Genomic DNA, 288,358 nt, shown 5'->3' on the forward strand with positions numbered 1-288,358 from the left:
ATAATAAATACTAAATATACACCGTAGTTTTGGAAAGTTGTGCAAGGATGTGAGAATGCAAATTTCGACAGTTTTGTTCACATCAACTATTCTATTTCCATAATTAACAGCTTTTCAAACACCGAAATCTTGTCCACTCGACGCAGCCGCATTCATCACAGATTATTCAAAAGCACCGATATTTTGATCAATGTGCAAACTGCGTCAAGTAAATGATCAGTCTGCTCAACGAGCGAAAATCTTGCTCAGCGAGCGTCGCTCAGATACTTGACGGGCCCCTGTTTGTAGATATCTGAAGCTCAGTATACTTTATACCATGGATTGATTTGGCTGTGGGGTGGAAATAAGGCACACTTATTCAAACAATCAATTCTGATACAATTAAGATAATAAATAATCCTACGAAGTACATAACTTTCTTTCGTTAATAACATCGTATTAGAACTGCGAGTTCTAAGCAGTAGCAATGTCAAACATCAGGAAGACATCCTAATGGAATGTATGTATAATATGTATAATATTGTATGTAAGGACCCGTTCCGCAGTACATTTCCCAATGTCGAAATTCTCTTTAAAATGTATTTGATGTTAATGGTGACAAACTGCATCGGAGAAAGATCTTTCTCAAAAATGAAATGAGTGAAAAACAGACTTCGTGCTGCCATGGGACAGGATCGCTTATCCAATCTTTGTTTATTAAGCATTGAACATGAACTTCGTGAATTGGACTTCGATGATAGAGTAGATGAATTTTCGGCGAAGAAGGCAAGAAAAGTGTGTCTACTATAAGTGTTAAGCCTTTGGGAATTTTCTTGAAGAAAGTGTAGCTACTACAATTTTCACAATGAACCTGTCGGTAATTGTCCAGTAGATGGACCGTGCGTATGTAGTGACATATTTATTCTTAATTGTAAATAATATAATTTATAATAAATTATGTGCGTAAGTACAGTCTACTGCTCAGTTCTGTTTCCGTCTGAACCCCTTAATATTTACTATATATTGTAGTTACGGCGTTAACTCTTCATAATATACTGTAGACATTTAGATGCAGAATTTTACTGCTGCTATAGCGCTACAATTTTCGTCCTGTAACTTTATTTGACTGCGCTATTCTCCCTGCAAACTTATCTGCGATATGTTCGAGTGTGAATGACAACTGATTCTAAAATCAGGTCTACCATTTCGACTGCCGAAAATTGGTGGTTAACATATTGAGCTAATAAACTTCCTAGTAAAAAATAATAAAAAAAATGGGGGGGGGGGCACAAAACATTTTGCCCAGGGACCTCCACAAACCTTGATACGGCCTTCAGAGAGACACGCAAATATTTTCAAAGGCAGTCAGTCACATTTAACATATGCCTATAGGCTACCATACAGAAATGAATATTTAAGCTAAAATAATATTTTTATATAGTATTTCTCGTTAGCTGGTATGTAGTGTGTGTGTTGTTGTTGGGGGGGGGGGTCGACTTGGAAGGATGGGTGTGTACTGTGTACCACATATAAATAATACTTCGACTCGTACGATCTGTTTAATTTGAATGGATTCTTGTTACTTAACGCCGCTTTTCTGCCACTTTTGACTAAATGCGACGATGAGGATGAGAGTCGATATGATGAAATGCATGAAAGGACACTGACAAATAACACCCATTTCCAGTCCGGGATTCGAACCTGTGACCTCTACGTACGATCTGTTCCAATCGAAATCGTAACGAACTGTTGCTCGTTGGGATCTTACCAGAATCCTAACCATTATGCTTGGGTGATGTAGCTCGCTTAATCATTCATCCTCACTGGTGAGCACTCGCTCTTTCGCAGATAACTTGATAGTAATAGGCGAGAGGTTACTTTCACACTTGAAATGGCACAACACTAAGAATTTGGGTTTATGTCTTCCAGTTTAGATCAACATGGTTAGAGAAGGATATTACCTGTCTATTCAATGATGAAGAAATCCTCGGAGAAGACTCCTAGAAGTGATCTATGCAGACTCGCTCAAGCTCCCCGATCTTTCTCGTTCCTCGTTCCAAAGCCAAAGACCCCAAGTCGCCCGTTACACTCTAACTTATCCTTTCTTCCACCACCTGGTTATTGCTCCCCAATACCCATTGATCAGCAACTTACTTTCAATCAACCAGGAAGATAGATTTGATACTGACTTAGCATTCTTTGAATGCTTCAGAGAGTAACGGCCGACGAAGGAGGTTATTGCTTTTGGCTTGCTACTTTTCTCTAATCAGGGGAACCTGTTACGAAATGGTGTAACTGATCGCACAGTTTCCAATCACCTAACCTTCTTGGTCAAGCACTGCCCTTTGTGTTTACACTTCAGAGTCAAACACAGGCGTGCGCACAGAGTTGTTGGCAAAGGGGGCAGTTGCCATTCCTAATACTTTCATTTAGAAATTTAATGTAGATAAATTTTATTACCGTTATTAAACAATATTATTCTCTTTAAAAAATAAATTATTTTGAAGCCAACGAAAGTTTATTTCCTCTATGTAATTGGACAATCTCACTTCGTTCTCCAGCAAATTACTTCTTATTAAGACTCACGCATTCGTTAGCGCTCCCATGTGGTCGCAGAATAAATTGGTCACACATTGGAAATTAATAAATTATGTGTAGTTGTTTTGACTCTGCTGTACGAAATCATGTTTACATCTAAATTAATCTGAACCACAGAAAGGAAAATAAACGGGGAGGGGAATAGAGAACATTTGTGCCACGGAAGCTGGAATTCTTCTAATGGAGTGATTTTCGGTGGATCCTGACACACAATGCGCCCCTGCTTGGTACCCATCAATACAATAAAACAGTGAGATGGAATTAGGTTTTTCATTCTCCGACTCAACTTTCATCAAGGCTTTCTTGCCCCCTTAATCAAAGGTCTACGGGGTCAAATTAATTCTTTATTAGGTTACACTCTGTCCCTGTTATCTTTGGAGCAAGTGAACGAAAATAAGTCTCTGCGCAAGTAGTGACGCGGGAGAGAATGGGATTGCGTGGAGGTTAGACTTTGCAGCAGCTCAGGCACGTAGCCAGGGGGCTGAAGCCCCCACCGAAATCCCACAAATACAGATATATATATTTTAAAACAGTGTATAGTGGTAATTTATTTTACTTCCTTATGAGGATTAAAGATTTTGCATAATAATGGGTAATATACCCTAACTAACTAACTCTCTAGCCTTCTTAAACCCGAAGTTTCATGGCTGCAGCAACAAAGGCCTTCCAACTGTCCCTATCTTGAGCAAGATCTATATACTCTTTTCCATCCCTACCAATTTCATTTAGGTCCATCTCAACGTTATCCCCGCATCTTCGTCTTGGCCTTCCTACAGGTCTCTTACCATCAGGTTTCCCAACAAGAATCCTGTAAACTCTTCTTTCCTCTCCCATTCGTGCCACATGGCCTGCCCACCTAAGTCTTCTTGATTTAATCATTCTAATAATATCTGGACATGAATACAAATTATGTAGTTCTAAATTATGTAACCTTTTCCGCTCACCTGCCTCCTCATCCCTTTTAGGTCCAAATATTTTCCTAAGGATCCTATTTTCAAATACTCTCAATTTATGTTCCTCTTTCAATGTAATGGAGCAAGTTTCGCATCCATATAATAATACAGGCAAAATTACTGTTTTGCATATTTTAACTTTTACTTTCTTAGATATTAAACGAGAAGACAAAAGTTTATGAAGAGAAAAGTAACATGCATTTCCTGAATTAAGCCTGCTTTTTATTTCCTCTTTAATATCATTTTTATTTGTTAGTATTACTCCTAAGTACTTGAATTTAGAAACTGGTTCAAACGATTTGTTATCAATAATTAGATTTTGATTATTACTGGTTATTATTGGTTTCGGCCTGTAAGCATATATTTAGTTTTCTCTTTGCTAACTTCCAAACCTATCTCTTTAGCTGCTTTGAAAAATATTTTAGCATTATTCTTAATTGTATTTATATCATCCCCTAATAAGTCTACATCATCTGCATATGCTAACAACTGAGTCACACCGTTTAATTTTAGTCCTTCTTTAGTTTATTTTACTTTCATAACAGCATATTCTAAGGCAAAATTAAAGAGCAATGGAGATAATGCATCTCCTTGTTTTAACCCATCATGAATTGTAAATTTGTCAGACACATTAATACCCACACGGATTTTACTTTCCGTTTCACTGGTGCATACTTTCATCATATTAACAAGCTTCTTAGGTATTCCAAACTCTACTAATATATTATATAATTTATCTCTTTTGACTGAATCATATGCTTTTTTGAAATCAATGAATAGCTGATGGACACTTTGATTATATTCCCACTTTTTCTCAAGCATCTGTCTGATGAGAAAAATTTGATCTGTAGTTGATCTTTTACGTTTAAATCCACATTGATAATCACCTATAATTTCATTAGCATATGGGGTTAGACTCAGCGGCGGCTCTAAGGGGAGAGCCGCTGTGCCATGGCTCTAACCTCAGAAAAAGAAATAGCACTTGCTTTGCCAAAATATAGTTAAATTAATACATTTACGAACGAGGAGATTCGAATCTCGTAAGCGTTCCAGCTTACGGCCGCCTCAATTCCTTCGCCGCATTCCCAGCTGTTCTCTCACTTGCTCTGGGCCAGCATAGTCTGACCTAAGCGCAGAGGCATGCGCGGAGGCATGAAAAAGTCTCCGTTGTTAACGAGCGAGGAGGTGGGGTTGTAGCCCAGTGGCAGCCATAAGACAATCAGCCGTGGCAGGTCGCGTCGTGGCACGACATGAGAGCTTTCGCATTGTGTTGACATAGTTGCAAACTTCACAGAGAAGTGACTAATCCTGACCGATTTGTAATACTCGTTGGAGAAGTAATTCGCGAGAAAGATACTTTCCTGCATACTTGGCAAGAACGAATGTAACATCTTCCCCAAATGTATATAACCATTTAGATAGATGCGTCTAAAGAGCCATCCAGACTTTTTTGTTATCGATTTATTCCTTAAAAAAAGATATATCCCTTGCTCTCATGCACACAGACACTCATGTGTTGTAACTGACGTTGACAATATTGAAGACATTTACTGTAAGTACAAAAGAATGCCTAAATATCAAAGGGAATTCGCATCACCAGGGGATTTTTTACTTTAATATTCGTAAAAAATCACAAAGAAAATCTATCAGTATAAGAATTTCACTTGGAGATATAATTCAATTATTTGCATTGAGTTCTAAAAATTGTAGATCTACAGTTCATTTAGCAGGTAATCATATTTCAGTTTTTAGTAACACCGATCGTTGATGTACCGTATGCCGTGCTGGGGTTGCAAATTAGGCGAGAATACCGATCGACTCGATGCCTCTAATTGTTCAGTGTTTTTCTTTTTAGTGAAGTGAAAGTGTCCGATGGTGTGTGAAAGGAAGGGTAGTTAGTAAAGATGAGTGAAATTAGAGCACTATTACATACAACCTTTTCCAAGGAACTATACGATATTAAATTAAAAGTTAAACAACTTGGCTGTCCCAGGCCAGATTTAAACATCAATTCTATTTTAAAATATCAAAAAAATGGTAAAGGTGACAGGCGTCGAAATTTTAATAGTCGCATTTATTTCTTAGAAACTCTGGCCGACCTCCCCACAGCATGCTTCGACGCCAGGGATTGCGGGTTCGAATCTCGGCCTGGGAATCGGTGTTCTTTGTGAGCGTTCACTCATCCTTATCTTCGCGATTAGCCAAAAGTAGTACAAATGCGAAGTAAAATAAACCAATCTTAGGAACTCTGAATTTTTGTCTGCAATTTTAGTAAACAAAGTTCCATTAAAATTACCTCTTTCATTAGATTTCTAGACATATGCTAGCGAAATTTTTTCGATTTCTTGATCACGTTGGCACTACCCATCGCCAGGCGCCACTGGTTAGACTTGTTAAAAGAATGTTAGATAATATTTTATGTTGTTCTTTCCACTGTTGAGGGATTTCTTCTTTATTCCATATTAGACAAATTAATTTATGAATTTGTAATATACCCTTCCGAAATAATATCTGGCTACGGGCCTGCAGCAGCTTGTACCACAGAAAAGAAAGCTTGTACTGCTTCGCTCTGTCCACTCGATTCTTCCCCGTCTCTGTAGCTATGCGCGGCCTTGTTCCAGAGATATTTGGAGGGCTCATTAACACACCTCACTGCAATTTTTGTGACATAGAGCTGGGCTACAGCGCCTGTAGCTGGGCGGAGCTCGGAAACCGTATGAAAAGTGAGACCCGCAGGATTCATTATGAGCAATGTGGATCCTGTCATTAGTCCCATGCAGCAAACCAAATGAAAATGATAATTATTTTTGTTATTTTACATTTATAGACTGTACGCAATTATCAGCCTCGATAGTCCGTCTCTCTCTCTCAATAGTAAATAATTATATATATATTCCCCATCCCATCAAATAATTCCATGCAAAGCATGGCGCGGGACAATTAGTAAGACGTTAGGCGAGGGAAGCACGAGTTCAAAAATGAGTGGACAAGCTGAAGATCGCATTTTATATGTTACGAATTTAGCAATTAGGACTTACTAGAATTATTAGAACCTAAGTTGGTAATGCATACATACTTTCTACTTTCGCCATTTCATTTAAATTAGGTAGGTTATTATTAGAATAGAGTAAGCAATACAAAGAGGTAATGTACGTAAAATTTTGTTAAATTAAAATAGGTTTCGTCTGCTCTAGTTTTTCAAGCCAATTGAGAAACATTTCGCGTGAAATGTGTGGATGTTGAATTAAGTTTAGGCTTCAACCAGAGAGTTATATTTATCTGGAAAAGGCATGTTCCTAAGAAAGCTTCCAATTGGCCTTACTTCTGTATGTTATATTGCGTCGTACTGTACGGTGTAAGATTTGTATGGAATGCAGATCGTCTGGGAAGCCGTGGGAAGAATATTCTCACTAGTTTCAAGTCGCAGGTAGCATTAAGTGGAAGTTATAAATCATACCCTGGTGGAAATTTCTTCCGTTTACAGTAGACAAAATCTGCTGTTATCTACTGTGTTCTCAGAAATATAATGAAACCCAGGAGACCCTACACTGAAAGAAGCCAACCCATCAATGCTTAATACAGTTTAGTTTCTACCATATGTTAATAACATTTGCAACACTGAAAACCTGTTGATCTCTATGACTAGGTAAGCAGAAAGGTTATGTGGCATCTGTAACAAAAAATCATAACATCTTAGAGTAAGTTGTTTATAGTTGTATCACATTTGTCCTAGAGACAAATTCCCTCATTCAAAAAATCTGTTTTAAGATTCTTTTTCTGGGTAACACTTTACTATACCGGAGACGGATTTCTTCAAATTTACAGGAGAAAGTACTTACGCAAATCATTTTCTGTAGCATTGTTGATGTTCGGGAATGTAGTTTTGATCCATTTTAATGCGAATGCATGTGGTTTTCTATGAAAATCTATTTCTGATGTGCTATTGCTGCTGCTGCCATTTGCTTTCTGCACGTCATCGAGAAAAACCGATGTTGTCCGTATATGCTAAATTGAACGAAAGGAGTGCTAATGGAACCTAACCTAACAGGCCTAACCTAACCTAGTAGGCATACCTCGTCCCCGTGATGGTTCGTGAGGCTATCGTGAATTTTTGGGCTAACATCAATGGTTTAATAATTACTCTTTATATAAAAAATTCAACTTTTTTTTGGTTAAAAAATTTTGTGAAATGTTTTTAATTTTTTTTTAAATTTAGGTATTTTTCGTTAGAAATTCATTATTTCACCTAAAAAAATGTTTCGCAATGCAGAATAGTACGTTACCAATGTAAAAAATTGCGAAATAAATCATTAGGTGTCTCCGGTATAGTAAAGTAGTACCTTTTTCTGTCATTGGTGGTCACGGTATGACACAGTAAATTTGGGAGCCAGGTGACATCCAAGGTACATTTTCCTGTGCATAAAAAGATAAATTTTGATGTAAAATATACACCAAACAAGGAAGTAATTTCACATATGGCAGATGTGATTTTTCGAATCAGATATAAAAACAAGATTTGCTTCATTGGTGGTTTTATTTGTTCCCTTAGGTACAGTGATATGGAGGGGTAGAGTTTTATGGGAGGAAAAGGACCAATAGATAGGAAGTGTTAGTTATAAAGGTACCATCCCAGCACCCCAGCTGAAGTGACTAAAAAGAACTAGGTATTAGAAAAAAGTATCTCAGGATGACCAACATGGAATTTAATATGAACTTGCAATGATCGTTATTGGTAGGGTAGTATGTTGTTACACTGTCCAGTTTGTCAAATCCTTTTTGCGAGTTAGATAATTAGATGAAGAAATTGTTGACACAATAGAATTGCAAAACTGCATTGTGGATTTATACTGCCAATTAGTTCAGCATTCACCCTAACATATAATACTGTACATGAAAGGCCAGAATGTATTGTTTCATATGGGTTGGAAACTTTTTCTCACCTACAATTTTTCTACTTTAGTAACAAATTTCATCTATAAGTTGCTTACTTTCATTACGTGAAATATTACATATTTGTACTGTTTATACAAGTTATAAGTAAGTATATGAACAAATTTAAAAATGTAGCAAGGTTGGTTCTAAGAACGGCCCATGAGGCCGAAACACGCCTGCTTAAATAAAGACCATTCTATTCTATTCTATTCTATTAACTGTATGTATGTTAGATACTAGGCCTCCCCGATGGCGCAGTGGTGGCGTCGTCGCCTTGTAATCAAGGGGTCCCAGGTTCGATACCCGGTGGAGGCACAAGTGGTTCGGATCCCACTCTAAACTGTAGGTCCAGTCCCGATTAGCCTTACTGTGCATAAAGTGGACATAAAACAACAAATCAATTTTTGTATGTTAGATACTGTAACTGAAACCCAGTAGCGGCTCGTGCCTAAAATAACAGGTGAAGAAGTACATTTATAGACAATGAAAAACAAATAGTAAGTGTCAGTGGGCCCCCCACAATTTAAAACTTCTTTTTTGTCTTCATCCGTCCATCTGGAAAATGGTGTATGCAACAAATTACACAGTAAATCATTTACTGGGTTCATTGTACAAACCACATCTAAACACATGAACACAACACACGATAGGAAACAAGATCTCGCGAGAACGCAGCGATTTTGCCACAACCACTGGATGCAATGTTTTCTGTCAACGAGAGAACTGCTGCACCTAGATGGCGATACCTGTTTAATTCCAACACTAGGTGACATCACCGTTGCCATGACAACCAGCTAAAGTCTTCCGCAACCTGGCGGCGTCTGCTCTTGGTTTGTTTATGTTACGACGAACTCTTCCCGTCCATAGCGGCGAGCAGCATATTATTTGAGTATTATCGTGTGCATTCTGGTGGGAAATAGTTTAATTTAACAAGTAAATGAAAAATGTCAATATTAATTTGAAGATTAGGTGAAAACATCTGCACTTGTTGTCCTTGGCCAGCCGCCACTGCTGAAACCACATCATTACAGTAATTGAAAGTATGAAAGTAATATTTACTTATTATTTTTTTATTTGTTGGTTTATTGGTAATGCATGATTGTGTACAGCTTGAATTTTGTATATATTACATTCAAAGAGTAGTATTTTCGTTTCTTTAAAAAAGATTTCAAATTTATTTACGAATAATTTTGCCACATGCAAACATTGTCATTTTCAAGAAGGTATGGATGTGGTAGTATCAGAAATTGTACACGTTTTGTGCTAATGTACATGGTTTCCATTGATGAAAAGCTTTTCTCGTGCTATCGACCAGGTGAGTTTTGTAAAAGCTTTGGAGAGCTAACATCACTTTCATCTTCAGGGTAGATTCCAGTGCTGAGCGTCAACCTGATGTACCATTTTTACTCATGTATAATGCACACTATTTTCTAAAATTTGTGTTGCGTATTATGCACGGATTAATTTCGACAGCCAACATGAAACCATACAAGGTCATTCCATGATTTTGTGACACTTTCATTGAGTTTTCATCCTGCAGTTTATGAATATGGTAACAGTATTACACTCAAGATAGTGACACTAATGTGAAATGCAGTTGAAATAACTTCATCACAAAATGAAGGAACGTTCTGATTTTTATGGTACTTTGAATGAAACAAAAGGTAAGGAAAAAGAAAATAATAATTAAAATGTATTACTGGCCAAATAATATTATATATATGGAGTGTGTAAATGCCTTAATGGAAGAAATCTTGTGTTGCTAACTGCTAGTTTGAGGGTCCTGAATGTGCCTTGTATAAATGTTACGTTAAGTCACGGAAAAAGTATATATTTTGAAGTTTTCTTAGAAAAAGTAAAGAAGGAATGAGCAAATCCACGTATATAAATTTCAAGACCATTTCCCATGATTTTTTACTTTGCAATGTAATGTTCTGTGACACCAAGAAAAGCAGTGCCTGTCTGGCGGAATTTGAGAATTCACCTCCCGTCACATGGGATGAGTATCAGCGGTATTTGTTGGGTAAGAAATAATAGAAAATAACTTCCTGAGCACTGCAAATTCATAACATAATTTTGATCTCGCTGGCTACTATTACAGAATAAATAAGGTGATTAAAGAGTGAAAGCTTTGGGATGCTATGCACAGTTGAGGGACAGGGGGAAGGTGGTGTGGGTTGGTGACTCATGGCATGCACAAGTGATGTTCTTCTCTTGGTCCACATAGCAACAAGTGATTCATTGAATGGGTATGATGTCATTCACTCTTGATCAGCATAAAAATAGCTTTACGACCTACAACTAAGAAAGCCACATCTTGAAACTGGAATATACTGTGCTTTATATACGAGATATAATTTTTTGTCACTTTTCCCCATCAAAAACCAGGGTGCACATTATACATGCACGCGTAAATATGTTTGGAGATGGCGGTTCCCGGTGAAGATGGTGGACCAATCGGAAGCCGTGTCTGCTGTGTCGATGCTGCTGGTTGAGTATGGCTAGCCAAGCCAGGTTCAATTCGAACCCCGTATTGCTATTCAGATTACCCCTTTTCCCCACGAATGGCAATTGCCTCTTTTATGATGTGGTCCCAGTAGTTCGATGATTTGGCGATAATTTCGGTGTTAATGAAATTATTTTCTATGACCCTCATTGATGGAATGTTCAGCTAATCCCGACTTCTCCAGATGGAAATTCTTGATGTAACTTTGGTGTTCTCTGCAGCACTGTTCAACTGTCCAGCCCGTTTGTCCAATCTATGCATTACCGCATTTGCAGACAATACAGTAAACACCAGGCATTTTAAAGCCTAAACTGTTCTTGGGGTTGTGAAGTAACAGTTGGGCTGAAAAGTTCGTAGGCTGACTCATAGATGGCGTTACTAGAATTAAATCCATGTGATTTTTACTTAGTACTAACCTTCAAAAGATACGTGTATAAATTTCACAGCTGCCGGATAATTAGTTCGTGAGATATAGCATTGTGAGTGAAGAAGCTTTTGTTATTGTGAAAAAATGGATAAAAAAAGAATTTCGTGTGTTAATAAAGCATTGCTTTTTGGCGAAAAAAAATACTGTTGAAGCCAAGGCTTGGCTTGATAAACATTATTCGGACTCTGCACCAGGAAAATCAACCGTTGAGAAGTGGTTTGCTAAATTTAAACGAGGCGAAATGAGCATCGAAGACGATGCACGTAGTGGACGCCCCAAAGAGGCTGTTACCGACGAAAACATCAAAAAAGTCCACAAAATAATTTTAAATGATCGTAAAGTGAAGTTGATCGAGATAGCTGAGACTTTGAAAATATCAAAGGAACGTGTTGGACATATTGTGCATGAATATTTGAACATGTAAAAGCTGTGTGCAAAATGGGTGCCGCGCGTGCTCACAATCGATCAAAAGCAACAACGTTTTGATGATTCGGAGCAATGTTTAGCGATATTCAACCGTAATAAAATTGCTTCCCCATCCACCATATTCTCCAGATCTGGCCCCCAGTGACTTTTTCCTGTTTGCAGACCTTAAAAGAATGCTCGCTGGAAAGAAATTTAGCACTGATGAAGAGGTAATCGCCGAAACTGAGGCCTATTTTGAGGCTAAAGAGAAATCGTACTATAAAAATGGCATCGAAAAATTGTATGACCGCTATAATCGTTGTATCGCCCTCGAAGGCAACTATATTGAATAATAAAATCGAATTTTGTCAAAAAAATATTTTTTACTATGTTAGCCTACGAACTTTTCAGCCCAACTGTTAGGCTACTGATCTTCGGTGGTGGTTTAGAATGGTTTTCATGTTGTGTTTAGCAAGAATGTGGCTGATAATTACGGGAAGTTTTCCGGTATATGGTGTATCATGTATTCAGTGAAAATTTGGGATGTGGAACATCTTAAGCAATGAATCATTGATGCATGTGCCAGCATTACCGAGACACTTTAAGCAGGGGTTTTCACTAATGGGATCGAGACTAGCTTTTAACAGTTCATCGGGGTGGTCAGTACATTAAACACATCATTTAAATGTGAGTGGTCTTGTGTTCATGATAGCCTTGTTTGGGGTGACGATAAAGAAACGTTAATAACTTCGTCACTGTTGGTGCTAGAGCAACAATAAGCATCCCATTGAACTTACAAGAAAATTTCCTATTCAATTGAGGTATCACAAACAATGGTTTCCATTTAAAATTTTGAAGTTGAATTCAAGATGTCAACTATCATCATCATATGCCCTATAACATTTCCTCCATCCCTATTACAGTGTTAGTTTTGCAGAATTGTATGTCATTCAACTTTTACTCGGGTGTGTCCATACTTTTGGACCACCCTGTGTATCAAAAACTTAATATTGTGAAACAGATTTGTTCTTGGCATAGTGATTTCTTTTAAGGAAGTAGATCTTAGAGTAATGGTGACTTTGTAGAATATAAACATTATTTTCATGTAATTCTGTTCTAAATAAAAGAAACTTTGTAATTGATATATTTTCAACATTTTCCAGCTTATTCATAAGAGATACCCATGTTTCCATTTTTTCGCTCATCACATGCACCACCTCCACAGTCAGATGAATCACCTTCACTGTCAGATGAATCAAGCAGTGGACAGATAGAAACTGAGTCAGGTATGATAATTTTCTTTTGTAGCTTAGGAGTCATTGATGTTACATCACCATCAGTATAGATGAGAAATAAGTGCAAGTTGTGTGACGGTTCAATATTTTCATTTTTAAAGAGAGGCAATATGGCTTGTAAGTGTTTCCCTTTTTTTTTGTGATTGTTTTTCCTGTAAAGATTTAGGGTTTTGAGGCCATAACAAAAGTTTTTGGAGGACTTATATTAACAATAGGAGACATGAAATGTATCTTTTTTAAATACCTCTTTACATATTTCATTCATTAATCTTTCACTCATAGATGAAGTTGTAAATATAGAGAATCCCATGAGATGGAGTTTTGGTTTTAAACCCACTTTATGCACAGAAAGGCTAATGGAACTGGACTTACAGTTTAAAGTGGAACGTGAACCACTTGTACCTGCACCAGGTATTGAACCCAGGACCTCTTGATTACAATCCACGAGAAGCCTTCTTCACAAATATCACTTATATGCATTGCTCAAAAAATTTTCTTCAAAGCTAGGTGCCAGCTCTGAAAATCAGGTGCCAGGAAACCACCTACTAGTACTAGCAATTGTGCATACTACAGTATGTTTCAAAAGTCGCACAATCCACACTTTGAAAATGTATATCATGAAAATCGTAAGATATTTACACCGGGTTTTCTGCACTAAACTGATCCTGTAGGCTATCACTGGGTTCATAAATTTATGTTAGCATGTATCTAAATAAATGCAATTACATTATTTAAAAAAAAACATTGTTAAATTGCTGAAAACATCTGAGAACTGATTTTCAACAATAAATACCAACTCTTAAACAATTTGTGGGATCATTTGTTGGTGTTTGACTGGTTGAAAACAGTTGCTTTCTGAGGTACAGCAGAAGCAGGGCATTTTTATTGGAAAACCCCTTGCACATGAGTGTAATAATGAGTAGTAGAATACCCTTCAGCAATGCACACGCACTGCTCCAATGAATATGCCATGCTGAATCAATTAAAATAAAAAACAGGCACAGTAGCGGCGAAAGTGAGCAAGGAGAATTCAATGTAACCAGGGGCAGCCTAGGATTCTCTCAAGAGTCCAATTTCGGCACAAAATCTTGATTTACGATTTTTCACTTAAGATACATGTTGCATGCGACTTGGCAATATTTCAACCTGCTAGTGTTGCCATATACGGAGATATCTCCCAAAAATGGCACTTTTCACTCAACCCATAAAATAGCCAGGCAAAAATTCATCAAATGTTGCACATGACCAATATTTGTCGCAAATGACAGACTGACATCGGATCAGTCATCAAATGTCTAATTATGAACCTCCGATCATTTCTTACATATTTTTCTTACTCAGAAGTTCATTTCTGGAAAAAATTAAGTGCTGCTTTCCATCAGTTATTAATTTATATAATTTTCTGTACGGAGTGGACTGAATTTTAAGCATTGAAAAATATCTCAATGGATGAGGCTTTATAATGCAGAGAACCCGGTGTAAATATCTCTTACGGTTTTCATGATATACATTTCCAAAGTTTGGGTTGTGCGACTTTTGAAACACACTGTATAAGATGCTGAGTATTGCGGTATTCAAAACATCACTAAATTATTTGAGAAAGCAGGAAATGGGGTGTTGGGGGACAAAGGGTAAGAAATAGTTACTGACTCTATGGAATGTTCACAATGTTGAGAAAAGAAAAAATCATTTGCTAACTTACGCTGTGCTGCAATTTGAACGTAGAATCATCAAAATTTCGTACATATTACAGCAAAAGATCAAAGTCGCCAGGCTGAAATTTTTAGTTGCCATGGCGACCGGAATTTTTCGAGCCCTGCTTATATGCTTACCTATACTGGATGCCTTTTGAACTGGCATCTGGATAGCAATGGGTACCCTTGACCCTCTGTACCCCCTTAAGAAAGTGAAATATTTTGCATGTTCATGAAGATTTTGTTGTTTTTGAACATTTTTAATTGTTGTTTGCTCGCCGAAATGTACTATTGTAAAGTACATCTGTTACCTTAGCATGAAGCAGAACAGCCCGAAGGCCTCATGCAAGTGAATATAGCACCCAGCACGACATTCCACAACAGCAGCTATAATTTTATATCGTTAGGTGTGGGAGTGATAGTTATTTTTTCGATGTGATCTTTCACTATTTGTTGAGTATGCATATGAACAGTTTTTTTTTTACTAATAAAGAGAGGTGAAAGTACTCAGAGATTGCATGTTTTTACTTATGGGGCCATACTTTGGGATCAAGCATCTCCATTATTTGTGTTTTCCATGTGCTGGAACCAATTTTATATTACGTAAAACACTGAAACTTGTAGATTAAAAAAATTTAACATAATTCTCAGGATGCAGTGGTTAAATGGCCCCAAGCAATGGATCAGGGATCACTTCAGTTGGGTTCAACAGACATCGTTGCATTCTATATCTTTTAATTTACATGGAACCAAATGAACTAGAACTGTAGACATTCTATGTTTTCAAACCTATAGTTGAAGACATGAGGTTGCTGAAGTTCCCCTGTTATGAGTGGACTCACGTGACCATGGGGTGGGCATCAGGAAATAGCATTTTGAAGACCTTGGTACCAACAACAGCAACAAGTAAATACGCGATTAAGCTTTGCAATACAGCTACCAGGAAGCCGATCTTATTCCTAGAATGTTTTCTTTGCCTTTGATTATATGACATGCTTTAGCACTCGCATACCTTTGAAGACAGTGCCAGATAAAAAGTAACACTATTAAGCCTTGTTTCCATGTTTAATAAAACATTAAAATGCTGACCAAGGTTAAATTTATTGTAAAATAAGACACACTAAACGCAACGTTTCTACCATCTTGTCTGAAGAAGACCAAGTTAGAGGGTGGAAATGTTGCATTTATAAGTCCTATTTTACAGAAATTTAGCCTTAGTCAGCATTTTAGTGTTTTATGAGATAAAAAGGCATTTAGAATAATTCGAAAGACAATTTTCAAAAATTCAAAATTGACCACAAAGAATGACCAGTATTGTTTTAATTTTGGTTTATAATCCCATTGTTTGTGACCTCTGAATCCTTTGGCTATCTTCGAGGTTAGTCTTGAAGTCATTCTCATACCATAAGGTCACTAAGCTACTAATAAGCAGTTAGGGTAGTAACAAATCATGTTACCTGGAATTATAATAATACTAATAACAAAAAGTTAATTTCAACCTTGAATATATAAAAATTCTGTACATTATCTGAGCTACATAATGATCGCTGTAGTACATATGCAAATTGAAGGGCCAGGGGGAAAAACGATGAATGTCGATTTTTCGCCCATTTTGAGATCGCAACGCCATCTGATAGTTCAGAAGCTGTACTATAAGAATGAGAACGGCCTTGGTTGAGAAACGATGAGAAGTGCCTGAAAAACGCATTATTATTTTGGCATATATTAACGTACTTATGAAAAGAAATACTTTGTTTTTCATTTCCTGGCAAATCGTCTCGAATGAACATTCATAGTTTTTCCCCCTGGCCCTTCAATTGTAAATGATCCATTCTGCTCAACTGTAGGCTGTCCCAATAATGGACGTAAGTTTCTATCATGGCCTCATTCGTACATTAGTGAATGAAAATTTTGAATGTTAGCAGCTTCTTGTATTCACCTATTCCTATTATGAATCCTTCTTCTTGCAGGGCTTTGCAGATAAGCTGACAAGGTGTTTGTCAATTTCTTTTGTTTCCCTGCACAGCAATGCCCTTCAAGAAGAGGATTCGAAAGTTTTTCTTCCAAGGTAAAAGTGTGAAAGTACAAGATTCATATGTAATTTATAGGGCTACGATTTTTATGACCTAAATTCATGAAACTAAGCAAAATTGAAAATGCAGTTATGACCAAAAATTTCTACAAATGTACTCTAAAACATAATGAAATGTGCGAAACGATGATATAACTGTACTACAGTGTTATTCTTTCACAAATTACTGCACTGCAGTAAGGGTAGAACATGGTGCTCCAGGAAATCAAGGGAATGGAAGACAGACAGGGTGCACCTTCAGGCCACCCTTGCATTAGAGTGACAAGACTTTCCTTGTCCCATAGCTACTCTTCCTCCCCACTCAACAACTTGAGTGAACACGAAAGAAGGAATGGAATCCACTTTGGATATAGTTAAATGCATAAAATATTTTTTTTAATGGAGAAACAAAAATATACTAAATATGACCAGAAAAATGCTCCACATATTCTGAATCACATAGAAATGGCCAAATATATTTACATATTCCCTACTTAGGGCTGAGCTGATAATGATGCTAGTGAGTCAATATCAGCCCATACCGGCCGATACTTTTCCAGTATTTAGGTCTTGCACAGGGTCTGCAAAAATGCCACACATTATTTATCGCGGAGTCTAATTATCCTGGAAATTATGCAATATTCCAGTGTTTCTATTCATTTTGGAAATACTGTATTTTGTGATTACATATGTTGTGTTTTACTATTCTAAAGTAATTCTTGAATATTTTGAAGCAAAACTCAGATAAATAGATGCTTATAATTGGAAATGGTTATTTATAGAGTTGCCAGCTTTTTTGAAAAAAAAAAAAGCACTGAAATTTTGGCTTTTTTACCAATTGCAGCTAACCAATTTCACTTGCAGTATTATTCAGGAGTTTTAGAGGTTCTTAATGTCATATTTTGGAACTAACTAAATAATTTGTAGTAGCCAAAATACACACATTTTCCATTTCTTCTACAGGGTGTCCAAAAAATCATGGAACCAAGACTTTGAATGTACATATCTCTTGTACAAGAAGTGATAGACATGAATTATATGGGTATTAACTTTGTCCAGTGATAGACATGAATTATATTGGGTATTCACTTTGTCCATGTGGATATTTTTTAAACATTATACTAGAAAATCGTGCTGTACATGAATGTTCAGTATGGGGGAAAAGTTACTATGGTGTAAGAAAGTTTTTGTACGAAGTGAAAATAAACATGAATAAAAGACAACTGTGAAGTGGCTTGCAAGAATTATCGATGTCTATAGATTGTCTGTCTCTCCGATGCCACAGTGATAAGAGTTGTTAAAATTATCAGTACAATATAAAAAGAAAAATCTTTTATATAATACCTAAAAGTACTTATGTTGGTGAGTATATGATTTTCGTAAAACTACGTTTTGGGATGTGACTACTCCCAGGTAGATAGGCTATGCCGATTTAATTATACCATTGGCTGCGTCAAAGAAGACCTGGATCAAGAGGTATGGTAAAAATGGATAAAAAGGTTAAAATGTGATTTAAGGCAGCTGAACATGTGTAGGTGCCTTATTCCTACCATTATGTTAGAATCCTGATGCAAAAATCCATAAAAACAGTCTAAAACAAATTTTCTAAAACACGTTAAAAACACTTTTCCAGAAGTGACTCGTTGAACGTAGTACAGCTGTCTAAGGAGGCCTCTCATGGAATGCCGAAAGTTGTGCAGTGGTAATTCGTCAGCACAAGGACGGCACGTTTGTCGCACCACCGTACAGCTGTCAAGTCTCCCTTCATACGTACGTCCAGGTCACCACGTTTGGTCTTGCTTGTCTTGAAGTCAATGGGCATGGAACGCCAATTCTTATTGACAGTCCCACAACATTGCATGTGCTTTGTTGCGAGATCATCAGAAAGATCGGGGGAAGTGAAGAAATTGTCCATAAACAATTTATGGCCAATTCCTTGAACCCTCCTACTTAGTTCGATGACCAGGGCATGGTTGGATGTCACAGTTCCAGTATGTCGTGCTCTGTCCTTTCCAAGATAAACGAGAATAACAAAGGTATATCCCAAAGAGTCACAGAGCAAGTATAGCTTGATGCCAAATCGCTTGTGCTTCTTTGGAATATATTGTTTGAACAGCACTTTACCCTTGTAAAGAACAATAGCCTCGTCAATGGATACGTGTTCAGTGGAATGGTACAATTCAAGGTAACGTCGTCTGAAATGTTCTAAAATCTGTCTCAGTTTCCACAGTCGGTTCCTGTTCTCTGTCGCACGAGGAGGAGATGAATTGTCGGAAAAGTGAAGGAAGCGAAAAGGTATAGAAAAGGTTTTTCTGCCAGTAAGATTCTATGTAGTCATGTCTATTGTGTCCGAAGTACAGCCACAGGGCAAAGAAAAGGAAGAGTTCGCCAAGGGTGATGGGGTGGGGGGTGGGGGGCTCTACCCTGGACGGATGACTCTTGTCCACAAACTGCTGGTAGTATCTGTTAGATCCTACCAGCAGAATGTCGAAAATAACATCCATCCAGAATAGTTGGAAAGAATCAAAAGGCGATGAGTTTTCAGAAAGATCAGAAGTTTTGGGTCCGGGTCGGCCAGTGAAAGGGAAAGCAGTTGGACTTGGAAGATGAGTGGGTCGCGGGCCCCAGGTTGACGAAGTTGAAGTCGATGCTGATGATGTTGATGGAACAGGAGCATCACCTTCATCCAAAAAAGAATCTGATACACTTTCCCAATCAACATCATCAGCTCTTACAGCTTCTTCGTCATCAACTGGTCCTACAGTCTCATCTTCATTTTTCCGTGTTGTCTAGGAAATCACATATCTCCCTTTTGCTCATTTACTTTTTCCCGGACATGTTTGATCGAAGATCTGAATAAACAGAAAAAAGTGGATTTGCAGAACAGAAGATGCAAGGACTTACCACAATCAGCCAACGCACAAGCAAGCACCAACAACAGAGCACACAGACGCACAAGTTTCAGCTAGCACTCAAGAATTGCTTGTGACCTGTCACTATGTGAGACTCACAAAGATGCTATTGGGTATGCTATTGGTTACATGGGAGGGGAGGAGGAGGCAGGCAGAATTTCATCAACAAAACAGCAGAGGCGTCACATTTCCTTCGCAGCATGTTGTAACCAACATATTTCCTTTTGTTCCAGTCAGGCGTGACAGTGAATTTTGGCTTCCCTTGTTCTATTTTTAGACTCTCGTCACCAACTTCAGCATTGGAACACACAACCCAACATGTTGACAAAAGATAGCTCAGATTTCCCAAGCTGGGAGGCAGAAAACAAGCTCGTAAATCTCATATATTGCATTGCATTCATTTCACAGCTGTCAAAACTCGCATCAAAAATGCGACGGGAAAGGAAGGAGAGGGGGTCATGGGTAAGTGGGTTTTCTTCGACAGGACATTTCAAAGTCTTATCTGAACATCTGTCAGCGTTTACAACCTCACATACAAGTATGAAGGTGCTAAAAGCACATGAACTTTTTAATCAGCACGATGGGTCATCAGTGACCCATTGGCCAACTACACCTATATTTTCTATGTGTCACATGTGACCCATTGGCCGAGTAAAGGTTAAGCTATAGGTCTGATCCCAATTGGAATATCTGAGCATAAAGTGGACTTAAACAAAATTTTACTAGGAGAAAGCCTTATTTCTTTAATTGACTTTTTTTTCCATTTGTGGTCAATCTATTTCAAGTAAGACTTGAAGCTTTCCTGGCGATGAATGATGAACAGATTTTCTCGGGCTATCGACCAGATGAGTTGTGGAAATGATTCCAAGCTTTCGAGAGCTAATGTCACTCTCATCTTCAACTGCACTTCTACCCTGAAGATGGGAGTGATGTTAGCTCTCAAAAGCTTGAAATCATTTCCACAACTCACCTGGTCGATAGCCCGAGAGAATCTGTTCATCAATCTATTTCAGTTCTGCTTCACTTTTAGGTCCACTGTGCACTAGGATGACACTGTTTCTCAACTATCAGGCTGTTGCCCAGAACCGTGCCATGAGAGTTCATTAGATTGCTTTCCAACTATTTTAAACCTGATTTTACATTTGTCAACAAGCCTTGACATATACCATGTGCCATAATTTATTTCTTAATAGTATTTAATTTCAAAGGTGCATATTAATGTATAAAGTTTAAAAAATTAGAAAGGGGTAAAATTTTTGAGCAGGGCATTGGCTTGTATGAAATGAATTTACCATGCTATGTTCTCACAACAGTTGACAACCACATTAGGTGGCCAAAATATATCAAGACTTGCTCCTTGACCAGGTTTAGGAGCAGTAAAATACACGATACACTTGAAAGCCAGAATACAAATATTTGATACTAAATACAAATGTAAGAGTTTTTGATATTATTTTTCTATTTTAGATATATTTAAAGAAAAACTATCATTGAGGGTACCTTTGATAAGTGTGTTGAAAGATCAATCAATATTTTCTTTCTTTGCTTCATGTGCATGTTCATGTGTCATACTATTAGATTCTATTTAGAAAATATATACAAAATTACTCTAATTATCCGAGTGTTTATATACTATGTAGATATATTTAATGAGCCTACTGAAATATGAAGTTAACACTTGGGGAAAACCATCAGTTCAAAGAACCTGCAATTTTGCAACTACTGCTCGTGTCTATTTATGAATTCCATATTGAAAGTTGTATTTTCATTTAGATATGAGTGTCCTTTCACAGTAGAGAGATGAACGAAAGCTGTGGAATAACCAAGTAATTTATTTTCATTGATTTGAAACACTTTGGGGGAAAGAGCCGTATTTTCATTTAGATATGAGTGTCCTTTTACAGTAGAGAGATGAACGGAAGCAGTGGAATAACCAAGTAATTTATTTTCATTGATTTGAAACACTTTGGGGGAAAGAGCCCAACCAGAAAAGGCCACGGAAAAAACTCCATTTTCCCCCCAAAAGTTTTTTTTTCTGACTGCTTCCCACTCTAGTTATTTATACACTAATATCAATTAGTATTTTGAACAATTTTAATTATTACAATTTTCGAACATTACTAATGGTATCGGTGAGAATTGGTATGAGTATCGGTGTGGATATCAGTTTAAAGTTGTATCGGTTCAGCCTTACCCCTAATGAAGCACACAAATCTAATTAGTTTTCATGACATGAATTTCTATACAGTTTGTGAACATATTACACCCTTTCACAGCAGTAAAATCATGGAAATCCTAGCACTATTTCTTTTCCAAAAGATCTGCATTCTGCTCTAAATGTTATTCTGACATGCTTCAAATACTTTATGAGTGGGAAAATAATGACTGTGTGAGGAAATAAAAAAGCTTTTCTTTTTAAGGATACATGGAGAAACTGATAATCTAGAAATTTGTGCAAGTATATAGATGGATGCATATGTCTATGTGTATGGGCTACATATTTAATTCAAAATTCACAAGTGATAATTCTGCTCTGATATTTGAAACTAACCATTTTATACACACCTACCAACCATGAATTGAATTGCATCTATCGTCAGAATCTTCTACATCACTTCTTAATGGTGTTGCCAGGTGCAACTAAATTTATGTTGGACAGTACAATTTGGGTGCAAAATAATGATTTGCAATTTCACTTGCCCATATAATCATATTTCCCATACCGATAATTGTTTCACATCTGCTCTTTTAATGTATTGTTTTAATGTCGACCTCCTTGGTGGAGTGGATAGCACAGTGCCCTATGAAGCCACAGGTCTCAGGTTCGAATCCTGCTTCAGGTATGGCTGTTCTTTGTGAGTGTCCCTTCATCAATTTCATCATATCATCACTTCCACTCATCTTGCGATTAACTGAAAGTTACAGAAAAGCGAAGTAAAATAAACTAAATCAATCCATCAATCAGGGTATTGTTTTAAGTGTGTTTCGGCATTGTATGAGTGAACAAATCATTGAGTAAAATTAGTCTGATATAGTTTGAATTAATTTGTAGATATCATAGAATATGCTGGAGTAGGAAAAGCTGTGCTGCAGTTTGTCAAGTAATTGTGAATGATTCATAATAATACTGAATTTCAGATGAAACTGATAATGAAGCTTCTGGAGCTTCTCATGATAGTTCTAACATGGAACGTTTGGAAACAGTTTCACCTGGAAATGTTCCTCGTGCGACACCGCCTAGTCTCACTTCAGCGGACATGTCTGGCATTTCTACATATAGACCAGATCGTGAAGGTGCATTTACTGTTTCTGAATCTGACACTCAAGCACCAATAGTTGAACAGTCTTCCGAAGCATCAGCAAGTAATAGAGCAAGGTCTGAAGAACCAGTTGTAAGAACTGCTAGATCTTCTAGCAAAATTGCAGACCGGGTAGCTGGAATAAGAAGATCTGTGGAAATTGGAAAGGAAGGTAACGTGCATGTCTGTGAATTTATGTTATGTATCTGTTAAAAAGAAATCTGGAAGTTTTAAAGCATATCTGTTAGCGGAAAATTGATGCTGTTTCTTGTAAGTAGGAAAATTTATCAAAAGTACTTTGAACAAATTGTTTCTCTTATACAATCAAAGAATAGAATTCATTGCAGTGAAAATAGTGCATTTTTGCATAAACAGTGCATCTAAAACTAGTTACTTCTTAAAATTGTTATTGCCCGACCCTGTGGCCGAGTGGTTAGCACATCGCGCTGCGACGCCAAGGGTCCCGGGTTCGAATCCCGGTCGGGCTTGGTGGTTTGTGAATGTCCATTCATCAATTTCATCATTTCATCACTCATCCCCATCTTCGCAAATTAGCCAAGAGGCACAAAACGCGAAGTAAAATAAACTAAATCAAATCAAAATCAAATTAAAATTGTTATAAATTTATAATTGCAGCTATTAATTTATTATAAGCACCTAAGTGGGAAGTGTTAGCTGGGGATATGTTTAGTCGAGCTTTGGAGTTAGGTGAGGGATACTCCTATAGTTTAACATGGTGACAATGAGACAGCTGGGGGGAGAAGCTTTTTAAAAATTTGGTTGGCTGGGGAATACCATCTTTGTGCATCTCCCCTCACTGAGCACTGGTGTGAGAGATTTGCATCACTGGAGTATGTGGACAAGAATAAGTTTCCACAGAAGTCAGTTCTGAATTGTGGACCCTGATCTCTATTGTATCTTGTAAAAGAAATTAAAAACGAGTGAGAAACTGTTACTTTGTAATCTCTGCAAGATTTCTAACTGACCATTAACCCTTACCACTCAGTATAAAATTACCATATCCACCCCAAATTTGGATTTTTTCTGCATGTTTTAGGTTTTTAATTGATTATGAATCAATTTTATTGTTTACGTGTCTTAAAATTAGTGGTGAGTATAGAGTTTGGATAAATAAAAGCTAACTTTACTACCATGTTAAAGGTCCCGGGTTTGATCCCCAGCCGGTTCAAATCCGGGAACTTTTCTAATGTTGGAAGCGGCCCCTGCGCCCACCCAGCGTCGAATGATCACATCACTCTCACTCACGACCGGATCAAGAAAGTGTGGGGCATTACCCCTACACCCCCTATATGCCTTCATGGCATGGTGCTAAGCACAGGGGAGCACTTTACCTTTTTTTTAAACTTTACATTCAATATATATTAATTCTATAGAGTTTTGATGAATAAATCTACATTTACCTTTTGTGTACTTTGTATTTTAACATGGTATGGTACGAGGGGCGATCAGGTTGCTCTGACCCTAACATAGAAAGAGCGGCAATAGGGTTTCAATTTTGTTTTTATTTTTCAACATACTCCCCTGCAACTCCAATGCACTTTTCCCATCGGTGCTCCAACGCCTGGATACCTTGCAAAAAAAATTCTTCCGACTGGTCCTCCAACCATGAGTCCACAGCCCTTATCACCTCAGAATCATCAGACAATTTTTGCCCACGAATGTCATTCTTCAAATGTTTGAACAAATGGAAATCACTGGGGGCCAAATCTGGGGAATAGGGTCGGTGGGGCAACAATTCGAACGATGCATCTGCAATAGCGGCCCTCGCAATGCGTGAGGTGTGGACAGATGCATTGTCCTGGTGAAGGAGCACACCGCGAGTCAACATCCCACGCCTTTTTTCTTGATGGAATCGCGTAATTTCTTGATTAGGTCACTGTAGTATGTGTCAGTGATGGTTTGGCCTCTTTGTAGATAGTCCACAAGAAGGACACCCTTGCAGTCCCAGAAAATTAAGGCCATCACCTTCTTGGCTGACGTTTGCACCTTGAACTTCTTCGTTGGTGGAGAATGTGGGTGTTTCCACTCCATGCTTTGTGATTTTGTTTCTGGGTTGAAGTGATGGACCCATGTTTCAACCATAGTTACAAATCGGGCAAGGAAATCGTCTATATCAGCACGAAACTTGTCGAGAAGTTCTTGACTGATGAGCACTCGGGTACGCTTCTGATCTGGGGTGAGGTTTCGAGGGACACATCTTGCAGCATTTTTTTTTATTTGCAATTCCTGGGTAATTATGTTTTTGACAGTGCCATATGACAGGCCACACATCTCAGCAACATGACGACGGACTCGACTTTCCTTCAGCACCATATCGTGGACTTGGTTAATGTTTTCGGTCGCCATGACAGTTTTTGGTGCTCCACCTGCATGTTCATCCTCACACGACTCTCTCCCACAATTAAACTCACGACACCATCTCTTCACCATACTGTATGAAGGAGCAGTGTCCCCTAGTGTATCCACCAAGTCCTCATGACTTTTGGATACCGTCCACTTCTTCTTCTCAAAATATTTGATCACCGCTCTCACCTCAGTTTTCTCCATTCTGGCACATTGACACAACTTCACTCAGTTATATCCCTGTAAAAAGGAAACTGTACGCTACTCAGACTTGCAATTCAGAATGAAAGCATATAAAGGATCACTAAACAATAACAAAATAAAAAATCAATCATAACGTCATTCCTTCTATGTTAGGGTCGGAGCAACCTGATCGCCCCTCGTATCTTTCAAAACATTCAGCAGGATGTAGTGTGGGTTTTTTAAACACATTTTGCAAAAATATTTTATCTCTCTGTTGGTCAGGCACATTTCTTTACTGCAAACAGCACATTCCTCATTTTTCACACCAATTAGATCAAACATAAAAACAATGAGAGGTCTCAACTGTGATTCAGACCATTTTTTGGCCAAGGTAGTAATTAAACAAAAATTAATACCTGTACGAAAAATCAAACCAGGACATCAAATAAAATGGAATAGAAGCAGTATGCAAAGTAAAGTAGTTCTGAAACAATATAGAAAACACCTTAGTCAAAATTTGGACGATATTATTGACACTCAAGATGTAAATGATGATTGGGGAAAAATCGAAGAAGCCGTTCTGAAAACAGCAACTGATTAATAGAAACACAAGATCGCAAATGAAGGAATGAATGGTGGGATAATGAATGCAAAATGCTGTAAGACAAAAATTTCTAGAAAGACAAACTAAGGCAAACTGAGAAGATTATGAGAATAAAAGAAGAATTACTAACAATGTATGCAAAAAGAAGAAAAAAGAATGGCTAAGTAACAAGCTTAAAGAGATTGAGGAATTGCATAGAAGAAATGACTCCAGAATTTTTTTTAAGTCTGTGAAATTGCATGTAGGGATCTACACTGATGCAACGTTAGCATGTAAAGATGTGTCGGGAGAACTAATATCTGAAAAGATAAAGTACTGCTACGTTGGAAAGAGTATTTTCAGGATTTACTCAATTGTGAGAACTTTTTGTCTGAAGATGAATTATATGAGACATCAGAAGAAGACACTGAAATACCTGTTCCAACATACGATGAGGTAAATAAAATCATAAAATCCTTAAAAATGAAAAAGTCACCCAGTTCAGATAATATCCCAGCGGAACTAATAAGATGTGGAGGATACATGCTAAGGAACAAAATTTACAAATTGATACTCAACGTATGAGATAAAGAAGAAATGAATGCCACAAGAATGGTTACATGATATCATCTACACAATTTTTTAAAAAAAGAGACAGGTTGCAGTGTAGTAACTACAAACCAATTACGCTTCTAAATGTCACATTCAACATCTTTGCAATTCTTCTACAAAATAGGATCTCTGAATTACAGAAAATACACTAGGTGAATACCGAAATGGGTTTCAGACCAAATAGATCCACACTTGGCAATATATTTATATTACGTCAAATATATGAAAATTGTCATGAACATAATATTGAATTGCATAATATATTTATCGATTTTATGGAAGCCTCTCACTCAGTAAATAGAAATTTAATTACTACATTTTAAAGAAATTTAATGTCTCGAACCACAGCCAGAGTAAAAATAAATAACGACCTGAGTGAGAAATTTGTGATTAACAGAGGAGTAAAACAAGGAGATTCATTATCAGCAATTTTATTTAGCATAGTCATGGAGGCAATAATTCAGAAGCTGGAAATTAGAGGCAACTTTTCAACAAGATTAAGACAGATTTGTGCTTATGCAGATAATGTAATTACTGCAAGAACTAAGCAATCAGTAGTTGAATCACTTGTGAAATTAAAGCAACAGGCAATGAAATATGGATTAATAGTGAATGAAAATAAGACAAAATATATTAGGTGTACAAGAAGAAGAATCCAAAAAAAAAAAGCAGATATAGATACAATGCAAATAGAGCCAATTCAGTCATTTAAATATCTCTGGTCAATTGTAAATGGAAACAATTTAATTGAAGAAGAAATTAAAGAAAGGGTTGCAGCTGGAAACAGAGCATACTATTCAAATAAGAAGAGATTCCAATCTAAACCAGTTTCCAGGAAAACAAAATTGAAACTGTACCAATCCATAATAAGACCTGTTGTTACATATGACTGTGAAACCTGGGTGCTGAAAGAGGATATAATTCGGAAACTGATGATATTTGAAAGAGAGATATGAAGGAAAATATATGGCCCAACAAGACAGTCTAATGACATATGGTAAATAAAAACAAATAAAGAGCTTGATATATTAATACAATGTAAGAATATAAGAAGATACATCAAAGCTCAAAGGCTTAGCTGGTTGGGTCACTTTGAAAGAATACCTGAAGAAAGAATTGTAAAGCAAATTTACAACTGGAAACCTATTGCTACAAGATCCCAAGGAAGGCCCAAGATCAGATGGATAGACAACGTTAGAAACTACATAAGATGCATGAAGATCCAGAACTGGGAAAAAATGTGTGTTGAATAGAGAAGAATGGAAGAATTTAATTGAGCAGGCCAAAGCTCACAAAGAGCTGTAGCACCTCAGAAGAATTAAATCAAAGCAATAGTGAAAACTAACAAAATCAATATACAATACATATTTACTTAACTGTTAAGAACATCTGAAATGCTGTGAAATGAGAATTAATTTCACTGAGTACTGATACAGAGTATCGAGTGTTCTGGATATGGACTGAGCATGACAAACAAGTTTTAGAGATATTGGTTATAGTGTTGGATGAGGATTGATTTACAAATGGAAAGGGTTAAGATAACTGTTACAGCACAGCAGCAATAATATCTGTTTACACAGGAAAAATTAAATCAAATACACAGTAAATCAAAATGAATGACACATTTGTGTGTGTATACACACAAGGTGGGAAATAAAAGCATGTCACTCTTCACTCAATAACTCTACTAACTCTAGTTGTTTATTACTTTTTTTTATTATCCATCATAATTAATCTATATTAGGTTATTGATATATTTAATTAATATAAAAAAAGATTTATTCTTGAAGCTTAGGTACACACAGGAGATTACTACGTAGAAATTTTTAGTGAAAAAGGATTTATGTTCAAATAATATGCAGTGTTTAAAAGTTTCTAAATGGCATAATACTTCAGGTTAAGAGAATTTTTTTGAAAAAGGCCCATTTAAGTTACTTCCATTAAGAATGGGGCAAATTAATCAGATGATAGTGAGTATATGCATTGTTTACAATCGCTTCCAATAAATTTCTGATTTACTTTTTGTTTTTCTAAGTAAAGGTTTTTTTAAAAATTGACAATTTTGATGAAATTTGATTTGATATATTTTTTTTCTATTTGTAACTTGCAGTGAAATTTATCCTTAAACATATGTGTTATTACCGTAGTAGATATTTTTTTGAAATAATAAAGCTATTTATATATTTTGTTTCAGGTAAAGGAAAGAAAAGTAAAAAGAAATTTGGTCGAAAAGCTAAATTACTTGTAAGTTTTGATTTTGTATTTGATTTATTAATTATAGTGTTGTGCGTAATAAGTGTTGCATATGTGTGAAATTATGTTGTCGACAAATTAGAGAATGGCAGTTAGAACATTGGATAGACTAGAACATTGGATAGACATTCAGAACATTACTATCCTGGTGTAATAGTTATTTTTAATACAGCGTGTCCGGCTTAACAATAAAAGAAAAAAATCATTACGTGTAATATTTAACCAAGAGTACCTTAAGCCTTACGTAGTTTGAAAGATAATCTCATAATGTTTCTTTTTTCCGCGCTTGCAAAATGTCAGCATTTGTTGGATTGCGCTCGCGTACGTGTGTGCTCGAACCGACCAAACTGAACTGAACTGAATTGAACAGTTGTAGCGTCAGTAGCCCCCTAGATCCCCGGATATTACTCCTCTTGATTTTTTTCTTTGGGGTTTTGTAAAGTCACAAGTGTACCAGACATGAGTTCGTGACCTTCTTGATCTACGACATCACATTTGTGCTGCAATCTGAAATGTGACTCCAGTAATGCTAAACAACACATGGGCAGAGCTTAAATACAGGTTGTAGCAACTAATGGTGCTCATATTGAGTTGCCCTAAGGTCTAAATCACCAACCCTGAGACCTTCTGTAAACAAACGGTCTCACCGATTCGATGTATCACTCTGCATCAGCTGATCCATGACCGCAATCATCTGCTGTTACACTCATAGTTCGCCGCACCTATTCATTTTGTATAAGAGCCTCTAAATGTGAGAACCCGCTCTCAAAACATCACACGAATATGCAGCCGCATACATTGTTACTCTCCCGGTCATTCTCTCTTTCATAACCCTTAAAACTACAGACACTGACACACCACTGCACTGGGATACCAACTTAACCACTTCATTTACTGGTTTCTCAGGATACCAACTTAACCACTTCATTTACTGGTTTCTCAGGATACCACTGACAGAACGTTACATAAATATTGAGTAGAATCTGTTTCTCACCCCTTCTCAAAGGCTGTCCTTGCTGGTGTTTTGAAAACAAGCTCGGAGAACACGGAGACCTTCCCGCACGCATAGAACTCGGCATGTTATTTTTCTAAGGACAAGTCAGGCAATATTACTAAGTTGCACTACTACCTTGCTGTTCATATGATTATTTTTAGAAAATAACGAATGTTATAAAATATCATTATGTACACAAATCTCTAAGCTCATTGAAAGTTACAATGCATATTACTACAAAATGTTCACACTTATCTTGCCTTGCCATGTCACCAAGTTATTTTACAAAGTGCACTATATTTGGTGGAACAAAAATAGTTATTAGGATGCTTGTCAAAGTTTCCAACCGCAATAAATTTACGAACTTTCTTTGTCTTGTTTTCATCATCATCATCAATATATTTATTGGACTTACAGCAATGCATATGGCTGTTTATGCCCATTATATATTTTATTTACATAAGATACAAGTTAAATAAAATCTACAAACAAATTTCAAATACACTCCTATCTATATCATCCTTAGAAATATACATTACCATGTTATATCATTTTGTCTAAAAAAATGCAAGTAAAATATATGCAATTCGCATGCAAGAAAGAAGCCAAATTTATGGGAAATGATTACTGGTGCAAAGAGTTAACCATCAAGGTGAAGCAATAAGTAAAAAAAAGAAAGAGCATTGGGTTTAAAGTGAGACGTCATTTGCGGCAGCGTATCCCATACTACAAATTTGCCATTGTTTTACCTTAGGTAATGAATCCTGTAACAACGCTGGATTTTCGTGTGGATTATTTTACTTCTATGAGTTTGCAATGCTTTCTGCATGCAGGTGGTTTTGTTTACAGAAGGTGTCAGGGTTTGTGATTTGAACTATAATAATAATAATAATAATAATAATAATAATAATATCATCTTTATTGAGAGGGCGTGTTTCGGCCTCGCGGGCCGTTCTTACAACAAACCCTTTAAAAAAAAACATATTACAATTGACACTTTCCACTTCTTGAAAATCATTGTTGCAGTAGAAAGAATAAAAAAGAAATAAAAAAAAAAAGAAATGAAAAAACATTCCTACTTATAATGTAAACAATTAATGTACTGAAGGTACAGAATTAAATCTAAAACCACAATTAGAAAACAATTATTACAGCTAAAACTACAACCAATAACTCATTCCTATAGGTATTGTTCTTTTAAGCCGGACACACTGTGTATATACTTTGTTTATGAATATGTTCTTACATTATCTGCATGTGTGTTTGTTGGTTCTACCACCATCAACATTTGAACTTCCACCATCAATGTAAATGGTAGCTAAGGTATATGAAGTGCAAACCTTTAAAGATTGTGGCAATTTAAAGGTTTTCAGAATAGTTTCATAAATATTATATTTCATCTATAGCATATCAATCTACTAGAAATTTGCTCAATAATGTTAACATGCAGTGGAACCTTGATTTTACGTTTTTCAGGAGACGAAAGCGATAAAACTTGAAATGTGGGAAAACTGAAAATCTGGGAAATATTTTATAGCATTTTGCTCTATTAGAACTATGAAGAATTAATGTATAATGCAGGAAGATGTAAACTCTGGGATTCTAATTGTCAGAATATCTAATTAGCTGTCATTTAATCATAGAATGTACTTTTGCAAAATAAATTAGCTGACACCAATACTCTTACCAGTTGCCAGAGTTGTTCAGAATATTTATAAATGTTCATAATAATAATAATAATAACCCATGGTGCAACTGCCTGTGAGAGCCAGTGCCTGCCTACCGACTGCTGGCCTCATCCATCCAATTATGGGGTGACGTGTGGTCAGTACTACGAACCCCCTGTCGTTATAGGTTACCATGACAGAGTTGTGCTACTCATTCATAGCTCCCGAATTGCCTCACAATGGTGGGTGGCCAACGGTCTCGTGCACAGGCTGAAATCTCAGGAGAAAAGTTATTACCCCCCAAGAAGACCCGAACCTGCATGCATCCTGTAGCATGACCCCTTAGACCCCACAGCCATGCTGTGGGACATTTATAAATGGGGCATTCCACGAAAAGTGGTCCTAATCCATGTAAATAACAAAATGAATTAACATGGAAATTGTTATTATTTTTAATTGCATTAAGGTTTAGATGTTTGTGAATGCATATAATTTACACATTTCATCAATAAAACTTACTAGCATCTGCAGTCTATGTGCTGCACAGACAAATGAAGTAAAAATTTGCTATATTTTTAAAGTGTCGCACACATAATGACTTTCGTTAATGATTTTTGATGCATTCAGCCTGTCATCATACTCAAGTTTTTTTTCAAAATTTGTTAGCAGATAGCATAAAGTACACTACAGTCCCGTTTAACCAAAAATGATGGGACCGATGGTGCTTCGGTTGAATGAAAATTCGGTTAAACCGGAATAAAAGTTTTTCGATATACGTACAGTACATACATTTTATTGCATACAGTATTTTGATATACAGTACAATTGTATATCAACATGTAGGCATGAACAAAAAGCTTACAATAATACGTAGTCATTTAACTCGAGAACATGAATTACAGTAACATTAAGGCTCTGGTACAAAAAGCTCTTGTCCTTGAGCGTACATCACAGTACACGTGCTAAAAATAGATGGGGATGGGGGAGTGGGTGAGTACAGCCAACTCATCATAACAATGAACTTACTCTTTGATAACTGTTAGACCAAAACAAAGACAAAAGTGCTTCGTCAGTGTTCCTGCGTAAAACACTGTCACACATGAGTAACTTCTTTTTTTAGCAATTCGGTTAACCTGGAAATTTGGTTAATCAGATTTGGTTAAACGGGACTGTAGTGTACTTCACAATTCTATGAAATCACTACATTATTAGTATTTTAATACACTCTCGTATCTAGAACGTTAAATTTTGTCTCTAAAATGTCAGACATAATGCTGGAATGCCTAGGGTTACCAGACGTCCGGTTTTTCCTGGATATGTCCTACATTTTAGCCTTATGTCCGGCATCCAGGAGGAATTGGAAAAATATCATAAATGTTCTACATTTTGAGCATCACATAATATCAATTAGGAAAATGGGTAACAGAAAAAAGTGTAGCAAGTTACAAGTCTATAGACTGCACTTCCAAACTCAATACTGAAATTTATTTTGATTCAGTCATTGCCCAAACAGAAAAAAGTTTGTCCTGCTATTAAACAAACGAGAAAACTGACGCCATTAATGAACAAAATTTAGGGAACACCTTCTGATAACGTCACTGTTAAATGCCTGAGCAGAATTTCTTGCCTTGGGGTTTATACTGATGGAACAAGGTGTTGCCCATTCTTATTCAATATTCAATATAATTTGATTGTAAAGCAGGGGTATAGAGAACAAAGTTATTCAGTGTGTCTGCCAGTCAAGAAAGTTATGGAATTCAAGAAAAAGTAAAGAAATCAACAAGTAGGTCAAGAAGACAATAAAAAGGCAATTAATTTTTCTTGTGGTCAAGAATGTTTGCTATCATAATGACTGATTGGTTGATTCAGTTTATTTTACTTCACTTTTTTCTGTCCCTTTGGCTAATCGTGAAGATGAGGATGAATGGTGGTAAGATAAGATGGATGAAGGGACAGTCACAAACATAGGGACAACAGAGACAAGCCTCACATAAGATTATACTGGCTGCGAGTCCAGACGCCAAAGCCTCTCTCGTCTCCTAAACACAGTTCAGAATGCATTAATACGAGAAAGCAGATCTAATTCTCTTCTTAAATTCAGCTTCAGTTTTTATCTTAACTGGCCCTTTGGTAGGGGGTTTCATTAAATAAATATTTATTTTCTTAATTACTAATTTCCAAATTTACCTAAGTAGGGGTTGAATAAATAAACGTTAAGAAGAACTGAAAAAAGGTCTAGAAAAGTCCAGAAAGAGTCCAGAATTCTGGATGTGTTATTTTGGTAGACACCCTGTTATTGAACTAAAATCTACCCAAGATGAAACTTCTGGAACCATTTTAAATTACGGTAATTGTTGAATATTTGTTTGCCATGAAAGGTCATAATTCAAATGTTGACAGAGTACTTTCATTACCATCAACAACAGAGTCACGAGAGAAATTATTTTTTCATAAAGTCTGTAAAATGTTTGGTACTGGTCCCTATAATTTCAGAAAGTTTGACTGTCCACTCTAGCATAAATATAGTTTGACTAAACTTGAAATTTTGATAAAAATTGTCTTCTCTGAGAAGTACCACTTAAATCATGTAGTAAGAGGTGCATTGATTAGTATGATTGCAAGTTTTGAAATTTTGCATTTAAAAATTCATTAAATTTATTTTTTTTAAACTGAAAAGTGTCATTTTTCAACTACTTTCTAACGTGTTCTATAGAAATATGAATTTATTGAGAATGTTTTGTGTCTTACATTTTGGGACAGCATATCCTACATTTCCCTTACAGCGATCTGGTAACCCTAGGAATGACCCAAATGTTAATATTCTATAACTATTACATTGGAACTATAGCATGTCAGTTTACCAGTTTTACTTAAGATATCAAAATATTGACCACAAGAAGCTCACATCTTTACACGAAAATAAATGTTTTGCGTAATTTGCAGGATATTTAGGTTCTGCAAAGTGTTGCAAGTTTGTTTTAAATTCCTTTCATGCTGAGATAGTGTAATTGGGACTTGACCTACAATTGAAGGTTGGGTCCAAACCACTGTACAGTGTGCTGTCTCCAAGGATTGAAAAACTTGATTACAAGATATTAAAGGAGAGGATCTATTGCAAAAGAGTTGCACAGCACTTTGTGGACTTTGCAAAATATCCATACTCTGGAAAATTATCTACTGGTATTGATTAAATTCAAAGAAAAAATGTAGCCGGCTCCCGTGGCAGAGTGGTTAGCACATCAAGCTATGATGCCAGGGATCCCTGGTTCAAATCCTGACCTGGGCATGGATGTTTGTGAATGTTCATTCATCAATTTCATCATTCCCATCTTCGCAAATTAGCCAACAGTGGCACAAAAAGTGAAGTAAAATAAAGCAAATCAAAGCAAAAATTTGCAATACCAATAGATGCTGCCTCAGAGATAATTCACAGCCCAACACACATGAGACAATGAAGCCACATCCTTCTTTGACTTGTGCTTTGCCAAATATCTGTCTGTAAATAATGTCATAGGGATATTAGGGATGAGCATCTTAATCAGTTGACATCTGTTAAAATGGGCTAATTGGTAAAATTACTAATAATTTTCCTGATCCAGTATATCTAGAAATTTTAGCTAAAAATGCAGGCTAGACCAGAACTCGAACTGGGTCTCTACCACCTGATTTTTTGCTGTTGCTGTTTTATCTGTGGGCTGGCTCGGGTAGTTCAGTTGATAGAGCAATAGCACAGTATGCCAGAGACCCAGGTTCGACTCCCGGTCGAACCTGCATTTTTTTTGCTAAAATTTCTACGTAATACAACTTCTGTGTGTGCCAAATTGTGATTTATAAATAACTTGTCATTAAGTGCAAAAATCTTCAATTTTGTTGTAACTTTTAACAATATAATAGCATAAAAGCATAGATGCTTGTTTTGTGTAATAAGTATAATTATGTAGTTTAATTTTCTGAGGCAAAACATATTGCATTAACCAAAATGGAATTTTTGCAGACCATTAGAATATTGGTTATTGGTAAATTTTGTATTATCACTTTATATATGTATCAGCAATAATTTTATATCAGTCCATACCTATTGGATATTTTACTTATATTGAGATCTATCTGTAATTATTAATTGAATTACGCAATATTTCAATTGCAGGATGGGTCCAAAACCACCCCCTCAGATGAAGATTATGAACGAACAAGACCAAATAGCTTGCTTCCATCAAATTTAATATTTGAGACTGCTGACTATGCCGAAGTTGCTGAGGAGGTAAGATGAATTCAGATCATTAGATTCATTATTTAGCGTGCTTTTCTTTCAGTTGGTCTTCCCCACAATTCGTCTCCAGTCGCCTCATTTTCAGTTTTTCACATGCGGTCCTAATCTTCATTGTTCACAAATTTTCAGCAGCTTTTAGCTATCTCAGTCTTAGTTAGGTCTGTGCAGTGGCGAAGCTAAGGCGTTAATACTGGGTAGGTTGAAAAATCTGCTTATATTTTTTTATACAGCAGATCCATGCGTCGATTCTTGTTGGTCGCAAAAGTATCAATTACTCTTTCCTTGAAGCCTTGATCAATAGAAAGTTCTTTAACCAGTTTTTTTTTTTTTCAATGGCTATTGTACTGAGAGAACTTAATCTTTCATTTTTCATTGAATTACGGAGATAATTTTTTACTCTCTTGAGGATGCTCATATTTCTTTCGAAGGAAGCTGTTGTAACAGGGAATGTCAAGACCAATTTGTGTTACTTCTTTGTAGATTGTTTGAACATCATTGTTAACTATGAATTTTAGGTCTGCAGGAGGTAAATGCTTTTCTTCATCATCATAGATATTCTTTAAATCATTTTCTAATCGTTCTTTGTTGAGAAATGGATATGTGGACAGAAGGTTATTTAATTTCATCACAGGAAAATGTAGTTTATATCCCCCAAAGTTATTTTGGTCTAGCAATTCAACAAATTTTATGTTTTCAAGATCTCCAAAACGTATTTCCATTTGTACAGTCATTGTGTCCAAGATTTCATAGGTTAAGCATCTGAGAACCACGAAGTCTTGTTCACTTACATTTATTTCACTGCAAATCCTCTTAGAGTTTTCAACACATAATTTCACAGTATTACATTTTTATAACATAAATACACTAGCTATGTGACACACACACAAACACACGCGCGCATGCACTTGAAGTAAATTAACATTCAACAATGCAGCGTGTGAACGACGCACTTTGCACAAGAAGACTATAGAAGCACAACAGATTGATTCTGAGGCTAGCCGCTTTCACCAAGCGAATCGGCAGTCCCCTCCCCTTACACTCCCCTTCCACCTAGGCAGAGCTCACGCTGTAGCTGCCTTTTAAAGCGAGGCTTTTCGTCAAAAGCCTCACAGTTCGGACCGAACGTGCTCTCCCCTTTCTGGCCTGACTGACAAGATATGTGGAAGGATCAACGGAACCAAACGTTCGGATTACATAGTTTAATTCGTTTTAACGAACTTTGATTGTTACAGGGTACAAGAACATTTTAATTTCAACATTTTTTGGGTAGTCTAAGCCTCAAAAGCCTCATAGGAGTGTCGCCACTGGGTCTGTGTGATATAAAATTGTCGATATTGTTTGAATATTAATATCAAGTTGATATATTGGGTATTGAAAATATTAATGATAGTGAAAATGTTGATATTGATGATGTTGATGTAACTGAATATATTTCGCTCCAATGTTTAAATTTTAATTGCAACTAGTACAAAAAAGATAATGATGTTGCTTGTTCAATAAGTGAAAATAGAAGTCCTACAAAATAATAGAGTTGAGTGTTTCACTCTGTATTTGGTAGTTCTAAACCAATACCCTAAAAAGAAGTGAGAATAAGTGGTGTTCCTCTATTAGTCATTTACAAATTAAGTCCAAACAAGGTTGTTTATGAGGGTCATGATCGATATTGATGCTATCAGGACCATCGATATCAATATATTGGTATTATCATTGCAGATATTTTAAAAATATCAAGTTGTTATCGATATATCAAAATATCACACAGCTCTAGTCTAGATCTTCCTTTTCTCGTTCTTGATGTAGCTTAAATTCAAAGTGTGGTGTTTCTTCCAACTAGAGCCATTTCTTTCATGTTTACACCCAAGAAAATATGCTCTATGCAGAGTTGCAGTAAGTTAATATATCAGGAGTTAATATGGTTAAAATATACAAAACAGTAATTTTGCCTGTAGTATTATATGGATGTGAAACTTGGTCCCTTACATTGAAAGAGGAACATAAATTGAGAGTATTTGAAAATAAGATCCTTAGGAAAATCTTTGGACCTAAAAGGGATGAGGTGACAGGTGAGTGGAGAAGGTTACATAATTTAGAACTACATAATTTGTATTCATGTCCACATATTATTAGAATAATTAAATCAAGAAGACTTAGGTGGGCAGGCCATGTGACACGAATGGGAGAGGAAAGAGGAGTTTACAGGATTCTTGTTGGGAAACCTGATGGTAAGAGACCTGTAGGAAGGCCAAGACGAAGATGGAGGGACAACGTTGAGATGGACCTAAGGGAAATCGGTAGGGATGGAAAAGAGTATATAGAACTTGCTCAAGATAGGGAAAGATGGAAGGCCTGTGTTGCTGCAGCCATGAACCTTCGGGTTTAAGAAGGCTAGGGAGTAATATGGTTTTACTGTTGTCGTTGAATACAAAAGGTTTTAAGTTCAATTCCGAAAGCAATTTTTTAGATGAATTAAAAAATGTCATTCTTACAAATGGCCATTAGAGCATTTAGCCCTTACTGCAGTTTCAAATTTCAAATTATTTTAAAATTATACCTTCAGAATCTGGTAAGTTATATGTTGTCATTAAAAAATTAAAGTTTGAATTTTGACTATGATAATATTTCTTATGTTGAATTTGAAAACTGTTTTTATAGATGAGCAGTAGGAAATGCCACTCCCCCATCTCTCAAGAGTAATGAAAACTAAAAAATAAATCAATAATAATTATTTCCGATTTGAGACAAATTGTACCCAGGTTTGTTGAAGAATTTTTCCTATTTATTGTGCAACTATCTAGGTGGAAACAAGTTTGAGTATTTCTCCTACAAATTTAAGCTTAAAATGAATACAATATCAATTCAACCACAGATGGTTACATTTTCTAACAGTTTTTTGAAAAATAAAGTTTTTAAATTGAACATAAGAACATTTAGAATCGATTCTCATGCCTATTTCTTCCATAGATGACATTTAAACCATCATATTCTGAATGTTTAATTTTGAAAATAATTTGAATGTTTTGAACTTTAACCTCTTCATAGATCAAATACCTCAGTGGTCATTTTTAAAAATCACATTTTCACTGACAAGGGAGGTTATCTAAGTGTCCCCCTCTGATTTCCATGAAACTTGGCAGGTGTATAGAGGGGCCCAAAGGAAGAAATACGTGTTTTTGTGTTTCAGCTAAAAAAAACTGTTTTAGGGGCAACCCCCCCCCCCAAATGTCAAGATGAGGAGAAATCGAAGTGGGGATCTGACCCCGAAAGGAAGAACTGTAGGGTCCCTCTATACACCTGCCAAATTTCATGGAAATCGGATGGGGACACAGGGGTCAAATCCCCACTTACATTTGTCCTCATCTTGACATTCGAGGCTGGTTTTGTCCCCTAAAACAGTTTTTTAGCTGAAACAAAAAAAAAACAACATTTATTTCTTCCTTTGGGGCCCCTTTATACACCTGCCAAGTTTCATGGAAATTGGAGGGGAACACAGAGGTCAGATCCTCACTTCAATTTGTCCTCATCTTGCCCCCTAAAACAGTTTTTTATCTGAAAGAAAAAAACAAACACCTATTTCTTCCTTTGGGATATGACGGTATCATAATGAGTACCATCATAATGTGAAAAATAAAATAATTTTATTAGTTGAAATTTACGATTTAAGTTTGTATTTGGTGGCTCATATTTGTACAAAATTAATTCGCATCACTTTGGCTTTGTTCTAATCGAAGTACATACGTAAACTTCAAACATTTAAAATATTTTTATATCTCAGCGATGTAATTTGATTTGTGATGTATCAAGAATGTGATTACCGTGAATTGCCAATTTATGCAAAATCGCACATATGTTTGGTTTCAACCGGTTTTGCTTGCTCATTCATAAATGTATGGGTACGCACATGTATTTAATAAGTATTAATAACACGTACAAACCATTTGAAATAAGTTTCGGTTGAATTTCGACGATAAAGTTAAGATTTGTTAAAATGAGCGCCTTGAAGAGTAATCCTAAAGTTGTGAAGTAATCCTAAAATTGTGAAACATAGCCAACTCACATAAAGGGAAAAATCTAAGTTGTACGTAAATAACCTTTTTCCCACCAAAATTGTAAAACTTAAAATTACTGAAAAAGGTAAAAAGAAAATACATAAACATGTGATAGAATATTGTAATATCTATTTTATTGTATCTAATTTATTTTACATGCGTTTTCATGCATAATATCTGTACAATTCAAAAATTGTCATTTGAAAAGTATTCGCAAGTTTGTATTCTGTGCTGAAAGTTGTAACAGTGTGAGTTTGGAGACACTGCTTCATCTGAAAGATCAACCACGACTAGTATGGAGTCGCTAAAAGTTTTTGGAAACTGAAATTGGAACAATTTAATTATAACGTGAAGATTCATCGATCTAATGTGATATAGCAGCGCAGATAAGTACAATATTTGCATCTAATACTCGAAATTGCATCGCAAAGTGCATAAAAGGTCCAAAGGACATTAAAATAGTGACCCGAAGGAATCACGCAAAATGGCAGCCATCTTCGTTTGAAACTGAATATTCAGATAAGTATCATACGCATGTAGCTACATAAAAGAAAGGCCTACTTCGAATTTACGAAAAATTAACTTGCTTGGAATGTGAAAAGTCTGTAGAACATAAAAAGACACATAATTTGTCTTGGATAGTTCTTCGTTATAATCGAGCGTTTTGTGCAAATCGTCTCGTAGAAAATCTTGAAACTTGGAACAATTTTCATATGCATATAAGTTGACTTCAGATCGCGACTAATATGTAAAAGAACTTGAATTACAAAAATGTGATATTGAAATGTAAAATCTCACTTGATTATATGAATGTATGCTTTTTACGGTGTATGAACGAATATTTCGTGCTTGTGAAATTTATTTATAATACACTGTTCATTAATAATTAACATGTGGTAATTTTCATTATTTCTGCCAAAATTAACAGAGTTATTTGAAGGTTAAGTTGATATACACAAATATTTGGATTGAACTTATGGAAAACTTATGATTTGAAATATGAAAACAATTAATTAATCCTTGTTAAGAAATATATGACCGTGTCATTCAGTAAGCCGAGGAAGAGCGTCATATATACAAGATTACTGAGACTCATTTTTGTGCTTTTTTAAAGTCTCATAAAAGGTCGATCACATCAAGATTCATGTAACTCAATTTGTCTCATCTATATACAAGATTGATGAGACTCATGTTGTCTCTTAATTGTTAAGAGGTAAATTGTCAAAAATATATTTAATATAACTTGGTTATAATAAGATTGATCAGAATCGTTTTTCGTCTCATATATATAAGATTTATGAGACTAATTTTGTCTCAATAATATTAAATTATATCGACTCATTTTCCATCTATAAGATGATGATGATGTTGAAATTGTAGTGTACCTATTATTCGAATAGTAAAACTCGTGTTGTCTCTTAAGTGATAGGAGGAACTGAAATATGTAAATTGTTCAATTTCTATATCTATATAAATAATTACTAAGTCTGTTTTCATATCTTAACAATGACACAAGCTGTTGAAGGAAATTTCACACTGGCGGACATTGTAGGGTTAATTAATGCACAAAGTAGTAAACTAGACACTGCTTTGCAGGTACATAATAGTAAACTAGACACTGCTTTGCAGGTGCAAGCAGAATATAATAGTGATATTAAGATTGCTTTGCAGGTGCAAGCAGAGTATAATACCAAAATAGACACAGCTTTGCATGCACTAACCGAAGCAAGTAAGGCTCATACTAAGGAGTTTAAAGATCTCAAAATTGATATAGGTCAGTTTAGAAATGAATGTATGCTTAGGTATGAGAAAGTAGTAAAAGATTTGCATGCTCTAGACATGAAAGTGAATGTAGAATTGGTATCTTTAGCAGATGATGTCGATAACAAAATCGAGAGTGCTATAGAGGATCTGTCAAGGCAATTTGACATGAAGCTTGAGAAATGTTTCAAGGCTTGTGAGGAGAATGATCTGTCTTTGTGTACAGTTAGGAAGGATTTAGGACAGGTACATACTGCATTAGAACAATTACAGTTGAATAGACCATTAGTGAATAAGATAGCTAGGGGTGATCAGCTTGATAAGAGCGATGTTGATTACGAATCCAATGTCAGAAGTCACGTCATTCTGTCATCCAAACTTCCACCTAATGTTAATAATCGTAGTGAAGATGATAGTAATGTACAATATGTTAAGGTTGCTCCAAATAGTGACATGTTGAATGATGGTGCAGTTTCTTATTTAAATGTTAACATTAGAAAGGCTATGTCACTGATCGAGTCTAGTTTAACAACTATGGTCAATAATGTACTGACTCCAGTTACGGTCAGAACAAATATGTCATCAAAGAATGTAAATGTGAATTCAAAGCAGGGTGTTTTTCATGAGCTTGATGCTAGACAGGTTGATCTAAATCATGAAAGCCATGAAGGTGTAAGTCGACCTAGTGTTGGTTACGTTCCGCATGACTACGATAAATGTAGACACCTTTCGGGTGCAATTTCTGATTCGGAAACTGATTGTGATGTCAACTCAATTCATGATAGTACATGCGTAGATGATGGTCCGTATTGTAATACTAGACTAGCTAATAAGCGAAATATGTTAAAACGTGACAAGTTAACTAGTAGTGTTGGACAGAATGTAAGCAATACTCCTCAGATAATTCCTCCGACAAATGTTCCAAATGTTAAACATTCGGAAGTTGATCCGTCGAGAGATACATTAAAGGTTAGGTATAAGCCAATAATTAAACCACAAGATTTGAGGCATTTTCCTCATTTTGATGGTTTCTTCAGATATAATACCATCCGAATTTATAGAAAAAGTAGAGGAAAACCTGGAAATTTACAATATTCATGAGAGTGAATATTTGAATTATTTACCTAAATTACTCACAGAATGTGCGCGTACCTGGTACTTAGAAAATAAATTAAAGTTTAAGTCTTATACCGAGTTTAAAGCAGATTTCTTATCCCATTATCAGAACGATAGGTGGAAATCTGTAAATTTGACGAAAGTTTTAAATTCACCTTATGATAAAGACAGCAAGGAGAACTTATTGCAGTTTGCGAATAAGAATTACAAAAAACTAAAATCTATACAACCACATGCTGACGAAGCACATCTTATTGCTCAGTTATCTTCGTTATTACCTTACAAAATAAGTGAACACTTGGTGGTGAATAATATTCATACACTGAGACAAACTCTGCAAGCCATAGAGAATTTTCAGTCTTTAAAAAATAATCCAATTAGGTATGTGGATTCTAGTAAAACTTATGGTAACCAAAAGAATAAATCTAGGATAGCTAATGTGTCTATGTTTAAGGAGCAAAATGACCAAAGTACGTTTAACAGAAATGGGTTAAGAAGCTTAGGGTATAATAATAATGTTGGATCTGCTCGTAAATCCTATGCTAATGGTAGGACATGGGTAAATAATGATCAAACTTCGAGACAGGTAAACCTTGGTTCGAGGCAGGAAAACTCTTAGATACTCCTGATACAGGAGGTGTCTTGAGCATCAAAGCGGTTGAAAATCCTCCTTTTCCTAAAGCTCAATATAATGCTCACTCAAGTGAAATAAATAATAATCATCATTGTGATTTAGGTGAGTTCGTTCCTAAGTTAGGAGATCATCAATTACTTGGTGACAGTACGTTAGTTAGGTATGCTAACAGTATCTTAGGTTACAGATGGAATATGAATGAATCTGCTTCCAGATTCATAGGTTTGTGTGTCTCGGGACAAGCCATTGATGATCTGCATAGGCGTGTATCAAATGCTAAGAATATCTCAGACAAAATATTGGTCATGATAGGTACCAATGATTTAATTAGGAAACGTAGCTTTGAACAAATGCAGTTATCTTTCAGTAAACTCTTGAATACATTGAAGAGTAAATGTGCTGAAATTTCGATACTGTGTTTGCCACCTCTTCCTAAAAATATGTCATCTCCTAATGAACGTTTGTGGCAGACATGGAATAATTTCAATCTATATTTGATGTCATTACACTACGAGTTTAAAATAAAAGTATACAATATAGCGCCTTTATTCTTTTTAGAAAATGACCACATAGATAACTCATTATTCCAGAAATTCCTTGGTCACCCGTCCAAAGGCAAAGTGGACATGATACATTGGAATTATGCGGGTATGACCAAAGTAAAACAATTTTTGTATAGTATGGGCTTTGGCGGTACACCTTGTACTTCAAGTGATAAAGTGAGTAGAGAAGTAAATGTGCAAGCTACTGTGCACAATGTCAATGTTGGTCATTTCAGGGATGCAAACAGCATTGAAAGTTATCCCGATGAGGATAACGTTTTGTCCTTGCGGAAAAACTAACAAGCGACCTTTGTTTAAGAGTGGGTGATGAAGGTCAAGTTAATAATCCCACTACTGATTACATTAATTTAGGGAAATGGGAAGAATTGCATAACAGTGATGGGTATGAATCAAAAGAAATTCCAACACCAATAAATGCTCTTAGCGGTAACACTCTTACTGCAAAATTAAAAGTTTTAATATTTGATAAATTTTATATTGCTCTCTGCGACACTGGCGCAGAAATAAGTCTGATTTCTAATACTATTTGGAAAGAAATTAATATTAAGGCCAGTAGACCCAGGCTCACACCTGCTGATAATGTGAGATTGGTGGATTTTTCTGGTAATAAGAAAACCAAAGTATTAGGTATGGTTAAACTGATCATTCAAATAAGTAATTTACAATGTTACGTTCAGTTTTTGGTGGTTCACAATTTACAAGTGGATATCATTTTGGGATTAGATGTGTTATATGCACTTCAAGCATCATTAAATTTTAAAAATCAAACAATAACATGTGGCTCTGATGAGGAACGCACTTTCGCACACTTCATGCCAATAATTGAAGATGGCAATAATTTGTCTTATTTTGAATGTTCTCATGTCAGTAATTATAATGGCTTGGAGGATAAGTCCAAGTTCAACCTGCATAAGTTCGAAGAGTACATGAATAAGGCTGATTCGCTTACAAACGAACAAAAAACATTGTTTATAGAGTTACTACTCGAATATCAAGAAATATTTTCTAATAAGCCTGGTTTGTGTAACGATTATGTTCACAAAATGGTTTTAGATACGGATCTACCTATAGTAGGCAAAAATTATCCTATACCTTTTGCTTATAGAGATCAAGTACGTGAACAAATAAAAATCATGCTTGATTGGGATGTTATTGAGTTGTCTAATTCAGAATATCTGTCTCCACTTTTAGTAGTTCCTAAATCTGGAGGGGGTATACGTTTATGTGTTGATCTCAAAAGAGTAAACCAGCATGTTAAGCTTATTCAAGTGCATCCTATAAAAATACAAGACTTATTGGTAGAATTCCAAAATTGTAAATACTTCACTTCGGTGGATCTTTTGAATGCTTTTTGGCAAATAAATCTACATCCTGACAGCAGAAAATATACTGCGTTTATGTTCGAAGGTATCTTATATCATTTTAAAAGAGTTGTATTTGGTTCAGTAAATGGTACAGCTGTATTCGTCGATGCGTTAAATCGTGTGCTTAAGGACTGTAGAGATTTCGTTGTAGTTTATGTTGACGATGTTATCATAAAGTCTCAAGATTTTGCATCTCACATAATGCATGTAAGAACAGTTCTTGAAAAATTGAAGCAGGCAGGCATGACGTTGAAACTTGAAAAATGTGAGTTTTGTAGACCGGAAATTAAATTTTTTGGTCACATTATAACTTTGCAGGGGTATAAGAAAGATCCTAAGTATGTAGATTCCATTGTGAATTTGCCTGTGCCCAATTCGGTTAAGCAACTGCAAAAAATCTTAGGTTGTTTTAATTGGTTGAGCAAATACATAAAAAATTATGCCATCATAGCACAACCTATGTATGACTTGTTGAAGGCCGGTAAGAAATGGCAATGGAATGACCAAGCTTCTACAGCTTTTAAAACACTAAAAGATAAAGTTAGTGAACAAGTACTTTTATCTTTTCCTAACTTTTCACACACTTTTTATGTACAAACTGATGCATCAATAATAGGTGTTGCAGGATACTGCTATCAGCTGATTGATGGTAACATCAAACCTCTCGGTTTCGTGAGTAGATTGCTCAGAAGTTATGAAAAATCATGTACTTCTACGGAATTGGAAGTTTTAGCCATATTGTTTACTATTGATAAGTTCTGTTCTCTGTTAAAAGGCAGACATTTTATTATCATAACTGACCATAAGGCACTTACCTGGTTGGAAACTGCGCACACATGGAATGCACGTTTAACTCGTTGGTTTGTACAATTGCAACAGTATTCCTTTCAAGTTCAATACTGTAAAGGGTCGGAAAATATAATTGCTGATGTTCTAAGTAGAACATTTCCGATGCAAGAAGGTCTCTTGTATCATGTAAATTCTTTGCAGTTTAAGGAAAAAGTAGTACCTTTCATTAATATAGAAGATTTGATATTAGCTCAAGAAAAGGATGAAGAATTGAAGGAAATTAAGCAGTATATTTTGCACTCTTCAATTCTTAATGATAATCCAAGAAGTAGAACTTGGAATGAACGTTATCTTCTAAGAGACAATATTTTGTGTGTTAGAGACTTTCATAACGTGCAAAAGATTAGAATTTGTGTTCCAATTACATTTGTAGGTTCAATATTGAACAAATTTCATGACTTATCGGGACACTTTGGTGCTAATCGTACACTTTCTCAAATATATAGATACTTCCAATGGAAAGGTATGAAGAAAGATGTACAACAATATGTAGCAGACTGTGATTTATGCATTCGTATTAAACCGAATAAGCATCCATCTAAACATTTAGCCAAATTACACATTACCGACAAGCCTGGGAAAATATTGTTCATAGATTTACAAGGTCCATTCACCATGGGTCCTAAACGTGAACGATTCTTATTTACCATATTGGATGCAGCATCCAGGTATTTGGTGGCATATCCAGTGACAAACAGCAATGCTGTTACGGTACTGAATAAATTGTGCCAAGTATATTTTGTTCATCTGGGTATTCCAGAGAAAATAATTTCGGATAATGGACCACAGTTTCGTTCAAGTCTTTTTAATACTAAAATGAAAGAATATGGTGTCAAACTTATGTTTACTCCACCTTACCATCCTTCATCCAACATGGTTGAACGATATCATTCGGAACTTAACCGTTTAATGAGAGTATTGTGCATAGATAACCATGCAAAATGGCCACAGCAAGTAACCATGGCTTTGCATTGGTTAAACAATGCTATCTCCTCACAAACTGGTTTCGCTCCAATAGAATTAAGGTTAAATAAAGAACCTAACCTACAAATAGGAAATGTCATATTTGATGATGGTACACATCAGACATGGAATGACAAACTGCTTATGGCTCAAATTAAAAGTCATGCAGCTAGATCCAAAAAATTAAGCAATTTAAACAGTAAGCAACAAAATAAAATATCAATTTCTACTGGAAATCTTGTTTTTATCAGAAATAGACAAAGAGATATGGATGATAATCCAATTAAAAAATATTGTTTTCTGTATGAAGGTCCGTACTTGTGTATAAAAAACTTTGGTGACTCTCGTATATCTGCCTTACGTTGCAGTGATGGGATTCTTCTGAAAAACATTGCTATTGAACATGTAAAATTATGGAAATGTTCAAAAGACAAGAAAATTTCTTGGTTGTACACTTTGCAAAAAGCAAGTAGCACACATAACGATGTGGTGCAAAATATACTTGATCAAACAATGCAAGAAAAAAGTGTTATTTCTTCATCTGTCATTACAGATGTGTGTACAGTTTGTTCTTGAAACAAACTTACCATTAGAGAGGTTAGCCTAAGTTGGTAGTATACCTCGTGCAAGAAATAATTATTTATTTCGTAACTCTGGTAGTTTTCCCATGCTTTTTAAGGTTGGCCCGTAAGTGGTAGTATGCCTTGTGCATGAAATAAAAAATATTTTAAGGTTTATGACTCTTGTGGTTGTCCAGTGTTAATGAGGTTGGCCTAAAATTGGTAGTATACCTCGTATAAAAATATTAATGTGTTAAGTAACTCTTATAGTTGTTCAATATTTTTCTTTGGATGGCCTATAAATGGTCGTACTTTAAATACATTTTTATTAGAGTAATAATTTAGATTTAGTTGTTAGGATTTACCTTATGGACAGTGAGATACTTAATAAAATCTAAAACAATTCAGTGCATCAAAGTCACTCTTTAGCAATAGTTGTTGGCTGAACTGTCTTAGCATACAATTTTACATATTTTTGTCCAAAGAACAAGTTACTCAAGTTTTAGACTATGACACCTAGGGAATGGTACCAAAAATCCAAATGCTAATTTTAATGTGAATTATTTTAAGTAATTTGATTTCACAAGCTGAATCAAATACTCACATCATGTTGCAAAAGGTAAGCAAAGTGATCCATGAGTTGATCCGAGCTTCTTGCACATGCTGACATGCCATAGAGCATGAAAACTTGGGGTAGGTTCACGTAAAAGGCAATAAGTAAGTCCTATAGTGCCACTCAAGAAACTTAATGTGAAAAGTGTGATAATGTGAATTATTTTAAGAATGTGATTATATTTTATTAGCATAGGATATTGGATGGTACATTTTCTTCACAAATTGAAACCTTACTAAAGCAATTTCTTTTTGTATGGTTGGGTTAGGTGAGTAAAACATTATTTGTACTGGGCAAACGAGATGTATTGAAACGTCAAGATTGACCCCATGAAATGTCTCGCATGCTTAATAGTACATGGCATTTTCTGATGTTGTTTGTTTAAATTAGTAACATTTACATCTGGTAAATGGTCATGCTCCTTCAGATGGTAGTGCATACAATTTTCACTTTAAGTAAGCTCTAAAATACTGGTTTAAAATTTCGATCGAAAGTTTTCTCACGTCCACAGCAGTGTGAATTTCCTCTCAACCAAGTTTTCGTTCGGAATGGTATAGATATGTTTGTTGTTTTTGTTGTCAGTTTTATTGAGCAGTAACCATTCTATTTTAAGTGGTGAAGATTGACAATAAAATATGTAATGAGCAGTAACCATGTATCTTAAGTGGTGAAGATTAATAATGAATAATTTTGAACAGTAACCATTTTATTTTAAGTGGTGAAGATTGTTAATAAAATATTTAATGAGCAGTAACCATGTATCTTGAATGGTGAAGATTGGTAATAATTTGGTACAGTAGCCATATTACTGGGTGGCCGCGGTGGCTCAGTCGGTAACGCGTCTGACTACCATGCTAAAGGTCCCGGGTTCGATCCCCGGCCGGTTCAAATCCCGGAACTTTTCTAACGGTGAAAGTGGCACCGGCGCCCACCCAGCGTCGAATAACATGGGTACCTGGGGGAAACCCTGGGGGGTAAAGGCGGTCAGGGGCGTGATGCTGATCACATCACCCCCACTCACAACCGAATCAAGAAAGTGTGGGGCGTTACCCCCACACCCCCTATACGCCTTCATGGCGTGGTGCTATGCACAGGGGAACACTTTACTTTACTTTAGCCATATTATGAGTGGTGAAGTTTGTGAGTATTCTCTCATATATTATTCTTTGTATTCATTTAACTAAAGTGTTGATGTATAATTTTTTGTAGCTCACTCTACTAGTAATGATCTAGTTATAAATGTGTTAATGTATTAATCTTTGCTTTTGCTTGTTGACATTTAATACTTGATATGCTATTGAACTTCACCATAACTTTGAAGTTTGAACTTCATTATTCATGCAATTTAATGGGACATGATACAATTGTCTTTAAAATTATCCTAGCTTCAAAGAGTTTTAAAGTTTATTGATATATAGGTTATAAGCATGTTGCCATATAATGTTGGTATTGTATTGGTACTCTTTTCTTTTATTTATCTTGGTTTCTTTGATATAATAGATCATGTCTTGATCTCATGTGCTGTTACAAGTTTATGAAATTGTAATTAATAGTATGGCGTGGGTAAGCCCATTGGGCGCCAGTATGACGGTATCATAATGAGTACCATCATAATGTGAAAAATAAAATAATTTTATTAGTTGAAATTTACGATTTAAGTTTGTATTTCGTGGCTCATATTTGTACAAAATTAATTCGCATCACTTTGGCTTTGTTCTAATCGAAGTACATACGTAAACTTCAAACATTTAAAATATTTTTATATCTCAGCGATGTAATTTGATTTGTGATGTATCAAGAATGTGATTACCGTGAATTGCCAATTTATGCAAAATCGCACATATGTTTGGTTTCAACCGGTTTTGCTTGCTCATTCATAAATGTATGGGTACGCACATGTATTTAATAAGTATTAATAACACGTACAAACCATTTGAAATAAGTTTCGGTTGAATTTCGACGATAAAGTTACGATTTGTTAAAATGAGCGCCTTGAAGAGTAATCCTAAAGTTGTGAAGTAATCCTAAAATTGTGAAACATAGCCAACTCACATAAAGGGAAAAATCTAAGTTGTACGTAAATAACCTTTTTCCCACCAAAATTGTAAAACTTAAAATTACTGAAAAAGGTAAAAAGAAAATACATAAACATGTGATAGAATATTGTAATATCTATTTTATTGTATCTAATTTATTTTACATGCGTTTTCATGCATAATATCTGTACAATTCAAAAATTGTCATTTGAAAAGTATTTGCAAGTTTGTATTCTGTGCTGAAAGTTGTAACAGTGTGAGTTTGGAGACACTGCTTCATCTGAAAGATCAACCACGACTAGTATGGAGTCGCTAAAAGTTTTTGGAAACTGAAATTGGAACAATTTAATTATAACGTGAAGATTCATCGATCTAATGTGATATAGCAGCGCAGATAAGTACAATATTTGCATCTAATACTCGAAATTGCATCGCAAAGTGCATAAAAGGTCCAAAGGACATTAAAATAGTGACCCGAAGGAATCACGCAAAATGGCAGCCATCTTCGTTTGAAACTGAATATTCAGATAAGTATCATACGCATGTAGCTACATAAAAGAAAGGCCTACTTCGAATTTACGAAAAATTAACTTGCTTGGAATGTGAAAAGTCTGTAGAACATAAAAAGACACATAATTTGTCTTGGATAGTTCTTCGTTATAATCGAGCGTTTTGTGCAAATCGTCTCGTAGAAAATCTTGAAACTTGGAACAATTTTCATATGCATATAAGTTGACTTCAGATCGCGACTAATATGTAAAAGAACTTGAATTACAAAAATGTGATATTGAAATGTAAAATCTCACTTGATTATATGAATGTATGCTTTTTACGGTGTATGAACGAATATTTCGTGCTTGTGAAATTTATTTATAATACACTGTTCATTAATAATTAACATGTGGTAATTTTCATTATTTCTGCCAAAATTAACAGAGTTATTTGAAGGTTAAGTTGATATACACAAATATTTGGATTGAACTTATGGAAAACTTATGATTTGAAATATGAAAACAATTAATTAATCCTTGTTAAGAAATATATGACCGTGTCATTCAGTAAGCCGAGGAAGAGCGTCATAGGGACCCTCTATACACCTGCCAAGTTTCATGAAATCTGAGGGGGACACTTAGATAACCTCCCTTGTGAGCAGAAAAAAGAAAAAGCTTTCAGAAAACCTTCAAACCTTTCATGTATAATGTCTGCATCAAACCTTTGAGAGCCAAAAATTCAAGTGTTTTGAAATTTTAACCCCCCTTTTAGGGGCCTTATGGTCATTTGTAAGAGCATGCATATTTCGTTTTTGAAGAAAACACTAAATGTGAAATAACACATTCTAATGTTATTTTTTAATGTTTCTGAAAGGTGTGAGGTGCATTTTCCTACCCTGTTTTATCACAAAATGATGTGAAATAGACTCTTAAACACAAAATTTAGAGTTTATTTACTGACACGGCATGTTCTGAAATTTGAATTATCCTGTGAGTTATGCAATTCACGGAAAATTGATTAATTCTGCTGTAAGTATTTGAGAAGCAAGAATGGACCCTTTTGTACATGAATAAACTTAATACTCTGGTAACTACATAAATGTGCTATTAGAAGGGTTATGTTTATTTTGTAATAAATGCAATATTTAAATCAAATTTTGGATTATCTTGACAATCTTAAAACCAAAATTTCATTTTATGTACCACTTTTGATCCATCTTTTCACCACTATAACACCAAAATTTTATTTTAATTACTGTTTTTGAAACCCGAATTGACTGTTTTTGTACCGAAATTTTGCTTTTTTATTTACCAAAAATATGTGCCTCTAGTCATTTGTAATAACGAAATTTTTGGAATCAGCTGAAAAAAATGCTTTCAGAATAGACTTCCCAGTCTCTCATAGATTGATCTGGATATTTGCTCTGGAGCAGTACATGTGATAGAGTAACATAGTTGAAATGTGTGTAACTTGAGTTGAAAAAAGGCATAAGCTTTTCCGAAGTCACTAATGTCAACTTCTTTTCTATGTAGTACACCCTGGAAGCTTCATTCTTGCCAGCTAATGAGTCTCTGGCACCAGGACTGTATCCTGTCCATGTGTTTGTGATTGTCCTTTCATCTATTTCATTTTTTCACCATTCATCCTCAGTGTTGTGATTATCCAGAGTGACAAAAAGGCTGCTTAAAATAAATCAAATATACCTACTTTCTTATCTATCTCAAAATAAATTTATTTATCTTGTACACAGCTTAATTAGATTTGTCATCTTCAAAGTAGTGTCCTTTGCTGCTAATAAGCGCTCCCAGCGCTTCTCTTACTGTTGGAATGTGTTCTGCATCGCATTTTGGGGAACAGCATGCAGATCCTGGTGCGAATTTTCCTTAATCTCTTCTATGACTGGAAGCAGCATTCTTTCAGGGTGGATTTTAACCTGGGAAACAAAAAGAAGTTTGCAGGTTCCAAATCGCCCATTATGACTAGAGGCACATATTTTTGGTAAATAAAAGAGCAAAATTTCGGTACAAAAACAGTCAATTTCGGGTTTAAAAGTGGTAAATAAAATGAAAAAAAAAAAAAAAAAAAAAATTGTGAATTGCATAACTCACAGGATACTTTCGTGTTTGGGTCTATTTCGCATTTTGCAGTTCATTTTGCATCATTTCGTGACAAAACAGAGTAGGAAAATGCACCTCACACCTTTCAGAAATATGAAAAATTAACATTAGAATGTGTTATTTCACATTTCGTGTTTTCGTCAAAAACGAAATATGCATGCCTCTAGTTATGACGTTCTGCAGGAAGCTATCATCCTCATTTGCTTTGTTCAAAAGATCTTTACCGATGTCAACACGTGTTTCTCTTTGTTCATCTGTCAGCAACCGTGGAATAAATTTGGAAGCAACCTTGTGCATGTTGAGTTTTTCCACCAAAATCGTATGATATCGACATTTTGCTTATTCCCACTTCTGCTATTTCACAGACAGTCAACCGACGATTTTCCTGCACTACAGCATGCACTTGCTCAACATGCACGTCATGACACGATGTTGATGGCCGTCCAGACTTGCATCATCTTCAATGGATGTTCTGCATGCTTTAAACCACTCATAGCACTCATAACATTGTGTCCGACTCATACAGTCTTTCCCATATGCTTCTTGCAACATTTTTAGCATTTCTGTAAACATGTTGCCCAATTTGAAACAAAATTTGATGCAATCATGTTGCTATTCGAGTATCTTTATTTTCTGTGTATCAGAAAATCACTGCAGTCATGCAACACAACTTCACTTAACTGTTCGCAGAATGAAAACTAAACAATGTAGACTGGTGTACTCAACAGCGTGGTACTTCTAAATGATCCCTCTATGCGGAGCTAGTAAGTTGACCAACCCTGATTGTTTCATTGGTGGGCAAATTTGAAAGTTCGGTTTCTTTTTGGACAAACCTCGTACTTGACCCATTCCTTCCAATATTCTCTCATCTTTCAAGTTCAGCACACTGTAACATAGGTAAGGTTCAGTTTTTAAGCTGGCCTCTGATTGTGACATTTTTAACTCTGTTGAAAGAAGCCTGCAGGTGTAGAAAATTATCTAATACAAAGTTAGCATTTGTTAAATATTTTTCACTAGTTTTAAACACACACATGAATCCTGTGAGAATTTGGTGTGGATTAACTTTACAATACTGTTGACAAAAACTTTCTGTCCCTAGGAAGATGATGATGAAGAAGAAGTGTTGTCAGATGATGAAATAGAAGAGAAAATGGGAAAGCCTGTTGATGACATCACTACATACTTTAATGATGGGGTGCGGAAGATTGATTTTGTTTTAGCCTATTTCCGATCTGAGGAGAACACAGACAGAGTAAAGAAAATGGACGTATTACGAAATCATTTTCTCAGTTCATGTAATATCCTGGGAATAGAAACAGAGATAGTAAGTGTAATTCTGCTTCTTTTTTCCTAAATAGTATCCATGTTGACAGTAATATACTGATATTGTCTCCCTGATAACCTAGTGGTAAGATCGTCACCTTTTGATCAAGGGGTCTTAGGTTGAATTCCTGGCAGAGTTACAGCCACGGACACTTCCGGATTGTAATAACCCCATTGACTTTATATGTGCTGTTACAACCCAGAAGTGTCCACGACTCTACATGGTGGTGCTTCATATTACCCTTTAAACTGTGGGTCCAATCCTGATTGCCCGACCCTGTGGCCGACTGGTTAGCACATCGCGCTGCGACGCCAAGGGTCCCGGGTTCGAATCCTGGTCGGGCTTGGTTGTTTGTGAATGTTCATTCATCAATTTCATCATTTCATCACTCATCCCCATCTTCGCAAATTAGCCAAGAGGCACAAAACGCGAAGTAAAATAAACTAAATCAATCAATCAATCAATCCAATCCTGATTGCCCTGTCTGCGTACAAAGTGGATTTAAAAGAAAAACTGCAAAATTAAGGTAATATTGAAACATTAATACTTTGGGAATGTGTAACATTAAAGCAAACCGGAAACAGATTGTACTTATTTATTTTTCTTGTTACTTATCACTGCAGCCATGCAAGAATGTTGGGACTTCATGGAATAAGATGCCTTGCCCAGAAATGCAACTCATTTTTCCACAAAGTGGATAATTTGATACGTAAATTCTTTAGGAAAACATCACTTCCCTGTTTTTTCTTTTCAGCTTGACAAAAAACACTTAAGTATTTTGGAACAAAAAAAAAGTTTATTTGAGAGGAAAAAATGGACTTCGATCAATGTTGTGGGAGCTTTCCAATTAGAACCATGTGGCGCAGTGGTTGCGTCATTGCCTTGTAATCAAGAGGTCCCAGGTTCGATACCGGGTGGAGGCACATAGTGGTTTGGATCTCACTTTAAACTGTAGGCCCAGTCCCGATTAGCCTTCCTGTGCATAAAGTGGACTTAAAACACCAACTTAATCAATCAAATTAGAATCGTGTGTGATTTTATGTTCAATAACTTTTTATGTTTTCTGTTTTTAAGGAAAATGTTTTGTACAGCACGGGAAGACTTCACTTCATAAAAGTCCATGCTCCTTGGAACTTACTTGCTAGCACTGCTGAGGCAATTAGATTAAAGGTTCCCATTAGGGTTAGTATTTTCTCCAGTATCTTATAAGTAGTAGTATAATTGACTACTTGTAGTTTGCAGTTTAAATGAGAATAAAAGCTTCTATGATGACTAGAGCCCGGAAGTTTGGCAAAATGCCTGTTTTTATCTACTGCATATATTGATAAAATTTTTCTGGATATAAGTTTTTTATGTTGTTTCGAATGTTTTAGAAGCATTTTCATTTTGCCTATTTTGCCTATTTGGGACCCCACTGCCTATTTTTAATTATAATGCCCTTTTTTGCCCTTTTCAATGAAATTTGAACATTTTTTTAAAAAAATGTGTAAATAAATTATTTTTCTCCCAAAAAACGTTGTTGGCATTTATTTTTCTTCCGTTTATTATGTGAATAATTTTCGCCTTATTTAAGTAATATTGAACTCACGTATGTTTCAACATTGCTGAAGGAGAAAAGTGTGTTTAAAAAAAATAGTATTTTATGCTGAGTTAAGATATTGCCTTTCCGTCAACATGTCCTTGTGAATGATTGACTGCTGAAAACCTGTTGCAGAACACCTGCACAATTACATCATCACGTCCAGCATCCGTGTCAGGAGGTTATTGACAAGAAACAGAACTAATGCCCAAGGGCCTTTGCATGGATTCCAAAATCAAGTTCTCTATCTTTAGTTTAGTTCTGCACTTTGGAAGGAAAGGATCGTGTAGTTGTCATCATGCCGAAATTTAGTGTGCTATTAAGTGGTAAGTTACATGGTTACGTGCATGAATTTGGTTGGTCAATAGCTCAGTTATTCTCAAATTCCCTACTTCTGCTCTGGCCAGATGGTGCACATCATGATGACATGTTACTTTTTATCAGTGATGCAGCTCCCTATATAAAGAAGGCTGCCATAGCATTGAAAATTCTCTTCCCGAACATGCTTCATATCACATGTGTAGCCCACGCAATGCACAGAATCGCAGAAAAAGTTAGTGTTGCACCCAGAAGTAGACAGGTTGATTTCGAACACAAAGAAGATATTTCTGAAATCTCCCTCTCGAACCCGAACATTTTAGGAAGTTGCACCTGAGCTTAGTTTACCTCCGCAACCAGTCTTGACGAGATGGGGAACCTGGATATCAGCAGCTATATATTATGCTAACCACCTTGAAAAATCAGTGAGGTGATCGATACTCTTCCAGAAAATGAAGCGGCTTCAATTTGTGAAGTGAAAAAACTCCTGTGCTATTCAGAACTGAAGAATGAACTGTAGTTTATTTTTGCACATTATGGTGCATTGCCAGAGACAATTACAAAGCTAGAAAAAAAGAGGTGAGACTCTTGTAGCATACATGAAAATCTTCGAGGAATCTATGCAGCAGATGATGGAAGTGTCAGGAGAAAAGGGGTCAGTTGTTGTGGAAAAGTGCAAATGAGTAGTGAGTGCAAATGATGACTTGAAACAATTGAAAACAATTTGTGATATTCTAAAAGGTGAAAATGCTGTTATCGAAATGAGTCCAGTTACATTTGCTTATTTTATGTATGCTTCATTAACATTTTGCCAGAAATTATAGATAAAAGTAAGTGACTTTCAAATGTGCCTTTTTCAGTTTATTTTGCCTTTTTTCCCATTTTTAGTGCCCATTTTCCACATTATAAATGCCTTTTTGCCTGCCTATTTTAACGAAAATAAATGCCTGAACTTCCGGGCTCTAATGATGACGTATCTATTTTATACATTCCTTTGTTTTCATGCTTCTTGGCAGGGGAACAACATATTTACATGCGTCCATATATTACTTACATTTGACACAAGGCAATGTCTTTCACTTTATGCTGGAAAATAATTATAAGATATACCATTCTGATTTCATCACTTAAGAAACTAAAGATTGAATGTAGTAATGAAGCATAAGAGCCATATTTCTCCAGTTGTTAGGGCATCTGTCTGCCACACAGAGGCCCGGATTTGGTTCCCTTGATTTACTTAGGTAGGAATGTTTCTGACAAAAATACATATACCATATTTACGCATGTATAATTATATTATAATGTACACCACCCAGGTTTTTGATGGGAAAAAGCGACAAACATTTATATCTCATATATAATGCACAGTACAATTCAGGTTCAAGAAATGGCTAGGTCATAAAGCTATGTCAATTAAGAGCAAATTGCATCATACCTATTCATAGGGTTACCAGACGTCCAGTTTTTCCCGGACATATCCTACATTTTAGCCTTATGTCTGGCATCCAGGAGGAATTTGAAAAATATCTTAAATGTCCTACATTTTGAGCGTCACATAATATTAATTACGAAAATACGTGTTTCAGTTGAACAATGATAAGTCATGCAAGTTACAAGTATGTGGACTGCACTCCCAAGCTCAAACCAGTACAAACCTTTTACAAACTTTACTCATGAGTCCGTTGTGCTGATGTTTGAAATTTTGACTTAAAGTCCTACATTTTGGGACAGCATGTCCTACTTTTCCCTTATAGTGATATGGTAACCCTACCTATTCATTGAGTCACCTGTTGCTATGTAAATCAAGAGGAGAATATCACAGAACCAAGCCAACTATCCCCCTCCCTCCACTGTATTTCTGTAGTAGGAGAAGTGAGATCAAATAAGTGTATGAATTTACAGGAAGTTATTTTCTATTATTTCTTGCCCAACAAATACCTCTGATACGCATCCCATGTAACGGGAGTTGAATGATGGAATTTTACAAGTATGATGCCGCTTTTGTCAATGCCTTAAAAAGGCTCTAATACAAAGTGAAAAATCATGGGAAACAGCCGTTTCACTTTTATAGTTTTTTTTTTATTATTTATTTATTATTACAAATGAAATCCAACCTAGTAACTTGTATTTGCGCCTGATGATATATACGTGTTATATGCAGTAACATAGAGAAAGCATGTATGGTATCATGTTGCCCTTCTGAATTATTCCATGTATAATACGCACAGTTTTGGGGGCAAAAATTTGGGAAAAAGTATGCATTATACATGAGTAAATACAGTAATAATATTGTGGAAAGTTAAGCAAAACATACAAGCTTGAACAGGATTTGAATCTAGGCCTCTGGTACCATTTCATTGCTCGACCAACTGAGCTACCAAGGCACCTTTGGTTTCGCATAATTTTGTCACTTCCACTCTTTTACCTCTGAACCGACACATCAGGTGAAATCAGTCTGGCTCGATAGCTCAGTTGGCAGAGCAATGGCAGGGTGTGCCAGAGACTCTGTTTCAAGTCCTGGTTGAACCTGCATTTTTCACTTAACTTTCTATTTATATTTTGGAAATGAGGGGCACAGTAGTAGATACATACAGAGATATCACCAAAATCAAGAAAACACATGCCGTCATGCACTTCCTGCATGAGCTAAATATCGATAGCAGACAAGCTCACAACTCACCACACTTGGATTTCCATACTACAACAGTTAATGCTGGGCAATAGCAGAGGACACAGACGCAGACGGACAGTTGACAACAGTGCACCTAGCAGCAACCAGAGAACTAACAATAGAAGCATGTCAAGCAACAGCGCAGAAAGTTTCAACAAGGATGGTGGCCACTGTAATTAATAGAAGGAGACCAGTTTCTCTATTTTTAACTTTCTACATAGTATGTCTCCTGCATCTTCCAATCACGAAGTAACACTAGCATAGTAGCAGAGTACTGAAGGTAAAGGTAAAGGTAAAAAAAGGGTAAAGTGTTCCCCTGTGCATAGCACCGTGCCATGAAGGCGTATAGGGGGTGTGGGGGTAACGCCCCACACTTTCTTGATCCGGTCGTGAGTGGGGGTGATGTGATCAGCATCACGCCCCTGACTGCCTTTACCCCCCAGGGTTTCCCCCAGGTACCCATGTTATTCGACGCTGGGTGGGCTCCGGGGCCGCTTCCATCGAGTACTGACAACTTTTCTTTGTTTTATTCAACCTCCAATTAATATTGAAAACATTTGGGCCAATTCAATAAAAAAATCTTGTTTCTGAAATTTACTATTAATGTGCATCCTAAAATGTAAACAGAACTTACGGAGCACACAACATGATAATTTAAGGGCAGTTGTCTGCATGAAGGAGTTGCAGTGAAACGTTACAGCTCCCATTTCAATAATTATAGTACTTTGGTAGAATAGATGATATTCATCGAACAACTTCCCTCACAATTCATTGCACGAAAGCATGCCCGTGGCAATGATTCCAGCAAACGTTTCACAGCACAGGCGGAGCGTGTTGAAAACACATTTGATAAGCATTGCGCTCACAGCTGATTCAAGGTACAAATATAATGATTATAAACCAAATGTAGACTTTCACATTAGATTATATACGAAACGTAGACTTCAACAATGACCAGGGTATCTAAGAAGCTGCTATTTGCCACAAAACAACGTTGTATAAAGCTGTGTAACATGAAAAAAGTACAGGACTATGGAGCCTGTTTCTAATGGAATCAATCGGACCTATCCTATAGTGCAATGGCTAATGCTATCCCCTTGTAATCGAAGGATCCGAAATTGGATTCCCGCTGGAGGGAATTTTAAAGAAAATTAAAAATATATTTTTTTAAAAAAGTGAATTAAAACAAACTTTGTCTCGTGAAAATGATAATTTATAGAAATGTTCCAAAGTACAAAATTGTGTACTATATTTTTTAAGGCCATAATGTATCACTGTCACTTTTCGTATGTGTATTGAAGCAGGCATAGAAGATATGCTGAAAAGTGTATACAAATATACACATACTGCAAACACATCCACTGATTGATAAGCAGCATTTCAAATTTTCTGTGAACATTATTAGAGATCGATCGTACAGCAACCACACACGTTGCAAAGCATGCAGATGTAAAGAGTAACACAAAAGTCATATAACGCTAGACATAAACACCATACTTGCCTTTCAAATACGTTTCATATTTCACCCCGGATTGGAAAAATCATGCCATCTTAACCACCGACGAAACTGTATAAAAATATGATGTTCTCGCACAATTAATACATAAACAATGGCGCACACACACACACATACACAATCCATTAACTTACCAAAAGAAAACTTCATTTGAAAATATACAATAATAGTAATTCAATTAAAAATTTAAAATATCGGGTCAATTTCATGCACATAGCATATGCTCCGCTTCAAGCTTGCTATCGCTTGCCGGACTGAGTGCCGGAGCACGTGTTGTTTGACCAGATTTCCTATCATGCTCTCCGCCGCTGACGTCACATTGAATATGATCCATTAAGTTCTGCCTGCATGTGGAAGAGCATGGGAAGTGTAGTCATGTTGAAACTTAATATTATGTTGTCTTCCAGTATCACAAGCCACTAAGGACAGAGACTTGGGGTGGTCGTTTGTGCAAGAAGTTCCATCTGAAAAACATCTGTGCTCAGGATATACCATATCTGGCTGCATCTTTCTATAGTGCTCGATTTTATCAAAGGGATTTTAATAGGTAAAATTGGCTTTGTAAAGAAATAAGATATTCATTATAGAAGAATCTGATACAGTAGTGTACTTTCTCTCCCCCCTTCCTAAATCATAAAAATGTTGAGTTGATTCTGTGGTAGTGCTAGGATTTCTGAAAGCTCAAAAAAATATTTAAACCACCCCTCTGCCTTGCCACTCCCACTGACACAATGTTGTTAGCTTTACTTTACAAAAATTCAAGGAATGTTTAGATGCGTTTTTGAGTGAGTAAGAAGTTGTGCACAGTAACAAGCAAAATTTAATGCTACAAATCATAGAGAAGTGAGAAGAGGAGATAAGAGATTGGTGAAAGTATCTTCACGATCATCCTCTAAAGAGAGGGATGATATCTTACATGAATGTCACATTTCTTAAAGAGATCAGTACGTATATTGTACAGGAAGATCAGAGTCGTTAAACTAGAAAGGAATAAAACCGATTTAAAAGCTCCTTGCCAGAATTTGTCAACACCTGGTAAATGGAGATGTAAACAAACAAAGACATGATATGGATAAGTGCATATTACAAAGAAATATCCATGAACTGTTTAAAATGAAAAGAAAAGTTCCTAGAATATTGAAACCTTGAGTAATTGCGAAGGAAGAAATTAATTATCAGGGCAGGTTGGAATCTCTACGAAACTTAATGCATCAAATAGGCTTTATAGTTAAAAAGTGCAAACACACTCACTTAGCTCTCATTGAATGATGCAACATTACGGTTTGGAAAGCAAATATCTTTGTGCTATCAATAGATTCCGTAATGAAATGAGGTCTGTGGTTTATATTGACAAAGCCTGGATTCATCTGAATTACAAAATCTAGAAATGCTGGTAGAGTGAAGATGCATCACAAACCATAGTCGGAGGCAGAGAATAATCATCAGCATGCTGGGGGTTCCATGCACATTGTTCCAAATGCACTGGATATCTTCCAGGCCAAAACAACTTTCGACAATTATCACGATGAGATGAATTCCACGAACTTTGAGAAGTGGTTACATCAAAAAATTATTCCCAGTTTCCCACCTAGATCTGTTGTTATGGACAATGCCTCCTACCACTCAATTCAAGCCAAGAAAGCCCAAAACACAAAAAATAAGAAACAAGAAATTCAAGAATGGTTGTTATCACAACATATCACATTTGATGTGGAACAAGCAAAGTCAGAATTGTTACTGAAAGTTAAAATAAACTTCTCGGTCCCATATATCGAGCTTACACAATTTTTAAAACCACAGTCACCATGTCCTTAGACTTCCACCATATCACTGTAACTTGAACCCTATTGAGTATATATAGAGCACCATCAAGTATAAGAGTAGCCTCACAAAATGTCAATTCCAATTTAAGAGAAATTAGGGCCCTTACCGAAAGTGCAATAGACACTATTGCAGTACAGGAATGGAATAGTATGTGCCAGCATGCTATTTGTTTAGGAAAAAAGTACCTTGAAAAAGTACCAGATTCTTGAAGTAATAGTCCAAATGTGAATTATAAAACTGCAATCAAATTCTGAAAGTTGTGATGAAGATGGTGTCAGTGATGACATAAGCTCAAATTTTGGATCTTTCCAGCATAGACATTTGCAATTTACCTTCAGACCAATAAAGGACATGAACTCAAAAGGTTTTTTTTTCCTCCGAAGTATATACTTTATATAATTTAGAGTATTAACAGTGAACAACTTCAGAAACAACACATCACAAAACACATGAACAGTACAATAAAAGGCACTTTAAAAGTTTGTCCAAGCTGGTTGAGAGACTGCGAAGATTTCACGTCATAGAAAACAACCACTAATTACCACAGGATTGTGTTTCCTTTTTGGCATATGCTAAAGGAAAAATAGATCAGGATGTTAAGGAAGGTGTGTACACCTGACTAACGACATGAATAATCTCAACGACAATTTTTGTGGAAATCTTTATCTATCATGGTATAACATGGTGAAACTTTAAAAAAATAATTAAAAAAATTTCCTTCAGCCAACAATATCAATAACCAAGAACTTACCAACACTGCAAGACAACAATGATATCTTCCGGCAGACACAGCAAGTAGCGTCAGCAGAACTACAACGGTGTCTTCTTCGCCATCTCTCTACCAGCCGTGATGATGGAGTCAAAAGCTTGGACAAATTTTTAAAGTGTCTTTTATCATGTTCGTGTGTTTTGTGTTGTTTTTAACTAGTATTGGTATTGTGTTGAAATTTGATATATCATGAAGAGGTGGCATTATTGACGTAATGCAATAGAATCAGCAGCTAAAGAAAGTATAGGATACCATAAACCAAGAAAAAGTAAGCCATGGTTTGATAATGAATGTCATAATCTAATAGAAATAAGAAATCAGGCTAGACTTAGGTGGTTAAATAACTCGGATGATACAAATCTAAGCAATTATAATAGAATAAAGCGAGAAGTTAACCGCACGTTTAGAAGTAAAAAAAGAGATTACTTGAAAAGCAAAATTAACGAAATTGAAACAAACAGCAAAAATAAAAATATCAGAGATTTATATAAAGGTGTAAATGAATTTAGAAAGGGGTGGCAACCTAAAGTAAACTTGATAAAAGATAAAGACGGTGATTTTCTAGCTGACCCAAGCGATATTCTAAATAGATGGAAGAACTACTTTAATGACCTTTTAAATGTCCATGTAGGAGATAAATCAGAAGTAAATGAAGTACACACAGCAGAACCTTTAGTTCCAGAACCAAACTTGACTGAAGTTAAAGATGCTATTAAAAGGCTAAAGAATAACAAAGCACCTGGCATTGATTTAATACCAGCTGAGTTAATTAAATATGGTGGAAATTCATTAATATGTCAAATTCATAAATTAATTTGTTTAATATGGAATAAAGAAGAAATCCCTCAACAGTGGAAAGAATCCATAATTGTTCCTGTGTTTAAAAAAGGTGATAAAATGAACTGCAATAATTACCGTGGAATTTCTCTACTCTCAACAACATACAAAATATTGTCTAACATTCTTTTAACAAGACTAACCCCATATGCTAATGAAATTATAGGTGATTATCAATGTGGATTTAAACGTAACAGATCAACTACAGATCAAATTTTTCACATCAGACAGACACTTGAAAAAAAGTGGGAATATAATCAAAATGTCCATCAGCTATTCATTGATTTCAAAAAAGCATATGATTCGGTCAAAAGAGATAAATTATATAATATATTAGTAGAGTTTGGAATACCTAAGAAGCTTGTTAGTATGATAAAAATATGCACCAGTGAAACAGAAAGTAAAATTCGTGTGGGTAATAATATGTCTGACAAATTTATAATTCATGATGGGTTGAAACAAGGAGATGCATTATCTCCATTGCTCTTTAATTTTGCCTTAGAATATGCTGTAAGGAAGGTAAAAGAAACTAAAGAAGGACTAAAATTAAATGGTGTGACTCAGTTGTTAGCATATGCAGATGATGTAGACTTACTGGGGGATGATATAAATACGATTAAGAATAATGCTAAAATATTTTTCAAAACTGCTAAAGAGATAGGTTTGGAAGTTAACAAAGAGAAAACTAAATATATGCTTACAGGCCGAAACCAAGTGTTAGGTAATAATCAAAATCTAATTATTGATAACAACTCGTTTGAACCAGTTTCCAAATTCAAATACTTAGGAGTAATATTAACAAATGAAAATTATATTAAAGAGGAAATAAAAAGTAGGCTTAATTCAGGAAATGCATGTTACTTCTCTCTTCATAAACTTTTGTCTTCTCGTTTAATATCTAAGAAACTAAAAGTTAAAATATACAAAACAGTAATTTTGCCTGTAGTATTATATGGGTGTGAAACTTGGTCCCTTACATTGAAAGAGGAACATAAATTGAGAGTATTTGAAAATAAGATCCTTAGGAAAATATTTGGACCTAAAAGGGATGAGGAGACAGGTGAGTGGAGAAGGTTACATAATTCAGAACTACATAATTTGTATTCATGTCCAGATATTATTAGAATAATTAAATCAAGAAGACTTAGGTGGGCAGGCCATGTGGCACGAATGGGAGAGGAAAGAGGAGCTTACAGGATTCTTGTTGGGAAACCAGATGGTAAGAGACCTGTAGGAAGGCCAAGACGAAGATGGAGGGACAACGTTGAGATAGACCTAAAGGAAATCGGTAGGGATGGAAGAGAGTATATAGATCTTGCTCAAGATAGGGACAGATGGAAGGCCTGTGTTGCTGCAGCCATGAACCTTCGGGTTTAGGAAGGCTAGAGAGTTAGTTTTCATGAAGAGGTGGGTGTGTTTTATCTTTAGTGGTTTTCTTTATTCTGTGTTGTTTGAATTACCACACCTAGAACCAGAATTTAATGTTTGACTCACATACCTGTTTGCTTACCAACCTTGCATGGCAAATATTCATTTCTAGATTTGGCAAGACTGAGAAATCACATGTTTCTGTCATCCCTTCCCTGGCCTTAGTGTTACTGAGCTCTCACCCCCTTGACTTAAATATTCGGCACTAGTGCCATTCTTTCAAAAACGATGATGGATCTATACTTTGAACCAATACTAATGCTTGAACATTGTAACAGCCAGAAGTTGTTCTGAATATTTACAAATATTAATCTACAAATATTCTATTATAATTACGACTGCCTAAGTCTACCCCAGTTTTATTTTAAATTACACATGAGAAACTGGAATATTAAAATAGCCATATTTTCATTATGAAATTCACTTTGCCATACGATGTTGTTGAAAAATATCTGTAGCCGATCTCTGTGGCAAAGTGGTTAGCACAGCATGCTACAACGCCAGGAGTCTCTGGTTTGAATTTCAGCTTGGACATGTTTTTTTTTTTTTGTGAGTGTCCCTTCATCATATCATCACTCATCCTCATCTTCACACTTAGCCAAACGTAGCAGAAAAGTGAAGAAAAATAAACCAAATCAATCAAAAAGCAAAATATCCAGGATAGTTTGATTGTGAAAGTGTCACACTGCTATTTTTGTAACCCTTCAAGATACCTTGATGCCAGAAAAGTATGTCAGCTATCAGCGACTATATTCGAACTAATATTTTCTTATCGAGATATCATTTGTATCATCCCAACCTTATTGAATTCTTTGATATTTTATGACATATTTACCTGGTAAATATTTTGGCAGTTGATTTTTCTGAAACAAAAACCATATAATGTTGCGTGGCTGGATAAGAATGGATTGATCTATTTATACTATTTTTAGCTCTCAAAGTACCGGGTGGCCAGAATTAAAGTTACCCAACTCAGATCCCTCTGTACCCTGTTTGAGGCATCGTAGAACTGAAATTTGGTGAATCCACTATGCAGACCATGGGGAAGAGGATGGCGATAAAAAAAGAAAATAGTTCAATTTTCTGCCACCAGGTTAAAATGTGGTGCTGTACTTCCATGATGGGTTGTAATAATGACGTAAACTGCTCCAATTGGTTATGGATTTGCCTTTACCTTGCAATCTTGCAATAAACGAGAGATTATTTTCTCGCAACTTCCAGCCACTAACAAATGTCCTAATTAATAACTCAGCTAAATCACTTAATGTGAGTGCTGAACATAAGTTCGGAAGTGATCACCATGCCATTAAATAAGAAAGAACATGCATTGCTGGTGAAGTTGTTTTATCAGAACGGTAGTAATAGTGCAGCTGCACTGCGAAATTATCGTCTTGCAAAAGGACTTGGAAAGGCGCCCATGACGACGCATGGGTTAACAAAGATGATCAAGAAATTTGAAGAGACTGGAGATCTGAGTGTTGCAGCAGGAAGGGACCACCGGCCGATTGCAGAAGAAGTTGTCACCGAAGTGGCTGTTGCAGTGGCAGATAGAGCCTCTTGTTCCCAATATTGGAGCAGTTTCCGTCATTATTACAACCTATCATTGAAGTACAGCGACACATTTCAACCTGGTGGCGGAAAATTGAACTATTTTTTTTTATTGTCATCCATGGTCTGCATAGTGGATTCACCAAATTTCAGAGTTCTACGATGCCTCAAACAGGCTACAGAGGGCTCTGAGTTGGGTAACTTTAATTCTGGCCACCCGATAGTTAAACAACATAAATTCATAATTTACTCTGATAAGCTTACTTTTCATTTTTCCATGCAAATTTTCTTTGTGATCGATTTCGCCACCCGTCTGGTGACTTCGTCAGGCATGTACTGTCTTGCTGTAATTAGTAATTTGCTTACGTGTATTTATTATACTACTGCAACTTTTATTCCTCAAACATGAATAAATTCATACATACATAGAAATTTTACGTTTTTATAGGTACATAGGAAGTGAGAACAAAAGGACATTTTTTACCACCACTCAACGCATTAGAATGGTGCATATGATCCTGTCTTCAGTTGTTTATGGTGACACGAGAGCAGGAGAGGTTGGCTACCAACAATTGTTGGAAGCAGGTGCTTTTCAGGCAGCTTATGCACTTCATGATGTAAGTATCCAGAGTGGAGCTCCCACACGTTCTATTTTTAGCATGTAATTGTGTTGACATGAGCATAATGAAAGTAAATTATGAACATTCTGTGATGGTGATATGCACAATTAAGTTTTAATTTTCAGAGTTTAATTAATTAATTATTATGCATTAAAATATAAGGTAAAATAATAAAAACAATGAATCCAGTTAATTTACAGTATCTATTGCGGTGCAGTAATTGTGAGTATTTTTGAAAATTATGAGAGAAAATTTAAATAAGTTCAAATATATTACTTCGTTTTGGTGTGGTGTAGTAAATGCAGTAAAAATATCATCTGAAATAAATTTGGATTTCAGTGATCCCCTTTCTTTTGCCTGACTGATTTTGAAGGTCCACTGCATTCTTTACACTTGGCTGACAGAGAGAGTTGATTTTGTCACCACTAACTCACCCTTGTCTCTCTCCCACACACATACTCACACTCCTTCTCTCCCCCTCCCTCTCTGTATGTAATTATCCTCCACTTGCCTCATTATTGTCACTATGTTAAACCATACAAGCATCTCCACCTATTCCCAAAGCTCAGCTAAACATTCTCAACCTTGCGAGTAAATTTACTTACTACAATGTGAGCATGAAGTGTACTGGAGATGATGGGAATCATGCACTTTGGTCAGTTGCATTTATGGGCATGAGGGCATAGGGTGTGGAGGGTGGTTCTGAGATTGCTAGTGTGAGGGCACAGAACTTCAGATTTGTCTGGAAAGATAACCAATAGTATCTGGATCACTGTGAAGGTGAGGAGAAGGGAATGAATAGGTATGTTTGATTTTTTACTTTTGTTGATACTAGTATGAGTTAGTGCAGGAGCATTAAGTAGGTGGATATGAGGAGTGTGCTAACTAACATAGATGCTTACTAAGAATTTTATCATAATTTATTTTTATTTACTCCATGAAAAGTGCTTGATTATTCACACAGTGATGATGCATGTCAATTGTTTTCTTCTAGGGAGATTTTCTACCAGAATGGGATGGGTTTATGCCCAAATTTCCCTTAAACAGGCGGCAAATTCTGTATGCCTACTGGGCTCAGTTTGGGTTGTGGTATAAGGACCAGCCATTGCATCACATAAGAGAATATTTTGGTGAAAAAATAGCCATGTACTTTGCAATGATTGGTGAGTACTTCAAATTGCCATTTGTATCTTATTTCTTCTCACCTCTCAGGCTCCTTAGTTAAGGCCAACCACATGATCTTTCCAGCAGAGATTCTAGATTCAACATATTGCATAACACACATTACTTTGTGTGTCCCTCATCATTGATCCTCATCATTGCAATTAGCCTAAAGAGACAGAAAAGAAACAGAACGTATTAAAAAAGAATATACTTTCTTATAACATTGCAACGATACTTCACACTGAATATATATTGTACGCGAAGGATGAGCAGACTAACACAATTTTAGAATTAAATTGCAAGTCCTCAGCGCTCAACTGGGTTTCATAATGTTATTATACTTACATTGCAAGATTTAAGCAACACAACTCAACTTCCAAAATATTATTTCACTTTATAACATTTGATATAAACTCATTTTTCGATTTTTAACACAAGACATTTTTAATTCAATCTTCTTACATATATAACAAAAACGAATCGGAATCAACAACTTAAAACAAATATCGACAATGATACAGCGTTCTTAATCTCAATAGTTCCCTGTTAATTTTATAAACTTGTACGCAATCGAAATAAAGTAAATATTGGTTATTTGTGAATGTAGAAGACAGTCACATAGTCCCCCCACTCTGTATAGAAAACTACTCGAGGGATCAAACATTTTATGATCACCCTGTATGTTATCCAAAATGTGCAGATCACAAGGAGTTTTCTCAAGACATAAAAATTATGGGTCAAATTATGAGGCATATATAATTCACACACACGTGAAACAATACTTAGTAATAGCCTTGCAGAACCCACTCTCCTTGTTGGCTAAACTAATTAATATAAATAATATACAAAATACTGAGTCATTACAAAACTCTTCAGTACATTGATAAACAACTTGCCTCAAATTATCATTATTTGATCCCTATATATATTTTCATTAACCTTGATTTGGTTAAACCCTGCCTGATCCCTGCATAATATTTAGACATACAATAATATGCGACAAGTTTACTAATAAACATTCTCCTCAAAGTAGCACATTTCACAACCATAGTGACTGACTTCCACATATCATTCTACAATCACAATGAGATACATTTATGCTTAAATAGAACAATGTAATTATTAAATTCAATTAACATCAATTAACTTCGTCACAATTGCTTCCCAATAACTGATTTTTCTTCTTCTCGGAACAGTTGAACATTTTTAAATTAGAGAAATTTACCTTTCCATAATTTTCACCATGTAAAGTGCATAAAGATGCGAAATTTCCTTTAACTTCTTTTACCATAAATGGTCCAATATATAATTGAAATAACTTATGAATTTGTTTATCCAGTTTAGAACTCATTTGTCGATTTCTTGCCAACACTAATTGTCCTGGTTTCAGTTTAACTGCATTGGGAGCATTCCTTATTTTTGATTTATTCTTCTTCCTCTTTGAATTTATCTCTGCCAAATATAATTTTTCCTTCCATGGCAACTTCCGCATTTCCTCAGGCCAATTGAGTTCAGATGTTATGGAGTCTCGGATTTCTTCGTGCAAGAATAATTCATTCGGTGTAAAACCGGTTATGCTCGAACAGGAGTTATTTACTAATTTTATAACCTTATCGATCTTAAGTGACCATGTGGTGTGATCACGATGACAAAATAATCTTAGTAATCTTACAATTTCCTTATTATACCTCTCTATGGGATTAGCTTTGGGATTGTAAGACGTTGTTGTTAAATGAATTATTCCTTTTGATATCAGATACAACTTCCATTCTTTGGAAGTGAACTGGCTACCACAATCGGACAGAAGGATTTTGCACACAGGATAATGCTTGAAATAACCATCCTCAAAACGATTAACAATCTCTCTAGTAGTGGCCTTTCTCAGAGGATAAATCATAATGTATTTTGACATAATATCCACTATAGTCAACAAATATTCGTAACATTTAGATTTGGGAAGTTTTCCAATAAGATCTACTGATAGAAATTTGTGAGGCTGAGTAGATAATATATGGTATTCGTCCCGAAATATTGGCTGGCTTATTGACTTACATTTTGCACATTCCAAGCAATCTCTTAGATAACGTCGAATACTTCTTCTCATGCGAGGCCAATAGTAAACTTTCTGACACTGTGCTAAAACTTTATCATATCCAAAGTGACCTTTTAAATCATGGACTTTATGCAGCACTAAGGGAATAAGTTCCTCAGGAACAAAAATTTTACATCTTTCCTCAGGCTTTGCTCTGTAGAACAGAATATCTTCATGTAGAAAATATTTACTTGACATTCTATGCAATGAGTCATCCTTAAGTGAATTTATAATACGATTACAGGTCTCATCTGACCTTTGTGCAGAGCACCACATATTTGAGACTTCCTCCTGTTTAAAATCTAGTATCACTTGATTTATATACAAATATTCTCCAGATATTTTATTATATTCACTCACTGGGAACCTGCTCAAAGTGTCAGCTATAAAATTAGAGGAACCTGACACGTGATGAAAGGTAAAATCATAGGACTGTAATTTCAGTGCCCATCTCGTTAAACGAGGGTTCAATGACTTTGCAGTTTCCAATCAGGAAAGTGACTTATGATCAGAGTATATGCGGAAATGCCTTCCCTTAAGGTATATCGAAAATTTTTCTACTGCAAAAAGAATAGCTAAACACTCTAGTTCATGAGTACTGTAAGTCGCCTCTGTACCACGAAGTGTACGACTGGCATATTGAATGACACGTGTTTCATCACTTGCTTCTTGCCACAGTACACTTCCTAATCCTTTCTGACTAGCATCAACGGATATAGAAAATTCCAAACTGAAATCCGGCTGTCGTAGGGCTGGGGCAGCGACTAATGCATTCTTTAACTTAACGAAAGCTTCCTGATGTATCGGAGTCCATTCATAAATAGTATCCTTACGTAACAGGCTGTATAATGGTGTGACTATATGCGAGTAGTTAGGAATAAATCGGCTTCTCCAGTTCGCCAACCCAATGAATTTTCTCAGTGATTTCTTATTGTTTGGGACTGGAAATTGTAACAATGCTGCGTCCTTAGAATGATCCACTTTAATTTTTGTGCCAGATATTACATGTCCAAGAAACAGAATTTCTTCCTGGAAAAACTTGCACTTTGCAAACTTAATGGACATATTTGCCTTTCGAAGAACCTGCAATGTATACTCCAAATGTTTGAAATGTTCACTAGCAGTCGAACTAAAAATAAGAATATCGTCAATATATACCAACACAAAAGAACTGGTTTCCGGTCCAAAAAGGTTGTTCATGTGATCCATAAACACAGACACAGCTGATTTAATACCAAAAGGTAAATAACAGAAAACGTGCTGGCGCCCTCTATATGAAAAAGCCGTATATGGATAGGAGTCTGGAGTTAGCGGAATCTGGAAATATCCACATGATAAATCAATCGAACTAAAGAATGTAGCACCATGAAAGTGTTGCAGAAGTTCAGTTATGGGTTCGACTTGAGTGAGGGGGGAAATCACATGCTGATTCAAACGACGAAAGTCTACCACTGGACGCCATTCTCCATTTGCCTTTGGAACTATGTGCAATGGATTGAGGTAAGGGGACGACATTTCTTTTATAATGCCCCAGTTCTTCCACTTATTCAATTCACTCTCCAAAGCTGTCCTTTTAGCAAAAGGAACCGGATAAATTGGAGCACGAATTGGTAAATCAGTATCCAACATTATCTTGTATGGTTCAACATGAGCGGGTCTAGGCTTATTCGAAAACTGTGTTCTATATTTTAATAGCAACTCACGTAAGAGCGCTTGCTGACGTGAGGAGAGTTTACTACAATTTTGTACTGTTGATACAATTTTCTCTTCAGTTACTATGTAGATTTCTTCGGAATCTGTGTTCATTGGCAAATTTTCTGCCGTAATGCAGTGAACCCTTTTATCAACATGCTGATCGTTAGACTTCAGTCGATACAAAGACTGTGTCACCTCTTGTTTTGCAGGAGATACCAATGTAACTTCTTCCTGTCTAAAATTCAGTATAGCTTTATATTGCCTAAGGAATGGTATACCTAAAATTATATCTGCATGTAATTGTTTTAACACAAACATTTCCAACGGAAAAATCTCCGACTGTATTGAAAGGTGAAGGATTTTCCTACCAACAACTCGAAATTTTTGCTGTCCAGCAAATGGTAATAATTTTACCTGATCTATCGATTCCAATCTCGCACTTTGTACAATGGACTTTATACTACACCATAATTCGTAACTCATTAGATTACATTGACTTCCACTGTCAATAATACATCGAATTGTTAAATTACAAATAGACCCAAAAATAACAGGTTGATCAGTAATAGGAAATGGTACACCACTATCATCCATGGTCCAAGTGGGTTCCTCTTCGTACCATTCCAATTGGAAAAACACTGCTAGCTGGTCATTGTTTTTAAAATTATCATATACAGGAAAAATATTTGTAATTTGTGACTGAACATTTTGTGAACCATATTCTGTGTTAAAACTTGCAACACAGCCCTCTGTATTATCACTGCGAGTAAATCGGGCTACATTTACCCACGGCGTTCGTTTGACTGTGACTCCATCGCTGGTTGTATTAATTCTTTAACTTGTGTTTCCCTGGGATCAAATGAAACAGCGTTTTCATTCAATCGGCTACCTGAAATAGCATTACTGTTATGAGAAGCGAATGATTGTTTACAGGGCTGACGACAATTACAACATAAATTTACTTCACTGATTAAACCTTGACTATTGTTCGGGGAATAAGGCAAACAAGCCACATTAGGATCTGAATTGGACCTCGTTTGTAGATAACCTTGCCTTGTATTAGAACGTCTATCATTCTGTGGTGTCGCACTGTCTCGTCTAAATTGGGTATTGTTATAACTTCTGTTATTTGCATTTAAGTTTCTTCTAAAGAACTGTTGATTGCCATAATTATTTTGATTCCTTCTTCTGAATGTAAAGTCCTGACGCCGATCAGAATTGTCATTTACATTTTGCCCTCTATTATACGAGTTACCATCGGATGTAGAACCAAAATTAGAATCTCTATTGTTGCGAGAAAACTGTCTATTATTCCTTTGATTAGGATTTTGCTCGCTGTTCCTTGGTTGTGTGTTGACTGTCTGAACTTTGTACTTTTGTTTATCTCTGAAATCTGACACATTTGAATCCTTAGTAAACCTGGATGTTCTCACTTCAAAATCACTAGGCAAATCACACTTCTTACTAGATCTGGTCTTTATCAAATCCAGTCTCTTCAGTAAATTAATAACGTCGTCAACCTTAGTTAAGCCAGCACCTAATATCGTCTGTGCCGTAATTGATGGAAACTGATTAATCAAAATGTCTATGACTTCTGCATCTTTAGGACGCTCTACCAAATTATAATATGTTGAATAAGTACGAGTGGCAAACGCCTCCATGCTCATGCCGCTATTTTGATCATACTTTCTGTTCCTCAATTCTGACAACTGAGCCTGCGTCAATGAGTATGAAGTGTACTGGTTGAGAAACTCATGTACAAAATGTTTATATGTCATAAAGGAATCCACGTGCGTATTGTACCATCCCTCGGCTGGTCCTTGAAAACAATTCCGAATACATTCCAATCTTTGAACGTTTGGAATCTGAAGCAAATCCAAATGTGAAGTTAAGGTTTTAATAAACTTCCTTGGGCTAGATTTCTCTGGATTTCCAGAAAATTTAGGTAACATATTCAACTCATTCAGCCGTAGATACTTTCGTGGCTGTTCCTTAGAAGTAGATGGTTTATTTGTATCAGAATCAATGATAGTAGCGTGCTTATGATGCTTCGTGTTGTAATTAGGTTTAAATCGTTTGCCAGAAGTTCCTTGCGAATTATATCTAGTTTTGTTTACTTCAGACATATCAGAGTCTATATTGCTAGATTCTGAAGCATTATTTGCTGGATCAACAAGACTAACATGTGAAATTTTATGAGGCTTCTTTAATCGAGAATTTCGCACATTAACTGGTGAAGTAGGAGCTGACAAATTAGATTTAGGATTTCCTGTAGATTTGCGTTTTCCTGACATATGCAATGGAAAAGATTCATCTTCTGAAGCACTGGAAGATGACAAGGATAAAGATACAGGATGCTCTGGATTACGTGATATTTCAGTAATGTTGCCATTGTTCCCTGCAGCTTTATGGATTGTTGAAGTATTAGTCATCAGCAGTTTAGCTGTTACATCACTTAATCGTGCTTCACAGATCTCAACACGTTGAATTAAACCTTCATTATTATTTTCCCTAATCTGGCTGATAACATTCCACTGCTCGTTTACCTGCAAACCCAATCCAGCAACACTATCTTCTAACTTACGAATGCTGTTGGTATTCGCTTCACCAGATATATTCAACTGTTGGAAATTTTCATCCAACACTTTAACGTGTCCCTTTATTTGATCATTTGCTGTTTGGCAAGCTTCAGCAACCTGCGCAATCTCCATCCGGAGTGAGTTGCCCAACTCCTTAACAGTGTTGTTCATATTTTCCATACACTTCACCGTTCTGTCTTCAAGTTCTGCAAACTGCTCTTTCTGAGATTTCTCATGCTCTGACAATTGCTCTCTCTGAGATTTCTCCAGCTCTGACAACTGCTCTTTCAACTGCTCTCTTTGAGATTTCTCCAGCTCTGACAACTGCTCTCTCTGAGATTTCTCAAGCTCTGACAACTGCTCTTTCTGAGATGACAACTGCTCTTTCTGAGATTTTTCAAGCTCAGACAACTGCTCTTTCTGAGATGACAACTGCTCTTTCTGAGATTTTTCAAGCTCAGACAACTGCTCTTTCTGAGATGACAACTGCTCTTTCTGAGATTTTTCAAGCTCAGACAACTTTTGCCTTACGCTGTCATTCGATTCCTTCAATTCCCGAAACATGACCAATAATTGAGCATTAAAATCTGAAGTACCCGTAGGTAATGGCACGATAGGAACATTCTTCGTTGTCATTGCACTAATTTGTATTCACGACAACAGAACGAAAATATGAAGTACACAAAGGAAGGGACACTAATAAGTCTAAAATTTATAATTCTTCAGTGTAACCAAATTCCCGCACACTGGCCACCAATTTCTTGCAACGATACTTCACACTGAATATATATTGTACGCGAAGGATGAGCAGACTAACACAATTTTAGAATTAAATTGCAAGTCCTCAGCGCTCAACTGGGTTTCATAATGTTATTATACTTACATTGCAAGATTTAAGCAACACAACTCAACTTCCAAAATATTATTTCACTTTATAACATTTGATATAAACTCATTTTTCGATTTTTAACACAAGACATTTTTAATTCAATCTTCTTACATATATAACAAAAACGAATCGGAATCAACAACTTAAAACAAATATCGACAATGATACAGCGTTCTTAATCTCAATAGTTCCCTGTTAATTTTATAAACTTGTACGCAATCGAAATAAAGTAAATATTGGTTATTTGTGAATGTAGAAGACAGTCACAACATTCACCATATGAGACAATGCTGACCATGCGAAACCAAGCAACTGGGGAAACGTTTCAGTCAAGCCACATCCCAAGATCTTCAGGTTCGCAATATGTTTACAGCAACTAAAGAATGCATGCTCCGCTTGAAGTAAAAGAATGCTGACTCAAAACTTCAGCTTATCACCGGCTGAATGCAACTTTCACGCTCTTCAAAACTTAGCATGGGATGAAGTAAAAATATACGTACCGACACGACTCGAAATATGCCAAAGATTAGTTGAGATGAAAAGTTTATTTTCACTAAGAGTAACATAACCTTTAATGTTCTTCTATTTTTCAAAATATGTACTCATAACATTTAATGTTCTTCTATTTTTCAAAATATGTACTCAGTCAGTCTAACCGAGATGATTTTTTTTAACTAGGAGGGACAAAATTACTTTAATGTTATGTTCTCTATTTCTAGTACAGCATATCTAACTTTTAGTCAATTCTGAATGCAATGAGGCAAATACACTGCGATCATCATAGATTTCAATTTAAATGTTAATAACAATAATAATATGTAACACAGAGTTCAAATTTGCATAAAACAACAACAAAGAAGCATCACTTCATGCATAAGGGGTAATCGATATGTATTGCCACATGTATTTGGACCAGCAGTGACACCCGTCGCAAATAAACACCGTGACTAATCGTTACGATGTTTTCGAAGCTCACAAATTAGCACTTTTAAGCATGTCATTAAATAAATTCGATTTCAAGGTATACTCATCTTTCAATTGACAATAAGACATTTCTCATAGCAAAGGGAAATAACAGTAACAGTTTTGATAAATTTAACAAATATTTCATTGGTTTCTTTATGAATTCTCACACAAATGGGATAAATCTTATTTATTACAAACTTACCTATGTATTTTATTATTTCCATGGTTTCAGTTTTAGTATTAGTTTTCTTCACTTTATATTATCATGGTAATTTATAAATGTTCATACGAGGAATGGCAAGCATTGGAATTTCAATATTTGTTCTAATAAGTCTAGATCAACACCCGTTTCCTCATTTCCTGTCTAAGGAATTACAATTTATCCTTTTACCTTACGTCTGTCTACACGTCACACAAGTCAAGAGCTATCAGAAGGAGAATAATCATCCCAGTGTACCTATTTGGGAATAAACATGCAGCAGTTTTGCCAATCACCAGCAAGAAGGACGAGATTCAAACCTGAATCCGCATGCAGCATGACTCGATGGTTCAGCTCGCTAGGAAAACAGGACGCTACAACCATGTGAGCCAGTACTCCAGTTCCAGCAACAAATGTTTTCCATATTCTCCATTTCTAACAACGGACCAGGATTCTACAGTCCTTTCCCCAATCACTGTTCCAGTATATGAAGAAAAGAAGAAAGAACAACTGTTGATTTGGACACACAAACTTCATACAGTATGTTCCAGCAAAGTGTGTTGACCCGTCCCAATTAAGGTCACATTACGCCATCAACACAGTGCGATTTACACGTCCTAGATTACCTTACATGTAAATGTATTAAATATTTACAAGCCTATGTAGATATTCAATTCAAAATCCAAAAGAAGATGAAACTAATCGGCAATGAATCATAGTTTCACAAACATCATACCCATTGTTCCAGAATATCAATACACGACTCCTTCTAAAATGATAATGAAACAACACTTCTAGAAGTGTATCGATGTGATAAAGTCAATAAGTTACATCCAATTACACAAGTTTTCACGCAAGACAGTTTTGAAAAAATAATTTTCCAGTGTGTGAAACTTTTCTTCAATGATTAGTGCATAGGAGTGTACCAAGTGAGAAAACGTCAGAAATTGTTCACTTCTCAAAGAATGCACAGAACAATGTCTATTAACAGGCATTTGATCCGGCTTAAGTGAACGTGCAGCACGACAACATTTATAGTTTGCAAGTGTTACCCAGTTTCATCAACCATTTTCTTTTCTTCTTACTTACAATCTGCAACAAAATAACTGCACAACTTAACAAAATAGAACGCAAACTGTGTTTTAGGTGATATGTAGACAATTATATACTGGCCATTAGTCTAGATGCCAGACCCTCATATTCTACTTTAGATTAATCCTGGGCCTTGTTTTATATGTCTGTTAATAATTAAAGCCTGGATATTGACCTTTTATCATTTATTTTCAGTAAAATAATCATTATTTGTTGATTGTGAACAAACTGACATTATTAATACTAAATCTCATTTCAACCAGAATTTTTGCTAACAAAACTCAATGTATCTACTCAAACTCTGAACAGGAAATAACAACAGCATTTCGCCGACCTCCATGAGGAGTGGTTAGCACAGAGGTCTTCTGTTGGGGTGGAAGATGTGACCACCAATGCATAGACGTGCACACAGAAAGGGGTTGGGGGGCAAGTGGCAGGGCAATAACCCATTGAACATTAAGAGAAACATGAAATATCAAAAAAAGAATCCAGATGCCACATGGTACCATGAATTGGATGAGGACCTGTGTCAGCAACTTGTCTACAGTATGTCACACAGGTTGGCTTCATTTTTAGCAGTGGTGCAGTTATTTTGTTACAGACTGTAGTTCTTCGGAAGAAAATGTTGCAACGGAAATCAGTGTGTGCAAAATTTTCTAACAATGATTGTGTTTCACCGGAATTATCATCCACAAGAGTATATGTGTGTGTTTACAAAGAAATATTGGAAAAGAAGAAATACTTGCATGTAGTGTTGAACGTCAAAGTGCTCCAAAATTTATCCTGTTCAACGAACACCTTTCTCTGTAATTACGCCAGTGATTAATATTTATCACTCGGTGAACGTGTGTGCATCGCACTATAAAACAAGAAAACCACAGTGGAAGTATATTTATTATCCACATACTTCAATATTACGTAGTGCATCCACAAAATTACTGTACATAACTCAAGTGAATATACACGACGTATGAGTCTATTTTGTGTTTTGGCGGGAAAACATGGTTTTATTTTATTTTATTTCCTCCTCTGTTTTTTAATAAAATCTTCGCATTATAAGGATAGATCAACATGGTTCTTTTATATATAAATTTCAATTCAGGAAATTTATTTCCATGGGGAGTGATCTTATTATCAACCTCCTCTAAATAGAGAATCATATCAAGCCAGGATTCTTAATCTCAGTCATCGGCCGTTGCTCTATCAGGCATTAAAAGAATGCCATGTCAGTTATTAACAAATCTTCCTGATTTACTAGAGTTAAGGTTCTGAGCAACTGGCATTTGCAGGGCAATGACCAGGGTTACAGGGAAGAGAACAAAACTAAGAGCAACGGGGAATGTGGGGTCTTTTTTTTGCCTGGAGTCGTCGAACAAGTAGCAACTGAGGAGATTGAGCGGTCGAGCACAATCCGATTCGTTCAACAATCAGTGGGAATTTTATCATCAGAGACAGACAGGTATTGTTCTTTCCAACCATGTTGATCTAGACTTGAAGATATAAATCCAAAAGCTTGACTTTTGCCATTTCTGAGTGTGTTAAGTAACCTCTCGCCCATTACTTTTAAGTCATCTGCCAGGGGCGAGTGCTCACCGTTGAGGATGATTAAAGGTTCTTGGTTCGATCCCACGTTCATGCCAGAACGTTAAGGTACATTCATCAGTGTAGTGTATAGCTAATTGGTGCTTTTTAATCTTGGTTCCTTGTCTACATTGTATCTTCCATCCAAACTGTAAATCAATCTATAACTTCTGATATGTGCAATTACAAAATATTCCAGTAAATTCATGATGGATACGGTAAATGCAGTTTTACTATTGCGTATGAGAAATTTCATGTTTCTGTGTTGCTGATTTGATACTTTTTTTCCAATTAATTACAAAGGCTCACTGCCTTCATTCACTGAGGATACGGTATCTGGATGGTGCATCCACCATATTCGTCCCAGATACCGTATCGTCAGTGAATGAAGGCAGTGAGCCTTTGAAATTTAACTGAAAAAAAAAAACTATCAAATTAGCAACACAGAAACACGAAATTTCTCATACACAATTCCAGTAAATGTTACTATTAAAGCATTTCTTATTCTTATGGTGATGTTTTGTGATGATTTCCCAGAATTTTTTCAAAGTTACACTACCAAGATACACACAACACATTTGCCACAAGAATAAAAATCACTTTAATAGTCACATTTATCGTAATATCCAACAGTGGTTGTGCAAACTTTTAAGAAAAACATTTATTTGTTCAACTATTAGTAACTGTAAATAGAAATTGATGTGTTTCAACATCAGTGTTGACAAGGTGTTTTTTTTTATGTGTTCAGTTTTTTGTTATTTGTGTGAGTAAAGTAAATTATAAGCAGTGTTTGGAAGTAACTAGTTACAAGTAACTCAGTTACAAGTAACAGTTACTTTTTTGAGAAAATGTAACTGCAACTAGTTACTTTTAAAAGTGAGTAACTGTAATTGAGTTACTTTTTTACGATAGAAGTAATGTTTTAACAGTTACTTTGCAACACTTAAATTGCTATGTAAGTGTCATAAATTTTTGGCGATTTTGTACTCAAAGCGAGCCGGAATTTAGTTCTGCTGTGATATAAAAGCCCATTCTTTGAGACATTAATTCTTGCAAACAATAGATGAAGAGGAAAAGAGAAAGTTGAACTAAATTTATCTGCTGGCGGTAGTCAGTTGGTAGGCTCCAGAAAGGTGCAAGGAATTTCAAGGTTTATCGTAAGTTTCATCTTTCGTTTGGTAGACCTGAATTCCAAAGCAATGCACATGCCTCAGAAGAGGGGTGGGTTTCCCAGATGCGGGAAGATAAGCCTCTGGAAGGAATATTCCTTCCTATTGCTGACAGTTTGCAATTGTCAGTTGTGTGCTGTGAAGTGTCTCTTGTTTCTGTAGTTTGTTCCTCTGTGACCTTATAACTTCCCCCTTCTGTAAGCAGCATCCGATATAGTTTTTCTTTGCTATAATATCGGATTAAGCCGAAAAGGGACGTTCTGCAATATTTCAGTGTTTTTACGAAAGAATTCAATGATACTGGTAGTATGAACGAAACTGAAGAAGATGAGAGCTAGCAAATGCGGATATGAATGAAAAACAATGTAATTGTTTCCACGTGATTTCATTTATCTCAGTTCCTGATAATTTAAAAATGGAAGTAAAAATATTTCTGGTTAGAATTCGCTTATTTATGATTATTCAGCATTTCTGGACATTTTGAAAAAAAGTAATATATTTTGATAAGTGCTATTCATTTAAGATTTAAATGAGAACCGACTTTCTTGCAATAACAGGTATGATAGATCTCACCATTATTATTGATACAACAGTGAATTACAACACTCAAGTGGCAAACGAAAGAATCAGGAAGACCCTAACGATCATTCTCGCTTGTTTATGTAATCGTCTCAGAGATAACTGAAGGGGTAAGTTTAAAATGCCATTTTCACCTTCATTGATAACGCACAATTATAGGCTACTACATTATAATTTTTATCATTTTCTGGTTCATAAACACTTGAAACTGTACAACAATTTTTTTCTCTCTGACACGCCCTTTATGCGCAACAGACCTCCCTTGCTAGAAATATTCTATGTGAGTGATCTCTCTGTCTTTCTGTACAGTTTCTAGACCCCCTTTCCTTAAGTACAACAATGTTAATAAATACAAATGTTTAAGTTGCAGTAGCTCAGGTCAACCTCCGTGGCGGAGTGGTTAGCACAACGCACTATATGTCAGGAGTCCCGGATTCTAATTCGTTTCGGACATGGATGTTTGTGTTTGTTCCAATGAGAATACAGAAAACAGAAAATTGACATACGTGATAACTGAGAAAATGTTAATAACGGGGGATACTACTGCATAGGGATATTCCTTAAAAAAAAAAAGTCATTTGGGTGCCTGACTACCATGCGAGAGACCCCGGGTTCGATCCTCGGTGGGGGAGAATAGAGATTTTTTTCCACCTGTTGAAGCGGCTCCAGCACCCACCCAGCATCGTATAAAGTGGGTACCTGGAGGAAACTCTGGGGGGTAAAGGATGTCAGGCGATGTGGTGCTCATTACATCACCCCTACCGTCGGCCATGATCAAGAAAGTGTGGGGCTCTAACTCCACACCCCCTATACACCTTTATGGCGTCACGCAAAGCACAGGAGAGCATTTTATTTTAAAATATACAAAGACTTATATTATGTACCAGTAACATAAGTAAAATAACCTGTTAGTCTTCACAAAATATTTTATTACAATTAATGATTGATTTGTGTAATTTGGTTGCAAAAAAATTTTCAGCAGAAAGTAACTGTAAAAGTAACTGTAACTGAGTTACTTTTTAAAGTGAATAGCTGTAACTTACTTTTTTTAAGCAAGTAACTGTAACTAGTTACCTTTATAAAAGTAATTTTCCAAACACTGATTATAAGTGCTGTCCTATCTTTATTATGTTTGAAAGGAAACTTTTCATCTTTTTTTTTTTTTTTTCAGAGTTGTATACTGCTTGGTTAGTTCCGTTTGCTATATGTGGCAGTCTGGTCTTCACATATGGAATCATCACAGTGTGGTCTAACCCAGTTGTGAAACAAGTGTGTGCAAGTAAGGGACAATACACTATGTGTCCCAGATGTGATACATGTAGCTATTGGGATTATAGTGAGATCTGTAATTTGGCAAAAGCATCACATGTTTTCGGCAATATTGTATCTATATTTTTTGGCATCTTTGCTTCTCTCTGGGGTATGTTCCAAGCTTATAATAATTTATTAAATCTGTATCACATGAGATGTAATAGCTTATTTTTAAGTATTAGAAAGATTAAGAGTGTGCCTCTCCTCTCTGGAAAATCAATAGTCGTCGACATCAATGAGAGTGTAATTTTTCTGGTATTTTGTTTACATAAACAATTGACACTTCGGTTGTATATAGCTTTTCCATAAATGCTGTTTTATTATTATTATTATTATTATTATTCTACAGTTGAGTTATCATCTTCAAATACATTATCTTCATCTTTTGCTAGTACAGTGGAACCCTGATTTTATGTTCCTGGAATTTACATTTTCCTGCATTATACATTCAATCTTGATGGTCCAACATGGCAAAATGTTAAAAATTTTTCCTCCACTACATTTTCCCACATTTTAAGTTTTTTTTCAGCTTTGTCGCCTGAAAAACGTAAAATCGAGGTTCCACTGTATATACGAGGCATATTTTTAAAGTAAGTTCAGTTTTGATATTACATAAACACAAAGACACACGTTGTAATAATATTATTTTTACATGAAAGCCTGGGTCTACATACATCTACTTTTCAACATAATTGCCACCTACATTAAGGCACTTATCGTATCGTACGACCAGCTTCTGAATACCATCTTCATAGAAATCAGCCACCTGATGTGATAACCACTGCTGCACGGTCGTTTACACGTCATCATCTGCTTTAAAGCCTCTCCGGCAAGGTGCTTAAGTGCAGGAACAAGTTATAGTCACTGGGTGCTAGGTCAGGGCTATAGGGAGGATGATAATTTCTTCCCAACCAAATGACGTGATGTGATCTTGGGTTCGATGCACTGTGTGTGGACGAGCATTGTCGTGAAGCAATACGATCCCTTTACTGAGCATGCCGCACCTTTTGTTTGCATGACGCAGTTTATTCAAGGTCTCACAATATGTCGCAGCATTTACTGTGTCACCCCGAGGCAAAAAATCCACAAGCAACACCTATCCCAAAACACCATGCACATGATTTTTCGGGCTGAAATTGTTTGCTTGAACTTCACTTTCTTGGGTGATGTTGAATGCCTCCATTCCATGGACTGTTGTTTTGATTCCGGTGTAACGTGAGACACCCATGTCTCGTCACCAGTGACAATTTGGCTCAACAACTGAACGCCTTCGGCACTGTACCTCTTGAGGAAAGTCAAAGCACTGGCTAACCATTTGGTTTTGTGGAACTCAGACAGCAATTTTGGTACCCACCGTGAGCACAACTTCCGGTAATTTAAGCATACTGTCACAATTTTATACAGAACACTGTGCGACACTTCAGGAAACTATGTAGATAAAGATGAAATCGTAAAGCATCTGTTTTCGCATACTTTTTCATAAACTTGCTGCACCAGGTCATCGTTAATGATGGACGGTCGTCCACGTCATCCCTTGTTGTGCACGTTTGTACGGCCATCTTTAAATGCCCTCACCCATCTTCTTACCATGCTATCGCTCATAGCATTGTCTTCATACACTTCTGCAATGTGCTGTAGGATTTCGGCCGCTTTCCCTTAGAAAATGAATGGCAGCGAGTAGTTCACACTCCGCAAGACTTTCAATCATCTGAGGCATTGTAACCACACCTGAACAACACTGTGTACTCGGGCAAACAGTTGCGTACTGCTGCCTGTGGCAAACTCATAGATGCTAGATGCAGGTCCTCAGTGCGCATGTGCGAAATGGTGAGTGCAGCGCTACAGCGGCCTAATTGCAAAACTTTACTTTAAAAATATGCCTCGTATTTAACCTGGTGTTTCTTAGTAAAGTGTTTTCTTTAGTAAGCCATAAATATCACAGTATTAGTACTTTTTTTTTAGACTTTTTTAAAATTACAATTTACGGATGCAAGAAATAGAACTTTCTCCTTATTTGAAATTGGAAATTGTGATGAATTACCATTCTGCTTATGACGTACTTCCTCTTTCATTAGTTGCAACGTTGTTTCATATTTGGATGTACTATTACTGACGTATTTTTTAATAATATATTTCAGCTGTAACATTCTTGGAATTTTGGAAAAGACAGTCTGCAACCCTTGCATATCAGTGGGATTGCTGGGACCTTGAGTTAGATGAAGAATTTATGCGGCCAGAGTTTGCTGCTAAGGCTCCACATGTGAAAAGGAACCCAGTAACAGGAAAAACTGAACCATCGTTTCCAGAAAACATTCATGTGAAAAGGAGAATAATAACAGTTTTAGGACTCTTACTTATGGTATGTCTATTCTGTTTTCACATTCCAGAAATGTGTTTTTAATGTAATTCACAAAATATTTTGAAACTACTACAGGCAGTTTTGTTGTAAACTAAAGACACTTTACATGTTGTGTTTCTACCCTATATCATGGTCTTCCTCAGATGGTGGACTAAACTAGAAAAATCAGCACCTGTAGTGTTTTTAATATGGAAACAAAAGCTTAATAGTATTACGATTGGATATTTTTCGAGGCTGATTAGAAAAATATTTTTATATTTATTATATCGTTCTTTCTTAAGTCGTCCTGCAGTAATTTTGAATTAAAGCTGGCAGATATGGTTTGTCCTTGACGAGGTCATTTGCTGTCGCTTATGTCAATTCTCTCTACAGTTTTACACCTCGGTAGTAGTCCAGTGCATTGTGTGCTCATATATGATGCGTATGTTTCCTGCATGCAAAGGTATTAACAAATGAACATGTGATTTTGGTTGAGCTGGGCACTTTCCCGCCTTGCCACTGTATGGGGTTTCAAAAGCAAATTCATTTGAATGCATGTGAATAGTTTCCTAGTTCCTGGGTGTGTGGTTTCGCGTATGTCAGTTCACTCTGGTACAAATGAAACATATATGTAGATTAACTGATACTTTAATAACATGAAGCACGTAAATAACACTAAATATAATGAAGGGTTCCACACAAATGTACACGAATATGACGAGGCGTACAACACACGTACGTCGTCTCACGACTCAACTCGGACTCACACAGCGCATGCGCACACTGCATGGCAACAAGCTTAATAAGAATGACAATTTGTCTGAACATCACGGCCCCTCTTGGAAGATCAGCTTCCAAAATTAGAATACACAATAATTATTACCTTTTACAATATAACATATTACACTTGAATACATAGATTACAATAAACACAAATTTTCTTTCTGGTTACATATTTACACTTTCTCAATTGGTAGAGGTGCAAGCTTCATAATAGGCCTCTTTAGTTCACCGTCTTTAGTTTTAACAGTTGCAACTCTTACCAAACCATCTTGTCCTTTGTAAGTTTCGATAACTCTACCTAATTTCCACTTCAATGTGGGTACGTTATCTTCCTTTATCAACACTAAATCATTGACTTGAAGGTTAGGCAATCTCTTCTGCCACTTCGGTCTACTTTGAAGTCCAGATATGTACTCCAAATGCCATCTTCTCCAAAAATGCTGCACGATTTGTTGACACCTTTGCCAACGCGTCAGGCGGTTAATTTTGCTCTTGGTGAAATCATCTTCTGGAATGTTAAGTAGGTTGTCGCCAATCAGGAAATGCCCTGGTGTAAGTGCTGTCAGGTCATTGGGGTCACTTGACATGGCTGTGATTGGACGAGAGTTCAAACAACCTTCTATCTGCACTAATACTGTGTAAAGCTCTTCAAAATTCAACACAGCATTGCCCACAACACGTTTCAAATGATATTTTATGCATTTTATGTTACTTTCCCAAATCCCGCCAAACCAAGGTGAGGAAGGGGGATTAAAATGCCACTTGATTCCTTCATTTGTCAGAAAGTTATGCACAGTTTCTCTATGGTTCGATTCTCTCAAAAAATACAACATTTTATGCAATAGTTTGTCAGCTCCTACATACTGAGTACCACAATCAGAATACAGGTTAGCAGGTTTTCCTCTACAAAATATGAAATGTCTCAAACATGCAATAAAAGTATTAGTAGTTGCTGAAGATACAACTTCAATGTGAACACACTTAGAAAGACATATAAACAAAACAATGTAACCCTTGATTGTTTTATGAGATTTCAAAAATCCAGACTTAATTGAAATGGGACCTGCAAAGTCAGTGCCTGTGTTAACAAAAGGTCTTGCTTCGTTTACTCTAGGAGGCGGTAAACTTCCCATCAATTGTTTAGCTGTAATAGCCTTGACACGTCTACAAATAACACATTTGTTCACTATGCTACGAACCTTATCTCGAAGCCCAACTATCCAATATGTTTGTGTCACAATAGCTTGTAACAGTTGCGGATTTGCATGGAGATTTTTCACATGTTCATGTCTCAATAATAGTTCAGTAAACGGATGATTTTTGGGTAACACTATAGGATGTTTCTTATCTGAAGACACATCAGCATTATGTAAACGCCCACCTACTCGTAACACACAGTTATTGTCAATGAATGGACTTAACGAAAGAAGTTTACTGGATGAGGGGAGCTCCTGTTCTGTTTGTAAACAGTTAACCTCGCTCTCATACGCTTCACGTTGGGTGACCTTGACCCAAAACTCAGTTGCAGCTGATAACTCTTGGGTTGTCAACGTCTGCTCGTTTCGCTGCATGGAAGGCGCTCTACAGTTGCTTATGAATCTAAACATCCAAGCAGTAACACGTATTAATCTCAAGAATGATGAGAATCTCTGCAATAACTCCTTAGTGTCAAAGGTTGTAGTCAACAGCACCCGAATCCTTGTTTTTTTTTTCCTCCTTTTTTATTTCTTCACTTTCCACTGTAGATGATTCATGCATAGGCAACTCAGGCAAGTAAAGAAATGATGGACCATTCCACCATAAATGAGCTTCACACAACTGTGTAGGGAAAGCACCACGAGAACCAATGTCTGCAGGGTTTTCTTTGGAACGTACATGAAACCACTGTTGAGGATTCGTCAGTTCATGAATGAGTGAAACTCTGTTTGAAACAAATGTACTCCATCTGGATGGATCTGATTTAATCCAACATAAGGTGATCTGGGAATCAGACCAAAGGAAAATATCGTCTATATGCAATGACAATGATGACTGCACCACACTAATCAATTTGGCTAACAACACAGCAGCACATAACTCTAAACGTGGCAATGTTACAGGTTTTATGGGTGCAAGCTTTGTTTTCGAAACTAACAATCTGACTGTAACAGCGTTGTCATCATATACTGTTCGTAGATACACAATAGCACATGTACCTTTCTCACTAGCATCACAAAAACCAATCAGTTGACACAAAGTTGATTCTCTACATTTTAAGCATCGTGGCAACTGTATGCTCTGTAACACATGTAATTCTGCACAATGTCTTTCCCATATTTCTCTTATGTCACTAGGAATAGGTTCATCCCAATGTAACTGTTCCTTCCACAGTGATTGAATTAATATTTTAGCTAACATAGTGACTGGGGCTAGTAATCCGAGTGGATCAAATATGCGAGCTACCTCAGACAACAACAACCTTTTGGTTAATACAGGGTGTTCACTAGGTGGGTTAATGATGAAACTCAAATGATCAGTATCCGGGTGCCACACAAGGCCAAGAGTTCTTATGAATTCGCTGTTATGGATGGAAGATATTGTAGGTTTCTCTCGCAAATGCTCAGGAATACTGTTCAACACGTCCGCATGATTTGACGTCCACTTATGCAACTCAAATCCACCCTTTCTCAACAATTGTGTCAATTGTTGCTGCATCTCTATTGCTTCTGGAACACTGTCAGCTCCACTGCACAAATCGTCTATATAAAACTGTTGCTTTAAGACTTCTGCTGCAATCGGGTAATTTTCACCTTCATCGTCTGCTAACTGACGTAACACTCTCGTAGCAAGAAAAGCAGCTGGTGCCGTGCCATACGTGAGCGTATTTAAACGATAAACAATCACAGGTTGATTGGGGGATTCTCTCCACAAAATTAATTGGTAGTCTCTGTCCTGAATATTCACCTGTATCTGGCGATACATCATACGAACATCACTCGTCAATGCAATAAGATGGCCACGAAAACGTAACAAAATGGATAGTAACTCTGGCTGTTGTTTACCTCCATTCATTAACACGTCATTCAAGGACACGCCTGTGCTAGTTTTATTCGATCCATTAAAAACTACTCTCAGTTTCGTACTTGTGCTTGTCTCCTTTGTTATAGAATGATGCGGAATGAAATAAGAATCAGCGGGGGCCTTGGAAGGTTCACAGTCCGCCACTGGTGTCATATGATTCAACGCAATGTACTCTTGCATGAATGACTGGTATTGTTCTAGTCTCTGTCTATCAACTCGAAGCCTACGCTCTTGACTAAGTAAACATTTCATCGCCTTATCTCTTGAATAACCTAACTCGTCGCGGTTGACCTTAAATGGTAAGCGTACAACGTACCGACCATCATCCTCGCGATAATGTGTTTGTACGAAATGTTCCTCGCACAATTGTTCTTCTTGACTCGGCACTCGTAAATTAGGAATCTCCTCCGATTCAAAAAACTTATTCAGAGTTTCGTTCAGATCATTTTCTTGTACAACAATGTGATAAGTAGACAGAGATTGTTGAGGTCTTTGTTGAGGAGTTTTGCCACAAACAACCCATCCCAAGCGGGTTTGAATAGCCACGGGTTCATTCATTCTCCCCTCTCTTCTTCCACTCATTAGTAACAATGGGAAAAGATCAGCCCCGATAAGCAACTGAATTGTGTCAGGTTTGTGATATGAAGGATCGGCAAGTTCAAGGTTACCTAAATGTTTAAAACTCAGGGTGTTTGGTACACATGCTTGTGGCACTGTGTTGGATATTTTCTTCACAATTAAGGGCGAACAATGATAGGATCTGTCCCCGTTTTTAGAGAGTATGTTCAAATCAACAGTAGAGTGTGAATTTCCGGCATTTACAACCGAAATTCTAGTAACCGACACGAACACTTTTTTACGTTTCAAGCCTAATAATTGGGCTGCGTTCTCGCACAAAAAGGATTTTTCACTAGCACTATCCAAAAGTGCTCGCAGGGAGTGAAGCTGATTTTGTTTATCCTTTACTCTGACAACAGCAGTCGGTAACAAGACACGCGTTGCGTCACACTGCGTATCAGCTGTTATGTGTGACACCACTTGCGGCGTTGCCACGTTTCCACTTACCTTAGCTCTCCGCGAAGTTTCACGATGAATAGACATGTGGTGAGACTTACCACAAGACCTACACGAGCCTGATTTACACCTATCCACAAAATGGGAATTATCAAGGCAGTTGAAACACAAGCCCTGCGATTTCACAAACACTTCCCTCTCTGGCACAGATAGGCTCATATATTCTTCACATTTACTCAAAAAATGTGATTCTCGACACATAGGGCAAGAGGATGATACGTGAAATGAATTAGCACTTCTTCTAGCACTGGGTTCACTGTGGGGGGTGGGGGGTTTCCTTTGGGATCCTGGTTTCGGGTCCTTGGAAGATGCAGATGCTGCGAGCGCTCTCGCTCTGTTGTCCAGGAAGCCGCTCAGCTGTTCGAAAGTAGGAAGTTGCTCTGACGACACGCTCAGCTCCCATTGTTGCCTCGAAGTACTGTCCAATTTCTCCACGGTATGAAACACTAGGATAGTGTCCCAATGCTGCACTGAAATGTCTAACACACGTAAAACTCGAACACATTCTGTCGTCACGTCAACAAGCTTGCGTAAGCCGACAGCAGACTCAGTTTGTAATGAGGGTTGGGACACAAGCCGCTTAATTGTGTCGTTCACTAGCGCGTGTTTCTGTTCATATCTGTTAGTCAGAATGTCCCATGCTTCTTTGTAATTCGAATCGGTTATCGCTATAGACTGTAACAATAACGTGGGTTCACCACGGACGCTCGATTTCAAATACTGTAGTTTTTGTGCGGGCGAAAGTGACGCGTTGTTGTGTACGGACGCCACGAACAAGTCTCTAAAAGAAAGCCACTGCTGCAGATTTCCTGTAAAAGTAGGCAAATCCAATCTTGGTAGACGCACATCACTCACTGTCTTTGTCTCGGTCACGGTCACGGTAGTTTGCTGTTTTTTCGCGATGTATAACTTGGCCAATGCTTCGTCGAGCCTGTCTTGCACTGAACCAATTTCCTCATCATATTGCTCAAACTGTTCGTCGGTGCACTTTTCTGAGATTTCACGGATCAGTTTTTGAGTGTCTTCTGTCAGTTGTAATGCTTTGTCTATGTACACTAAAACATTACCTTCGGTGAGATCATCTGCCGCCAATTTCTTCTCCAAACGTGTGACGTCACGTTTGAGAAGACGTTTGTTTGAAAGTATTTGCTCCATATTTAAGTCTCAAAACACGTAAAGTACATACACGAAGATCACAGTCTCACCCGGCAAGGATACGATGCACAGAATTGCCGGTAAGCACAAAAACACCATCTCTCGAAGCTCAAACACAAAGCCGTTAATAAGGCACACTTTCTCAGCAGGAACACAATGGATGACCGGGCGTAACGAATCGAATCAACCATTTATCCGGGCACAGGAGGACCATGAATAGTTTCCTAGTTCCTGGGTGTGTGGTTTCGTGTATGTCAGTTCACTCTGGTACAAATGAAACATATATGTAGATTAACTGATACTTTAATAACATGAAGCACGTAAATAACACTAAATATAATGAAGGGTTCCACACAAATGTACACGAATATGATGAGGCGTACAACACACGTTCGTCGTCTCACGACTCAACTCGGACTCACACAGCGCATGCGCACACTGCATGGCAACAAGCTTAATAAGAATGACAATTCGTCTGAACAGCATGTGTATTGGAAGTGAAAGGTAATACTTTCAATATTAATTTGTATTGTAGTTAAGAGATTACATTTCAGGTTATCTTAACACACTTGTTTGACTTCAATATAACATTCTATTCGCACTGAGAATTTTTTTGGACACAGTGGGTAATTAGTGTTCGGAATGTAACAACACATAATAAAAATATTTTCACAAATTTTATATATCCTACATTGAAAGTTCATAAGTCAGACCTCTTAAAATGTATAACTGACTTGGATATATCTGTCAAATAGGAAGGAAATAGGGAACACTCACTGGACATTGGATTTTTTTTAGATTTTTGTGCCTGCGAGCTGCATCTTCAGTAGTAGGAAAGGAATGGTGAAATGGAAGTGAATATTCAACCTGCAGAGTTGCCAGGTCCAGATCGAAGATGTAGTTGGTGTGGCAAAACTTAGTTCTCTCACCAGGGTCGTGGAAATCTGAGGTGGGGTGGGGGTCTTGTAATGTGAGAGGAAGGCTTGGTTGGGAATGAGTTGAGATGGGTTTGGTTTGTAAAGTTACTGGGTGGCCTTGTTAAGGCCAGGGGGTGTAGTTGCACTAATGGCTGATGTGTAGGTGTTTTCATACTGAGGTGTTTGGCTATTGGGGTGGATAGTCGCTATCCCAAAGCAGTGAGAGTGAGCTAATAGGTGTCTGGTGAGTGAGTGAGGTGTTTGTTTCTGTAGTTACAAGTACAGGGTTGCTACGCGACTGGAAAACCTGGAAAACAGGGAAAAGTCAGGGAATTTGGTTGGTCAGGGAAAAGTCAGGGAATAGTCAGGGAATTTGGCATATTTTCTGGAATTTACATGCATTTTGGAGTTGCAGGAGAACCAGTTACAAAATGAATGAACGGTTCATTTCCACTTCCGAGTTCGGTTCTTGTGATTCCAGTCCCCCCAAAAGATTCAGTTCAGAAACTTGTTCCTCTCGTCATTATGACTTCTAGTCTGTTACGTACAAAATTATGGTTCCTTCGCATTTCAATTCTATATTTATTAACTCTCGGATCTAGGTTCTTGGATCCGTTCATTGTGCAACTCATTCTTGTGAACGTGTTCAAGACCGGAATTTGGAGAGGCGTGAGATATTTCCTTAGAGAACAAGCTACTCAAGACGAAACCTACGCACCAACTATCCTCAGAATTTCTTGCGGAAAAAATGTTGCTTTAGCTTTGTGTGTGGTGAGGAAATTTCCTTTCTTCAAGAACACACCCGTTCGGAACCCGTTCTCTTTTGATACGTGAAGCAGAGCAGGTTGGTGTTCGGACAGTTCATTGGTTTTGGATCTGCAATAAAGCTTGACAAGCAGAATTTCACGTAACTGGCTGTGGTTGACGTCACACTCGATGGGTGCGGACACCGAGTAAAAACAAAGGGACTCACTACTTCGTTCCCCCCGTGAACCCGTTCTGTGAATTTGAGTCCTTCGTTTGCAACCCGTTCAGAAGCAACCTGATCAACTAGTTCATTTACTCGTTGTCATAGTTTTTACATTGCAGAGATGTGTTACACCCGAGAAATTAGTGATTTTATGCAGTATCAGTGACGTCATTATTCGAATATGCACGTGTTTTGTGCATGTAGAACGAATTTATTTTTTAAAAACTGGTGCGAAATAGAGGAATTAAACGTACGCTGGTCACACATCGTTGTTAGGTTAGGAATGTTGGTTTGATGCCGATAGTAATTTTACGTATTGTTTGCATGTAGAATGAAATTATGCTGAAAAGTGGTGAAAATGAGCCCTAGTTCCTTTTGTTTTATTACGATTTCATCATGCTACAAATGCAACTTTTACATGGTTCGATTTCGATTTATGTCTGTTAACACATACTGCAGAGTTTTAGCGATTACTTAAGATTTTTTCAATATATGCTTTTGTGGTTAGGTTAGGAATGTCAGGTTTGGTTGTCTTAGAATTAAAATAAAGACCCTGAATGCACTCTACTAAGGTTCCGATTTATTTCTACATTCATTCCCACTAGTTTACGATACTTACTGTTGTTTGTCAACCGGAGAATACCTTGTCCGTGGGAAGCGTGTATGATTGAGTAAGGTCTTTTTAAATTTTTTTTTCAACATAAATAACTTTTTTCGAATTCAAATAGTGCTCATTATTTTAAGGAAGGTTCAAATTTTGTTTCACAATGATTGCCAAAATTCTATGATAATTAGTCTTCCTGCTAGGAAAATGCCAAAATTCTATGATAATTAGTCTTCCTGCTAGGAAAATTTGAAAAAAAAATCATAAAACATTCGGAACTGTTACCTTTTAAAAGACAGATTTCGATGTTTTTCGTAATATAAAATTGGTTCCAGCATGTGGAAAACTCAAATAATGGAGATATTTGATTCCAAAGTATGGCCCGCGTATATATTTTTTTTAGGTGTATGGTTGGTCACTGGCAGTGGCGAAGCGTAGAGTTCCTAGCAGGGTAGGCACAGAAGTGCGATAATTTCCATTAGTTGCTTAAATCTGTAAAAAGAAAGGGAGGGGGGGGGGCTATGTCATGGAGAGTGGTTCAATGTGTCTCCAGACCGCTTCTTTACTTGGCAGTGGCATGACGTTTTCAAAAGTGTTGTTACCGGCCATCAGCACGATAATTGCGTCTTAGACGTTCTCCCCCACCCACCAGATGTCATCGATCTACATTTTTGTTCACTTCTGTTTTTTTTATTTGTTTGTATTTTTTCAACCCCTGATTTATGCACACACCTCCAGAAAGAACTACCAATCATGAGACATCGCGAAAATCCAACGAATAGTGCTCGAGCCCTGTTGTCAATTCTTCATCACTTTTTTCTAAATTTATTTATTTATTTTGCAATTGAGGTGAAAAGGGCTAGAAGAACCCCATAATTTTCGGGTTAGTCTGACGTTTGTGCCGTGAGCAGACGACAGAATTCCGCACTTTCAGCGACTGTCAGTTTGGTATGTTCTATTGCTGCCAACTTAGTTTTTGTAGCAAGACTTTCTCGCACCGAGGAAAACACCATTGTTATCTGTTGTCTAACTAAAGGAATGGTTGTAGTTAATTCCAGTCTTGGCTTTCTAGATAAATGAATTTCTGACACCTGTATGTGCAAGTAAACATAATTTAAATTTTGAATATTTTCGTCTCATTTGTTCTGATCTATGCTAATCGTGACGATGAGAATGTATGGAGAATGAATTAAAGATGACCAGGAAACATTGACATGACCACAATTAGGTCACCTGGCTTCGTAACGTGTTAGGATGACGACTACGGGGCTTTCAAGAAAAAAAAACATAAGTAAAGGTGACCTCTCTCATTCAGTGTGTATACTTCGCATCCTAGTTTGTTCTACCCCTTGTGTTAGTAGACACCCTTACGTGATAACAGAACATAGGATCCTTGTTTGGGACCCGGCAACACGACAGGTTACTATGTAACATGTAAACAGGTTATAATAAATGTAGTTGCTTGAGAGAATAGAATCCCAATTTTAGGCGCAATTTAGTTCTTTTCTGCCAATCCAATGTGACAACACTGGCATGTTCCGCCAGACCTGAAACAGACATGGCCCGCGCAATAACCCCATAACCCTCTTTGTCCTAAACCCAAAAAAAGTCTTCCCTTGCATTGTACTTTATTTGGCCGCCCTCTTCTCTTGTTATCCCTTCAGGGTAAACGAAACTGCCTACCTCTTCGCTTGTGTCGGCTGCATAAAAAAAATATCTGCTTGTAATATTTATTCAACGACAGTGTTAACGCATTAAATAATGTTTCAACAACTTTGAATTTTTAAAAATATTTTGCTGTCACTTGCCACTGCTACTTGCAAAGGAAAATATACTTGAAAACATTTTAGAAATGATTGTTATAAGAAGGAAACATGAAAGACCAAAAGTGGGTCCTACCTTACCGATGATTACTTCTTCACTCAATTAAGAACTCGATTGTTCTTGTTCTTGCATTTCAGTCCAGCACTTCTTGCATAAATCTGATCGCTGCACACGACACCAATCAAAAACAAAGCTCTACCGCCACGAACCTCGCGCTCCGAGCCAAGCGCCAAGCTCCCTTCTAGCGTCGTGAGCAGGAGGCAAGTTTTCCCAGAGGGTGAACGAGAGGGGAATCCCCGTTTACGATAAAAATAAATTATTCTATTCCCAGTGAAAGTAAAACTACTTTGTAAATATAAAGCGTAACTATCATTTTAATTTACGTAATTTGGTATGAAGACTTACTTTACAAATATAAGTTCTTTGGACTTTCTGTTTACGCTACGGTGTTGCGTGAATCGACAAGACCATCAGCACTCTGACCAGAAAACGAAGTCAGAACTACAGTACTCCGTAATTTTCAATTTCACTTACACTTGTCGATGAAAGGAAGGAAAACCTAAGTTTCGTACAAAATATGGAGAATGTACGTACAATGAAATAGAAGTCTCTCTCTGCACGAACACAGGCTAATGTTTATAAAAAATGCCGGTACACCACAAATTTCCAACCCTGGCGGAAATGCAGTGTTGCTGATATGCTGTTCGTCCTAGTGGGTAACACCGGGAGGCCGGCCTCAGGAGCGTGTTATAAGCATACGTACAGTACTCGTAAGATTAGGCTTCCCGCATATACCACCGTAGGACGGAATGTGAAGAGAAGAGGCCCCAGCAAATGTGCCTCACTCCATGGAAAGTTCGTATACTGACTGGACAGGGTTAGAATGTTTTTGTAATTATCATAAATGAAAATTCCAAACTTTTCCATTGCATTGCATGTGTTTTGACGAAATAAGTAAATACACATTTAAAAGAGTAATGGCGTGGGTAGGCCCGGCCTCCTGGCCTCATAGGACGCTTCGCCACTGGTCACTGGCGCCATTCAAGTTCTGAATTTCCGTAATATGTACTATTTTCAATAAATTAAAAATATATAATCATTAAACTTATTGCATATTTTCTAAAGGTACATGACCTAATTTTCTGTTGTTTCTCATTTGTATTGATATAGGCTAATTGAGGTTGTACGTATACAGGTTACATTGTAAAGCTTTGATATATGCCACATTTTTTTATTGATTTTTTTATACCACCTTAATTGTAATGACTTAGTGAAAATGGGGAAGTACAATAGTTATTTATTTTTTCATTGAATAGCATTATTTTAATCACTTGGTAAATTTTCAGCTAATAACTGTGTATATTCATATTCATAATAATTAACGTGCCTGCATATTTAATTGAAACACATGAGGTCAAGCAAAAATCATGACGACAAACATGTCTGGAAAAATTTTATTTCTGGTCTGGAAAACCTGGAAAAGTCAGGGAATTTCATAATCAAAAAATCGTAGCTACCCTGAAGTAAAGAAACCTCAATCTTACACACCTTTTCACACTTGGCATAAGAGAGGTTGATAGGTATAGTATTCTTAAAATAAAAAAAATGTTAAACAGGTATTTTAATGATTTCATTTAAATATAAAAGCTACAGTAATCACAAGTAGAAGGTATACGCTATTGAGGAAGGTTAACCAGAGGATCGACTACAACCCTGGATTGACCAAAACCCAAGTTTGAAAAAGAAAATTTTTCGATTTTCAACGCTTAAAGAATATAGAAATAATTAAGTTGTTAATATTTTTAAATATTAATACAGGGTGATTTTTTTAAAACTCATGGTTTTATTTGTTGTGTAAAATTTGTAAATGAAGTATTATTTCCATGCGGTTTGTGGCAAATGAATAAGGAAGGATGGGAGATTTATTGGAGTATGTATACCGGTTTATATGCATCCCGGGTAATATCGCCCACGCCTCAACAAAAACAGCAAATATTCACCAGTGTACCTTTCGCATCTATATGGTCTGGGGGTTTGGATGCAGTGCGGAGGTTTAGGTTTCCTCCTGTAGATAGCACCGTTGTCATTCTCAACAATAACCAGGAAACTGAGCTGTTATATTGTTGTGCTGGAAAGTTGTGTGCTTTTGCGTAATTGTTGTGCTGAAAAGTTGCGTTATTGTGATCAGGACACACAGTAAGAATGGTGTACTTGCAGAAACGTGTGTTTATCGTGAAAAGTTTTTGGAAAACTGATTCTGTTGTTGCTACGCAAAGGGCATTTAGAAACAAATTTGCCTCACGTATGCCTGACTCAGCATCACGTATAGTGGGTCCAATCTCCTTCAATGAAACAGTGAACGCAGAGCGGTACAGGGCAATATTCATGGAATTTGTTGAAAGTTTGGACGACATTGAACTCACAAAGGGTTATTTTCAACAGGATGGTGCTACATGCCATACATCGCATGACAGTTGAAAGTTTCTTTGCGAATAGGGTTATTTCAAAGGGATTGTGGCCTCCGAGGTCTCCAGACTTAACTTCACTTGACTTCTTTCTGTGGGGCTTCCTAAAGGGACATGTGTACACAAACAACCCTACATCCCTGGAAATGTTGAAGCAGAACATTATCACTGAAATTGCGAACATTAACGCAGAAACACTATGTCAGCGGCGTGTTCGACTTTGTTTACAGGAAGGAGGTCGACACTTTCAGCACCTTCTTTAAAGGTGTTATGTCATATGTCTGTGCTATAATTTTTATGTTTTATTTATGTTTGAGTGAATACAAAAAAAAAGAACTCATTTTCATTAATTCATTTTAGCAAAAATCCAATACTTCAATGTTATTGTTGGGTACACTGGTGAATATTTGCTGTTTTTGTTGAGGCGTGGGCGATATTACCCGGGATGCATATAAACCGGTAAACATACTCCAATAAATCTCCCATCCTTCCTTATTCATTTGCCACAAACCGCATGGAAATAATACTTCATTTACAAATTTTACACAACAAAGAAAACCATGAGTTTTAAAAAAATCACCCTGTATAATATAATTTTTAAAAATGTTGAAACTATAAAGTAAATCAAAGTTGGTCTGATTGTGTGGAATGAGTCATTTAATAAATGGAAATTAATTTTACAAGTTTTATGTGTGTTCATAGTGTGATATTCACTAGAAAATTGTTTTACAAAAGCCAAAATAAACTTTTTAACCTTTTGTTCACAGGTTGGTGTAGTCATTGTATTTTTAATTGCTATTATCATCTTCAAAGTCTTTGTTTCAATTCGACTGTCAAAAGATGCTAATTTAAGCTATGGAAAAGCCCATCAGATCATAGTCACAATAGGATGCGTCTTAAATTTCTTGTTGATATTGTTTATGTCGAAGATTTATTCTTTTTTAGCCATCAAACTTACTAAGTGGGGTAAGTTTTTAATTTTTGTTATTAATTCTAAAAATAGTAATACATACAACTTATTTGTTGTTTTCCTTGAAAGTAATTGCATAATATGTAAATATTGCTTACTGTAAAATGCTATTCTTTTTTGCTACCAAACAGAGGGATACACTCAGGGCTTGTACTGCAACAATAATAATTGCAAGATTCATTAAGATCTAATGCAGCTAATGCAGTTGATGATAACTTATTGAAAATATACAGGTGACTTGCGACTCAATTGGAAATCATAACCTGGCCTCACAACAGCTTCAATTGTTTAAAAAGATTCCAAACTTTCGAGAGCTAACATCACTCTCATCTTCAGGGTAGAAGTGCACCAGCAACCCCTCTCCATGAATGTATATACACTGGGTTGATGCTCAGGACTGCACTTCTAACTTGAAGATGAGAGTGTCGTTAGCTCTCAAAAGCTTGGAGTCTTTTCCACAACTCACCTGGTCGATAGGCCAAGAGAATCTTTACATCATTCGTCGCCAGCTTCAAGACTGACTTCAGTTTTAACAATATTTCAAAAAAAGTTTCTTATTGTATTTACTAAATATTATTTGGATGTTCAGTTTTCTGTGTGTTGAATAAACACTTTTTTTTATTGAATTTTATCACAATTTACTGCTGTTTTTTACAAATAAATTATTTTCTGTTGTTCTAATTTAAACATTAATCTCTATTTTCAGAAATGCATCGATCAGATACAGGATTTGAAAACAGTCTTATTGGGAAACTGTTTATGTTTGAATTTGTGAACTACTTTGCTAGTATATTTTATGTTGCATTTTTCAAGGGTACATTTATTGGATATCCTGGGCATTATATACGAATATTTGGTGAACGGAATGAAGAAGTGAGTATTTAGTTAGCATAATTCACATTACATGTTTCAATTTTAAGCATATTTCTTTAACTTCACCATTAGTGGAAAATCTCAATATTTGCATTGTTACTATTGATAACAACTTTCTTGTACCAGATTTATATGTTGCCTTGAAATTAATTTTATTGCATAATGAGTGTAGCAGAACTCAATTTTATTCCTGGTGTGGTGCAGTAAACATCATAAAAATATTGTGTAAGGAAAGTTCATTGTTTCCCTGTTTCTCTTCTTGTTGTTCTGTCTGATTAATTTCTAATGGCCACTGCACCAAATCTTTGTTATTCTTCCACCTGGTCACAAAGGAAATATTGTGACCAAGAAACCTGGGAGTAAACACACTTCTGTCATCAAATTTAAAGATGATCAATATTAGTTACTGTAATTAAATTACAAATAAATATCTGGTGAAGGAAGAATATGTTCTCTTGAACCCTTATATCAAGAAAGTTGTTAACTTGATTCTAAGAATCATAAATTAGAAGAAAGAAACTATATGGTGTAAACAATACATACATACATACAAGAAGAACATACGTTATTTTGTCATTTTGGTAAACAGTATTTCTTTGCCTGAATGTTGTAAAGTCTTCATATCAAACAGCACAAATTAGAGCACAAATAACCCCACTGTGGTGCTGGTTTGATAAATCACAGAAATCACAATTTTTTTTCATAATAAAATGTGCCCTGAGATAGCACATTATGAAAATAATTTTTTTTAAATTTCGCTTGTTTCATACATAATTGTGTTTTTCATATATTTCAAGTGGTTATTAACATTATGCATTTCTGATTTGTGAATATGTTATGTTTCAAATAATAAATTTATAATTACATTTCAGTGTAACCTTGGTGGCTGTTTACTAGAGCTGATGATGTTGGTAGGAATGATTTTGATAGGAAAGCAATCATCTATAAGTATGAAAGAAGTACTAATACCAAAAATTATGATTTGGTGGAGAAAAAGAAAGGTATGTGTAATGAAACTTCTTCTTTACCTACATAATTTTTCCATCTTGTGGTAGCTCAGAAAATAAGCTTTATATGCACTATATAACACTATTGTAAGTTTTAAATAAAGTTTAAAAAAATGTTACACAAAATGAGAACACGGAGCTTAACGCGGACACAAAGATTCCAAGGAGACGGTTAACACCATTTATCGTGCCTACTTATACAACCGGTTATGCACGGGATGCATGTTGTGGCGAAAAGTCTTTTAAAAAACGGTTTTTCTTTTTATTGTGCAAAGTCGTTGCTCTTCCACAAAATTCTTTCAATTTTAGTTCATAAGAAACCCGTTTGCACGGAGACCTACGGAAAGGAAAACAATCTCGTTTATTGCAAGAAGTGAAACTCGGAAGAATCTTATCAGTAGTCAAACTTTCGTGAGCAAGAGACGGGAGATAATCGGACAGAATGAATATTGGATTTTATGTGCGTTCACTAGAACATTGTCCGTTACAGGATTAACTGGTAAGAGAAGATTCTCTTGGGAGAGAACATAACCTTTCCCTGGCACAAAACAAAACAAAAAAATCGGGGCTCTAAATTTCGTTCTGGTTCGGCTGTCTCGGCTGTCTGAAACACATCGTAAAAAAATCACGTATCCTTTGCTTCAGTTAAGTTCATATTCACCCCCCCCCCCTCCCCCTTTGCAGGGATCAGTTCAAACTCTTCCTCAACTTGCATTGTAATCCACTCTGAAAAAGTAAACACACAACTTGCGATCTGTTTGCACGTGGACACACGCACTCGATAATCACTCTGGTTTGGATCCCACTTTAAACTGTATTTTTAGTCCCGCTTAGCTCATCAGCATAAAATGATCTAAAAACAAGCTTTACGAAACTAGCGTATTTTCAGATTAATCAACAATTTATTGTAGGTTTCAGGAGTATTCTGGAGGTCAAACACTCGCTCCGCCAGAACTTTTCCTCTCGTATTCCTACATTGAGCATTGCGTTTTTTCATCGGCATTTTAAAGATAACGCAGTTGTCGGAGACCGAACTTTTATCAGCAGTGTGAAAAAAGAAAAAAAACATGATCCTTGTATTACCGTTTACCATGCAACAGACAATAATACGGGCAATATTTCCTATCCAGACAGCTGCATTCAAACAAGAAAGAGGGACCTGAATTCTGCAATTATCGCATTACCATGCACACCAGTGGCGGATAATGAGCTGTTGTAGGAGAAGGAAGAGGGTCACTTTTCTTTTACTTATCATGCGGCTTTTGTTCGTTTTGAAGAAGGTATTCAGAACTGTTTGCTTTTTTTTAGACGCCAAATGAAAGGAGTCCGTGTGCGCACAAGAGCAAGAAAATCATGGCCGAATCAATTAGCACCCCCCACCCCCCTTTTGCTGATAGAAAGAGGGCAGACAACACTCAGACAACAAAACACTGTTTTGGCAAATTTTATGACCGGTACAGTTGGGAAATGTATGAAGCGGGAAACTGGAGTTGCAACATACGTAAGATCGACGTCAACTTTTGTGGGAAACCTAGATGACAACGCATTAAGCAGGTTGACGATCTTTAGTTGGCCTATGCGGCTTTTGTAACAGTTTTCCTTTTTTTTTATGAAGTTCTACAGGGCACAAAGAACACACTTTTAATGAAAGTGGTTACCGGAAGTTGTCGGCTACCAGGCCAAAAGTTGCTCGCTCACGGGAAATAGCTGTATCTCGAGTTCAGAGCTAGACAGATGGGTGAGACTTCCAGGCGCCACGAGTCTTGTATTTTGGAACATTCGTGCGATCTTATCTCACATTTCTCATCTAGCACTGGTGAATATTTCCAAGGTGGCGCATTCAGTGGGGAAAGAGCTTGACCTGCTATGCACATTGACAAAGAATGTCAATCCAGCGGGCATTTCGGGCTGCTTCCCTTGAGTTGTCAGCAGCTCTTAGGACAAGGAAGCATGTCAAGGTCAAGTTAAAATGATGTCCATGCTCTCTCCACATTCGATCTTCTCTTGTCGACTTACGCAGGTGTCTACTTCGAATTAAGCGAAACCAGTTTTGCGGAAGGTTCTTGTAAACAACTTCATATTAAAAATTATCCATATTTCGATTTATCCGTACTGAAATACATTATAAATCCTATCTTATCGGCTGGGGAATGGAAAGAACTTCGGATTAAAGGGTACTTCGTATTAACCAATATCGTATTAACGAGGTTTTCCTGTATTTCTTTTGTGAACAGATCCAATATAAAATGGTAACCTTTTTATTTCAAAGGTAAAGTAAAGTAAAAAGGTAAAGTGTTCCCCTGTGCATAGCACCATGCCATGAAGGCGTTTAGGGGGTGTGGGGGCAACGCCCCACACTTTCTTGATCCAGTCGTGAGTGGGGGTGATGTGATCAGCATCACGCCCCTGACCACCTTTACCCCCCAGGGTTTCCCCCAGGTACCAATGTTATTCGACGCTGGATGGGTGCCGGGGCCACTTCCACCGTTAGAAAAGTTCCCGTATTTGAACCCGGGACCTTTAGCATGGTAGTCAGATGCGTTACCGACTGAGCCACTGCGGCCTTTTTATTTCAGTAGTTGAAATATATATTTTTCCAAATCATGGTATCTCAATTAAATTTGTTTTATTTAGTGTTGTAGAAAAATAGTGTGCTTGCAAAATTTGAAGTTTCCATTGATTTTGTACTAATATGTGGAAAAACTGTATTTTGTGATTACATAACAGGTATTTTTTTATATTCTGATGTAATTTTGTAATCTTGTAAAGTAAAACTGGGAAATTGATCCTTGTACAGAACTGAATACTCTCCCTCTATATGAATCAATATTTTGAACAACTTCTAATTTTTACAAGTTCAAGCATCAATATCGGTATTGATTGAAATGTGTAAAGAGTATTGTATTGGTTGAAAGTGGTAAAAGTTCAACCCTAATGCATACCTCAATTTTATATTCCCAGAGTTTACATTTTCCAACTTAATACATTCAATATTGATGGTACCAACATAGTAATGTTACAGAATGTTCCTCAATTTTACATTTTCTAGCTTTTTAAGTTTTTTCAGCTTGGTCCCCTGAAAATGTAAAATTGACGTTCCACTGTATAAAGAATGCCGTTGTTTTTGCTATGAAGATCATGAAAAATATGCCATATACTATATTTGCCAGCATATAAGATGCACCCCCTTTTTTGTACATATTTTTTTTTAGGAAAAAGCATTATTGCTGAATTTATAATTAATTTACAGTATTTCAAATATAAAGTAATTTGTAGGCTTACTTTCAACAAATAACTTACCTAAACTAACTATACCCTGTCTCAGTTATCTCTGGAGCAAGGCTGCTCATAGTCAGAGAAGGGAAGGCAATTGAGTGGGCAGAGCAAAGCATTACATGCAAAACCATTCTCTCTCGTGTGTTCATTGGTGAGTTGTCTCGCGTCACTACTTGTGCATAGACTTGTTTTTGTTTGCCTGCTACAGAGATAAAGGGACAGGGTATAGGAAAGAATACAATTTTATCTTCGTCACACACTGCAAGAAATAAATCTTCTAACTCAGAATAGACACATTTTCAAGAAATGAAGGTAATGAAAAAACTGAGTATCTGCATATAAGACACACCTTGTTTTTCAGACATTTTTAAAGGAAAAAGTGCATCTTATGTCCTGGCAAATACGGTAAATTCTTTACTGTCATATTACATTATGTTGAAAATTGTTTTTTTAGCTATGCGATTATTGAGTGACAAATTATTACTCAAGTAGTCAAGTCATGTGTTCAGTAAATTCTGGTACTCAGTTATTGTTCTGTGTTTCAGGGATTTGTAGAAGAACAAAAATATGATACTCAATGGCAGAAGGACTTCTTCCTTCAAAGCAACCCAGATCTCATTAGTGATTATCTTCAAGTAGGTGAGAGGAATATACCTGCACATGACACTAAGAAAGCATAATGCATTATTGAGACAGAGTCATTCCATGCAAAATCAACACATATATGTACAATTTCCAACCTGACCATCTCCGATTTTCATGAAATTTGGGGAGTTGAAACTATGCACGGAACTTAGTAACTATGAAAATTTTTAGTTTCATTTGTCTTGTAATTGTTAAATTATTCAAGGTTAAAGTTCGCATAAATTGCCCTTTTTGAGCCAACTTAGCTATACTAAATGTACTGTAACTCCGCCCCTATTTCGCCTAGGAAGCTCAAATAAAGCTTATTGTACGGGGAATTGAACAAGCTTTTCAGTGATATATAATGAGCTTACCTTTGGATAAATATATAATTTTGTCACGTGACCTTGACCTTTGACCTTGAGTTTCTCAAAACATCGGTCATCACCAAAAGTCATGAAAAAAATATATTTGGTCCCTCATGCCATACTCTAAATCATATAAAAAAATCATTCTGGGTCTGCAATGGAATCAGATGATACAAAATAATATGTGTAACTATGTGACTGATAAAAGCCTCATTACATGAACTATGATGAGTCAAATATCCCTTATCACCCCCAACAAAATGCAAAGGAGTTGAGGACTAAAAGTGGTAAACATTGTAAGTGCCAAAAGCGAAAGTGTTGGGAAATCGCAACGTTCAGCACATCAGCCCGTAAGAACGTTCACACTAGTGACCTTTTTACCTGCCCTTTGAACTACTTAGAGGGCTACCAGCCATATTTCACGTTTACCACATTATAAAGCATGGCACATTTCACAGTTTAATGTGGAAAACTGTCTTTGAATTATTGTGACAGTTACAGGGTTTACCAATTTTAGTCTTCAGTTATCCTGGTCATGAAAGAAATAGGTTAAGCACAGGGAGGTCCCTAACTGTGTGTGTCAAGTGCAGGACCGGCATATTGTTGACCGCCATATTAAATTCAACGCAAAAATTTCAGGAAAGAAGGTGAGGTGATATATCAAATCAGGCTAGAAATTTCACAAGAAATGAAGCGGCGAAGGTTTTTGCAACGTATCTTTAGCCAGCAATAAGTTATATGGATATCTTTCACTGACGATATATGCACATTATAATGTTGTCAATGTTCCTGTGTGCACACTCGTTGACGTCTCTCACACTCACATAGAGCATTTGGCAATGTAGCAGTGCAACATCATTGCAAGCAGCAACTATGCCTTTCAGTGCAAGCACCATTCTCTTCAAATGTTTCTGATGGTAAAGGTCATCTTAAGATGTTAGATCTGGGGAATGTGCAGACCTTTAGATAGGTCATCAATCTACCTAGAAATTTACCATGAAGAAATTGCCACATTGTCCACGTAGTGTGGTCACACCCTGTTTTGTTTCAAAACTCTGGAAAAGTGCCATATCCCGTATGCATGGATGAAAAACCTGTTCACTTAACAAATCCAAGAAGCCCTCACCATTTAAGGTTCTGTTGTTGAATATGGACCAACCATTCCCGTTCTCCATACACTATACCACTTCATTAGCTTACCAGCAACAACCATTCGGCTGGGATCTGTCTACTGTAGATTATCAAATCACAGGTATTGCATATTATTTTTATTAACATCACCGTGAACATAAAAATTAGCCTCGTCACTAAAGAATTTTTCATTTCAAAGGAAATGTCACGTAATTGTTTGAGATACTTTTCCCAATAACCTTCACTATTCAACTATTTGGTGAATGTCGCTGATTATAATCATATGCAATGGTGTGTATACTTCTTTCTCTCCAGAGATGTCAGCGTGATCTCGATGAGTTCCTAACACAGGAGCATTCTAATGCTTTGTTTTTAACACCTCGAAAAGGAGAAAATGGTTACAAGCATGCAGTAATAACTTTTTTCTGCTAAATAGATGTTGAAAAAACCTTCACCGCTTCATTTCTCATGAAATTCTAGCCTGATTTGATATATCACATCACCCCCTTTCCTTTGAAATGTTTGCATTGAATTCAATATGGCGGTCAACAATATGCCGGACCTGCGCTTGACACACACAGTTAGAGATCTCCCTGTGCTTAACCTATTTCTTTCATGACCAGGATAACTCGTTTACATTTTGTTGGGGGTGTTAAGGGATATTTGACTCGTCATAGTTCATGTAATGAGGCTATTATCAGTCACATAGTTGCACATATTATTTTGTATCATCTGATCCCATTGCAGTCCCAGAATGATTTTTTGATATGTCTTAGAGTATGGCATGAGGGACCAAATATATTTTTTTCACGATTTTCGGTGATGACATGTTTTGAGATATTCGGGGTCAAAGGTCAAGGTCACGTGACAAAACTATATTTTTATCCAAAGGTAGGCTTGTTATATATCACTGGAAAGCTTGTCCAATTCCCTGTACAATAAGCTTTATTTGAGCTTCCTAGGTGAAATAGGGACGGAGTTACAGTACATTTAGTAAAGCTAAGTGGGCTCGAAAAGGGCAATTTATGCGAACTTTAACCTTGAATAATTTAACAATTACAAGACTCACGAGACTCAAAATTTTCATAGTTGCTAAGTTCCATGCATAGTTTCTCAACTCCCCAAATTTCATGAAAATCAGAGTTCGTCAGGTTGTGGGCTGTGTTGATTTCATATGGAAAGACTCGACAGGAACTAATTTTCATGTTCCAATTTTGCCTCTTGTTTTTTTTTCGGTTTAAGTGACTTTATTTGCTAACCAATTCTGTTCCAATTAGTGTTGATATACAGTCTGCTCCTTGAAGTTATGTTTGACATAAGTCAAAACTCCTCATAAACCCCAATGTTCTTGACACATTTCATAATTGCATAGATATAACAACTGTGGAAGATGTGATTCTACACCATACTGTTTTCTTCAGATGTCTGTGTCTTTTCGCAATTGTGAAAGTTCTCACCCACCCAATATTGATAGTTGTACCTATCAACAGAACCATTAACATGAAATACTGCCTCATCTGACCACAAAATGTCAAACAGTTTGGGCTGTTCAGCATGCCATGACAGAAACTTTTCTGTAAATTCCATCCTCCTGTCACAGCCATTAGCAAACAAGTGCTGGATGTAAAGTGGCTTCTATGGCTTAAAAGAGATATCTTTCATGAGAATTGTTGCAGTTGCATATGAGAGGCCACTTTCATGAGACCCTCAACACATGGTCTTTCGTGGACTTCTTGTGAATATAGCATTAATAATGGCAACATTGTTGGCTGTCCTCGATGTTGATCATCTTCCATGTCAAATAAAACTTCAATGAATGGAATGTATAACAACTAGGGAGCACATTCTTAGGTGCTGAAAAATATATATTTAGGACTTTATAAACTCCAGTTTAGGATGTTTAGGTGCTTATAATAAATTAATAGATATAATTATTAATTAATAATAATTTTATGAAATATCTAGGTTTGGATGCAATTTGTATACTAATGTCACAATTTTTGTTGCAATGAATTATATTCTTTGATTATAAAGAAACACGTTGGAAGCGGCACCGGTGACCACCCAGCGTCAAATAACATGGGTACCCGAGGGAAACCCTGGGGGGTAAAGGCGGTCAGGGGCATGGTGCTGATCACATCACCCCTACTCACGACCGGATCAAGAAAGTGTGGGGCATTACCCCAACACCCCCTATACTTTTGAAGTTTTGAAGTACTGCCAGCGGTGGCGCCAGGATTAATCATCTAGGGGTGCAGAAAGAAATTTAGGGGGTGTGATGCTGAAAATAAAGAAAACATGAAACACGCATGCAATCTTTCAAAACTGGGGGAGCAAGGTGCCAAAACTGGGGGGGGGGGGGGGCAAGGGCAGTTTACTTTCCCTTGGTAGATAAGGTTTAGCATAGTGCGGAGGCAAAAATAGCAGAAAGAGCAAAAACAGGAGGCAACTTGTGATGTTCCTTTTTGGTGTTCGCCACTGGATCACTACGTCATGGTAGCTACCCAATCTCCCTGTGTGGCGGAGTTATGAGACTCTCCTTAATGTTATGCTACACTGAGGATTCTCAGGATGTACGATTAGAAAAATAAATAGCTGCTTGCCATTTTACAAGTTTAATAACACATTTTACCTTTAAACAATCACTGCAAAATAACACAACGATATTCACAAATACAATCACATTTCAATTAAGCTGTGGCTTTTCCTTTATAACAGTGTTTTTCACAAAATTAACATCATCTTACGCAACTCAACTTACTTTTCACCTCTTCACGCACTGTTGTCCTGGCAATGGAATCAATAAAAGATTGGACAGTTCTACAAATGTTTATAAACCAGAAATGACTTCTGCTTCCGATATTGCGTGTAACAAATATACAGCAAAAATTACAAATTTAAATCAACACAAACAACAGTATTGAAACTAACAAATAAATCAAACAGATTTCTGTGAAATTAACAGAAAGCAAATAAAATATTACATATGGCCAAAATAAACAAAGTGTATCAAGTTCTCCTCCCATACAATCAAAGAAAATCGATGCAATGTACATGAAGGAAATTTTCTTTACAGAATAAACTTGATTCTTCTACAAGCTTACTTCAGAACTCTTCACGCTAAAGCTAGCATGCAAACTCGCTCTGAGAAAATTAATTTGATTCTACTTTGGTTACTCTTCAATCAAAACAAATCTTCATACTATTTCGGTTCTCTCGCTTTATAGAACTTCTTCTCTTACTTTCGTCATCTTTTCAACATCTTACAGCTTCTTAACATTATCGGCTTGCTCTTCATGCAGTTGTACCCTTTCTAAACACTTGCATTTCCAAACATTTAAACTAATTGTTCTCGGCTTAACCATAAATATTCTGACATCGAAGTCTCACATGCAATTATGCATTTGTTCCCTATTGGCCCTTTATCATCTTCAACTATGGCTGTCTTTTCCTTTAGACCGCCATTCATTCTCAGATTGGTCTCCTGAAACTAAATTATCAACATTGTGAACTTCCGATTCTTCTGCCAATTATACCTAACATCAGCCTTCTGCCGATTTAACAATTACCACCATAAAAAATGAAATGTATGTTTCATCAACATCATCTACTCAAGCCAAGCACCATTTTAACAATCAGATGACATTTACAAATTCTTCTAAATTCTCTTTTCTTTCACAAGCTAACCAAAGGATAGATATTTGAGATGTTAGCGAACACTTCACATGCAAGATTAGCTGATAAAGTGCTTTTCAAGCTGTTTCCTCTGTTTTATGAAATTTCTTCTTCCTTCTCTTTCTCCATAGATCAAATACTTCTTTCTTCCACATTATGTTACATCTCAAAGGAAATTTACACATAAAGTTTAGCATCAAATGGTTTGATATCAATTTATTCCTGTTCTTGTTGTCCTTCTTCATATTCTTTTTCTTCTTCAGGTTCCTCCCTGTGGGGACTTTCTGTGCGAATGCAAGCATCTTCAACATATTTCCTTTAGGCATTATCCTTACACATGTAGGATCAATCTTTTTGAATGGATTCTCCAACCCAAACTGAAGTATCATGCTCATTTTGAGAGCTCTCTTCTTCTTCCTCCTCCTCCTCTTGGGGATCTTCTCAGCTACAATACTCATCTTCAACAGAGTCTCCTTTGTAATCAACTCTTCAAATGCAGTATCAACTAGTTTGATTGGAATCTTCAAACCATGTAGTTGTACCCTCTTCATCTTCATTTTTATCTTCTTCCTGTTCAGTTTCATCATCATCTTCCTTGGAATCCTTTGAGCTACTATACTCATGAGCTACACTTTCGAAATCAACTTTTCCGATGCTTTACCATTTGTTTTAGTTGGACACTTCAATCTGGACAGCTGCAAATTCCACTTTGCCTTCCTCAATTTCTTAAACTTTCCAAGAAGTTCACATACCGATGAGTCAGTCTGGGACTGAGGTGAATTTAAGGTGAATACAGTTACTATTTGTCTTCTTAATTCTCCTTCGAGGATCTTCCTAGCCAGCAGCTTACATTCTCTTTGAGGATAACGTGTTATATGATAGCTAAGCAATCTTTCAAGCTGGTAGTCAACATTCACATATTAACTATTCTTGGCTTTAAAAACAATTTTTGAACCTTTTCAATGTAATCAATGGAGGTACAAAATACATAGTACATTAATATGTACCTTCCGTCTGCCACTTCAGGACAAAACACGAAGTGCACAGCAACTTTGTCTTTGTTAAAATTCCTTCTCCCGCATTATCCTCAACAACGACCTGTAAAATTTATTCGTGAACATAGGGCCTCTTCTTAACAGTTTTTGAAAAAGCCTGAAATGGTACTTTTACTAGACATGTTACGTGGAACAAATACACAGAACGTATTAACAAGGAAACTACCCTTCACATTACAACTCGCATTAAATACAATTTCCCGAGCACGACCTGGTGATACCTTTGAAAGCAGCTGAAATTTTTGCTTCAGTGTGAGGAAGAACAAGCAGGCAGAAAATAAACTGTTTATCAACAACTCTAAAAAGAAAAAAAAAATCTTACATAAGCTATAGAGACCCCTTGAAGAAACAAAGGTAGAAATACTCAAAACAACAATGCTAAGGAAATAAAAAAAATGGCTTTATAGAGGCTGCCGCCAGTACAGGAAAGTATGTGTATCGGCATCTCTTTCAGTGCTTGCCTGTTGCAATAATAACGGTCTTAGTTTAGTACATTTTGAAAATTAGTGCGTTTACTCACTAAATATATTCACAGTATAAAAAGTATAAAGAAAAAACTTACGTGAGTGTGTATAATAGTCGTAAAACTCCTTGCAGACGACGTTTCGCGAAGCTACGCTTCGCTTCTTCAGGTATTTCTTTTCAGTATATAAAATACTTCGTGATATATGTAAAAATAAATCCAGGATGTAAAAATAAATCCAGGATTAGGTAAAAAAGGGTATTGGGATATAGAATTTAAAATTACATGACGTTAAAAGTGCCATGTAGGCTAAAAGATAATTGTAAAAGAACGGTGTACCCATACTACCATACAGAATGAATGACTACTGTAGTGTATGAATGCTACATCCCCTCCAATGAGAACTCCACAGATTCCGAAGCAGCGTGGGCTTCCTGCGTGACATGGAATTTAACAGACTCTTCACTGTTTTTTCCCCACCGTTTAAACAAGTTGATCCAACAATTGTTTAAATAATTGAACTATGCTCCCTGATAGCATAGTTTGAGGTTTGATTCTCCTATCCCACTTTGAACTGTACCTCCAGTCCTGATTGGCCAATCTGAGGACAATGTGAACATAGTAAAAACAAATACAAAGTCTAACAAATTGTCAATGCAAAAGGTGAATTTCTTGTTCATCGGTTTTGTAAAATAAATTTGAAAGATTGTTAAAAATTAGGGCTGAGCTGATACCGATGTATCATTATCGGCTGATACCAGTGGTATTTGTATCGGAAGGTATAGGTTGGAATTTATTTGCCGATACTTTTCCGGAATTTTGGTCTTTCACGGAGTCTTCAAAAATACCGTGCAACACTTATTATAATTTATGGAATACTTAGACACTAACATTAAAATATATTTTGAACAACTTAATTAATACAGTTGTCAAGCATCTGTATCGGTGCTGGTGGGAATCGGTGAGAGTATCGGCATCGGTATTGGTTTAAAATGGTATCAGTATCGGTTCAAAGTGGTATCGGCTCAGCCCTAGTAAAAATTTTCATATTCATTATCCTTAATACACACTCAATACAAATGATGTAAATACACTATTACCAGATACTTTCAGGACTGATAGATGTAAGAGGGCTAATGAGAAAAATATTTTACACAAAAAAATACTTCTTGTCAGTTTATATTACAAGAAGGCTTTTTTCTAAGGCACGAACCTACATGGTTACATAAGAAAATGCACTGTAAATTTAACAATTTTGAACAAACACACCCACACCCACACCCAAACCCACACCAAGTATTCAATAAGATTGTTCTCAGTCAAAGAGAATATCTCAATAGAATTGACTATGGGGGCACAAAGCAACTAAAAAGAAACATTTAAGGTGGAAAGTTCAGTTGCCTAAAAATATTGACAGTAATTGTTTTGCATTGCTATGAAAAATGTTCTTGTAATGATAACTGAGACAGGTGTGTTTCCTTTGACAGTGTGGCAGTTTGGATTCATCACTCTCTTTGTGTCATCATTTCCATTGGCTCCAGTTATTGCATTAATTGCCAACTACATAGAAATTCGAGTGGATGCTGATAGATATTTATGCCATGCAAGGCGATTGCCTCCTGAGCAAGCAAAGGATATTGGTATATGGTTCGACATCCTTGACTTTGAAGCACGTTTATCTGTTATAACCAGTGTAAGTGCAATTCAGTGTTTGTGTGTAAGACAAATACAATAATAACCAAATGTTAAGAGGATCAGTACATTAATGAATATAGTGTAGATTTGTAGTTCTATCTCTATTGTCAGCACAACAAACCAAAGTTAATTTGTCCACAATACTCTAATCCTGCATCATTACATGATGCTTTTACCTGTTCATAATATCGATTTCAAGGTTAAAATCATTGGAAGATTTTTGAGGCACATGAGGTGTAAGAGAGCTTTCAGATCAAATTGACAAGCAACACCTTTCACTTGAAAACAAATCCTCAATAATCAATGCAAGCTGCCCCTGGCCTTGGCTGCTGCCATGTCTCTGGAAGAATTTCTTCATCCTCTGAGTCGCCAGCTGCTGCTGACGTCATTAGGGAGTTGAAGAGCACCAGCATCGCTGTCGATGCATATCAACTCTTGGTTTCAAGTTCCATGCACTTCGAGTCATGAGCTTAGAAAATGAACAGGGTTGCAAGGTGACGAAAAAAGGTTCTGTTCCACCGGTCAAGGTATGACCGACCGGGACTGTGGCCAAAAATGCCATTGGTCAGCCCATGAGCGATCGGGACTGTAAACGTTAAGTGGCTTGTATCGCTTGTCCTTTTGGTCTGAAATCTCCCTGACAGGAACACTATACAGAATTATTAAAAAATGGTGGTGCAGAAATAACTAAACTGATGTACGACCACAACTGCCATGATGTGAAATGACAGGGCTCTCCAATATTTACATACGTAGTACAAATGTTCAATGTGTGCTGACATGGCAGATGCAAAGATTGTGTGTGGGATCTGCCCAGATGCATCGTAGCATATCCTCAGATCTCAAGTCCTCTGCATCAAGAATGCATTATTTCAAACCATCAAGGTATTGTACATTCTTACCGAATTTGGTCTTGAAGTGTCACTACTTTGTCAGGAGAACCTTGTTAGTGTGAACTTCATCATGCAAAATGTCTTCTGCTCCTTTGATGGTGCCATCCTGCCAGTAGCAGGAAAATTTGACCAGGTTACAGTGACAATTTTTATTTATTGTGTATATTTATTATATACAGGGTGAGGTGGATTTACTCTGAGACTCCGACAATGTGTGCAACACCAAGGATGTCATCTTACTGACACCATATTCAAAAAATTAACTTTTTTTAGGTACACTAGTAATTTCCACTCGTGTACAGTACATTCATGTTCAAAAAATAAATAATATTGCTCTCTCTATTTTTTGTGAAATTCTTAAATCTTCCCATTTGACTGCCTCTCCGGTACCGATAAAGTACTGATATAAAGTACCAATAACCGATATTCTAATTCCAAATGGTACTTGAAGAATCTAAATTGTTCATTCACGTCCTTAACAAATGTGTGCTTGCAGATGACTGCAATGCAAAAGAAGCTGCACATTTAGAGGTTAACTTTTAAGAAAAGTAGAGCATGGGGATTGTATGTTTATATCCATGAAAATTATAACAAAATGGCAGAACATTAAAATAAATTACAAGATATTTATTGATATATTGGATCAGTAAAATAATCGGTAATTTTACCAATACACTGATATGCCTATATCGGCCGATACGGTAGAGTACTGATTAATCTGTCCCATCCCTATTATATAGTCATTAGATATAATAGAAATAAAATACCAATGCAGGCATGCAAGTAAAACAAAAACTCTACACATCTAACAACTTCAAGTTTTCTGTCGATTTCTGGATGTATGAAAAATGTTGGTTTACCGGCGGTGTACCAGTCAACATGGGAGAATATACCACTGCATCTTGCACATATTGTGCCATTTACTGTGGTTATGTACAAATGCATGCATAGGCAAAAACCTGAAGCCTTTCTTCTTCATTTTATTCCACGACTGGTTGGTTTCCCATTTTTACAGGCTTTTCTTTTGGCACCATCATTTTTCAATCACACTGTACATATCAGCAGCATTATACAAGATTATATTTACATTTGTTACAGGCATTTTCATTGGCTTTCACAACAAATGTGCTGTCTGAAATCCTTTATAAGTATGAACATTCCAACTTCGATAGCTTTCTGAATCACACTCTTGCAGTGTCTGCTGAAGGTGCTTTTGATCAACGTTGTCGCTATGAAGGTTTCAGAAATGAAGATGGATCTCTCACATCAATCTCTTGGGAATTGATTACTGTAAAACTTGGCTTCGTCCTTTTATATGAGGTAAATTGCTTTTTGCTTAGTTTAACTAATCTAAGAGAATGCTTTATTTTAGGCAAGTTGTAGCTTCACAAGCACTTATCAGAACCTGACAGATTTATTGGTTATTGATTACTAACCAAGCATATCTTCTTCGATTTGAGAAGTTTCTGAGATATTAATCAGTTGAAATATCTTCTTTGCTGAAAATTGAATGCTTAACCCCTGTAGATACACAGACAGGCCAATTTGTGATCAGAGCCGTGGGGTGTCCATTTAGTAGGGCTTCTGACTGCCATGCGGAAGACCAGGTTAAATTACCAAAGTGAATGAATTTTTCCAACCTTGTCTCTGCCTAAAGTGGATAATGATGGCTGGAGTGTGGTGCTTGATCACTAAAACCCGGATTTGTATGTAATTACATTTTCTATTCCTTTCTAGATACATACCTTGAACAGGAAAATGTCAATTAGTTATATAACTGACATGATTTTGTACAAGTTTTATGTTACATATGTTTTACATATTTGCTGATTTACTTTACATAAAGCAACATATTTTGGTAACTTTTTCCTATATTGATCCTTTTTCCTGTAGTTTTGATCTCTGAAACATGAAGAAGAAAATTTGTAGCTCATGTGATGTCATATTTTGTAATCAATGGCATGCATACTTGTAGTGCTTACGGTCATCTAAAATTGACAGGCTGAAGATATATTTAAAAAAAAATATATATGGGAACTGTTAATTATCGAAAGATTTTGGAGTTTCTCCCCCCCCCCTCCCTTCTGGTTACATATTTTCATTTTGCTTTTAGGTTTAGGCAAAACACCTAGAAACTTGGCATCGGTGGACAAGAACGTAGCACATTACACAATATGTTCCCATGTACAAAAAATAAAAAAATGGCTTTGTATTTTCATTCGATTGTTCTTTCTGTAGATGTTCGTTCTTTTTACAATTTGTTACGAAAGAGCTCTCTTTGCCTCAGTGCAGTCGGAAATTTGATAACTGCGCCAAATTTGAAAGCTTCAAGTGTTCAACAATGCTGCACTGCTTGAAATCGGTGGAGTAGCTCAAACGTAAACAATACTCTGATACTAGAGCATCCGGTTTATTGCTGCTGACTTGCATTAGACATTCAAGTTGGTTGGGTGATGTATTCTACAATCATTTGCGAAGTGAAAAGTAATTAATAGTTGACAAAATTGGTTTCCTAAATATGTATATAAATTTGATACAAATTTTAATTTGAAGAACTTATGTTCTTAAAATTATGTTGAATATGTTCAAACAAAATAAATATTATGAGGGTATGAATACGTTGCTGATTTTACTTTTAGAGATTTGACAACTCTGATGGTGTGGGTTGGGGGAGTGTAACCAAATCAAAAAAGAAAACAAAACAACAAAGAACAACTTAACGCTGCCACACACAGACTGTATACTGCACGTGGTGTTCCATGGATAATAACGAGTGTCCCGTGAGAGACCCGTTAGCCAACAGATGAACTTTTTGCCTTACTTCTATAACCGGTAGGTAGAGGAGCTTTGTAGTCTTCTAGCACACATCAATGATAGCAAGGTCGATTACACTGAAACAACACATTTATTCAATAAATGACAATCTGTGGCATGGCCACCACCAGACATGGACACCACTGTTACACAAAAAGAAAAATATACAAGAAAGAATTGGTACTTACATAACAGCCATTTCATTATATATACTACCTCATACCTGGGGGCCACACACACACACCACATCCAATATTTGGCACTTAATGGGGCACAAAAACAAAAGAAGGGGTATTTTCCTGGAATATCCGTGATATTGGCATACTTCCTTCAGGTGACAAAGAACTTGGGAGATAATAGATGCACATTCCTGACTTTCCAAGAGAGGATTGATGAATACAAATATGGATGTTGATGGATTGTTGGGGGATGCTCCTATGGTTCCATTTAGCATGCCATGCAGTCTGAATTTCCATATTTTGATATGGGACACACAGATTACACTAAACTTGTGAAAATCTCACTGAGAATTCCTAGTAAGGCATTGGCTTCCATTTCCACAATGTTAGCACTCACTCTTCATATTAAACCTTATATGGACATTGGGTGCCTATTCCATGTGTGAGTCCATTGTTCCCGGGCCATGTGGCCACTAACGCACTACTTTTGACTGGCAGCACAGCCTACGACCTCTCCTCAAGCAGGTAAAATACAGACGTAAGCTTGGGCGACAAGCTTAGAAGATGATAAAGCACCTTGCAAGTTTCTCTGTGACGTCACAGCATTGGAAGCATCTCATTGCCTGGCTGAGGTCACATGTGGCTTTTGCTAGTCTGTGGAAGGGGTTCCAATCCTTCCCACCAGATGGCAGACTTAGCAGATAGTTGTGAAAAATACCTAGATGTACAATGTAAACAAAGGTATTTTTTCACCTTTTCTGGCATATTTAGGGCAGATAATTAAGAATGATTTAACTTTTCATGATTTAGGCATTATTTTACCTATGCACAAATGTTATCTTTTATATTTAATAAAAAATATGGGATTTAGCAAATATATGGTTTGGAGCACATATCAGTGACTGTTCAAAGTTGTATCTGCTCAGCTCTAGTAAAAATTTTCATATTCGTTATCCTTAATACACACTCAATACAAATGATATAAATACACTGTTATCAGATACTTTCAGGACTGATAGTACATGTAAGAGGGTCCAATGAGAAAAATATTTTACACAAGAAAATACTTAAATACAGAGAAACTAGTACTCACTTTTATCCGCGAAGCTGATCAGCTTCTCGGATAAAGGTGAGTACTAGTTTCTCTGTATTTATATACTACCATGTCTCTCTTTCCTCAATTATGAAAAAAATACTTCTTGTTAGTTTATATTACAAAAAGGCTTATTGCATCCAATCTGGCTACTGTTTGCCTGAAAATTGTTTCTTTGCATTTCTCTCCATCCTATGGGTGTAGCATGTGGTTTTGAAGCATTACCCATGTTGCTATTTGTGGGAATGTTTAAGAATTTGGGAAATGGCTCTTGCAGGCCCTTTCTATTATTAACCTAATGGCCCTTGCACTTAGGTTGGATCTGTGGGTGTTTGTGTCTGGGCATGTCAATCCTTGATTGGTCATAATATGTAGCAGAATTCTTAAAATTGCTTGGATACTTGATTATTATAAATATTACATATTCTTTGATACTACATATTTGCCTGCATATCCTTTTGTTAATACATATGTAGATACATATTTTATCAATTATTGTTGCATATTTATGTACATATTTTGTACTTTGATATGACATAAAAATCCGGGTTCTACTGATCACATTACCTTCACAAATGGCCAAGATTAAGAATACGTAGGTCCCTATAGTGGAACCACGAGCAAAACAACTTGCGCAGACCCGCGGCTCCTGTGCACCGTACCCCCGCGAGTAGGGGAGGGGGAGAGAGGACCATGCTTCCTTATGGCCAGAGGTGGAGGGAAGAACGGAAAGCTGCGCGGGGACTTTTCGTCCCAAGGTTTTTTTCCTTGTGGTCGATCTATACCTCCACATTCATGGCATGGTACAATGAGCACAATCAAGGTCATTTGTTAATTAACAACATCTTCACCTGCAGTAAATTGTAGATATTGATATGTTAGGATGTTACCTCTCATACCCCACTGAGCTACTATTTGACAAGGGCATGAGCTTTGCTTTATTTTAGTTCTTTCATTTCTTTGACCTAATTGTCATTCATAGTTGCAATTAACCTAAATAGATGGAAAGGTAACACAAGGAACATCATATGGAAGATCAGATGTATATTTTGTGACTGAAATGCATTTATTTTACATTTCTGTAATCTGCAGCATTTTTGCACATTTTCGAGCTCATGTTTATTTCAAAATAGTAGTTTGAAACATGCCACAAAATATTTTTGAAGCTACTTCAACTCTTCTTGGTTAATTGGTGAGTGTGTGTAGTGTTTGTTTTATTTAATATTATGAGCCAAATAAAACAAATAGTCAGTTATTTACATTCACCGTTTCATTCATACCACTCAACTCCTTTCCCACTTATGGGTAATATCTGTTAACATAATATTTTGTCCTTAACAATTAGCAGAACTTAGAAGATAGTACATTCATTAGGACTAAAAATAAAGCTGTTCTATGATGGAAGCTTCTGGCTAATGCCATTATAAAGTAGAAGAACCATTCTATTACCCAATAGCATTAGTATGAAGTTCTTAAATGTGGAAATAATTTAATCTTTTTAAGATTTTGATTACACTTGTAGGAGCATTTAGAATTAGAAGATAGAATGTGTAGCTAAATTACTGTGTTTTCTCTCCCGCAGCATTTAGTGTTCTTCACCTGCAGAGTAATCAACATAATGGTGCCTGATGTGCCTTCAGACGTAGAAATTAAGATCAAGAGGCAGCAATACTTAGCCAGAAAACTACTGCAAGAAAAGGCAGGAAAAAGGGCCTTTGTATCAAGTAAGTTTAAAATTATGTACATACTATAATTTTTGTAATAAATCTGGTGCCTCAGTTCTTCAGTAAATTGGTTGTGTTAGACATTTTGGTTTCAGCAGCTGTGAAATTATTTCTCAGAATATTGTTACACAAGCCATGAATTGTTTATTGTAATTGTTGTTATTATTTAAGGAAGCTGCCATCTTGCATCTTGTGCTTGGAAATTCTTTTTTTTTAACTTATTTTTTGCATATGCATACAAATTCTGTATGTCAATTTACTTGATGTTTCATTAATTTTGGTGGTCTCCCACTTGGCATTATCATGTTTATTCCACATTTGGCCCAATCTGTTACCTTTCCAATGCTAGCACTATCCTCCATAGTGGAGTGGTTATCACAATATGATAGGATGCCAGGGGTCACAGGTTTGAATCCTGGGATGAGCATGAATGTTCCTTGTGGCTGTCCCTTCATCAATTTCTTTACATCATCACTCATCCTCTGAGTGATTGACCAAAAAAAAAAGGCAGAATGGTGCTATTAAATAACAAATCTCATGTAAGCGATTGCTCAACATTTCCTGTGGCAATCCCAAGTAACATGTCATCTGTTGGATCCAGAGGAGCAAATGGAAATTAGAGAAGCAGTGCTTAAGCACATGCTGTTACAACTTCATAGTTTGTCACCTTTTAATGTATTTTTAACAAATATCGTTTTGCCCAGTTTTCATGGTCGCAAGTAGTGTGTTGCATATACATTTGTGCATTCTTGTGTAGTTATCCATAGTGTGGCTTTCTTCCAATGTGGGGTTGGTAGTAGATAATGACAGCACTGCTTTCTACTAGAAAAGTCAACATTCAGCAATCATGGGAACAGTAAGAGCTGTGAGAATCATAATACAGTAATGCATTTGTAGATTTTCATCTTGCTATAGGTTTTACTATTGATTTATTATACAATTTTTAATGGGTTTGAGGAAAGTTTACATAAACTTGATTAAAGATTTAAATTTTTTTAAAGGAAAACGTCCTTCGTCAGTTGAAAGCAATCTGGGTGAGAACAAGATGGAAGAAATTTGAAAGAAGATGGTTCACATGAGGAAGGATATAATGTAAGTACCTTTGTAAAAGTATTATCATCTGTTGGTAATCATATTTCAATTTCTGAGATGTGTAGAATTTGAATCTTTCCTGAATCTAATCAAATGCATTGAGCCTGAAGTTAAAGCAATAAATCTCCACTTTTCAGAATACAGTCAACTCTCGATACAACGACCTTTCACAGTTCCCGGGTTTCGAAGGGGTCGTTATTGGAATTTGCACCAATTTTCAGCTTACACGGAGCTCAAATGGACACAAAGATTCCTAGGAGACGGTAACACCATTTATCCTGGTAGATTTACAACCTGTTATGCACAGGACGCATGTTGTGAGAAGGAAAATAGAACATGAAAATGTTTTCACAAAAAAGGATTTATAATAATGTTATTTTCTTTCAATTGTGCACAGTCGTTGCTCTTCCACGAAATTCTTACAGTTCTAGTTCATGAGAAGCCCGTTTGCACTGAGACCTACAGAAAGGAAAACAATCTCTAGTTTATTGCAAGCGAAACTCGAAGAATCTTGACACAAGTCACACTGGCGCCAGCAAAAGTCTGGAGATAATCGGGCAGAATGAGTGTTGGATTTTTATATGGGTCTACTGGAGCATTGTCTGTTACAAGATTAACTGGTAAGATAAGATCTCTCTGGAGAAACAACACAATCTTTTTAGGCACCAGAGAAAAGAAAGGCGGGGCTGTAAATTTCGTTCTGGTTCGGCTGTGTAAAATACATCGTAAAAGAAAGTCACGTTTTCTTTGCTTCAACGAACTTCATAGTCACCCCCTCCCCATTCAAGGGAGCAGCCCAAAATCCTTCCTCAACTTGCATTGTAATACAGCGTGAAAAAGGAAACACGCAACTTGCGATCTGTTTTCACCCAATGCATATTCTAGGACACGTCATTAAACAGCATCACTGTTGATAATCATTCAGGTTTGGAATTGGATTTCAGTTTAAAAAAAAATGTGGAAAGCTAGTTTTTAAACCTCTTCTGGATGTATTCTACTTTTTTGTGACATATCTGTCCAGCAACACTGAATGCTCTTTCACTAAATACTGATGCAGTGGATATTTTCTAGACACTTTTTGCAGGTTTGTGTACTCATTCTTCATTTTCCAATATAGTAACAGATCCTCATCACTTGAAATAGTTGCTTCATCAATGAAATGTTCTATTTCAAATTCTGTAGTAGGTGGATCTTCTGATTGAGAGTCTGCAATGATTTTGTCACAAAAAATCCAATAAGATTAAAATTCAGTTGGTACACTCAGCTTTGTTCGGGATCTCTTATTTATGTGCATATTACATACCTATTCATCCCGAATTTACTTCACCTTGTCCTACTTTTTAATAAATGTGACAAAATTAAAATTTATAGAAACTTAGAATGTAAAGAATTTATAATTGCTATTGATTTAAATATTGGTTTACTGATTCTGATACTGATATGTCAGTTTCGGCTGATATTCATATATTGGTAATCAGTAGAGCTACATATTTATGGCCAAAAAAAAAAAAAAATCAAGATTTTTGTACAAAAAGTTGACACATTTCGGGATCAAAAGCAGTATATATAATGACATTTCGATGTTAAAATTGTGAATATAACCCTAAATTTGATTTATATACTATACTGATTACTAGACCTCGGATTTTAGGTTTTTAACCTATTTTTTCCTTTACAGGTATATAAGAAATAAGAAGTTATGTCAGCGTTTCGTTAAAAAATGCAAAAACTGATTAAGTTTGTTTGGTCACAAAACAATTCAATGATGAACGTGTTTGAAACATACTCTCTGTCGATTTCCCTTTCTCCAAGCCCATGGTGATTTTTCAAAGCTCTAAACAAAGAAAAATGTCTGTTGCACCTGTAAAATCGAAAGCAGTCTGATCTGTATGGTCTTGCTCACTTTCACGTCACTTTGGTACTTTGTGGCATTCACGCCTTGCAAACTAACATTTCAGCATTGAAGTTTGCACCACTGACTGTGTTTTTGTTGAAAGATTGTTTTTGTCATACGAGGGTCACTATTTATATTTTGAGCCTTGGCAACACTAATTGAAGTTAGGTCCGATTTGACGTTTGCACGGAATCATCTGGCATTATTGACCATAACGTACTTCAAATGTTTTGTCAATAGCTTCATTTGTGTTGTTTATGTTGCCTTGGAGATTGCGCTACAACAATAAAATGGAATTAACTCGTGAACATTTTCGTGGGATGATTTTTTATGATTTTCGACGTGGATTATCAAGACAAGAGTGCATCGATCAACTTACTTCCACATTTGGCAATGAAGCCCCATCCTTGCCACTGTGAAACGCTGGTATAACGAATTTAATCGTGGCCGCCATTCGCTCACCGACGAGATTCGCGAAGGTCGTCCAAAATCAGTTGTTGTTCAAGAAAACATTGATGCTGTGCAAAACCTAATACTGCAAGATCGTCATGTGACATACTGTGAGATTGAGGCAACCATAGGCATTAGTTCCACCAGCATATATAAAATATTACATGATCATTTAACTGTGAGAAAGGTATGTTCTCGTTGGATCCCACACAATTTGACAAAAACTCAAAAAGACGCTCGCGTCAATTGGTGCAAACAAATGCTCAATAAATACAATCGTGGTGCTTGAAAAGACGTATATAAGATTGTAACAGGTGACGAATCATGGATATATGCATATGAGCCAGAACGTAAACAGCAGTCGACTGTATGGGTGTTTCAAGATGAACCCAATCCAACAAAAGTTGTTCGCGCTCGAAGCACATCGAAACAAATGGTCGCCTGTTTTTTCTGGAAAACTGGTCATGTGACAACTGTGCCTTTAGAGGAACGTAGAACGGTCAAGTCTGAATGGTACACAACAATTTGTTTGCCAGAGGTCTTCGGTCAAATACGGAAAACAAACAAACGCCGTCGGATCATTCTTCATCAAGACAATGCCAGCTGTCACACATCTCGTCTAACAACCGACTTTATGAACAGTCAAAAAATCGAGTTGATACAGTCATACAGTCCTGATTTGGCACCCAATGACTTCTTCTTGTTCCCAAATGTCAAGAATAAATTGCGTGGACAACGATTTTCGTCGGCGGAAGACGCCGTTGATGCGTTCAAAAACCATATTATGGAGGTGTCTCAAGAAGATTGGAAAAACTGCTTCGACAAATGGTTCGAACGAATGCAAAAGTGTATTGACCATAAAGGAGAATACTTCGAAAAACAATAAAGCAGTTTTCAATGCCAAATTCCTGTTTTTTCATTGTTAGGCTCAAAATATAAATAGTGACCCTCGTATAAGATGATCCTCACAGACAAAATTGCGGAATTTGACTGTGGATAACATGAAAAAGATTGTTGCCTAACTATGCGGCGAAGAGTGGATTTTAATACTAAATTTCCAATGGTAAGTTCTGCCATTGCCGTAGGGTTAGGCAACACACATAACGTTATGCAAGATACTGCCATTTCAGAATATAGGTGTCCCATTTTCATTGCCGGTGACTACACCTAATCAGCATTTTCCAGGAATTTTGAACTATTTTAAGTTTTTTGAACCTATTTCAGGATTTTTCTAACCTAACTTAAGATTTTTAGGATTTTTAGAACCTATTTTAGGATTTTTAGAGCCTATTTTAGGAACCTAAAAATCCGAGGGCTACTTATTACACAAAATAAACTTTTCCTTTCTGATAGCATATTTATGTGGTTGTCAGATTATTAATTTATTCCTGTGTAAAGGAGTCCATATTTGCTTCTCAAATATTTACAGCAGAAGTAATCAATTTTCTGTGATTTTTAATTGGTTTTCTGATTAACAATAGTTATGGTGTGTAGACATATTTTTTGTTAAGGCAGTGGTCCTTCGAAATTAATCAGAAAACTAATTAAAACTGCAACATGGTATGTTCATATGGAATTTCACCTATGCAATAGAAAGAGGAAGTTTTGTTGTGGAAAAATATTGAGGCTATAAGCTACATCACCAAGAACTGCAGTGGAACCTTGATTTTACATTTTTCAGGGGACCAAGGTGAGAAAACTTAAAATATGGGTAAATGTAAAATCAAGGAAAATCTTATAGCATTTTGTGATGTTTCGACCATCAAGAGTGAATGTATAAAGTGGGAAAATGTAAAATCCAGGAATAACAAATCAGGGTTCTACTGTATTTGTTAATAAGATCTCTTCTTTGACATTCTTGCCTTGTGTTCATATACGATTCATCAACACACAGTGCAAGATCATATGAGCTGCATTGCAAGTACCCTGTTTGGTCTGATTTTTGTTATTGAGCATTGCTTTTCTTCCACTTTTGGCTAATCCCCAATGATTAGGGTGAGTGATGAAGGGACACTAACAAATAACACCCATGCCCAGGCTGGGATTCGAACCCAGGACCCCTGGAGTTGCAGCACACTGTGATAACCACTCCACCACGGAGGTTGGTGTACCCTGTTTGGGTTTTCCCAGCTATGTTTATTAAGGATGAAGTATATTGGTATTGTCATGGTTCCATGTCTAATTATTTGCTATTTTTAAACATCCTGAGTATATTTATAAATATTAATTAAATTGACAAACTTTTAAAATAATAGAACATTTTCATTTATCTTTCAGAATTTTTATTTCCTTATTTTTGGCCATTGTGAAGAACTTATATTGATGCTACTGACTGTTTTATTACTGCTCAGATAACTTTTTGAAACAGCATACAATCTCTTTTGATTGATGGAAAGCAGTTTGTATTAATTCCATACTGCATAGAATTATTAATACTTATACTCTAAACAGCGTTACAGTTGTTTTATGTAACAATGAAATCAAATACATAAAATAAAGGAAAAAGACTTATTGTTTATTTAGATTAAACTGTCTCATGCTAGATAAAGTGTCTCTCACATTGTATGAATCTTCTTTGCATAGCATATAATACGAATGCTCACTTTTCTTGTTCCAAAGACTCACTTTCTGAAAAATATCACACACAAAAAATGATTTTATTATTTAGAAATATTAAATTTAAATATGGTTAAGGTAAGAGTGAACTGATAACAGTGTATTGACGCATATCATAAATCAGTGGCGTGCGGTGACATTTTCAGATCCCGAAAAAATAAGAAAACCAAGAATTCACTGCTTCTACATGGTACATTATACTGAAAAAATTAGCACTCTACCTGATACGTTTCCTTAACATCTCTAAGGGAAAGATGAATGTCCTGGCGCAGTTGTTCATTTTTTCGAATTTCAGTTGGTCTGTTGTCAAACGTATTTAATGCATCAGACGATCGCGGGTGATTGAAACAATTTTCAAGATTTTCACACATTGCAATTTTCACAAATCCACTTTGGCATCACTTAGTTCTTTCCGTAGTAAATAGTAAACAATGCCAACACTAAAGTTTTTGAAACAAACAAATAGAAATTCACCTCCCCGAAAAAACATAACTTTTCACCTCGCAAAGCGCTTGAAAAAGTGTGACTGCGGCCAGAGAGTTTTACCAACTCTATTTGGCGGATGTGTCCATGCACATGTTGGCTCTCTTAATAGACCGAATGCTCTGAAACGTTTATCTTCACATTGAATATGTCATCCATATGTCAGCTATCACATTTTTGTGTTTTGAAACTTTGTAGTTTATTTATGAATATAAATTTTAACTAGCTTGGTTGATATGCTACATCGTTGACAGTATACAGTACCCTTGGACAGTTAATTGTGTAGTTTGCAACACTGAGGACATCAGCAGCTGAACCGATGGATCTCTCGGCTTTCTTCCATCCCTTACGGGCTGGAAAACAACATTTGCCCCAACATAACCACCCTATCATTTGACCCTTCAAGGTCGCCAGGGGATTTCTCAGGCTCCTGGTGGCATTGTACTCAGGCTACAGGATGGCTAGGGTGTTTTGTCATGTTGATGGGCCCCATATCGGAAAAGGACGAACCTTGGAGGCTTGCAGGTTGATATTGTGTTGAGGTAACCCCGAAGAAATAATGAGAAACCAAAAGTTAAAGAATTTATTTGTAACAGTTATGCTGTGTGCCACCACTGCTGGCCTTGCTGTGCCGGAGTGCACCTGCATGTCATAAATGATAGGTTTAAAATGAATCATCAATGCTCTCTGACACTTGTCTTGGATCCAGATATCTCACAATGTCTGAAAAATGTTGCGTGACACTTTCATTGTTCAATTTATGCAAAATCCATAATTCATTTGCCTCATTCCAGTTTCAGTACCTGTTTGGTTCAAGTCCCAATTTATACTAGCCTATACGAGGGTGATTCAATAATTATTGTCCCCAGCATACTTAAAGTATATGAATTGCAATGAATGATGGGGATATTGTAGCCTAATGTCTTAGATGCCTATATGCAAAATTTCAGAACCGTAGGTGCTATAGTAAATTTGTTTTTCAAGTTTTAGGTGTGAGAGGTGGCACTTAGTTTGAAAAATGGAGAAAACCGAACAACGAGCTGTCATCAAGTACCTCCAGAAAAAGGGGCTAAGCCCAAAGGAGATTCATGAGGACATGGTCAGTGTGTTGGGTGATGGGGCTCCTACCTACCAGGTGGTAAAAAACTGGTGCCGTGATTTCTGTTGCGGCAGGAAAAGCTGTCAACAAGCCCCTGGTGCTGGTCCTCCAACAACAGCATCCACCCCAGAAAACATTGATGCTGTGCATGACATGATTATGGCTGACAGAAGAATCACGGTGCAACACTTAGCATACATTATGCACATCTCTGTAGGCTCAGTGGAAACCATTGTGCATGAACACTTGGGATTCAGAAAGGTGTCAGCGCGATGGGTCCCCAAAATGTTATCCCGTGAACAACAGAAAGACAGAGTTCAATGTTCAAGGGCTGGTTTGGAGCTGATGGGGGCAGACCTGAAGCAGTTCTGTGATAGATTTGTGACAGTGGATGAGACATGGCTCCACCACTATGATCCCGAGTCCAAACGACAGAGTATGGAGTGGCGACACAGCAATTCACCTCCCCACCGCAAATTCAGGGTGCAAGCATCAGCACGCAAGGTTATGGCCACAATTTTTTGGGATGCGAAGGGTGTGCTCCTTATTGACTACCTGGTGGGACACACTGTTACTGGGGACTATTATGCAGCCCTAATCCCTAAGTTACGCGAAGCAATCAAGGAGAAACGGCGTGCGATGTTGCGGCAAAAAGTGCTGTTTCACCACGATAATGCTCCAGCACACAGAAGCCATGTTACTAATGCCGCAATCCATGCTGCTGGTTTCCATGTGTTGGAACACCCTCCCTACTCACCCGACCTCGCCCCTGGTGACTTTCATTTGTTCCCGAAGTTGAAGGAGCACCTCAAGGGGATGCATTTTCCCTCAAATGCTGCTGTTATGGATGCTGCGGAACAATGGCTCACGGCTCAGCCACAGACATTCTTTGAAGCTGGCATAGTGGCTTTACAGCATAGGTGGAAGAAGTGCATTACTGTGAAGGGGGACTTTGTGGAAAAATAATACTGCTTATATGTCAGGGACAATAATTATTGAACCACCCTCGTATGTACATAAAGTGGACTTAAAACAAAGACTCGGAACTCAACATTCGCCTCATACAAAAAAAGAGGACTTTTGTCATTAAATAATCTAGTACTACTAATATTTTGATTATCTTACATTTGAACTTATTTTGTATTTGTATTTTTTTTTTAAAGAAAAACTGAATAGAGTGATTTGGTAACAGTTTCAATTAAATGTTTATATATTACATTTTATTAATATTTTGAACTATTTTAAATTGGTGAGGGCCACCTACAGTGGTCCAGTTGGTTGGACATCTGACCACCATATGGGAGACCCAGGTTCAATTCCCAGGATGGGTGATTTCAGTTGGGAATTTTTGAAGTGATATCTCTGCATGAAGCAGCTCTGGGGTTTACCCAGCCTTTAATAAGTGAGTACCATGCTTTTGGAGCATGGTGCCAATCACATCACCTCCACAACTGGCTGAGATCGTATGTGTGTGGATCCTACCTTCATACCCACATGTGACTACATGGTATGCTACATTGTAAGGGGAGAGGGAATAGCTAGAGCTTTACCTTTCACTTTAAATTTTTTCAATGTTCAAGTATTGGCTTTGGTGAGAATTTGTAAGTGTATCGATGTAAGTTCAAAGTAGTACTGGCTTAGCCTTAGTTTAAAAATTGGAGTAATTGCTGTAAATAATTGTCATTGTATTTGATTTAATAATACATGGGAAATAATGATGAAAGGGAGTACAGAAACAACTTGGTAGTTGGCAAGAGGAAATCCAGAGAGTCAGAACGAAATTCAGTGTAGAAAATAGTGAAGGTTTAAAGTATAGAGTCAGAAAATACCAAGAATAAGGCCTGGGAGAGGAAATGTATTGTAAGGGAGAGTTCCAAATATCTGGAGAGTATAACTGAGGAGCAGAAGAATAGAGAAAAGGACAATTGGAAATTGTTAGGGCATTGATAAGGATGAAGGACATATCTATGAAATGCTAACGAAGATAACACACAACATGTTATAAAAATAAAGAGAATAATAGAGAAGACAAGAAGAGGTGGAATGTGGAATTAATAAATTTGTCAGAGAGGGTAGTGACTACAGGACAAAATAGACCAGACATGGTCCTGCTACTTTTGGCTAATCGCAAAAATGAGGATAAATGATGAATTTGATGAAGGGACACTCAAAAAGAACATATATGCCCTTGCTGGGATTCGAACCCGTGGCATCATAGTGCGCATCTCTGATCACTCTGCCACAGAGGTTGGCTCCAGACAGGGTTAAGGTGGTGCAGACATATAAAGAGGAATGGGTCAGAAAGCTTATAGCAAGAGCATACACTGCATAAAGTGTGAGAAAAAGCCTAAAGCAAATATATCAGGCAAGGAGGACAACATTGGTACTCCATAGATGTGATGGAAAATCAGAAGAATGTTGACAAGTGACTTTTATATTGATTTAGTCACAGCCTATAATGCTGGAAGAAGAAGAAGAAGGTGGTGGTATTTGGCATTCATGTAGGTTAGTGGTGCCAAAAAACTGTTTTCCAGGACCGTCTACGGTTTGTGACAAATCTCTTATATGTTTATATGAAAATTCAATATCTGAAGAGGGAAACTTCGAACACTAACAACACATGGTCTCAATTACAAAGTTAGTGATAATGGATATATGAAGGTGACAATGTAAATTGCACGATGTGGTCACAGTATATTAACAAAGAAACAGAAAAGTATGGTGTCAGATACTAGTGGGAAATGAATAGCAACACGTTTCTGGACATTGAATGTAATGAGTGAGGAATTCAAATTTTTGACCAAGGAAAGAAATGCTTTGAATTCATAAATAATTTGCTTAAAGAGAGAAAATTTAATTTTTAAATTTTATGTATGCTCTTTGCAGTATATATATATTTCATATTCCCTGAGAATTTCACAAGTGTAAATACAGTTACAGTCTATGTTACTTACTTTTTACTATCTTGTTCTTGGCTTGCTGGTTTCATTCCAAAACAATCCCTCAGAAAACTTCGGAAACGTCTTGAATGCTTCCCTGTTTTCGAACATTGTGAGGAAAAATGAAATATCGATTTAGTATGTTTCTGATTAACTGTTAATATTTAAATTTATAGCACAAACACAGTTTATACCTTACAAATTTGTGATAATTTCATGTATCTTTTGCAAAAGAATACTTAATTTTGCCTATCAATTTCAATGACTCGCTGTTACTATTCACAGAAGGCTGGTGATTGACATTCAATGCATTTTATAACAGTCCAATTATAGCAAAGTATATAACTATTTTTCCTCATAGCCAGTGTGGTATTTAAGAGATTTCCACTAGATGTCACTTGTACATGTATATTGATATTCTTTTTCTTTTGTTATTGATTCGTAATTTTGCTTAAAATTGGTTGCCACAGTGAAATTAGTATGTGGTTGAATTATTGGGATTTTTGTTACACTTGTGTAAAATCTTGATTGTTGATGTTATTGCTGATGACTAGATGTGTTGGGGAGTCCTAATTCTGGTGTTTGTTTGTTTGTTTCCTTTAAGTGCTCATTTATTCTTTTTCTGGATGATTCTTATGGCTTTTACCTATATAGTGTTGGTTACAACTGTATTCTACATCATATACACCTGAAGCATTCATTTTCTCTGCAAAATGTGTTTTATGTCTTCCAAATCCTCATCCTATTCTCAAAGTTGGTTTTGAACTTACTTTAGTAGGGTGTCTGTAAGGATTGTGATACTGTAATTGGTTGACTGTATTGACTATTTTAATTCTATCTTGTAAATTTTTATTATTACTATTTTATTATTATTATTGAATGAATGTGTAGTGCCTTTGCTTTAGTACACAATGTGGATAGTTGTTTTTCTGAGTATCCGTTTTCGAGGCCTATTTGTGTGACTGAAATTCTTCCAGATCATCTTATAGTGAACAATGAGTGAAGGCCATTCTGTAAAAAACATTTTTGGATGTATGTATTGGGTCCATGCTGCATATTTTTTTTATACACCTTTATGATAAATTTTCCACGTAGTGGTTTGAATTCCACTTTAAACTGTAGGTTCAGTCCCTATTTAACTTACTGTGCATAAAGTGGACTTTAAAAAAACTCAATTCTTGGTTTCTTTTGATGATAAGATAAAGTTTACGTTATCATGGATAGAGTTGAATTTCTTTAAATCAGGACTCTTTGAATACATTATTAATTCATTATCATTAGGGAGCGGAAGTTGATGACCTAAAAAATATAGGTATATGACCTATAGAATGTCCTAAAAATGGGGAAAAAAATGACATAAAAATGCAAAAAATGGCCATTAAATTTATTAGTTTCAGGTTAAAAATTGAAATGAAATGGAAATCAAACAAAATGCAATCTTGTTTTTTTTTTTTTTTTAAAAAAAAAGGCACCAAATGATAACACATGCACATTCAATCAAAATATGCAACAAGGATTTCCAATGGAAACAACCAAATAATTTTTAAACAATTTAATGAAAAAGTCGTATACACTGAATGAATTGGTGTAAAATGCATTAATTTTCTGCATCTGTGCTTGTAAATTGTATCTTGCGAGATTTATATGTTCACCTTGGTGAAAAGACTCAAGAATATTACCAAAATGAAAGAAGTGATAAAATATGACGAAACAATACACCGAATATAGCAAAAATTGCCAAAAATCAGGGAAAAAGACCTAAAACCTGAAAATTGGCAAAAAAAATGCACTTTAAAATTACTTTTTTGGGGTTCTAGACGAAGTGTAATATTTTGTATATTTAATGGGCATCATGTCAGAGATGTCAGAAAAAAGATGACATTTCATCAACTTCCGCTCCCTAATTATCATGGTTGTATGTATGCTATTATGACACCATCGGCATATCAACAGTACCTGATATATTGAAATTCCTGTTTTTCCTACTCATTGTATTTGCTAATGGATTTCGCATTTCCCACCTATAAGACTATCACACAAACCTACACATAGATATATCACTGTTAATCTAGGTAAATATTATTGAAGACTAAAATAACATTTATAGTCGTACAATTCTTGTGGAGCAAATTGTTTTTTTTTCCTAAATTTTTGTTGCCAGCTGCTCCAAGCAAATGCTGAGATGGGACCTTTAATGAAGGTGTCAGATGCTTCCTCATACTTTCTTTGTCACTTCCCTCCCATCTGAATCTCAACAAAATGGCAAATAATAAATTTTGAAATCAGATGACTCCTGTCTTTTCTACACCGCACAGTGGGCTTTCAGACTTTTAAAATCCATACCCATCCTGAGTTTTTAGTTTCTTCTGTTACTGGACATAACTTGCCTTAATTCCATAAAGAAATACTAGAGAGAATACTTTAGTACAGTGTGTTTCAAAAGTCGCCCAATCCAAATTTTGAAAATTTATATCATGAAAACTGTAAGAGATATTTACATTGGGTTTTCTGCATTATAAAGCCTCATCCATTGATATACTAGGCAGATCGGAAAGTAAAGCACAATATTTTTTTTTCTGCCCAGATATTGCAGCTGGAATGCTGAAATTGTACGACGAGAGAGTTTGAAGTTTGCACCACAGAGGGTATTCTCTCTAGCGAGAGAAGCCTGAACTACGAAACAAACATGGCGCGCATGTTACTGTCGTCCACATGTGAAGAGCAGCAAAGTGTGGTTCGATTTTTGTGAGCCAAAGACCATATACCGAGTGAAATTCACAGGGACATGCGTGGGGACGACTGTCTGGACCGTAGCAATGTCTCCAGGTGGTGTGCATTCTTTCAAGAGGGCCGTGTGAACCATAGTGATTCGCCATGCTCCGGGCGGCCGGTTACAGCTTCAACTCCACAGAATATCCGCGCCATTGAGGCAGCAATTGTGAACGACCGGCATGTGCACCTGCGAACCTTATCGCATACGTTCAACATTTCCTATGGTGCGGTGTACCACATTGTTCATGACACGTTGAAATTCCGTAAAGTTAGTGCTCGCTGGGTGCCTAAGATCCTGACAGACCACCACAAGGGCCAGCGAATGATGACAAGCATGGATCACTTAACGCGTTACGCCGCAGAAGGGCATGACTTTCTGAAAGGAATCGTCACTGGTGATGAGTCGTGGGCGTACCACTACACGCCCGAAACCAAGCAGGCCTCTATGGAGTGGAAACATGCTGGTTCCCCCGTACGAAAAAAATTCAAAGTGACTCAATCTGCTAGGAAAGTGCTTGTGACAGTGTTCTGGGACATGTTTTGTGTGTTATTGGTGGACTTTGCTGAACACGGGACTACTGTGAATGCTGCAGTCTACATTAAAACTTTGGTTAAGTTGCATCGTGCCCTTCATGACAAACGCCGCAACATTCATGCTGATGGTGTCAAACTTCTTCGTGAAAATGCCCGTCCCCATGTTGCTGCTCCTGTTCGTGAGAAACTCACTGAATTTGGGTGGGAGGTGCTCCAGCATCCACCATTCAGTCCGGACCTGGCACCATCGGACTTTCCTCTGTTTGGTCCCAAGATGGAATTCCTGGCCGGCCAACACTTTGCAACAGATGCGGAAGTGAAATCAGCAGTCCGCAGATAGCTAAACTCCAACCAAACGGACTTCTACAAACAGGGCATATTGAAACTGGTACCACGATGGGAGAAATGTGTTGAGAAACTTGGTGACTATGTAGAAAAGTAGGTCAAAGATGTCAGTTCATTTGTGATTTGTTTGGTTTTTGTTACATATTAAACTTTTTGAGAAAAAAATTATTGTCTGTTACTTTCCGATCTGCCCACATATTTTTCAATGCTAACATTATCAGTTTACTCCATACAGAAAATTAGATAAATTAATGACTGGCGGAAAGCAGCAGGGTTAAATTTTTCCAAAAATGCAGTTTTGAGTGAGAAAGAAATATAAATATTGAATAGTTATAATTAGACGTCTGATGACTGATGCCATGTCAAGCTGTCATTTACAACCAATATTGAGCATGCACATCATTTGATTTATGACTGGTGAGTTCATCGGTTGAGTGAAATAGTGCCATTTTTGGTACATATCTACACTAGTGGTTCGAAATTTTGTCAACAAGCGCATGCAACATGTGCTTAAATATTGGCCATACATTTGCATGCACCTGGCAACCCTGCCATCCTAACCCAGCTGTAAAAAAAAAAAAAAAAAAAAAAAGGTAAAGTGCTCCCCTGTGCATAGCACCACGCCATGAAGGCATATAGGGGGTGTGGGGGTAACGCCCCACACTTTCTTGATCCGGTCGTGAGTGGGGGTGATGTGATCAGCATCACGCCCCTGACCGCCTTTACCCCCCAGGGTTTCCCCCAGGTACCCATGTTATTCGACGCTGGGTGGGCGCCGGGGCCGCTTTCACCGTTAGAAAAGTTCCCGGATTTGAACCGGCCGGGGATCGAACCCGGGATCTTTAGCATAGTAGTCAGACAAGTAACCCAGCTGACAAGAGCTTATTATGAAATGGTACGGGTGAGTCATAAATGCGACACATCCTGAATTCATGGAGGCTTTGTGTTCCTTTTAATCCTCATGTATACTTTGGTTATTATTATTACAATTTGGACATTACATGTTTCGATTCAATCACTAAACTAATCATGTATGCTATCACTGGGTTAACCTTTACTCGCCCAAGGGTCACATGTGATCCATAGAAAATATAGGTTTAGTCGGCCAATGGGTCACTGGTGACCCATCATGCTGATTAAAAAATTCATGTGCTTTTAGCAGTGACGTGCACTGAGGAGTAGCTAGTCTGACAGAGATAGATCAATCAATCTCACATTTTGAATTATATTCAAATCACAATATTTAATGTCTTGTTAAAGCTACCACAGTTCATATGCAACACTTTCTTTTCCACGGGCTTCTCGTCCATCAGTGTGAACCATGGGCAAAGCTGGCTGGATACCCTAGCTCGCTCTTCCTCTGCCTGACCAGTTTCCAGGTAGAAACGACCGCTCGAAGGAAAACGGAAGATTTTTACCTCTACCTCCCTTGTCCCCTCGCCCCGTGCTGCAATCGTTGAAAGCCAAGGCTTACAGGTCCCCTAGTCTATCTCCTATAGAACAGATAGGGGATTGGTTTCTCATAGATTTTTTTGTAAATCCTCTAAAGAACTCAGGGTAAAATTCTCTGTATTTACACAACATTTTACACGTTGTACAATATGTATGTATAATAAGGGATGTAGTTTTATTATTTATGAAATGGGAACGTGTTATGTGCAGAAAATAATGTAATGCTTTCTTTTTCTTTTTTTCAAGTATGGAATATATAATGATTAAATTACAAATATGTGCTCAGGCTCTCTCTCACTCTTGTTTTAGTAGTTTTATTTAAATATACTACTCTTGGCCTCTAACAGTCATAAATATGGCTGTACGAGGGTGAATCAAATATGAACGAGCCTTGATTGGCTAAGCATCGGAATGGATAGCAGGGTGTGATTGGGCATGTGCGGCTGGTAGGTGGGGCTGTTGTGAGTCAGGAACCAGAACAGCCGGCGTGTCGCATGCTTCATTTAGTAGCTCTCACGATGAGTGAGCAGAGTGTGCCAGTGTCTGTTGCGCAACGCATAATCATCAAGTTCCTCACCCAGGAAAACATCAAACCGGCCGAAATTTACCGGAGACTGCAGGGGATAAGGGACCTCATATGAACAATCCAAGCCAGGATTCGAACCCATGATGATTGCGCATTCTTGTCCTATGTGTTGCAGTGAATAATGAAATAATTTTCAATGAAAAATGTATGTCAGAACTCAAAAAGCCAAATGAATATTATTGAAGAAACTACAAGAAAGTGTGTTTTGTTACCTGTTTTGTTTCTGTTCATAAAGTGTGCTTAAACACCAAATCAACCAACCGTGGGGGAGTGGTTATCACAGTGCTCTACGACACCAGGAGTTCCAGGTTCGAACACCGACATGGGCATGGGTGTTCTTTGTGTTTGTCCCTTCATTAATTTTGTCGTATCATCTTCGCGATTAACCAAATGTGACAAATAAGCGATGCTACGTAACAAAAATGAAATCAAATCATTGATTGATTGCTTGATTTGGTTTATTTTAATTTGCTTTTCCGCCACTTTTGGCTAGTTACGAAGATGATACAGTAAAATTGATGAAGGGATACACACAAAGAATACCCATGGCCAAGCTGAGATTCGAACCTAGGATCTCTGGCTTAGTAGTCAAATCAAATCGTTTTTTATTTTCGAATGTGGGTGGGGTTTATGTGTACTTTTTTTTAGTACTCATTCATCATTTTCCAATCTTTTTCTGTTATTGACATTCTTTTTTTAGGAATACTGGGCCCTAATGGAGGGAGGAATGTGACCCACACCAACCCCCCCCCCCCCCCCCGAGCACGCCACCGACTGTCGACTGTCGACTTTGAAATGTCCTGTTGAAGAAAACCCACTTACCCATGACCCCCTCCCCTCCTCTCCCCCTCCCCTTCGATGCGAGGTTTGACAGCTGGAGTGAATGTAATGCAATATATGAGATTTACGAGCTTGTTTTCTGCCTCCCAGCTTGGGAAATCTGAGCTATCTTTTGTCAACATGTTGGGTTGTGTGTTCCAATGCTGAAGTTGGTGAGGAGAGTCTAAAAATAGAACAAGGGAAACTAAAATGCACTGTCACGCTTGACTGGAACAAAAGGAAATATGTTGGTTACAGCATGCTGCGAAGGAAATGTGATGCCTCTGCTGTCTTTGTTGATGAAATTATGCCTGCCTCCCCTTCCCATGTAACCAATAGCGTACCCAATAGAGTCTTTGTGAGTCTCACACAGTGACAGGTCACAAGCTATTCTTGAGTGCTAGCTGAAACTTGTGCGTCTATGTGCTCTGTTGTTGGTGCTTGCTTGTGCGTTGGCTGATTGTGGTAAGTCCTTGCATCTTCTGTTCTGCAAATCCACTTTTTTCTGTTTATTCAGGTCTTCAATCAAACATGTCCGGGAAAAAGTGAATGAGCGAAAGGGAGATATGTGATTTCCTAGACAACACGGATGACGAAGATGAGACTGTAGGACCAGTGGGTGATGAAGATGCTGTAGGAGCTGAATGATGTTGATTGGAAAAGTGTATCCGATTCTTCTTTGGATGAAGATGATGCTCCTGTTCCATCAACATCATCAGCATTGAGTTCAACTTTGTCAACCTGGAGCCCGCGACATGCTCATCTTCCAAGTCCAACTGCTTTCCCTTTCACTGGCCGACCCGGACCCAAAACTTCTGATCTTTCTGAAAACTCCTCGCCTTTTGATTCTTTCCAACTATTCTGGATGGATGCTCTTTTTGACATTCTACTGGTAGAATTTAACAGATACTACCAGCAGTTTGTGGACAAGAGTCATCCATCCAGGGTAGAGCCCCCCACCCCCCTCCCCATCACCCTTGGCGAACTTTTCATTTTCTTTGCCCTGTGGCTGTACTTCGGACACAATAGGCATGACTACATAGAATCTTACTGGCAGAAAAACCTTTTCCATACCACCTGGGTCGGCTATCTCCTTTCCCGTAACCGTTTCCGGCACTTTCTTCGCTTCCGTCACTTTTCCGACAATTCATCTCCTCCTCGTGTGACAGAGAACAGGGACCGACTGTGGAAACTGAGACAGATTTTAGAACATTTCAGACGACGTTACCTTGAATTGTACCATTCCACTGAACACGTATCCATTGATGAGGCTATTGTTCTTTACAAGGGTAAAGTGCTGTTCAAACAATATATTCCAAAGAAGCACAAGCGATTTGGCATCAAGTTATACTTGCTCTGTGACTCTTTGGGATATACATTTGATATTCTCGTTTATCTTGGAAAGGACAGAGCAAGACAGACTGGAACTGTGACATCCACCCATGCCCTGGTCATCGAACTAAGTAGGAGAGTTCAAGGAATTGGCCATAAATTGTTTATGGACAATTTCTTCACCTCCCCCGATCTTTTTGATGATCTCACAACAGAGCACGTGCAATGTTGCGGGACTGTCAATAAGAATCGGCGTTCCATGCCCATTGACTTCAAGACAAGCAAGACAAAACGTGCTGACCTGGACGTACGTATGAAGGGAGACTTGACAGCTGTAAGCTGGCACGACAAACATGACGTCCTTGTGGTGACGAATTACCACAGACCCAGCCCCCCCCCCTCCCCTGCACAAGGAAACTTTCTTGATGCCCATGGTAACCCATTGAAACCCGAAATTATACTGGACTATAGTAGACATATGGATTACGTGGACAAAGCTGACAAGATGACATGTACTTATCTGACTGGCAGACGGACAATCAAGTGGACTAACAAACTCTTTTTCTACCTTGTAAACCAGTCCATCCTGAATTCTCACATCCTCCTGAAACACTTCTCCTGAAATCACTCACATCGTGATTTCCAGATAAGTTTGATTGAAGAACTGGCTAAAGGCTAAAGACGGAGCAGGCTGGTCCTTCTAGGTCTTTGCCTGGTGCCGATGCCAATCTCCCACTACCTCTCGAGATGGTCAGAAGAGAAGCTTCGGCTAACAGGCATTGGCCTATATTGACTACGACACGCAGAAGGTGCAAGATTTGTTAACAGCAAAAAAAAGATAAGAAAACATTCCATGAGTGCAAAGCATGCAATGTTGCACTATGTGTGTACCCGTGCCTTGAGGCTTTCCATGTGGACAACTAGGTGGGGAGAATGTGCAAATTAGCTATTTTTTTGCCAAAATGCAGAATTGTACATATTGCATCATATTTCAGCTTCTATGAGGACTACGGACTTGAAACAAGTTTCACTTTGTTGCAAAAGGTCTATTCTTTTAAAACAATGCAAAAGTTTGCACCCTTTTTCCAAAATAGTGGGAGAAGAGAACGCCAGATTTTTTTTTTTTCATTGAAATTTGGGGACTTAGCCCCCAACCCCGTTTTTCTCACTTGGACACTCTGAATTTATACGGTCGTGTGATGTTTTTTCTTCCAAACAAAAGTTAGCCGAAGTAGATTGCTCAAATAGTCTCCGAGATATAACGTTTTTCTGAAATAGGTGTAAAAATTTTTAAAAAATGTGCAAAAGCTGCGGCCAGAGAGGGGTTACACTTGAAAACCCGCTCAGCTGTGTAAAGGTTAACAAATTCATGTTATAATTTTTTCATTTGCTGCAAAATCTGAGAATTGATTTTCAACAGTAAATACCAACTCTTAACAATATTGATTGATTGATTTATTTATTTGACTTTGCCTTTTGTGCCACTTTTGGCTAATTTGTGAAGATGGGGATGAGTGATGACATGATGAAATTGATGATTGGACACTCCAAACATCCATGCTCAGGCTGGGATTCGAACCTGGGACACCTGGCATCGTAGCACAATGTGCTAACCATTCCGCTACGGGAGCCGGCACTTAAGAATATTGTGGGATCATTTGTTGGTGTTTGATATTATTGATTGCTGTCAAGTCAGAAAACAAAAACAGTCTGACAACAATAGCAAACGTGTCACGTTTATAGGAGATGCTCAAAGTTGGTGCCTCCTCATGGATACATGCTCGCAAACTTCTAAGCATGTTGGTGGAAACTCATTGAAGTGTTTCCTCCTTTATGTTCAAAATTGCAGTTTCAATGTTTGTCTTTAATTCTTGCAGGGTAGTTGGATGTGTCCTGTAAACTACTCCTTTGAGGTAACCCCAAAGATAGAAATCGGGGGAGGATAAATCTGGTGATCTTAAGGGCCACAATTTTTTTGGAAATAATCCTTTCAAAAAAATTAGTGCAAAAATGCCATAGTTTCGTTGGAGGTATGGCAGGTAGCACCATCTTGCTGAACCAGCAATCACATTCATCCTCTTGAAGCAGGGAAATAAATTTGAGTAACGATATCTCGGTATACAACACCATCCACTGTTCGGTCAAAGAAAATGGGACCCACAATATGTTGTCAGGATATGGCACACCATACTCCCAAGTTTTTGTGGATGGAGCGGTACCTTGTGGAATGCATGAGGATTTTCAGCGGACGATATTCTGTTGTTTTGGCTGTTGACATAACCATTCAAATGGAACCAACTTTCATCAGTGAAAATAAATGTAATCAAGAATTCTGATGCCATTTTCTTCGATGAGAGATTGAAACCACCTGCAGTACTTCAAGCATTTATCCTCATCAAGGTTTTGCAGTTCTTGGGCAGCACAATCTGGTTTTACAGTAGTTTTCTTCACATCGCTATGAGCACTGGAAAGTGACAAGTCCGCTTGGGATGCAAGTTTCCTCAGACTTTTGGTTGGAGATTGTTCCAAACGTGTACGCACATCCTCCACTGCGACAGGGGTTAAAACTAATGGGTGACCACTTCGGGTTTTATCACATACACTTCTGGTTTCTCGAAATCGATGCACTAATCATAAAAGAGTTGCTTTGTGAGGTACAGCAGAAGCAGGGTATTTACACATGTGTGCAGGAATGAGTAGTAAAATGCTCTTCAGTTGTGCACACGTGCTGTCCAATGAATATGCCATGCTGAATCAACCAGACACAGTAGAGGTGAAGTGTGAGCAATCAGGGTAGTCAACGGGCAACCGAGGATTCTCTCAAGAGTCCATGATTTATGTTTTTTCATGCAAATGTATGGCCAATACTTAGGCACATGTTGCATACATCTGTTGACAAAATTTCGACCTGCTAGTGTTGCCAGCTACAGAGATATGTCTCAAAAATGACACTTTTACACTCAACCCATAAAATTGCCAGTCATAAATCCATCAAATGATGCACATGCTCAATATTGGTCGTAAATGACAGATTGACATGGCATCAGTCATCAGACGTCTAATTATGATCCTTCGATAATTTCTTATGTATTTTTCTCCCTCAAAACTACATTTCTGGAAAAAAAAATTTAACCCTGCCTTTTGCCAGTTAGTAATTTATCTAATTTTCTGTATTGAGTGAACTGATAATGTTAAGCATTGAAAAACATCTCAATGAATGAGGCTTTATAATGCAGAAAACCCGGTGTAAATATCTCTTACGGTTTTCATGATATAAAATTTCAAATTTTGAGTTGCACATCTTTTGAAATACACTGTACAATACTGTTGGTTCCATTCCAGTAGTTGTTTCAGATTTATGGATGTGCCTTTTTGGGCACTCTCTATTTACAAGACTTACCACCTGGAGTAACAGTTGATTGCAGTATTTGCCTGGCCAGGAATTGCTGCCTCTTAACTTTTAATTCAACCGAGCTTGGAACATCTGGTACAAGAACACTTATTACTTTGCAAATGAAAAACACTGCATGCTGAAATGAGTAATTAATGTTGATCAGATTTTATCAAGCATAGAAAGATAACAATTTAATAAATTAAGCAATGTTGAAAGGTTTGATGGATGTGGTTTAAAATTACTTACGCAAAATTTAGAAATTTTGCACTTCCACGTTGCACAATTTAATGGTTAAATCCTATTAATTTCGAAGATCCACTGTCTTCATTACTAAGGGTACGGTGTCTGGTGCGGAGATGGTACCACATCACTGCTTTGTTAGTTCCCGGGCAGCGACAAACAAAGCAGTGACGTGGTACCATCTTCGCTCCAGACGCTGTACCCTTAGTAATGAAGACAGTGGATCTTCGAAATTAAGAGGATTTAACCATTAAATTGTGCAATGTGGAAGTGCGAAATTTCTAAATTTCACATAAGTAATGTTGAAAGGATTTTGTTTTACACCACATTCTGGAAAAATCATAGATTAACTATGTGACTTGTGCTTTAAATTAGTGTACCATGTTATTCGAACACACTGCAAAATACCATGATATTTAAGAGCTAACTTTGAATTTTGCACTTGATTTTGTGTTATTTTTGTGACAAAAATATTGTAGGAAGATTACCTCACACCTTCCAAAACATCAGAAATGAACAATACTGTGTGTAATCTCACACTTTGTATTTTCGTCACAAACAGAATATGTATGTCCCAAGTGGTGTTGATTAATTCCATGGCAAAATTTTGTGGCCAAAATTTACTTTAAAAGAAATTAATAGCAGATTAACATTTGAAGTTATTGTATAAATGAATCTATTAGGGTCTCCAAAAGAAAAGTGAGACTTTTTTTTTAGCATGGTTTATTGGTTGAAATATGGGAAGACACAGGAAGTTATAGTGATACATTGGCCACTACATGTAGTCACTTTGTCATTTCAAGCAAGTGTCCCAGCACGTCCCTAGATTGTGGATACCCTGAGAGAAGAACATCCATGGCATTCCAGACCTCACCATCATTAGCGAACCAGCGGCTCTTTAGAGCTTTTTTTAGTGGCCCAAAGATGTGATACTCGCAGGGTGACAGGTTGGGGTGATAGAGGTTCGAGGATGTTCGAGGACCTCCCAGCAGAAGCGCCACAGCATATCTTGGCACACTTTTGCCACTACACCATCTGAACACTGTACACGGTGACAGATACTCATTTCAATACACATCCTTTGGTCCTGGGTTCGATACCTGGTTGGGCACAAGTGATTTGGATCCTACTTTAAACTGTAGGTCCAGTTCCGATTAGCCTTCCTGTGCATAAAGTGGACTTAAAATCGAAACTTAAACTCTTACACATCCTTCACAACGATAATTTCAGATTCACTAACACCTACTGCCATCAAAATTGAATAACTGCTCGCTGGACCTGTTTAGACAAATCATGTCATCACTGTACGTAGTAAACTTGCTTCAGGATGTGCACACAGCAAACTATCCAACAGTAACAGCTTCCACCCTAACATACGATGCCATCTACTATCTCGGAAAGCTCTGTATAGTTAAGCAAGGATTCTAATAATCCTTGGGTGATCCTTGTAAAAGGTACTCAGCGAGTGCTCACCCAAGCAGTTTTGTGCAGAGATGTTCATTGTTAACCAAAAATCTCATTATCTCACATTGAAAAATTACATCCACCATCACATCTTCGATATACCTGCACCCCCATATATCTTCCAGAGGATGAATACCTGTGGCCTTAGGTTCAACACCCAGTTAATATTCTGGTGGTTATTGGTCATCCTGATGTCCATTGGGGAACTACCTGAACATGAAGAAGGATTCAGGGCCATTCAATCAGGAGAAAGTACAGAGTGTGGCATAAGAATTGGCTTTTTGAAATGCAACAAAACTAATACTGTTTTATTAGACAAAAATAGAAACGCATTAACTACATCATTACATAGTGCCATTTGCAAAATATGTGTTGAAAATAAGTTCTACAGGTGACCACCATTTTGTCGTTGGCACTTAGTCAATGCGGTCAAAATCTCATTGGCACTTAGTCAATCTGCGGTCGAAATCTCCATGGCCCATTTCAACATGTCAATAGGAATATTTCTGCTTCATTGCACTTCCCATGTTTTCAAAGTTCTTCAGATACATCCTGATTTAATTGGCCGATGGAATAAGATAATGTCCCCCAAGATTAAAATAACGTCAATATTCTTTCCTTGCAGTGGCAGGAGCATCACCATTGTTATAAAATGCCATCACAGCTAGAGCACCTTGAGCTCCGCTCCAGCGATCCATGTCTGTAAATTGTGTACATTGGAAATGCAGATGACAATCAGTAAGTGTTGGCAAGACTATTACAGAAACTCTCTCAAGAAAAATAAATGAACCAATTTTTATTCCACATCCTGTAATTTGACAAATTGCCATGGCACATTGCTCCTTAAAGGTATGTTTTGCTCGTTATGTCTATTAAATTTCTTCCAGCACGATGCCCAAAGTTCTAAATTAGCTTGACTACTTTTGCTTACCTCATAGATTAAGACAAACCCAAATTTTACACAGAGTATCTTGTAGTGACTAAGAGTGAAGTGTCCTTCTCCATCTCTGTTTCCTTCATAAAGACAGTCATTCATATCAGCAATGGGAGGGGCAAGAGAAAACGTGGAGTTTATATAACCTTCCATGTTTAAATGTTCGTGGTAGAATAACGTCTTAGATACCTCATTCGTGGTGAAGGCAATCAAAAACGCCTGCAATGGATTAATGAAAATTATATTTTTTGAAGGTTTTGTGTCAATACAATATAATTGATTTGATTTATTTTATGTTGCTCTTCTGCCACTTTTGGCCAATCATGATTTTAAGATGAAGTGGATGAAGGGACAATAACAAGCATATATGGATGACATATCATGAGCTCCACAGAGGATTATACTGGCTGTGAGTTCAGATGCCAGAGCCTTACTAGTCTGAAAAATGTTGTTCAGGGTGTACTACATGGAAGAGAGGTTGACATTTGAAAACACCCCTCAATACAATGTGGACAAACACAGTTAAATGCTAGTGAAATTTTGCCCAAATGGTGTTTTTAGTAGTTTTATTTTGTAATTTATCACATATTACGCATAATAGGGATAATTTTTCATTTGTATCTGCCTTTATTTATTTGTTTTGTCATACAAATGAAAGGGAAGTACTCTTGATCTCATATTTTCTTTGGTTATATGTTGCACTTACAGAATCAGGGTGGCAGCAAAAACCAGTTAGAGTCTTGGGATTTTGATAAAGTGTAACTTGCACCACAAGCTATCATTTCACTAAGTAGCAGAAGCTAAAAAGGTCCAATTTTGGCATGTACTAACTTATTTTACTCCACGTGGCTGCTACATTGATTCTTGTCTTATCTCCTGAAGAAGCCACATGATGTGGTGAAAACTTCAGAAAAATAAGTTAGTACATGCCAAAACTGGACTTCTGCTACTTAGTAATCTGAGGATTTTGTTTTATTATAGGAAAGTGGCAATTATGAATTTCATCATAATGTGATTTTTTTTTACCCAATTCATGAGTAATTGTGCAAAACAAAGTCTGTGCTTCATTTTTCTTAACTATTTTCGTCATAGACCTGTTTCTACAAAATAAAAAAATTCGCATTATAATGATGCCTCAATTATACAGGGTGTCATTTTAATGGCACCCACGGACCACGGAAATGTATAGAGGACATCAAAATAAACAACTTTTGTCTGTAATATTTTTCTCGTTAGTGCATCATTTCAGCGCTACAGTCGTTCAAAAAGCCCATTTTGCCGCCTGAATGCTGGCAACCACACACAACATTTGATTGCATTTGTGCTGTCATATCCCGTCGTAAAGCGATGCATTCCGGGGTTGCCAGGAACACGCACATTCTGTGAAAAATGACATAGCTACAATCAGCCACATTATGTACCATAAAACAAAACGAGAAAATGGGTTCTGTAACCTAACAGGAAGTAAACGAACTATACGAGAAATGGTAGAAAGCAAATAGAATTCAAGTGGAAGTGGTCATATCGAATTTTGTCTCAGCTTACATGTCAAATATTTGCAAATCTAGTTACCAAGTTGGCATCTACAATTCAGTCTATCCACTTTGTCCTTCTGATACTAGTTGTCTGTGACACACTAAACAGATGACAAAATAGAAATGAAAGAACTCAAAATTCCAAAGGTAAGCAACACATAATATAATGTATATTCAGGGCAATATGAAGCAAGTGGCAAAAATGGTTGAAAATACAGAGATATAAGTAGTAGTAACACAAACTCTCCTACGACTGTATTTATTTATGCACCGTATCCACATGTAATAGTTTGCAACTATGAACAGGGCAGTATAATCACTACTGATTCATCATTATATTGTTACTGTGGTTGTACGTGTATTATCCGTAATGTAACAACATGAACTTCGGATACTTCCGTTATCAGCAAGGCATCTAGACACAGACCTGTAGATATCAACCTTGCATCGAGATTTGCAAATATAATATACATGTAGCTGGGCGTAAACAGCCACATGTAAGCTGTAAGTCCAATAAAATGTATTGTTGTTGTTGTTATATATGTTTATTGTTGTAGGCTGAGACAAAATCAGATATTGACACTTCATTTTGAATATTTTTTTTTTTACCATTTCTCATATCGTTGATTCACTTCCTCCTTCCCCTGAGATGACTGATGATCTTCTGGCTGGTAGGCTATGATGTTCAGTCTACTGGACGCGTTTCTCACTTCGTTTTACAGCTAATAATGTGGTTGGTAGTTTGTCATTTTTCACAAAATTTGTGTGTTCCTTGCAACACTGCCATGCCCTGTTTCACCGCAGGAAATGACGTCACAGATACGATCAAATGTTGTGTTGGGTTGCCAGCATCCAGGCAGCAAAGGGATCTTTTTTGTACGGTTGTAGCGTCGAATTGAAGCACTAACGAGAAAAATGTTACTGAGAAAAGTTGTTTGTTTTCATGTACTTTATACGAATCTGTAGTCGTGGGTGTCATTAAAATGACACCCTGTATATTCTCCAGGGCCCTGTGAATAAGAATATGGGAAAATGAAATTCATTTTAATAAGAACTTTCGGTTCTTCAGTGACCAAAATTCTTTAATAAGCCAGCGAAAACTGAATTAATTTAAATTTAATTCCATTTGCAAAGATTTAGATATGAGGAAATGTAAAATCTGGGAAATAATTTTAATATTTTGTTGTATTTGGTAAAGAAATGTTTTCAGTGTTTATTGCTGATACATTATTTTATACTACCAATTTTAGACATGCTTGTTTTTTATTTATTTATTAAAGAATCAAGCAATTTATCACCAAATGACTGATTCAGCCAAAAAACATAAATTAATTAACAAGAAGTTAATAATTTCGGAAGTTAGAGAACTCCACACACACACACACACACTCACCCTCTTTCAATACAGATCACAAGACAGAAAAATATATATGTGGTGCTTACACTTGTAATCACTGACAAATGCCCTAATATGTTGAGTATGTCAAACCAGACTCCAATGTTTCTTGCGTGTTCTGGTGGAGGTCGCCGACTGTTGCACACAAATTTCTCAGCATCCACTCTAATTTCCACGTAGTTGGCAACCAGAGCAACAAGTGGAGCTAACGGGAACGCAACAACAAAGAGGGTAACAAATCCATACTGCCAAACTGAGAAGTAGAAAATACCAGAAAAATATATGTGTAATGTATCAATAAAGAATATTAGGTCATCAATGGAAACAATAACTAATGGAATATATAAATCTCTGTACAAAAATCGACTGCATCTTTGGGTTAAAATTCAGTATTCAAATATGGCTCCAGATGCTGTGTACTACAAAAAATGGAAACAATGCTGAAATGAAAGCATCACAATGCATACAGGGAGGACACCCCCACCCACACATCATCATATACCAAATATATACAAATACTAAATTCATAATATACTAATTATTTTACACATGGAAAATTAAATCTTAATAGTAGCTTAAGCATGAAAAGCATCATACATGGTAGTGAAAAAGCTCGGTGAACTAATAAGAATTAAATGGGAGTCTACAAGTTACAAGGAAGAAACTTTAGATAAAAGGAATTTTATTAACCTCTTGACTGCCCCTAAGTACAGCCCGTACGTAGTCGAGCCTGCATGCTCTCCTACCACTACGTGTGGCCCATACGTAGCTGGTACTATTGGCCGAAAGGGAAATATTCTTGCATGGTAATGGCCAAGAAAATGTATGATGCCTCTGGTCGGGAAGGACCGAAGTCTACGTGTTGACGTGACGTCATTTGAGCACGTGACTATCGCAAGCAATGAGCAAAGCACGCTAGTTACACCATCTGTTGCTGAAAGTATGTAACCGTGCTATTGAGGAGACCTGTGTGTTTTTGTTTCGTTGCATATTTTGTAAAACAAAAGCAGAAAAATATGGAGGAGGAGGATAGTAGTTCGTCGGATTATGTTCTGGAAGAAGAGGACAGTGACTGTAGTGAGTCTTAATATTCAGATATATCCGATGTGAAAGACGAGGCAAAGACTGTCGGAGATTGGACATACGTGAACAATCCTTTCAGTGATGCACGTGAGAATCCATGTTATAAGTTTGAAAATGACTATGATTTTCATCCTGCTGTCGTGGCTAAAGAACTGTCAACACCTGGCAAGAGTTTTAAAGCATTTTTTTGGCATGTTGTAAAATGTTTGTGTGCATGGACTAACAAGAGAGCCGACATGGAGTACGCTAAATCAGATCATCCGATATTGACAGTTTTTTCAATATAGTTTGGATTTTCACTTTTTTTCTTGTGTTTATTTGTTATTGAACACCAATTTACATGTGTCTGATTGAGGACTGAATAATGTTAATTCTAATCATTTGAGGGCCTCCCCGATGGTGCAGTGGCAGCGTCGTTGCCTTGTAATCAAGGGGTCCCAGGTTCGATACCCTGTGGAGGCACATGGCACAGTGGTTCGGATCCCACTTTAAACTGTAGGTCCAGTCCCAATTAGCCTTACTGTGCATAAAGTGGACTTAAAACAACAAATCAATGACAATCAAATCTAATCATTTGAATACAAGAATTATGGAATTAGCAACCAATGTGATACATGATTTGTTTGCACTATCGCTGGGTGTTACCTAATGCTCTCCGCATAGCATGGTCGGATTTTGCTCTCTATCTACAGGCTGGTATTCAAGAGATTAATAGCTTGTTTTCTAGAGTACTTACAGAAATTGTTTGTCTTATTTTTGACATAGACAACTGTTTCACAACACACTTGGTCCTGCTGTTTACAAGGTTAAATACTTTCCAGACTACTGCCATTACCTCATTGTCATCTGCAAACTTCTTACCCCACAAATGTTCTTTCAAAGATCAAAACAAGTAAACGTCCAATAGTGCAAAGTCTGTACTGTACAGGGGATGTTTCAACACTTCAAATTTCAGACCATGCAATGTATCCACTGTATACGCTGCCATCTGGGATGGGGGGGGGGTTTCCTCTGAAGATCCAGTACTCCTTTCAGAGAAGTCACCTGACGATTCAGTCATAGTTTGACCCTTTTTCTACAAGTGCACCAGTAGAGGGCCAGTGACATCCCAAAAGACGGTCAGCATGACTTTTCCAACACGCAGCCCTTTGCTGGTCTTGAATTTTTTCATGGTCTGAGGCGACAGGGTGCTCCCACTGCAAGATTGACTCTTACACTCTGCTTCATAATGATGCACCGCTGACTCATCTCCCGTCACAATTCGATCAAGAAAAACATCTCCTTCACAAGCATAATGGTCCAAATTCTCCTGACAACTCATCTCCCATTCATGCTTGAGATCATTGGATAGCTTGTCTTGGGTCTCCATCTGCTATACCCAAGGTTACCATGAACAATATTGTTTGCAAAGCTGCGACTCATCTTAAATTCTATGACAATTTCATCAATAGTGACTCACTTGAACTCACGGCTTTGCTGCTCAATGTGTTGCCTCACAGTTCCAGTTGCCCTGCTGACTGGTCTCCCACTTCCAGGCTGTTCACTGACATTTTGTTTTCCGTTTATAAATCTTTTCACCCATTAGAACTCTCCTCTATCTCAAACAACTGTTTCTACACTGAATCCTCACTCATTCGTCTGTAGATTTCAGAAGAGTTCACACCCTCTGATGAGGGCCTCCTTGATGGCATAGTGGTACTGTCATCACCTTATAATCAAGAGGTCCCAAGTTCGATACCCTGTGGAGACATGTGTCACAGTGGTTTGGATCCCACTTTAAACTATAGGTCCAGTCCCAATTAGCCTTTCTGTGAATAAAGTGGACTTAAAACAACAATTTAATTCAATTAACACCCTCTGATGATAAAAGACGAATTATGCTTCATTGCTCTTCCAAGTGGCCAAAATCAAGAATTCAGTATAATTTGGGGGTACTAATTTTCCTTTATGCCACAGTTATATGGGTGTGTAAGGATACCAAAAAAAACATGATTGCCATTTCAAAGTGGTAGCTAATAGAAATGGCGGCCAATCCAAGATGGTGGATGTTGACATTTGAAAAAACTACTATATCTGAAACAAATGGTCCGATCTCAACTATCTTTTTTCTTTAATGTAAGCTTAATATGTGTTCTATATTTAATGTTATCTTAGGTTTTTCAATAGGAGCAACCGTTAAGTAGTTAATCACGGATTAGTAAAAAAAATGTATTTTTTACTATTAATTTTATGTTTATCATTAATTTATAAAAAACCGGGCATCTGAGAAGAAAATGTGAAAAAGTAGTGTAAAGTGCTCCCCTGTGCTTTGCACCATGCCATGAAGGTGTATAGGGCATGTGGGGTTAGGGCCCCACACTTTCTTGATCTCGGCAGAGCTGGGGGTGATGTGATCAGCATCACACCCCTGGCCACCTTTAACCCCCAGAGTTTCCTCCAGGTACCTACTTTATACGACTCTGGGTGGGCGCTGGAGCTGCCTGAACAGGTTGAAAAAGTCCCGGTTTTCCCCTGTCGGGGATCGAACCCAGGTCTCTCGCATGGTAGTCAGATGCCCGTTCCATACAAAAATTGTAGCATAAATGCTTATCTTTAATTTGACATATTACAGTTGTTGGTTTTCACCTTAGAATTAATATAAAACGAATGAATTATGCAGTGTGTGCAGCAAATTCAGTTAGCAGGATATGTCCTTAGTCCTATTTAATTACACGTATTGTAACGGGTATTGACTATTGAATAGTATATTATTGTTATAGACATGCAATAACATTTAGTAATAATAATAATAATAATAATTATGAATTTTGTTTAAATGTTACCGATGTTCATGGAAGAATGTTATTGATTGATTGAAATTAAAACTTTGTATGAGTCAGCATTTAGGCTATTTACACCTGTCACATTATACGAGGCCAAGCCCCTTACATTGTATGAAAAAATCACCATGCGTATCTCTAAAATGTTTTTACCCAGGGTAAAAACCTAGGCTGTACTGGGGCACTCAGCACATGTATTCCTATGAGCAAAACACTGGAGAACATACAACCATACAAAGGTAGCCTCCCTGATGGCTTAGTGTAACGTCATCGCCTTGTGATCAAGGGGACCTGAGTTCGATACCCTGTGGAGGCACAAAGTAGTTTGGGCCACACTTTAAACTGTACGTCCACTCAGGATTAGCCTATTTGTGCATAAAGTGGATTTGAAAACATAATCTCAAATCAAACAACCCTATAAAGGATTGTGCTGGCTGTAGGTTCAGATGCCAGAGCCTCGTTGGCCGCAAGACTGCAGTTTCCGAGGTGAAGTACGTGGAAATGAGGTTAACATTTAGGTGCATACTCTTTATTAGTTATTACAGCCAAAATGTCTGGTTTGAAGAAAGTAAAAATCTAAAAAGCAAGATGGACTAGAGAAGTATATTATATATGGGAGAAATGCATCCACCAAAAGACATAGACAGTTTTGTACAGTACTGCCGTGAGCAGAAATTTTGATTGAGAAAGAAGATGCATGATTTATCGGATGAAAAATTCCATCGCATGTGTAGAGCCAATTTTACCAATATCAAGTGCTTAAGAAGACTAGAAGCAGAATAATACATTAGATCCTCTTAAGCAAAATTATTTGGAGGGCTCTGCCCCCACATCGTTAACATTGGGGGGCTCGAGCACCCACAAGCCCCATGGATTCGGCGCCTATGACTGTAGATATACCAGCTATTACCTACTAACAGTCTATTTCTCTTACAAAAGTCCAGTAGCCTCCTTCCCTCCTCATTTCTCTGTCCCCATCCATCTGCTCCAAGTACTTCCGTATACCCTTTTCTGTCTCTTCCCACTTGTGCATTAAAAATCATCCATCACAATTTGCCATTCTTTTCCTACGTGTTTTTCCAAGTCTTCTTCAAACTCTTCTTTCTCCTCCCTTGTACGTCCTGTTTGTGGGGTATAGATTTGAATTATTTCTATTACTTTCCCCTCTTACGTTCATTTTTAGTTTTATAATTCTGTCATTTACCCTTTCTACTTCCTGACTTATTCCACTTTTGACTACAAATCCAACCCCATTTCGTCTGCCCTCTTCAGTTCCTGCCCAGTACAGTTGATGGTTTTTCCTCAATTTCATTTCTCCTCTTCCTTTCCATTTCGTTTTGCTCATTCCAAAGATGTTGATCCCTCTTCTCTCCATTAGATCCACAATTTCTTCAGTCCTTCCTGTCAGTGTTCCAATATTCAATGTCCCTATTTGTAGCCTGTGTAGTCTCCAATTTCCAGTCTCGCTTGCTTCTTTTTTAACTCTATTTTTTTTTTATGTTTTCTGCTGTCGGCTAATCGGGCCTGTCACAGCCTACACCTGAGTGGTGGGGCTGCCACCTGTGGGTTCTCAGGTACACCCTTATTTTCTGTCAGAGTTGCAACTCCTGTAGCCTTTCCGGATCCCTCCAGGCCCACAAGGCAGTAGGGGCAAACTCTTTTATGGCGGTGTTTATTCACCATGACACAAGGCTGTCGATGCATATCTGTGGTATTTGCTGAGTATGTGCATGCCACTGGACACCTTCCACCCCCTGATAGCCTTGCCGCCTCGGTCCGGTACTGCTTATTTGGGTTTCCCTTTATTCACTGCTCCCTCTCATATCCGAGGGAGGTTTCACTATCCACCACCTGTGACCCGTTCAGTAGCTGAAGCTCGCACTCATATAATGTGACGGGTGTAAATAGCCTAAGTGCTGACTCATACAAAATTTTAATTCCAATCAATCAATAACATTCTTTCATGAACATCGGTAACATTTAAACAAAAATTCATGGATAGTTAGTACTACAATAACAACAACAAATAATAGTGATAACAACAATGCTAATAACAATTATTATTATTATTAAATGTTATTACATGTCTATAACAATAATATACTATTCAATAGTCAATATCAGTTATAATACAGCAGTCAGCTCACGAGAAGATCCTCAAACGAGGGATGATGGGGAGCAGGGGTGAAGGGAAGGACCAGCCCATTTGCAGATTTTAGGGGTAGCAGAAAGTCTTCTGCTGCGGTCTAGTATCCTTTTCGTAGTGCATGGGAGTTGATTTACATCAATCACGCAGAGCGTGTGTCTGCCGCAAAAGGTTTCTGCTTTTCTTTCAGTGTCTAGAATACTTTGTACTGCTTATCCTGCGCATTATTTAGAGTGTATTTCCAAGAATCGCAACGATTTTAGATAAGCAAATACCAGATGATAAACTTTGAAAAAGATGGCATTTTTAGATTGCAGCACTTCAAACATACATTATGGGCTTACTGGTGTTTTGGTGAGCTTATAGATCTCACACCCCTGTAAAACAATTTTACACCATTTCTGTATAACTAATAATAGGCCTCATTAGGCAGATGTCTGAATATTATAATATTTATTCACTATGCCCGTAATATTATACCGTTGTGAATCTCGGTCTCTTACTTTAAAAGAATAACATAAATTGACATTCTGCTTTGGAGTTGTTTCTTCCAGGCCTAAAGGCAGGAAACAGTTTTTGTAAGTAGTTACAAAAAACACATTTGTGTTTCGGCATAGTTCAGATAGCTGATCCACAGAACTTCACTTCTCCACTGCCATGTAACAACTAAGAGTACAGCAGTTAAAAACTACTGTTTTTTTCTGAATTCTGATGTCGTGAAACTCAAATCAAGGAAAGCCACTGCTCTGCTACCTAACCCTTGTCAATGTAATGTTACATATATAATAAACTGCATGTGGAGCAGTGAGCTACAAGTAAAATAATACATACAGGGTGAGCATAAAGTCTTTCCCTGATTACAAACTTGTATTGCTAAAGAACTATGTTAGGTACAGATATGCGGTTTGTTGGAAATGGTAGCTTAACTCATAATGTTTTGTTATCAGTACACTTGACATGTGCTCCCTTTGTTGCCCTTAGAACGTCTAGGCGATACTCAATTTCTCTCCATGTCTTTGCCAACATCTTTTCCGTCACCTTTTCTATAGCATCCCGTATTCGTGTCTGAAGAGTTTGCATATCAGGAACTGGTGAACTAAGCACTGTGTCCTTAACGTAACCCCATAAAAAAAAAAGTCAAGAGGAGTTATGTCCGGCAAACGTGGTGGCCATGATATGAGACCGTCTCTACTGATCCATCTGTCTGGAAAGGTGAATGCAAGAACTGGCGAACAGTTAACTCCCAGTGTGGCGGTGCACCATCTTGTTGAAACACTACCCATGGTTGAAATTCCTGTAACTGAGGCGCAACGTAAAGTTCCAACATGTCCAGGTAAACTGTTGACGTAATGGTAGGCTCAGTGAAAAATAACGGTCCAATAATTTTGTTGTGCATTAAGCCACACCAAACATTCACTTTCGGGCCGTACCTTATGTGCTGTAACACAACATGTGGGTTCTCCGACCCCCATATCCAGACATTATGTCTGTTTACTTTCCCGGATATGGGAAACCTCACTTCATCTGAAAAACACACTTTGTTAAGGTAGGCATTGTCTGCATCGATTCGTTCCAGGATGTCTGTAGCAAAGTTAGCGCGTGTGGGCCCATCATGTGGCTGAAAAGCTTGCAGAATTTCACTTTGTATGCATGGAAATGCAGCTGTTTGTGTAAAATCTTTACCACAGTGCTCTGAGGTATTCCAGTTTCTCAGGAGACACGATGCGTCGATTTCTGCAGACTGCGTTCAAAAGCTGTTCACACGGTATCAACAGTTTCGTCACTCACTGCAGGATTTCCACTTCTTGCCTTATCACCAACAGTGCCAGTCTTTTTAAACTTTACGTACCATCCTATGATGCTCTTCACATCTGGCGGATCTCGACCATAGACCCTTTTGAACTCTCGCTGAACTGTAACAGGTGACCGTGTTTCATGGAACCACAAAACACTTTGCGCTTTCTCCTGCATAGACGTCATTGTGAGAGCAGAACTTCTAAATTACGCTACCTGAAACACAAGAGAAGAAGAAATCAGACAAAACAAAGAAATGGAAAGAATCTTGATGTATTGCACTACTTATTGCCATAGGTTTTATTTGCCTATCTACCGTGGAAGTTGAGATATAAATATTCATAATCAGGGAAAGACTTTATGCTCACCCTGTATCTACTTGTAAGAGATACACAAAATTAAATGAATACAAAAAGTGATTAACTACAAATACAAAAGACAAAATAATAAGTAATAATAAAAGACAAAAATAATACATAATAATAAAAATACAATTTCATGTAGTGACTTGATACCTTCAATATGTGCCGTGACTCTGCCATTGTTCCATTAACAGTATATATATTTTACTTTAGCTCTGAAATTTACGGGGTTCTTTATACATGCAATGTTTGCAGGCAATGCATTCCATGCTTTGGGGGCCGAAAAGGAGAAAGATGATTTGTAGGCCGTGGCAGAATGATGGGGTAAATCGAAATTGTTCCGCTTGCGGGTAGCATATTTATGGATATCCCTACGAGAATGCATTTTTTCGAACAGATACTGCGGTTTACCTTCTGCTAATATACCGCGGACGAAACAGAGATAGTGCATTTTCCTTCTGTTTGCCATAGTAATAACCTGATTGTTATTTAAAATCGGAAGAATATGATCGGATCTTTTTAGTTGAAAAATGTATCTGATGCAGGCTTTTTGCACCATTTGTATTTTTACACTGAGCTTTTGCGAGAGTTGAGGCCCGTAAACGTTATCACAATAGTCAAAGAATGGGTATATTAATGCTTGAATGAGTCTTAGTTTGCATTCAACAGGGAGGAAGTTACGGAAACGATTTAGACTTCCGAGTGTTCCATAAGCTTTCATACATTGCGTCTTTACATGTTCTGACCAGTCCATTGTTTCGTCAAAGACCAGACCAAGATTTTTGGCAGTGTTACTCCTGACAATAGACAAATTGTTTATTTTGAGATCCATGTTAATGTTTTTCATTAACGGCCTTGAATAAATAGATCCAATGATCATGAAAGTGATTTTTCCGGATTGATGTTAAGACCGTTAGTTTCACACCAGTTATTGACGATGTTCAAGTCTGAATTCAGTGAGTGCGGGTTACGTTCCAATGAAGCATGATGACCTGAAAAGTATAACTGGGTATCATCTGTGTAAAAATGTGAAATGTGGAGTGAAGAATTTTATGGCTTGCTGTAAATCTGCAGTGTAAAGGGTAAACAGGAGGGGGACTAGAATCGATTCCTGTGGCACACCTGCTTTTAGCATTATAGGCTGAGATACGTGAGACGGTGATTTATGCAATATGACCCTTTGACGCCTGTTAAACAGATACAATCGAAGCCAGTTTAATGTTGAAGCAGAAAACTTGCAATATTTAAGTTTAGCTAATAATAAATCATGCTGCACAGTGTCAAAAGCCTTACTGAGATCCAAAAGTACTAAAATAGTGACTTGCTGTTTATCGGTGGCATAGAGAATATCATCCACTACTTGAACAAGTGCAATGGCTGTGTTGTGTTTCTCACGGAATCCAGATTGCAGTGGGGGCAGTAAATTATTTGTGTTAATATATTTGAACGTTTGTGAGTGCACTATTTTTTTGAGAACTTTAGGTAGCACAGGCAAAAGACTGATAGGCCTAAAGTCATTGTGAGAGGTAGCGATCTGTTTTTTCTGAAGTGGTAGAATTCGTGCTTCTTTCCACATTTCAGGAAAGATGCCACTGGAAAGAGAAAAATTAATGACATGCGTTAACGGAGATAATACATAAGGCAAAGCAATTTTGAGCATTTTAGTGCTGATACTATCTGCTCCAGAGCTATTTGAGCGTATGCTATACATAGTTTTGTATACATCTTCTTCAGTTATTTCAGTGAAGTTAAAATATTGCTTCCCTGCGGAACAGGTTTTGCTTTCGAAATACTTTATTTGCCGAGTCTTGAGTGGAAGAGGAATATCAGATTCATTACAAATTTTACCAAATTGAACATTAACGGCATCAAATTCTTCAATAGTACTAATGAGTGAGGAGGTATTATTGTGAGACTTTTTATTGTTAACAATACCCAGTTGTTTCAACTCATCCCATGTATCTTTTCAGTTTAAATTTTTCCCACCAAATTTGAAGGTAAGATAGGCGTTCTTTTCTTGCCTTATGACGGGCGTGGTAAAGTTATTTATAATGCTACCAGTCGCTTGGATTGTTCGAACGTTTAAACTTTCTTAGCGCGTTATCTCTGATTCGCATCAGCAATTTGACATTACTGGTGATCCATGTTGTGTTTTTCTTACTTTGTTTTATCATTTTCAGAGGTGTGTGTGTGTCAAACACATTTTGTATATTTGAGGTTAAAAACTCTGCTTTATCATTAACATCATGGAGCGAATTTAACTCAAACCAATCAACATCAGTTATATAAAAAACTCAATATGCTGACCAAGGCAGAAATTTATTTTATTATAAAACATAAACTAAACGTAACGTTTCAACCTTCTAGCAAGGTCTTCTTCAGATTCTGTACCAAGTACAAATGTAACAAGGTACAAAACAGGATGATATATATACACAAACATTACTCCCCTCCAGACGATTAGAAAGTTGTTCTGGAACATTCTAGCAGGTGGCTTTTCCTTGTCAACTGTACTTTCACCTAAAAGGCTAAACATATTTTCTTCCATCTAGAATGTGTTTGGACTCTTTGTCTCAAGGTCTTTTTCCTTCATTCTTCTTCCTTCTTCTCTCCTCTTTCTCTCTTGTCCTTTCCACTCTTTCTAACACCTTCTTCCATTCTTTGTTTATCATCAGTCCCCCATTCCAGTTCATTGTGTCTTCTTCACCTTTCTTCTCTATTTCCTTGGCCTCCTTCCATTTTCTCACTAGTATTCTCCTCTCCGTTCCTATCTGCTTAGCCTCATCCCACTCTATGTCATGTCCTGTTTCTCTCGTGTGTTTAAATATTGCATTTCTCTCTCTCTTAAGTCTTACATCATCCCGATGTTGTTTCAACCTGTCTTTCAGCCTCTTTTTTGTTTCTCCTATGTACACACTCTGACATTCTTTACATTTCACTTCGTAGATAATCCCTTCCTCTTCTCTGTTTTCCTTTTTCTTGTTTGCATTCTTTGCTATTCTTAAGATGCTTCTCCATCCCTTCCTGTAAGTTTTAATGCCCGCTTTCCTAAGCACTTTGCATATCTTTTCTGTGGTCTTCCCCATATTCCTTATTCCAAACCTCCTCTCTTTTTCTTTCTCTTCCAATTCTCCCCTGCCACTTTTCTTTCTTCTTCTGTTTATGTCCAGTCTATCCTCCTTCTCATAGCCATTCTTTTTCAGCTGTTTCCATAGGCTATTTATTTTGCCTTCTTTTTCACCTTCTTTTGTGCATATTTTCTTGATTCTGTCCTTCATATTCTTTATAAAATTTATTTTTGTCATCTCACTTACATCATTTCTTTTGTGGCAGAATACCCCGGCTGCACACTTCTTCTGATGCCAAGCAGTTTCAATTTCTTGTCCTCTCTTGAAACATTACATTTAGTTTATGTTTTATAATAAAACAAATTTCTGCCTTGGTCAGCATATTGAGTTTTTCATATCATGGAAACAAGGCTTAATGGTGTTATAATCAGTTATATCTTATGTGAACATGTCTTCGTTGAAAGTACTAAAATTCCTACACTATACACAGTCCGTCCAGTGGGAAAGGTGACTGATTTTTTTGCCACAGAACCATCAGTGCCATCTATGGAGAAGTATATGTACTACGTAGTGACACATTTTGACTTTCTTCCGGCAAAGTTGCAAAGCGCTAGCATCAACGGTCGACGCGTACGGATCTTGTGACTGACAGTACCTGCTGAACGTCGGTCGGAAACGGAGCAATGGAGCAACGTGCAAACATTAAATTCTGTTTGAAATTGGGTAAAAGTGCAATAGGTAATAATAAAAAAAAAGGTAAAGTGTTCCCCTGTGCTTAGCAACATGCCATGAAGGTGTATAGGGGGTGTGGGGGTAACGCCCAGTGATCAGAACGCTACATTTTAAAAGTAGCTTCGCTACAGCTACAGCTACTCTTCCAAAATGTAGCTTCGCTACAGCTACAGCTACATTTACCAAAAAGTAGGTCGCTACGCTACTCATGTGCGCTACTCGCTACTTTGCTACTTTTGTGCTACTTCTGCATAAAAAAAATTAAAAACAACCATATGGGTATTAAAAATCTTCTACTACTGGTAAATAAATTCTGTTATTTATTAATATGGTTCCCATCATTCAATAATTTTGATAGCATTGTTACTTCAGTTACTTATTTTTACTATAGTTTTTGAGAATACCATACCTATGCAAGTGGCATATCAATCCAAATTTGATATATGAATATTGCAATTAGGGTGTTACCCAAATTAATGATTACAACTATACACAAATAAAATTTGGAATTATTATGTATTCATGTTCACATCAACATATTTTTCTTGAGAATAAATATTTCATTTTTTATAGACTGATAGGAAGGCAGCATTTTGAATGAAAAGTACCTGGAGCCCTTTGATTACAAAAGGGCCGCAGGTTCAATACCCAGCGGAGGCACATAGTGGTTCGGATCCAGTCTCGATCAGCTTATCTATGCATAAAGTGGACTCAAAACAAAAACTAGGAAAGATGCCAATTTGTGAGGATGGGATCCTCCTGTTCCTCCATTCCCCACACTGCTCATCATTCAACATTCTTCCTCGTACTTACAATTAGCCGAAAGTGGCAGAAAGCGACTAGATAAGAGAATAATTAGATAAACCATTCATACTCATTGTCATGATTGAGAGAAGTGGAAGAATATATGAGGAGGTAAGCAGAAGAGGACAAATGGGTGGTGGACTATACCAAAGCGTTCGAAGATTAATATGGAACAGGGGTGTACCTATGAAATGCAAGAAGGTAATATATAACACATACTATGTGCCAGTAATTACGTATGGAGCAGAGACTTGGACAATGTAATAGAGAAACAAAAAGAAGATGCAGGCAGTGGAGGAAGGGATAGAATAAGGAATGAGGAGATCCGACAGACAGTGGTTGGGGTGAAGCTTCAGGACAGAATAGATCAGGCACAGATGAGATGTTTCGGACACATGAAGAAGGTGGATGCAGAAAGACTACCAGTAAGAGCTTATAATGCAAAAGGAGTGGGAATATGGTCAAGGGGCAGACCAAGATGTTGGTGAAGAAAGCAGATAGTGGAGAGTGTTAGGAGAAGAGAACAAGATTGGAACCCCGTGGAAAGAGAGGAGTAGTGGTGGAAGACCAGGAAAAATGGAGAGGCTTGACTTTTATGCCGGCCCAGCCAGAGGCAGGAAACGGCAAAGGATGATGATGATGAGAATGTCATGATTAGCAAAAGTCACAGGAAAGCGACGCAAAAGTAGGAAAAATACATAAATTTGAAAACAATGTATACTTTTTGCAATATGATAAAATATATTTAGGAAACTGTCGTGTAAACCTGAGTGTTCTAAACGTATTGTAATTTTAAAATTTGTGAACAAAAGTTATCGCAAAAATAATTATAATTCCAGAAACTGTATATCATTCTTGTAACAATAATTTCTTGCTGGTGAGATTCTATATACTGACGATGATCAATGCTGTTAATGTACTGAGCCATTTATTGCTGGCACTATTCCTTTGTCAGTGCAGTGGAAAATCCATCACTCATTTTTGCACTGCAAGTTGTGTTTTACACAGCAATTAACGACATTTTGGTGTTTCTTACGCCATGGATATCCACAGGATTTGTTCCAGGGGTGAAGCAAATGAGGCACTTTTTTCAGCAGTGCAGCAAACGAGGCATGTTTCTCTCCAAAATAGCGATGCAGCTAAAAAAACGAAGCTGTTAGCTGGAATATATTCATATATGTCAGTTAGTTATGTGGATATCTGTATTATTGATACTAATTAAATAAATTACGCAGATATCTATAATCTACAATCTACATAATCTGTGTCTTCATGTAATAGACTGTCTTAATGAACCTCCTGCAAAATTAAGGGTATTTGTCGATTTTTTCTGACGCTGTTGCCACATTAAATTCACTGCTGAGAAAAAAATGTACTACAGAAATTTTGTAGCTTCGCTACCGCTACAACTACAATTTTCAAAATATAGCGTCGCTACAGCTACAGCTACAAATTTTGTAGCTAGCTACAGTAGCGACGCTACAAGTAGCTCGCTACTTCTGACCACTGGTAACGCCCCACACTTTGTTGATCCAGTCGTGATTGGGGGTGATGTGATCAGCACCATACCCCTGACCGCCTTTACCCCCCAGGGTTTCCCCAAGGTTCCCATGTTATTCGACACTGGGTGGGCGTCAGACACGTTACCGACTGAACCACTGCAACAGAGACGTTTCAAATGATTCAAACTGTTTACGGTAGTGAGAAATTGAGCATAAGAACGTTTTTAAGTGGTATGCAAGATTTTGTGATGGTCAGGAGAGTATTGAAGACGATCTGTGGCCAGGACCATCAGTTACTCTGCAAACTGAGAAAAACGTCCAAAAAGTGGCGGAAATTGTAAGCAAGGCTCGTCGAGGATCTCACTGGAATTCTGAAGTCCACAGTCCATGTCATTCTAACAGAAAATTTTAGCAAACTGAAGGTCTGTGCATGGTTTGTGCCACACACACTCAGTGACGAACAAAAACATTGTACAGTGGAACACTGCAAGGACATGTAACAAGCAGCTGACGTGGATCCAGGATTCATGTCAAGCATTGTAACAGGTGATGAAACATGGTGCTTTCAGTACGAACCACTCACAAAGTGTCCGAGCTCAGAATAGAAGGGTCCAGGCTCTCCAAAACCGAAGAAAGTGTGCATGCAGAAGAGCCGAATCAAAACTCTGCTCACCGTTTTCTTCGATTCCAAAGGCTTCATCCACAAGGAATTCACTCCAGAAGGTCACACTGTGAACGCTGAGTATTATGTGGGAGTTTTACATTGTCTATTGGCCAGTATTCATAGAGTTCGGCCTGAATATCGAAAACAAGGCTCATGGTCTCTGTTGCACGACAATGCACCCGTGCACAAGAGCAGGTTGGTACGCCAGTTATTGGCCAAGAAAGGGATACTGGAGCTTGATCACCCCCCATATTCTCCAGATTTAGCTCCATGCAACTTCTGGCTATATTCAAAACTGAAATTGGCGTTGAAAGGAAGGCGTTTCAACACCATTCCAGACATCCAAAAGGCTTCGACCGCGATTTTGGAGGCAATTCTGAAACAGGAGTACCAAGACTACTTCACAAAGTTCTACAACTGCTTCAGTACATGTATTGACTCACAAGGTGTCTATTTTGAATAAACGTTATTGTAAACTACCAGTCCACAACGTCTTGTATTTCATTTCTTGTTAGTCACCTTTCCCACTGGAAGGAATCTGTATATAGCTAATGGGAGGTGCCGGTTTCTGTAACAGGAAATCAGCATACGTAAAGCAGTGATCTGATTTACCAATCGGAACAGTGACGTCAGTTTTGAGCAGTAATTCGATGTTGTCAACGGCTATTATGTCAAGTAGTGTTTTATTTTTTTCTGTGATTCGAGTTGGTTTGTAACTATTTGCATAAGTCCAAACGAATCAAAAATTGATCTTAAAAACAGTGTTTCTGGTTTCTTTGGGGTGAAATAATCACAGTTTAAATCTCCTAACATAAAGAGATTATCCACGAGTGGATATATTTCAGATATTAACTCTTCGAGCAATGTAAGTTTGTGTATGGGACATTAGGTGGTATGTATACAGAACATACACCAATGTTCATGTAATTCAAAATCAAAGTTAATGTTTTGATGCCTTCGGTATTTACACTCGTCTGTATTGTACAAACAGTTAAGTTAGATTTATGAAAAACTACAATTCCGCCACAGTTTTTGTTGGTTCTGTTTTTCGTTACCATTTCGTAACCCTGTAAACTAATGAGACAGAGCTGTGTTCCATCCTTTAGCCAGCTTTTGGTAATAAACAAATCAGGGTCTTCCTCTTTTACAATAAGCCGCAACTCGTCCATTTTCGGAACTAGCGATCTTACATTAGCGAGAGCAACACAGAAAAATGACTCATTGCCTGGCCCTCCCCTCCGCAGGAGCTGGTCGTTACCTCGGTGGTTAACGGGAGCCATCTTTATTTCGGGACTCTTGCAAGGAATCCAGTGAGCAACTTTGGACGTTTTCAGGGCTACCAACTATTAAATGCTAACTACTAAAGAGGAAAGGCTTACCTTGTCTCCTGGAACAAATGACAGGTCGGGCAGGTTGATATTTGCACACGGAAGTATCACAGTTACACACATTTTCTTTGCGTTTATCACGTCACTCTTATAGAATAAAATATTTATATATGTAAAAAGAAAATAATAATAATAAAAGAAAGAAAAAATCACTAACACACATACACTATTGTTGTTAAATCAGTTTGAGAATAATAATAATGAAGAATAATATAATATAATATGAATATACGTATATCTGTGTTCTTATACAGGCACGGATTAGATATATATTTAGTTTGGGTGAATTTAGTGCTCATGTGTTTAATATTGGGTCACTTCTTGGTGGAGGGGAGGGGGAGTTCTACGACAATAGCTAGTCCAGTTCCCTCCTGCGGGTGATGGTGTGTTTCCTGCCATTCTCCGTGCATACAATGATCCACCGATCCTCGGTGTAGCAGGAGCGCCAGTCAAATCTCTCCTTAGCCACTCATAGGATCTCTTGATGAGTGGCCGTGAGGGACTCCGTGATGAAGTAGGCGCATCCAGCGTCCCTTAGCATCTTCTTGGAAGACCAAACCAAGTGACGTACTCTGTACGTGTAGAATTTTACAATTATGCAGCATTTTCCCTCTTGTAAGGCATCAGCCACGTAGCAGTTCGGTTTTCCGAGCCGATGACAGCGGGTAATTTCCTCGCTTCGCACGTTAAGCTTTAGAGTCTTGTTTAACACATCCAGAACTTTCTCCTCCATGTTTTCCTTTATTGTTTCTTGGACATCGTGAATAAGTAGACACTCCATACGCAAGTACTGTTCCATGTCATCTAGCGTCTCTTCTTGTGCCTCCATTTTATCCAGCAGGGAGAGGAACTCTTTCAGTTGTTGCTTGAACTTCTCCTCCATTCTGGCCTCCAGCTTAGTAAGTTCCATCTGCAGCTTCTGTATAGTTTCAGAGTTAGGTGGAGCACTGGCGGTGTTACCTCTCATTTCTCTTTCCAGTGCATCTTTGAATGATGACAGTTCACTTCTCACTTCTTTCTCGAAGGTTTCGAGACGATTGTTGAGTTCTTTCACTGGAGTGCATGACATCTTCAATTGGTACGCCTGAGCCAGGAGTAGCACAGCGAGGATCTCTCTGAACAGAAACTTCCGCTTTTTTTTTTTTTTTAAACACTTGTTTTAGAATGAATACACAGTGCTCTCACAGTTGTGTACAAGTTCACTTCACTTATAACTTTGCAACCAAAACCCAGCAAACCCAATATCCAACACAGAAAGTATTTTTATCCAGAGCCGATTTCAACATGTCTAACTACCTGTCGCCATCTTCTCTTACCTATTGTTAGAAACTTGCAGCTCACTACGAGCCGCGGTATATGTTGCAAATGCTTTGAAATCAAAACCTCACGTGGCGAGCGGCGACAACAGAAGAGAGACAAAAGTCCAACAATTGTTCTTTGTTGTAAGAAAAAATTATTGGCTTTGCGATTGCAACCGAGAGTGTCATATTTCTTTACTTTGAAATTGAAGATGGAAATAATTAACAATTATTATTAAATAACATTTTGTTACTAATCTTGAACTTAAGCAGTTGTCTTTATCCCCCAAAAGAGGATAATTCCAAATTTTCATAAAAAACAGCCCAGACTACTATTTTTAGGACCCGAAAAAGGTTTTGTCTGGGTAAAAGATAATGTCTGGTAACTCTAAACAACTTGCGTCGCTGCACCGAGCAGGCCCACGTGTGTTATTCACTCAGGTTACACTCCCACAACCCTAATAGTGGAGACGCCTGTCGCTACGTCACTTCACTTCCGTTGGGAATCATCTCCTGAGCCGTGATTTGTATGTATAATTAAATAGGACTAAGGACACACCCTGCTAGCTGAATTTGTTGCACACACTACATAATTCATTCATTTTATATTCTAAGGTGAAAACCAACAAGTGTAATATGTCAAATTATAGATAAGCATTTACGCTACAATTTTTGTTTGGAACATTTTCTTCTCAGATACCCAGATTATTAATAAATTAATGATAAGCATAAAATTAATAGTAAAAAATATGATTTTTTTTTTACTAATTCGTGATTAACTACTTAACCGTTGCTCCTATCGAAAAACCTAAGATAACATTAAATATAGAACACATATTAGGCTTTCATTCGAAAAAAAGATCATTGAGATCGGACTGTTGGTTTCAGAGATATAGTCGTTTATTCAAATGTCAGAATCTGCCATCTCGGATTGGCCACTATCTCTATTAGCTAGCACTTTGAAATGGCAATCATGTTGTTTTGGTATCCTTACACACTCATATAACTGTGGCATAAAGGAAAATTAGTACCCCCAAATTATACCGAATTCTTGGCTGACCCATAGACTAATGGTTAAGTTGACAGTGGAGAGACCATGTTGTATTAGCTGTTGCTGGGTGCATACTGCTTGATCATCATGCCCCAATACAGTTTTTTTTTTTTTTTTTGCTGAGGAGCCATTTTGTGTCCTGAAATAAGATTATCCATTCTGTCTACTTTCCCATGCACTTTAGACTAAAAGTACCTTGATTTAAATTAATTACTTACCCTTCGTAATTAGGTAGCAGTATCCTAAGTAAAGGAGCAGTCATGTCCCTTCCCCGACAACACACCACTCTGGAGGCAGTAAAAATATGCAATAACTAGCTCGAAGACGAATATGAAACAGCATAAATCATAATTTGTTCTCGCATAAACTTGTTATTATGTGTACCAGAACAAAGTTCCATTCCTGGTCGAAACTAACCAATGAGGTATCAGCAATCAATGACATTTTGGTGCTCTTGTGTACATATGCCTCATTTAGAACCTGGGAATTTTGAGAGTATTCTTTACTATCAGCATATAAGATGAAAAAGAGGTATTTACTTAGAATGAAAAATGAGCAACTTATGATAAACACACTTACTTATTTGGCTATATTCAATAAAAAGTCCTTTATTTTCTTCAAGCAGAAAATCTTTCTCCCACTGGTTTTCTAAATTTTCTGATGGTACTATTTTCTGAAATGGAAAAATTGTTAATCAGATTTAACAATGTTTTTGAATTGTGGTGACAAAGAGTTAGTGTTGTATTCATCTAAAGTTACACATTTATAATGGTCAATCAGAGTGCACAGCACTTTGGTCAGGGATGGGACAGATTACTCAGTATCCTATTGGTATTTGCCAATATAAGCATATGAATGTATCATTTTATTGGTAAAATTAGTGGAATAATTTGACATTCTGATAATACTACAAATAGCCTATAAGATGGTGGACAATTTTGTTACTATTTTTATGCATATATTGTTATCATTTATATACCCTAGTTTTTGCAAAGTAAGTTATATGCATTTTATTTTCAAAGCAAAATCTATAGGAATCACTTGGTACAATACATTAACCCTCCAGTACTCGTGCGGGTGACCATTGTCACCCAGCCCCTTTGTTTTCGTTACCGCCAAGTAGTGTGGAGAAGGGGAGTGGTAGGGTCTTCAGTACCTTCCGCCTACATTTCCAGCTACCTGACCAGTGTGCTTTTGTATGTTGTAGTGAAGAGTGGCCCGTGTTATTGCGCTTGAAAGTCAGTTGGGTGATACTTGTCCCCCGCGCGATTAACGGCGTTATGAATGAGCTCTCTTATTTTGGACGTATTGCTTGGTGAGAGTTCCGATGAGAACCATGTTGTGGAAAATGATAGTGACGATGGTGGAGATGACCATTTAGTTGTCCAGGACGATCTCTTTGACACCGAAGAAGAAGGTGAGCCACAAAAGGACCAAGTGAAAAATGCCGAAAATGACCTGGCGCCAAATGCGGAAGAAGAATCCAGTGATGAAGAGGACATCCCTTTTGCAAATTTATACATGGTAAGAGACCAGTTTAAAAATGTATTGAACTGGAAAAACTATCCCCTCAGCCCAGAAATGTACGAACCAGAGCTGACAACATTATTTTGCGGCTCCCAGGACCAACTGGACAGGGTAGGGAAGCGCGCAGTGCACTTGATTGCTTTGTACTTTTTAACGTTATTGGAACTATAGTTACATCAACCAACATTTATATTGACCATATAAAGGAGCATTTTAGCCGAGACAGGGACGCCAAAAACACGAATGTTTATTGAAATTCGTGCTTTCCTAGGCATTTTGCTACTAACCGGCTGTTTGGGGAGTAACAGGAAAAAAAACTAAGCAGGTGCGGGACAACTCTGCAGGGACTGGTGTGGAAGTCTGTTATCTTGCCATGAGTGAGAATAGATTTCATTTTCTCATGTGACCGTCATATCTGTAATGATCATTCATCAATTGTTTGTACTCAATGCTTGGAATGGGACTAAGGTAATACAACCATTGCAACTGTAAAATATTGCTGACTTCTTAGTATTCTTATGTACAAATGTATTTCTGTAGTTAAACATTCATTTCAATCTTGATATCCAAAATGTGAAACAAAATAAGGACATTATAGGCCTAGTTATTACATTGAAATTTTCAACCTACAATATGCGTAAAAAAAATATTACGAGCAACAAACATTGTTGTGACTATACTCTTTGTATATGTAAAATGCAGGGTACGCTTTAGCGATTTCTTTTGCGTTGTAATATTAGCCAAAATTATGTTAATATATATGTTTATAGATTCCCAATAAAGCTGTCTTTCAGATGAGCAAGGAATTTTACAATGTTACCCTGCATTAACAAAAAGTTATGGTAGCCTAAAGTTTAAGATATTTTTTCCGTACAAAATTTTTGTTAAAGAACGATTTGGTAATTTTTTCTTACAACACCTGTTTGATACAAAAATAATACAAAAAACACTTTTAAGTGTCACTAGAATAGATTGTAAATATAACAAAACAAAAAAATCCACCATACTATAATTAGTCTTTTCGAAATAAATAAAATACCTTATGGGTGACAACTGTCACCCACGCGAGTATCCGTGTTACGGGATGCCACGCGAGTACTCGAGGGTTAATTAAGGAGGTGAATGAATTATTTATGTTCTTTATGGAACATTTGCAATTTTTTATTTGAGTGGTAGAATATCAATTATTGGTATTGGTATATACTCCATATCAGTCCATCCCTATTTTTAAGTGTAAAATAAAAATTCCAATTCAGTCCACCCTAATTTAAACAGCATGAATATCTGGTTAATTCAACTGTTACAACTACTTCTAGACGTCCCAGTTTACTTTGAACAAAACTTTAAAAATGTGACATTCTCATAAATTAACATGGTATCGACAATGGAATTTAATATAACCATCCATACTCCGTTATTAAATACAATGATTTTTACTGTATGATTTGGCACACATAACATATATACTATGTAGAAATTTGAGCAAACAAATGCAGGCTCATCCAGGACTTGAACCTGGGTATCCAGAATACCATGTCATTGCTATACCAACTGAGCTACTGAGCCAGTCCTGCTTTTTTCCTGATTTTTTGCCATCCCTCTTTTATCTGTGTAAAATTACTTGTGCCATTGCTACAGATCCCATTAGTAGAGAAATGGCATGGTATGCGAGAGACCCAGGTTTGAGTCGTGGTCAAGCCTGCATTTTTTGCTGAAATTTGTATCCAGTGAATTTTTATTGTATGTATTTCAAGGGCCTGAGGCAAGATGAGTATATTATGCATAGATTTGTAAATTGCAGATATCTAAAATCCAAGTGAAAATAGGTTTAGAAAGAAAACTACCAGACATACGTTAATTATAATTTTTACTGGAATAAGCAAAGTAAAAATATAGACATTACCTTTCTCTTTTTCCACCACATATTAAATTTTGGTATAATTGCTTCTTGCAGGCTAGTGAAAACACTTTTACCAATAAGAAGAATTGACAATTGCTGCATTAATTCAAGCAAACAGCCACCTAATCTGCACTGAAAAGTGAAAAGCACTATTACAACCTAAAAATAATATTAGCTCCTCAGTGGTCAGTAGTGTTAAGTGGTCGACTTACGATCTTACCTGTGAAGGTTCCTTGTTCATGGCATGGATGTTCTTTCATCTGATCATCACTCATCCTTACCATCATGATTAGCCAGAATTGGCAGAAAAGTGATGTGACATAACAATCAACACAAAATACAGACTAAAATATACTAATAGCCAAAACCAGTGATGTTTTTACATGATTTTATGTAATTAGGGGTCAAACAGGCAAGTAGAAAAACAGGTCATCACTTTTGTAGTAATGACGAGTACAAGTCGAGATTGTTACAGTTGCTTGAATCCACTTTTAAAGGTAAATGTAAAAATTCCAAACAGAATAATGGCAAATTATTTTAGCCCAGATGGAAATAGGAAACCATCAAATTCTTTTGTATAGAGTTGTGGTTATGATAACTTACATTGCACATAGGCGGAGTATTTTTCGGTCCACGAAATTTTTATACTTGCAACTTGGTTTTATATATATATATATTGTAGTATTAATTATCGACTGTAATGCCCAATGAAGATTGTGTGCCAAGAAACCAAGGTTTGTATGTGGTAGGTCTTTTAGTTCAATAAATCTTATTTTTTGATACATTTTAAGTTTCATAAACAGTTGAAATTCCATTGCTCCTGTAGACGGGAGCATGATGGCTCTTTATGAACTACAAAGAAACCTATATTTATCTTCTTATGAATCGTAAAGACGTAACTAGATTAAGATATATACGAAAGCAAATGTACATATTAGCAGAGTCCTTAAGGAATTCTACCATTCAAATCTCAGCCTGGTGGAGGGATGGGGGAAACAGATCATCAACAGGGTCCCTTGCTCAAGAGCTTGGTCAAGCTAGGGAACCAACTTGAGGGTAGGGATGGGACCGATTAATCGGTACTCTATCGGTATCGGCCGATATAGGCATATTGTTGTATCGGTTTATCGGTAAAATTACCGATCCGATATATCGATAAATATCTTATAATTTAGTGCAAAATTCTGCCATTTTGTTGTAATTTTTATGGATAATCTCCATGCCCTACTTTCTGAAAAAGTAAATGTCTAAATATTCAACTTCTTTTGCATTGCAATAAGCTCGAAACACACATTTATTACGGAGATCAATGAAAATTTCAGGGTCTTCAAGGACCATTTCTAATTTTATATCGGAACGGTAGAATATCGGTTATCGGTATCAGTATATTTTATATCGGTACTGTATCGGTATCGGCCAAAATTTCATATCGGCCCATCCCTACTTGAGGGCAAGGTCCTGAAAGCCAAACCTGCACATTTGTAGATTCTCTTGCAATGATAGAGCCAATATGTGCACCATTAGGAGCTCTACCCAATGGAGGGACAGAGGCAATGGCACCTGCAGCAGGCAGGGGCTGCATTTGCCCACCTTTCCCCCCGAGGTGTCTGGAAAAAGTTAATCTAATTCGAATGGTGAAATTGTAGCTATATTTTATTACAAATAATAATGTTCTCTGCGATTTACAGGCTGTCAGTTATATAACTGCGATGTCCAACAATATTAGAGACGTTTTCACAAGAGACATTAGAATCATGTGGACTGCCATAAGTAAAGGGATGGAACATTTTTGGTCAGGGTGAGGGGGGGGATTGGGAAGGAAATATTAATAATCCTGATATGTGAAACTGAAAAGGTTCTCCATTTCCTGACCACGTTGGGAAATTTTCGAAATTTCTCGATGCGGTGAAAATCTCAAATTGTACACAGTATTTCCCCTTCAAGTGATTGTTTTTGCACTTCTGGAGTAAAACCTGGTAATTTCAAGAAATTTCACACACTTATAGTGGCAGAAAATATCAAGAATTAACCTTAACCTCTTTTAAATAAATAAGATCATTTGGAATTTCTTCGCTGTTTTGGATTACGAAAAGTAGGGAAATCATTTCCCAACTCGGGATCTGACCTTGCTAATTTACACCCCTTCAATTTGAATTACGTATTAAGTTTTTATTATTATTTCACTTAAAAACATGAATCAGAGGTACCATGAAGGACAGTAGATTAAGTGATCTCTGTTTCATATCTGTGCACTGTGAAACAGTACAAACAGATGAAGAAATGTTCATCATGGTGTTTATGGAAAGGAAGCAAGCAAATCCAGTTTCTACCTAAATAGTAGACTCGAATCTGAACTTGTATACAACGCAAAAGTATTTTCAATTAAATTTGAATTTTACAATTTATAAAGTACAATACTAGTTGTAGTAATAGCAGCAGCAACAACAACAGTAATAGTAATCATAATAATAATAAAAATTTCTATGGTTGAAGGGCAAGATATGATATCTTACTCTGCCCCCTGAGAAAATATCTAATGGGTTCCCTTGGCCAGAGGTAATACTTTCTCAAGATTCTTGTGAGTTTGACCCTGCAGGTGAATTGATTTGGGTGCAAGCCCCTAATAGCTAGAAGTGAAATGGAGCACAGCTAAATTAGATCAAGTTGACTGAACAATGGGACAGAAATCCAAGATTTTTATACTGCCAGTTTTATTCTCGTACTCTCTTGATTTGATTGGAGGTGTTTGGATGACCCTTTCTGGAAACACCCAAATATCAACCTCTCTCCTACACGGTACACTCTGGGCTGTATTTTACAGGTCAACAAAGCTCTGGCATCTGGACTCGCAGCCAGTATAATCCTGTGTGGGGCTCATGTTGTGTGCTGTCCATGCATGTGTGTGATCGTCAATTTACCAATTTCATCTAATCACCACAGCCAAAAGTGTCAGAAAGGTGAAGTAAGATAGAACAAACTTTGATTTGATTGAAGTGACATACTTTTCCAAATGAACACATTATTCAATATACAGGGTTAGCATAAATGATGTTCCCAATTTGAAACATATGTTGCTTGTGTTTCATCGAATTCAGGTGCACAAAATTCATACCCATGGAAACTGATATTAGAGAAAGTAACTTCCATCGAACGTGGGAGAGCTCGGTAACTCAGCACACATCCAGCCAGACACGTTGCACATATCATAATTGATTGCACTTACATATCAAACATGTTCTGTGGTAAGGGTAATTTTTGCAGGCTAACTATACCACAGTCTCTCAAGCTGAAGCTTGCGTAGAGCTGCTCCACTCGTTCCTCCTCTATTTGCAGTCAGTTTGTTGACTCTTTCTTACAAATGCACTCCTTGTGCTAAATTGGGAGTACCACTTACGAATTGCATGGCCATTGGATGGGTATTCAGTAAGTTTGGTACGTAAATGTTGCACATGAATAACAAATTTGTGAACATGGGAAAGCTCTCCTGTCTTCGATAGATGCAATTTTCTCTACTATCAATCCTGGACACGAACAGTACATACTACATAACTAAGGTAGACCAACAACAACTTTTTGAATTTATCTTTCCATCCATATCAATTTGTGCACCTGGTTTTCATTAAATGTGAATAATATGAGTTTCAAATATGGAACTTGAAAAAAGTGGGAATATAATCAAAACGTCCATCAGCTATTCATTGATTTCAAGAAAGCATATGATTCGGTCAAAAGAGATAAATTATATAATATATTAGTAGAGTTTGGAATACCTAAGAAGCTTGTTAGTATGATAAAAGTATGCACCAGTGAAACAGAAAGTAAAATTCGTGTGGGTATTAATGTGTCTGACAAATTTACAATTCATGATGAGTTAAAACAAGGAGATGCATTATCTCCATTGCTCTTTAATTTTGCCTTAGAATATGCTGTTAGGAAGGTAAAAGAAACTAAAGAAGGACTAAAATTAAATGGTGTGACTCAGTTGTTAGCATATGCAGATGATGTAGACTTATTAGGGGATGATGTAAATACAATTAGGAATAATGCTAAAATATTTTTCAAAACTGCTAAAGAGTAGGTTTGGAAGTTAACAAAGATAAAACTAATATATGCTTACAGGCCGAAACCAAGTGTTAGGTAATAATCAAAATCTAATTATTGATAACAACTTGTTTGAACCAGTTTCCAAATTCAAGTACTTAGGAGTAATACTTACAAATGAAAATTATATTAAAGAGGAAATAAAAAGCAGGCTTAATTCAGGAAATGCATGTTACTTTTCTCTTCATAAACTTTTGTCTTCTCGTTTAATATATAAGAAACTAAAAGTTAAAATATACAAAACAGTAATTTTGCCTGTAGTATTATATGGTTGTGAAACTTGGTCCCTTACTTTGAAAGAGGAACATAAATTGAGAGTATTTGAAAATAAGATCCTTAGGAAAATATTTGGACCTAAAAGGGATGAGGAGACAGGTGAGTGGAGAAGGTTACATAATTTAGAACTACATAATTTGTATTCATGTCCAGATATTATTAGAATAATTAAATCAAGAAGACTTAGGTGGGCAGGCCACGTGGCACAAAAGGCAGAGGAAAGAGGAGTTTACAGGATTCTTGTTGGGAAACCTGATGGTAAGAGACCTGTAGGAAGGCCAAGACGAAGATGGAGGGAGAACGTTGAGATGGACCTAAGGGAAATCGGTAGGGGTGGAAAAGAGTATATAGATCTTGCTCAAGATAAGGACAGATGGAAGGCCTGTGTTGCTGCAGCCATGAACCTTCGGGTTTAAGAAGGCTAGAAAGTTAGTTAGTTAGTAGGAACATCATTAATCCTAACCTTGTATAGCAAAATATTTACAGATTATTAGCTTGTTAACATTCATACCATTTTTAACAGATTTGTGTAAATTAAAATCAAAGAAACTTGTGATAGTCGGTTACCTATAGGCGAGTTCTATGTGATCTTTTAACTGTGAAAGTTCCATCATTCTGTCAAGCTATGAAAATTACCAAACACAAAAAACTCTTTATACAATTTGTTATTCTAAACTTTCCTTCATATGCAAATGTACAAGGACTTAACACACTATATTTCTATTTTTTTCCAGCTACTGATAAATCACCTTGAGTTCAAGTATTGATATTCAATTGTTTGGCTTTCATAGACATACTAGGGTGAAAAAACAGGTAAGTCAACTTTCGTCAAACTCCAAAGAAATGAAATTTTAATAGCAAAATGTTACATACTAGACATGTAAATGAAAAGGTATAAAAACATATGCTTTCAAGAATGGAAGAATCTAATGTACAAAACGATGCCTCTCTTCATATTGGATCAAATGACACCACTACCTTGCTTATGACAGAAAATTGACTTACCTCATTTTTCTCCCCCTGACCTTTCATTTAGCTCATATCTGGGAGGTGTTTATTCCATCACGTTTTTATGTCTGGGACATTAGTAATTTCTTATTAACCATTGATATCTATTGTTAACTTTCTCAAACAGACAAGTTGATCAATCAAAATAATTTATACAGCCCCTGGCCATATTATTAGATGCACCACAATTTTTTTTTTGAAAGTAAGAGTTTTGAAAGGGAAAATTATACAAAATTGACCATTAGTTATCTGAAAATTTTCCTGTACGTTATTTGAACCCTGGCAAATACGAGTAATACGTACAAAGCACTTTCTTGCACAACATTGATAACAATAATATTAATAGTAATAATAATACAAAGTAATGTAATTCGACACAGTGGACACTTTTAACAGTTCGCTTACTTTTCACATTAAAAATGTTGCAATAGGGTTCTTTGTGGCTGAACTTTGATTATTGTAATGAACAATATGGAAAGAGGAGGTACTGTTGTTACAAACAATAACGCCAACACCAAACGTCATTGTTGTTGAACAAACATGCTGCAGTTCAATTCAAGCTGAGTTGAGAGGAGGACGTCTTGCAAATAGTGAGTCATATTTGTGCTAAATTTTGCAGTGATATTGTTTTTGTACAATGTCAGTATATTTTTAAATTTAATTATTAACATTAGAAAGTCATGGGTAAAAAAAAGTTACTTGACACCGAGAAACATTGCTGAAATTAAGACACTAATAAAGACTAAAATGTTCTCTACTCGAGAGATTTCTCGAAGATCTGATGTGTCTGAAGCATGTGTGAGGCGAATAGAGAAGAAAATTGAATATGGTGGACAGTGTGAGTCTCAAACAAAGGAAGGACAGATGTGGGCGTAAAATAATTTTTACTCTGAGATCCTTACGATGTTTGAAGAACATTTGCCTCACGAATAGATTTGCGAGTACAAAGGAACTTAAAGATAAACTTGAAAAGAGTGGTGTTCGTGCATCTGAAAGAACAGTAAGGCGTAGGTTCTCTGATATTAACCTGAAGGCACTCAGACTTGCTAAGAAGCCAAAATTAACCCCTGCTATGATTCGTAAACGTTTTCGTTGGGCAAAAGCTTACAAAGAAAAAGATTTGAACTTTTGGAGATCTGTTTGCTTTAGTGAGAGTGCACGTTTGAAATCTTGGTGAATAAATTGAGAAGACGTCCAGGTGGAAAATACAATCCTGATTGTGTTGTGCAGACTGTTAAACATCCCATAAAAATTATGATTTGGTCAGTCATTAGTGGCAAAGGTACAGGACGTCTGTATTTGGTTCAAGGAACAATGAGACAAGAACAGTATAGGGAAGTGCTTAGAAGAAAGTTGCTACCTCAAGTAAGAGAATGGTTTCCAAATGGAGAACCGTTCGTATCCATGCAGGATGGAGCTTCATGCCATACCACAAAATCAATAAAACAATTTCTACAGAGTGAAAATGTCCCTCTCTTGCCCTGGCCGGGAAACTTGCCAGATATGAACCCAATTGAAAATGTTTGGGACATAGTGAAAAAAGAAGTGGCAAAGCAAACAATTACGACGAGAATTGGCCTAATTGAAAAAATAATTCAAGTGTGGAATCACTATCCTCATATGAAGGAGACAGTACAAGCATGCATTGATAGTATGCCAAGATGAATCCAAGCACTGATAAAGGCCAAAGGCTGCTCAACCAAATATTAAAATTGACTTCCAGTCATATGTATTGTATAGTTAATATTCAAGAAACACAATAAGAAATTATATTTGTAATTATTAATGTATCAAGTAATTGTTGTTTTCTGTTAAGGTTCACATGTAATCAATGTAATATTTCATGTAATAAAATAAAAAATGAAAAAATAGAGAATAACAAAAAATTTAGACGAGATAATAAAATATCCTTAAAATTTTGCATAAAATTTGGAGGTGCGTCTAATAATTTGGCCAGGGGCTGTATTACATCATGTTAGTATTTAATAGATCTTTCATCATGTCAAATTTCATCTTCATAGTCCTGGTAGGGTCTTGAGATAAGGTATGGATTGGCCAATAGACACAGACTAAAATATTGAAGCAAAAATTCAGTGGTTGCTTGCATGTCTTGTGGAGCATGAAGCTGCCCTGTATCACACTGAAAAATTTAAAAGGGGAGATAAAACATCTAATTTTAAAAATGCATCATGGGGCAGTGTCACATAATGACAAGAGAAATATGGCAATAAAGCAATGTAGGGAAATAAAATTTATTTAGTACCTAAAAAATATTGAAATATGATAACCAATTGAAATCTGAGGGCTACCTTCCTTATTTCTTATAGTGTATTATAAAGGGTCTACCAATTTGAATGTCAGAACTTTCCAGTCAGTGTTGCCATAACACTCTTTCAATGTCGAGATGGAACTGTGACATCTGTGTGCGGTAGTCTGTGGCAAGTTATCACGGAGATATACACAATACAACAAAGCATAGAAATTATTTGAATTTATTATCAAAATTTGTGTTCAGTTCGACAAGACATTTCATGCATTCAGAGGAATTTATGGTCAACATAATCGACCAACAGAACACTATATTACCGCCTCGTAGAGAAATTTGAACGAACAGGCTCAGTAGCAAACGAGTCAACATCTGTCCATCGTCAAGTTGGTCATTCAGCTGAGAATATCGATTCGGTAAGCCAAAGCATGGGGAACGATCCAAACCTGTCTGTTTCACGGCGTTCGCAACAACTCACCCTTTCACAGATGACAACATGGCGAATTTTGCATCATGATCTTCACCTAAAAGCTTATAAAGTGCAACTGACTCAAGAACTTAAGCCTAATGATCACCGTCTGCGTTGGGATTTCACTAATTGGCTCTACAGCAGTTGGATGCCGATCCAGATTTTGGCCGTAAAATCATATTTTCCGATTAAGCACATTTTTTCTTCATGACTACGTTAACACACAAAACTGTAGGATTTGGGCCGATGAAAATCCGCAAGTGATTCTGGACGTACCCCTTCATCCTAAGAAAGTGACTTTGTGGTGTGGTTTTTGGTCCAATTGCGTGAGGACCAACATGGAAATCACGTGACTGTCAATGAAGAGTGACACAAGAATATGGTGGTGCAGTTTTTGTGGCCTAAACTGGCAAATCTTGACATCAACAATGTGTTTTTCCAACAGGCCAGTGCAACTTGCCACACAGCTCGCCAAGCAATGGAATTATTGCAAGAAAAGTTCCTCGGACGAGTTCTGTCCAGAAAGGTTGATACTGTGAACTGGCCACTAAGATCATGGGGTTATGTCAAATCTAAGGTCTATGAGACTAAGCCACGCACAGTTCGTGACCTGATTCGGAACATCGAACGAACCATTGAGGCTATACCGCTGAATATGTGTGCAGATGTGCTGGAAAATTGGACATTTAGAATCCATTCCACCCACCGAAGCAGAGGAGGACATTTGAACGACATATTGTTCAAAACCATATGCCATTGTTTGCTCTTCAAAATAAAATAAAAATATATATGTCATTATCACTTGTGATTTTCATTCTATCTAATTTTAAAGATCTGACGTTCAAATTCATTCTATCTAATTTTAAAGATCTGACGTTCAAATTGGTAGACTCTATATTACGTCCAAGTTATCAACTGTGTGTAAAATGCAGCAACAAGAATGCACTGTTAGCATTTTATATGAAGCCAAGGATATACTTACATCTTCATTTCGCACACCAAAAAGTGTTCTGTAACCTCCTGGGTATCCAGTAAAAGAGCCTTTGAAGTATGCAACATAAAAAATATGCGCATAATAGTTGATAAACTCAAACATGAACACTTTTGCAGTGAGACTGTTTTCATATTCTGTATTTGTTCTAGGCATTTCTGAAAAGAAAGTTGATTTTAACATTCAAATTCATCCAAATGCAGTAGAACCTTTATTTTACATTTTTCAGGGGACCAAAATTAAAAATTAGAATGTGGGAAAATCTAGAATCCAGAGATGTAAAAAAAGTGTCTACTGTGTACATTTACTCTCTTACCCATCCTCTCAATCTTTTTTCCATCTCTCCATTTTCCTATCTTTATTATATTTTGATATTTATTTCTTTAGAAATATAAGACATATCCTAAATGACTTGTAGCTAGTTATATGTAGAAATATGACTTGTTAATAACATTTTTTATTTAGGACTACTACACATAAATGTGAAAAATGCAAGCATAATTGAAGAGCAGTATCTTGGCATATGGCCATATTCATAACATCCTGAAAATTTTTAATATCTGTAGCAGTGAAATAACTTTTATAGTTCATATATACTGTATGTATGAAAGTTACAGTCATGTTAAGTCCAATTTAGGCTAATCAGGAGCAGTTACGTAGTTTGAATACTGAACCATACACTCTCTACTTGCACATCCAAATAATTTGTGGGTGGAAAGCTCTTGGAATGGTTCTGTATGAAAATTTGAGTAGGGAGAATTTTTTTTTTTCAAGAATGCTTAGTAGGTGCCATGGCTGTCTGGTATACCATATATCACTGCATAATCGTTGCGTCTTGTTTTTACCGTCTGAAAATTGGTTTATAACCTTTCATTGCAAAATCCTTGGGTCAGCGTGTGAGATAACAAAACCAATGACATTGTCGCAGGATCTTCAGACACAGAATATTAAATTTTGTAAGTCTCTACTGTGCAACACTACTGTAGTAATTTTTCTCAAGAGTAATATTTCAACTATAATGCACAAATCAATAACAACAATGTGTTAACTTTTTCCCGATCAGAAAAATGTTTACTAAACTATCACTAAGAAATGGTGTGTTTCAATTTGGACTATTTAATTTTAATGTGTAGCCACAAGCAAGGACATATTTAAAGGAAGGGGGGTCTGAAAGACTTAGCAAGTACAAAAATAAAATAATGAAAATGTACTTTTTAGCATTTGTTTTATAATCGACAGTTATTTATTTCATCTGAACTTGGAAGGCAAGGATTATTATATTGGGATCATGCTGCTTTGAAGGACAGTACCAAAGAAGATTTATGCACACTGCTACTTATGATAACCTTCTTTTTTTAAATTTTGGCAATCTTATGTACACGCAAGCTAGATAATAAATATGTGCTGTTATATCTATATTCTTATACCATCCTTTTACTTATTCATGTAAAAATAAAATGCAATATTAAAACATTTACATATTTTAATTAATATTTAATTTAATTATTTTAATTTAAACATTATTATTATTTCTGATACACTTGGTTCGGACCCCTTCCCCCCAATATATTTCTAGATGCATGCGTGGTCACAAGTATTCCATGCATCCTAATTTTGCACCAAAGACAGTTTCGTAATAAATAATTTTTAAGTACCAGTAGAACCTGCACGCACATTTTTTTTTAACAAAAGAGCTTATATAATAGTTGCACCCCACATTTTTTTGGAAAAAAAACACTATTATGTGGTGAAATACAGTAGTTTTGTTCTATAATGTCATGAAAGTTGGCAGACACTTGATCATAAAATTTCTCATGTATATGTTGATGATTAAGCAATTTTCATGAGACCTACTACGAGGGCCATCCAGAAAAAATAAGGAACATTTTGGTATAAAACACAAACTACAAATGATGTGTGAAAAAAATGTATGGTACAGAAGCTACATACCTTACTCTACTTTTCCACATATTCACCATACCCATTCAAGCACTTAATGTTGCATCATGCCAGGGCTGATAAATTCAAAGATGCTGTCACTAAATGGTTGAATACATTGGTGGCAACTGAGTGCAATGACTGTATCAACTGATATCATGCTACGATAAGTGCTTCAATTGATATGGCGAGTATGTAGTTTCTGTACCATAAATGTTTTGCGCATATAAATAATAGGCAAAAATACTTAATGTATCTAATTTTAAGGCATTGTAATTAATGAAATAATTAATTTTTAGGTTTGAATTTTATTTTGTTTTTTTCATGCATATTGCTCCACTCTACTGTGGAGTAACATTGAAAGATGTTAAAACTAAGACATGTTGATTGAGAACCTATTTTGTATACGTACCCCAATTAGTGAGCCTGTCTGCCATCAAAATATACAACTTGGACATGAACATAATGAACACAAAGTTTATGCAGGAACCAGAAAAGGTTCCAATGCCTTCAGCTCTTTCGTACACATCCACCATGTTGTCCCTTGTTAAGCGAATAGAAATCAATACTCGGTAGACAATGACAGCAAGGACAAACATTATGACAAGAGATATCTGCAAGAAAAAAGGTCATAATGCCCAGTTGGTATTTGAAATATTCACCTGATCCTGATGTAATGTGTATTGTGACATGTAATTTTTTGTACAATTTTAGAATGTATTTTTGTGAACAATGGAATGCACATTTTTTTGCACTTCTTCCATTATATGACTATTTTCTTGGCATGCTTGTGCCACAAATACATTAGCATGGAGTGTTTAAATATGAAGATGTAACTAGTATAAGTGTATTTCATTTATAATAACAAACAGAAAATTAGTAGTTCTACCACAGAAGGAACGTTAATTGATGTACATATTTCACTAAGCATGAAATGCTATTGGAAGCAATTCTAAAGAAAAACTTAGAATTGTACATTATTTTCACATGTGTTTTGATAATTTAACATATTCATTTAAGAATTGTACAACAGTCTGTCCATCAAATGAACATAAAATTAACTTTGGCAGACATTTATGTTCTAAGCACCCACTGTAAAAAAATAATTTAAAATAATATAGGTATCTATGGTACCATTAATCCATGAGCAGTGGCTCATACATTTGGTGAAAAACAACTGTGTTACATCATGTTAATTCATTGGCATCATTCACTATTTTCTTCTGATTTTGTATCAACATTCAAAGTTAGTATATGTCATTGACTCTCAATACAGTTACAAGAACATGTATAGACTAAGTAATATATCTTATTTCACTATGTAAGTTTCGTTGCATGATGATAGATGGAAGCAGTGGGACAGTCAAGCAAAGTTTTACAGAGTCAAAACAGTGGATGTAAACAGAATTAACACCTCAATCAACTCATTGACACATTACAATCAGAAAACTGTATTGTGTCAGCTTCAATGCATTGGTAATCATGTTTGCAGTTTTTAGGATATTGTAAAGTTTGTGCATGTGGGTCCAACAGATGCTCACACAGGAATAAAAAGTCTGTCTGGACCTGCTGAACCAATTTAAGGTTGAAAGTGACAGTTTTCTGGGTCATATAATCACAGGTGGTGTCACTACGGTGAGCTGGGGTCAGAATGCAAATTCATCCGAGAAGAAGTTCAAGATGCAGCGATCAGTGGGGTAAAGTAGATGGACACTCTCTTCAGATAGGCAAGGTGTGATGGTGCTGTATTTCTTGGAACTCAGACAAACATTAGATTCTGACCTCTACATTGTGATGGTGAAAGGCTTAATTTCTAGAAGCAGGCCAGAAAAGAAGGCCAACAACACCCACCATATAGTCTTCATTTGGTAGCTTTGAACTTCCATCTGTTTGGGCCAATGATAGATGTACTGTGTAGGATACGTTTTTCTAAGTGTACATATATGCTGTGGTTGTTGCTGGCACAAAGCAGATCCATGAATATAGATGGCAGGCAATGATACAAACCCATGGAAATGATTCAGAGCATTTATCGTGCAGCGTAACAGCTTACAATGAAGCTAGCAGCTACCTTTGCATATGCCAAGATAACAAAACTCACAAAGGGAGATCCATGCCCAGATCTGAATTTGAACACCAACTGAATGGGGAGATTTATTTCATGTTCAGTTTTGATCAGAAATAAATAGTTATTCTTTCCTTAAACCTTTGCGTGAGTACTAGTTTTCTATACTAATGATGTTGATAAGGTATGTTGGTATGAATGACATACCAACCAACCAACCAACCCTAGCTAGCAAAATTTGTGGAACACATTCCACCTGCTGTCTCATTGTCATCATGTTAAGCCATAGAAGCATCCCCCCAAAGTTAACCGTAAAGTTTGATCAAACATCCCCTTAGTTTACTTTTTCTGCTTCAGATTATGTTTAAAACATTAAAGTTGGAGAACTTTACTTCTTCTTTGCTAGGACTGCATAACATGCATTAATAAAAAAACATTAAAACATGTCAATATTTTTATTCCTGTTAGAAAATCAAAAAGTGAAACTAAATGTAAGTACTCCAATTGTAATGTTTCTTACATTTTTGGCAGCATTTGTGATTATGCAAACGTTCAAGAAAGTGTTCAACAATTTTGCTAACTGAATTCAAGTGGAAAGTAATTCTATGCATAATGATAATAGCCTATAAATGTGTTGCATAAATTATGTTACCATAAAAATTATGATCAAAAAAGCAAAAAACATCCTTCTCATTTTAATTTTCCTCGGAAAAGATGGTTCTGATCTTCCTGTAACTGGATTCCTTCTAAATATGGAAGCTCTTGCGGCATACTCTGGGCGTAAGGTTTCTTCCTCGAGTTCCACATCCCAACAGTCCCACTGAAATGCAAGTGTTGCCGATTGCCGTTTCCAGAATTCAAGGAAGGTTACAGCTGAAACCAAATACAATCTGATAATTGCTAATGGCAGTTGATGAATAAACTAAAAAGGTAAAGCTCTGTGCAATGCACCATGCCATGAAGGTACATTTGGGAGTGCGAAGGTAAGACCCCACATATTCTCGATATAGTAGAGGTGATCTGACCAGCACCATGCTCCAGCCACCTTCACCCTCCAGGGATTCAATTCAAGTCAAATTTCCTTTATTAAAGGGCGAGGTTCAGCCTGTGGCTGTTCTCCCACCTAACCCAGATGTCCAGGTACCCATTGATTTATGGCTGTATGAACCACAGAGCTGTTTTATGCAACGATGTTGCTGGGAAAATTTCTAGCTGAAATACCCCATCGAACCCAAGTCTTACCGACTATACAATCATAGCTCCTAACAATTAATATACCCTTATCAGTTCTATAATAAACAAAATTTTAAATACACCAGGCAAGAATTTAAAGTTTGGTTGTGCAGTAGCAATCCCACATACAAGAGTTGAAAGCATGCCAATGGGGGAATGTACAAATTTGTTTTGTGACAGATGTTGTGGCATTGCTACCCATTTCTCCATGAGAAAGCAATAGTGTGCAAACATACCATTGTCAGGTGAACAGAGAGCTTTTTGTATCCTGCAATTTGCTAAAACCAAGTCAATTGTTACAAAACCAAGTCAATTGTTACAGTGTAACATAATTTTCAAATCAAGTATAAATCAAGTTATAAATGTTGTCAATCATATTTTTGTTATAAAATATTCAGTTTCATTTATGACATGATCCAGTACTATTAAAATAGCTGTTATTTAATTCAAAGAAATTCACTTGTGCTTTACATTTGCAAGGCTCCAGAAAATTACAGGCATAACTAAGAGCTATTTTTGGGAGATGGGAGTGAAGTTGATCGATGTGAAATGAGGAAAATCCAGTGTCCAATGAAGGGCTCTAAACCCCCCAAACTCCCTTCCTTCTAACTGCACCTCTGCTAGTATCAGTGATTAAAATCAAGTTGATATCTTCTGGTATCAATACCACTGACATGCTTGTAGATGTTCACAATGTCATCTAAATCAATGAATGGAATATAGTAGTGTAGTTTTAAGTACCAGACATCAGTGGCGCCTGGTGGTCTGACTTTATGGGTGTGCACTTGAGCCTCACATCCAGAAGAAGTGTTTTATCACCCTCTCAAATACTCGCTCCCATTTTTGCATAAATAATGATGCTAAATGTTTTGGCAACCCAAGTTATGAGCACCTTTTACTGAAAATGAGGCTATGAGAGAATTTTATTTCATGAAAAATATAAAAAATATTAATAAAATATCTCGGTTAATTTTCCGTTCATCATGAGATATAGATAATTCAACCTGACGATAACCTGACAAAATCACTAAGAACATATAAATGCCGATCTACACTATTCAATATTATTCTCTATTTGCAAAATATTTAGTAAAAACTTACTCCCTCACTCTACTGATAATAGTGAATAAGAATAATTTCTGCATACATCTAACAAGCAGGGCTGGGCAACTACCTGGGGCATCCTCCTTGATTAGATTTGATGTTGACAAGAATTAATTGAAGCTACTGCTGAATATCTTAAGTATATTGCAAAATCATCTAGCAATTTAAGCTGAGAGATTATTATTGTTTCAATGTCATTATGTAGGTATTAAACAAACACATACGTACAATAAACACGTTCTCTAACAGCATTAAAGTATTTTTAAAATAAGGCTATTATTTTTATCATTAAAGCCATAAATATATAACATAGGAGGAAGGTGGAAAGTAGGAGGATCAAGGTAGAAAGTAGGGGGTGCCAAAATTCCACCTTGCCCAGGTGAAAATTTTATTTTGAGTCACTCCTGCAAACAACGACCACATGCAGAAAATCAGTTGTAATCTATCTAGCACAGTTTATTTTGGCCAAGCTGCACTAATAAGCAAAGGCAATGCAAGACATTGTTTACCGCATGCATTTTGCTTTCAGTTGTCCCCCTCCCTCCTTCCCTTCTTTCTTGTCCCTGCCATGTTCGGAACAGTGTGGCCGAAGATACCACAGAAATTCCCTTTTCAAAAAAAAAAAAAAATCCCTCGATTTACGATAATGTGTGGATTGCCTCTACTCCGCTACATGATCTTGAATTGGATGGGAATGCAACACTGCATTTGGAACACAACACTAGCAGTGCGAGTTTAGCCCATAATACTGCAAGCTAGAAGAATGAATCCCTACTCCGCTACATGATCTCGAATTGAATGGGATTGCAACACTGCATTTGGAACACAACACTGGCAGTGCGAGTTTAGCCCATAATACTGCAAGCTAGAAGAGTGAATCCCTACTCCGCTACATGATCTTGAATTGAATGGGATTGCAACACTGCATTTGGAACACAATGCTAGCAGTGCTAGTGTAGCCCATAATACTGCAAGCTAGAAGAGTGAATCCCTACTCCACTACATGATATCGAATTGAATGGGTTTGCAACACTGCATTTGGAACACAACACTAGCAGTTCGAGTTTAGCCCATAATACTGCAAGCTAGAAGAGTGAATCCCTTCTCTTTTCTTCCTAGCTGCTAACAGCGGCAAATGAGCACACAGCGACTTGTGCGAAGCGAATGTATCTCAGCGGCAGGGGCTGGTAAACCGAAGCCGATGGGGCATCGGAATGTTTGATGTTTTGAAGGAGATAAGTATAATAAAAATTAATTGCATTACAGATTTATTTTGGGTGTGCATGTGCGAATAGGCAGAAGCCTACTGCCAGACCATATCAACAGAAACCTCTTTACCATACACCATGCAATATGATGTTCTTGAAGCAAGTTTGTATGGAATGGTGGGCTGATAGTTGCCTTGAGCAGCTCATTGAAGAACAGCTTTGTGCCACTGGAAGTGTATAAATGTCAGGGGCGTCTAAACATGGCTGGTGTTAACTCAAACCACTGAACCTCAATCAGTATGGGATTCATGTTTTAAAAGCAGAGGTGTTGACCAGTTACGATTTATCACAGAATGTATGTTTAAATACCTTCAAGAATTTGTATCAACCCATAAAAATAAGCACCCGGGAATGCTTTTGTTGGGAGCAGTGCTCGAAGCATCCTCCCAGCTGTCTCATTGCCACCATGTTAAACCATAGAAGCATCCCCGTCACCTAACCCCAAGGCTCAAGCTGGTTGGAAGAGATTATTCTAAATGACAAATACCATCATTGCATACTGCCATAAGTGGGCTCCCTGATGGTGCAGTGGTAGCATCGTCGCCTTATCAAGGGGTCCCGGGTTCGATACCCGGTGGAGGCTCATAGTGGTTCAGATCCCACTTTAAACTGTAGGTCCAGTCCCAATTAGCCTTACTGTGCATAGAGTGGACTTAAGAAACACCAACTCAAATACTGCCATAAGTGCTCAGGATGTGTTAATGAAAAGTAAGAAGGTCTGACTCTGGATTGCCCTGCTTACAGCTCAGATTTGTCACCATGTGACTAATTTGTTCAGACTCTTTGCATAGATAAGTGGTTCCCAAAGTGTGTGCCGCAGCACCCTGGGGTGCCGTGGCTGGCTTACAGGGGCGCCATGAAATGTTCCAATATTTTCACTGAAATTATATGATTGTTCCAAATATGTGCTTACTTAGTACTTTTTACATAGAAAATGTTTCTGAATTTAAAATATATGTCTATTTTTTAACTTAAGGCGAGCAACCTAACCACACTAACTGAGCATTGCAAGTGTTAGATAGGCCTATTGGGGTGCCACGTAAAAATCTTGAAACACTAAGGGTGCTGTGGAACGAAAAAGTTTGAGAACCCCTGGCATAGATGCATAAGTGAAAGTCACAATGCACATGTGGTTCAAGAAACAGCCAAGATGGTTTCCAATGTTATAAGTTCGTTCCCCCCCTTTTTTTACGAGTATCATCCTGTTTCTGTACCTTCATTAAAAATATTAAATCAGCTTGGATTAGTTTAATTTGATCATGCCTCATAAATTATATCCATGCTTCTATATTTATAAAAAATCGTCTGAACTTCTTCATACATTAAATTGCAAACCAATTTCATTAAGAAAAATAATGCAGAACTTACACCAGAATGACGAAAAGACAGCAAAGTACACTGACATCCTGTTACCAAATAGATATGTTAGCTTGGCCTGTAGGCACATGTCACTGTAATCCCAGTATTTGCAACCAAAACACAAAGGGCACATTTTATATTTGTCTTTGCTATGGCACAAGTGGCTAATGATTGGTTCAGTCCATACTTTACATATACCATAAATGAAGACTAGGGTCCCACAGAGAGAGTAAGGAATCAGCCAAGCTGTATATAATTCTGAAAAGAATAAAACATATCACTTAAACTTGTTTAACTTGCCCTTTATGAATTAAGGATTTCTGCCAAAAAACTCATTTTACTATTAAAGCAGACACAATGAAGGAACAAATCCAGACTTTTAGTATCCAGATGTGGGATTTTCGGAGTGCAAAAAGCAGTGTTGCCACATGCCTGATTTTGCTCAGTCATAAGTGACACCTTCTGTCAACATGGATCTTTGCTCACATTCAAGGAGGGAGAGAGAATCGGAGACCCATTCGTTTGCTACCTGGCAGCGACCGTTATGCTTAGCTGCACCTTGGCATTGCTTTGCCACCTGTTTCGAAAAGTTTTGTGTCAGGCATACATTTGGCAATGCAGAATACCACAAGAATTTCCCCTCGCAATGGCAACTGGACCGAGCCGATTGATTCAAGGGTTCATGTGAGCCTCCCTGCCTTTTGGCAGAAAGAGAAAATTAGAATTTCAAGTTGGTGTTTTGATCACTTGGTCTTTAGTGGATACTTGTAAAGTGGCAAGTGTTAATATACTTACGTAACTAGACATGCATTATTATCATGATGGTGAGGTAATTTACTTGTTTTTCTTTTCATAAATTACCCATAAACAACACAGTGTAACTGTTACTGTCTAAACATAACTTTTTGAAAATTTGTTTCAACCACAACTTAGCTGTGTATTGTTTTTCTACTCCAGATAATACTGCAACTTCTTGTCATATTCAACACACTTGGGCATCAGATAACAAATGCCATCTCCCTGAATTTGAGAAAACTCACTAACCGTAAGTACCACTTACACATTTCATTTACACAAGATTTCCTTTATTTAACTTTGTTTCTGAAGAAGTACTTGTAAACACTTACCAATCCATGCAAAGTACATTGCTACTTTCTCACCAAAATAGTCTCTTATGTGAAGCAGTGGTTGACATTTGTACCATTTTTTGTACTGTGCCCAATATATAAACAAAACCTGTCTTCGGTTTAATGGAAGTTGAATTTTCCCATTTACTCGTACTGGTTCATAGTCTCCCTGAAATAATATTTTTTGCAACTATAAGGCAAATAGAATAATTCAAGAAAGTATTTACTTTATAATTACCAACACAAAAACAAGCTTCTGATTTGTTACATATATTTATAATTTATGGGTGAAAATTATGTAAAAGCTTTTAAAATTAGGATCACTTTGTGAAATAATAAGCTATATTTTTCCTGTATTCAAAGTACCAATAACCAATATTCTAAAATTTGATATAAAGTTGCACATGTCCCATGAGGAATATTTGGGGTTCGGTAACATCCTTAAGTAATGTTTACAATTAGGTGAATGCAATAGGTTTTACCTTTGACAAGAAACTGCATGTTTACACTTTTACTTTACAAAACTAGGACATATGAATTATATGTTTATTCTCATAACAACAAAATGGTAGAATTTTGTACAGAATTACAGGTTATTAATGGATGTGTCGCATAATAAATAACCCATGGCATGACAGCCAGTGAGGGCCAGGCCCTACCTACCAACTGCCAGCCTTACTTCCACCTGCCGAGGTGGGAGATCATCCAACCGGTTACGGGGTGACGTGTGGTCAGCACGATGAACCCCCAGCCATTGTTTACACGACTGGATTAGGCTACTCCTTTGTAGCTCCTCAATTTCCTCATGATGGTGGGTTGCCATCAGGAGAAAATCTGAGGAGAAAAGTTGTTACGCTTCCTTACCTGCATGCATCCCCGTAGCTGGAGCCTAAAACATGACGCCTTAGACCACACGACCATGGTACAGGGCTAATGGATGTATCGGATTGGTAAAATTGTCAGTAATTTTACTGATAAACCAATACACCAATATACCTATATTGGCAGATACTGATTAATCTGTTCCATCCCTAATATACACACATTTATTAGTTTACAATCCATTTTAAGTTTCCTACTTCCTATCTTACATTGGTGAAGAATATTAAAAATGATGGGGGGGGGGGAGAAACATGCATTTAAACATCCTTGATTCCATATTTACTACAGAAACCTAGAGGTTGCAGTGAAAAACCTGTGACATGAGCCAGCATTAAATGCTAAATCAGCAAACACCAGCCAACTCCCCGGTGACGAGAGGTTGCAGGGACATTCAGAAGTTAGTGGCCAAGAGAATCAGAAATGAGTAGTCTTAGTGTGTGCACATCAAGTGTGCCCGTGCAGAGGTTTGGACCATGCCCAATGTAGACACCCTCCGCTTGCCATCACCACGGAAACATCAACAGGTACAGTAATGACAACTGGTCCTTCTATTATCAGTGTTTAATTTCCTTTTGATCTGCCTCAAGCATGAACTCCTTCCCCCCCCCCTTACATGAATCCTAAATAAATTGGAAAGGGATAAGAGCATTGATTATTCTGCCTCCTCACAGCAGCCCTCTCACAGCCAAGCAGTTTAAGCCGGCAAACGGCGTAAACATAACACCTGTCCATTGGCAGCAAACAATGAATGAATGAATATAATTTTAGAAGAGCACACTAATATTAGGTGCATCCAGAAAGTAAGTTTCCCTGGGGTTGTGCACAAAAAGGAAACATTATTTCATTCAATGATTTATTGCCACAGATACAGCACTTGTCCAGTTACTTGTCATAGCGTGGGACCAACTTCTGTATACCTGCATCGTAGAAGTCTGCTGACTGGGTGCCGAACCACTGTGTGACAGCCGTTGCTGCATGCAACCCACGTTTCGTCCCGTGATGATCTGGTTGAGAAAATCGTCATCATCATGGTAACGCTGCAGAAATGTCGGCGCCGTGCCCATGCGTTTTCCTTTGTGTTGGGGCATCAGTTTTTTCAGCACACAATTTCTGGAACAAGAGGCGTTTGGTAACAATGTCGTGCAACAATGACCGAGAAATCTGCAGGAAATGGCTGCTGAGTTCCGTGATCGTGACGCGACGAATCCCAATATGCGCTGCTGCACCTGCTTCACAAGCTCGTCCATAACGGCCGATGGCCGCCCACTGCGCTCGTCGTCATGCACATTTTGCCGGCCTTCAGTAAATGTCCTGCACCAACGACGCACATCTGCTTGCTCATGACGTTTTGCCCATACACCTGGCACAGCTGACGATGAATTTCGATTGGCTGTATGTTGTGTGCATTCAAGAACTTGATCACTGAACGAACCTCGCACGTGGTGGGAGATGGAATAAGAACCACCATCTTTCATCGCTGCCGTGACGATACTGAGGACTTTCGAGAGGCGTCTTCTAGGACATTTACTAGCCAGGGCATGTGCCTCTCATGCATGCGCAAAACCGGTTTCAATACACATGGCCTGCCACCTGTGGGTGAGTGGCAAACTTACTTTCTGGATGCGCCTAATACTTTTGGGTGCAGGTCTGCAGACGTGCTGAAATGAATAAGGTAGGGATGGGACAGATTAATCAGTACTCTATCAGTATCAGCCAATATAGGCTTATCGGTAAAATTACTGATGATTTTATTGATCCGATATATCTATAAATATCTTACAATTTAGTGCAATACTGTGCCATTTTGTTATAATATTTATGGATATAAACATGAAATCCCCGTAAATATCTAAATGTGCATTGCAAAAGCTTGGTTCATCTGCTAACATACATTTATTAAAGTGGGCTATGAATCGTTTGGAATTTTATACCGGATAGATAAAATATTGGCTGTCAGTATTAGAAAATTTTATATTGGTACTTTATCAGTATCGGTCAAGCAACAGGAATTCAACAGTTACAGATTACTAATTTTAAAACCTTGAAAATTGAAGTAAATGTTCACCTGCAGAAACTTACATCATGAAGAGGGTAGGCTGCTTCCAAGGCACCTTGGTCAATGAGTTGGAACATGCCAACCTCTCCCTTTTTTCTTTCTCCATAAACAATTGAAAGAAGTAGTGCATGAACAATTCGAATGCGCTGTGTAGGAGAGAAAAATGTTTCCTTCTTGTTGCTTCCTACATAGCTGCAAAAATGAACAAAAATTAAGAAAATGTCAACATTTCCACAAAACAATATCTAGGGAGAAGCATATGCTAAAACTGGTTGCATATCAAATTTCTAGTGATGTAATGTAATGAACATAATTATTTATATGATGTAAGATACTGATGTACTCTCTGTACTGGAATATATTCTATTCACTGGTCACATTTTTCTTAGTGCACACAAATGTTAATTGATTTCATTTGGTTTGATTTTTGTTATTTAGCATTGCTTTTCTCGATGATGAGGATGAGTGATGATATGATGGAATTTATACAGTGCCACTCACAAAGAACTCCCGTGCCCACACTGTGATTTGAACCCAGGCACCCTGGAAATGTCTCACACACCTGTTGTTCAGTGTTGAGTGATGACAAACAAGAAGTTTATGAAACGTTACTACTTATAATACGGACGAATGTGCCAATTACAATATTAAATAGTGAGTACCATATTTGTCGGCAAGTAAGATGCATCCCCTTTTTGGTACACAATTTTGAGGAAGAATCTTTAACTCTGAATATTACAATTATTTTACAGTATTTCAAATACAAATTAATATGTATGGCTACTTTCAACAAATAACTTACGTAATCTAACTAGGAAAGAATACATTTTAATCTTCTTCGCCAAAACCCAGACATCCATCTACAGAGCTAAATGAAACCTTTTCTAAATCTGAATCAGAGTTCTCAGACAAGAAATTGCCACACTACTTAAATGATCTAACCACTGTCTTAGTTTTCACAGCATCCCATGCATTGAATTTAAGCTTCAAAATTAAGGATCCAGCCTTCATTAAAAATGACAACCTTTGACCCATTCGCAAATTTGTGAAATGCTAGGCCTCCTCCTTGGAGGAGGTAATTAAAAACTGAGTATTGATGTATAAGACACACCCTGTTATACAGACCTACTTTTGAAGAGAAAAGTGCATCTTACATGCTGGCTAATATGGTAATTATTTCTAGTAGAGATGGGACTGCCAACTTTTCAATAGCTTTACAGAGTGTTGATTAATATTATTGAATAAGTAATCTAATGCAACTATACCACATTAATTTACCAGAGTTCTGCTTTAAAACGTTGAAAGTGGGGTTGAGCCGATACTGATGCCGATGTATCGGTATTTCGATTGGAATTCATCTACTGATACCTGCTGATACTTTTCCGGCATATTGGTCTTTTACGGGGTCCGCAAAGATGCCGTGCGACACTTTCGCGGAGTGTAATTATCCTGGAAATTATGCAAAATTCTAACTTCTTTTCATTTTGCACGAAAAACTATATTTTGTAATTGCATAACATCTATTTTAATATTCTGATGTAATTCTTGAATATTCTAAAGCAAATTTCTTGGTAATTTGATGCATGCAATTGCAGAAGAATATTTACATACCAATATTGATCAATATTTTGAACAATTTTTTTATTATTGCAATTTTCAAGTATCGGTATTGGTGGGAATCGGTGAGAGTATCGGCATTGGTATCGGTATCGGTTCCAACTAGTATCGGCTCAGTCCTAGTTAAAAGCATTGCTTTGAAATATTATAGTAGCTGTCATTTCATCATATAAACCCATTTTTTCACACAATGCTAGTGCAAAATGTATGGAAATTTCAAATTTTGCATTCTTTCCAGGATAACTAGTCTACAAAAGTAGTGCATGGCATTTTTGCAAACCCTGAGAGATAGCCTGACTCTAGAAAGATATTGGCTAAATCGCACTTATTGGGTTATTGCCAAATTTTGATAGTTCTGTATGTAACTTACTATTTTTTTATAGCTGGGCCATTTAATGTTATCCTAAAACTGAAATACATTTGTATGCTGTTTTCAAATACGAGGGGCATGTCAAAGAAAAGGGGACAATTGGTTATTACAGAGAATAAAATCAAACTAGAAAATTTTTATTTTGATGCTATACAAGTGCATATCCTGGCTATTTTTCTACATAGTCACCATGACGCTCCAAGTATTTTTGGTACCGTGGAATAAGTTTACGTAGACCCTCTGCGTAGAAATCTGCCGCCTGGGATTTCAGCCAGTCGAGAACTGATGTCTTGAGAACTTCACTATCATTGAAACGTTGGGAAGCAAGTAACTTTTTAAGATGAAGGAACAGAAAGTAATCACTTGGGGCAAGATCGGGACTGTATGGTGGATGATTAAAACGTTCCCATCGGAATTTTTGAATTGTCGCAACAGTACGGTCAGCTGTGTGTGGGCGGGTGTTGTCATGAATAAGCAGAATTCCAGACCATAACATTCCTCTTCACCAGTTTTGGATGGCAAGTCGCAGATTATAGACAGTGTTTGGCAATACACATCTGCTGTGGTGGTTCGTCCTGGTTGCAGGAATTCCACGAGAATTACACCTTTTTGGTCCCAAAACACGATTTTGCGATGTGATGGTGTTTGCTTGAATTTCTTCGGTTTCGGTGAACCGGAGTGACACCATTGCATGGATTGCTGCTTCGACTCACCAGTGACGTACGATATCCAGGTTTCGTCTCCAGTCACTATGTGAGAAAACAAGTCATCCCCATCCCTCTCCCACCGGGCCAAAAAATCACGTGCTGATTTCATTCTTTCAACTTTGTGAGTGTTGTCAACATTTTTGGCACCCACCTCGCACACAGTTTGCGATAACCCAGATTGTCCATTACAATTCGGTGCAATGTTTTATCAGACACTTCAGGAAACTCCTTGCCTAGATCAGTAATGGTGAAACGGCAATTGGATTGCACTTTCTCACCAACACGTTGCGCAAGGTCGTCCGTCTGAACACTAGGCCTGCCGCTCCCCACGTCATCATGAACATTTGAACGTCCTTCCCAAAAAGCACGGCACCATTGTCTTACCTTTCCTTCACTATTTACTGTTGGTCCATAAACGGCACTCAATTCCCGTTGACTGTCAGCTGCACTCAGTCCGTTTGCGATGAGAAATCTAATCACCGACCTCACCTCACATTTAGCGGGATTTTCTATTACAGCAGCCATTTCAATTTCCTGCTACTCGCATGTACACACCTGCACACTGAGAAATGTACCTCTGTTGCAGGCACAGAATACTAAAGCATGCTTCCGGGCATGTGCAGCTTCATTAGTGTTGCCAGTCCCACAAAAAAATTATCGGCCCTTTTTTTTATATATATATGTGCCTCGTACGTTTCTGAATAAACTGTTAATTTGATGAGGCAATGCTAGTGTGACCAGACACATACATTCAGAAAAGAGGACAGAGCATGGTGAAAAAGGAGGCCACCACAGAAAATGGCAATGTTGCCATTACTCATAATTTAATTAATATAAGGAAAGAAAGCAATCTCCTAATCTATTTTTTAACACTTGACATGACAATCATAACTAGAATATCTATAATTTCAAGACAGAATTTTACTCCTTTTGGAGATTGCTAATTTTTGTAATTTTCTTGGATATTAAATAGAAATATCCCCATAAATTAATGCAAACGTAACAAGTAAGCTTCGCTTTAACATTTTTCCAAAAGAACCAAATTAAAATTTTTTGGTAGTGTAAGTTGGGACAAGAAATTTGATTTTAATGCAATGAACATTTCTAGCACTCTTTCAATCGTTCTTCCATCCTTTAAAAGCTGGACATTTTCTTGTGAGATCATTGTTGAATTTACACTTTCGCTTCGTTATTTCATAAAAGTAAATATTACTTAATAATAAAAATTCTCACTACGTGTTTCTGTATCTCATATGTACGACTCAAAAAGGAACTGGCCAACCTCTGTGGTGGAGTAGTTATCACAGCATACTACAATGCCGGGGGTTTCAGGTTCGAATCCCAGCCTGGGCATGGATGTTCTTTGTGGCTGTCCCTTCACCAAAATCATAATATTATCTTCATCTTCATGATTAGCCAAAAGTGGCAGAAAGGCGATAAAATAAACCAAATCAATCAATTGAAAAGGAACTGCACAGACTACATGTGTTCCAGCAGTCTGGGATATTCTCAGAGGGAGAAGCAACAAGTTAGAATAATAATGGTCAATGCTATACTTTTTCCAAAAAAGGACATTTACCTATTTCTAAAAAATCCACACCTAGAAAGGAGGACATGTACAGATAAGAGGACATGCGGTCACCCTAGGCAAAGCTCATCAGTACCATTGGTCAAATACATTAAAAAAGGGTATAGAAAGTATCATTTGTATTTTTCATGAAATTTTTGCATAGTCTGAGCTGATAACACTTTGAACCAATGCCAATATTTTTACTAATTCCCACTGATACCAATACTTGAACACTGCAGCAATTTAAAAATTGTTTAGAATATTTAGAAATATTAATATGTAAGAATTGGCTCATTCCACAGTCACAGATGTGACAAACATACCTTCACATACCAACACAAATATTGGTAATCTGGCTCACAATTGAAGTATTGAGATGAAAGCTATTTATTTATCACATAAATTAGAATGGTTTTAACAGTAAATAATATCAGATAATAGATTACTTTGAATGTTCGACTGTTTAAATTGCTTTTTTTTATTATGATCATGTATGTGACAAAAAATAGAAGTCACATTTCACATATATTTCTACTTCTTCAAAATTCTGTGAATTATACAAAACAACATGCATTTTGAATTTTTTTAGAAACTATTAAAGGACTAACAAAAAAATATCACTTGGCAGAATTAACAGATTTCTATTTACGGTGTTTTAATGTAGTAAAATTGTGTCAGTCATGTATGTGATAGGCGATCAGGTTTGTGACATTGTATGAGAATACATGGATTTTGGATACCTGGCAAACTCTTGATATTAATTTTACTTAACTGAGAATGGAAAGACCATAATTCCACGATAATTAGGCAATCTTTGAATTATATCATTCAGTTGTATGATGTCTACATTATTTTCTTGATATCTGTGAAGTTATGTTCAGACTGTTTCTTCACAAAAACTATACTAATATCAGACTTTTGCACTGCAGACACTTATGCAACATATGGTTTCCACATTTCCTTTCTAAATCGTTTTTTACAGCAGGAAAGCACCAGGTGAAATATTTGAATTGCATTTTGTAGCAGATGATAACTAAGGACTCAATACCATGTGCACTACTTGGATGATCACAGCATGACTCTTTATCCTGACAGTAACAAATCTCATGTATTGGGGTGTTCAGTGACTTCACTGCTAAATGGACCAACATGATCCTGGGAGCATGATCTGTATTCCTTCTAAATTCCTGTGGCTTCTTTACTATATTCACATTTGGAACTACTTTTGCAGTTACTGCAGCTCGTTGTGTCATGACTTCTTCATAACTCGAGACTTTCTCTGCTGTTCAGTTCTGTAATATAATTACAATTTAAAAATTATGTTAAGAGTTGCTCGCTAGATGTCAGTGTGAAACTGCCACCTGAAGTACGTGTCATATGCATCACGTAATAGGACTGAACTCAGTGTCTTCGTGTATGTGAGAGTGAGCGAAGCGCAGCCACAAGTGGTGGTACTTCGTCATTGTACTTTTTTTTTTGTGTGTGTGTGTGTGTGTGTGTGTGTGTGTGTGTGTCTATAATATCTGTTGTTACAACACATTTCTGTATTTATGAGGTCTCAGAGACTTCATTCATTCACCCAACATGGGATCAACACACTCCTGGACTTTGGAAAGTTATGGCAAGTGTTTTGTTTTAATGGTGTAATGCCGCTACAACTGCCACAAATTCCATCAACAACTCCTTTCCAATGGGAAGTTGCTAAATACTTCCATTCAAAAACCCGATAATCGTTCTTGTGATCTGGATATCATGTTGACAAGGTAGGAGATATACTTGTTTTTAAATTTACTCAGTGGTGCATCACTAAAGATTATCAGTTTTAGTTTATTTTCTTGAAACCTGAGAACTTCAATGAGTTTCAAAATGATTGCAGACATGAACTGCTTTATTTTTTGTGTGACTATCAATAAAATAGCATTGTGTCTTTTGATTGTCTTAAAAAAAAGAGCAGCAGGGCCTCCCCGATGGTGCAGTGGTAGCATCATCACCTTGTAATCAAGGGGTCCCGGGTTCAATTCCCAGTGGAGGCACATAGTAGTGGTTCTGATCCCACTTTAAACTGTAGATCCAGTCCCGATTAGCCTTGCTGTGTATAAAGTGGACTTAAAACACCAACTCAATCAATCAATCTAAAAAGAGCAGCAATGAATAAGGTCGCACAGTATCTACTCCAAAGTGCTCATTGTATTTCAGATTGTCATTCGCATGAAAAATTCATAACCAAATCAACAGTATTGCTTTTCCTTATGTCAGATTGGAAGGATGCCGCTTGAATTATTTTCCATTGGTCACTAGGTGTATTTTTAAGGAGAAAACTTTTAATACCCAATACTTACATCAGGATTCTCTGCTTTGAGCAAAGCATGTGCACTGTAAGGCAGGGGCCGTTACTAATATTGTTGCAGTGTTGCACAACGACAGGATATTTTACAATGAAATTTCATACTTTTTGTTAGTATATTTTTCATTTGTTTTCCTATTAAATATATTGAACATAAACAAATAATTTGCTTTTAATTGCTTCATAAAGTAAATTCCATTATGATCCATTAAAAAAACAAGGCAATCTGCGAGATTTCACAGTGTATGAGTAGACGCACATGTACACATTGCAAAGTCGGAGCAACGGCCTGATCTCTGCAGTGAAGAGTATTCGAGCGAAGTTCAACGCTGTTCTTCCTATCCCCTGCTTCAGTCGGCTTGGTCGTTGCAATGGGTTTACAACACACCAAGATCAGGCGATCCGTTTCGGATCCCCCCGGCAGGTGAGGGAAGAAGAGGACAGACCAACGAAAAACGCTTAATAGCTAATTCTTTCATACACTATTAGAGAGCAGCAGCGTTCGAACATCAGCCAAGTTCTCACTGTCCTGTGTCGTAGAGCAACAGACAAAATGTCCACGTTAGGCAAAGATAAATATTTTATTTTGGGGAGAATCTTAACCTAATTTAAATTATGTGTGATACCGATACAAATGCTTGAAACTTGTAACAATTTGATTTGATTTGTTGTTTTTTAAATCCACTTTATGCACAGAAAGACTAATCGGGACTGGACCTACAGTTTAAAGTGGGATCCGAACATTAAAGTACTTCATATGTAATCACATAATATTTCTGCCGAATAAATGGAAACTTCAAATTTTGGATGATGATTATTAATTGTACTCCTCGAAATTGTCACATGCCACTCACATATAAAATTATAAATACATATAATTAAATTATAAATATATACAAATTAGTTATATAAATACGGGCTGCTTCAAAATAATGTGAACGATTTCAACTCCTTATATTTTTTTTATTTTTCATCCAAATTGCTTTAAATTTTACATCTAATTCCTAAAACTGTCCAAGTTTTATTTGATAATTTTTTGAACACAGTATCTCATAAATGTTCTATGTGAGTCCCCTTTGTTACCCTGCATACATTAATTCGGTAATCCAATTCCGCCCAGACCCATTTCAACATGTCTGCATCAACAGTTTGCACTGCAGCAGTAATGCGCTCTTTCAGTTCATCGACATCTGCGAGTAGAGGAGGTTTGTACACAATGTCTTTTATACGTTCCCACAGAAAAAAATCACAGGGGGTTAAATCGGTGGATCTTGGTGACCAACGTAGTAACTGTTGATCATTATGAGTAGATCGCCCAATCCAGCGGTCTGGCAGTCTGTTATTAAGGTAATTTGTAGTAAGCATGTGTAGGAATGTTTGTCCAGTCACAGTTTCTTCGTGAAAGAAGTATGGACCGTACACTTTTGTAAATGAAGTGGCGCAAAACACATTAGTCTTTGGTGAATCACGCACAACTTCAACGATTTGACGAGGATTCTCAGTCCCCCAGATGCAAACATTTTTCTTGTTCACTCTTCCTGTCACATGGAACGTAGCCTCATCACTGAAATAAAGTTTGTCAATAAAATCATCATGACCACTGCATAACTCTAGAAATGACTCTCAAAAATTTTTGCGGAACGTGTGATCATTAGGTGTTAAATGTTGTAACAATTGCATTCGATAAGGATACATCTTTAAACACCTACGCACTATGCACCAAACAGTTGCTCGAGTCATTGCTAGCTCTTGACTCACTTTCCTTGTAGATTTTTGGGGACTGCATTGAAAACTAGCTCGAACTCTCTCGACATCTGCCTCAGACGTGGACGGTCTACCTGATGATTTTCCTTTGCAAATGCATCCCGTTGTCTTGAATTTATCATACCACTTACGTATGGAGTTCTTGGATGGTGGTTCTTTACGAAATTTCGTACGAAACTCACGCTGAACATTAACAACAGACCAACAAACGTGAAACTGTAGGATGCAAAAAGCTTTCTCTGCTCTACAGGCAGCCATCTTGGAACTTATAACTCTGCCACCTAGTGGAGAAATTTGGAAGTACTACGACCATTGCAAACAAAACTCGAGGATATTGTTGAAAGTATTTACATAGAACTTTAATTGTTGATAAAGTTTTATCGCTCCTGGAACGGTTTCGTATCATTCAAACCATTTTGAAGCACGCTGTACATTCTGAACCACGAGCTGCCACTGCTGTAAGGTAGTATTTTGAACATTTTTCTAATGCTATCTACTTTGTAATCAAGAGGTCCCGGGTTCGACCCATTGGAGGCACATTGCACAGTGGTTTTGATTCCACTTTAAACTGTAGGTCAAGTCCCAATTAGCCTATCTGTGCTGAAAGTGAACTAAAAGTAATAATTCATTCAATAAATTCAATCTAATGCCATCTTCCCATAGTCATCTCTCATTATGCATACCTGGAAGAGTATATACAATCTGTCCAAACAGTATAAAAAAACTATCATTAATACCTGCTAATACTCTATATTCACTATTGTCACTGCCATTGTTAAATAGAAATAAAATACACTATTCTAGTCATTAATATCTGCATAATTACAGTATTGCATACCTGTATAAGGTTACAAACCTGACCATTTTAATTTTTTTGTTGTATATTTTGATAAACTTCCATGATTGCCTTTTGCACACAATATTTGGAGATTTTCATTTGAACCATGTAGTATGGAGAGGAAAAAAACCTGCAAGCAGTCATGTTTGCGACTCCTGTTAAACCTCCACACCAATGTCTGATACCCAGCACACTCATAATACACCCAAATAGTGTAGTATCATAGAGTATATATTCAAAATTGAAAAATATATATAATTAACACTTCAAGTGCAGAAAAGATGGAATAGGGCATTAACCGGATCATATTTCACTACAAGATTTCTGAACAGCTACATAATATTTGCAATATGCAATATATGTCAACGTTTGGACTTCTGGGGCTGAAATAAAGTTGACTACTAGAAAGACAACTTATTTTTTATAGAGAATAAAGTGTTTGTTTGCCTTCATAATTCAATGAAAATAAATTTTGGCACCGTGGTTTCAAATTCTGTGGAATGGGCAAATTCCATTGTAACTATACCATATCAATCTACTAGAGATGTGCTAAAAATATTCATAAGATTACACATCAGACTATCAAAATATTAAAATAATTGTAATTTAATTATGAACTCCACTTTTTCTACATAAAATTAGTGTGAATTTAAAATTTTGCATGATTAGAGTGTATTAGGGCTTGTCTATAGTGGTGATCATATCAGTACCATATCCCTAATTTTTAATTATTCAGAAATCTGAAAAATACCTATAACTATATATTAACAAACATGCTAAAACTCAGCATAAGGGAAAAAAAGGACTTATTTTAAGAAACACTTCCTTCCATCTTAACATTTTAATGTGCTACACCAAAAAATAATCAGATAGAAGCATAACTTGTACAGTGAAATAATACACTTGCCTTTCAAATTTTTCTCGTTGAAAACGTCCAGTGTAATAAGAAGGTGCTTGATAGGGCAAATCCTGCTTTGTGAAATCTTTGAAGTGTAAATATTTTAACATGTAACTTATCCATGTTCTCGTTTTCATTGGCTTGTGATACTGAAATAAAGCAATTTCATTTTTTTTCATACAGGCATGTAAAATAGTGCAAATATTAAAGTAGATGAGATAGTGAAGTCACTTAATGTAAGATTGTCTTCCTACACATTGTCAGTTGAGTTTACAAATCATAGAAGAAATTACACAATATATTACGTACAGTCATTAAATAACAGAAATGTTGTTATAACTTTCAGGGAGATTGATTCACAATGAAAAATGGTATCACTGAACACAAAATGGTTCCTTAGAAATACGCCACATAGGTGTCGGGACGATCAAGCAGTTTGCGCCTGCGCAGTAGTGCATACAACATGGCCGCTCCGCTGTCGACCTGCACCAAAGAAGAGCAACGAAGCGTTATTAGTTTTTTGTGGTCAGAGGGAGTGAACCTTCTGAAATCTACAGCAGAATGAAGGTTCAGTATGGAGACAAGTGTTTAAGTAAGGGGAGAGTGTACAAATGGGTGGAAAGATTCAAAAACGGAAAACAAAATGTGAGTGATGAATAGCGAAGTGGGAGAACAGTTTGCGTGGGAACTGAGACAGTGAAACAGCAGATTGATCAGCGAATCCATGCCAACAGGCGAGTCACTGTTGATGAAATTGCCATGGAATTGAACATGAGTCATGGATCTGCATTCAATATCATTCATTATGACCTTGGCTATAGGAAAGTTTGTAACCGATGGATACGAAAGTATATTTTGAGTGTTCATAAGCGTGCACAGCAGACAATCTCTCAGGAGCACTTGAACCGTTATGCTCGTGAAGGAGATGATTTTCTTCATCAAATTGTGACAGGAGACGAGTCCTGGGTGCACCATTATGAACCAGAGAGTAAGAGATAATCGATGGAGTGGAAGCACCCAATGTCTCCGGTCAAGAAAAAATTCAAGACACAGGCATCCGCTGGGAAAGTGCTGCTAACAATATTTTGGGATGTCAATGGCCCTATATTGGTGCACTTCCAGGAGAAGGGTCGAACTGTGAATAGTGCTCGATGCAGTGACATGTTGGTAAGCAAGTTGAAGCCTGCCATACGATCAAAACATCAGGGACTTCTCTCAAAAGGAGTATTGCTGCTCCAAGACAACGCCTGCCCCATACGGCTGTGCATACTATGGATACAATACGTGATCTGAAATTTGAGGTGTTGAAACATCCATCATACAGTCCCGACTTGGCACCATCGGATTTTCACTTGTTTGGACCTTTGAAAAAAACATTTGCGGTGTCAGAAGTTTGCAGATGACAACGAGGTGATCGAGGTGGTGCAAGGATGGTTACATGCCATGCCAAAAAGTTGTTTTTTTTTTGTTCTTTTTTGTGCAGGGCATCCGCAAGCTTGTGGACTGGGTTGAAAAGCAGGGTGATTGTCAAAAATTAAGGCAAAAAACATTTCTGTATGTATCCTTGTAAGAAAGTTATAATACAATTCCTGTTATTTAATGACTGTACCTTGTATATATCACTAAAATTCCAAATACTGTAGCACTACCTAAATCGCTCATCTTCGATTTCTAATTTTCTTCCCTTACATTGTGTTGTTTTACCTGGTTTTATTTCTGCTTCTCATTTGATGTGATGGAATAGTAGCGCCAAGCTTTCTGAAATCTCGAAAAATATATAAACTACAGGCTTTCCTGTAACTTAGCCTAGCGACACTAGCACCACTCCTCCCAGGCCAGGGTTTCAAATGCAGAGGTGGATCTATAACACTAAGGAGTACTGAAAATATTCAAGGATATTTCAAAAGATACTTGTTATGTAATATTGTTCTGCAACTTGCATGTAACATAATCAAGTGTGTCTAAATTATGTTTGATTGCATCGCATAACTTTCTGGTGGATTTTATACGGTGCATTATGTGTGTGTGTGTGTGTGAGAGAGAGAATTGAACATAATATATAAATCAGCATTTCTCAAATTTTCCCTCATGGAAACCATTTAAAAAAATCGTCTCACGTGCAGACCATCATTGGAAGACTTCAGGAAATTATCCATGAATTTGAGCTCCAGTGTAATCTAATGGTCAGCACTCGCAGTCCCAAGGAGTTCAGTTCCCAGTGATATTTATATATAATAAGGTGTTGACTCAGCTTTATTGAGTTAGAGTTGTTGATTTAAGCCCACTTTATGCACAGATAAGCTAATCGGGACAGGACATACAGTTTAAAGTGGGATCCAAACTACTGTGCAAATGTTCCTTGACTGGGTATTGAACCTGGGACACCTTGATTACAAGGCGATGGGGATGCTCGAATCAGCTTCGTGGCAGGCTACGGTCTGAAAGCCAGAAAACAGCAGTGATGGAACTCGATGCACTGACCACATAACACCCAACATAAGCCACCTGGCAGGCGTTGGGTTTGGGTTTGAGTGTTCGTTTCTTTAAGTCCAATTTATGCACACATAGGCTAATTGAGACTGGACCTACAGATTAAAGATCCAAACCACTATGTGCCTCCAGCAGGTATTAAACCCAGGAACCCTTGATTACAAGGCAGGTCTTAGCTCTCAATGATCCTCCAATTCATGATTAGCAAGTAAGAGCACTGTACTGTCTGCAAATTTAACCTTTTTTAAATAACAAGATACAAAAAAATGCATATACGAGATGTAAAAAAAATATATATATATTTTTAAACATTGAAAATTAAAGTATGTTTTCTGTGCCTATCTGCAATCCAAATAAAACCACGCTGCATGGACCACACTTTGAGAATCACTGCATCTGTGTACTTTAAACTTATTGATGTTCATAAATATAAAATAAAATTCACATACTCAGAAAGTAGTAACTGACTAATGTCTAGACACATACCTTTAAGTTAGATCAAAATTTTTGAACCCACCTTGGTTGTTCCAGATACATGTCTAGACATTAGTCACTTCACTATTTATAGTGTTGATGAATGATGACACATAATGCAAAGTCCAATCTTTCTTTATAACAGTAAAGTGCTAATGGGGATAATACGTATTTCGTAAAGCCAATAGACTATAAATTTAAATATAATTTTACATCTTTTTCATCATGGCAGCCTCCCCGATGGGGCAGTGGTAGCGTCGTCACCTTGTAATCAAGGGGTCCCGGGTTCGATACCTGGTGGAGGCACATAGTGGTTCGGATCCCACTTTAAACTGTAGGCCCAGTCTCGATTAGCCTTACTGTGCATAAAGTGGACTTAAAACCTCAACTCAGCATGATGGCCTGTCAAAAATTAGACACACACATCCAATTTTTTATATTATGTTAATCGATACTAACCTTGATAGGCACTCTCATATTGAGCACCTCAGCTACACGACATAGTAGTTCCAAAGGTGCATGCAGTTTTATGAAGTTATATGTGCAGTCCCCATACTCAGCTACTTCCTTCAAAGAGATACAGTTAAGGGTGAAATTAAAGGATAAACTGTAGAGAGTATTGTATTTAATCAAACCTACACATATATAGTAGTCAGAAGCAGCATGCTACTGTAGTTAGCTTCAAAATTTGTAGCTGTAGTGGCACTACATTTAAAAAAAATTGTAGGTGTAGCTGTAGCTTTAAAATTTCTTGTACCTTGTAGTGAATTTAAATTTAAAATACTTAGAAGTATTTAACAATTAGAAGAAACATCAGCTCCCGTGCCGTAGTACAGCTAAAAATGAAGAATAACATGTAAAATATAAGAAGTATGCATGAGGTGAGAAATTTATCTTTGCTATTTTTTTAATGTTCAAAAGGCCCCCTTGAAAATATTTTGTGGGAAGTTCATTTTAGATCCCACATGTAAAACTAGTTCATGAATGTTCATGAATTACCAAGTGTGATTGCTGATTGTGTGACAACAAGAGCCAGACTGGCTGAACATCTGAATCTTCCTGCTGAATTCATAACTGTAGACAATTTACACTAAGTAGCAGAAGTTTAAAAGGTCCATTTTTGGCATGTACTAATTTATATTACTCAAGTTTTCGCCACAACATGTGGCTTCTTCAGGAGTTAAAACAAGAATCAATGTTGCTGTCTGGCTGACAAGGAATAAAAATTGAAGTTTTTTGAAGCTTTTAAGATGGCAAGTGATTCCCTTCCATTAAGTTCAATTGGTACTTTTGCACTTTTGATAAATTTGGTTCCTTTCAATCTATGTTTTTTGTATTCAAATAAATGTTTTGATATACCTGATTTTTGTTTGTTTTCTATAATACACTAGTTTATGTTCATGAATTCTTCTGCAGAAAACTTATATGAACATGGAGGACCTATGTATAAAGGATTGCAATTATTATTGGAAAAGAACTACCAACAAAATATGCAGTGTTTCTGTGTGGAATCCAGATAAACAAATGACAGCTATATCACAATAAACAAATGGCCAACAGGAAGTGCATCTATCTTTAATCCTTGTCAACCAGGCAGCCACATTGATTCTTGTCTTAATTCCTGAAGAAACCACATGTTGTGGCTAAAGCTTGAATAGAATAAGTTAATACTACATGCCAAAACTGGGCTTCATTACTTACAAGGGAGGTTATCTAAGTGTCCCCCTCTGATTCCGATGAAACTTGGCAGGTGTATAGAGGGGCCCAAAGGAAGAAATACGTTTTTTTTTGTTTCGGCTAAAAGAAAGGTTTTAGGGGAAATCTGAGGATGACACAGATGTCAGATCCCCACTTCAATTTGTCCTCATCTTCACATTTGAGGGGAGTTTTGCCCTCTAAAACTGTTTTTTTTACCCAAAACACAAAAACACGTATTTCTTCCTTTGGGCCCCTCTATACGTCTGCCAAGTTTCAAGGAAATCGGAGGGGTACACAGAGGTCAGATCCCCACTTCAATTTGTCATCTTGACATTTGAGGGGGGGGGTTGCCCCCTAAAACAGTTTTTTAGCTGAAACATAAAAACATGTATTTCTTCCTTTGGGCCCTTCTATACACCTGCCATGTTTCATGGAATTCGGAGGGGGACACAGGGGTCAGATCCCCACTTTAATTTGTCCTCATCTTGACATTTGAGGGGGGGGTTGCCCCCTAAAACAGATTTTTAGCTGAGACAAAAATGCGTATTTCTTCTTTTGAGTCCCTCTATACACCTGCCAAGTTTCATGGAATTCGGAGGGGGGCACAGGGGTCAGAGGAGGGCATTACAATTACAGTGACATCGGCTTGGTATGTTGCTATGCTTGAAACATTCTTTGCATTGAAGTTGCACAATGCACATTTTGACATCAAAAACATGTGGTTTGAGTGGGACGGAGCCCATCAAATACTGCTCGACAGTCGATGGAGGACATTCGCAAATTGTTTGCAAGGTGGGTCATTTCATGTAACGGTGATGTGCCATGAGCTCAGAGATCCTCTGATCTCAGTGTTTTTGCGATTTCTTTCTGTGGGAACATCTCAAAAGCAAAGTGTACAGCATACGTGCTGCAACCTTGCTGAACTGAAACAGAAGATTGAAGACGAAATCACTGGCATTCCTCGAGACATGATACACCAAGCATTCCAGAGTTTTCACAGTAGACTATCAGAATGTGTATGCCGAGATGGAACACATCTTTCCAATGTCATCTTCAAGAAGTAAAGTGACATGCAAGTGCCATAGTTAATGCTTTTCAATCATGCATACTCTGTACATGCATTAAATGTATTTTTCCCTGTGTTTATTTGTGCATTTACGTCAATTGAAATTTTCCCATTTTCCTGCGCCACCCTGCATAATTTACACCAAATTTTTAATTAGCATGTATAAAGATATGGGCTAAGGATTTTTTTTCCTTTTGATGACCATCAGCAAGCAAGGTACTTACTTCAGAATTTCAGATGGCACCCACATGCTAAGTTGTCCAGGCCCGTCTGTCTGAGTCAGTAAACCCTGCTTTTTATCGTAGACGTTGTCTTATGATATATGGTACTGAGAACTCACTCAACCACCTGTCCACATATTATAATATATTAATAAACACTGAATTGCGAAGTTTCCTGTGGTGCTTGGACTCTTACAATGGAGTTAAGTTCTGACTCTAGACAGTAAACGAAAAGAGCAACTGCTTCTGTCTGGTGTTTACCTCAAAGAATTTCTAAAGTGAGAATCATAGAACTTAAGACCTTCTGTAAACAAAAGCACGTGTACCCTAACAGTGTTGCAAACTTATGAAAGAAAAAATAATCCACATAGCCTACAAGGTGTAAAAACATTCCATTTGTCAACAGATGCGGAATAAGCAGTGTATCACTGAGTGATGACCTGTTGAAAGATATTGAATGTATGTTAAAAAAATAAATTTAAAAATGTACATCTTGCCTGGTGGCCGACTTTGACTCATCACCGAAGTTCCCTGGCTCGAATCCCGGCATGGGTGTTATTTGTTAGTGTCCCTTCATCCATTTCATCTGACGATCACTCATTCTCTTCGTCGGGATTAGCCAAAAGTGGAAGAAAAGCAACGCTAAATTAAAAAAATCAAATACAAAATGTACATCTTATCCCCCAGAAGTAAGACGGTTCCGTACCAAAGGATTAATTTTCTCTCATATTTTACTAAAAATACCTTGCTAGAAGAATGTGACACATGAGATAAATGACGTTTTGAAACCGGGGTTTCGTCATTAAATTTATTTGATGTTGGAAAGTGTTATGATTTATTATTATAGATAATGAAAGTAAGCTAATTCATATGATTTGATTGACTAAATTAATAATGATGCAGCAAAGACCCCAAGGGAAACTAAAACGGCAACTTAGAGAAGCATAAAAGTGGGGAAAGAAGACTGTAGAATACAGAAATATTTTGAGGCAGTCACATTTTATTGTACGCTACATATAAAATAAAATGCATATTTGGGGGTGAATTTTTAAATATTGTCACATTTTTCTTCTCTCTTGTTGTGAGGTGTTCATTTTAAATCAACCTCCCTCACCCTACGGCCTGCCCTCTTTCACCTGCAAAAGTATTCCGAAGTGTGAGGATGTCACCATCCGGATGGTGAACACTTCTGTATTATAGATCGACTCCTGCATCCCACCCGCTTCCCCATCCCCATCCCCGGAGGATCGTCACTGACAATGTGAAATATACTATCATATGCCGACAATCGACATACCACTTCCGTTTCTGTACTTGACTTAGTGAGAAGTATTGTGGTTGGCAACAGCCTAATAACGGATTTCTTCTGCATCATGTAGTCTGTTCTATGAAAGTACGCTAATGGAAGAAAACGTGTAAATTACCTTGGATTATACATTTTAAAATATATTTTCATTAAAGGTTTCTGTTTATAATAATAATACGTGATTATTGTATAAATTACAATCGATCACGTGAACAGCAAGAAAATAGCGCCAGTTTCAAACATGGCGACTTCCATGCATGCAGGAAGGTCTCCCGTGTTTTCAGAGTAGTCTTTCGGAAATACAGCCATTTGAAAAGTGGCAAGAAGCAGGTTGTTCTTAACGTTTATGTGACGTTGTGTCGGTGCTATCCTGAGCAAGCAGTGAAGTTGGTGTCCAAGTGTATTTGTGTGTCTGCGTCTTTGTGTTTTTGGTGTGGTGAAAGAAAGGAAAATGACCGGTCAAGTTGTGAGTCCCGGGAAAAGAAACACGTTGTTGCTCGTATAAACAAGTACACCGATTTTGAGATAAATGCAATACAACGCGAGGTGCTTTCGTATTCTTTCAATCAAAGAGCCGTCCTGTCCACTGTGGAGAAGATGTTGATAGTGATAATTGATGACGATCTCCCCAATTTTAGCAGTAGACGTTAAATCGCCTCTTGTGCCACGTTGAGTTCCTTTTTGGCAAGCAAATTTGACAGACCGTACTCTGACAGGATGATGTCTAGCGCCGAAAATGCCTCAAGTTCAAAAAGGAAGTACTGAATCAAGGTAAGAAAATACATTACTTGCATGAGACGTGCGTAAATAATGTGCTTATTATCGTCTTCTTGTTTTCTAGTGTACGAGAAACTGAGAGAAAGATAAACCATCTCTTCTTATTCCCCGGCTTATCTTTGTTTAGCTTCTGCTAAAACTGGCGGTATATTTGTTGCACAAAGGAGAAAACAATACTCCACATGTCAACAATGTTGGCAATAATTTAGTGGAAATAAAACCAAAAGACTTGAATTACTGAAACGAATCTATATCTCTCTCTCTTGTATAACTTTGGCGCTGTCATACTGAGAGAGGAGGGGGCAAGGGGGATCTGTTAACCCAGTGTCAGATAAATTGAACTTTTGGCGTAGAAAAATATGTTCATTCTTGAAAAAGAACACGTATTTAATCACTTGTAGAAAATTTATTATACTTCAATGTGTAGATTATCAGTTAAAATAAGAATACGTTTTTCCATGTTACGTAAAATTCAAGGTTGCGAGTGAGCAGCATATGATGCCCCACCATTCACGAACAGCTGGCGCGGAGTGATACATTACTCGAAGTGAGACGGTTGTTTACAGAAGGTCGGAAGGTTCGTGATTCTTACTATAGTTTGAATTGTGTCATTGTTGATCCACAAAACCTCTTTCTTAAATCAAGCTTTTGCAAATAGCTAATACACTATTTGTTGACGTTCTTGGGTTACATAAAATTTCAGGAGCACAGAGATAACATTGCAGGTCTCCCCCCACCCCCCTTGTATTGCAGGGTGGCAGCTAGGCTACCGTATAGGGTATAGTCAAATTATAGGCTCGTTAGAGACTATACTATATTAATTAACTACAACATACATGTTCAGCTTCTAATCCAAGGGTGTCACATACAAGTAGAAAATTCTCCCGCATTTTTTCTATTGTCCTCTGTTCCTCAATATCTCTTAACCATCTGTTTGATCTATACACTAAGACATAATCAATTTTGCGAACACCATCTCTGAAATATGTCGATTTATCCAGAGTAGGCTCTTTGTCCGGTTCAGTAAATATTTCGTCCTCTTGATCCTATGTAAAAAGAGAAAATATGGTTTGCTTTAGGTATTATAGTAAATCAACCTTATTAATCAACTTATACATCCAAGCTTTTGCAATGCAAAATAAGCTGCATATTTAGACATTTACGTAAAAAAAAAGAACAGAATAGGAATTATATGTTTGTTCCCATAAAAGAATGTAACAAAATGGCACAGCATTGCACTAAATTGTAAGATATTTATAGATATATCAGATCGGTAAATTTAAGGATTCAGTTAAGGGCATGTGATACAGTCTCCACGGGACTCTTCCCAAGCTCTTTTGTGGCAGTGTGTCAACTTGGCTCTCCTAGAGCTAGATCTGGCTCTTTCGTGCACTCGTCCGGCTGTGAACTGGGACGCATACCCCTGTGCCCCACTATGATGCCATCACTGTTTCCGGCCCACATAGACCAAGTTTTGTCATAATTATACATTTTGCACGTGACGTGATATTGTTATATTGGCTGCGTCGCCCCATTCCCTCTTATCTTCCCAGCTACTTCTTTATAGCACCGTGTTTGACAAAATATTGTTATCAGGGAATTCTTTATTTTCGATTTGATATGACCATCAGTGGATTATTGTGGGTGATGCTCCCAGATCTAGATGTTGAAAACTAAGAATAAATTGACATCAATTTAGAGTTAACAATAATAGCAGTGCCCCCACCCTTTTGACAACTAACATTACCCTAGGAGGCACTTTATCCAGCCTTTGTAAATCTAGTTCCATGAAAGTCAGTTTTAACTCCACTTAAGGTGAAATTTAGTTATTTTATGCGCATCAGGTTTGGCAACACTGCCAGGAGGCAAGGAGAAAAGCATTGATTATATGGGCGTATTATTTGATTCGTTCTCTTGGGAATATAAAACTTCCGATGGAATAGAAAAAGATGTCAATGGGAAGAGGGCAGTTTGAAGATGCATTTAACCAGCTGAAAAGTCAAAACTTTAATTTGATTAGCCCTAACTTGATGTTGAAGTTGATTCTCCGTAAGGAATACATGGGATTCTGAAAATTCTTATTCATCATATTTTTCAAACATAGTGTCCAACTTAATAATCAACTTTAAAAAACGATTCCACTTGCAACGTGGAGAGAAATTCATGCTCTTGGATACACCCAGTTTTTTTTTTTAGTAGCAGTGCCCATTCGGGCGATATTGAAATAAATGCACAATTGGTGGGTAACTGTATCTTCTCCCCTTAAGAAACTTGTTCCTCCCATCCTTATGATTCTCAATCTGGTACAAAAGTATGGTTCCTTTGAATTATCTTGTTTCTGTTTATGAATTTTTTCTGTTGTTTTTAAATCATGGAGATGTATTATGGTGAAGTAATGTACCTCTGTTTGCTTAGCCTGAAGGCTAGACGAAAGTGATTATAGCACCTGACGCATTTGTTGCCAATTGTAATTAAATGTTATTCAGACTAACGTACTTTTTTTGTGCATAAAAATACTTTACATTTGTTTTATTCTTCAAATTTTCATGCGTTTTGTGAATGTAGAATGAAATTTGCTTCAAAGGAAGGGATGAAAGAAATAATGTATTTGTTTTATAATTCTTAATAACAAACATGTAATGAATGAAATGAAAAAAAAACATTAATAATTTAAAAATTGCAGTGTACACTTTAAAATATGACCAAGGGAAAATTCTATTTAGGTCATTACGTTTGTTTTGGATTTTAAATTTTTGCTTGAAAATCTAGAATTGTACTTGAATTTTTCCTTTGATGTTAAACCTGGAGCCCTTTGTGAAATGGTACATACCTCACTAGTGCTTTCACTTTCTTCGGCATCACCACCAAAAAGTATAGTTCCCGATGCCAAATTTAGAGAAGAAGAACGTGCCTGGAATGGTAACATTTTGGTCAGAAATTTAGAAATTCAATAATTAATGCAATAAGAAACTAATAAAATGAGATTATAAATAATAACTATCATTATTTTTTACATTTTCTAATGGTCAATAATTTTGCATTGACCATTAGAAAGTGGTCAATGTAAAAATATAATTTTTCATACTTTAGTGTGCATTTGATTAATCTTTATGGCATTTATGGTCAAGTTGATGAGAATAGTAGAAACAATGGACATTTGTGGAGATGGGGGAGGGGGGGATGAAGTGAATGAGGGATTGATCAAGGCAACTCTACTCTCATACTTTGTCCAGGATTTATACATGACTCTTCTATTACTTACGACTAGTGGTGGGAACTGGTCGATTAGTAAATCCATTCTCTAATATTAGTCGAAGATTTCACTAATAATATAGACAGTAGTCGTTTGAATAATACTAGTGAAATTAATTCTCTCAACTAATATTTGTTGAATTGGTCATTTGACTAATATTAGTCGAAGTAGTTGCTTGTTGTTTTGACTATTATCAGTCAAACCATCAATTAGTCCATGAGCTTGGGTTCAAAATTTCACTTATTAGTACCATTTGAGGTGGCAAGTTCTAGTAATGATTTTTGTAATGCTCCATGTGTGAGGGAAATTGTCTGATATGATAACCTCAGCAGAGTGGTAGCTTAATGGGAGTTATAACACTTTTGTTTCCAGACCCTTGAGAGGTCTTTTGGACTGATAAAAATGGTTACTTTTTGGAAAGTACTTAATAGGAAGCAAAACAAGCTATAAAATTATTTGATATTACCTTCTTTTAGCAAATTTTGATTGCACATTGTAATGCGGAATGCAATACTAGCAACTAAATCCTTACAGTCATTAGTTTTAGGCCCAGTAGACTACCTTAAACAGGTTAGGGTTCGGTATGTAAATAATGATTAAAATGAAAGGTACAATACGTTATATTGTTAACGGTTTACCTTGACAGCATTGTAAGTTCAGATGCTTATTACACACACACACACACACACGCACGCACGCGAGGTTTATTTTTTAATTAGGGGCCGTTTAGCGCTCATGTTGGCATCACTCCGTGCTTGACATTTTGCGCATGTGCGTTAGTTACCGACATGCCTTGCACGTAAACAGATGCCATTTGCACATTGTGAAATGCTTTGTGTGGTTGTGGTGGACAATGGAAGTGGTGCAAATGATTGAAAATCCCGCAAATTGTGAGATGTGAAAAATGTGAAAGCGGCAGACATTTATCGCCAGTTATGTGAGGTGTCTGGTAAGAATGTCATTGTTGAAGGTAACGTGCTTAAGTGGGTACATCTCTTTAAGGCTGGTCGCACGAATGTTTATGACGAACCACGATCAGGATGCCCCTCAATCATAACGGACTCATTGGTGCATGATGTTAAGAGCGAATATAAAAGACAGTTTGGGGTACTTCTGATTGAGTTTCTGCCGAATGGACCAACAGTTAATGCAGCCGTCTATTGCAATACTCTCAAGAAACTTTGCCGAGCAATACAGAATAAACGACGAGGAATGCTGTCTTCCGGTATCATGTTGCTGCACGACAACGCACAGCCGCACACGCCACACACTGCAGCTGCCACACAGTCATTTGGCTGGGAGCAGATGGACCACCCTCCATACAGTCTGGATCTCGCCCCTAGCGATTATCACCTATTCCTCCACTTGAAGACTTTCTTCACTGGGAAGCGATTCAACAGCGAAGCGATGAAGCCAAACAGGCCATGGGGGATTGGCTGTCTGACCTGGCGGAAGATTTCTTTGATGAGGGTTTACAAAAGCTCATCTACTGCTACTATGGGAACTACATTGAGAAGTAGCTGAATGTACATATGAACAGCCACAGAGGTAATTAAATTTCTTCCTTTTAGTTTTATTTCAAAATGGCCCCTAATTAAAAAATAAACCTCATATAAAAAAGTAGAACAAGCCCTGTAGCAACAATCAATCATCATACTGCTTTCATATATCATCACATCATCTTAGTTCTCGAGTTGAAAATTAGATCCTTCATCTTCCTGCTGTTTCTGTTTATTGCATGTTTGTAACTTGCCTTTGTATGAGCACTTGAGTTGATTGAACAGGCAAGTTAAGTTTGCAGGAATGCACACAATTGCATGCTAACAGTTTCAAAACCACATCAGGTGCAGGTGGGGAATGCATTAACTGAATGACAAGATTTTTATCTTCACCATTTCTCCATCCATATTTTGTAGGGCTTGGCTTCTTAGGGTTTGCCTGCATACCACACTTCCATATTGCAGCCTGGTAGTTGGCTCACAGAACATGCTTGAAATGACAGTCTCTGCATGGTGGCAGGTGGTTGGATTCAACCTCTTCCCTCTTGGTACAGAATAGCTGATAGAACAGTTCATTTATCTCGCCAAGGTAGGAAACTGCAACAAACATGCAGAAGGTAAACTGCTCCATCTTCTGAATGACTTCATCACTGACCTCCCATAACTGGCCAAGTTGACTAAAGATTTACTAGTAGGAGCGGTCCTTTTTTTTACCATCTTCAGAGCTATGAGCTTGCCAAAACCGGTAAAAGCACTGACAGTGTCACAGTCTTTAAAGGAATTTAAACAAATTAGACTGTCGCACATGGTGTGTCCGAAATCCGATTGAATTTGCAAGCTTGTTGATGTCAACAAAATGTGTTCGATTCTAGTCCCACACATCTAGTAAATTGGGCAGGGAATCTTCTTTTGGAACCCCAGACAAAGAACCATGACATCGGTATATTCAGCTGCAATCACGGTTGTCTATGATTCATAATTTTCAGCATGCAAGGCATGTAGGAACAGTCTAACGTCAGCTCCTCTTGTGTGGACCGCAAACCTTTCACTCCTTTCCACTCACTCTCCGTTATCTTGTAGCAGGTTTCCTCACAGGTCATGTACAATACCTGCTGGTTGTTCACCCATGCAGATGGTATGCAGAATCTTTCTGCATCTCGGGGAACTTAATAATGCTGATCTTATTGAGGGAACTACTCAAGAATTTTTTCCATGGCTGGATGTAGTGTCCTCCTGTATTGCTGCTATATTTGCACATCGTGGCTGAACCCCTCTTCAATCTTTCAGCACCTTTGATTGAACGCTGACGGTAGACATCAAATACATCTACCCTGTTGAAAACCAACACTACAAGCTCGTGGAAGGTTTTGTTGTTTCCCATAATTTTTTGCACAAGGTTCATCCCATCAGTGATGGAGGTTGAAGATGCTGGAATAGATTCAACTAAGGCAACATTCTCTTCGAGCTCTCTCGCAAATGTTGCCTTGTTTGTCTTGCTAAGTGAACCACCAACATTTGACAGAGGCCATGGTGATAAGTGCAGTGGATGGTAGAGGGCCTCTTTCATGTTCAGTTACTAGCATTATGTGGCCAAAGGTCAACCTATAGAACCACTTCTGCTTTTGATCTTTGGGTAGCCTTTGTGCAGACATTGGAGAAGGTCTTCTTCATGTCTTGTCATCATAAAATTTCACTGAAGGTCTTCACCTTACTGTGTTCACTTAAATGTCTGGTAAGCTTCCTCTCTGACCTGAAGAGTCTTCAGGTCATCCTTCGCTACATCTGGTGGAGCCATGCTGCCAGTGGACACACTAATCAAGTTTTATTCATCAGGAGACACGGGATTCAGCCAACGTTCTCCATGAGATCGAAGAGGGACTTCACATCTGCTTCGCCTTTCCTGATCCTTGGACTTTCTAGATCTTGATGGGACTATTTGAACCTATTATGACCTATCATGTGTATCAACTGCTTCAGATACATTCTTTTGTACTCAGCTGGAAGGTAGTACTTTGTCACTGCACCTTCCTTCACACTAAATCACTGTGTCCCTCCTGGTGTTAGAGGTATCTTTGTTCATACTTTGGTCAACAGGAATTCGGCCAAAAGTGTTGGTGGAGCTGAGTTGAAATGAAAAGCCTTGCATTGATTCAGAGTGCACAGCTTGGATCAGGCCTACAGAGACCTGCACAAGACCCGGAAAACACCCATCTGCGAGGAGGCCCGCCTACAATAATATGCAACACGCACGTCAAGCCCAGGTGTTCGACATCGCACAAGAGAGCTTCACGTCACAGTTGTGCACAGGCATCGATGCCTGCCAGTTTTTTCTATTATCCGGGTCTTAAGAAGACCCGTGAGACTCAATGTAGTTCTTAGAGGTAGACGCGAGCACTACTGTCAATGTGTTGCCAATGGCCATTATATTTCACTACGCATGGAAATATTTGAATTTCTGTTAGGTGCAGGTGCCTTGAGGTTTTATAACCATTGGCGTAGCAAGGGGTGGGTGAAGTGGGTGACCAACCTGGGCCTCGCGTCCCATGAGAATACGAGAAACGTAATAAATGGAAGTGAGAAAGATAGAAAAGGCTAATTTTTGTGGCCAATAAAATTAAAACCTTTTTTATCTGGCTTTGTATTCTAGTTTAACGTTATAATTTGAATGAATACGTCAAATTAGAGGCGGGCGGGAGCTCTAAGCCTAAGGGGCCCCGAAAAAGTCAAAATAATTCTTATTTCTCATGTGAAACATTAATGCAAAAAGTGCTTGGACATTTTTATCGATTTATTATTTTATTGAATAAAAAGCGCTTTGTCTTGGCTTTTCTTCTGTCTCGTGACCTTGCATAGCCTACCCGATTTTAATATGTTAATGATAAAGCACCTCAAACTGCCACGGAGCAAAGTATGGGGCATGTAATGCTTCCGGTATTTTATACTGAAGAAGGGTATGGATAATATTAGCAGTTCTTCCTTCCTTCCTACAACTTCAGATGCAGCTATTGGCCTCTGTAACGGGCACGAAGTTGATTTATCTTCCGAATTTCCTGATCAAGTTCTACGTTTCAGGAATGTGCTTAAATCTGAAATCAAGTGCTTTGGCAAAGTTTCTTCTCCTTGATAGCTCTACACTAGCTTCCAGTGTTCTGTGTATCCTGTACAGCCTTCTGTTTGTTTGTTTCCTACTCTTCAAGTAACAACCACGAAAAAAGAACTACGAGTATCTTTCTCAAAATTGAAACTTAGGAAAAACTTCTGGGAGGTAGTGTGGAATGGTATGATTCAGCCCAAATTTAGCGGACACAGTAATCTCATTCTTGAACGAGAAAGGGCAAGATCTAATGTAAAAGTGTCATTCGCTGCCCAGAAGCCATTAAGAAAACTTCTGTTAAGCAAGGTGGTTTGATTTAAATTGGGGAATTCTATTTTAAAAAATCACTTTTTGAAGTCACTTTAAATAAAATTCCAGAGTCATGTACACAAGAAATTTGTAGAGATCAGAATAACTTTTTGTGAAAGTATATTAATCTTGTGATCATTTAATGGTGTTTATTATGCTCTAAGAAAATAAATAATGGAAACAAAATATATGTACACATAGTACACCCACATGTCAACCTCACTTCCACGTTAGTACACCCTGGACTTAAGACTAACAAGGCTCTGGCGACTGGCCCCATGGCCAGTATAATTTTGTTTGTATTGTCCTGTTCTTTTGTCCTTATGTGTGCTGAGTGTCCCTTTACAGCCTCAGCTTTTAACGAAAGTCAGAAGATTTTAATATTTTATGATTTTAGTTCTGAAACGTTAGAGTTGTTCTTTGTAACGATAAGGGGCTGGACCCCGTATAATGTGATGGGTGCAAAATAGCCTTAGTGCTGACGGACCCACAATTTTAAATTCAAATTCAAATTCATACAAAAGTAAATGTAATATGTCGTCTGAAAAAAAAAACACTTAAAATTTTCCTTGATTTAAAATTCAATAATTTTTATAAGCAAAAATAGCACATTTTTTAAATAGAATAATGTACAAAATACTAATCATGTTAAACCGTAAATAGTGTCATTTTCATTAAACTGTAAATAAATATGGCAGCTGATATTTGGCTAACTATCATTAAAAACACTACAAAGACTGTAAAAATTATTTTAAGTTAAAAATATAAAGTACTTCAAGAAATCATTATTTTCACTGTAAGAAAAGTTACTGAAATTATAATAGTTTCATTAACACACTCAACACACATTTTCAAATTAGGTTCATTATGTTCAGTTCCAGAAACAAAGAAATGCATATTTACATGTAATTTCTTATTTGCTTTAATCAAACTGTTCAAATATTTTACAGGGCCGTTTATCAGAAAAACCTTTCTATATAAAAAATATGTCTATGTGTACGGTGCCATAAAGAAGATCGATTTAAATAAAAAATATCAAACATTATAAATAAAAATCATTATTTTTATCCACCCAGCTGTTAAGGGGGTGGGGGAGGAGATGGTAAGTATTTGTATTTTCTTATTTTGAATACATAAATGTCAAAGAAAGATATGTTGTAATATGTGAAAATTCAGATGTAGAGCATCGATTTGTATAATTATTAATGTAAGTGTAGCCACAACCAGCCATTCTAAGTAATTACATAAATTTCCTGGAAGAATCTGACTGTACTTGAGGGACCCAAATTTGTTTCTTGCAGACACGTACTTTACGATTTTTTTAAACCACTGTGTCAAATATTTAATATTACAAGAACATTAAGACGTAACAACAAAATGAGATTCACAATTATTATTATCATCTAAGTTCTAAAATTCAAAGTTAACTGCAGAAGCGTGGCGTGCATGTAACCGCTGTTACTGCAAGTAACAGCAAAATATAAAGAATTGAAGAACCTGTCTTAAAATATTATTACATACATAAACTGGTAATATTGTCATAAAGTAAATATTACAGACTGACTTTTTTCTGACACCGGCAAAAGCGAAGAGCAGGACTGGTCCGGTACCCCCCTGAGTCAACATGAGGAAAGGGCCCTGAGCCCACGCAAGGAAGACTTTGAGTCCCGGTAAAGACTGTTACGGTGGCAGGAGGAGGCAGGTTATTGCCATGCCTGTTTAGCCGCCACAGTTGCCGGTGATCCTTACCGGATACAGATCAGTGTTGTTATATTCAATTGACAGAAGAGAGCTAAGTCGCCTAATCGGGTCTATCTTACTCTGAAGATGTCCAGTCACACTGGGGAATGATGGTGTAGTGGTAGCGTCGCCACCTTGTAATCAAGGGGTCCCGGCTTCGAGGCACAAGTGGTTTGGATCCCACTTTAAACTGTAGGTCCAGTCCCGATTAGCCTTACTGTGCATGAAGTCGACTTAAAACATCAAATCAAAATTTAAAAAATGCCAAATCACACTGGGAAAAAGCAAACTACCATGTGATATTTTGTATTTACACTAAATATCAGCGATTACGAAAGTCCACTTTGTCCTTTTTCGACATCATGGGCGAGAAGGAGAGGAGAGGAGAGGGATGGGGATGGTCAAGGGGTCTGCTGTCCTTCTAAAAATGTCAACCTAAAATTCTATATTTCACACATATAATATTATTTCAGTTACAGGAATTTGTGATAATTGTTGAAAGGGCCGATTGAGATTGGCATATGTTGTCACAGGAATACGATAATTTCGGATTGAAGCAATGTTTTTGAGGTAACAGAACTGTTTTTGAGTGAAAACATTACTTACAAGCATAATTTCCCGATTGTTATTTTAGCACGCTCTGAAGTGTCAGTTGTCGCAGGTTCGAATCCTCAGCAAGAAATGGTTATTTCAATGTTTGTTGTTATTATTTTACTTACATAGTTATAAAAATTAATAATTACATACACAAATAAATAATCATTTTATTCCAGTAATTCACCATTCATTCTCATCGTCACGATTATCCTATAAAGCGAAAGCCTTAAAGGTAGCAAGGGACGTAAAATATTCGAAATAGTAGTGGTGTCAGAAATGAGATTTCTGTGGATTTAGCGAAACTTGGGAGTGGGAGTAGTTAGGAAACAGATGAAGACTATATCTACTCTATATATGTCTTATTTGAAATGAAAAGTTTAGCGATTTGGGCAAATCTGGTTTCAAAAGAACTAAGATGGCAACAGTAGTACAACTGGACTTCTTGCAGTGTAAGGTTCCGAAGGAAATATTGGCTATTGGGGAAGCGCCGATGCTGAGAGGGGAGGGAGCAAGGAAGATGGGGTGCTTCACGTATTACAAAAGTAAACAACTGTTGGTGGGAGGGACTGTGCAGTGCGTGTTTTGTGAGTGGTGTCTTTCGTCTTTGTGTTGTTTTCGGGCATTGTCAATTAATTAACAAGCGGAATGGAGCTTGCTCTGAGTTCCAAGGTTGCGGGTTCGTCCTATCTGAACAGTGTGTGTAATTGTGAGATAGAAGATATTTCTGTAAGTATCAAATTACGTATTTCTTTATTAGGCTAATGTTTATTATGTCATCAACCAATGTTTTCGATTTCACTTCAGTGCTTAAGCCAACATTTTTTTTCCTCATTAATAACTTTACCAAAATCTAGTATTGAATTGCAGTTGTACCAGAATAATATTATATGAACTACTTGGAAAACATGGGGGGAACCTCAGGTGGGGAGGCACCCAAGTCTTATGGCTCCTCCCTTAAATGTCCTACTGATAACCGGTAACACTTTTAAAAATCCAACGCCACGCCACTGGTTAACTGGTACAATTAATGTGCAACAAAGTCAAAATTGCTAATTAAAAAAAAGTCATATTAGCTGTATCAATTGATTACACCAAAGATTTCACACTTATGGGCCAAATGACTATCGTTTTAAGATTTGTTCATGTTGAAACCGATTGTGTCGAAGAGCTTGTAGGTGGATATTTTAGACCCCTAGAGAGGATTGTGATTTAGCGCACCCCTCTCCCCCCCGGCTCTATCAAACACCAACATTTCATGTGCGTCCTTTGATATTTTCTTCTTAAGCCATGGTTTGTAACAATTTCATCCTACAAATTTTGAAATGAGGAAACAAACTCATTAAATAATATATAGGTTATATTTAAAGATTCTTAGTTTGTATTTTTGATTTTTTTTTAAAAAAAAGTTAACCATATTTAAGGATATTTCAGTTGTGTCTTACTGCCTAAAGAACATCTTAAAAAACGTGCTATTACTACTGCTTTGGTTAATGAAAATTGCAGCAGCGTGTAAATTTCTCTGTCGCGAACTGTTAAATATAATTTTCATCAGAAATGTATTATTATTATTATTAGGCTATTATATAAATATAATAATTTGCTGGCGTTTCCTTGATGACTGTGTATCGATTCACATTGATATTTCAAACTTAAAGAACGGATGAGGCGGCCTTGCATTCTAATCTCGCCCAGGGCCTCGCGATATGTTGCTACACCACTGTAGTATAACTAAGATTTTTTAACTTCTCAAATTAGTTTCATTACTATGTCAAAGTGACTACCACATATTTTCCAATTTTTTTTGAAGGTCTTGAAATAGGTTTGTGTCTTGTTCATTTTATGCCACGTTTCTGGTCTTGAAATCTTCTCTCGGTTTCATTTTTACGTCATTTGTTTGTTGAAATGTGTAAATAACATTGCCTGCCTATCAATGCGGTCTGTAGAACTAGATAACTAGCAACAACATGAGCGAATGACGATTTGTTGAAAGAGATGACAATATGCAAAAACCTTGTGTGCAAATTCTGATTTCACGTTCCATTTTATGGACCATCGTGCTTTAGTGTTGAGGGGTGATATCTTGAGCAACTAATTCGGATATTGAATTGACAAAATTACACCAGAGAGAAAATCTGTTTAATTGATTGATTCATTTATTTTGTCACTTTATGCACAATAAGGCTACTCGGGACTGGACCTACACTTTAAAGTGGGATCCAAACCACTATGTGCCTCCACCGGGTATCGAATGCGGGACCCCTTGATTACAATGCGATGACACTACCACTGCGCCATAGAGGAGCACCCCCAAAAAATGTTTAATGTAGAACAACCACAAGTCACACAAAGTTCCAAAATATTGATGATGGCACTTTTTGCCAAACTTGGTTCGTACTCCTTTATAGGTGTCAGCAGTGGCAGCGATTAGGGGCAGGGCCGAGAGAAGGCAGTTGCCCCCCTTTTCCACTTTGGCACCATGCTAATCTTATGTACCAAGGGAAATTAAACTGTCCTTGCCCCCCTCCCCCCTACTTTTGCACCTTGGACTCCTAGTTTTGGCACCCAATCGCCGCCACTAGGTGTGAGTGATACAAATGTTTTCTACCAAGGAATAAATGTCTGCAATTTCAAATTGATAAACCTGATGAACATTTTAAGTGCTCCAAGACCAGTTTCAGAATTTAAAAGTTGGCAACCATGACTGCGTGACTCATGTATCTGGAGATGGTGCAAAAAAAAAAAAAAAAAAAAAATGAGCGTTCGCTGAAGATAAGCGAGCTTGGTCTTGCAAGGCCTTCCAGTTACCCATGAGCTTTTGGTGCTTGACAGTTCAAAACTCAGGTCTACAGTTGTACTCGCCCGCTTGCCAGCCAGGTGGGCTTAGTAAGCGAATTTTCCCTATGTGCAGCTCTCTGCAGGCCTAGCAAGATCTCCCATCATATCTGAGTAGGACATTCAGGAGGATGATAGGCTCCTCTTCCCATTTACGAGAAACTGCACTCCTTATCTTCACACCAGTATGCGATTCCTGAAACTGTATTAAAACTTTCTTTGTGTTCTGCTGCTTTGTGTACTTTTCTGTCAAAAGATGCACTCTGCATCATAAGCCTGGGAACCACATGGATATTGTAAAGCTGATTTCTCGACTCTTTATCAGGCAGTGTATCACTGGAACTGGAGTGCTCTTTTGCAAGGTTAGACCAGATAAGTTTGTCCTTGATCAAAATACTATGACACTTTCGGTGGTACTGGATTGCTGGAATATGATCATTTGGAATATATTTTGCAAGTTCCAAAAGTGGTGTGTGTTCATGAATTTTGAATACCCTCAGCAAAGTTCTCCACTAGTCCTTATCATATAGTGAAAACGGTGGGTAATGCTCTCCACTTGGGGCCTCTTTTATGGAAGAGTGCTTTCCCCGGCCATCTTCAGTCATAGATGTCTTAACAGCAACAAATAAATTATAATATTTAACATGTTTTTATCAAGTTAATCTATTTCAGACTTCATGATGAAGCGAACACAATTTTTACCAAAACATTCAGATGGGACAAAGTCCCAACACACTGTATTTTTTGTAATAATAATAATAATTATATACATAAATTTTGTTGAACAGTCATATTAAAAAGATCAAATAAAGAAAACCTGTGAATTATTCCACAGAATATGGTTCTTTCGTGTAAGTTTTGAACTTGCATGATCACAAGTGATGCATGTCTGATGCAATTGATGCGAAGACATGTTACCCCTAAGAAAAATGAAAAAGCTACTCATTTGGAAAGGTTATCACATATTTTTATACTTATGTTGGAGCAACAGTTATTTCAGTACTATTGAAGTTTTGCTATCTTGGGTGGTACTGAGATCTGGCTGGCTAGTGGTGGCGATCGGGTTCCAAAACTTGGGGGGAGGGGGGGGGGGGGCAAGGTGCCAAGTGCAGGCCAGTTGCCTCCCTCACCGCCACTGGGGCTGGCCCATGGACTAAATTGAATTCTTTTCCAGGTGATCTTAGTCGAAACTTAAGATAATTATTTTTTTACTTATATCAATCAAACCATCTATGGCAACATATTGGGTTCTTGTTATACGTAAAGCAGGAGGGTTTTGAAAACTTCATTTGCTGTAGAAAAATTCATCACATGGCACCACTCTGTCAAATTTTAGAGAAGGTTCTCCTGGCATGTTTATTCATGCAAGAGTTGGATTCTTGTGCAAGCAAGGCAAGGAATTAGCCTCATTGACTTGTCAAAATCTGTCTTTTGTCATGGTACAATGAAAAGCATTCAACAAAAGGGATTACCTGTACTTGCTGACTGAGCAAATTGAATGCTAGACTCAAGATCTCACCACTGATGGTCCCATATATGAGTCCTGGCTATATATGAATGTTCTCTTGTGAGTGTATCTTCAATTTTATTCATCCAATCACAATTAGCTGAAGGTTACAAAAATGTAATTAGAAAAAATGTGAAAACACACATTTAAAAAGAGTTTTGCTTTGTGTCTTATGCTTACCATAAGAACAGCGTTAAATGGTGTTTTCAGGAATGTAAAGATAAGCATTTATGTACGAGGGGTGCTGATAAGTTCTTGGCTTTCCTCTCTTCCCATCGTTTCCCATTCACAATTCATATCTCATTTGAAAGTGTGTAATATGAGTATGTTATGGTAAAAGGTAAAAAAAAAATGTAAAGTATTCCTCTGTGCTTAGCACCATGCCATGAAGGCGTATAGGAGGTGTGGGGGCAACGTAGACATCAGTGTGCAAAAATAATATTCCTCCCGTAATAGCTTATTTCTATTTTTCAGGTTTGAAGTAGTCATGGAGGAGGCACAAATCAGTTTCACGACAGACGGGGTGACCCCTTGTGGTGCCATTCTATGGACTGATCCTTGGTCTCGGGCTCATAGATATGTAGAGGCACGTTTCATCCTTAGTCACTAATCTACCCAAAAATCCTCCACCAGCACGAAACCGAGCCAAAATGGCCTCCGATGGCTTCACTCTTTGCCGTTTCTGATCACTGTTCAAACATTTTGGAACCCATTTGGCAGAAAGTTTCCTCATGTCCAGTACATCATGTATGATGAATCCTACATGTTCCTGGGAGATGTTCATTATCTCTGCAATCTTCTTGGCTGATATTCGCCGATTCATAAAAATCATGTCATGCACAGCATCACATGTTGCCAAATCCGTCACTGATGAAGGGCACCCACTGTGGACATCATCTTCGATGCTGAAATATCCAGTCATGAATCAAACTCTCCAGGTTTTTATGGTGTGTATGAAGATTACTTATCTCCCAGTGTTTGTGACATCTCACTGTGAATGTCCATTGCAGACTTTCCTTGGAGGAACAGAAACTTGATCACACCCTGAACCTCCGGCATCGTGAAAATGACTTGTGCCTCCACCATGACTACTTCAAACCTGAAAAATAGAAAGAATCTATTGTGGGAGGAATATTATTTTTGCACCATACTCATATTACACACTTTCAAATGAGATATGAATCGCGAATGGGAAGCGATGGGATGAGAGCAAAGCCAGGAACTTATCAGCACCCCCTCGTATTGTCATGGAAAGTTATTTTGTGTGTTGTAAAGTCTAATTTGTACTAGAAATTACCTTTTGGGAGTCTGTTGATTTAGAACCGCCTACTGTTGTGGAATCTGCAGCTATTCCAACTGTAAGAAGACAAAAATATGAATAACACACACACTTATACAAAATAAAAGAAAAAGAAAAGTTTGACATTTAATTTGGAAATGTATTCTTGGTCGAAGATTTATCTAAGGATATATCAGTATGACATTTTTGCTGATACTGATAAAGTAATAGGTAAAAGGTAAAGTTCCCCGTGCATATATCACCATGCGGTGAAGGCACATGTGGGGGGTAGGCCCCACACATTCTCAAACTTGGCAATTTTCAGAGCGGATGTGATCAGCACCATGCTCCAGCCATCTTTACCCCCCAAGGTTGCCCCCAGATACCCATTGATTTGAGGGTGGGTGAACCCCAGAGCCACTTTTTGAAGGGACAAGGCCATTGCCCCCCCCCCCCCCTTGGAAGCCTGCTTTGCCCACCTGTGAAAAATACAGAACACATTCCTACCTGGAATTCTCACTAATTTTTACACTTATATCCTGTATTACTCTAGCAACATAACAAAGACATTTATTGATTTTGTGACTTATGAAGGTGTGTGGGATTCCGTATAATGTCGTATCAGGATGGGGGAAAAAAACTCCCTTCCAGATTCAGACTTTGGGAAATTATTTCGCAATATTCAGTATCTAGAACAGTTGTGACATTTTGAGTAGTCTTGTATTAAAGGTGCCTAATGTGTTTGGATGTTTTTTTTTTCTTGGATGTATTGCTATGAACTTGGAACTGCTTAATTTTTTGTTTCCCAACTCTACCTTTTGGAGCGATTCATGTGATAGAGAGAGCTAGTGTATATTTGATTTTTGTTACTTAGCTTTGCTTTTCTGCCACTTCTAGCTAATCGTGAAAATGAGTGATGACGGGAAATTGATGAAGAGGCACTCACAAACAGTGCTGCAACCACAGGGGGGGCAGTGGCATTGTCCCCCCAATCTTGGATGGAAGTCCCATCTAGGGGGCAAACATTGAAGTAAAGAAACATGAGTAGCAGAATCTAAGAATAGCAGGACAAATGGATACTCAAGATGGAGTTAGTTTTCAAGTGTTTCTTGCATTTTCTTCCAGACGGCTAAGGGCACTTGCAGGGTGCACAGAGGGGCAATTGCCCCCCTCGATTTCAAATTTTATACAAATAAAAGTAAATTTCATAAAATTTTCTTGATCGCTTCGCTCGCAAACACAGTATCTGCTATTCTTATAGTCCAAGTTCATAGCCACAGCTAGGGACGGCAGGAGTCAGCCCTGGGAGCCAAAACGGTCTAAATGGAAAAAAAAATATATTAAAGAGAATGCCATGGCACCCCGTGAAATTATTTGCGTCCTATTAAATCAATATTATTTTCAGTTTGCAAATATTTGGATCCAAAGATTTTCCTACTCGCTTCGATCCCAATATGATTCTTTTCTGTAATGCATTCTAAATTACTCGAGAGAGAGAAGTAAGGCCAGATATATACTTCAGATTGTTGCTGCTTAAATGTATGAACAATTATTTTGAGGAAAAGGAGCGTGCACATTTGAGAGACAATTTGGTGGATGAATTGATAATGTAATGTATTTAAATAATATATATATATATATATATATATATATATATATATATTAAAGAAACTTTGAATACATACACAATTTAGCGTTAACATGTTGCATATGTATTTTCTTATTTTACATCGCTCCATGTTCCATATGTGTAAAATATATGTTGCACATAAAAGTTATACATGTTATATGTACCAGGGGTGCCCATCCCCCAAGGCCAATGGCTCATCCCCCAAAAATCATGTCATGCCCCCCCCCCCAAATCATATCATTCGTGCCCTCAAGCCATACCGTAATCTCCACAAAGTATTTAATTACGACAGCGTATCTACCGAAAGTAATCTTTTTCCTTACCTTTACTGAAAACTATACTTGATCTGCCCCTCGTCCCTAAAAAGGGGTGCCAATCACTTAAGACCGCCTTTAAAATCGTTAATCATAATCCCCCCAAAATAGTTTGGTTGAACAGGTAACAATTGATGTCTATTTGAATAAAATACCATGTTAAATTGTCCATATTTTAAAATTGTTCGATATTCGAAAAAACTTAAAGCTAGCACATTGATTGTGCCAAACACGCGTTCTTGCCACACAATATTGCAAGCGAAGTGAGCAAGAAAATTTTTACATTCATTTCTTTGCAGGCTTTCAAGAATATTAATTTAATGGGATGTCAGTACTTTCTTGTCCCAAGATATTTAGTCTTTTTCAGCTTCTCTTTTGGCACATCAGAGGTTGAAAATGCGTGGATAGCATATCGCTAAATACATTCTCCAAAGTTTAATGTTCGAACTCTTTCTCCACTACACAAATCTCTTGACAATCTAAGATTTAACACTTTATCAAGAGCTTCCTATCTCTCCCTTAAAATGTAATACTCAATCCTAGCACCAAAATTTCCATGACAATTTTAGACATAGTGTTGATATTGAAGAGTGGATATTGCCTCCTCCAAAAAATTAATTCTCCACACCAGAAATTCCGCAACAGTCTAAGACAATACACAAGAATTGTATACCTTCCTCAATTTAATGCTCAATCCCACTCTAACTAAAATACCCGCCATAATCCAAGACCTAGTGTTGGATACTGTCCCCCCCCCCCAACGTTTAATTCAGAATCCCCCCACAGAACCCACGTGTCAATTAGGGCATAATATGTAAAAGTTAGATATTTCCCCCACCCCCTTCCTCCTTCGATAAAACGCTTAAACACTATTGTCTTCATCTAATGTATTAAATATAGTACATTTAAGGTGTAAAATGTTTACATATATTATGGAAAAATATATAAATGTTGAATTTTATATTATTTGAAGGGGAAAAGCCCCACAAAAAATCTCGATGGTGCAGCCTGCAGCAAATCCCCTCCTGTGGGCACCCCTGATATGTACAAAAATAATAATGTTCGTCATTCATATTCTGTCTTTCAAAAATACAGTTTGCGTGCTTGTTTTCATTATTAGCTATAACTTGACAAGTTTAAAAACAAGATGCTGCAAATAGCTGTTGCGCATCTCACACCACATTTCCCCACTCCATTCTCCGCAGCGACGTTGGTTCGCAGTGTTACAGCCTGGAGGGAGCAGAATGGTCTGAGGATTTTCAACGAAATTTGTATTCGCTTTTTCCTGGGCTGTTTTCTACCTGTCGGAGTACAGAAATTCAGCTCACCTTTCGCCAACGACTCTTTTCCTTCTTTTAAAACTTGGCCTCCCCGATGGCGCAGTGGTAATCAAGGGGTCCCGAGTTCGATTCACAGTGGAGGCACATAGTGGTTCGGATCCCACTTTAAACTGTAGGTCCAGTTCCAATTAGCCTTACTGTGCATAAAGTGGACTTAAAACAATCCAATCCAATTCTTTTAAAACTTGAGAAACCATCCATTTAGATACTCCAGTGGTGGCACTTGTGGACTTGACAACATTATACGTAAGTTTATATAACTCTTTCTGATTTTGCAAATATGTTGCAACATTGTAAACAATTTATCTGGCCTCTCCTCTAAGGGGCTTTCCAGAGCAGATCGTGGATTTCGTTGGACCCAGCATGATTTGATTTTTGCATTTCAAAAATATGCAGCGAAGAGTAAAGAACAAGAACATTTCAATGCTTTAAAAAAGAACACAGGCAAGCATGTTATCCGATTGCCTTCTCGTAGCGATTGTTGTACAATAAACAATGGAACCCCCACCCCACTCAGCTTAAAAAAAAAAAAACAGGCCACTGCTCGATGTCGCAGTCAGAAAATGAAGTCATTCGCCCAGTAGTTTCTCTTCGGTATAAACCTTAACGCGCATGCGTAATACTACAGTTTATGATCCGCACACATTTTCAAAGACCGGATTAAATCAAATAAACCACTGGTAAACTGATATGAGCCGGCATCGTCAATCTACACAGTAAAAATAGTTTGTCATATTTGTTTTAGCTTAGTTTTGCTGAGTTGGCACCACTCATACTCTCAAGGCTAAACCAGTACGTAGAAGAGTGGTGGGGAGGATGACGTAATGGGAAGTGCTCTGCAGCGATCTGCGCATATCGGGACTTAACTTGTCAGGCTATAATATGAAATTGAACGTGTTGAAAAAATATTTCAAATCATTTGTTCAAACACAAATGCTTTAGCACCGACTTCTACCCCCTTTTGCATGATTTACGACGATAATAACATCTTTTAATGCTACTATTATTACTACCACTACCACCACTATAGTACTATTATTATTATTGGCACGTTTGTCCTGGTACTTGACTCCAGTTAAAAATTTGTGGTTTCACCTCTGCCCACAAAGAACACTCATGCCCAAGCTTGAACCTGAAGCCCCTGGCTTCGTAGTGTGTTATGTAATCATCCCAACATGCAGGTTGGCTAGTGAAAGATGTAGGATGCAGCTTACTGGCTCAAATTATTGTCAAACACGATGAAAATGTGATAGTATTTCACATTTATTATTTCGGTTAGAAAGCGATAAAATTTGTAGTTTTATACGGGTTACACTAAGCATCTTATGGAGTGTAAATATCAATTTCAAATCTTATGAATCATTTCTCTATGCAAACGCATCAAATATGATAAGCAACATAGATGTGTGCTATGATATCCATTTTATAAAGGAAAAGTTAAGTTTTAACTCTGACTGTTTGCATGATATAATTTCCATAGCATGCTCTCAGAATTTTAAACGGCAATAGAAATAAATGACATTTGCAACTGCGAAGCTCAATGGGATTGCATACATTAATGACAGAAGATGCCATATTTCGATTGCTTGTAACATCGAAAGAATAATTAGACGAGCAAATAGTGACTGAGAAAAGTTGCTTGCCTTCATGTCTTGTACACACTGAGAAAGTTGTCAGTGTTATGAAGCAGCACCCTGTGAATACAGGTTCAAGAAAATTGCAAGTAGAAAAAAGCTGCAGTGAAATAAATACAATTGAAAATCTATCACATTGTATCTGTAGCAGACGTTGTCTGTTAAAGTACCTCAGCCACAACCTAATTTTTTGACAAATAATTATGTCAACTCTTCTGCTATGAAGTGGATTCTCCTAATTTTATTCTTATATCTTAAGCCATTCTGTGACTGGCAGAAATCAGTATCAGCATAAAAACCCTGATATTTGGGGTTTGTGCGGTTCTGCTCAAAAAGTGGTGACGATAAGCGGCCCAGAGACCTTGTGCCACAGAAATGGGGTAAGGCGAAGGAGGCCCCTCATATCGTTCGGTTTCGTACCATAGTCATTAAGGAAGGTATTTTTCCTAATGTAAAGAGGATACAACATTTCCCTCATAAAACTTGATATGAAATACTATTAATGATGACACTGTAATCCAAGAAGTCATTGATCAATCAAGGGATTCCTATTTGTTTGTCGGGTGTCAAACACATGTATTTCAACAACACAATATTTTGCAAAATGATTAACGTAACCAGTAGGCAAACATTGTCTGTAGTGATGCAAGAGTCTTTCATTTGAAGCAAATAGAATCTGTGGTGGAGTAAGGGACCCATGTTTTAATGTTTTAACAAGTAGGCCTACAAACAATGTATTACAAATTTTTACACAATTCATCAAAGAGTAGATAATATGTAACCATTATTATTTAATTAATTCGATTTTTCTTGCATAACACAATGGTGGTGTTGGATTCTCGTTTAGATTCCTTTGTGCGTAAAAATCTTGCATACTGGGAACTAGAGGGAAACATAATGAAGCACAATTTATAAAGGACTCCCTTAATCAGTTCTGCAGAGAAGCCCAAAGCTGTTGGTACATATTAATCGTCTATTAACATTATTGACCTGTAAATATCAAGTAGATACAGTCCCGATTAGACTATTTAGTATGTTAGTTAAACTTTATCTTTGTATTCTTTGGCAGTTCAGAAAGATCATTATCGAAATATTGTTATTTGATGTTGCTCGAACTTTTTTTTGTTCATTGGAGTTTCAAGATATCATCCCTTTCCCGTTACTTATCACTTTTGAAGGAGGGGGCAAGTGCTCCTCTGTACCCTGCTATATCTGCCAATGCAACACAATATATTAAAAATTTACAATCCCTCTAGGATTGACTTCGCCCCCTTACTAAGAATTTCTGGCTACGGGCCTGTAGAGAATATTTCACTAAGTGACATATTATTTATAGAAACATCAGTTTGATCAGATGATACCAATAGAGTACTGACTAAATTGTTCCATCCCATTTATTGACATGTTTCCCTTCAGAGGTTTGAAAATAGGTAAACAGTGGACCTTCATTTACACATTTTTTCAGGAGACTATGGCTAAAGGACTTACAATGCAAGAATATATCTGCCCCTCAGGGCAAGAAAATGGCAACCCACAAGAAGGTACTTTTCAGAAAGAGGCGATTGAATATTTGGGAAATTCATTAATTTCACAGATATCTTTTAAATGTCTTGAAACTATGATTTAGACACAAAATAGACTTTCAATGATCACATAATACATAATCTGTGTATTGCAGTAACAAAATGTTTTCAAAATAAAATAATTTTGGAGACAAGTTGTGGTAAAAATGTATGTGGCATACCATTTTCTTGCATCGAACTGTTTTTGCTATTGTTTTTTGCAACTTTTAATAGAATAATTATGCATGAGAAGATGAAATTCAGAACACACAAATGAGTAATGTAGGTATAATTTTAAAAAGTGCTTAATTCAACACAAATGCTTTATCTTACAATTTAAGGAATTAGTGTAAGTCAGTCTCATACAAGAGAAAATATATGAATTTTGGAGGTCAAAATTGCCAAGTATCCAAAACTCCGTAAAAAGCTTTTCTCTTTGATTAGCTGGCAGTTCTTGAAACAATGCTTAGGGCACATACAATCTTCACCAGGAGGAGCTGCTTTCACCTTTTTCTTTGCAGTTGATATGTATTCGTGCCCACTGTTTCGCAAATTCTTCTGTTGATAATGCACCTCCTGGTCGCATTTCCTTTTCTTTTGCCGTTTTCTAGGTGACTTCTCTTGAAAAGTAAACTTGAGATCTGATGTAGCAGTAACTTGATCATCCGAGGTCATGGGAGCAGTCTCCAATGGCAACACCGAAACATTTTTCAGAGAATTTAGGAGCAAGATAATGATATTCAACACACAACTTTTTTTTTCGATGCAACATAATGGTATGCAACACAATGAATGAAAACGAAAGAAACAAATACTCACACATACTCATACTTTCATAACTATCTGAAGAACTTGTAATAAAAGCTTATGGCATGTGTTGTGTAATTTATACAACAAATCTGTGAGTTCAGGCTGCCTAATGTTTTCCAGAAATTGGTGCCATTGTGTATTGCTATCAGCTTAGGTATTTAAATAAAGTTATTTATTTTCTCATTAATAGAACAGCATTTTTTCTTCTGTTCCAATCAAGGAGTCCTGGGTTGATATCCGGTGGAGGCACATAGTGGTTCGGATCGCACTTTGAACTCTAGGTCTAGTCCCAATTAACCTATCTGTGCATAAAGTAAACTTAAAACAACAAATAAATCAATCAAGATAATTATTCAAAAGTTTTCTTTAGTGTTACAAGAGCTTTTGGGAACCCTTTATCTATCATTCGTTTTAAATATAGCACTAATCTGCTTGATACCATGAAACAAGGAATCTAGGGGTTTACACTAACTTGCATTTCACGTAGGTGAAAGTTAGGAATGTGTTTTAGAATGGATTTTTTAAATGTATAATTTTTAATTCATTTTTGGGATTTTATTCACCATTTTAATACTGAAATGCCATTTTGTATATAACTCATGATCCTGAAATGCATTCAGATTTTGTACTAAAAATTATGATGTTTTAATCATCATAAATATCTAGATTAATATCATTAATATGCTAGATTCTCCCAAATGATTTAAATATTGATTTTATTTTAAATTGAAATATGCTTCTAGTATGCACTGCACATATATCATGTCCTTTAAATTCAACAATAAGAACATGTAATTTTCCTTACCTGGGCTAGCAACCTTAACACCTCCACCACCACTCTCTTTGGATGGAGTATTTTGCTCTCCAGTAAACATCTTCATGATGTGATGTTTAAAACACAGAGGCTGGGAAAAATGTAATTATTTGTAAGAATTAGCACCATTAAACTTAAACTTAGGCTGTGCCCAAAAGGTGCAAAACCATACTTGAAGTGAACATCCTTTGAGAATGGTCTCTCAGTTCAGTCTTGAATCAAAAATCTTTCAAATTTAACTTCTATTGCAGCGCAAAATACAATCAGTAGATAGAAAACACATTGTTTTCCCTGCATTAGAAACACATGTTTTCCACCCACTATTATAGAAATCACCTACATTTTAACTACTTACATTTCCACACATTAGAAGAACTACAACCAACTTGTGGCTGACTTTCAACTTCCATGATGTCAAACAAATGAACAACAAGTGCACGAGTCAAGTATTCAAGCCTGTATTCTCTCGATTGCTTGTTTAATTGGCACTTTTTAACTGCACTAGGTGATGTCATTTCTGATGAGACTGTACTTCAAGAATGCCTTCTTTTTAGATCTTTCGGACACAGCCTTAGTATATTACAAAACTGCTCAAGATAACCATAGATTCCAACAACAAAAAATTACTAACACCTTTCCTTCAATTGAAGAACTCCAATTGATCCAAGAAATATGGAAGTCCGGGGATTTAGTGACAGAAAGTGTATCATGGAATCAGTGAAGTCACGGGCATGGGGTGTGGAGAGGGCAGCCACCATAGACACACCACTAGAGGAGACGTGTTAATTGAATGTTAAATTCGGTGGCTTTCGTCACTCCATGATGTCACTGGTGATGCTAGTGACCTCTAGCAAAGATTTCAAGGAACTACTTGTTTCTCAATGGTCACGCTAGATGGCAGGCCTCAGGTCAGACAAAGGGAAGGGGGTGGTAGAGAGGTACTCCGATTTATTTCAAACAAAGTGTTCTTCTCCTATACAGCTTTTAAAATAACCTACTGTGACTATGATCTTTCCTTCAATGCAAGCATAAGAATATACTTCTTTTGCAGGTGTAGATTACAATAACAAGTGTGCACTGAACAGTACCCACTCATTGCAGTTACTTACGAGTCTCAAAACAAAGCAGCCTCAGTGAAACATGTGTCGCCATCCTTATCGAACTGACCGAGCCTGGCCGGGATGGTCTTTTCAAATTCAAACCTGTGTGTTAACCCAGTGTTGTAATCTCTCCCCGCAGAAAATGAGCTAAGTACTGGATGGGAAATCCGTTATGAAAATAAATATCCATGTCAAGCGCTACGTAATATAAGCTTTATATTATGTACAATCAGCAAATACCAACGCTTGGAATGATGCACCTCCCGATGGCGTAGTGGTAATGTAATGAAGGTGTGTCATGTTTGATACCCGTTGGAAGCGCGAAGTGTACAATTTTAGATGGGGGGGCATTGCTTGAGTTAGGGGGGGATGTGGGGGAATATTATCCCCCGGCAACAAATTTTTCGTAAAATATCCCCCAGTTCATGAAGATTTTGGCACGCACGAAAGTGTGGCAAGCCAGGGACAACGAAAATTCTGGCGAAGCCAGGCCTGTTGGCAGTATACCAGAGACCCGGGTTCGAGTCCTGGTCGAGCCTGCATATTTCACTAAAATTCTACACCCCTTCCCCAATTGCCTACTTTTCACCATATTAAACATCTGTGAGATGTTGATATGTATTAAAGTATTAAAATAGTGACAGGTGGGGGATGCTTTGCGTAAATATTCCTAGCCAGGGATAACTCCCCCCCCCCCCCACACACACACACACATTGCAATCCACTTCGAGCACATTCTGGTTCAGATCCCACTCTAACCTACAGGGCCAGTCCCGATTAGCCTGTAAGTGCATTGTGCATAAAGTGGGTTTAAACTCAAAACTCGTGAGAGACTTTGTTGCACAGGAATGGAAAAGTCGCGTTGTTAATAATGATTATTTCTGGAGACCTTCCTAAAAATGTTCCATTTAACTAGGATCAGGAATTGTATGTTGTGGTTGAAGTCACTGCCTGTCACCTAGACCTGCCATCTAGTTTAGAAAATTGAAACAGAAGGCAAATAGTTCCTTAAAATCTTTCGTAGATGTCACTAGTGTCGCAAAGCAGACTAAGGGAACAGAATACGCCATTAAGTTTCACTCCCATGGCAGCCATTCTTCAGTCAGACAATCCACCCCCTCTCCAGCAAGTGTTAATGAAATATCAAACAGGTTCAAACAATGAGTCCCTTAACTTCTGAGAGTGGCGATTTAAATCTTTTCTGTGTAGTGTATTCTGCATGTTATCACTTTTCCTGTTTATAATTCCAACTTGTCACAAAATTAATTTAGTTTTAATAATCTGACTCTCATTCAAGATTCCTGTGCTGATCTGATCGATCTGATTGTTCTTTCATTTATTTCCTGTAATCATCAATCAACTCATTGCAATTAGCCTGGATGCCAGGATTTAGAATGCTAGGTGTCTTGCCTCCTGCTGATACCTAAAGCAATAAAAAAAATAACTATTACCTCATGGTTGCATGTTCAATCTGTTAATTTCTAAATCCAGGAATGAGCATGCAGTTGATCCTTTGTAGTGGTTGTTTCATATTCATCTTTGACCCCATCTCCATGTTATATGAGGAAGTTATTTTAATTTAATCAAATCTTAAGAATGAACTATGACAAATATATGAATATGTGTAATCTTGTTCATGTGTACTGCAATATTTTGTATGCTACACTCACGGTTGTTGCTTACATGGTATTTATGCTATAGCTACATTTTCAAATCGGCAGCTCAGCAAGAGCTGTGAATCAGATTTTTTGTACCAATTACCATAACTCTATTTTAGAGTTTTGAGGTGTTGAAGGAAATTTAAATGAGGGTGCTAGGTGTGCTTTGCAAAGGTCTTGTAAACTTACCTATGTTGTTCCTCCCTATTAGGTAAAAGGAAAAGTATTCCACTTTTTTTTTCTGTACCAGCAAGATCTATTTATGAACACCCAAGATTTACATAATAAGGTTTACATACTGCCTTCAGATGCATACTTATTGGCTCTTAAAAATGCATCAGTATGTTGCACTCAAATTATCAATAATAAGGGGGTCCATCTGGAATAATATGGTTATATGATGCAAATGGTCTGATTTTCTTTAGAATAATAGTAGAATGGTTTTTAATGGTTTTATGTAATGCATTTACCATACATGAATTAACTTATGTTCAATTATCTTTGGAAAGTCTCAAATGAAAAAAACAGGGGGAGATGCTCCAAAATTGCACAAATATGTGTAGACCTCCAACAATATGTTGCACAAAAATGTTTACTTGAGGACTACATGTGATGTTCACAGGTAATCTATTTGTAGATCATTTACTTACAATGTGTTTAAAATAATTTACAGTCCTGTTTTGAATGAAAAGGGTCACTTGTCAATTATGTGGGTTCGTATCCAGCTGAAGATAATATTTATAACAAAAAGCTTTTCCCATTCTCATTCAAGCATCATTTGTGGAGAAAGGTAAAATATAGATAACCATGTGGCAGTTGTGAGACAGATGTAAAGAGCATATTTTTGTCCATCGATAACTGAAATATTTCATATATTGAATTGGTAAAAGAAAATTTTTATAATTGTACAGAAGAGAGTTCAAGGTACATCTAACATTTCTTCAACAACCGAAATGGAGGATAAGTCTATTAAATTTCTACAACATTCATTGTAAATATTGTGCTCATCACTATGTTTTTACATAGATTACATTGTTTATGTGTGTTACGTAGTGGGGTGTAAGAGGTGATTGTTCCTGCAGACACCAAAACGTCAATCTCCTTTCTGCGTAGTACACCTTGGACTGCATTTTGCAGACTAGTGATATCTGGCATCTGGACTGAAAAGCGAGTGTGGCTCATGTTGGGTCATCCATAGGGGAATGAAGGGTAAAGTGGCCACTCTAAGGTTTGATGAAATCTTATCATACCTTTTTCATCAGCAATGTTATAGAAACATAGACCAATAGTAAGTATAATAACTTTACTTCCAATTTCTATTTTATTTTTTTAAAATTCTCGTTGTTTAGAAATGTACACGTTACTTTTTTTTAAAAAGTATGAAGTAGCCACTTTTGCCTGCCTAGGTTGGGTAAAGTGGCCACCCCCATCCCATTTTACCTGCATAGATAAATGAACAAATCACATTGATTCAGAGTGTGTATTTAATCAACACAAGCTGAAGTAATACACATTAAGAATAAGTATTATGTTTTTTAAGTATTATCTTAAGTATGAAATCTGTACAAGATAAAGTATATAGTAATTCGTAATCAATAGTCTATCAATAAAGGATTAGGCATAGGCGTATTTGCAAAATTCACACTCAAACTCATCATCTTCTTTGTCACAACCGGCACACTCTTCATGTGCCCACTGCTTACATTTTAAACATCTAATCCATCCTTCATTGCCTTTCGAGTCTGTGTGTTTCGTGGCCACTTTGCCCGGAATGACTCCATTACAGAAACTGTGGTCTAACGTCTAACTTACATGACTTAGCATTTTCAAACACACATCATTTAAAAGGTTATTTCATGCTGATCAAACAGCACAAGAGCATATAATTATAACACTTACTATTATTTAGCTATAATCAACAATTTGTACCACTTAGCTAAAATCAGACTTGCAAAAAAACAATAAAATGAGTTCACATCTAGAAAAGTGCAGCCTCCCGCTTCAAAGTCACAGACAACACTGACAGCGGCTCCCACGTGGCGGAAGCGCTATACAGTGAAGAAAACTCACATGACCACTTTGCCTGCAGTGGCCACTTTAACCTTCCTTCCCCTGTGTGTTTGTGATTGTCCCTTCATCCATCTTATCTTATCTTATTATCACCATTCATTATTCATTCATTCTTATCTTATTATCACCTCATCTTTGCGATTAGACAAAAGTGGCAGAAATGCGAAGGAAAATAAATCAATCCTATCAATGTATTACATAGTCTACCTGTAGATGTGGACTATTGTTGTTTGCCAATGTTATATCACTGGCACTATAGCCTCTTAATGCTAAGTCTTGTATACCAAGAAAAAGTAAACTGTCCTTGCCCAGTTTTGGCCGAATTCTGGCAAACGAAGTAAATACTAGTTTAATACTGCAGTTGTCAAGCAGATCACAATAGTGATCCGCTTGTATATCTTCACATGTTACTGCTGTTTGGCAACACCCTTGACCTTAACTCCCAGTTTACCTTCCTGGAACAGTCCAGGAACTCTATTCGTTCAGCTGTTATTTGAAATATATTCATTGTTGGCTTATTATAGCTCATATTTCAGTGGAGCACAATAATGATTCGCATGACCACTGACGGAACTGTTTTTGGATATGTAGTATGTGTGTATATATATATATCATATTTCTAAAATCTGTTATAAATATAAGCTGTGGGTGGCCAGACAACCAAGAAACCTGTTTGTGATTTTTCGGGAAAAAAAAAAATAACAAAAGTAAGATTCTAAGATATATTTTTTTTGTTAAGTAAACCAGAATACTTCAAAGAGGGAATTCTCGCTATAAACCAGATAAATTTTGACAAATAATAGGTAGAAACTAAAATATTCTATGGATCACAATAGTGACCTGCATGATCAATGATGCGAGTTTTTTCCACTCAACCACTGCAGTGTTAAGCAATATGGAAACAATATCCTAGAGCAGGGGTTCCCAAACTTTTTCGTTTCACGGTGCCCTTAGTCTTTCGAGATATTTGAGCGGCGCCCAAGTCAGAATGTAGGTCCACCTAACACTTGCAACGCTCATTGATTGCTTGCCTGAAGTTAAGAAATATACACATATTTCAAATTCAGAAACATTTTGTGTGTAAAAAGTACTAAATAATCACATGCAACAATCATATCATTTCACTGAAAATTGGAACATTTTGTGGCATTCCCTGTAAGCCAGCCACGTCGCCCCACACCCTAGAGTATAACTTAGATTATGTTTTATTGTTGTGTCGATATTCACAATAGCGTAATAGGCTTATGTAGCCACGACTCTATTGCAAATAGCCATCTCGATGGCATAGTGGTAATGCCTTCGCCTTGTAATCAAGGTATCCCAGGTTCGATACCTGGTGGAGGCACACTGCAGTGTTTCGAATCTCACTTTAAAATGTAGGTCCAGTTACAATTAGCCTATCAGTAGTGTAAAATACCCTATTATAAGGGCGAGAAAGTATGAACCCCCCTCAGGCAGATTTGCCTACACTTAAAACTTGCTCAACATGCCCATATGAGCTTTTTGCTCAAGTGTGGAACCCTGTCTAATCCAAGATTTTTGTAAAAATACCCTCGGGAATTTCCTGAGAAAGTATGACCCCCCTCAGATTGATTTGCCTACACTTATAAAAGGCACTTCTGTGAGATTGTTGTCCATAAACCTGTCAAAAATATGCCCCTCTTGATATTTTTTTTGGCCACACCTAAAACTACGCCAAACGTATTAACACACACACACCCATATACACACACACCCACCCACACACACACACACATATTTACTTCCGGTTTAAGTTCAATTGGGCACCAGGCTCAACTTGTATATCTAGTATTAAGATAATGTAATTTTTCTAGAATTGCTCTGTGACTCTCTCATTTCTTACATCATAAACATATGATTTTTCCCCTATGAGAATAACACTACATATGGTGTCATCGGGGAGTGTATCGTGGAATTCACAGATAATTTTAATGTTTGTCCTGTCATTAACCACAACTTGTTTCCTTTTTGAAGTGTTGATGACAAACATGGGTCTCTGTGCTTTGAATTCATCTGGTGTGTAATACATGTCAGTATTGCCAGTAGTGACCCTTTTGTATGCTGTAAATGCTTCATATAATTTAAGGAAATCATCCTTGGACATGTCTAAATTATAATTTTCTCTAGGAAATACCTCATTTCTGCCATTTTTAAGATATATGTTCTTCATGTTGCAGTTATCAAATCTACTTGAATTTTTTTCCTGATTATTGTGTCTTCCAGTCTGAAACAGTACCACCACAAAATCCGGCATGTCATATTGTATACTGGAGAATGAATTTGTGGCATCAAACTCATAATAAGTACCAGCGGCAGGCTTCTGTACACATTGATATGTATAAAATTGTAAAGGAATCTGTGGATTTTTTATTATATCTGCTTTGTATTTAAGAGCATAACTGGCTTCATATTCAACAACCGGGATTCTTAGCTCCATAGTCTGAATAATGCATTTGCCTTCATCAGGTAAGGTATTGGGCAGAGCTTCCCCTGTAGAGTTTAATGCACTGTACCTCATCAAAGCATTATTATCATTGGCAGCTCTTCTAAATGTGATTCTTAAACCACCCTTCCACATAATATCTTTGTAATCTGAGAAGAATCCTGGCAACAGGCGCATAGGAAACAGCACTGTGTGGCTTTTAGATAATATCTTATCACCAGCCTCAAATCCACCTATTTTGTAGTAAGAAGCCTCGGTTTTGGATAATTTTAGTGTGGCCAAAGCTGTGGAGGTAATGCCGGGATAATCCACTCTGTTTATAACAACACCATGCTTTCTGATCTCAATTTCAGAGAACAGATGCGGCACAAAATTATCCACCAATCTTATATTTGAATTTGCCGGATAATCTGTACCATCGAGCTTTACAACATCAAATTTGATGTATAGATCTGCTCTGTGGGGGTGTATAAAGCCATCCCCTACATCAAGATCAACCTCAATTTCTGTGTTGGGTTGATTTAAATTTGCAAATGTCCTCCTGTTTGGGGGGAATGATTGTAGCTCATAACTCTCAATATTTTCCATTTTTTTTTTGTATGTATTTTTATTTAAATATTAATCTCTATGATTGCAGTTGTTGTGGCTCCAGCAAAATCAACTAATTCTTCTTTTTCATTAGTGACAATCAACTCAATGTTATCTATTCTATTGTGGCACACAGGAAAATATAATGTTGGGGATGGAGTGTAGATGATGGGCTCCATAAATTCAGAATTAGGTTTAAATGTTGCAATGATCCCAGTTTGTTTGTGAGTGCCTATGCCATTTGATTTGGTGATCATACCCTCAGCCACATTACAGTGAATATTCAGAGTCTCTATGGCTAAGAATTTAGGTATATTAATAGCAGTGTGTTTGATGGCTGGTTCAAGTTTTGTGTTGTTCTCAAAGCCTAACAGCTCTCCTATAGTACCCAGATCCACTGTTTCTGTAGCAGATACAATCTCTACTCTGTGAGTGACAGAATTTTGAGTTAATACTATACCTCTGGGTAATTGAGCATTTAGAGTGGACAGATTATACTGCCCTGGAGTGATGACAATTTTTTGATCCCCTACTGCAATTGTGTTGTTGTGGTGTGTAATATTAGGGATCAAGTACATGCCATAAAATGCTCTGAGAGCTATTGTTTTGGGATACACTATATCATCATGTAATTTGAGTTTCAATATTGAATTTTGGCGGTGAAATGGAATACCCCCATGATGTTTCAGATACCACAAGGCTTTTTGAAAATCTTCAATTGATGGTTTATTTATTTGAGACATATATCTAAGAACAGATAAACACAAATGTCCACAATTAACATCTTTGAAGTTTTGAACACGGGCATTATTGTAATAAAGATTAGCTGATTTTAGATATTTTATTAAATTTTCAGGTGGAACACCTCCAAATGAATCAAACACAAATGCCTCATTGTTTAAATATTTAAGATAACAGATCCAGTGAGTGCCCTGATTTTTGTACTTATCCAAATTAACAATGCCACACTCTTTGTTGAGTGGTTGCTCTGGTAAAGAATCAGACATGTACACACCTCTAAAATTTTTGATGCCCAGTGGCTTGATTAAAGCTTCAATATCTTGGTTTGTAAGCGGCTCTTGTTTTTTTAAACTTATTCATGGCTCTCTTAACACCTTTGCCTTGTTTCTCCATGGCCAGGTTGTGGCGCTTCAATTCATCTAATTCTGCCCTATTCTTCTTGGCATCTATTACTGTTTTTGCTATGGCAGCTGATCCCCCAGCCAAGCTCCCAACAGCCCAAAGTGCTGCTAAGATGGCCGGGATAGTAAATATGAAACCCCCCACATGTGATTTTTTTCTAGATTGTTGTAATTTTTTTAATTGGGGGGTACTAAGCAACAATTTCATACCATGCCCCTTGGCAATACAAGAGCTTTTTTTCTTGCGCTGCTTTTTGGTTAAAAGACTATCAATAGTTTTAAGAGATTTAAGACCTGCATAAGGTATTTGATACATAACACCCTTGGCCTTCATTGTAGGTTTATTATATACATATTCACAGCCCCCACCCCAGTTTTTGTTTGGTGTTCATAGCTATGGTGGTTCCCAATGCTGCTATTCTCTCACTTAAAGAAGCATCTTTGCTTACAAATCTACCAAATGCAGCCTCTTCTAATTTCTTGTCTGCAACATGTCTCTTGTCAAGATCAGAATGTGTGTTGTATGCTATGTCATGGTCTCTACAAGCAGCATCTAGGGGATTAACACCAGGATCACCTCTGTTTAATCTATGGTCCAATTTTGTGCCTGGACCACAATACTGATAGCCTGGAATGTGTAGTTCAAATGGCAGCTTGTTTATAACGTCATTAACAAGCCCCCGACCCTCAGAAATATTCCAAAATTTAGGTGGTAGAGTATTAATAATTTTTATAAGATATCCAATCCCCTTAGTGTCATTCACTATAAAATTAGACAATTTGGTGCTTATCATGTCCATAATTCCAACCTTTTCATTGTAAAAATTGTGGTTGCCAGCATTTTCCTCCCCAGCTATCACCAATAACCTATCTACAAGTTTCCTGACATCATCAACCCACACAAATTCTTTAGGCAGGGTGTTGTATTGTTTGATTCCACTGCCAGTCTTGATCTGTGACCATATGGGCTTGATTAAATTGTTGTATTTTGCTCCACTGCTAGACTTGACTCTTTTTTGTGTGGGATCATTGTTCTGGTATAGAGCATCTGATTTTATTAATATTTCTTTGTAGTGTTCATAATCTTGATCTGTATAGCTGCCAGGCCTTTTCCTAGTCATCAGTTCCCACAACCCAGGTGTGCCGGGATATTTAACAAAACCACCTTTTTGTCCAAGATGAGATTCTGAATATATAATTAGATCATCTCCCATAAATGTTACTCTGAAATTGCCAATTCTATGTATGATGCTACCATCACGCTCTGTGTCAGCATATAAGCCAAAGACCTCATCTTTGTTGTCTTTAGGTGTGCTTAAATATTTTTGAGCAAGAAGACCCAATTCAATAGGATCCTGACTAGCTTCAATTCTTCGAGGAGCAACAGGACTAGGTGTATGAATACTGGAAAGTGGGGTGATTGGATAATCTAATATGTTCCTTGCAGCTACAGGTACAAGCTCTGTGATCAAATTTTGATTTTGCTCTGTAACAGTTTTGATATTTTTACCTAATTCACTAATAGCATCAATAATAGGCTGTTCTGTTTGTTTGTGTTGTTCATAAATTCCTTGGTTCTGTGATTTCCATCCCTTAAATCTTTTTACAAGATAATCTCTTAATTTAAGATCATCAATGATTGGCCTTTTCATGGTTATTTATATATGTTTCAATGTCTAGAAAATTGTTGATTTTATTTCTGTATTTGCCACTATTGGGTTTTCTTGTCATATCAATTGTGACAAACCCATAACTGTCCTGGTTCCAGCACCTACTGCAAAACTTAGAAAAATCATTGTGTAAAGAAATTTCTAACCTTGTTTTGATTATCCAGTATAATGTCATCAAACACAACAACAGAATTATCGAGACATTCATGGTGTTGCTTAACATCTGGTTCAAAAGTGGCAATATCCAATCCATCATATAGCTTCATCAGCTGCTGATATTTTAATTGTTCCAAGCTCTTAGAGAAGACATACAAGTGCCTATTTTTCCAGTCTAACCAGTTGGGTGCCAATAAAAAATTATCAATCATTAGTGTAGTTTTACCACAAGCCGATGGCCCAACAATAAGACATCTAAAATTTTCAGGCAGCAACTTGCCATTTCTCTTAATCTGCTGTTCAGGTTCTGGCAGCCTTTTTATAACATCCCAGGTGCTCATATTATCACTTTGTCTGCATCGATTCAGCTGTGTTCTGGAAGTCCTAGCCATTTGACAAATAACTTGTTGCCTTTTCTGCGGATGATTTTTTCTATGAGATATGCGTCAGGCTGTTTAGTTTTGTTGAGTTCTTCTTCATAGAACCGGCCTTTGAGAATTTCTCCTCGGTGGTCTTTTATTATATATGTGTTAAGGGCCCCGGTTTAATTTGAACCACTGTAAATAATTCAGTGCTCCAGTTTCTTGTAAAGCCTCTTTTGAATAAGTGCTTATATTTGCTGATTCTTACTTGATCACCCACCTTGTATTTGGCCTTTCTTGTTGTTGGCTTGTATCTAGGATAATAAACAGTCCTGATCAATTTTTGCTCATCAGATGGAGTTACTTCAGAGGGTTTCATGTTGATTGTAGAATGGACCGAGTTGTTATATTTATGTAGAAGTTCTGGAAGAATATTAAGCCATTTATAATTACCTTGAAGTGTAAATTGTTTATACATAAGATTTTTTAGGGTTTTGTTGAATCTCTCTACAATTGAGGCCTTGAGATCACTGTAACTCGAATAATGTTGTATTGACTGGCTTTTAATAAATTGTTGGAACACAGAATTATAAAATTCTTTGCCATTATCTGTTTGCAAATAGCGCGGTGATCTTCCACTCTGATTGATGATTGTCCTGATGGCTTCTGTAACACATTTTCCAGTCTTGGATTTGAGTGGCACAGCCCAGGCAAATTTTGAAAATGTGTCTATGACAGTGAGTAGATACTTGTAGCCCTTGTTGATTTTGTCTAAGTTTTTCAGCTGTCCACTTGCCATCTCAATCAAGTCGCTCTGCCATAAATCATCTATGCCTTTTGTAACTACTGGCAGTCTCTTATAATTATGTCTGGCTTGTCTGTGTAATTCATCAACAATAATTTGTCTAGACATAATATGAAAACAAGAATATTGCAACTATGGGGTGTTCAGCAGCTGATACTACAGGATTTTCTAAATATAATTTGTCCCCTATTTGTATTTTAAATTCCAGAGAGCCATCATCTTCAGCATAGGCTGTTTCTAATGTATTGGGGTCTGGAAAATCCTCTAACTCTACACTGGTGATTGTTGCTTTGTTATCAGCATTTGTTATTGATAAGGTGGGGTAGTGGTGTGCCTGTGGTTGAAGCCAATATTTGATCTTGATTGGTCTCAGTGTGCCCCCAACAAAAAACTGGTAATAAAATTGTGCAGGGGACAGCATATATATTTTGCCACCTGGTGTAAATGGTGAATCATATTCTTTGTTGGGGATGCTGTACAATTCAACAATTACTGTATGTTTTGGATTCTCGATTATGCCTGTTATTTCTTTTTCTGCTGTAAGCAATCTGCTTGTTACAGATTCAAGGTGCTCATTGATGGTTCTAACAACATCATCATGGCCTGGCTTGATTTTTATGTCCACAACAAGTTTCTTGTATTGTTGCACAATCTCTTGAAGCTGGGTGGCAAAAACAGACAGAGCATTTGCTTGATTGGATTCCATGGTCCCTAGCTGTTGCTTGATATTAGCTACAATTTGTTGGAAATTTTTAATAACTGCCAATTTTGAATTTTGAGCAGTAAGATCATGGACCTGTCTTCTGATATCCTCAAACAGGGCATGCAGTTCATTAATATGTTGATTGGTTGGTAGAGTGGCCACTGTCTGAGTAAGTTGTTTGATCTCTGTCTGGATATTCTTGATATCTTCTGATTTCAATATGCGATTCACAGCTCTCTTAATATTTTTAAGTTCCTGTGATGTAGGCAGATTTGTTACAGTAGTTTGCAAAGATTCAAGTGCCAATTTCACATTATTTAATTCAGAAGCATCAGCCACATTTTGCATAGCATTTTGGAGCAGGGCTATATCTGCCTGAGTGGGTGTTGATTGTTGTAAAATTTCAAGCTTTGTTTGGATATCATCAATCAAGTGATGAAAATGAGATAGCTCAGATTCAGTGTTGAGGTTTTCAAGCTTTGTGATCTGTTGCTGGACACTGACAAGTGTGTCTACAATCCCGGGCAGGTGAGATTCTAGAGATTCTTGTATATTTGTCAAATCACTTTGCACTGCTGCTATTGTACCCTCAAGATGGGTTATGGTACTTTGAATTTTTCCAAAATCTTCATATGTTTCAAGTTGCAGCTTGATGTTGGCAACACTCCGAGTTATTGCACTCAAAGCATCAGAAGATGGCAAATTGTTCATAAAATTTTCAAGTGTCTCAATTTTTTCTTTAACCTCGGCTATGGCATTGTTCAGAAGGTCCAGATTAGGTATCTGGAGTGATTGAATCTGTTCTTTTAGAGTGGAAATCACTAGATCAAAATCTTCTTGTGATTTTATGCTTTTGACAATTGTTTGGAGCTGTGTCTGGACATTATTTATCTGCTCTTCCAATTGCTGTTTCAATTGCTCAGAGTTGGTGGCCTGGCTCTTAAATTTGGCTTGAAGAGCTGCTACAGCTTCTTCTAAATTTTGAAAATTATCTAATGTGGCAAGGTCAGTATATTTCTGAAGCAGCAATTTGAGTTCAGAATCAATTTTAAGAAGAGGGTCCATGCATTGTGATTGCAAATTTGTAATTTCTAATTGAAGACTGGCATTGAGTGTGGTTTGTAAAGCTTGTAAATCACTTCTTAATTTCTTGACTCTGACATCAAGCATCAGAATCTCATCACTGTGATCTTCATGTCTTGTATGGCCAAATATATCATTAGGCATTTTTGTTTTAGTGGTTATTTATTATTGAATATCTAATTCTTAATTCTATAAAAAAGGGTATAAGCTTGTCATAGAATCCAGAGACCTCAATATATAAGCAGTCACCAGCAGAAACAGTATAAACAGTGCCAGAAACCATGTTTGAGTGCTTAATTCTATAAATATTTCTCCCTACTGAAATCTTGACATCACCCTCAGGGGTTGTAATAAATTGCAATTGACCACCTACAGGTAATTGGTAATGATTTAAATTATTGTTAAATATGTACAATGTTTTACTTGTTTCATCATCAACATCTGTAAGTATGCTGTTCAGATGAATAATTAACAAAGCACTTAGTTTAGATATCATATCAGAAGAGGGTTGTGGTGTTGGCAGCTCCATAATAGCCTGTTTTTTGAACCCAAATAAGTTCATAGGCATGTTTATTTATTTCAAATCATGCTCTGTAATTGGGCATTGATTACCACTTTTCAAATCACAATGACCCCATGGTAGAGTATGTATGCCACATGACAAAATGCATCTCTTATCATCATGTGGGTCCAGAGCCACTTTTCTTACAATATTGCTAGTCAATAAGTGATCCACACTCTGAATTCTATTTTCTGATGTTCTGATTGTGCTACATGATTTGAGACAATTTTTGTAATCCTCAAATTCAAGCTCTTTGTCCACAGTTACTCTACCAATGCCCTTGGCCTTTTTGGCAACAACACCACTACATGTTTCAAAACTGTACATCTTGGCCCTTAACCCAGCAAATGCCACAATAACATCACCAAGTGTCTCATCTTTTAACTTGCCAGGCACCTTTTTGTTGTGGTGTTGAATCTCTGTATGTTCACTGGTATCAAAATATTTAAACAATTCAGGCTGTGCAATATCTTGATAAACATCTTCTGTTTGAATATCAAGAACAAAACTGTCTGTGTCCATGTACATCAATTTTACACGATCCTTATAAAAAGGTTTCAACACATCATGATACAATTTTAACATGTGTAATTTGGCCAATTCCAATATCACAGCCCCTACATAAATAGGCTTATCAAATTTGATCTTTGTTTTTTTCATGTTGAAAAGTGCCATATTTTCATCATAAATTCTTCTGTAATTGAAGTTGGGCTTTGCAATCAATTTTTTGCTCCGGCTGGGGTCAGTAATTATTTTAACATCAATATGTTTTCTGACATTTTCAATTGTTTTGCCATACACTGAATTGACCATCAATTTAAACAAAGTTTTATCAAATTGGCTCAATGCAGATGTTCGAAGCTCTGTGTTTGTATCAATATATGGCTTCAACCATCTTGAGTGCCTGAACCTCAAAACTTTTCCAACTTTGGTCACTTGAACACCATGTTTCATCAGGAACTGGAGGTTTTTGTAATATATGACATAATCCTGTTTCGGCTCTAGAGTCATCATCAATTTCTTTTGTTTAGAGCCAGGTGAGCACTCAACCTCGGGAATTGGGGGCAGATCAGAAAATGTGTTGTGTAAATCATCAGGAATTGTCAGATCAACCTCTAAGAACAGGCCATAGTTACTGTCATCAAAGTCCTTAAGATCTTCAATATTGAAATTTTCAACCCACTCAAGCCCTGCATATGGCAATTTATCCATCATAGCATAACCATAGAGGCTGTTGGCATCTACATACAGTATATAATGGCAGTGCTGGGTCATAATCAGGAATATATTTGTTATTTGCTCTGGCATATCTCTGAGAACATTGCACCATGCCTCCTCTTATACATTGTTCCATAAACAGATACATATCTTGATCCTGGATCAGATCCAATTGCATTTTAATGTTTAAAAACATTGCAGACCATGCTAGGCCCGGAGCACTGTAAAAATACATTGGATCCAGCTTATAATTTTGCATGGAAGATTTTCTGAATGCCTGAAGTATATCAGCTAAGAGGGTCACATCAAGTTTTAAATAAGCCTTGTGATAATCACCAAATGTCTGGCATTTTAAATTGTTCCACATCAATTGGGCATGGTGATAATCATCATCAGTGATTCCAGATGCTCTGATTTTGCTGTAAAACTGTTGTTTTGGTGGCAGAGAACACTCATCAAATTTAGAAAAATCTGTAACATAATCATATGGATATACACCCTTCCGCCTAATTAATTTCAGGTCCTGATTTGGAAACAAAGCACATGTCATTTTGAATTGATCATCAGATAATTGAGTGGCCAGTGTGGCCAGGCTAGCCGATAAAATTCTGTATGAATCAAGAAATCTTAAGTGAATAGGAACACTATTAACTTTAATTATTTTGCTAATAGCAATATATTTCTCATCATTTTCAGCTAAAATATTTAAATTCTGCTTGTCAAACCCCTCGTACCTGATCAAATGATGAAAATCATAATTGGATGCTCCATGGCAAAATATGGGGACAAATTTTGGTCTCTGGATCTTAATATTACAGCTATTACACAGGGCCATTAAGAATTTACCATCTGTATGAGAATGGTGATGAACCTTGATATTTGCATCTGAAAATTCAGAATCACATACCGGGCATTTTTCTGCATTGTTGAAATCTTCAATCTGTTTCTCTGTTAAAGGCAACATGGGTTTTGATTTTAATAAAATATTAGATGCTATGTCATGGCACTCATTTTCTATTCTATGTGCAAATTCTTTGATGGCATCTGCTCCCATGTATAAATCTTCTTTACTAACAACCCCATCCTGTACAACCACATAACAAAAACTAGAAGGTTCATGTAGCTGGTATGGTGTATTGAAGATTCATCAGGATCTGGGCTACAGAATGCAAGAGGTTTGAGATTTGATTCAAAATCACAGACTATATATGCTGGGTGTTCCAACAAGGCTTCAAATTTTTTGAATTTGGCATTTTCATTTGGATTAGGCATCACCATATGAACAGGTTTATGATTGCCACAGTATTTCAGATGCTCAATTAACTTGTTTTTAGCAATTTCTGCATTTTTTTCACGAACCCCATTTATTATTTTTTGACCATCAAATACAGACAAACATCTTCTGCACAACTTGAATATTGTATTGGATTTGTCTAGTTGTGTTCTCACTAAAGCTTCAAGACTGTGTATCAGAGTGTAATGATATGTGCCATCTCCTTCAATTAAGAGCAGATCAATCGGAACAGCAGAATCATCATCAAATGTACTGATTCTGAGAGGTGCTATTAAGCAATTGCCACGGCCAGTAGAACAAGTAAATACATTAATAGATAATTGTTTACCATTAATATCCCGGGCCTTTTTTTAAAATTTATCAATATTCTGAACAGACATTGGATATTCTAAACCCTCCATTGCCTCGTCAAAATCATGTTCATGTTGCTTATAATAAGTTATTCTCTCAGGATTCCTTGAAACTGGATACAAAGCAGCTAAAATACACCACAAAAAGCATTTCTCATCATTATTTTCTATATTAACCACGGCTCTTTTGTTTTTAATATTGGCAGGTAATGGCAGATATGTAGATCCTTGTAATGGGCTGAATTCAGAAATATTAACATATAACTTGTGTGGAGATCCGCATAGGCTCCATCCAGACTCTTTTGCTGCAAATTCAGAGTGTTTAATATTCAATTGATCTATCAAACTGCTTATTATTTTGTCTGAATTTGCATTTGAATATACAGGTACAGTTTCTGTTATGTGGGGCTGTGTAAATTTTGTGCCATTTGGCTTCTTATATTGTGTAAACAATTTGAGAGACATCTTATAAGAGCCATTTTGTGTATTTAGAATTGCCTGCACATCTGGATTTATACTCTTCAAAAAATTCTTAATGTCACATCTTGGCTCTGATACAAACCGGTGATCCCTTAATTGGCCGTTAAAACTGCTATGGATGGGTTCATAGCGTGGCTGCTTTGCTGGTCCAGCATTAAGAGGTGTTTCATGCTTCCTTTTCAGAGCAGATGTAGATGGTTGTGGGGGCAATGTTGATGACTGTGCAGAACAAGCACCTTTATGTTTATATGTGAAATATTCCAGATTATATTTTCTATGGCATTTAGGGCAAATTTTTGTGGGAGTTCTGCATTTGTCTGGATTACAATTCCTTTGATGCTTAGCCCAATTGGGGCTGGATATATTCTTTTTGCATTGATTACAATATTTTTGATTTGGCATTTTTGTTGTTGTTTATTATATAAGATTTCCTGGGGTCCAAATCAAAATTCTATGCTTAATAAAAAATATCAGTTGGGTTCAGTAGTGTGATTTGTGTGTGTGTGTGTGTGTGTGTGTGTGTGTGTGTGTGTGTGTGTGTGTATGTGTGTGAATATTTTTTGGCTTTGGTATTTATATAAAATTTCTTGGGGTTCAAATCAAAACTCTATACTTAATAAACCTATGACAGGTTGTCAACAATTCTGTATATTAAATCAAATAGATTTGTAATTCAATTTATACAAATCTGCAATATTTTTGTGTTTAAAAAATATGAGCAGCACTGTAACAACACACCCTTACTCTTCAACAACTCTCACAATACTGGCTGATATGCAATGCAAAATCTCTTTATATACCCTAAGCACGGACCACATTGAAAACATCTGAAACAATAAACCAATCAGAATATAACACATCATCACATTATGTCATAACCAACCAATCAGAAAACAACACATGTCTAATAATTTTTTGCATAATATTAGGTAATAATTTGTGTCAAAACATGATGCAATATAAATAAACCATAAATAGGCCACAAGTGGACCGGAAGTGGACCGGAAGTAGGCAAACTGGAAGTGGACCGGAAGTAAATATGTGTGGGTGTGGGTGGGTGTGTGTGTGTTAATACGTTTGGCGTAGTTTTAGGTGTGGCCAAAAAAAATATCAAGAGGGGCATATTTTTGACAGGTTTATGGACAACAATCTCACAGAAGTGCCTTTTATAAGTGTAGGCAAATCAATCTGAGGGGGGTCATACTTTCTCAGGAAATTCCCGAGGGCATTTTTACAAAAATCTTGGATTAGACGGGGTTCCACACTTGAGCAAAAAGCTCATATGGGCATGTTGAGCAAGTTTTAAGTGTAGGCAAATCTGCCTGAGGGGGGTTCATACTTTCTCGCCCTTATAATAGGGTATTTTACACTACTACTATCTGTGCATAAAGTGGGCTTAAAACGAAAATTCAAACAAACACTATTGCGAATATCTAGACAACAGTGAAACAAACCACACAGAGATTCACATGAATGCTCTAAAAGGAATTCTAAGCAGATGTATTTTTTCAGAATTGGGAATATCATAGCAGTTTTTCAAAAGCATAGGAAATTTCGGAAACTGCTTCGCTTTCACTCTGGGAAAGAAGATGGACACTCTAGAACACTGAAGTAAAGGATGACCCCGAAAGAAAGTAAACAAATCGCTGATTAGTTCATTTCCAGAACAGAAAACTTGAAGCAAACTTGCCACAACAAACTTACACATATACAGTGAAATATGACTACGGCTTCTCTCCCTGCCCAAAGTGCTTAAAACTAAAAAAATCGTTAACTAATGTGGCAGTAAATGGCGATCGACGTTCACCTTCACGCCTAAATTGTAACGATCGCTCTCGAAGAAATCTAAAGCAATAAATTGTTACTGGATTGATTTCTTTATTTTACTTCGCTTTTGTGCCATTTGGAGATTAGATGATATGGTCAAATTGATGAATGGACATTCACAAACAAACATCCATGCCCAGGCCGAGATTCGAACCCGGGACCCCTGGCGTCGTAGCGCGATGTGTTAACCACTATATTGTCACTGGAGTTAGGGTTAAAGGGCAATTGCAACTTCTCCCCCTTTGGAGATAAATCTTCGATCAACATATGAACACAATTTAATATCGAAGGTGACAGCGAAAGTAAAATCACCAGCCCTCATAAGATGACATAATTCTAACTGGTTTCGCGGTTCATAAAGTACCTTCTGTAGTACAAATAGAAAGCACTTTTATGTTGCAACGTTTTGAAACAGTTTGTTTTTATATATATACGAGCTGTCTTTATCCTTCTTCCAAGTCATCGATTTAGCCTAACGGGATGCTTCTTTCAGGGGGCAACAAATGTCCTGTCGCCAAGTCGAACTTGCTTTTTCCATCATCAGTCTGTATGGATGCAGGACCCCATTTAGATTATTATTATTATTATTATATTCGCCTATCAGCGATTTGGAGTAAGTGTGGAAGTGTTATATCCTTTGTCGGCTGTGGTTGAAACGAAATTAAACCGGTACATACAAAATTTTCAAATTTAGGAGAATTAGCAACACCAGAAAATAGAAATATCTGTGCTTTTCTGGCCACGTAAATGCGTTCACTTGTCAGCAGGAGCACAAGTATTTTAAAATACAGGGTCTACAAAAGGTCGGATACATTTTAATCGTGGATAAAAGAGAGTAAATTAAAATACAACGAAAGTAATAGCATGGATAAACTCAACAGGCTCCTCTTTGTAACTGATCACTGGTGGTTCATTCATTTTGGGTTTTTGGACGTTTAACCACTGTGTTAAATCTTTAGTTACCTACGTTTCGGAGGCTGATTCTGCCTCCGTCTTCAGGGTCAGATACATCTCTAACCCTGCTTTGGCCAGTCAGCATACAAACGAGGATCATTGTAGCACACGCACTGGGAGAACTGTTTGCCCACAACCTTTCAGGGTCTGACAGTTGCACGTAAGCGACATTGAAGGGGAATATTACATTTTTGGAGGGTGGGTTGAATTATCAGCACTATCAACCTTCTGACAAGGTGGAGCCTGGGCCACCTCAATATAATTCTCCCTGGCAATTTACATAAAAACAGGTCTTGACGTGACCATCGGACTAGAATCCTCCCCGGCACCTTCATTTACAACAGGTCTTTATAACCTGCAGGCGAGGTGGAGCCTTGGCCACTGAGAATAAATCTCCAAGGCAACAATTTTTTATTATCCATAATAGACACCGTCCTCAAACACATCATGTGTCCAGGGACTGAACTATGATAGATGGAAAGTGGCTGCTATATGTCCAATTCAAAAGTCGGGCGAAAACAATACGATAAAAAAACTACCGTCCTATTTCTATTTTATCCACTCCTGCGAAAATACTAGAACAAATACTATACATGCATATTTTTAACCATGTGAAAAATTCCATATCCGAATTTCAACATGGATTCCTACCTAACAGCTCAATTGAAACAAATCTTGGAGAGAAATTGCGTTATACAAGTACAGTATTAGACGAAGGGGGGCAAGTAGATGTGATATATACTGATTTCTCAAAAGCTTTCGACACAGTAGACCATGACGTTCTACTGAGTAAACTAGGTAGCTTTAATTTGTCACACTCCCTAAGAAAACTCGTGGCGTCGTACCTAATGAACAGATGACAGTATGTCACCTACAAAGGCTCCTTATCCGATGAATTTTTGGTGAGCTCGGGCGTCCCTCAGGGATCAAATATAGGGCCTCTTCTATTTTTGTTGTTAATTAATGATTTGCCCGAACATCTGATTGATTCTCGCAAACTCTTGTTTGCTGACGATTTAAAGTTCTACAAAAGAATAACAAGTGCAGACGATTGTGCCTCCTTACAACGCGACATAAATAGGTTGAGTGCGTGGTGTTCGTATAACAAACTTTCCCTAAATGTTAAAAAAATGCTTCTCTGTTACATACACCAAGCAAAAGACTCCTATAGATTATCAGTATAAAATAAATAATGTTAACCTTAAGAAAGCGGAAAAGGCAAGAGATCTAGGAATACTTTTTGATTCTAAATTAACGTTCGCCTATCATCTGGACAAAGTAATAAGCGAAGCGTACAAGCTTGTTGGATTTATTATTCGCACGGGCAGGGGCTTCAGAAGTACACAAACACTAAAAATATTGTATTATTCTCTAGTGCGTACAAAACTCGAATTTGGCTCTGTCATATGGAACACAGAAGTTCAAAAACATACCGCAAATTTAGAACGTGTACAGTCAAAATTATTGCGATACATGAAATTCAAACTGGAAGGCGAATACCCCAGGTTCGAATCGTATACGAACTTAATAGAGCAATTCCATATGGACAGACTTGACCACAGAAGGACAGCCCGAGACCTTATGCTACTTTGGAAAATTTTTAACGGCAAACTTCGATCTCCTCTGTGGTTTTCACAATTCAAAATACGCGACCCAATCATGGAACCTTCTATGTGAGCAAAGCGCGAACAAATATCATGAAAAGGTCACCTATTTGGAGAATGAGTGCGGTCTACAATGCTATGGAGAAATATAATAAAAGTGTCGATTTGTTTACAATGTCATATTCCCAATTCAAGAAAACAGTTATGAATACATTGGCTAGAAAAATAGATGGAAATATGTTATGAAACTCTACAGTATTGTTATTCTATGTATTGTATAAGAAATTGTACTATTACAATATGAACTCTGTAAATTGGTGTAAACCTGTTGAGTTCAATAATAATAAATAAATAAATAAATAAATTAGATAACACACTACCCTGAAGACGGAGGCAGAATCAGCCTCCGAAAAGTAAGTAATTAAAGATTTAACACAGTGGAATCAAGAGGATCCGTTTGTCGCAAGAATATCAAGACGAAAGTCTATTTCTTGCCAGGTTCGGGTTAGCACACCAATATCCAGTGGTTATAGCTTTCCTTATTCTGACTTTCAGTTCATCAATGTTTTTCATTCTCCTCGTATAAACAATGTCTCTTTACATATCCCAGAGAAAAAATCTTCTCAAACAGGCTCAAGATCATCGTTGCTTGTGCTGGGACTCTTCTTACTTAGGGCACTTCCGAGTTTCTCTGAGTTCGCGTCACTGCGTTTCAGTAAACAAGCACATGGTTGTAGCTGTCTCTCTTTTGTGAAGTCGCTATTTTCTTCAACTGCGTTTATGGCCTAGAAATACAGAAATATTTTTTTTTAGTTTAGTTTATCTATCCACCCATGCTGCTAGTTTTTTTCTGTTATTTACATCCCTTTCTTTTTTATTCACGGTTAAAATGTGTCAGACCTTTTATGGACATCCTGCATATTATGTGTGGAACCAATAAGTGGTCACTGGGCACTAAGGGTATAAGCACCCGAATGCCAACCTCACATCCACGTAGTACACCCTGGCATTTTGCAGACTAACGAGGTTCTTGGGTACTGGACACACTATTCGTGGGGCTCGTGTTGTGATTCATCCATTCATCCTCATTTGCGATTATCCAAAAGTGAAGTAAAATAATAAATCAATAATAATAAAAACTGGAAGAAAGGGTGACACAATTTTTACAGTGAAAGGGGAGCGCTTCTTTAACTAATATTTTAGTGCATCCGTATTCCACAATTTCTTCACAGGAGATATCACAGGTTTAACTTGGGACAAACTTGAAGAGGGGGGTCAGAATCGAACTTGGAGCTTAACTTTGTGGTGCAGAATCAATAAGTTTTCAAACCCATTAAAATATCATCCAGGACTATTTTGATAAATAACAGTTACATTTGCAAAATAAAAAAAATTACTCGTTTCTTTGCTCCTGAGGTTCCAGGAGTTTAGCAAAAGTACCATTAACTTGAACATTTTCATGAACTTGAAAATTTTGGGGGGCCAGTCGTGCCTTGCCCCCGCCAAGTTACGTCTATGGGAGAAATGCAGGAGGATCGGCATGTTCACAGTGGCCTAGATTTATTTTAAATCCAGCCCTGTATATGGAAGTTAATATGCCGATGCGTGTGCAGAGTTTGAGCATTTTAAGTCCACTTTATGCACAGATAGGCTAACCGGGACTGGACCTACATTTTAAAGTGGTATCCGAACTACTATGTGCCTCAATCGGGTATGGAACCCGATGTCCCTTGATAAACGACGACGTTACCGCTTTAGTATGCAGAGTTGCGTGATTTGTAAAGAAACGACAAAACCAATCGACACGTAAGCACGACTCCCACGCCCTCTGAATTTGCTCATTGCTCGCGTTGGAAATGCGAACCACTTTATTCGAACACCAGAGGGAAGAAGACCTGTGCTCTGCATCAAGTCACATGTTCGATTCCATTGTAATTTTAAGGCTAAACCTTCTATTTCTTACGTAAGTCCACGTTGCGCTTTTTATTAGTTCTTTTTCAGAAAAGAAAAAAATACATAAAAAACTCAATACATGCATGCTAAGAAAGTATTAAGAAACACTTAAATCATGTTGGCCATTAATTATAATTTCATCACTATTATACAAATAAATATTTTTCAATGCATGATTTCCAATAAATTGCTTTCAGTTTATAATACACCACAAAATAATATTACTATCATAAAAAATATATTATAGAAAAGTTAATTTATCGTTTTTGTGCACAAGACATTTAGCGTGTTATCGTGAAGACCTTTGTAGACTTAATTAATTGTATTTTTGGCATGTGTTGCTTCACGGAGACTATTGATAAACAAGGAAACTATCTTCTTTATAAGTGTTCGATCACCAATTGGTGGCAATGATAGATAGATACACTCAAAAAGTTATATGCACATACAGGCTAATCGAGACTGGACCTACAGTTTAAAGTTGGATCGAAATCACTATGTGCCCCCGTCGGGTATCGAACCCGGGACCCTTTGTTGACGAGGGACGAGATTATCAATACGCCATCGGGAAGGCTCGCATATAAAATGCTCTCTTTCTCTGTTTTTAAGCAGCCATTACAAGATCTGAGATAAAGAAGAGAGGGCGCTCATGTCGAAGCTTTTTCGCGTGCTGCCTTAATTAAGACAAAGGGAAGTGGGTTGCTATAAGCATCGGCGAGGATCAAGATCGATTGATGAGTTTGGTTTATTTCACTTCTCTTTTCTGCCACTTTTGGCTAATCGCGAAGATGAGGATGAGTGATATTGATAGGGATACTCACAAAGAACAACCATGACCAGGCGATCGGGATTCAAACCCGGGACTACCGGCGTCGTAGTGCATTGTGCTAACCCCTCCGCCACGGAAATCGGCATCAAATATATTTACTAAAACAATTAAAATTACACCCTCCTAATCTCGAAACTTCGTCTTTTCTTTCGAAGTTTAGTTGCAAAATTTCCCGAAGTTAAAAAGTTAAGCAGAAAGTGTATTAAATAATACATTTATATGAATGGCAATAATGCTTTTCAAATTATGTCATTACCTTCTGACGAAATTCCCTCCAACTTTGAAAAATGTCAATAATCAACTTCCTTCACATACTAAGGGGGGAAAAGCTTTAAAAGTGATAGAAATATATGTAAGAATAAGAATACGTGTTGGTCTGCACACAAACTACAGCATTCAGCAATTTTTTTACTTCGTAAGACGTCAATTGTTAATCCAGCTATTTCTATCTACGTCCCTTTTTTTTTACCTCATGGTCGCGACGATGATGAAAGGATGAATCGGACAAACACGATACTCAGGGCCGGATTAAGACGAAATTGGGCCTGATGCTGCATCAATTGATAGCATTAACTTGAAATATTCTGTGAACAATAAACACAACGACGTTATAGTTACGTCACAGCGGTAACGCTGTCTCCAGGCGTCCGAAATTGGGACTCCAAGTTTCATTCTAAGATTTATTTTCAGGTCAATATACGTAGCAAAAGAAAACTGTTCAGCTTTCGGAAAATTCTCGTCTGTTTTCATCTGGGCCTATTTCAGGAATGGGCCTAATGCTGCAGCATCAATAGCACCCACCTTAATCCGGCCCTGTCGATACTACATCCATTCCTTGACTAGAGTTAGAGTTACTTGCCTCAAAAAGTAACAGAGTTACAGTTACTCGTTTTAAAAAGTAACTCAGTTACAGTTACTGGTGCTTGAAAAGTAATTGTAAATTACTTTTACAGTTACTTCGTACTAAAATTTTCTTGCAAGCAAGTATGTATAACTGATGAGCATTAAGTGGAATAAAATATGTGAAGACTTACATGCATTCTATTTATGCTTCTGGTTCGTACGTAAGTCTTAATTATATACTGCTGGACAAAAAAAAACCGGACACTTGCATTTTTTGTGATAACGCAATGGGTCGATAAAAGCTCTGGTACAAGGGCTAACTAAATGTTGCAGAAACTGAATTAAGTACGAATGCATAAACAAAGTTCGAGCCTATGAATGATGCATATGGTACTACATGATCTGCCGAACATTCTGTAATATACCTGCGAGCTGTTATTGCAATTCAGATGTCAAATATTAAAGTGTCCGGTTTTCATTGTCCAGCAGTATATAAGTCTTCACATATTTATATTATTCAATAGAGGCGGAAGATATTCCTGTAGGGGGGGCACAAATTACCAATTATTTCTCGTGGAGGGGGGAGGGTTGAGTTTCAAATACGAAAACCACTTTTCGAATTATGCCAAAACAATAATAAATAACACACATTTTAAATCGAAAAAAACATGTCATATTTTAACTACACACACGCACAGGTAATAACCCATGACTCGACAGCCCTTGACCTATCTCCCCTCCTCCCGACTGCCAGTCTCCCTCCCACAATTCTACCTAGAGGTGTGGAGATCTTCAACCAGTAATGGGGTGACGTGGGCTCAGCGCGTCGAACCTCAGCCGTTATAGGGATTTCTGGGACAGAGTGACGCTACTCACTCGTAGCTCCCAAATAATACTCCAAATACAAATACAATTCGTACAATACCGATTCAGATACCTATTTTTTTAAAAGAATTTTGATAGAGAATAAACAGTTCAAGAAATATTGTACACTGTACGAGGAAAATTGATGGCTTTCCTTTTTGAAAAAAAATATATTATATGTTTATTCTTTTAAATAGTTCATATGTTTATAACGCGAGAGAAACATTTTATAAAGCTTTCATTTCAGAAAAATATATTTAACAATAGCAAGAAGAGGAAATCCTTTCCTTTGTGTAATGAGCTAAGTTGCATTTCTGTATTGTTTTTTGTTTTTTGTGTTCTCACTACACACATTTAAAAAAAAATCAATTTTCACAGTGCACAGAAGTTCTTATAAGAATTATTTAGCAGTAATGAAAAAGAGCACTCATTTATTGAACTTCAGACCGGAGTGACAAGTAAGGCGTATCTTTTGGAAAGCAATCTTCAGTAACAAACGCAGTCTTTCGAACTGAGGCGACACGACAAGCTGCACGTGTCGCTCGGTCTGTTGGAATACGCGATGAATGCTTTCTTATAGATTGAAGGGGTCGTATCGTTTGTCGCTTCGGTATGGAATTTTCATGTCTCTTGTCGCTTCACAGGCGACAATCAATACGTGTCGCTCGGAAACAAACCCTTATAATAATACATGAAACCTTTCGAACTGAAGCGTGACGCTCGGACTGAATACCGTCTTGCCTCGGTTTGTTCGCGTGTTGAGTGTATGCAGATTAACTGAAGTGTCGCTTGTTGTTTCGGCGTGAAACTTCCGTGTCGCTTGTTGCATGTCTCTTCGGAATCCACCTGCACGCTCCGTTAAGGGAGATTTGACATCGAAGCGACAAGCGACACGTGCCCCTTCAGTCTGTAAGCAAGCTTTCCCCGCGCATAGGCGAGCAACGTAACTTTAAAAAGGAAATCGAAATAATAAAGAATTATTTAAGATCCTTGTTGACATACCTGTAGGTGTTGATATGATCATTCGCGAATTTTGGTTTGCGAGCAGTAGCCATTTACCACTGCAGAAAATCAGCAACAAAGTACTTGCATTCTCTATCGCTATCACAGATCAAATAAAAGTACTCGTTGTTCTGAAGCTATCAACCGAGTGGACCAGTTTTGTTACCCCCTACACGACTTCCTGAAGCAGATTCCATTCTCAGTATGGGGACCGTTGATATCTGGAAATCTTTGACAAGACAAGAGACCTGGCCCTGGGAGGATTAAATGGGCTCTCCGCCTTTCTCCCTTTCTGCACTTTTAACAAGAAAACGAGGAGATAGTTGGCGTCTGTGCTTTCAGTCAGAATTGAAATTTTGGCTTAGGTGATTCTACGAAAATCTTTAAAGTTGACAAATTTAGCTCTTCTCCTACATTAGAAATATTCAAGTTTACAATTTAAGTGTCGTAAAGTAACTGTTTAAACGTTACTTCTGTTGGAAAAAAGTAACTCTGTTACAGTTACAATTCATCAAACAAAGTAACTGTTACTTGTAGCTGAGTTACTTGTAACTACAGTCCAGCAGAATTAACTTGAGAGAAATGGCCGCTCTGTGAGTGATGCAACTGCGCTCGAATTGGCTAGAACTGCGGACTTCCCGCTAAAACGGGCCAACGGAAATTGTAGAGTAGAGTTTCCGTTGGCCCGTTTTAGCGGGAAGTCCCCAGCTCTAGCCAATTCGAGCGCAGTTGCATCACTCACAGAGCGGCCATTTATCTCAAGTTAATTCTGCTGGACTGTAGTTACTTCCAAACACTGGTTAGAAGTTGGGACCTCTGGCTTCGCAGCGCTTAACGGTGCCAACTCCGCCATTGAGCCTGCTGTTACTTGGGTGTCTTATGGTACAAGAATCGTGAAATGTGTGTTTGTGTGTTTTTACGATTGGAGCAATTACCATGCTCTGACCGGATCTCAAACTCAGAACCTTCGACGACAAGGCAGCGTCGCTTGTTTTACTGTTAGGTTAACCGCGACTGGAAATATGTAAACACTAAGGAAATATATGAACAAGGAAGCATCTTTGTTAAATGCACCATCCCAGGAAACCGGAAACCTCAGGCCTGCTGGCGGCGGTATTTGACACCGCTGTGTCTTCTAATACGGTAAAAAATTATGAATAAGTACGATGTATTCTAGTGCTCGTCTTTCCTTTCCTAAAATATCGATTGTCAACACGAACAATTTAAGGCTTATTGATCAGCAATCTTTTGAAAAGGACATGCTAGTTTTCCTGTGGAAGAGGAAAACGTAAAACATTGTATGTCAATAGCTGAATTGCTGTAGCCCATTCACAAAACGATTTGTTTCCAGAGACTTTGTCTCCATTGTGTCCATATTCTCTTTCCCGAGTGCTTTTCAGATTCCCCCCATTTCGAGTAATATGTGAACTGTTATTCCTTCATAGCATATTGATTTTCCATAAAGCAAACAGCTAATGTCCCTCGGCTGGGTGAATTTGTCATCGTCAACTGTTCTTTAGGTCACGGTCTTTCGAGGTGTTACCAAAGAGAAAACGTTTTTAGAAGGGGGACCAATCCGAATTCCAATGCAGGCATGCACGCGACCAGGTGAATATATGAAAATAAATCCTTTGCATATTTTCAGGAGCGGCTTAAGATCCGGGGCGTTCCACTTGATCAGCGCTAAAACCTTTCTGATGACATAAGCGTGGCTATTTGATTGTTTGTTCGAGTTTATTTTTTAGTACACATAAAGGTTAATCGGATCTGGGCCTACAGTTTAAAGCGAACGAGAAAATGTCTCTATGCGTAAGTAGTGATGCGAGACAGCTGCACCAATGAGCACGTGAGAGGGAATGCGATTGCGTGGAGGGGGAAAGCGACTAAAGTTAAAAGACTTTGCAGCAGCGTGTACTGCTTCTCTCTGCCCACCCGATCCCCCCCCCCTTCTCTTACGCTTTGCGAGCCCTTGCTCCAGAGATAAGCGGGACAGAGTATACGTGTCTCCACCTGGTACGGGGCTATTTGTTCTAAAAAGAGATGGATTTATTGCTGACAATAATCAATTCAAGTTACTACTGTATAACATAATAATTATATTATAATATCATGTAGCAATTTAAGGTAAAAGATTACTGTTATTTTGATGTCATTATGTAAATTAATTCAAGAAATACATACCTGCAATACTGCAATAAACGTGTTCTTTAACAGTAGCTCTTAAAGCATTTTAGAATTAAGGCTATTATTTTTCATCATATAACATGGTCATGTATTTTTTTTGGAGGAAGTCGGAAAATAGGAGGACCAGAGCAGAAAGATGGGGGGGGGGGGCGCCAAAAATCCACCTCGCACGGCTGAACATTTAATCTTGAGCCACCCCTGTATATTTGTTATTATTATCTTCAAGATGTGAAAACTGGTTTATTTTATTAAAGATGTACATTCAGCCCTGGCCGCCATCTTGGGAAATGGCCGTCGATTTTGAAAATGAAAATAAAATTAAAAATTACATCATAATTCGGTTCCCATGCGTCTGGAGTAAAAATGCCAAGGAACCAACATTGTATAGTGGAAAAGTTCCTACAAAAAATATATTCGCTTATTTGCAAATTGCAACGTTCCAAAGTTCTGGAATCCTCCCATTGCCATGTCGGGAAATATAGCTTCAATTAGAGAGACAAAAATTGTAGCTACCCGGTTCCTGTACATCCGAACTACCTATAAATATGAAAATACCAAATATTGTACAGCGTAACATTTCCTATCGGATAGTATATCTAGCTTTGTGTAAGTTACTACCATTCTCAGCATATTGTATATTTTCCATTTTTACATAAGATATTCCATGTGAACTTTTTTTGCGCACCGATATTGCTATAGCATTGGTAATATTTACCTGGACGTGGAAATGAGCTCTTCCTTCATTTTTTTAACCCTTCACGAGAATCGAGTTATGATGTCATTTTTAATTTTACTTACATCAAAATTCGAATTATACCTCCTTTCAAAATAACTTCTTTTATGTAGCCATATACATGGGTGTACACAGATTTTTTATTGGGGGTGGGGGGGGGGGTAAAACAAAACTTTTTGCACTGGGGCAAACAAACCTCGAAATCGTGACAATGCTCCATTTTGAATTGTAAATGCACGATGAACCAAATTATATTTTTTCACCACTCATTTTCCCTGGGGGCAAGTACCCCTTTGTCCCCTGCTGGATTCACCCATGTGTGCAAAGTAGCTACTTCTTATCCGGAAGTGCAGTATAATGCGAACAATTGACGTGTACACCTTGTACTATTTTGTAATGTATTATACTATACCATCGACCAGTGGCGTACGCAAGGGGGGGTTACCGGGTTTAACCCCCCCTTGAGCTTTTGAAATATTATGGAAAATGCTGTAGAAAAAATTAAAAATGGCTAATTTATCACAGTCAAAGATCTCCGACAGTAATAATAATAATATCAATAATAATAATTTGAATTATTATTCCCATGCAGCATGAAGAAAAACACAACATTCAAAACACAATCTATGCGGCCGCAAAGTTCAATATTTTTTTCATTTTTTTTTTTTTTTTGCACAAAGTCGATCAGTGACTCTCGCGAGAATTGTGAAAATTACTTGCTTCGTCGCATTATGCCGACCTTATTGAGAACGTTCTTCCCGGTACTGATTTCACATCCCGTTGTGAACTCTCAAGTGATGCTGAGTCTACATCCACATCATTAAATAATGTTGAAGAAGTGCTTTATGAATCACCTAGAAGTGATAAATGTGTTGGAATGTCTATAAACTTACTTTTGAACGAAAACATAGACTCAGTGGAATTTAGCAACATGTATTCTCACCCTTCATCATCATCCTGGGTGAGTTCGATAGGTAAAAGTAATGTAAATTTCCCCGTGCATATAGCATCGTGCCATAAAGGTACACGTAGTGGTGTGGTGGGCCCCACACATTCTCGATCCCGGCCATTTTGCAGGTGATGTGATCAGCACCATGCTCCGGCAGCCTTTATCCCCCAGGGTTGCTCTTAGGTACCCATTGATATGAGACTGGGTGCGGAGCAGGCCCGTAGCTAGAGGGGTGGCATGGGAGGCAACTGCCACCCCCTGATAGCCTGCTTTGCCCCCCCTGTGAAAAATACGGAACACATTCCTACCTGGAATTCTCTCTAATCTTTAAAATTATATCATGTGTTACTCTAGCATCATAACAAATACACTTATTGATTTTGTGATTTATTAGGGTGTAGCCTATGGGATTCCGTATAATGTCGTATCAGGATTTGGGGGGGGGATTTCCTTCCAGATTCAGACTTCGGGAAATGATTTCACAATTTTCAGTATCTAGAACAATTGTGACATTTTGACTATGGTAGTCTTGTATTAAACGTGCCTAATGTGTTCGGATGTTTTTCTTGGATGTGTTACTTGGAACTGCTTAAATTTTTGTTTCCCAAGTCTACCGTTTGGTAATAATGATTCATGTGGTAGAGAGAGGGAATGGATATTTGATTTTTGTTACTTAGCCTTGCTTTTCTGCCACTTCTAGCTAATCGCAACAATGAGTGATGACGTGAAATTGATAAAGAGACACTCATAAACAGTGCCACAACCTCCACCTCCCCCCCCCCCCGAACTTGGATGGAAGTCCATTCTAGGGGAAGCAAACATTGAAGTAAAAAAACAAGCCTAGGAGAATCTAAGAATAATAGAACATTGGATACTCGTGATGAAATTAGTTTTCACTAGGGACCCATGTTTTAATGTTTTAGCAAGTACAAAAAAATGTATTAGCTACAATTTTTTACACAATTCATGAAAGTGTAGATAATATGTAACCATTATTATTTAATTAATTCAATTTTTCTTCCATAACACAACACAATGGTGTTGTTGGATTCTCGTTAGATTCCTTTGTGCGTAAAAATCTTGCATGCTGGAAACTAGAGGGAATCATTATGAAGCATGATTTATAAAGGGCTCCCTTAATCAGTTCTGCAGAGAGGCCCAAAGCTGTTGGTATATATTAATCGTCCATTAACATTATCGACTTCTAAATATCAAGTAGATACCAGTCCCTATTAGCCTATTTATGTTAAACTTTATATTATTTGACAATCTGGAAAGGCCATTATCGAAATATTGCTATTTGATGTTGCTCGAAGTTTTTTTTTGTTCATTGGAGTTTCAAGATATCATCCCTTTTCTGTTACTTATCTCTTTTGGGTAAGGGGGCAACTGCCTCTGTGTACCCTGCTATGTCTGCCAATGCGACACCTTATATTAAAAATTTGCCCCCTCTACGATTGACTTCGCCCCCCCCCCCCCTACAAAGAATTCCTGGCTACGGGCCTGGTGCGGAGACAAGGCTGGATAAATTCTAACCAATTCCGGAAATCGAACCCGGATCAGACTAGACCACCGCGGCTCCATGAATGAGTTACATATTTTGATTTCAATTAATTTAATATATTTGCTTCTTTTTATGGATTTTCTTCACACTTAAAATGTCTCACCTATCATATACAAATAACCGTTGACAAGACAATTATTTCGTAACAAAGAAACAAAAAAAAATGTAATTTTGTTCAATTGCTTTCATAAATATATTTATGTAGATCTTTACTACTTAATAATAGTAGTGATATAAGTAGTAACAGCAGCTGCATTAGTAGTATTATTAGTAGTAATTAAAATAATTACTTAATTATAAATATTATTAATTAATTATGATGGTTATTAATTAATTAAAGTATAATAAAACAATGGTAATGTGAATTTGTAGAAAGTTTTCGAAATAACACCCCCCTTGATGAAATCCTGGGTACGCTACTGCCATCGACGTCTGGAAAGGGTGCTACGGTCCTCTCCCTGGAATATGAATGTCAATCTATATAAAAGCATGTACGTACGTATATACACATATATATTTATACACACATATAATTTCCTTTCGGTCGCAATAATTTGTGTTAATTATAATAAGGGCGTTGCAGGAATATGATAACTTGAACCAAAAGGGTGGAAGGGGCAACATTTATATGCCACGTTTGCCCCCTCCCCCACCTGGAAAAAACCTAATGAGTGATGACGATCGTGTACGATACACAAGTCATTTCATACGACGGAATTTCTTAGCTAGAAAATTGCCTTATTGACAAAGTCTTTGAGTGGATTGTAAAGTTAATGGCATGTCGTCTATGTTAATACAGTCGCGAATGAACGATTTCTCTTTCGCGGTGGGGATTTTTCATTTCTGTCGACCGATGTGTTCATTGAAGACGTATTGCAAGTTATGATCGATTAAATTTTGTTTAAAGAAAATTGATTGTTACTTTCAAGCTTCTGGAGCAAAGAGCGATCATCCCTCATTCCTCCATTAATCCACACATGTGTTAAGTGATTGCTGAAGCAAAAGTCTTCCTAGTGTTGGGAATATTTTCCATTGGATATTATATATGCAGTCATGAACAAACATCGCGATCGACAATTTGAGGTCGTGCGTCGAGAAGTGAGGGAGACAAGGGAGTCGTTAATTCCCTAAAAAAATCAATAGCCTAAAATTATATATTTCACCTATATAATTTAATTTCAGTCGCAGTAATTTACATGTATTATTATAAAGACCTGATAATTACAAGGAAGACTTGTACAGATCCTTGCAGGAACACGGTAACTTCAATCGGAAACAGTGTTTTGGGGGAATACCTCGCTTGCCCCTCTGAAAAAAATCCTACGGACACCCTTGAGGCCGTTGTTGGTGACTGTAGGCAAAGTTGTCATTTGTTCATTTAAAGTGCAATGAAAGCATTCTCGATTTTTCGGGCCGTAGTGTGGTGTTGTGATCACTATATACGCTCCGTTCGCCTTTATGTTCCATTATATCTTTACACCTGGTATACCCACTTAGTCCTCCTCCGTGGCCGTGCGGTCTAAGCCAAGCCGCTGTGCTTTGGGCTCCGACTGCGGGACGGCATGGGTTCGAGTCCGCCTGAGTTCAGTCTCTGGGTGTTCGGCCTGTGTATAGGACCGGTGGAAATCCACCATCATGAGGAAATTGGGGAACTACGAGTGAGTAGCGTAACCCGGTCATAAAAATCTCCTATAACGGCTGAGGGATCGACTTGCTGACCCCACGTCCCCCCATTACCGGTTGAAGAACTCCACACCTCTAGGTGGGACTGTGCAGTAGCGTACGCAGGATTTCATCAAGGGGGGTGTTATTTAGAAAACTTTCTACAAATTCACATTACCATTGTTTTATTATACTTTAATTAATAATAATAAATTAATTAATAATTATTATAATTAATTAATTAAATTACTAATAATAATTACTACTAATGCATCTGCTATTTATGAAAAAAATAGAACAAAATTACATTTCTTTTGTTTCTTTGTTACAAAATAATTGTCTAGTCAACGGTTGTATATGATAAGTGAGTCATTTTAAGTGTGAAGAAAATCCATAAAAACAAGCAAATATATTAAATTTATTGAAATATTCGAAATATGAAACTCATTCAAGGAGCCGCGCTGGTCTAGTCTGACAACTTCTTGGGATATCAAGGGTTCGATTCCCGGAATTGGTTGGAATTTATCCAGCCTTGTCTCCGCACCCAGCCTCATAGCAATGGGTACCTGAGAGCAACCCTGGGGGATGAAGGCTGCCGGAGCATGGTGCTGATCACATCACCTGCATAATAGTTCGAGATCGAGAATAATAATTCAAATTAATATTATTATTATTATTATTATTACTACTGTCGCAGATCTTTGACTGTGATAAATTAGCCATTTTTAATTTTTCTGCAGCATTTTCCATAATATTTCAAAAGCTCAAGGGGGGGGGGTTAAACCCGGTAACCCCCCCTTGCGTACGCCACTGGGACTGTGGGAGGGAGACTGGCAGTCGGGAGATAGGCCAAGGCCCTTACGGGCTGTAGAGCCACGGGTTATACCCACTTATGTTGTGGGGGGGGGGGGGGTAACTACTTGCCTGAGATTGCCAGGTTTCTTGGAAGATGACAAACCAAGTAGCAGTTTGTCTTGATGTTGCTTGTCTCGTACCAAGTCACGAATGCTAGGCAGGACCGTAGCTAGAGGGGGGGGGGGGAGGGTGTCCCCCTTAGAGCCTGCTTTGCCCCCCTCCCCTGTGAAAAATACAGAACACATTCCTACCTGGAATTCTCATTAATCTTTACAATTATATGTTGTATTTAACAAAGACACTTATTGATTTTGTGATTTATTAAGGTGTATGGGATTTCGTATAATGTCGTATCAGGATTGGGAGGAGATATTCCCTTCCAGATTCAGACTTCGCAAAATGATTTAGCAATTTTCAGTATCTAGAACAGTTGTGACATTTTGAGTAGTCTTGTATTAAAGGTGCCTAATATGTTTCGATGTTTTTCTTGGATGTGCTGCTATGAAGTTTGAACTGCATAATTTTTTGTTTTTGAAGTCTACCTTTTGGTAATAGTTATTCATGTGGTAGAGAGAGGGAGTGGATATTTGATTTTTGTTACTTAGCGTTGCATTTCTGCCACATCTATTTAATCGTGACAATGAGTGATGACATGAAATTGATGAAGGGACACTCATAAACAGTGCTGCAACCACAGGGGACATTGTCCACTAGACCTTGGACGGAAGTCCATTCTAGGGGAAGCAAACATTGAAGTAAAGAAGACAAGACTTGGAGAATCTAAGAATAACAGGACAATTGAATACTCATGATGGAATTAGTTTCCACGCGTTCCTTGCATTCCTCTTCCTGACAGTCAAGAGCACTTGAAAGGGACACAGAGGGAAAATTTGACCCCCCCCAGACGATTTCAAATTTTATACAAATAAAATTACATTTCGTAAAATTTTCTTGCTCGCTTCGCTCGGAATATCTGCTATTCTTATAGTCCAAGTTCAGGGCCATAGCTATGGGCCGGCGGGAGTGGCCCTGGGAGCCAAACGATCTATATGAAAAAATGTTAAAGAGAATTCCATTTCTATGAAATTAATATGAAATATTAATGATGACACTGTGATCCAAGAAGTCATTGATCAATCAAGGGATTCCTATTTGTTTGTCCGGTGTCAAAGACATGCATTTCAACAATAAAATAATACAATTCACACTATTTTGTAAAATGATTACCATAACTAGTAGACAAACATTGTCTGTAGTGATCCAAGAGTCTCCCCTTTGAAGGAAGTAGAGTTCGTCCTGGACTAAGGGACCCATGTTTTAATGTTTTAGCAAGTTCCAAACAAATGTATTACAAATTTTTACACAATTCATAAAATGTAGATAATATGTAACCATTATTATTTAATTAATTCGATTATTCTTATGAAAAAATATAAATATGCTGACCAAGGCAGTAATTTATTTTATTAAAAACATAAACTAAACGTAACGTTTCAACCTTCTAGCAAGGTCTTCATCAGACTCTGTATCAAGTACAAAAGACTTTTGTACTTGATACAGAGTCTGATGAAGACCTTGCTAGAAGGTTGAAACGTTATTTATGTTTTTAATAAAATACAGGGCTAGCATAAATGATTCATTCGTTTTGAAAAGGCTATATTTTCAAAAGTATTACACGTACACACATGAAAGATATATGAAAACAACCACAAACTCACCAAGTTTATATTGTGTAGTACAGGTGGCAGCACGAGATCATTATCTTTTTCTATTATCTATTATTTCGCCGCCAAGTTGATATTCAGCAATGAAGCAACGTTCCACTTATCCGGGAACGTGAATCGTCATAATGTGCGATTCTGGGGCACAGAAAATCCACGTGCAGTCGTGACAGTTGAAAGAGATTCGCCAAAGGTGATGTTTTCTGTGCAGTGTCACAAACAAAGATGTATGGGCCGTTTTTCTACACTGAGCAAACTGTGACCGGTAAATGTTACCTGGATATGTTGCAGTTGTGGTTGTTCCCGCAACTCAGTGCTGACTTCAGGGATTTTTTCTTCCAACAAGACGGGGCACCCCCTCATTGGAACATCCCAGTTCGTGACTACCTAAACGATGAACTTCCGCATCGCTGGATTGGGCGTATTTGTGAGGATGACCTAGCTTTGTTCCCCTGGCCTCCCAGATCTCATGATTTGACGCCCTGCGACTTCTTCCTGTGGGGGTACGTTAAGGACCTTGTTTACGTAACCCATCTACCGCAATCCTTAGTCGAGCTCAAAGAACGCATCAGTGCTGCAGTGCAGACCATTGACAGGACTATGCTACAAAATGTATGGAATGAGCTCGAGTATCGTCTGGACGTGTGTCGTGTAACCAAAGGGGCACATATCGAACATTTGTAGAGGGTGTATAAACTTGTTGAGTTTGTGGTTCTTTTCATATATCTTTCATGTGTGTACGTGTAATACTTTTGAAAATATAGCCTTTTCAAAACGAATGAATCATTTATGCTAGCCCTGTAAATTACTGCCTTGGTCAGCATATTTATATTTTTTTCATAATAATGGAAACAAGGCTTAATGGTGTTACGATTATTCTTGCATAACACAACACAATGGTGTTGTTGGATTCTCGTTAGATTCCTTTGTGCGTAAAAATCTCGCATACTGGAAACTAGAGGGAATCATTATGAAGCATGATTTATAAAGGGCTCCCTTAATCAGTTCTGCAGAGAGGCCTAAAGCTGTTGTTAGATATTAATCGTCTATTAACATTATCGACCTGTAAATATCAAGTAGATACAGTCCCTATTAGCCTATTTGTGTTAAACTTTATATTCGTTGGCAATCTGGAAAGGTCATTATCGAAATATTGCTATTTGATGTTGCTCGAAGTTTTTTTTGTTCGTTGGAGCTTCAAGACATAATCCCTTTTCTGTTACTTATCTCTTTCGGGGGAGGGGGCGAGTGCCTCTGTGTACCCTGCTATATCTGCTAATGCGAGACAATATATTAAAAATTTGCCCCCTCTAGGATTGACTTCGCCTTTCTACAAAGAATTCCTGGCTACGGTCCTGATGCTAGGAACACAGATGTATCTGACTGTACTGATAACTGATTCTACAATAGATTCTTGGTTCAAGCAAGCAATAACAAATTGCAATCACTAGGCTATAATAACTTTCTAAAACAAAAGTAAGGGAATACGTCACAGTAAAATGTGCAGAAAATTGGAAAATTTACTCACAAACGCACAAGAAAGGGCCAGCCCCCGTGACGGAGTGGTTAGCACATCGCGCTATGACGCCATGGGTCCCGGGTTCGAATCTTGGCCTGGGCATGGATGTTTGCGAGTGTCCATTCATCAATTTCATCATTCATCCCTATCTTCGCAAATTAGCCAAAAGTGGCACAAAAAGCGAAGTAAAATAAGGCAAATCAATAAAAAAAAGTTACGCAATGATCATGGTGGGGTCATTACGGACCCCAGACAGCTGGTACAAGGACAACCGGCATTGGCAACCTCGTAACTCACGCTGAGAATACACGAAAGGATAGTAAGTAGGTATCAAAAGCCGGTTCTGAATCGTCCGAAGTACGTACGAGCAAATCGGACGAGTCGTAGCCTTTTACGGTATGTACGTATTTTTGTGGCCTTTTCCGGGTATGTTAACCTCACTAGCAGTGTTGCCAACTCGGACGATTTTTAGCCTTTTACGGTGTTTGTTAACCTCACTAGCACTGTTGCCAACTCGGACAATGTTTAGCGTTTTACGGTGTTTGTTAACCTCACTAGCAGTGTTTGCCAACTCAGACGATTTGTAGCATTTTACGGTGGATATTATTGTAACCTTTTACGGTGTATGTTAACCTTACTGGCAGTGTTGCCAACTCGGACGAGTTGTAGCCTTTTACGGTGTATATTTTTTACATTTTTGTACGTGAGTGTACGTGTGTCCGGACGAGTCGTCTCTTTTTGCGAGATATTTTTGCGCGTTAGTGTACGTACGAGAAAATCGGACGAGTCGTAGCCTTTTACGGTGTATATTTTTTACATTTTTTTGTACGTGTGCCCGGACGAGTCGTAGCCTTTTACGAGCTATTTTTGCGCGTTAGTGTACGTACGAGCAAATAGGACGAGTCGTAGCCTTTTAAGAGCTATTTTTGCGCGTTAGTGGACGTACGAGCAAATCGGACAAGCCGTAGCCTTTTACGGTGTATATTTTTGTAGCCTTTGACGGTGTATGTTAAGCTCACTAGCAGTCTTGCCAACTCGTCGTAGTCTTTTACGGTTTATATTTTTGTATCCTTTTACGATGTATGTTAAGCTCACTAGCAGTGTTGCCAACTCCTCGTAGCCTTTTACGGTGTATATATTTTTGCGCGTTAGTGTACGTACGAGCAAACCGGACGAGTTGTAGCCTTTTACGGTGTATATTTTTGTAGCCTTTGACGGTGTATGTTAACCTCACTAGCAGTGTTACCAACTCGTCGTAGCCTACTACGGTGTATATTTTTAAGAGGTCGTAGCTTTTTACGGTGTATGTTAACCTCACTAGCAGTGTTGCCAACTTGGCAGCCGTCGAATCGAGCCCCAGGACACGTGACCGGAAGTGGACGAGCAAATCGGACGAGTTGTTCCATTATACGCCCTTATTTTTTTTACAATCTATTACGATCTAAACTTACCTAACTCTTTTATTTTTAAATTCCCCGCTAGTCATCCGTACGAGCCGAAGACTCTTATGCTCTTATTTTCTTTTTTCAGTTTTTGCGCATGCGTGTACGTGTGCCTCGAAACCTTTCACGAGCCTCTGAATTCCACGCCCTGTCGGTCCCCGGCACTACCTTCCCGTTAGTGCCTTCGTGGTTGTTTCCCCTTTAGAGTAAAGGGGGGTCGCATACCTTCATGTTTTCCACAACGCAAAAAGTGCGAGAAAATAAAAGTCAAGATTGGCCTCTAGCGAGGGCCAGGAGCACTTTCGCCATCCGGTTCTTTTCTTGCATTATTAACCAATAAAACCATAACTGAATGCACAGAAGTAAATGATTTTAATGCTGTTTGCTTTGCAGGAAACGCTTTACTGTGTTATCCAGAAGCTAAAATTGTGAGGCGAAACGTCGCTCTTCAGGCAGGAGAATCGGACGCTAATTGCACCAGCGAGACCTTTCTTGAAGCAAGGGGGAAAAAATTAAATAGTCTGACAGGGGAAAAGAAAGTGATGCACTGTAACATGCCGACGAACGTGTTTGACTGCAACAGAAAGAAAACCGGCACCTTGCTTCCCAAGTACGTCAAGATATCAAGCGAGGAGTTTGTGAAAGCTCGTGACTTGCTCGACGAGGCTTTGATCGCTTTTCAAACCGAGCTGCTGGCCGCCACGGTCGTCCACTTGAACGGCATCGTGAGGCAGTTTGAAGAGAACACCGGCAAGATCTTTTTCGTGTTCAACAACAATCGCATCTTCTACGAACTCCCGCTCGGTGGCGGAAGTCTCCGTATCGTGGACTTGCATCCCTCGAGTGGCGTCGCGATCAGGTTGCATCACGGGAAGAACCTGTTCAGGATCAAGCACGACAACGTTTCCGTCGGGGATCATCTGTAAGCAGAAGCTACCGCGACGAGAATGGAGCATCCGATACCGCTTTTCTTGGAGCTGGTGCTGTCCTATCCCGTCGCCAGCGTCAGTCGTGGGCCTTAAGTAAGTAAGTAAACAAGAACAAAATGAAGGAATGAAGAACTGAAAGAAAGCAAGCAAGATAATAGTCCATGCTCCATATCTGCATCGGAGCTCTGTCGTCTATAAGCCCCCAACGCCACCCGCCTCCGTCGCCATGAGAGCAGCTATCGTGAACGAACTGCACAAACCTGCCCGCAGGAAGTATCCTCGACTGCGCGTGGTTACGAAGGGGATCGATGATCTCTGACAAGCTTACCTCGTGGAGATAAGTACGGGAAACCTCAAGGGTCTTCACAAGATCAACAAGGTTTTTAGGTATCTGCTCACCGTCGTGGACACTTTCAGCAAGTTCGCTTGGGCGGTGCCCGTCAAGAACAAGACAGGAGTCGAGGTCACAAAAGCTTTCGGATCCGTTCTCGGCTTTGGCACCTCCAAGGAAAGATCGCCTCGTTTCCTTCAGACAGATCGCGGCAAGGAATTTTACAACTCGGTCTTCCAGAAGGTGCTGAAGGATAACGGCATCCTCCACTATTCTTCCTACAGCGAACTGAAAGCGAGCATTGTAGAGCGCTTCAACAGGACCCTCAAGAACCTCATGTGGAAGCGATTCACTCCCCGCGGGAACTACAAGTGGGTGGATCTGATGCCAGAACTGCTGAACGAATACAACAACCGTCGCCACAGGACGATCGGAATGAAACCGTCGGAGGTGACTAAGAAAGGCGGGGGCACTTACTCTCCGATGTGTACTGCAAGGGAAGCCAGAGCAGCGATCGCAAGAGAGCAAAGTATAAAATAGGGGACAAGATGAGGGTGAGCAAGTTCAAACGACCGGGTTTGTTCGATAAAGGTTTCACCAGGAACTGGTCCACCGAGATCTTCACCGTAACCGACGTTCTCCTGCCATCGTCCCCGCCATCCATACCCATCTACAGACTTAAAAGCGGCGTGGACGGCGAGGACATAGAGGGGAGATTCTACGAACAGGAAATATCCTCCACCCAATTCCCGGACACGTACCTCGTAGAGAAAGTGCTGCGACGGAAGAAGAGTAAGCTTTTCGTCAAGTGGCTGGGTTTTCCCGTTTCGCAGTATTCCTGGGTAAATGCCGGTGATATATGAGCTGGGACGTAACCAAGAGACTACCCGACGTCGCCGAACGTGAAAGAAGAAATAAAAACGACGAGTTGCTGCCCGAAAGCATTCGATGCCTCATAGTGGGGCCCTCGGGATGCAGCAAAACGACGTTGATGGTGGACAATTTCATCCTGGCCCCCCACTGGCTCGATTGGGAGAACAGGCAGCTGTTCGTTTTTTCCAAAAGTCTCGAGCAACCGAAATACAAGCAACTGACCGAGATCTACGGCGATCTGTGAATAGCCACCTTCGCCTCGCAGATGGTGCCTTTGGACGAGAGTCGCGAGTATTCGGTGGTCGTCTTCGACGACGTCATCCTGGAAAATCAGGACGAGGTGCGAAATTACTTCACTCGAGGCCGCCACAAGGGCAATGATTGTTTTTACTTGGCTCAGACCTTCTCCAAAATCCCCAAGCAGCTGATCAGGGACAACGCTAACTTTCTGTGCCTGTTCCGGCAGGATAATACCAACCTCAAGCATGCGTACGGCGAGTTTGTCGGCGGAGACATGTCGTACGAGGCGTTCCGGAATGCCCCAAATAATATAATAGTGTACTGTTTACCAATGACTTTCTCCCCAAATAAAGATATCTGAAATTTGGCTTTCTGTCTTCCAGAAAATGAACCCATTGCAAGAGCCATTCACTTCATCTTCTGTCTCCAAGACGAAAGAGTCCAGATTCACATGTCCATGTTGTAGCATTCTCCAAACCTAATCCAATTTCAACTGGCACAAAGCAAGATGTCAACAGCGCCTTCGACACCGGAGAAAAACTCCCAACGAAAGCAAGCTTTGCGAAAAAGGTGGAAAAATTATAGCATCGTCAAATGTGGCCAAACAGCAAAAACTTTGTCTTGTGCAAAAACACAAGCTTCCCAACGACGATGCCAGCCAAGCACCGTCTGTTCAAAAGAAAATGAAACTCCCGGAGCCTGTATATGACGGGGATACCGAACCCATTTTACCTAAGAGAACAGCTTTCAGGAAGAGATTGGCTACAGCCTGAACAACGGGGATTCGCCCTGTAGCGCAATTATATTCCTGGAGGATGAGAAGGAGGAAGTGACAAAAAAATTTCAACGCAATGCAGTCCCAATCGCCGTCATCGTATATGGATATCGTCACGATACCAAAAAGGTGAACGAGTTGCAAAAGATGTGCTTCGGATCAGCGACATTGACGAAGAAGGTAAAGAAGTTAAAATGATAGACTTGCTGCTAATAAAAAATTAGGAAAATCATCATTATTGCATCATCAGTGATCTATCAAGACTGGTCCGAAGTGGAATAACAAAACATGAACATCACATCGAAGTATGCCACAGATTCCTGATATTCTTCTGTAGGTAGGGTTCAAGATCGGCCAAAGACAAGCTGAAAGAGCACCTGAAGGATTGCAGACGACATAAAGCTGCATGGTTCGTGTTCCTGGGTTTCCACGAGTTCAAAAACCACAAGGTCCTGCTGGAAGCCCCGGTGATGATTGTTGCCGACTTCGAAGCTTTCCTGAAACCGATGGCTATTTGCGATCCCGATTCAGCAAAGTCCTCAACTACAGCGTATCAGGAACATGAACCCTGCAGCTATGCTTATTACGTCCACTGGATCGAAGGAGCCGATGTGAAGAGTAAAGACCTCTTTATTTACAAGGGGCCCGAGGCAGGTAAACAATTTCTCCAATCTCTTGTGAGAGAAGTAAAAAAATGCGGGAAAGTTCTCCTAACGGAGAGGAAGTTTCCTCTCACGAACGTCGAGAGAGAGAAACATGAATCATCAACAACACACTGCGAAAATTGCAATGACAAATTTACTGATATGTCCGATAGAATAGTAATGAAAACATGCCATCACGATCACATAACAGGATAGGGATGGCCAAACGGATCCGGATCCGAAAAATCCGGATCCTTTCGGATCCGGATCCGGATCCAAAAGTTACGGATCTGGATCCGGATCCGAGAGTTCCGGATCCTCGGATCCGGATCCGGGTCTGAAAGTTTCGGATCAGGATCCGAGAGTTTCGTATCTCAATCCCATTATAATATTACCACACCTTAAAAGGTATTATGATCTTCGATTACAAAGAAATTTTTCGTTAGTCCTACAAGATTTTTTTTCAAATGTTGTTCCTAAAATACTTTGCTACGCATCGGCTAACACACTCGTGCAAAAAATAATCTTACTTGTTTAACATAAAATGTCAGAGGTGATTTTGTAAATGCCATTGAAACGAATATGTATTCATTCGAATGTATTGGAAATGAAAACACACATAAATGTGAGACATTCCATTCCAGGATGAAACCTTTAACACATATAACAAGATAGAAATGTTATACAAAAATTATACAATTGTTCTACAGTTACAGTTCTACAAATTAAAATAAAACATTATAATATATGCAGTGTTAAATAATTACAAGGGAGGTTATCTAAGTGTCCCCCTCCGATTTCCATGAAACTTGGCAGTATAGTGGGGCCCAAAGGAAGAAATACGTGTTTTTTTTGTTTCAGCTAAAAAACTGTTTTAGGGGGCAAAACCCCCTCAAATATCAAGATGAAGACAAATTGAAGTGAGGATCTGACCCCTGTGTCCCCCTCCGATTTCCATGATACTTGGCAGGTGTATAGTGGGGCCCAAATGAAGAAATACGTGTTTTTTTGTTTCAGCTAAGAAACGGTTTTACGGGGCAAAACCCCCTTAAATGTCAAGATGAGGACAAATTGAAGTGAGGATCTGACCCCTGTGTCCCCCTCCGATTTCCATGATACTTGGCAGGTGTGTGTATAAACGGGCCCAAATGAAGAAATACGTGTTTTTTTTGTTTCAGCTAAAAAACGGTTTTAGGGGGCAAAACCCCCTCAAATGTCAAGATGAGGACAAATTGAAGTGAGGATCTGACCCCTGTGTCCCTCCGATTTCCATAAAACTTGGCAGGTGTATAGTGGGGCCCAATGGAAGAAATACGTGTTTTTTTGTTTCAGCTAAAAAAAACGGGTTTAGGGGGCAAAACCCCCTCAAATGTCAAGATGAGGACAAATTGAAGTGAGGATCTGACCCCTGTGTCCCCCTCCAATTTCCATGATACTTGGCAGGTGTGTGTATAAACGGGCCCAAATGAAGAAATTCGTGTTTTTTTTTGTTTTGGCTAAAAAACTGTTTTAGGGGGCAACCCCTCCCTCAAATGTCAATATGAGGACAAATTTAAGTGGGCATTTGACTTATGTGTCCCCCTCCGATTTCCATGAATCTTGACAGGTGTATAGTGGGGCCCAAAGGAAGAATTTCGTGTTTTTTTGTTTCAGCTAAAAACTGTTTTAGGGGGCAAAATCCCCTCAAATGTCAAGATGAGGACGTGAGGATCATCTGCCCCCTGTGTCCCCCTCTGATTCTCATGAAATTTGACAGGTGTATAGAGAGTCCGTATGCCCCTTGTTTCTTCCTATGCCATATTTACGTGGTTTCGGGGTCAGATCCCCTCTTCAGTTTCTCCTCATCTTGACATTTGAGGGGGGGGGGGAATGAAAACACACATAAATGTGAGACTTAGACCTCCCTTGTAAGTGTATTAATTAATTACAAATCGCGCACGCGCGCACACACACTATATATATATATATATATATATATATATATATATATATATATATATGTGTGTGTGTGTGTGTGTGTGTGTGTGTGTGTGTGTGTGTATGTATATTATATATATATATATATGTATATTAGCAGGTAACAATATGTTATAAGTACATTCTTACTTTCCAGAGAAGCGCATGTGGGATGGCAAAACGGATCCGGATCTGAAAATTCCGAATCCGCGGATCCGGATCCGAAAATTTTTTTGATCCGGATCCTTAGGATCCGGAACCAACCGGATCCGGATTTCGGATCCGCCAGGATCCGGATCTGGCCATCCCTAAACAGGACACTACATTGGGGCGTAATGCAGAAATTGCAACTTGATGACGCAAACAGCGAAGTTCGTGCCGATATTTATGCATGGTCTCGGTAATTACGATGTACATCATTTTGTTAAGGTACTTGGATACGATAAAAAATTGTATCGAAGTGATTGCTGAGACCGATGAAAAAAATATGACTGTCAGCAAGTGGGTGAATGTACCACCCGATTACCACCTTGTGAATGGTAAAACAAAAATTCCCTGCTGAGATGCCTGTTCCATGTGTGCCGAGGGTAAATTACCCAAACAAGACCAAGTTGAGATGCGATTCTTGGACTCCTACCGCTTCCTCCAGGCAAGCTTGGACAAGTGCGTCGCCAAATTGGACAGGTTGGAAGTCACCAGAGAACACTTTAAAAATGTGCCATTGTATCTTATTCGTAGGAAAGGCGTGTATCCCTACGAGTGTGTCGACTGCAAGACCAAGTTCGACGAAACAACACTGCCGCCGAAAGAGGCTTTCGATTGAACCTTGACGGAAACAGTTTTATCCGACGAACACTACGAGCACGCCAAGCGCATGTGGAACGAATTCAGATATAGAAGACTGGGAGATTTTCACGATCGCTATCTCGAACTCGATGTGCTGCTTCTCTTCGATGTGCTACAGACATTTCGTCGAACTGTGATTCGGGATTACAAGATCGATCCTGCACACTTCGTTAGCCTGCCATCGCTATCGTGGAACACCATGTTGAAATACACCGCTATTAAATTGCATCTTTTTAAGGAAGAGGAATGCGACATGCAGCTTTTTATCGAAAACTGCATAAGAGGTGGCGTTGTCCAGTGTTGTTTGCGCCATGTCGAAGCCAACAATAAGTATGTGAAGGATGAATACGATCAGAATAAGGAAGAAAAATACATCATGTATTTCGATGCCAACAACCTATACGGCTTTGCCATGAGTCAACACCTGCCGTGCGGTGCATTCAGATGGGATTCGAAGGTGACGAAGAAAGAACTGGAAGAGCAACTAACCGACGAATTTGAGGGGGACGAAGGCTTTTTCGCCGAAGTGGATTTGGATTATCCTCCGAAATGGACATTTCCACTTTGACATGATCAACGTTTTAAATCCATTCATTTTACAGATAATGACACAAACATGAGATGTGCAAAATATCTCGGCGATATTTGTTTTGGTTCTCGAGAAACACGCCTTCAAACACCGCTGAAATTCACCTCCTACGTCACGGATTTGAAAACGTTCTCTCCACAGACACGAGGTCCTCTGACGTCGTCACTTTGAAATGCGTCCAGTCAGGGCTTCTGCTCGTCCCGTCAAGTTAGCATCAGCTACGGAAGCGACAGCAACGTCACTTGTTACTGTGTAAAATAAGTATCTTGTAACTTCCAGTGCAAAAATCTGTGCTCAATTTCTTGAAGATGAATTATGCCCTAGCAGTATAGCACAATTTACTATAATTCAGCCACTCGGTAGAGGGTTTTCCCATTAGGGTGACAAAGCAAAACTTGTAGCAGTCAATGGCTGAACACGTGAACAGCCTTGTTCATTGCGAATACATAGTTTGTTTCTGACTGGCAAGAACTTAATGTTATAGGAATGCTTTTTTCTGGAATGACAATTATTTTCGTCATAATATTTTCTTCGCAAATTTTAAGATAATACGTTTAGAACACTCTGGTTTACACGCCGAGTTCTGCAATATAAGAGGTGATACGGTATAAAAAGGTACGGGGAGTTTTTAAATTTCCTTCAGTAAATGACAGTTTTCTTCAGATAATATATATATTGCAAATTTTTGTATTTAGCCTACTTTTACGTCGCTTTTCCGTCATTTTGTTTAACCGCAACGATGAGAACGCATGGTTAATTTATTATGTATCTTCTCTAACATCACATTTCTTCCCACTTTTTACTAATCGCTACAATGAAGATGAATGACTACAAGCAGTATTCGAAGTCGGGGTGCAGGAGGACACCCCCCCCCAACACACACACTACCACCAACACCAACAAGCACAATCTAAGTATCACCCAACCTGCCACGATACGAGACGAAATTTTTCTTCTGTCCCATCTCATTTCGAAAACATTCACTAGTTCTTGTCCCATCTCCTTTTATGAGACGAGACTGAAAATGTCTCGTCTCGTGAGCAACACTAACATTAACAATAGAAGCATCCCCCTAGGTGTCCCCAAAGTCTCGAGCAGACATCCTCCCATGTAACAATTTCTAGTTCAATGAAATGTCACTCACAAGGGAACAGTCATGCCCAGGGCGAGAGTCAAACCTGGAACATGCGACTTCCTCAGATAAATCATGAATTTTGTGTATAATAATTACAACGCCAGTTAATTTCTGGTAATTTTGAATCTGCGGTTTGGTTTGCATATATAAGCAGGATAATGTTCAGTTTTCGAGGGCTTGTACCGTTCAAACGAGGAGTCAGAAAAATATATATATTAAGAAAGGTTTTTTTTGTATTTATAATGATAAGTAGGGCTCGGAAGTTGAGGAAAAATCCTTTTCTTTCCTAGTGTCCGAAGACGAGGCCCAACATAATATATGTTCATTTTGGGTCATTGTAGGCCAAAAAAAGGTGGGTTTTATTTGTCCTTTTTTGCCTTTTTCGGCGTTTTTTGGCTTATTGGTCCTTTTTCAGTCCTTTTTTTTTTAGGTCTTAACGGCTTTTTTTTTTTGCAACTTCACCTTCTTTCGACTACGTTTTTACTGTCCATTCTCAATTCGAATCATCATCAGTTCTTCACATATCAAATATCCTTTCTGTACTAAAGAAATAAAAAGAAAGAAATATAGAAATCGCTATATTTGAACCATCCCTGAAACGAGATAAAAACATTTTTGGACAACTGAAATAGGATCCGAAGTCCTATTTCTGTAACCCTAGTGTGGTTAGGCCAAATATGATTCTTCAAATATGATTTTTCAAATTATGTTAATCTAAAAAATATGTAATGTCTGGAAGAAGATGCATTTCATTCATATAGTTTTTTCGCACTGTGTGTTCCATACCATCAGAATTTTGAATTTTTTTATTCATTAAATATGTAATTAAAACTGAAGTTATTAATTAATTTGGATCACATTTATACGTAATTTGTTCCGTTTTCAGGTCCTTTTTCTTGGAATTTTTAGGTCTTTTTATAGGTCCCTTTTTGGCAATTTATAGGTCTTCAACTTCCGAGCCCTAATGATAAGCCTTTGCATACGTAGTTAATTCTATATTTTTCGAGACTTGAGACGAGAACGAGAATTGCCCTCCCAAATCGAGACGGGTGTTTATAAATCGAGACGAGACTGTCAATGAGACATTTACAAGTAAACACGAGACAGACATTTACAACTCTCAACGAAAACGAGACCAAGGCTGCCATGTCTTGTCTCGATAGGATCCTTAGTGGTGAATTAATGCGTTCGGGGTAACGAGAGGAGGCGGCTTTTTTCGCAGTACAAAATTTAAAATATATCGTACCATTTCATTGTTATGCACATGGGCGTATATATAGTTCACATGAAGGGGAGGCATGGATCAACTTTTGGTATGATTAGGGTTGCTTATTTTCGTAAGTGAAAATCCAGGACACTGCTGGCCGGAAACTTGTTGGGGAGTAGGAGGTGCTGGACCCGACAAAGTTGTGTGTATGTAGTCACGAAGTCACGCTAGTATTGATACTTTTCTGTTCATCTTGTGTCACTGCGTTTTAAAAAAACAAATATCTTTAAGATGACTCAAGAGGGAAAAATAACTGATTTGACAGTCTCAATGCAGTTTCTTACGCAGAAATTCCGAAACTACCAGGAAATTGCAGACATTTGGTCTGCAGTCTCATCTGGTGTGTGAAATTACGTAATTTCCTTCCCATCCGTATCCCGTCTTACGTCTCTAATTTAAGAGAATAAAATAAGTCCGAATAAATTTTTATGAACAAGCGGATGAACAGGTAACTCTGGCAATTTTACTGAACCAAAGGGGGGTGGACCCGTTGAACCCCCCTTAAATACGCCCTTGGTTATACACATTATTTCTTTGTAATAATTATACATAAACTAAGAATTATTATGTACTGTGCAACTGATGTAATCTTCTCAGTGTATTTTCTCTTACTGCTACCCGCAGTAAATTGAACGTTCGAAGCAGACGACAAACGAGCTCTCTCTAAGGCGTGACGTATTAACATGGCGGCGGCGTGTTTTCAGCGCAACGCTAGCCTCGTAACTTTGGAAGTCTCGTTCCTGCCTTAAACTGGACGCAGAGAAACGCGAGAACTTGCAGGATTCATTTGTCCAAGGTGTAGTTTTTAAAATTGTTGTTAAAAAAATTGAGTGGAAATGTCCATTGCACAACCTTCATATTGATTTTCCTTTGGCTCCCGAGTTGAAGTGTCACCCTAACTCCCGACAGCCTAAATTGCTCTTGACGTTGGAGTCGAAGAAACAATATGTCGTTCATTGTAAGCTTCTAAAATTTTACATCCAGCAGGGACTTGTAATGACTAGATTGCATCGCGTTTTGCGATTTGCCCAAAGCAAGTGGCTGGAACCCTACATCATGTTGAACACCAAGAAGAGGCAGGTGGCGATATCAGACCTAGACAAGGACATGTACAAACTGATGAATAATTCGATTTATGGAAAATCCATGGAAAATGTTCGAAAATATCAGGATATCAAGTTAGTTTCAGACAAGAAGAAATGCGAGAAGTGGGTTAGCAACCCACGTTTCAAAAGCAGAAAAATTTTCTCCGAAAATCTAGGGTTATTGCATCTTGGCAAAAACACCATCACGTTTAACAAACCTACTTACGTCGGTGTAGCCATTCTCCAGTTGCCCAAGCTCAAAATGTACGACTTCCACTACAATGTCATGAAAGATAAATACAAGGATAACATCCAGATATCATACATGGATACAGACAGCTTCGTCTATGTAATGGAAAAAATCCCTACAAAGACATGGAAGGAGAGCTAATAGATCATTTCGACACTTCGGGATATTCGCCAAACAACCCATACAACATTCAGCCGAGGAATAAGAAGGTTCTTGGTCTGATGAAGGATGAGATGAACGGCGATATCATCAGGGAGTTTGTGGGGCTCAGGGCCAAGATGTATTGCATCAGAACAGATTCCGTCATCATCAAGAAGTCGAAGGGGGTCGGGAAAAGAACGGTTCAGAAGAAGATCACGATCGATGACTATGTAAGCTGCATCAACTCGAACCATCGTTGCATCATGCGGGAAGAGAGGCGAATACAGAGCAAGGATCATAATGTTGCAACTGTGAAGCTTAACAAGGTAGCGCTGGATGCTCCTGACGACAAGAGGAGAATTTTAGACTGCGGCATTCACACTGTTCCGTGGGGATACTTTCCGATCGATAGGAAGTCCGTGTCATGCAATATTTGCCCAAAGCAGAAACCCGAAAACTAAGAACTAGAACGCCAGCTGCCTGATGACAGCTACTACAACATGAATTTATTACTGATGGTTAGCCCATCACAGCACAGAAAACACTATTAAATAGCACTTATTTTGAGCAATGCAACCGAAAGGGGTTGCATACCATGTCCCTTATTCGGAGTTAAAGAATTTGTCGAGATTGAATTCAATTCTCACGAAGAAGAAGTGCGAGAAGAAGAGCAGATGCTTGAAAAAGGGTCACGGGATGAAGCTCCTGCTCAGCAGACCTCAGCTGAGCAAGTTGCAAAAGTCCAAGACGCAGAAGCAAGGAGGTTTCATTTTCAGTATCCTCGCTATCCTTGCGGCTCTGGGAGCCATGGGAAGCCTTGCGGGCGGCAGCGCCGCGATCGCCAAAACCGTGATCGACGCCAAGAAGAACACAAAAGAGCTCGAAGAGCAGAAAAGGCACAACTTTGCCATGGAAAGCAAGATGCACGACGCTACTACGGGTTTCGGAGTGGGACGACGACGAAGAAGAACGAAGAAGCAGGAAACTTCCGCTGCAGCATTGAAGAAATTCAACCTTAAAAAAAAGTGCCCCTTTCAAACGAAGATATTGAATCTCTAGCCGAACTGTTCGACGTGAGAAACTTCAGGGGAGTGTTCATGTCCGACACTTTGCCGAAAGACAAACCTCAAAGCGGCGGCAAAAGCGGAGTGATCAACTTGGATGCTTCTCGCAATCCGGGAACCCACTGGGTATGTTACTGGATCACCGATGATGGAAGGACCGCTTTCGTGTTCGATTCCTTCGGTGGTGTGCCGCCTCTTTCGCTCGCGAACTACCTGAAATCATCCGCCGCCACGGTCGAACTCTTTTACAAGAGTCAAAGGATACAGGGTTTCGACGAAGTGGTGTGCGGCCATCTGTGCATCGTCATGCTGGTCATTCTTTCACGACTAACCAACAGCAGCAGCCGCGGCGATTCAACCCCCTTGGAAATGTTTCAGAGAGCCACGGATTTGATAAAAGAATAGTGACAAACAACAATGCACTTGTCCAGCGACGCTTCGGTCCTCAGACTGAAACTGAATTACGACGTGGTGAAGGGCACGTTGCAGCAAGAATCCTTGGCGCTCGTGGCTTTCTACGGCATGCACCTGATTCCCAACGTCACCGAATACAACAACGCCCTTTACGTGGGAAGCAGGAAGATAACCGTTCCGCCCGGCCAGTACAACCTGACCACGTTGCAGGCCCAGTTGCCACCGAACGTGATCCTGACCGAGAGTTCGGTCACCCATCGCGTGGGGATCACGTCCGCCACCGAGGAAGTAAACCTCGGATCCATGGGAGAGCTCTTGGGTTTTCTCAACGACAGCAAGTTGGCACCGGGAATCAAGCACGTCGGGTCATCCATCCCTAAATTCCTCTCCATAGAAACTTTGAACGTGCACTGTAACCTGGCACAGGGCATGGTCGTGACGACGAATCATCGGGGACGGACGCACAAAGAAACTGGCATAATAGCTACTTTCAAGCCAAATTCAGAATTCTTGGAGCCGATCCTTTACGAACCGGCCACGCCGATCTTCTTCCTCCTCCAGCACGATAAGTTCAGCGAAGTGGAACTGTCCGTCACGAATGAGAAAGGCGAACTGGTGGATTTTGCCGGAGCTACAAGCACCGACGTGCTGGCTATCAGTAGTACAGGGTGTCCCACAAACGGCGCAACTGGGAATTAAGAGTGGCGTTACTTTGTAACCGAAACCTGTACATACATAAGTCATACACCAAATGTTAGCCCTGTCCAAGTATATATTTCTAAACATAGAAACAACAAACGGGGTGCAGTGTTGTTCATGCAGTGTTGCCAAATGTAAGTGAAAGTGTAAATTTATTTTTCCACAAAGCATGGAAAATTGCATGTCAAACATTCGTACGGAAATTTGGACGTCAATTTCCACCTTGGGTAGGTAGACTATTTCGCCATCTATAGTTCAGAGAAGAAAACCGATCGTTTTCGCGTATAGCCAATCCTGAAATGCCTCGTAAAGGCGTACCGGTCCAAATGGGTGTTTTGAAAAAAATATGAGGTACAGTGGCAACACTGTTGATGTTTGAAGGCAACAAAAGGTGTGTTTAGTGATAGTCTATGACATGGAAATACTGGAAACAGGAAAAAAAGAAAATGAAAATTATGGTGAAAAAAGTGTTACTTACCTACTCCTGGCAACCATGCAATGGGATAAGAGCGCCCACCGAACGAGAACAAAAGAATCAGTTAGTTGTGTACTCAGAACTGTTTGAGCCGTGCACTTCGCATTGTTCGTAGGGGAAGATTAGAATTGTTCTGTGAAATGAAGTACTCTTTGGAAGAGAGGATGTTCATTGTGGAACATTATTTTTGTTCAAAATCGTACGCTAGTGTAAATACTGTGTTTCGCGAGAAATATCCGAATAACAGTGTTCCAGAAAATTCGACGATATATCGACTTGTTTCCAGATTTCGTGAAACAGGATCAGTTAATGACAAACCCTACTACAGACAACCACCAGTTTTGACACAAGGTGTGCTGCAGGATGTGGAGCAGAGAATATCACAATCTCCCAGGAAATCTGTTCGTAAACTTGCTGCACAGTCAGGTGTATCAAAAACAACAACTCACCGAGCGTTAAAACAATTGCACCTACGTCCATATAAGGTACAGGCTGTGCAAGAACTGAAGGAAGCCGACAAAGGTGCACGTGTA

At 37.5% G+C, this 288,358-nt stretch overlaps 2 protein-coding genes across 6 annotated transcripts; one reads left to right on the forward strand and one right to left on the reverse strand.

Moving 5' to 3' along the window:
• The first annotated feature begins 6,510 nt into the window (after window positions 1-6,510).
• LOC145998824 (anoctamin-7-like) lies at window positions 6,511-144,137 on the forward strand. 5 transcript variants are annotated; one of them, XM_083135477.1, is made up of 22 exons: window positions 6,622-6,636; window positions 12,964-13,086; window positions 16,760-16,857; window positions 22,911-23,243; window positions 29,008-29,057; window positions 35,875-35,988; window positions 54,211-54,435; window positions 55,510-55,617; window positions 60,927-61,066; window positions 67,374-67,542; window positions 68,540-68,708; window positions 82,722-82,970; window positions 85,000-85,220; window positions 98,819-99,017; window positions 99,728-99,894; window positions 100,767-100,895; window positions 104,723-104,816; window positions 112,981-113,186; window positions 115,180-115,401; window positions 119,750-119,891; window positions 120,893-120,983; window positions 125,605-125,800. In XM_083135477.1, exons 3-21 carry the CDS (start codon window positions 16,818-16,820, stop codon window positions 120,949-120,951), a joined length of 3,036 nt encoding a protein of 1,011 aa, XP_082991603.1. In that variant the 5' UTR covers window positions 6,622-6,636; window positions 12,964-13,086; window positions 16,760-16,817; the 3' UTR covers window positions 120,952-120,983; window positions 125,605-125,800. The 5 variants fall into 5 exon arrangements, with proteins under 5 accessions (XP_082991602.1, XP_082991601.1, XP_082991604.1 ...); XM_083135476.1 differs by lacking the exons at window positions 16,760-16,857; window positions 125,605-125,800 and adding an exon at window positions 144,028-144,137 and having other exon boundaries at window positions 6,511-6,636; XM_083135475.1 differs by lacking the exon at window positions 16,760-16,857 and having other exon boundaries at window positions 6,511-6,636.
• LOC145998825 (anoctamin-7-like) lies at window positions 125,612-236,926 on the reverse strand. The gene is made up of 20 exons (XM_083135481.1): window positions 236,850-236,926; window positions 233,894-233,993; window positions 225,817-225,875; window positions 212,519-212,599; window positions 210,525-210,734; window positions 205,080-205,187; window positions 201,666-201,805; window positions 191,572-191,740; window positions 188,611-188,779; window positions 187,493-187,741; window positions 183,172-183,392; window positions 180,867-181,068; window positions 178,508-178,674; window positions 169,409-169,537; window positions 166,558-166,651; window positions 147,315-147,520; window positions 144,334-144,555; window positions 141,705-141,834; window positions 130,480-130,561; window positions 125,612-125,955 (listed from the first exon to the last, which is right to left on the reverse strand). Exons 2-20 carry the CDS (start codon window positions 233,967-233,969, stop codon window positions 125,949-125,951), a joined length of 2,721 nt encoding a protein of 906 aa, XP_082991607.1. The 5' UTR covers window positions 233,970-233,993; window positions 236,850-236,926; the 3' UTR covers window positions 125,612-125,948.
• Window positions 236,927-288,358: the final 51,432 nt, after the last annotated feature.

Source organism: Lepisma saccharinum, chromosome 14 (assembly GCF_977018435.1).
Source record: "Lepisma saccharinum chromosome 14, izLepSacc3.1, whole genome shotgun sequence".
Lineage (NCBI taxonomy): Eukaryota > Metazoa > Arthropoda > Insecta > Zygentoma > Lepismatidae > Lepisma > Lepisma saccharinum.

What these genes read in the sequence shown, in the direction of transcription:
- LOC145998825 (XM_083135481.1), bottom strand. Translation starts at nt 233,969, where the DNA reads ATGAAGATGTTTACTGGAGAGCAAAATACTCCATCCAAAGAGAGTGGT. An exon ending in GGTTTGTCTTAATCTATGAG is followed by an intron (nt 141,835 to 144,333) that starts GTAAGCAAAAGT and finishes TACTCATTTCAG; the next exon opens with CATGCAGTGTTTTTCATTTG. An exon ending in ATCAACTGTTACTCCAGGTG is followed by an intron (nt 130,562 to 141,704) that starts GTAAGTCTTGTA and finishes GTTCGAAAACAG; the next exon opens with GGAAGCATTCAAGACGTTTC.
- LOC145998824 (XM_083135476.1), top strand. Translation starts at nt 12,984, where the DNA reads ATGTTTCCATTTTTTCGCTCATCACATGCACCACCTCCACAGTCAGAT. An exon ending in TATCAAAGGGATTTTAATAG is followed by an intron (nt 61,067 to 67,373) that starts GTAAAATTGGCT and finishes ACGTTTTTATAG; the next exon opens with GTACATAGGAAGTGAGAACA. An exon ending in GTTTATCTGTTATAACCAGT is followed by an intron (nt 113,187 to 115,179) that starts GTAAGTGCAATT and finishes CATTTGTTACAG; the next exon opens with GCATTTTCATTGGCTTTCAC.